This window comes from Clinocottus analis, unplaced genomic scaffold (genome assembly GCF_023055335.1).
Source record: "Clinocottus analis isolate CAN_PGR_092001 unplaced genomic scaffold, fCliAna1.0.p SCAF_41, whole genome shotgun sequence".
NCBI lineage: Eukaryota > Metazoa > Chordata > Actinopteri > Perciformes > Cottidae > Clinocottus > Clinocottus analis.
In genome coordinates this window covers 632,420-889,919 of record NW_027176165.1, presented here as the reverse complement: position 1 = coordinate 889,919, position 257,500 = coordinate 632,420, and the positions used below count along the sequence as shown (strand labels likewise).

Below are 257,500 nucleotides of genomic sequence, written 5' to 3'. Positions count from 1 at the left end.
ACACACACACACACACACAACAATTGTAATAATGAATGAAGGTGAAGGCCTCTGGACTCTGTGATCTTTTGCCAGAGAGTTTGTCTGAGCAACAGGGACACTATTAATATTATATTAGTACATGACTATTTAAACTCCCAAATACTTTTTTAAAGCAGTTGCTGCAAACAGGAGACGGGACAAACAGTGATTCCTATTAATGGACACCAGAAACATTCAACTGGTTTGTTGGCTGTTCTCATGTTTGGAGACATTAGATGAAATATCATGAGATTTAGAATAATGATTTGAGAAAAATGAAGAATCCTGAACTGTCAGAATCTGTTGTCTCTGTTTCAGGAATCCTAAAACCATTTATATATAAAATGTATTTGTTTTTGAATGTGTTCAGCAGGTTTAAATTTGACCTACATTTGGTTGCGCATACTAATGAGTAGATTGTTTGCAGTTGAAATGCTGCAGAATGTTCAACATTAAAGGCATCAGTTCGATGGAGACCTCTGAAAAGACAACACAACTCATTCAGCTCAGTGCTGTTTCAACGACGACAAGTACAGTTCAGAGACACAACCTCCAGATGGTGGACAGCTACGAGCACTTTGCAAACCACAGTCTCTATTGATGTGAGCTCTGACGTTATTGTGATGGAAGTTGTTAAACATGGATGACGTCATGAAAGTGGCGTCACGAACGTGTCACACAGCGAGGGAACCTGCAGAGGAGAGCAAGCAGATAACCAGAGGACTGATGTCTGAATGTTTGCTCTTTATTTTAAGGTCTTTCAACAATTAACTAGAAACATAGAGTTCATCATCTACAAACCTTCACCAATGATCTAAACATAGACATTGTCGTTAATTATGCGTTATGCTGTGATTTTACTGGTCCGGCCCATTGAGATCAAAATGGGCAGCATGTGGCCCCTTCACTAACATGAGTTTAACACTCCTGGCTTAGATATTGGCCTCTAGCCCCACCTAGGGGTCCATGTTGTTTACTACAGCACTAGTGATGCAACAGCCTCACCGTTCAAACGCTGCGCTCACCCTGTTCTCCACAGCATGATTATGTTCCTCCAGGACGAGGACCAGACCAAAGAGGATTACCAGGACACGCCAGGTGTAGCATGACATAGTTCAGAGTCATCCGGTGTGTCCCTCACGTCATGACTTTCATCAGTCGCCTCTCTCACTGATATCGCTCATGAGGTCATGACCACATGGTTTCCTCACATGTTGCTGTTCTTGTGGATATGAACAACTTCTATCTGTCACAGGCTTGGTGTGAAGAGGAGGAGAGGGAGGAAGATGAGGAAGGTGCTGCAAGAAGACGTAAAAAGATGATGAAGCTTCATGGGTTCATCTCATCATTCACTTTGTATCTGTTCATCCACATGAAATGCACTTTAAACTACACAACTCTAACACACTAGTGTGTAGTTCATTAGGCTCACTTTAAACTACACAACTCTAACACACTAGTGTGTAGTTCATTAGACTCACTTTAAACTACACAACTCTAACACACTAGTGTGTAGTTCATTAGACTCACTTTAAACTACACAACTCTAACACACTAGTGTGTAGTTCATTAGACTCACTTTAAACTACACAACTCTAACACACTAGTGTGTAGTTCATTAGACTCACTTTAAACTACACAACTCTAACACACTGTAGTGTGTAGTTCATTAGACTCACTTTGAACTACACAACTCTAACACACTAGTGTGTAGTTCATTAGACTCACTTTAAACTACACAACTCTAACACACTAGTGTGTAGTTCATTAGACTCACTTTGAACTACACAACTCTAACACACTAGTGTGTAGTTCACTAGACTCACTTTGAACTACACAACTCTAACACACTAGTGTGTAGTTCACTAGACTCACTTTGAACTACACAACTCTAACACACTAGTGTGTAGTTCATTAGACTCACTTTGAACTACACAACTCTAACACACTAGTGTGTAGTTCATTAGACTCACTTTGAACTACACAACTCTAACACACTAGTGTGTAGTTCACTAGACTCACTTTGAACTACACAACTCTAACACACTAGTGTGTAGTTCACTAGACTCACTTTGAACTACACAACTCTAACACACTAGTGTGTAGTTCATTAGACTCACTTTGAACTACTGAGCTTGGTTTCTTCCACTCTGGAGCTGTCAGAGGAGAGACATTCATTCACGTGTTTCCAGCAGAATATTTGCTCTATTTGTGATTAAATGATAGTTTGGAGTCTTTAAATTAAACACATTTCAGGGCGAGTGTGTTTGCTGCTCTTTTTTTAAATGTTTCACCTGTGGTTGAATAAATGAAGCGGCGTCATCAGGTCACATTCAGTGCATCTTTTCCATCACATGAAGTGTTGTGGGCACAAAGCTCTTTGTCAGCGGTTGAGTTGCATTCATGAGCAGCAGATGGAAGCACATGTGCGTCTGTTTCCTACGCGCTCACAGGAAGAGCAGCTGCAGACCTGCTGCAGGACTTCCTGCAGACCTGCTGCAGGACTTCCTGCAGACCTGCTGCAGGACTTCCTGCAGACCTGCTGCAGGACTTCCTGCAAACCTGCTGCAGGACTTCCTGTAGACCTGCTGCAGGACTTCCTGTAGATCTGCTGCAGGACTTCCTGTAGACCTGCTGCAGGACTTCCTGTAGACCTGCTGCAGGACTTCCTGTAGACCTGCTGCAGGACTTCCTGTAGATCTGCTGCAGGACTTCCTGTAGACCTGCTGCAGGACTTCCTGTAGACCTGCTGCAGGACTTCCTGTAGACCTGCTGCAGGACTTCCTGCAGACCTGCTGCAGGACTTCCTGCAGACCTGCTGCAGGACTTCCTGCAGACCTGCTGCAGGACTTCCTGCAGACCTGCTGCAGGACTTCCTGCAGACCTGCTGCAGGACTTCCTGCAGCTCAGTGAGGCCGACAGCAGAGAGCAGAACACACAGCATCCCCAACAGCTGCACATCACCAGCGACGGACCTCTGGCAGGAAGAAGTGTCACTTCCTGAACCCACAGGTTCTTCATCACTTGTGTTTGATGTGATGAAGATATTTAGAAAGTATTGGAGAGGGCAAACTCTGACTGAGGTTAACGTGAAACTACACACTTTGTCTGCATTTCAGCTTCTCAATGTTCATGTAATTTTAATAAAATGTGACAATGATTGTTAATTGTTTTGTTTATTGCAAAAGAAACTAAAATGGTTAAGAGAATAAATGTCCCGGTGATGAGACTAATACATTATGATGATTATTAAGTATTGTATGCTTGTACAGGTAGAACTTTATGCATTGTATGAATGTATTAGGTGGATAACCTCCATCTCTTTTACTGTAACACTCATTCCCATTGGCTGGAAGCTGTGACATCACACAGGCAGTCCTGCTCAAAGCCACAGCTCCAGAGCACTCAGGGCCGCTTCCCTGACTCCAGCCTGAGAGCAGAAGACACACACGTTGTTGGAAAGGTCTTCAGCAGTCTTCAGTGCTTGTGGGTATATCATGTCTGGAAAGCTCTTCCAATCTGTGGAGGAGGACGTCGTCTCTGAAGCAGGAAAAAGAAAAGCAACAGAAGACCATTTAAAAAGCCCAACCGGCCAAACGTCGGGTTCATACGGTCATGAAAAACCTGGAAAAGCCATGGAGTTTTAAAATGCTAATTTCCAAGCCTGGAAAAGTCATGGAAAAAACTAAATCCCAAAAGTCATTGAAATTTGTTATATGTTGTTCATTTACGCTGAGTTTTAAATCATTTAAGATGCTTTGAAAAGAAAGCTCTAAGCAGGCAAACGCTCTCATACTGGCAGCTGAACACGTGACATGCCGTCCGGCTCCCTGAGCTACTACTGCAGCAACAGCAGCTCGGTTCGTGTTCACTGAGCCAGGAGGTGGACATGTGGATTAAGGCTGCAACAACGAATCAATAACATTGATGAAAATTGATTATTAAAAAAGTTGGCAACGTATTTCATGATCGATTCGTTGAGTTGCGCGATTATTACGTCACTCAATAGATGTTTGAGTATTGAACAAACAGTTGAGTGCAGCAGACAGGAGGTCCAGGAGGTTCTGGTGCAGCCCGGTATCGTCTCCATGTCTCTGCACAGTCGCAGCGTGTACAATAACTCAAGGCTGATTTATACTCGGGTTTTACGCAGACGCAAGCACGCAAGACAGCATGGCCGCCCTTGCGTGGTCAAATCAGCCAATTTGCGTGCGTCACCCCAAATGTCTGACTATCCGTCAAAGCTACGCGAGCCCACAAGGCTGTGATTGGTCCGCTAACCACGTCCTTTCTGAGTCTCTCATGTCCGGTTTCACAGCATAATACCTCTGTTTTTAAAAGCCACAGCAGAAACAGGAACAATGGATCCTGTTGAAGAACGTTTGGCTGAAGAGGTCCACAAATATGAGCATTTATAAAACCTGACGGAGTATCAGGACACAAAGATGGAGGTGAATTCCTGGAGGGAGATGTCGGTGAACGTCGGCGTGCATGTCGACTCTAAACGCTCGTTGCGCCACCTGCTGTTCTGGAGTATGAAAAACACAGGAACTATAAACCAACACGAGTCCGTCAATCAGACTGCGTGGCAGCCGCAGTTGCAGCTGCAGGAGTATAATTCAGCCTTTAACAGCTAGGCTAACCGTTGTCGTTAGCTCGCTAGCTAGGCTAACCGTTGTCGTTAGCTCGCTAGCTAGTCCTTCATTCCCCGTGTTTGAGCTGTTGGGTTAGATAACGTCTTGGTTTTAAAATACCGTGGAGGCTTCAAGAGAAGCAACGAGTAAACATCTCCTCTGAGGTGCAGAACACAGACCTTCAACAGTCTGATATAATGAGGCTTCATGCAGAGGAAGTGCTGCTGGGATTTGTAGTTCCATATCTAATGAACACCCTTTGTTTAGGTAAAGTGCAGTCTGTAAGTTGCCAATTCACATTTTTCTTTTAAATCACATAAAGATGCCAGTCTGCTCTTCGGCCAGATGTTCCCCAGTAGTCAGATCGCGGCACAATTTGCTTGTGGCGAAAGCAAACGCTCGTATCTCTGCTCGGTCGGGCTCGCGCTCCATTTCAAGACACTCACGTGTCCAACGTGTTGACGCAAAGGGCCGATGTATTTTATATGTATGTCTATCATTCATTGGTGTCATTTATGCTATACTGTATGCTTTGTAATTCTCATTGTTCGTTTTAATACTATGTTTTTTACATTTTTCATGTGTATATACCGAGATTCCACTAAATGTTTGGTTATGAAAGTTGGTTTAAAGTCATGGAAATCCATTGGTCAAAATGTGTAAGAACCCTTCCAAACGCAGGCGACTGGACTGCCCCCCCTGTGACGATGAGTTGCGTCCACTTCAGGGACCCTGGTAAGCTTTGTGCCCATGTGTTCATTGAAGTAAAGCTAAAAAAAGAAACTAGCCTCCACTTTATTCTACTATAAACTACAAACTATTTAAGAGACATGGAATGACCCACCAGCCCACTGGAGTCTGGTGGAGGAGAGAGAGACAACCTGGGCCCTTTACCTGTTGCCCCTAACGAACACCAGGTGTCCCCACTCTGCTGGGGCCGGTTTTTCAAAAGTAATCTGATCGGATTACGGCTATCAGATTGGATCATATCTCGAAAATGGGTTTTTCAAAAGAAAAAAAGGATTAAGAAATTGGATTGGATCACGTAATCCAATCTAGTCGTTGATCCGGATCAAACCTTGAGTTTGGGTTTTACTTTTTGGGAGGATTGGGATCATTTTGAGGAATGAGATCATTTTGATCCTAAAAATCTGGATTAAACTGATCCCAGCATGAGGGTGGATCCATGGTGGATACAAAGCTAATTTGACCGTAACTCCTCATATACTTACGCCATCGGCGTAAATCCAACAATAATTAATTATCTCTTCAGCTGGATGAAAACTGCTTCAGAGAGAAAACCAAATCTCTAAACGCCTGGACACACATAAAGACTATATAACATGGACATATAAAGTCTATATAACATGGACACACATAAAGACTATATAACATGGACATATAAAGTCTATATAACATGGACACATAAAGTCTATATAACATGGACATATAAAGTCTATATAACATGGACACACATAAAGACTATATAACATGGACACATAAAGTCTATATAACATGGACACATAAAGTCTATATAACATGGACATATAAAGTCTATATAACATGGACACACATAAAGACTATATAACATGGACACACATAAAGACTATATAACATGGACACATAAAGTCTATATAACATGGACACACATAAAGTCTATATAACATGGACACATAAAGTCTATATAACATGGACACATAAAGTCTATATAACATGGACACACATAAAGACTATATAACATGGACACTGTTGGGTTTTGTAGAATTGTAATAGTCTGGGGTGTAAATATTGAACTTACACATAATAATAAAGAATTGTTTAATGTGCATATAAAAATACAAGAGAGGGTTATGATAATCAATAAGGGATATTATTATGGAAAATATGTAACTATGCATAAGAAGGTCAATGTATGTTTTGTATTACTGTGTTATGTTTATGAGTGAATGGATTTTGAATAGTCTGCATGCGTTAGGATTGTGTTACTGTAGCTTTAAAGAGCTGGTCAGGGTGCGCAGAGGACTCTCGGCTGAGGACAGCTGAAGAAACCGCCCCGAGACAGAGTCAGCCAACAGCGAGACAGGGAATAGTCTTAGGTGTGAAATTATGGAAACTAACCAATGGTGGCCATAAGCCAAGCGAATGAGCGGTATTAAAACCTGGCGCAGAGCTTTTTCTCGGCCTCTTTACTTCGTTGACCGTTGGGGTGACAGCTAACTGCGTGCAGCCTGTGGTTCCGGCCGAGATTTAAAGAGCCTTGATCAAGTATTGTATCTGTCGAATTAATCATCTCTTTTATTAAATCTTTTTTATTATAACTTTTTGATTCCGGTACTTCTTTCTCCACGACCGAGGATTTTGGACATTTTATTCTTCAATTTGGTGACCCCGACGTGATCCTGTGGTTCGTGGAGAAATAGCGATTTGGACTACTCCTCTGCGGGAGGACCGCTGCGGACTTGTTCTTCTTTGCTCACAGGGATCCCGGAAAAGAATCAGGTAAAACAAGGCCTGTTGTGGAAAACCGAAGCTTGTTTAGGTAGAACTAGGAAATTTAGTTGTGAGCAGGGAACAGCCGGTCTGTAGTGGTATTAAATTGGTAGCGTGAAAACACGACATAGTGTAATATATTGAGAATCGGAGCGGTGATTTTTTCGATATTTACATAATGCATGTGCATGAGAGAAAGTTGTTTTTGTGAGAAATTGTGTTTGTCTGTGAGACTGAGAGAGCACGTGGCTGCGTGAGCTAGTGTGTGAACAATAGCGGTTCTGTTACCCGAGTAGTAATTACGTAAGACTGGATGTGTATACCTGAGGGGTAATAGTGTATGTTCTTGGTATTTTTGTGTTGATTGAGACATTTTGTGATAAATTAAGAATACGTGAGTGCGTGTTTGAAGATTTATAGCCGTGGGGTTATTGTGAGCACGTGGAGAGGAGCAACGGCTGCCTCTTTTAACTAAGTTACGAAGAAGTGAATGAGTGACTGAGAGTGCGTGTCGCCTTAGGCGCTACTGAGTTTTGACTTCTTAGGACTATTAATGCACAGCAATTGATTAACGGGTAAATCGATATTGGTGAATATGCGATAAGTGATAAGGACTGTATTTTTACAGCGTGCTAGAATTTTAACAGAACCTAAGTCCCGGGGTGGCCTGTTATTTATGCGATAGAGGGAACTGATATTTAACTTGAGAGGATTAGGGAGCCGGGAAAAGGAAAGAATTACGTAGGTTAAGTCGACGGGCACTCTATAGTCTCTTTACCTCCGGAAACTAATTCTCTGGTGTCTGTTAAAATGCACGATAAATTTTAAGATTTGGAGAAGACGACGCATGATTTCCTCGGAGTGAGAGGAGAATAAGAACCTTGGGGGTTTATGTTCACTCTCTTGTAACATTTAGGGTGCAGGAATTGAGTATAACTAAACCTAGTTGACAGGCCTGGTGCTTGTTTTTGATCCAGCAGGCTGGTAAATTAAGTTTAAGGTTTTGTTTGCTGCATTTTGCACCAGGAAAATTGCAGACCACACTGAGTTTTGGGTGCGGACGCAGGTTCGTGCTTTGTTAAGGACAAAAGGTGTAAACTTGCGAGACTTCAGAGCTAGATAACTATATTAAAATTAAAACAGAACGATGCTTGAGCTGAAGGACAACAGCAAGAGGGCTAGATAACGAAATTATAACGAATTGGAAGCATAATAGTGGCCAAAGAAGGAGTTGCAGCTGAAGTTCTGCTGTCCCCTGAACAACAAAACTGGTATGCATTGCAGCAAGACTCTGCCCCTCATATTACACTAATGATAGGAGCAGGACATGAAGCAAGAAATCTCGGCCCCATGATGAAGAAGATTTCAAGGGAAAGGTGGATTCCTACTAAGTCTCCACATCTGTCACACACTCCTGATGGTGACTATTGGAAGATCCATCAACGCTCAAATGCCAAAGGACAGCTCCAACAACTTGACCTGGACAGGAATCATGGCAGAGAACACTCAAACCACCCCGCCACAGAGAAAATGTTAGAGGAAGTGCCACCCCGGATATGGTCAAAGGGTGACTATGATGTGGGGCACACCACTCAACATAATGTGGTAATAAAACTGAAGCAAGATCAAGAGGCAATATGGCGCTATCAATATCCCCTTAAATCAGAGCAGAGAGATGGCATTCGAGAGACAATTCATGGCCTCTATGCTGCTGGAGTGCTGATTGAAACAGAATCCACATGGAACACACCAATTTTGCCAGTACCAAAATCTGGAGACAGAGGCTGGAGGATGGTACATGACCTCAGAGCCATCAATCAAGCCACAGTTCCCCAGAACATTCAAGTACCAAATCCATATACAGCTGTGGCAAGTTTGACACCAAAACAACAGTACTTCACTGTCATAGACTTGGCAAATGCTTTCTTTTGCTTGCCACTGGATAAAGACAGTAGAGACATGTTTGCTTTTACCTTTGAAGGCAAACAATACACCTACTCCAGAATGCCTCAAGGCTACAGAGATAGCCCAGGACTGTTCAACGCAGCATTGAAGAAAGACCTCAAAGATCTCATTATGCCTAAAGACACAGTCCTTGTCCAGTATGTAGATGATCTCCTGCTGGCTGCACCGACTGCTGAAGTGTGTCTCAAAGTGACCAAAGACTTGTTGACCGTGCTGTCCAAAGCAGGCTACAAAGTGACACGTTCCAAGACACAAATTGCAAGAAGAACAGTGGCATTCCTGGGAAGGCTGATTTCAGGAGACTCCTGCTCTCTATCTGCAGGACAGAGATCAGCTATCCTGAGTGCTGTTAAACCAAAATCTGTACAAGACATGTTGTCATTCCTTGGCCTGACAGGCTACAGCAGACATTACGTCCCAGACTATACGACTCTCACACAACCACTTAGAGACATGTTGACAGACGCAGGTAACAGAAACCTGAGAGCTGCACTCACATGGACCCCTGAAGCAGAAGACGCTTTCATAAAGACGAAACAGGAACTTGGCCAAGCATCTAAGCTCTCCGCACCTGATTATTCCAAGACCTTCCACCTGGATGTTTCTGAATCAAATGGGATGGTATCCGCAATATTGTTTCAGAAAAAGGAGGGAGGAAGGAGACCATTGATGTATTACAGCTCAAAACTGGACCACATCGAAAAGGGCCAGACAGGTTGTGCAAGACATTTGGCGGCCCTGAAGAAAGCAATTGAAAAGACTGCTCATGTGGTGATGTGTCATGAGCTGAAGGTCAACACAGAACATGGCGTTCTCGCTTACCTAACGTCAAGTGCGTTCACCATGACAGCAGCAAGACAAGATAAGATTTCAAAAGTCTTACAACAGCCACATATCAGATTTGTATATGAGCCCATCAACATGGCAAACGGATTGCATGTGAATCTTCAAGAGCCCCATAACTGTGCAGAGATTGCAAGAACAGATCTTAAAGTTAGGACTGACCTGGAAGCAGAACCTCTGGACAATCCTGAACTAACACTGTTCACAGATGGAAGCTGCCACAGAGGAGAAGATGGAAATGTTGCTGCCTATTCAGTAGTACAGCAGCAAGGGAAAAGACACACAACAATTGCAGCAGAAATCATTCAACAGCCAGCATCTGCACAACTTGCAGAAGTAGTGGCGTTAACGATTGCATTGGAATATGCCAAAGACAAATCGGTGAACATTTACACTGACTCAGCATATGCACATGGAGCTGTGCATGTTGATGGACCCCAGTGGTTAAGAAGAGGATTTCTGACTACAGCAAATACACCAGTGAAGCACAAAGATCAATTGGAACAGCTACTGAGAGCCATCTTGCTACCACGCAGAGTAGCAGTGATGAAGTGCAGAGGACATCAAAATGACCAGTCATCAGTGGCAAAAGGAAATGAGGCTGCTGACCTCGCAGCTAAAAAGGCAGGTGGCTATGTGAAACAAATGACAGCCGTAGCCACTCCAGACCTCCCTAAACTTGGGATGGAAGACATCAAACTCATGCAGGAAGAAGCTTCAGAGCATGAAAAGAACCAGTGGAGACACAGAGGAGCCACAGAGAGGGATGGACTTTGGAGATCACACGATGGACGCTTAGTGGCACCTGCAGGATTGTGTCAAGGACTCATCAAGCAAGCACATGGCCCATCTCATGTGAACCCCAAGAGAACAGAGGAAGAAGTCTCCATCGTCTGGTGGCACCCATATATGACTGAGATGGTAGGACTCTACTACCATGAATGTCCCACCTGCAATGATTTTGGAGAGAGGAGACCATATAAAAGCCCACAAGGAGCATTCCCAGTTCCAGATGCTCCCTTCAAAGAAATATGTATCGACTACACAGATATGGGTGCAGAAAACAAGAAGAAAGGATTCAGATATCTGCTTGTGATGATCGACAGATATACTCGATGGATTGAAGCGATCCCCTGCAGGAAAGAAGACGCAAAGACAGTTGTGAAATGGCTAAAGAATGAGCTGATTCCAAGATATGGTGTTCCAAGAAGAATAAGGTCTGACAATGGAACACATTTTGCAAACAAACACCTACAAGAAGTTGAGAGATATTTAGGTATCACACATGCACACGGAGCAGTCTATCATCCACAATCACAGGGGATAGTCGAGAGAGCTAATCGAACGATTAAATCGAAGATAGCTAAGATATGTTATGGTACTAAGTTAACCTGGCTTGATGCACTTCCTTTAGCATTAATGTCTATGAGGTCCTCGAAAGGAGGGAAAACTTTTCTTTCTCCCCATGAGTTGTTGACAGGAAGACCGATGCCCAGCCCAGGAAGAGAGTTGGGAGAGAGTCCTGTGTTAGATATTTTCCAGATTGAAGAGACAGAGTATTTTGCAAAGTTGTCTGACCAGATCAAAGTTCTCTCTCGACAGGTCGCGAGAGCTCAGAAAGTGACAGCTGAAGAAAACGTGACTTCAGTAGGGCCAGGTGATTGGGTAAGGTTGAAGGTGCACAAGCGGAAGTGGACTGAGCCTAAGTGGATTGGTCCGTTTGAAGTCATCGCAAAGACTTCACACGCACTCCAGGTAAGAGGACACACTAAGACCAAGTGGCATCATCTAACCCATTGTCTTTCTGCAGAACCACCGACCAAAGCAGCAGAACCAATCGCTAAAGGCGTACCTGATAAGGAAGGGAGTTCTGAGTAGACATGGAAGACCCAGAGAGATGCAAAAACAGTAAGAAAAGCAATTTCACAGCCACACAGTACTGCTTAGGTGCAGTATTTTTGACATGCATGATAGCGTTTCCCTTAGTTTGGTGGGAGGTTCAGATCATTCAGGATAAGACTGAAACTCAGGCCTATGTGTTTACAGAAGACTCAAAGATAGACCCCACACCTAACAGTACACATTTGCCTTATTCAGTTCCTCAGAAGAAGCGACTTAAGCGTGATTACAATGAAGGTTCAATTGATGTTCGTTGTATCATGGGTCGTCAGTGTGTAGTAGCTTTTGACGTGTGCGGAATGGGAGGTTGTCCGCAGGGTGCTTTTGAATCAGATGGTGACGTAGCATGGAAGACATCACAGCATCATAAATATTTATGCACTGGGGATTGCGCTTGGGATGATGTTTTTGCGAGTACGAACCCTCAGGGTTATGTAAATCGCCACCATAAAAGATATAAAGCTATTTCAATAACAGGTAAAGTTAAACAATGTGCATCAAATCAAAGAGGGAAATTTCGTTGCAATATGATCACATTAGCAGTAACCAACCCACAATTTGAAATGGAAGGGGATTATAAAATGGGAGTAGAACATATAGGAGGGTCTTATTATACAATTAAACTACTGATAAGGCGGCCTGCTAACTACACTGCACCGACCAAGCCACCAGCATCAGAGTCTGCAGTAAAGTATCTTAACATATCGAGTGTAAGACAAACCATTGAAACTGAGACAGGCTTTAGTGAGTCTAACAGCTGGCTTAACTGGCTTTTATACACTGCCAGAGACCTTAAACGCCCAGATTGTTTAGTGTGTGCTAAAGCGCGTCCGCAGTTGGCAACAGTGCCATTTGCATTGAACCCTGAAAATGATCCTGAAGGTTTCGAATGCATGCTCGGTCTTTTTAAAAACATAATTGGTCCTGGTTGTCATTCACTTAATTTGTTGTTTCCAGCAGTTCCCCCAGTTCACCCTCCAGTGTTTACTTATTACAAAGGTGACTACACTTGCCTGCACCGTGCAAGAGGTTCAGTCCAAGTGGGAGTTCTGAGTCATTGTCACACCATCATTAATGTCACCGCAGGAGAGAAGAGCATTGACAGTGGTATGGTAGGTGACCAAACAATTGCAAGAGCAGATGTTTGGTGGTACTGTGGTGACAAGGCGCTCAGAGATTACCTTCCAAAGAATTGGACAGGTACCTGTGCGTTAGTTAGACTAATCATGCCAGTGACAATGGTCCCATTAGGAAAAGATGCTCTAAATCTACTTAGCACAACGAAATCTAGCAGTGACAGTTTAGTCAGACGACGTAGAAACAGCCTATCTACCTCCTTTGATAAGAATGTGTACATAGACAGTATAGGAGTACCCAGAGGAGTGCCGGATGAGTTTAAAGCTCGGAATCAAATAGCTGCCGGTTTTGAATCCATTTTCATATGGCCCACAGTAAACAAGAACGTAGATTGGATCAATTATATTTATTATAATCAGCAGAGATTTGTCAATTACAGCAGGGATGCCATTAAAGGCATACTAGAACAATTAGACAAAACATCCCTGATGACCTTTCAAAATAGAATGGCTTTGGACATGCTGCTTGCTGAGAAGGGAGGGGTGTGTAAAATGTTTGGGTTAATGTGTTGCACGTTTATTCCAAATAATACTGCCCCTGATGGTTCAGTGTCCAGAGCATTAGCAGGACTCACCTCACTTAGTAAGGAATTGTCTGAGAACTCCGGAGTGGAGAACGCGTTCACAAACTTCATAGAGGCATGGTTTGGTAAGTATAAACAGTTGTTTCTTTCAGTTATTACAGCAGTGAGTGTTGTGATGGCAATTTTAATACTCTGTGGATGTTGCTGTGTCCCATGCCTGAGAACTTTAATGACCCGTTTGATTTCCACAGCTCTGACCAGAGAGGATCAGCGGTTGATGATGCCGCTGATCGTTCCTGAGGTAGAAGTAGGTGCACAAGACATGGGCAGTGACTTGATTTATTCAGCTCCACCCCCAGGTTATGGTGACACCATTGGGTAAAGACGGAGAAGTTAGAGCTGTGAAAATGGAACGAAACGGTATTAACATGTAATTTTTCTGAGTTTTAGATTTCCCATTTGCAGCCAGAGCCGGTCCAGAGATTGCTCTGTACTTCCTGACTTTCCTTCACAGCTACTTGCAACGTCATCGCCGACGTCTACTATGCTTCTGTCGGTAAGAGAAGTCTCACCATCAGACCAGAGACTCCAGGTGTCACATCAGAGTTCTGCAACCTATGAGGAGCAGGTCGTATAAAGGAGTATCATACAATTTTATTGATATAACAACACTCAGAGATGTGGATTTAAATGATCATGATGCAGTGTTTGAACCTGTTGTTCTGCTCTTTTTCCGAGATAACTGGAGACTGCTGGAGATGGTGAAACCAGGAGAATGGAGTCAGATGAACGAGGAGAGGAGATAGAGACAGAGACGGAGGAGCGATGCGAGTGAAAAAGGGTGTGAGGAGAGGCAGAGAGTTGGAGATGCTGAAGAGGACCTGGTTATCAGGGCTTGCATGACATGCATAAGTGAGACACACACCAACACCAATGAGAACATTAGTGACACACAGACACGTAGATAGATATACAGATATAGAACATACATAACAGATCCTGATTTAAAGATTTTTACCTGTGTGATGAATAGAAACACACTGATATTACATTTGTGACTGATACATTTGATGACAGTATATTTTATACTGTCTAGAGAGGGAGTGATGTTTTCTTCCACAGGAAATGACAATACAGAATGTATTGTTTGTGTTTGATGTTTACACTAGGTGACAATAAAGTAACTATTACAATTGTATTTAGATACTATGGAATAGTATCTAGAGAGGGATTGTTGGGTTTTGTAGAATTGTAATAGTCTGGGGTGTAAATATTGAACTTACACATAATAATAAAGAATTGTTTAATGTGCATATAAAAATACAAGAGAGGGTTATGATAATCAATAAGGGATATTATTATGGAAAATATGTAACTATGCATAAGAAGGTCAATGTATGTTTTGTATTACTGTGTTATGTTTATGAGTGAATGGATTTTGAATAGTCTGCATGCGTTAGGATTGTGTTACTGTAGCTTTAAAGAGCTGGTCAGGGTGCGCAGAGGACTCTCGGCTGAGGACAGCTGAAGAAACCGCCCCGAGACAGAGTCAGCCAACAGCGAGACAGGGAATAGTCTTAGGTGTGAAATTATGGAAACTAACCAATGGTGGCCATAAGCCAAGCGAATGAGCGGTATTAAAACCTGGCGCAGAGCTTTTTCTCGGCCTCTTTACTTCGTTGACCGTTGGGGTGACAGCTAACTGCGTGCAGCCTGTGGTTCCGGCCGAGATTTAAAGAGCCTTGATCAAGTATTGTATCTGTCGAATTAATCATCTCTTTTATTAAATCTTTTTTATTATAACTTTTTGATTCCGGTACTTCTTTCTCCACGACCGAGGATTTTGGACATTTTATTCTTCAACACATAAAGTCTATATAACATGGACACATAAAGTCTATATAACATGGACATATATAAAGTCTATATAACATGGACACACATAAAGACTATATAACATGGACACACATAAAGACTATATAACATGGACACATAAAGTCTATATAACATGGACACACATAAAGTCTATATAACATGGACACATAAAGTCTATATAACATGGACACACAAAGTCTATATAACATGGACATATAAAGACTATATAACATGGACACATAAAGACTATATAACATGGACACATATAAAGTCTATATAACATGGACATATATAAAGACTATATAACATGGACACATATAAAGTCTATATAACATGGACACACATAAAGACTATATAACATGTACATATAAAGTCTATATAACATGGACACATAAAGACTATATAACATGGACACATAAAGTCTATATAACATGGACATATATAAAGACTATATAACATGGACACATATAAAGACTATATAACATGGACACATAAAGACTATATAACATGGACACATATAAAGACTATATAACATGGACACATATAAAGTCTATATAACATGGACACACATAAAGACTATATAACATGTACATATAAAGTCTATATAACATGGACACATAAAGACTATATAACATGGACATATAAAGTCTATATAACATGGACACATATAAAGACTATATAACATGGACACATATAAAGTCTATATAACATGGACACATAAAGTCTATATAACATGTACATATAAAGTCTATATAACATGGACACATATAAAGACTATATAACATGGACACATATAAAGTCTATATAACATGGACACATAAAGACTATATAACATGTACATATAAAGTCTATATAACATGGACACATAAAGACTATATAACATGGACACATAAAGACTATATAACATGGACACATAAAGACTATATAACATGGACACACAAAGTCTATATAACATGGACATATAAAGTCTATATAACATGGACACACAAAGTCTATATAACATGGACATATAAAGACTATATAACATGGACACATATAAAGTCTATATAACATGGACATATAAAGACTATATAACATGGACACATATAAAGTCTATATAACATGGACATATAAAGACTATATAACATGGACATATAAAGACTATATAACATGGACACATATAAAGTCTATATAACATGGACACATATAAAGTCTATATAACATGGACATATAAAGTCTATATAACATGGACATATAAAGTCTATATAACATGGACATATAAAGTCTATATAACATGGACATATAAAGACTATATAACATGGACACATATAAAGTCTATATAACATGGACACACATAAAGTCTATATAACATGGACACATAAAGTCTATATAACATGGACACATAAAGACTATATAACATGGACACACATAAGGTCTATATAACATGGACACATATAAAGTCTATATAACATGGACACATATAAAGACTATATAACATGGACACATATAAAGTCTATATAACATGGACACACATAAAGTCTATATAACATGGACACACATAAAGTCTATATAACATGGACACATATAAAGTCTATATAACATGGACACATATAAAGTCTATATAACATGGACACACATAAAGTCTATATAACATGGACACACATAAAGTCTATATAACATGGACACATATAAAGTCTATATAACATGGACATATAAAGTCTATATAACATGGACACACATAAAGACTATATAACATGGACACACATAAAGTCTATATAACATGGACACATAAAGTCTATATAACATGGACACATATAAAGTCTATATAACATGGACATATAAAGACTATATAACATGGACACATATAAAGTCTATATAACATGGACACACATAAAGACTATATAACATGTACATATAAAGACTATATAACATGGACACATATAAAGTCTATATAACATGGACACACATAAAGACTATATAACATGGACACACATAAAGTCTATATAACATGGACACACATAAAGTCTATATAACATGGACATATAAAGTCTCTATAACATGGACACTCAATGCTTTGGGCAAACAAAACTGTTTGAGAAGATATAAAATAGGTTAGATTTCATTCCTGCAATCTCAAAAGCTTTGCTCTTATTCATTTTCAATTGTTCAAAAGAGAAATATTATGGAAAGTCAACTACGTTTATTCTTATTAAACACGCATATAATTTACCTACCTGGTTGATTAATTTATTACAAATAAAAATCCTGCATTGAATGGTACAGAAGAGGTCAAAGGGCCAAGGTGAGAAGATATATAGTGTTGGTCAAAGGCTGTGGTCCAAATGCCATTGAGATACAAGTTTGACAAAATCTTACAAGAACACAAACCAGATGAATTGTCTCTCTGTACTTCTACCATGTTACCTGTCTTGTGACCCCTCAGAGTGACCTCTGGAGCTGTAGGGATGCAGACCATCATGCTGTTACTGTTACTGTCATCACCAACATATAACCTGATCTGTTTTGACTCTGCTGTCAGTGTCTCAGCACCTCTGACTAAATCACATCATCTTAACGTAGCACTTTGGTCTCCAGAAGGATTCAGCTCTGTGTTGTGTGTGAACACTGTTTGAAGAGTTGACTGTATGACTTATGTTCTCAAACTGAAACATGGAGAGCACAGCTACTCTCACACTTCTAAGATGTCTCACATAGTTTATAGTAGTCAAATGATTCTTAGACGTTGTTGCCTGTTTACAGCCGTGTGTCTATATTTCTGCATGTACATTTAGATAAGTCATATTCATTTTTTTTAATTATTTTTTTATTGCACAAACAGAACAAAGACAATACATAGACATAACATCAACAGGACGACAAAACAGTGAGATACAGGCCAACAAGACATCATATATTTAGTGTAATAAGTATGGTGTTTGTCCGTGAGAGAGGAGTGTGTGTGTGTGTGTGTGTGTGTGTGTGTGTACACATGTAACGTGCACACAACAGTAATAATTGTGTAACACAAAGCTAACTTCATGCTGGCAAACAAACTAACTTCTCTGTCTCTCCACTTTGTGTGTGTGTGTGTGTGTTCACGTGATCGTAATTACACACACACACACACACACACACACACACACACACACAGGGTGCCCCCAGGATTTTTCATCTCGACTTTAAGACCTTTTTAAGACCACTTTAAAGGATATTTAAGATCAACATCGCACCTTTCCTGATATGCGAATGAATAAAGTTATTTGATTGATTTCCTATTTTTTTCATTCAGTGTGTCTTCAGTCGCATGGGGTCATAGACCGCATGGGGTCATAGACCGCATGCGACTTCATGTTCTCCTGCGGGCTTATTATTACGCCTTTTTCTTCTGATAGTCAAACCGCTACTCCTCCCACAGCGTTGCCAGCACATGCGTCAAAAATACATCAAAACGTGCGTCTTGCACGGGAATCGTGAGCTATGACTTTTCTAAGAGATTCGCCCGGCCGTTTTCCCGGAAAAGACTCGTATCCGGCAGATGATCGAAATGGTTCGCCTCCTGACGTTTCGTTCCTCGCTCTGGAATCCGGATATGAGTCTTTGGATCCTTTTCCACGTGACCTACATTCAACGAATCATTTCTGTTTCCTTGGCTGAGCTTATGCAAGGCCCGATGCGCGGCAGGCCTGGACTGGGACAAAAATTCGGCCCTGGACTTTTTGGTCCAGGGCCGCACAATCACACAAGCCCTGAATAACACTACTATACTGAATAATATCAAGTATGTAGTCAATGGCTGGGTTTGGGGTCTCTGGTGAGAGAGATGATGTACTGGGCACAAACCTGGACGTGAAAAGTAGAGAAATAGTATTAAGAACTACGGAATATGTTTGAACCCCCCCTAATATGTATGCAGATGTTTAGTTGTTATTCAGTGTTTCATTAGTTTTAACTGTATAATATCAAATGGGTCATTGTCTCCTTGTCTCTTATTTGATGTAATTTAATCTGAACATTTTCATAAATAAGTGTTCAAAAAAAGAAAAGCGAGGACAATAAACCATAAACATTGACAGAAAGAAAAATAGGTAAAGCATATTTGAACAAATTGGACAGTGGGTTGAAGAAAGTGTATTGATACTTAAAACACTTTAACTCTGGTGACCTGATTTGTAATTATAAAAATTGTGAAAAAGCAGATCTGCATGCTCAAACCACACCACCATAAAATACTGGTTAATTGATCAGGATAGTATTTCTTTTTCCACACTTTAGAACTAGACTCACACCACACGCCATCTATTATGTCAAGTAAAGTTCAGAGAAAACGCTTCTGAACATTCAGTGAATGAGTGTTTATCCACAACATGTTAGCTAGCACACACACCTGCTATCACCACCATGTTAGCTAGCACACACACCTGCTATCACCACCATGTTAGCTAGCACACACAGCTAGCACACACACCTGCTATCACCACCATGTTAGCTAGCACACACACCTGCTATCACCACCATGTTAGCTAGCACACACACCTGCTATCACCACCATGTTAGCTAGCACACACACCTGCTATCACCACCATGTTAGCTAGCACACACACCTGCTATCACCACCATGTTAGCTAGCACACACACCTGCTATCACCACCATGTTAGCTAGCACACACACCTGCTATCACCACCATGTTAGCTAGCACACACACCTGCTATCACCACCATGTTAGCTAGCACACACACCTGCTATCACCACCATGTTAGCTAGCACACACACCTGCTATCACCACCATGTTAGCTAGCACACACACCTGCTATCACCACCATGTTAGCTAGCACACACACCTGCTATCACCACCATGTTAGCTAGCACACACACCTGCTATCACCACCATGTTAGCTAGCACACACACCTGCTATCACCACCATGTTAGCTAGCACACACACCAGCTATCACCACCATGTTAGCTAGCACACACACCTGCTATCACCACCATGTTAGCTAGCACACACAGCTAGCACACACACACCTGCTATCACCACCATGTTAGCTAGCACACACACCTGCTATCACCACCATGTTAGCTAGCACACACAGCTAGCACACACACACCTGCTATCACCACCATGTTAGCTAGCACACACACCTGCTATCACCACCATGTTAGCTAGCACACACAGCTAGCACACACACACCTGCTATCACCACCATGTTAGCTAGCACACACACCTGCTATCACCACCATGTTAGCTAGCACACACAGCTAGCACACACACCTGCTATCACCACCATGTTAGCTAGCACACACACCTGCTATCACCACCATGTTAGCTAGCACACACAGCTAGCACACACACACCTGCTATCACCACCAGCCTCCTCCTCTCCCTTCCTCACTTTCACTGTTTGACGACACCTCCTCCTGGGAGGGACCCGGCGCAGCCGAGACCCCGGAGCCGGAGGCTACGCCACCGCCGCCGGCCCCGCAGCAGCTAATATGTTTATTATTTTTCTGCTCTGAGCAGCATCAGTAGCGACTACTAGGCCTATTATAGGACCACTGGGCGCGAATATTCGCGTCGCGTTTGCCGTGTCAGTTTACTCGCTTGACACTGCGTCTTTACGAACAAAAAAAAAAAAGTCAGCCACTGCCGTGCCGGCCCATAACTGACCGGCCCACCGGGAAAACTCCGGTACTCTCTATGGCCAATCCACCCCTGATGCGCGGCCACGTGAACATGAACGAATGTCTTAGAGTTAGAAGTCGTGGGCCTAAAAGGGTATGTCTACAAAGTGAAGTATGATAATGGTGAGGTATCCATAGAATCTGTCTATGAGGAGTATGATAAGGGCTTCGATGAGATAATGGTCCTTAGGTGGGGCATGACCATGAGTGTGGGTGACTGGCAGCAGTTTTGTACGGTGATGTGTGTGAATCTGGCGCCATGTGATACTGATGGTGATAGTGACTCACCACAATGTGGTATAGCGAGGGAGGCTATATGGCAGAGCGTAAAAACAAAACCCCTGACGACTTTGTGATTGTGCGCATGTGTGAGAACCGGAGGCATATGTTTGCGAGTAGAGAGCGTCACGGTGACATCAGACACGAGCCATTCCGCATTACATACAAGGAGTATGACACTTGGTTTTCCCATGTATACCTTCTGCAGTGGTGTGACTGGCCTGCAGTGCAAAAAATGTTTAGTTAGATTAATGAGGCAGTCGAAGGAGATAGAGTCAACAAAGTTTACGGGGTGGTTAGAAAACGCCTTATGTACGATGGGGCACCAAGTGGTCTGCAGCCTGGTGTTTTTACTGCCATGCCTGAGTATTTAGTAAATTCTATGTTTGTTTGTTTTTCAGACGCTAAAGTCACACAGACATCCATGCTCCCCCCACTATCATCTCCAGGGCAGGCCGGATGTACATCACCCCTATTTCCGAGGAGCTACACCCCGTTTCCACAGCGGGGTAGAACCAACCGCAAATCAACCGTACACATCATGCATGAGGCCTTGAATACTGATGATGAAGACAGCGACTCCTCATCCTCCTCCACCTCTTCCTCGTCCTCATCATCCACCTCCGCCTCATCCAGCGAGGATCACCCCTGCTATGACCTCGTGGGAGGGCCACTACCAGTCAAGAAGCTATCGATAGCATTCCTGGATGGAGTTAGAATCAGCGTGCTACATCTGTTGAAGTTTGTCATGCATAGTCAACATGTGGCAGCCTGTAATGGATGCACCGTCAGTCACCGCAGTCAGATGCAGCACACCTGTTTGTGGCCTATGGATGCGGCTTTCTACAGACTCAACTACCAAGATATGATGAAAAAGCTGTGGAGTGTATGTTTCATATCAGCCATAGATGGGTATCTATGTCGAAACGGTATCCATGCCCGCTACGATCGCATACACGGGGCAGCAGAAATGTTCCTACAGCAACTGAAATACACTGACCCCATGACAAGTTGGACAGATATCCTGCGATGCTGGTCGTAAACACGCACCCTTCTGATAAACCTGGAGAGCATTGGATGGCCATCTATATCAACAAGCAGAGGCATGGATTTTTCTTTGACAGTTTTGGGAACCCACCTGATTGTGTCCGCTTTCCGGGCGAAATAACTGATTTTCTCAATAATAATTGTTCAAAGATATCTTATTCTAGGAAACAGGTTCAGAATAGTATGGCTACAACCTGTGGGCAACATTGTGTGTTTTTTCTGTGTCATATACAAAAAGGCATATCTTATAAGCGTGTGTTATCCAGGTATGGCCCTAATTTAATTAATAATGATGCATTAGTATGTCGCTTTGTAAGTCAGATGAATCCTACAGTGTGTTGTGGGGATACTTTTTCATGTGTACAATGTGCCAATGTCTTGTGATGTTATGTTATAGTGATATGAATAAAATATGGAGACAATTTTAATTGACAATAATCTTTTCCTTTTATTATCACACAATACAAAATTTTAAAACACATTCATGATGTCACATATCAGATAATAGTGTCACAGTATTACATTCACACGGTCATTGCAAAAAAAATAAAAAAATAAAAATAAATAAAAGTAATACATTCATTACACATTATGGAACAATCTCACAGAACAGATATACATTCAAGATGCTATAGAGAAAAAAAATCTTAAAAATCCAGCCATGCTGTAGCAGACCTGTATACTTTAGACCTTTTGGCCTTTGGAGTATCACGTATAGAATGAATGGTCCTAGGTGTGGACACACTAGCAGTCTCAGGTGCACCAACAAGTATTTTATTTACAGATATGCCACTGTGCACAGTCTTATTGGGGATTGCCGACAGAGGTACATTTATGCTGGCCAATTTCTTTAAAAATACATTCCAACCAGCTGGTCTAGACGTGTCTAAAACATTATGTGCCGCCGTGACACTTTTCACCAGATCATGCACATGAGTACCGTATAAGACCTGATGATCAAGTCCAAGCTCCCCCTCATCAGTCCATGATACACCTGCATTTGAACTGTTTAAGGCATCCAAGATGCATTCTGCGCGTTTCCTACTGTTTTTAGGAATATACTGCATCATATGACCCAACATCATTTTCTTTTTATGTACACTATCGTCACCTTCATCATTAGCAGTTATATCACATTGCTACCGTCACGGTCTGGCAGCGACAGCGTGAGTACACTTTTCTCCCGCTCCCCCTGTCGTACAACAGCCAGGTATCGTTGCAAGATACTAGCATATTTTTTGGCCTTTTCATAAATGTCTGTATCAGGATGGTTCAGTACAGCAGTCACGGCTCTGTCCAGTTCGTTTTGCACCGCGTGTCTTATAGAACCGGAGGGTTGGTCGTGTTGATTGGTCTGCGTCTTTAAGGCCTCAATCTGATGTTGTAGCACCAAAAACATTTTGTGCGTATGTTCCATTTCAATTACCCCCTGTTGATAAGCCCTAGTATGAAAGGAATAGCAGCCCCTAATAGAGGCAATAAGTTCAGTGTCTTCTTTTTCTTTGCCAACTTAATCTTTTTATCCGCGACTATGCGGATAATACGCTTCTTTTTCTTTAAGAGTGAATACTGTTTGTCAGTCAACGGAATATTACCTTTCAACACATTAAGGGCTATTTCACACAGCGCATTAATAAAGTCCGGTGTTGCTTTACTCACAATAACCCTCCTCACACGAGGTGGAGATTTATATATTGCTTCCAACAGAGCCAAATTCCTGTGCATGCGAGACGACGTTACCTCTTTAGGTTTTTAGGGAGATACACGACTGTCTGGTCTGCCAGCAACGCTGTTCTGAGCCTCAAATGTTCAGGAGTGAGGGCTTTGTAGTCGATGATTAGATAACCGTAGGCAGGCCTGGTGGCATCATTAAATGCCTCTAGAAAATATTTGGTATTTCCCGGAAACATTTGTCTGGCCAATAGTATAATTTGGCCTTTATCACGGGGGTTTTTAAACAGAATTAGATAGTTTGTGTTTAAACTAATAGTTCGACTAGCCTTGCCTTGAATAAACAAATTCTGTACAAGATAAATACAACCGAGGTTTCTATGATGTACATGTTTGGTGAATACATTCTGAACCTCTAAATTATCACTGGCGTCATTCATTAAGTCATCAATAATTAGTAAATTGTTTTTGTGGGGCGGTAACAGATCGTCATCGCACAAAGACTCTGGTAGCCCATTTACAAAGTTAATAACTCTTGTTTTAAGGAGTTGGTCATACATGGGCTGCCAGCACGAGTAAATATACACAACATTATCAAAACGGTGTGAAATAACCCTTTCTGCATTTACAATAATATCTTTGACAAAGAAGGCCTTTCCGCAATTTGAATGGCCGCTCACGACCAGACTCAATGGATGCTGAAGTCGAGGATCAAACCCGGTGTCTCTTTTAATATCCATAAGGCAGGGTGGTACAATCAGGCAGCACTCTACGCTTGTTATACACCACTCGCACCTTCTTTACAACCGTTTCATTCTTCAGATGGAAGAGCTTTTTATCCCGTTGGATGGTTGCAGCTTCAGTCATGATGGGGGCTGGTGGCCTGTGTTGATTCGCGACAAACGCATGAACTAACGCAGCCAGGGTTTGGGGTGTGACGAGCGCAGCGTTTATAGCATTCAGGGTCACTCCCTTACACTTGACGGATGTTTTGCCCTGAACCGTGTTGTACGCATAACACTTTGGGCCCCCGATACAAACTGTGTGATATAGTCCTCCTCTGGTAGTCCGCACACGTCACCACTGTTGAGCTCATCTGTCAAATCACCTAAATACGCTCCAAACGGTGGAACCTCCTCGCCCCTCTTTGACGTGAAGATGATCCTGTCGGTGTCACAGTACAGCACCCGTTCCTGCAAAGTATCCAACACGTCACAGAGCATCATTCTGGCATGTGCAGTTGTCATGGCCCCGATAAAAACATTTACATCTTTAACATGAGACGCTCTGCCGTCTGCATGTTTCCACTGAACCAGAGCCACATCCTCTGAGATAAAGCAGAATTGTCGCACATCATAGTCGTCGCTGAACATGAGTTTAGTAAACTGAGATGGCTCAGTGATGAGTTCACAGTTTGGCATGTTACCTCTCATGCTAAAGCGACCCCACAGCGAGTTTAAGAGTAGTTTGTTGCAGCTCCTCATTGCTTTATTAACCCTGACTTTAGCGGGATCGAGCTGAATCCCCTCTTTTGCACGATAGTCCGCAACATATTTAGCTTGCGCCTCGGGTGTTTTTATGTGTCCTGGGTACCCCGATGCTTCCTGCTTACTCTTGAGAAACGTGTTGACATAACCCCTCAACAGCTCTGTAGTTGTCTTGGGAAAATGCCACACCACGTGTGACCCTGCGTGTACGCTCCATCATACGTCAGCGCCACAGTGTCTTTGGGTAGAAACTTTGTTTTGAACACACCCATACAGCCAGAGGCTAGTGTAGTGAAAGCAAAGGGTCCAGAGATGTACACTCGATAAAGCTGTCGCGATACTTTGTATGAATGAATGAATGAAAAGTACTTTATTAATCTCCAAGGAGAAATTCTTTGTCGTACTAGCAGCATCCCAATGCCATAAACTAAGTTAAACACACAGATGATAAAATAAAATAAATAATAACAGGAACAGCGGGTAACAGATGTATACATAAGTAAGAAATAAGTATAAACATATATATACACATACATGCAAGCAAGCGGAATGGATACATACATATATATATATACACACATCCGCACACATATACATACACACATACATACATATCTACATATGCGTACACACTTTGCGTAGTACCTCGACATCGTTGGTACAATACACACCGAGCTCCTTTTGGAGATTGAATGTTTTACCCCGGGTGGTCTCATACCAGGTCATGAATGAGCCCTTGTCGCTATCAGACACTGTGTCGTACCCGTAATAGAGGGGTCTGGGTAGCAGCCAACATACTGCTCGTGGGCTCTGGTGTTAAACCTGTGGGGAAAGTATCCTTTAGACAAATCAGCAAACCCCAGGGCTGCAGGAGTCTTAGCCAGGCTCATGGGTAGGAAACTAAAGGAATCGATCCAGCGTTTCTGAAACGTATCATACATCAGAATGACCCTGCTGCCCCTCATGGTCACACGTGTTGTGGTACGCTTCTTGACAAAATACTCGAGCAGTATGTAGTTATCAACCCCAGACGCATTGTGTGCTATGAAAGTGTAGCCCTTGTATTTTTTCTTTCTGTAGCGTTTGACAAACGTGTCGACACAGTTTGTATTGGGGCACTCAAACCTGTCCCCATCCATGTCCATAGCACAGATGTAATTATGTTCATGTTGTTGTCATGGTAGCGAGTCTCGAAATCAAACAGGATGTATTTTGTGTCGGTTGCTTTCTGCTCAACAGGCTGAATAAAGCATGCGTGCTCTGCTCTTTGCGGTTCGCCACAATGGGTACAAAGACGTGGTTTACAGACATGTGCCTTTTTGGTCACCCTGTATGTTTGACCACAGAGCTCACAATACTTCATGCTGTCACAGGGGATTCTGTTGTGGACACCTTCTGGCTTTGTATGTTGGAGCAGACAATACTTTGACTTGCATATGCGCTTACATTTTCCACACTTGCGTGTGTCCGTGGCCATGGTGAGGCATTCACCGGTATAACAGACATTGCATAGCTGTGGACAGTTGTGGTCCATTATTGTCTCATAGGTCCGGGAGCAATAGTTGCAGACATATGATGATCCGAAAAAAACAGGTTTACTTTTAATCAGATAGTAATGATCATTGTATAAATACAGCCATGCCGTCTGAGCGTGCGGTTCATCGTGTGTTTTGAAACAGTTTAGGATTTTAATCTGGGAATTGCTGTTGTGGTGGAATATTACAACTTTTACAGATACATTTTTTTTTTGAAATGCAGCAACATCAGTGAATGAACCTTGTGATTGTTGTCAAACCCTGCGGCTTGCTGGATACGTTCTGCTGCAGCTGTTTTTTCATGTTCAGGTGTGTCAGGGTTGACGAAATGCTCCATGCACAACGCGAAACATTACATGTGTACAGATGACGACCTTTCTTTGCCAATATCTCATCATATGGTATCACCCCTAATCTACAACGGTTCTTTGCCCCCCCGCTACTGTTTTGTGCAACTGATACAGACAATTCCAACTCTCCATCTGTCAATGTGTCATCGTTGCTCTGCATGACCTGTGAGATGAGTAAACGCATCGGAGTTGTAGGAATCACTGGAATACAAAACACTTTGTACATCACTGGCCAGAGAGGGCCCTCGCAACACTACATTCAAGACACTGCCGGGTTGAGCATCCTGCACTGCCCGGCCAATTATACCAGACACTGCTCTCTAACCATGTCTGGGACCTGTGTTATGTCAATATCATTAAGATTGATAGTGCCAAAATTCACCTTCTGACTCAGTACAAACGAATTAAAAGAGGGTATATCCTGTCTGTGAATGCCGTCCCCAGAGTCTCTGTTTACAACCCCCTTGATGTACTATGGCCGCAGGTGTAGACGTAGGACAATCAACACGATCAACAGCCGGGACTGTCACCGTAGCGTGTGGGTGTGTGTCAGTAGAACTGTCATCGTCGATAACATCGTCATTATATACAACAACATTGGCTACATCAGCTGGTACATTAGCATGGGTAGACATGTTAGCTGCCGCATTAGACACGGGAGGCACATAAAGATTAGGAAGGGTAGGCGCGTTAACATGGGGTGTCACATCAGTGTCATCGGTGATGTCAGCAACAACAGCAATAGCATCATTAGCCACAATAGCAGCAATGGTCGGGGGTGTGTTAACAGGGGTGCTGGGTGTCGTTACTGAATTATACGATCGAGGGGGAAGGCTCACAGATGGACCTGTAACCGGCAGGGGGCCTGTAAACGACACGGGAACTGCAACCTGCCTGTGAGCATTGGCCAGTTTGGCTATGGCCTGTAACCTGGCCATATTTTCCCTCTGACGCTGGAACACAGCCCTCATAGTATTATTAATAGCCGCATAGTTACGTCGACGACTATACATACCTGGTCTATACTGATTCTGAGGTGTGGTGCTTGATGTTCTGACCCACTGGGCCTGTGGGCCTGTGCAGGCAACACTCCTCCCCCCATCACCGGTCCCGGTGATCCTGTGCCCGGCCGGTGTGCATTTGCCAGTTTGACTGTGGCCTGTAACTTGGCTATATTATCCCTTTGCCCCTGGACCATCTCCATCATAGTATTATTAATAGTTGCGTAGTTATGTCTATGACTATCGAATACCGGGTCTATTCTGTATCGTGGCACTTTTCGGGGTGGAGCCATGTTGGCACCCTCCGATGATTGTGTGTGTAGGTGTGTGTGTGTAGGTGTGTGTGTGTGTGTGTGTGGAAACAAATAAAAACAATACAGCCCTGTGTGGTACTCTATCGTTAGTTACCAATGGTGCCTGTTCAATGTGTACCTATGGGGTGTATGAGGCATGTGGCTGTAGGTTAGTGTTGCCCACCCGCTGTGTTTTTAAGGTGTTAATCTCAGCAGTCAGGTACTCTAATTGTCTCGTTGTTGAGACGTTGTCCGCAACCACTCCACCCAATACTGCAATTACTGTACCGACAATATTATGATGTAGATGCGTATGTGCAGTATTATTGGCCTGTGCCGACCAGAGCTCTTCGAGTGTACCAGCGTATGTATGACCACCAGGACCCCTCGATTCAGTATTTTCACCAGGCAACACCTCACCCTGGTGGTCTGTTTCTGCCGGGCATGTGTCGGGCTCACAAAACACTGGATTGCTTGCTGCTGCTGCTGCTGCTGCTGCTGCATTTGTTAACACCCCATCTTCCGCCCATGGATCCTTACCAAAAAAGGCCTCCAAGTCACTGATCAAAATTTGTATGAGACCATCCGACTCTTGAGGTGCAACCACCGGCTCTATAACCACACTGCTCTCTTGAAGCACTTCTGGCCTGTGATTACCTGGGGCGTGTATCTGTTGGTTCCTGAGCCGACAGTGTTCTCGTTTTAGTTCATCTACCAGTCGTGTCAGCTCCGCCACTTCTTCACTTGGTGGACGTGACCCTGTGCAGGCACAGGAGGCTGATTCTGCTTCTCCTGCTGTTTCTCCTCCTTCAATTGACGGGGTCACCGATACAACTCTCGACCATCTATGACACAAAATAAACACATGAGCAGTCTAATAATAATAATAATAATAATAATAACGATACATTCAATGCATTCACAAGATAGCTAAATGCTATGTTACACACCGTTTATATCCTCGTTTAGCACAGCGGACTCCTTGATGCTCCCCGGTTCTGCTTCTCTTCAAATGATTAAACCCTACAATAAGCCGTATTGTTAATAATATTTATCATAATAAACTCTTTATCACGTGTAGTGACATACCATCTAGAGCTGAGTTGCGGACTGCTGAGAGATTCTGCGATGGATAGATCTCGTCATCGTCGTCAGTTCCTGATGTCGGTAGCACCGTCGTCCAGCCGCTTGGCTCTACGACATAAAATGCGTCACTCCACATATAACAATAATTGATAAATTATTAGTAATAATTAGTACTGTTATCGTAAACACAGGTCTGTGCATCCCCGTTTTCAGACACTTCTGCGGCAGCTTTTAAAATGACCGCTCGCGGCGTAATCCTTGTTGAACACCTGAACCCCTCAGGGACTCACTGACGTCAACCGACGATCCAAGCCAGTGCCCCTTCTGTGACCTCTGGGAGACTATTTATCATGTTTTTACCGTGTGCAAGAGACTCACGGGTTTCTTTGCTCTTTAAACATTGTTTTTTTTAGTCTTTTTATGGTGTTTTCTTACGGACAGGGTGTTTTTTATGGGAGCTGCCTACAAAAAGACAGAAAAAGAAAAGGGGCAGCTGCTGAACTACCTTTCTGGGGAGGCAAAGGTGGCGATTTAGGGAGCCAGAGTAGAGAGCAGGGAGGGCGAGGAGGCCAGTGCCACCTGGCTGCGCAACTTAAGGGCCAGACTCTGGCTAGAGATCTGTTTTTATAAACGCATCGGAGACGCAGACGCTTTTAAACAGCGTTGGTGTTTTCAGGATATCGTTTGCTTTATTGTTGACAAGGAATTGGTGGTTACACAAGTTTTTATGAGATGATCTGTGTTTTTTTCCTGTTACAAAACGTGTGATTTTAACACATCAGCACTTTATTTGAAATGATTGGAAAAAAGATAAACATGTTAATAAAGTTTTTTTTAAAGTTATCTCTCTCTCTCTGGGAGTGTGTAAGGTTTAACTAATTATTTTTATATTAAAGAGTTTCATGAGTTTCACACTCTTGCCTGCTGTTAAAAATAAAATGTGTGACTGACTTTTCATTAGAGATTTGTGTAGCTTGTTTGCATAACTCAGTCTATAACTCAAACTTTAATTGTGTGAACAGCTGCTATTAGTAGCTACTACTGTTTTACAAAATTGAACAAAGTAAGCAAAGATTATTTTTGTAACCTCATGTTTCTTTCCCCCGTTAAATAACAAACGAGAAAATTCCAGGGAAATTTTGAGTGCCACTTGGGGGCCGCTGCTGGGATGAAATAACTTATGCTCCGTCTCTCAGTAGCTGGGTTTATAGTACATTGGTACAGTTTAACATCTTGATGGATCTGCTGCTCACAGAGGCCCTTCAATGAGAGGTAACCTCAGTGTTTGAACAGCTAACTGTGTCCTGCGTGGTGTACTTCAATAAGAGAGGCTAGCAGGCCTCAGCCTTAATAAACTATGGTAGGCAATGAACCCCCTCCATGCATGTTTCATTCAGAATAGATGTGTATGGCTTGTTAATCACTGCAAAACCAATCAAACTGTGTATTCAATTCTGCAAGTTTCATGATTTTTGTGGGTGTGGGTTTGAGATTTAAAATCTAAAATAGTGTAGCTAAGTTAGCATTGCTGCCAGCTGCGCTCACAAAACTTAGCTCACTCAACAACGTGCTTCAAAACTCGTACATAAAATGCTCCGTACTACTTCTCTCAGTAGCTACAGTGCAGGGTTTGTACATTGGTACAGTTTAGCAGCTTGATGGGTGCGCTGCTCAGAGAGGCCCTTAACTCACAGGTCTCAGGTCATTTCTCGATTGTATATGATTTCTTAAATTCACTTTTTAAAGTCACTTGCATATGATACATACCCATGTGTTTTACATCTAAAATTGCAGAACAGTCTCATCTCTCTTTATAATGAGGCATCATTGTCCTAAAGCACAAGTGTAAAGTGATAATGTCCTTTAAAATTGTGCAGAAAAGAGCTTTCTGTGACTGTGCTGGCTGTGCATGAGCCTGGTCAACATATCTACAGTGTGGTCTATGTATTTCATGTTACACGGTCTTCTTTCTTTCCTGTAGGATCACTCAAAGCAACAATAAAGAGGCCATGGACAGACAAGGAAAAAACTGCTGTCAGAAAACACCTGGCAGGTTTCATGGAACGGCGCAGAGTCCAAGGAAAAGAGGACTGCGTGCTATGCCTCAACAAAGGTCCTGGAAGGACGCAAAAAACTTTGTGCGCAACAGCATTGTAGCACTAAATGGAAAGGAGGTGTCTCGAAAACTGTATTAGAGAGAAGAGCCAACAGAGAGAGAGACATGAAGTTGTAGAGTTTGTATTAAAACCTGCTGTGTGGTTTGTATCATAATGTTTTATATTAACTTGATGACTTTACAGGCCAGACAGACTACAGTACTACACAGACTACAGTACTACACAGACTACAGTACTACACAGACTACAGTACTACACAGACTACAGTATTAGAGAGAGAGGCGCAGATATGGAAATATGCAGAGAGACAGATGCAGAGAGGCAGATGCAGATAGAGGAGACAGGCTGAGAGAAAAGGGGACAGAGTGGGTGTTTTATTATTACTGTTGTATATTTTTATTTTGTTAGTCTTTATTCTGATAGTCCTCACGAGGGTCCAAGTTCAGTGGACCTCCAGCCCATCATTCTGGAGGGAGGGATCGTCATGGATCGTATTAAAAACTTGCCTCAGGCAGTTTGTCTGTTTGGGCTTACACATGCTTGCATTTGGAATCCCCAAAATGCATTGCAAATACACTCAACTTCATTCAGACTGTGATGCTTGGACTGGGAAAGAAAAACCTCCCACCACAACTGTTAACTCTGAAGTACAGTCTCCTGGATTAGACTAGTAAAGAGCCATCAGCGGTCAGCAATTTGCAAGTTATAATAATGTTCTCATGTTATCAGATATAGTTTGATGCTTTCATTCAACTGAGCTGGCTTGTTTACGATCTCAATTTAAAAAAAAATTCAAGTCTGTACCATGTCATGCTGGTGTGCTAATGGTGGAAATAGTACCACGTTGTGTTGCAAAGAGTTGTTTTTAGATAATGTTGTCAACAGTGAACCTAGCAAGGTTGACCTGGACTCATAAGATTGCTCTCAGCCTGCAGCACATGGCTAGAGGGAAGTGAGGAGCGTTCAGGGACCAGGGAGGGAGTGGGAACCTTCAGTGTTGGTCGAGTTTGACACGATCGCTGGAAAATCCTGAACTAGAATCATTAAACACTCAACTTCACTCAAACCCAAACATGGGAACAGTCTAGGTAATGAACAGGAAACACTGTTCCTTCAGTTCAGCTTATCGTGTTTTCCTGCATGTCGTCCCAGGTGGAGAGGAAGGAGGCCAAAGAGCTGAGGAAGGAGACACGGATGGAGGTGAGCCTCAAGGTGCAGACTGAGAGTCTGAACAACAAGATGGAGGAGCTGCACGCTTTAAATGAACACACCAACGGATTTATTGAGCAGAGCGTGCTGAATGTATGCGACTCTGTCTCCGCAGGATCGTCATCGGGAGAGACAAGGCCTGTTCAGAGGTAAAACCAAACAGCAAGGAAGAGAGATGTAGAGCTTAAAGAGAGAAATGTAGAGCTTAAAGAGATCTTTGATGGCGGCTGTGCTGAGCAACTGTTTGGGTTTCACCTTTGCTGGCCTCATACAGCACCAGCTGTGCTGCCAGGACCTCCCTTACCGGCAAGTACGGGAATTGTAAGGAGCCGGCCGTCGCCCACTGGTCTACGGCGATGCTGCACTCCCAGACCAGATGCCTCACCACAACCCGGTCAAAACCAGTTGAGTGCACCGACTTCACCCCAGGAGTGCATTACGGACCTGACTGGGAGGATCTCGGGAGCAATAACAGGTCCTGAGTCTGTTTGGAGGAGCTGAATGGTTCACATGGCAACAAACAGTTTGCCCAATGCGAGTCTGAACACTGGACTCACTGGTTCCTGCTGGACTCACTGGTTCCTGCTGGACTCACTGGTTCCTGCTGGACTCACTGGTTCCTGCTGGACTCACTGGTTCCTGCTGGACTCACTGGTTCCTGCTGGACTTTTAGTATATCTTTGTAAAGACTATAAAAGCATCATTAAATGCCACCTGAATCTTTTTAATTTTCTCTCTGCTGTACCTGCACCACAGGTGTGCTGTGTAGAGGGAGCAGTTTTAACATCTTCTGTGCACATAAAATGTACGTGTCAGCATATTGGCTTGTGCATAAAGTTTGCAACACTGATAATACATGTTCTTTAGTCCTATAACACACAGATGATATGAGGTCTGAAATTGGTGCCTTTGCGCTAATGAGTACAGAACATTCTTGTAACAATTTGTATGGCGGATTACTCTTTTAAAAAAGCTACGTTTGGATTCAAATCTCAGAGTCCATAGTGCAACAAGGGGATTAACTGTGGATAATGCTCCAAGTAATGATGTTTTGGTCAAATCTTTTCATGGGAGAAAACTTCTTTGTATATTGTCCTGTGTTCAGATAATTTGAAATCAAGATACGAAAGAGAGCCCTCGGTGTGAAAAGGTGCAACAACAAGTTCCACAATGTCCTTCAATTCACTAAGGATCGGCCACGCTGGTTCATTAGAAGGAAGTCTGGTTCCGACCAAGAGGAAGAAATGTCAGCAGGCTCCAATTCTCGTGTGCATTTCCTCCAATTGTGCTTTTTGAGGCAGAGGCGATTGGCACACGATGAGGACGATTTGTCTTATCAGTCCACTTAAATGGAAATGTTGTGATGGCTTCATTTCAATCACCCAATGTAACATTTTTGGAAATTAACACAGTCAGACAAAGAGCAAGCTCAACAGAGATAATGCCTTCAAAGAGATCATGAGCTATACCGGGGGGAAACTCTGTCACATTAAAATATGACAGATTTTCTGACAACACACACTTCCTTTTTACACCGAAATGATTAACCAAGGAATTTTCTTCAATAGCTTTTAAATGAGAAATATGAATATCCTCTGTTCTTACATAAAATGCTCCTGAATTGATGTCTTTTGTTTGAAAGTCTACAGTTTCTGCTGTACAAAATCTGTAAACATATTTACCTGAAGATTTTTCAAAGAAACCGGCCCCAAGATTGTCTGCTACGACACAATGAACAAAGCCTTTCAAAGTTTTCCCCAACTTGTCAATAAATAGTCCTTGTTGTTCTAGTACAGTAAGATCATCTAATAAGGGCTTCAATTCACTGTCATAACCATAGGACCTAACATCCTCACTGCGAGTAAGTGCAGCTAACTACATATTAAACAGTGATGAGTGAAAAGTAGTGGGCAAGTTCCCCAATACACCACAAAGATTGTGTTTTTTCTGGAGGTGCCCAGAGGATTACAGATTTCAAAATCATCTACATACAAAATAAGTGAAATGGCACACTGCTTTGACAACTGCAAATTATATTTGTAATTAATACCATCATAAAAGGATTTATACTGAATTTCAGATTGAGCTTGATGGGGAGATTTCAAATTGATTGCTTTATTCAGAAAAGTTTGACAATTTAGGATCTGCTGTAAAGACTTAAGTATAGAAATGTACTGAAGGGATTTTCTGTTTTTGGAGTCAAGTACAAATTCTATAGGTTCTACAATATTAAACTGTTTTTTGTAGTAATTTTTTTCGTTTCCGAGCAGTGGAAAGTGGGTCGTGACCACTAAAACAGGCTGCAACAGGATTTGACTTACAAAGGGTTAATGCTAGTTTCTGCAGAACCGTTTTATCTACTTGACAGTTACCATTTTCTAAGTGCTGAGCTATGGTTTGATGGACAAGAGGGACAGAAGCGGTCCTTATTAAATAGTCAAACTCTTGCAAAAGTTCATCAACAGCCACTCTAGACACAAGGTAAATGTGTTCGAGCGTCAGTAAGAGAGGCAACTTTGAGCTCAACATTATATGACAAGTCGTTTGAATCCTCAACATTGAAACTAGAGTCACCTCAATCCTTGGTACTTAAATCATCTGAAGGCTCAGTGCCGACACGATCAATCTGGATACTGTCAGAATTATTACCTTCAACAGAAACACTTAAACTTGACTCCTGTTTTTCAAATATTCCTGGCGTTAAGTCATTTACTATACAATCCTTATGATTTCTGCTTTGTATGAACACCCCTGAAAAACACAAACGACTGTTCCACTGCTTTGTAGATGCTGTGCTGGATGTTGAAAATAGTCTTAAATTAAAAAAAGTTCACAGTAATTGCATAAGAGACATTGAAAGGCGGTCACTTCAGTTTGTGCATTGCAGGTCGTGCATGGACAGTTCAAATGGAGGCTCGGATAGGAGCGGCGGCCGTAATGTCGGTGTTCTAGCTTGTAATGTTTAAGAAGCTCTGATCGTGGTGAAACACAAGTACCTCAGTCTTTGCATTTCCACATTCATCGGAGGACTAGGAAACAAAAAAAAAGGACCCGTTTGTGATTGTTGTCAGTTACTTCTTCAGCAGAAAATTTGACTAGAGATATTGTTAATAGTCTGGTTTTCACTTCAGAATTTCAGGCGAAGTGAGGTAATGTTTAGGCATTTGTGACGCACCGCAAAGAGTCCAAGACAAAATTCCCTGAGTGGGACAATAAAGTTTATTGTGTTGTATAATGGTGGACATCAGAATCCACGGAGCGTCAAGATGCGACGTCATGTGGTCACGTGATGGTCATGTGACATGTAAACCACTGGTCTAAAGTGAAAATACAACTTTTACTGAAAGTATTTCTTTTAATTTTGTATATGGGGAGTGCTATTTGCGTTTAGGCAAAGTAAAAACCACATGTTGAAACCGGAAATCAGGATTTTGAATGAGACCAAATCAAATAATGCACTTTACATGAATGACACAGTTTCACTTTTTTCAGTGTGGAGCGTCCCAGCACGAGCACGACTCTTGCAAGAAGACTCAACCCCAACGAGATCAAATCTCTCCTCCAAAACCCGTTTGAGAGAAGAACTTGGGGAGAAACTCCAGCTGAAACGACTGATTCCAGATCAGCCGCCTAAACTCAGCATGAATGGAGCCGGTTAAAACCTAGACGCTAGAATCTCAGGACTTACTGATGACCGCTTTCCCACAGAGGTTTATGTGCGTCTGGTGAGTGAAATGCTGATTATGTTACTGTTTTTTTACATTTGCAGTTGTATTTAATCATAAACTAGCCACTGCAGTTGCTGCTGCACCTGGGGGTGCTGGTGCTTCTCCCTGCGGCCTCTCCTCGGCGCCGGGGGAGGTTGCTGCCGGAGCAGCTGTGCTGCAGTGTCTGTGCAGGGTCAGTGTGGCGGTTTTGTTGATAGAGTTGGACAACATGTATTTTTGTTGACACTATGAATTGTGCTCTCCCCTTGCTGTCCGGGCGGATTTCCTCCACAATTTGATTTTAGTTTTCCAAAATGAATTATTTAGTGGTAAGTACATATTTATTTTTTGCATAGATAGAACTTTATTTTCATTGTTTTAAGCGATTGCAATTTTTTTTCTTCTATTTTTGTGATCTAAAGGGACAATTTGGTTAAATTGAAAGTTATTGTTATTGTCCTTGATTCTGTTATTTATAAAAGCACAGATGGAGTCACATCATTATGTTATTTAGAGAAAAAGTGACGCTTTTGGTGTTTGTCATTGTCTGTGCCGTCCTAAACCTTGGGGAAACACTGCTGTCTCAAAAGAAACCGCCTGAAGCCCAGCACGGTGGAAATGTTGCTCTTTTTAAATAAAAATGGATAAACTGTTGTCTGGAGTAACATAAGCACAGGCTCCCTGTTACGTACAGTGTTCTACATGTATTTTATTGTGTTGTTGCTTTGTCTCCACCGCCTGTTGTCACTCATACTTCAGATGTGCACACCTGGTTCTAGTCATCAAATCATCACACCTGTTCCTGATCACCAATCAACCATTCCCCTGTAAAGTCCTGTGTTTGCTCAGAGTGTGTTGGTCGCAGGTAAAAACAGGAAACAACGTAAGCTATTCAGAGGCTGTGAAGAGAGTACAGGGACAAAATGAAATAAACGAGACACCAAACCAAGCGTTAAGAACAGAGGAAGAAGCTTGTCATCAAATGGCCAAGAGCTTAAAGGATTCATTAAAAACCTAAAAAAGAAACCAGAAGTGTTCAGGAAACTTGGCTTAAACCAGCATTAGACTTTGTTATTAAAGGATATAATAGTATTTGCAGGGACAGAGTGGGGGATAATGGAGGAGGAGGTTGCATCATATTTATAACAGGAATACAGTATAAAGTTTTAGGGAAAGGAACACAACTGGAATATGTGATAGTTGAAGTTTGGACACTGTAAAAAGGATTTGTATGCCATCGCAGCACATTTTGAATTTAAGGGCTCACCAAATTTGCTAAAAGCAGAATTGAAGGAAGCGGTTGAACATCTGCTGGTACAACATAAAAGGTGCTTGGTACCGGCAGCAGTGCGACGGCTAGTGAGCCTGCTATTCAACCCCGATCGTTGTCTTTTAGCGCAGAGGACAGCAGGGAGGAAGAGGTGGTTGAGGATGAGTCAGTTCCCGCTAATGGGGAGCTGAAGCCTCCTCGTACTGTGCCCCGGTTCTCTCCTTTCTTCTTACCAAGGGGAAGCCAAGATGCCCGCCATAGGCTACGCTTAGCGCAGTTACAACTGGAGGCTCAGGAAAAAGAGAGAGATGCCGAATACAGACACAAGGTAGCGCTTAGGAAGATGGAGTTGGAAATGGAGGCGTCTAACCGCAGAATAGAGTTAGAGATAGCGGCAGAAAAAGAGGTAAAGCTAAAGCGTCTAGAACTGGAAGCTGCTGCTGTGACTTCAGCTCGGTCTCTTGGTCCCACCAGGTCCATACCTTCTGATCACTCAGCGGCTACCGAAGGTTTTGATGTGAGCAGAAATATAGTGTTGGGACCTCAATTTCGTGAGGCGAAGGTTGATGCTTATTTTACTGCTTTTGAGAGAGTTGCCACCTCACTGAAATGGCCAGAAGAGGTTTGGCCACTACTGCTGCAGTGTAAACAGGGAAGCGCAGGACGTTTTAGCTGCACTCTCTAGAGGATAGTATGCGTTACGAGACTAAAGACACGTTGCTCCGTGCTTACGAACTAGTGCCAGAGGCATACAGACAAAAGTTCAGGACTTATAAAAAACTGTCCAGCAAAACAATGTAAAGATCACTGGTGTCTCCTTTAAATACGGCACGTAACTTTTGTTTATTTATTTCATTTTAAATGAGTGCCGTAGCGTGTTTTATCGGGGGCCTAAATGGGACGGATCAATAGGATCATGTTTTTTTTGTTATTAGTATTTTTGTTGATCAGTTGTGCGGGGTTAAATAACGGGACCGGGTGTGTCTCGAGAGGGGTTTTGTTTGTTTTGGGGTGACGTGACACTGACGGAAAGACGACTCGAGCTGTCAGCTGAAAAGGCACCTGGACGGCGACTGCCACACGGAATACACGGAATTACGGATTATAAATCCCGCGTTGGGGATCGATCTCGGAGGACTGCGCCGCGGACCAGGACATTGAGCCCGAAGGACGGAGGTAGACCGTGGGGGTGAGGAGACGCGGCGCTGCGCCCCGTTTCCGCCCGTCGCAGAACCTTTGTTTCCCTTTAAGTGACAGGAGTCTCCACGGGGAGACGCCACTTAACGGCGGGACTGTCGGGGACTGGGGATTAAGTTGGGTTTTGGGGAGCGTTATTGCTGTTAATCCTTTGTTTGTTCTGTTATTTAGTTAGCCACAATAACAGTGATTGAAACTGATTTCTGGGTCATGCGTTTTTGTTTTTTGTCCTTAGTCAACATATCACTTTTACTAGCAGATCCGCCTTTGTCCTTCAATTAGCGTAGTACTTTTCTCCCTTGAGTGAAGTGCGAGGGAGAATTGTTACAACATTTGTTGAGTTGGCCCGTGAGAAGGAGACACTGTTTAATAGATGGTGGAAGGCTAACAACGTGACTAATTTTGACACTGGCACAATTAGTGCTCATCGAAGAGTTCAAGAATAGTCTGCCTGATCGAATAGTGACATCTCAATGAGCAAAAGGTAGGGACTTTAGCGCAGGCTGCTGTGCTTGCTGATGAGTTTATCGCACAAGCAAACTTTTGGGACTTTTTGGGAGAGCAGGCAGATAACCAGAGGACTGATGTCTGAATGTTTGGTCTTTATGTTTCTAGTTTATTGTTGAAAGACCTTAAAATAGAGTTTATCATCTAAAAACCTTCACCAATGATTTAAACAAACATTGTCGTTAATAATGCGTTATGCTGTGATTTTACTGGTCTGGCCCATTGAGATCAAAATGGGCAGCATGTGACCCCTTCACTAAATTAAGTTTAACACCCCTGCTTTTGCCCATGAGCAAACCAGTTGGATGGAAAGCTTCATCTCTCCATCACTAGAAGAAAGCCTCAATGCTTCACAAGGCTTCATCCTCCCATCCCTAAAGGAAACCAAAACAGGGCGGCAGCAACGGTCTGTGTCTCTCCAGTGAACCTGTGCAGTGAGCGCCGTGAGTGCAGGGCTCTTATGAGTTTCCTCCTTCAGGCCCAGGTGCTCTGCTTCCTGCAATCAAGCACACCTGCAGTGATCAGGGGCCGTCACACAGCCTCACTTGTTCAGCAGAGGAATACGTCCATCTTTGTTTTTTTTGGGTTGTCCTGAAACTTGCAGCAAAGACATGAAGTTACAAAAAGGAATTCATCATTATTTTGGTTTTGATATTGTGTCGTATCTCCATTGACATGTATTTCATAAGGGATCTGCATGTCATTGTGTTGTTGTTTTAATAGCAAACTGTGTTTTGAAGGAAGTTAAAGTATCTTTGGAGTTCACCACAGAAAGTTCACCACAGAAAGGCAAAGTGATGTTTTTAGTAAGATCTCTTTCAAAATTGGCTAAAATACAATAAAAACACAAGATAAAAGTACTTAATAAGAGGCGTAGACCTTTTATTTTACTTCATTTTATTGGAGGCACCGCTAGTTTTTCAATTTCCAGAATAAGAGAGCAACAGTTGTAAGAATCATTATAATAATTTATAAGAACAGGTAATGGCAACATCACTTTTAAAACTACCTCGGGCCCAGCCCATAGTACTACTGTACCGAGCAGATACACATAATACTACATAGCTACATGGGGCGGTGTTACACTGAAGGAGATTTCAAAGTTACATTCACGGACTTTTTAAAGCCACTTTGGGAGCTGCTGAACAATCTTAAAAGACAACATTAAGAGAGTGTGTGTGTGTGTGTGTTTGTGTGTCACTGACAAATAATTGACATCTTGCATATCAAAGTAAAAAAGTCAGCTTTAATGTCAATTTCCATTTGTGTAAACATACAGAAGATTAAAAGTACGTTCCTCTGCTGTGCAACATAAAGTGAAATAATAAAGTGCAAAAGTTTAAAAAACATATACAAAACATATTAATTATGATACTACAATAAACTATAAGTCTGTATTATAGCAACAGTCAGACATGAGTCTAAAAGAGGACGACTGATCATAAAATCATGTTTTTCTTTTTTACTCATTCAGAGTTAAAAGGTTTCATGGTTGTTGTTTTTTTACTGAACAGTCCTCGACATTTAAATCAACATAATTCAAAAACTCCTAAATAATCAAACCAGTAATAATTGGTATCAACAGTTTCGCTCATAGCGAGTGTGACGACCCTGTCGGTCACCTGCAGGTGGGCGTGGCCGACAGGGTCGTCAGCAGAGTGGGGACACCTGGCGCTCGTTAGGGGCAACAGGTAAAGGGCCCAGGGTCCGTGTACGTTTTGTTCGTTGGTTTTATCGTTCATTCGAAAATACGGAAATACGGAAAAAACACGGTTTCTTCATTTTCCGTTTCAAACCAAAAACGGGAAAACCACTTTCTGCCACTTGGCAGAGAGTTCTGCCACTTGCTGGCTCACCTAAACCCCCTAATTAAGGCCACTTTCATGTCCCCACAAACACACAGGACAGTTGAAATGGACAGCTGTAGGGATGCAGACCGTCAGGCTGGACTTGGGTTGGGAACCAATGCAACAGATTACCTCTTTTGCATGTTGGACCAACCAGCACGGCACTGTCTCATAAAAATGAATTCCCCATCCAAAAACACTGGACGGAAGAATCAGAAGAATCGAGATACAGCAACACAAGTCAAATACAGGAATGTAATTGCAATGCCACCACTAATTCTGAAGGTTTCTGAGCTTTTAAGGGAGTACTGCATTTAATAGTTCCAAATAGTTCCAGAACACTATCGGGGTCTCGAAAGAGTTAACCATAATATCCTTTGCTCTTCTTTTCCCCCTAACATGTAAGATTTCTCCAGAGCAGTTGGGGGCAACAGACCTCGCGCTTCAGTGGAGTGTGATGTGGTAATTATTTAGCTTTCAAGTCAATTAAATAGTAAAGGAAACGCTAAGTTTGGTGGTGTAAGACATGCACTGCAAACACATGTGTATAAGAGTAACCACAAATATGAACCATACTTGATGTGATTGATCTTGTTTTGAACATTACATTCATGAATTAAACTGCAGTTGAGCAGTTTCACGTGACAAAGCAGATTTGCATAATCTTTTTTTAGAATCAGTCCACCAACCACTCGGAGCTTTGTGTGTTACAACAACCAAAGTGTTCGTCAGTCACAAGAATACACAAATGACTCAAGTGAATGTAGGGCAAGTTATGGTCAAATAAAACATTTATTTACTATGAACATATAAACAAGAAACTATTGAACATATAAACAAGAAACTATTGAACATATAAACAAGAAACTATTGAACATATAAACAAGAAGCTATTGAACATATAAACAAGAAGCTATTGAACATATAAACAAGAAGCTATTGAACATATAAACAAGAAGCTATTGAACATATAAACAAAGCCTCCCTCATCCCTGTAATTGTAAAGCTTTTGATTTCAACCTCCTCGTCACGGCACTTTGGACACCTGTTGTTTGTGGCGATCCACTCGTCCACGCATCCCCGGCACCCAATGAGGCTTCGGCAGCATTGTGCCACCACCGGGTTGTCCATCACATCTGCAACAATTTTAAATAATTCATTTAAATGAAAGTCGAAAGCACTTTTTCATAAAAAGAGGTCTACATCTGTTAATGCTACGATGTGAAACAGTTTTCCCATCTACCGTTTTAACTGGGAATATGCTGAAATATTGGGTTCTCCGTTTTCAAAAACGCAAAGATGTTATTTTGACAATTATTTCCCCCTATTCGTATTCTTGTTTGCATGATAGCAATATTATCTGACTTAGTTCCATTTGAATATATTAATACATATTGTGTCTGCTGGTTGCAGCCTCATTGAAGCCACATCACACTTGTATTGAATAAAACATTCAAAGTCATGTTATGGCTGCAGCATCCCACAGAAACCATCTAAATGTCTTTAATACACATTGATTGTAATAAAGCCGGACATACATGTTATCTTCTGAAACTATGGTATCTGCACAAGAATCTCAAATTTAAAAAAAATCTGAACAAAGCTTGCATTGCGGTGTTTGTTTGTAATAATGAACCCACTAATGGAACTGGGCAGTTTGAAGAAGATAAAGCAATGACTTTAATTTAATGCTGCAGAATATGGCTTCTTTATACAGAAATAAGTCACTAACCTCGACATATGAGGCACTGGAAAGTGTCCCTCACGGTGGTCACCTGGTGGTCAGTCAGGGCCACCGTGTTCACTTTGTTGGCTCGAGCGTGCTGCCCGAGCTCCTTGATGGTCTCCTGCCAGAAGCAGCTCCTCCACCTCTTCTACTGTTGCATCGTCTATGCGACTGGGGAGCGGGGGGATGAGGGGACGAGGGAGATAGATATATAAAAACAGAATTTAGAAAATACAAAAGTTCAAGTTATAAAGCTGTATATTGACTGTTCATAACTACAGTTCACATACTAAGTAACATCATTTTACATTTTTTAATAATGACTTAATAATCACTTAAAAACAAAAAGAAAGCATTTTAATTTATCCTACTCATCCCCGCTTCACAAAAATATATTTTTCATAATTCATCCCATTAATGTGTATTCAGCATGGGTCATCATTACGTCAGAGTGATTCATGACTTATGTTTTTATGAAACACTAGTCTTGCTATAACGTTAGCAATATGAATGTAGCGGTCTTTGTCAAGGTGCTCGTGTTGGCTCTTAGTCAGGTGCTGTTCAAAAGGACATGGTGACTTAAAAATAGCTCAGTCTACATTTGAAGGCTCTATGCTCTGTAAATTTACATTTCACTCTTCAGAGCCCATTGTGGCACAATAACTGAGTCTTGTGTTCAGAAATAGCTCTAAACACTGTGCTTGTTACTCTGTCCGGGCATTCTGCCTCCAAAAACCCAGACCTAAAGGAAAGGAGTCAAAATTTCAATTTTAAATGTATTACTATGTAAATGATTAGATTATACATCAGCATTATGTCATCATACATAATGTTATAGAATGAAAAGTCAAAAAAATCCAAGGAATTAGCTAATTAGACAAGAATCGAACAATAGTTGACATACAAGATACACTTAAGTAGGAGTTCGGTTTTTACATTAACATACCAGTGGTCCCCGGTGCTTCCAGAAGGCGGTTTCCCTGCCGTCACACAAAATGATGTCCTCTTCTGTGCCGAGGTCATGTTTCACTTTTTGTGTAATAGTTTGAATATTAGCCTCTGTAATGCGTCTGCGTCACGTAAAGAGTCAGACAGGCACAAAAGGAGGGCGACACGGTACCAGATCGATTTATAAGGTCCTTTATTTTGGGGCGCCCTCACTCTGAGGGCACTCGATGTTGGCTCCTAGAGCTCTCAATGTTCGCGGCGTGTCGACGCTGCGTCCCGCTCTCTTCTCCCACAGCCGCTACGACTGCTTATAATGGGGAGAGACAAGACACAGATTAGGCACAGCTGAGGCTTATTACCCCTCATACCTAGCACCTGTTCCCTGAACCACTCCCTCGCTCCGCCCCATCTGCAGCTGAGCGCAACCCCAACCCACTGCCACAGCCTCATTTTCTAAAAAATTGATGTATAGGGTACCCCCATCGGCGCGAAGGGTACCGCCATCCAAAGCCCCAACATATATGTTCCTGTTGAGACAGAGAGAACCAATGTAAAGAGACATTAAGCAATTTGTTTTTCTTATTCAGTCTGTTAACATACAATGGTTTTATGTTTTCAAGAAGATTCCTAGAAGATTGCCCTGAGTGCATTGTAATTATCAATGCTCAGCTCTATATTTGGTTTAGGTCTAAACAAACCTGGAAAAACGTCTTCCCACGTTGGCAGATGGCTGTGGTCCTGCACGGCCAGCTGCCGCCACAGGCCTCGCTCCAAATCGGAAGAGGTTTGGAGCTATCGGCTGCTGGCTTGCTGCAGCGGTTGAAGCTGGGGTTTGGTCTCCAGACACCTCATATCTGCCGCCAACAGAAAGGTCCACGAAGTACCCCGTTGAGTTGGGCACCAGGACCACACCTGTCCCGTCAATTAAAAATACACTGCTTGGGGTCAGCTGCAAATACAGAGATGACAAAATCTTTGTCAGTTATTTTTACTATACGCATATAATATAATCCTCGCTCCACGGGCCCCCGCTCCAAATCGGAAGTTCCCAATAAATTCAGGCACAGAAAAAAACACAAATTAACTGGTAGAAAGGTAGACCTTTACTCTGGTCTCATACAGGCTCTGCTCTGTGTTCACTCAAGAAACAGTACAGTATGATGGAAACATAAATATGATCAACTCTACACACACACACATTATTTGATTAAACTATATTACGAACTGTGTTGCATTAAAAAATGCAGCGATTAATTGAACAGTTGATTCTTGCTGTGTATGTATATACATGCATATTAAACTGCCTGTAGGCTCTACTGTTGCTAACTTAACCAGGTTTATTAATTCATATTTATTAATTAATCTTCTTCAAACGTTACTCTGCGATGTGTTTGCATCATATAAGACTGTAAATGAGAATTAAAAGACCGGATATAATAATATCTATTACTGGATTTTATTTTGACATGAAAATAACCGTCTCTCTTTTTTCGTTTTTGGTATCAGATGCCAAAAACAAGAAAACGGAAGTGGTTTTCCGTTTTCAAAAACATTTATTAAATATTAACAAATAAACAAGAAGCACCTCCCCCATCCCCATAAAAACACTAATTACACAAATTACTAATTCCCTCAGCATTTCAATCACCTCAATAAAAAAAACGAACAAAACGTACACGGACGGTCTGTGTACGTTTTGTTCGTTTGTTTTATCGTTCATTCGAAAATACGGAAAAAACACCGTTTCTTCGTTTTTCGTTTCAAACCAAAAACGAAAAAAGAGAGACGATTATGTGCTTTGATCTCAAGGTTCCATGCTCTGGTCGTTGTGTTCAAGCAGCGCCTTTAGCATTAGCTTCCCTTGGCCAGGCAGTTTCTCCATCTGAGAAACTGCCCCACGACCAAAGCAAAATCATGTTCTCCGAAATAAAGAATGACATACATTTTGCTCTGACATCAGGGTTCTGTGCTTTGATCTCAGGATTCTGTCCTTTAATCTCAAGGTTCTATCCTCTTTTCCTTGTGTTCTAAGGAAGAATGAATGAGATGCATTTCACTCTGACATCAGGGTTCTCTGCTTTGATCTCAAGGTTCTATGCTCTGATCTCAAGGTTCTATGCTCTTTTCCTTGTGTTCCAAGAAATAAATGAGATACATTTTGCTCTGACATCAGGGTTCTGTGCTTTGATCTCAGGGTTCTGTGCTCTGATCCTCAGTAGGGGAGGGGGGGGGGTTAAAAAGTAACCTGATTGGATTACGGCTATCAGATTGGATCAAATCTCCAAAATGGGTTTTCAAAAGAAAAAAAAGGATTCAGAAATTGCATTGGATTATGTAATCCAATCTTGTCGTTGATAACCTAACCCTAATAATGAGATGCATCTTGACCTAAAACTAGACAAAGGTGCTAAACCATGGAGGGCTGGGGCGGGTGTGCTAAGCAGCTGCCCCTGCCCAATGGAAAGGGCGCCACCGTGACAAGGGAGGAAGGTCCTAGGAGGTTGGCTCAGGAAGGAAACTGTCGGTGGGTATCGCTTCTCGGCCTTTTGGCTAAGATCAAGTGTAGTATCTGTTCTTATCAGTTTAATATCTGATATGTCCTCTATCTGAGGATATCTTATTAAGCACATTTTTGCACTTGGGAGATGAAAAGGGGGCTTGCTCCATTCACTCCACGCATTGACCCGGTATTGCAGTACTGCTGGGAACGGTGCACCCTTTAAACGCCTTGTTGACAAATAAACACCAATCTGCTGGAACCGTCTGTTTACTTGAATTCTGCCGTGAACCGTACGAGTCTCAGTCCCTGTGGCTCTCCAGGCGCCACACAAGTGTCAAACAAAGGCCTTGTTTACTGATGCCCCACTATTGGAAGGGAAAAAAGGCAGTCCGGTGGACTCTCTTTAAAATGTGGGACTGCCCCTTTCAAATATGGGTGTGGCCTCTTTCAAATGTGGTAATGGGCGTGGCCCCTTATTTGGAACAGGGCACGTCAACCGAGGCTTACCGTGAGATATTTGACTGGGACGACTACATTATCTGCTGCTCTTGACCACAGGACGGCACTTACTTTGGTTTCTCTTCATAACGCACAAGCCTTTCGCCTTTTACTAAAGACTTCCGTGGAGAGGAACAGCAATGAGTTTAACCAATTTTTGTCAGGCTTTGCCATTTGGCTGAGCCTTGTGCATTTGTGAAAAACCAAGAGAGATTTCAGAGACACAGTTGTAAACTCTGACGTCATGATTCTATGCTCGGGTCCTCCTGTTCTCAGATAGAAAGAGATGCATTTTTCTCTGAAATCAGGGTTCTATGATTTGATCTCAAGGTTCTATGCTCTGGTCCATGTGTTCCAAGGAAGAAAGAGATACATTTTAATCTGACATCAGGGCCTCTGGGTTAATCTGACATCATTGACCTCTGGGTTCTATGCATTGACCTCTGGGTTCTATGCATTGACCTCAAGGTTCTATGCTCTGGTCCTCCTGTTCTCAGACAGAAAAACCTTTTGCTCTGACTTGGATGAGTCTGTGCTCTGGTCTTTGTGTTCTAAGAAAGTCAGAGAACAGCATGCTTAATAGCATCTGGTCCACCTACGAATCACTTGCATTTATTGGACACGATGATCAGGGGAGAGCGCGAACGCAGTCCCCCACTACCAGAAATTGTGCAGTCGAGATTCCCACATTTGGGGAATTCGCAGCGGTCAGAACAGCCTCAGTGCAATGGCTGAGCCTCGCCCTGGGCGAACCACCTTCATGATCATGGTATCTCCCCTGCCAGGTAAGTATGAGTTGGAAGAGACAGAGACAGGGGTGGCATTCCCAGACCCAGCACCCTGGTTCACGGTGCACAGATGGCGCGGTCCAAGCAGCGCCTTTAGCATTAGCTTCCCTTGGCAAGCAGTTTCTCCATCTGAGAAACTGCCCCGCGACCAAAGCAAAATCATGTTCTCCGAAATAAAGAATGACATACATTTTGCTCTGACATCAGGGTTCTGTGCTTTGATCTCAGGATTCTGTCCTTTAATCTCAAGGTTCTATCCTCTTTTCCTTGTGTTCTAAGGAAGAATGAATGAGATGCATTTCACTCTGACATCAGGGTTCTCTGCTTTGATCTCAAGGTTCTATGCTCTGATCTCAAGGTTCTATGCTCTTTTCCTTGTGTTCCAAGAAATAAATGAGATACATTTTGCTCTGACATCAGGGTTCTGTGCTTTGATCTCAGGGTTCTGTGCTCTGATCCTCAGTAGGGGAGGGGGGGGGGTTAAAAAGTAACCTGATTGGATTACGGCTATCAGATTGGATCAAATCTCCAAAATGGGTTTTCAAAAGAAAAAAAAGGATTCAGAAATTGCATTGGATTATGTAATCCAATCTTGTCGTTGATAACCTAACCCTAATAATGAGATGCATCTTGACCTAAAACTAGACAAAGGTGCTAAACCATGGAGGGCTGGGGCGGGTGTGCTAAGCAGCTGCCCCTGCCCAATGGAAAGGGCGCCACCGTGACAAGGGAGGAAGGTCCTAGGAGGTTGGCTCAGGAAGGAAACTGTCGGTGGGTATCGCTTCTCGGCCTTTTGGCTAAGATCAAGTGTAGTATCTGTTCTTATCAGTTTAATATCTGATATGTCCTCTATCTGAGGATATCTTATTAAGCACATTTTTGCACTTGGGAGATGAAAAGGGGGCTTGCTCCATTCACTCCACGCATTGACCCGGTATTGCAGTACTGCTGGGAACGGTGCACCCTTTAAACGCCTTGTTGACAAATAAACACCAATCTGCTGGAACCGTCTGTTTACTTGAATTCTGCCGTGAACCGTACGAGTCTCAGTCCCTGTGGCTCTCCAGGCGCCACACAAGTGTCAAACAAAGGTCTTGTTTACTGATGCCCCACTATTGGAAGGGAAAAAAGGCAGTCCGGTGGACACTTTTGCTCTCTTTAAAATGTGGGACTGCCCCTTTCAAATATGGGTGTGGCCTCTTTCAAATGTGGTAATGGGCGTGGCCCCTTATTTGGAACAGGGCACGTCAACCGAGGCTTACCGTGAGATATTTGACTGGGACGACTACATTATCTGCTGCTCTTGACCACAGGACGGCACTTACTTTGGTTTCTCTTCATAACGCACAAGCCTTTCGCCTTTTACTAAAGACTTCCGTGGAGAGGAACAGCAATGAGTTTAACCAATTTTTGTCAGGCTTTGCCATTTGGCTGAGCCTTGTGCATTTGTGAAAAACCAAGAGAGATTTCAGAGACACAGTTGTAAACTCTGACGTCATGATTCTATGCTCGGGTCCTCCTGTTCTCAGATAGAAAGAGATGCATTTTTCTCTGAAATCAGGGTTCTATGATTTGATCTCAAGGTTCTATGCTCTGGTCCATGTGTTCCAAGGAAGAAAGAGATACATTTTAATCTGACATCAGGGCCTCTGGGTTAATCTGACATCATTGACCTCTGGGTTCTATGCATTGACCTCAAGGTTCTATGCTCTGGTCCTCCTGTTCTCAGACAGAAAAACCTTTTGCTCTGACTTGGATGAGTCTGTGCTCTGGTCTTTGTGTTCTAAGAAAGTCAGAGAACAGCATGCTTAATAGCATCTGGTCCACCTACGAATCACTTGCATTTATTGGACACGATGATCAGGGGAGAGCGCGAACGCAGTCCCCCACTACCAGAAATTGTGCAGTCGAGATTCCCACATTTGGGGAATTCGCAGCGGTCAGAACAGCCTCAGTGCAATGGCTGAGCCTCGCCCTGGGCGAACCACCTTCATGATCATGGTATCTCCCCTGCCAGGTAAGTATGAGTTGGAAGAGACAGAGACAGGGGTGGCATTCCCAGACCCAGCACCCTGGTTCACGGTGCACAGATGGCGCGGTCCAAGCAGCGCCTTTAGCATTAGCTTCCCTTGGCAAGCAGTTTCTCCATCTGAGAAACTGCCCCGCGACCAAAGCAAAATCATGTTCTCCGAAATAAAGAATGACATACATTTTGCTCTGACATCAGGGTTCTGTGCTTTGATCTCAGGATTCTGTCCTTTAATCTCAAGGTTCTATCCTCTTTTCCTTGTGTTCTAAGGAAGAATGAATGAGATGCATTTCACTCTGACATCAGGGTTCTCTGCTTTGATCTCAAGGTTCTATGCTCTGATCTCAAGGTTCTATGCTCTTTTCCTTGTGTTCCAAGAAATAAATGAGATACATTTTGCTCTGACATCAGGGTTCTGTGCTTTGATCTCAGGGTTCTGTGCTCTGATCCTCAGTAGGGGAGGGGGGGGGGGTTAAAAAGTAACCTGATTGGATTACGGCTATCAGATTGGATCAAATCTCCAAAATGGGTTTTCAAAAGAAAAAAAAGGATTCAGAAATTGCATTGGATTATGTAATCCAATCTTGTCGTTGATAACCTAACCCTAATAATGAGATGCATCTTGACCTAAAACTAGACAAAGGTGCTAAACCATGGAGGGCTGGGGCGGGTGTGCTAAGCAGCTGCCCCTGCCCAATGGAAAGGGCGCCACCGTGACAAGGGAGGAAGGTCCTAGGAGGTTGGCTCAGGAAGGAAACTGTCGGTGGGTATCGCTTCTCGGCCTTTTGGCTAAGATCAAGTGTAGTATCTGTTCTTATCAGTTTAATATCTGATATGTCCTCTATCTGAGGATATCTTATTAAGCACATTTTTGCACTTGGGAGATGAAAAGGGGGCTTGCTCCATTCACTCCACGCATTGACCCGGTATTGCAGTACTGCTGGGAACGGTGCACCCTTTAAACGCCTTGTTGACAAATAAACACCAATCTGCTGGAACCGTCTGTTTACTTGAATTCTGCCGTGAACCGTACGAGTCTCAGTCCCTGTGGCTCTCCAGGCGCCACACAAGTGTCAAACAAAGGCCTTGTTTACTGATGCCCCACTATTGGAAGGGAAAAAAGGCAGTCCGGTGGACTCTCTTTAAAATGTGGGACTGCCCCTTTCAAATATGGGTGTGGCCTCTTTCAAATGTGGTAATGGGCGTGGCCCCTTATTTGGAACAGGGCACGTCAACCGAGGCTTACCGTGAGATATTTGACTGGGACGACTACATTATCTGCTGCTCTTGACCACAGGACGGCACTTACTTTGGTTTCTCTTCATAACGCACAAGCCTTTCGCCTTTTACTAAAGACTTCCGTGGAGAGGAACAGCAATGAGTTTAACCAATTTTTGTCAGGCTTTGCCATTTGGCTGAGCCTTGTGCATTTGTGAAAAACCAAGAGAGATTTCAGAGACACAGTTGTAAACTCTGACGTCATGATTCTATGCTCGGGTCCTCCTGTTCTCAGATAGAAAGAGATGCATTTTTCTCTGAAATCAGGGTTCTATGATTTGATCTCAAGGTTCTATGCTCTGGTCCATGTGTTCCAAGGAAGAAAGAGATACATTTTAATCTGACATCAGGGCCTCTGGGTTAATCTGACATCATTGACCTCTGGGTTCTATGCATTGACCTCTGGGTTCTATGCATTGACCTCAAGGTTCTATGCTCTGGTCCTCCTGTTCTCAGACAGAAATACCTTTTGCTCTGACTTGGATGAGTCTGTGCTCTGGTCCTTGTGTTCTAAGAAAGTCAGAGAACAGCATGCTTAATAGCATCTGGTCCGCCTACGAATCACTTGCATTTATTGGACACGATGATCAGGGGAGAGCGCGAACGCAGTCCCCCACTACCAGAAATTGTGCAGTCGAGATTCCCACATTTGGGGAATTCGCAGCGGTCAGAACAGCCTCAGTGCAATGGCTGAGCCTCGCCCTGGGCGAACCACCTTCATGATCATGGTATCTCCCCTGCCAGGTAAGTATGAGTTGGAAGAGACAGAGACAGGGGCGGCATTCCCAGACCCAGCACCCTGGTTCACGGTGCACAGATGGCGCGGTCCAAGCAGCGCCTTTAGCATTAGTTTCCCTTGGCCAGGCAGTTTCTCCATCTGAGAAACTGCCCCACGACCAAAGCAAAATCATGTTCTCCGAAATAAAGAATGACATACATTTTGCTCTGACATCAGGGTTCTGTGCTTTGATCTCAGGATTCTGTCCTTTAATCTCAAGGTTCTATCCTCTTTTCCTTGTGTTCTAAGGAAGAATGAATGAGATGCATTTCACTCTGACATCAGGGTTCTCTGCTTTGATCTCAAGGTTCTATGCTCTGATCTCAAGGTTCTATGCTCTTTTCCTTGTGTTCCAAGAAATAAATGAGATACATTTTGCTCTGACATCAGGGTTCTGTGCTTTGATCTCAGGGTTCTGTGCTCTGATCCTCAGTAGGGGAGGGAGGGGGGGTTAAAAAGTAACCTGATTGGATTACGGCTATCAGATTGGATCAAATCTCCAAAATGGGTTTTCAAAAGAAAAAAAAGGATTCAGAAATTGCATTGGATTATGTAATCCAATCTTGTCGTTGATAACCTAACCCTAATAATGAGATGCATCTTGACCTAAAACTAGACAAAGGTGCTAAACCATGGAGGGCTGGGGCGGGTGTGCTAAGCAGCTGCCCCTGCCCAATGGAAAGGCCGCCACCGTGACAAGGGAGGAAGGTCCTAGGAGGTTGGCTCAGGAAGGAAACTGTCGGTGGGTATCGCTTCTCGGCCTTTTGGCTAAGATCAAGTGTAGTATCTGTTCTTATCAGTTTAATATCTGATATGTCCTCTATCTGAGGATATCTTATTAAGCACATTTTTGCACTTGGGAGATGAAAAGGGGGCTTGCTCCATTCACTCCACGCATTGACCCGGTATTGCAGTACTGCTGGGAACGGTGCACCCTTTAAACGCCTTGTTGACAAATAAACACCAATCTGCTGGAACCGTCTGTTTACTTGAATTCTGCCGTGAACCGTACGAGTCTCAGTCCCTGTGGCTCTCCAGGCGCCACACAAGTGTCAAACAAAGGCCTTGTTTACTGATGCCCCACTATTGGAAGGGAAAAAAGGCAGTCCGGTGGACTCTCTTTAAAATGTGGGACTGCCCCTTTCAAATATGGGTGTGGCCTCTTTCAAATGTGGTAATGGGCGTGGCCCCTTATTTGGAACAGGGCACGTCAACCGAGGCTTACCGTGAGATATTTGACTGGGACGACTACATTATCTGCTGCTCTTGACCACAGGACGGCACTTACTTTGGTTTCTCTTCATAACGCACAAGCCTTTCGCCTTTTACTAAAGACTTCCGTGGAGAGGAACAGCAATGAGTTTAACCAATTTTTGTCAGGCTTTGCCATTTGGCTGAGCCTTGTGCATTTGTGAAAAACCAAGAGAGATTTCAGAGACACAGTTGTAAACTCTGACGTCATGATTCTATGCTCGGGTCCTCCTGTTCTCAGATAGAAAGAGATGCATTTTTCTCTGAAATCAGGGTTCTATGATTTGATCTCAAGGTTCTATGCTCTGGTCCATGTGTTCCAAGGAAGAAAGAGATACATTTTAATCTGACATCAGGGCCTCTGGGTTAATCTGACATCATTGACCTCTGGGTTCTATGCATTGACCTCTGGGTTCTATGCATTGACCTCAAGGTTCTATGCTCTGGTCCTCCTGTTCTCAGACAGAAATACCTTTTGCTCTGACTTGGATGAGTCTGTGCTCTGGTCCTTGTGTTCTAAGAAAGTCAGAGAACAGCATGCTTGATAGCATCTGGTCCGCCTACGAATCACTTGCATTTATTGGACACGATGATCAGGGGAGAGCGCGAACGCAGTCCCCCACTACCAGAAATTGTGCAGTCGAGATTCCCACATTTGGGGAATTCGCAGCGGTCAGAACAGCCTCAGTGCAATGGCTGAGCCTCGCCCTGGGCGAACCACCTTCATGATCATGGTATCTCCCCTGCCAGGTAAGTATGAGTTGGAAGAGACAGAGACAGGGGCGGCATTCCCAGACCCAGCACCCTGGTTCACGGTGCACAGATGGCGCGGTCCAAGCAGCGCCTTTAGCATTAGTTTCCCTTGGCCAGGCAGTTTCTCCATCTGAGAAACTGCCCCACGACCAAAGCAAAATCATGTTCTCCGAAATAAAGAATGACATACATTTTGCTCTGACATCAGGGTTCTGTGCTTTGATCTCAGGATTCTGTCCTTTAATCTCAAGGTTCTATCCTCTTTTCCTTGTGTTCTAAGGAAGAATGAATGAGATGCATTTCACTCTGACATCAGGGTTCTCTGCTTTGATCTCAAGGTTCTATGCTCTGATCTCAAGGTTCTATGCTCTTTTCCTTGTGTTCCAAGAAATAAATGAGATACATTTTGCTCTGACATCAGGGTTCTGTGCTTTGATCTCAGGGTTCTGTGCTCTGATCCTCAGTAGGGGAGGAGGGGGGGGGGGGTTAAAAAGTAACCTGATTGGATTACGGCTATCAGATTGGATCAAATCTCCAAAATGGGTTTTCAAAAGAAAAAAAAGGATTCAGAAATTGCATTGGATTATGTAATCCAATCTTGTCGTTGATAACCTAACCCTAATAATGAGATGCATCTTGACCTAAAACTAGACAAAGGTGCTAAACCATGGAGGGCTGGGGCGGGTGTGCTAAGCAGCTGCCCCTGCCCAATGGAAAGGCCGCCACCGTGACAAGGGAGGAAGGTCCTAGGAGGTTGGCTCAGGAAGGAAACTGTCGGTGGGTATCGCTTCTCGGCCTTTTGGCTAAGATCAAGTGTAGTATCTGTTCTTATCAGTTTAATATCTGATATGTCCTCTATCTGAGGATATCTTATTAAGCACATTTTTGCACTTGGGAGATGAAAAGGGGGCTTGCTCCATTCACTCCACGCATTGACCCGGTATTGCAGTACTGCTGGGAACGGTGCACCCTTTAAACGCCTTGTTGACAAATAAACACCAATCTGCTGGAACCGTCTGTTTACTTGAATTCTGCCGTGAACCGTACGAGTCTCAGTCCCTGTGGCTCTCCAGGCGCCACACAAGTGTCAAACAAAGGCCTTGTTTACTGATGCCCCACTATTGGAAGGGTAAAAAGGCAGTCCGGTGGACACTTTTGCTCTCTTTAAAATGTGGGACTGCCCCTTTCAAATATGGGTGTGGCCTCTTTCAAATGTGGTAATGGGCGTGGCCCCTTATTTGGAACAGGGCACGTCAACCGAGGCTTACCGTGAGATATTTGACTGGGACGACTACATTATCTGCTGCTCTTGACCACAGGACGGCACTTACTTTGGTTTCTCTTCATAACGCACAAGCCTTTCGCCTTTTACTAAAGACTTCCGTGGAGAGGAACAGCAATGAGTTTAACCAATTTTTGTCAGGCTTTGCCATTTGGCTGAGCCTTGTGCATTTGTGAAAAACCAAGAGAGATTTCAGAGACACAGTTGTAAACTCTGACGTCATGATTCTATGCTCGGGTCCTCCTGTTCTCAGATAGAAAGAGATGCATTTTTCTCTGAAATCAGGGTTCTATGATTTGATCTCAAGGTTCTATGCTCTGGTCCATGTGTTCCAAGGAAGAAAGAGATACATTTTAATCTGACATCAGGGCCTCTGGGTTAATCTGACATCATTGACCTCTGGGTTCTATGCATTGACCTCTGGGTTCTATGCATTGACCTCTGGGTTCTATGCTCTGGTCCTCCTGTTCTCAGACAGAAATACCTTTTGCTCTGACTTGGATGAGTCTGTGCTCTGGTCTTTGTGTTCTAAGAAAGTCAGAGAACAGCATGCTTAATAGCATCTGGTCCACCTATGAATCACTTGCATTTATTGGACACGATGATCAGGGGAGAGCGCGAACGCAGTCCCCCACTACCAGAAATTGTGCAGTCGAGATTCCCACATTTGGGGAATTCGCAGCGGTCAGAACAGCCTCAGTGCAATGGCTGAGCCTCGCCCTGGGCGAACCACCTTCATGATCATGGTATCTCCCCTGCCAGGTAAGTATGAGTTGGAAGAGACAGAGACAGGGGCGGCATTCCCAGACCCAGCACCCTGGTTCACGGTGCACAGATGGCGCGGTCCAAGCAGCGCCTTTAGCATTAGCTTCCCTTGGCAAGCAGTTTCTCCATCTGAGAAACTGCCCCGCGACCAAAGCAAAATCATGTTCTCCGAAATAAAGAATGACATACATTTTGCTCTGACATCAGGGTTCTGTGCTTTGATCTCAGGATTCTGTCCTTTAATCTCAAGGTTCTATCCTCTTTTCCTTGTGTTCTAAGGAAGAATGAATGAGATGCATTTCACTCTGACATCAGGGTTCTCTGCTTTGATCTCAAGGTTCTATGCTCTGATCTCAAGGTTCTATGCTCTTTTCCTTGTGTTCCAAGAAATAAATGAGATACATTTTGCTCTGACATCAGGGTTCTGTGCTTTGATCTCAGGGTTCTGTGCTCTGATCCTCAGTAGGGGAGGGGGGGGGGGGGGGGGGGTTAAAAAGTAACCTGATTGGATTACGGCTATCAGATTGGATCAAATCTCCAAAATGGGTTTTCAAAAGAAAAAAAAGGATTCAGAAATTGCATTGGATTATGTAATCCAATCTTGTCGTTGATAACCTAACCCTAATAATGAGATGCATCTTGACCTAAAACTAGACAAAGGTGCTAAACCATGGAGGGCTGGGGCGGGTGTGCTAAGCAGCTGCCCCTGCCCAATGGAAAGGGCGCCACCGTGACAAGGGAGGAAGGTCCTAGGAGGTTGGCTCAGGAAGGAAACTGTCGGTGGGTATCGCTTCTCGGCCTTTTGGCTAAGATCAAGTGTAGTATCTGTTCTTATCAGTTTAATATCTGATATGTCCTCTATCTGAGGATATCTTATTAAGCACATTTTTGCACTTGGGAGATGAAAAGGGGGCTTGCTCCATTCACTCCACGCATTGACCCGGTATTGCAGTACTGCTGGGAACGGTGCACCCTTTAAACGCCTTGTTGACAATTAAACACCAATCTGCTGGAACCGTCTGTTTACTTGAATTCTGCCGTGAACCGTACGAGTCTCAGTCCCTGTGGCTCTCCAGGCGCCACACAAGTGTCAAACAAAGGTCTTGTTTACTGATGCCCCACTATTGGAAGGGAAAAAAGGCAGTCCGGTGGACACTTTTGCTCTCTTTAAAATGTGGGACTGCCCCTTTCAAATATGGGTGTGGCCTCTTTCAAATGTGGTAATGGGCGTGGCCCCTTATTTGGAACAGGGCACGTCAACCGAGGCTTACCGTGAGATATTTGACTGGGACGACTACATTATCTGCTGCTCTTGACCACAGGACGGCACTTACTTTGGTTTCTCTTCATAACGCACAAGCCTTTCGCCTTTTACTAAAGACTTCCGTGGAGAGGAACAGCAATGAGTTTAACCAATTTTTGTCAGGCTTTGCCATTTGGCTGAGCCTTGTGCATTTGTGAAAAACCAAGAGAGATTTCAGAGACACAGTTGTAAACTCTGACATCATGATTCTATGCTCGGGTCCTCCTGTTCTCAGATAGAAAGAGATGCATTTTTCTCTGAAATCAGGGTTCTATGATTTGATCTCAAGGTTCTATGCTCTGGTCCATGTGTTCCAAGGAAGAAAGAGATACATTTTAATCTGACATCAGGGCCTCTGGGTTAATCTGACATCATTGACCTCTGGGTTCTATGCATTGACCTCTGGGTTCTATGCATTGACCTCTGGGTTCTATGCTCTGGTCCTCCTGTTCTCAGACAGAAATACCTTTTGCTCTGACTTGGATGAGTCTGTGCTCTGGTCTTTGTGTTCTTAGAAAGTCAGAGAACAGCATGCTTAATAGCATCTGGTCCACCTACGAATCACTTGCATTTATTGGACACGATGATCAGGGGAGAGCGCGAACGCAGTCCCCCACTACCAGAAATTGTGCAGTCGAGATTCCCACATTTGGGGAATTCGCAGCGGTCAGAACAGCCTCAGTGCAATGGCTGAGCCTCGCCCTGGGCGAACCACCTTCATGATCATGGTATCTCCCCTGCCAGGTAAGTATGAGTTGGAAGAGACAGAGACAGGGGCGGCATTCCCAGACCCAGCACCCTGGTTCACGGTGCACAGATGGCGCGGTCCAAGCAGCGCCTTTAGCATTAGCTTCCCTTGGCAAGCAGTTTCTCCATCTGAGAAACTGCCCCGCGACCAAAGCAAAATCATGTTCTCCGAAATAAAGAATGACATACATTTTGCTCTGACATCAGGGTTCTGTGCTTTGATCTCAGGATTCTGTCCTTTAATCTCAAGGTTCTATCCTCTTTTCCTTGTGTTCTAAGGAAGAATGAATGAGATGCATTTCACTCTGACATCAGGGTTCTCTGCTTTGATCTCAAGGTTCTATGCTCTGATCTCAAGGTTCTATGCTCTTTTCCTTGTGTTCCAAGAAATAAATGAGATACATTTTGCTCTGACATCAGGGTTCTGTGCTTTGATCTCAGGGTTCTGTGCTCTGATCCTCAGTAGGGGAGGGGGGGGGGGGGGGTTAAAAAGTAACCTGATTGGATTACGGCTATCAGATTGGATCAAATCTCCAAAATGGGTTTTCAAAAGAAAAAAAAGGATTCAGAAATTGCATTGGATTATGTAATCCAATCTTGTCGTTGATAACCTAACCCTAATAATGAGATGCATCTTGACCTAAAACTAGACAAAGGTGCTAAACCATGGAGGGCTGGGGCGGGTGTGCTAAGCAGCTGCCCCTGCCCAATGGAAAGGGCGCCACCGTGACAAGGGAGGAAGGTCCTAGGAGGTTGGCTCAGGAAGGAAACTGTCGGTGGGTATCGCTTCTCGGCCTTTTGGCTAAGATCAAGTGTAGTATCTGTTCTTATCAGTTTAATATCTGATATGTCCTCTATCTGAGGATATCTTATTAAGCACATTTTTGCACTTGGGAGATGAAAAGGGGGCTTGCTCCATTCACTCCACGCATTGACCCGGTATTGCAGTACTGCTGGGAACGGTGCACCCTTTAAACGCCTTGTTGACAAATAAACACCAATCTGCTGGAACCGTCTGTTTACTTGAATTCTGCCGTGAACCGTACGAGTCTCAGTCCCTGTGGCTCTCCAGGCGCCACACAAGTGTCAAACAAAGGTCTTGTTTACTGATGCCCCACTATTGGAAGGGAAAAAAGGCAGTCCGGTGGACACTTTTGCTCTCTTTAAAATGTGGGACTGCCCCTTTCAAATATGGGTGTGGCCTCTTTCAAATGTGGTAATGGGCGTGGCCCCTTATTTGGAACAGGGCACGTCAACCGAGGCTTACCGTGAGATATTTGACTGGGACGACTACATTATCTGCTGCTCTTGACCACAAGACGGCACTTACTTTGGTTTCTCTTCATAACGCACAAGCCTTTCGCCTTTTACTAAAGACTTCCGTGGAGAGGAATATCAATGAGTTTAACCAATTTTTGTCAGGCTTTGCCATTTGGCTGAGCCTTGTGCATTTGTGAAAAACCAGGAGAGATTTCAGAGACACAGTTGTAAACTCTGACGTCATGATTCTATGCTCGGGTCCTCCTGTTCTCAGATAGAAAGAGATGCATTTTTCTCTGAAATCAGGGTTCTATGATTTGATCTCAAGGTTCTATGCTCTGGTCCATGTGTTCCAAGGAAGAAAGAGATACATTTTAATCTGACATCAGGGCCTCTGGGTTAATCTGACATCATTGACCTCTGGGTTCTATGCATTGACCTCTGGGTTCTATGCATTGACCTCTGGGTTCTATGCTCTGGTCCTCCTGTTCTCAGACAGAAATACCTTTTGCTCTGACTTGGATGAGTCTGTGCTCTGGTCTTTGTGTTCTAAGAAAGTCAGAGAACAGCATGCTTAATAGCATCTGGTCCACCTACGAATCACTTGCATTTATTGGACACGATGATCAGGGGAGAGCGCGAACGCAGTCCCCCACTACCAGAAATTGTGCAGTCGAGATTCCCACATTTGGGGAATTCGCAGCGGTCAGAACAGCCTCAGTGCAATGGCTGAGCCTCGCCCTGGGCGAACCACCTTCATGATCATGGTATCTCCCCTGCCAGGTAAGTATGAGTTGGAAGAGACAGAGACAGGGGCGGCATTCCCAGACCCAGCACCCTGGTTCACGGTGCACAGATGGCGCGGTCCAAGCAGCGCCTTTAGCATTAGCTTCCCTTGGCAAGCAGTTTCTCCATCTGAGAAACTGCCCCGCGACCAAAGCAAAATCATGTTCTCCGAAATAAAGAATGACATACATTTTGCTCTGACATCAGGGTTCTGTGCTTTGATCTCAGGATTCTGTCCTTTAATCTCAAGGTTCTATCCTCTTTTCCTTGTGTTCTAAGGAAGAATGAATGAGATGCATTTCACTCTGACATCAGGGTTCTCTGCTTTGATCTCAAGGTTCTATGCTCTGATCTCAAGGTTCTATGCTCTTTTCCTTGTGTTCCAAGAAATAAATGAGATACATTTTGCTCTGACATCAGGGTTCTGTGCTTTGATCTCAGGGTTCTGTGCTCTGATCCTCAGTAGGGGAGGGGGGGGGGGGGGGGTTAAAAAGTAACCTGATTGGATTACGGCTATCAGATTGGATCAAATCTCCAAAATGGGTTTTCAAAAGAAAAAAAAGGATTCAGAAATTGCATTGGATTATGTAATCCAATCTTGTCGTTGATAACCTAACCCTAATAATGAGATGCATCTTGACCTAAAACTAGACAAAGGTGCTAAACCATGGAGGGCTGGGGCGGGTGTGCTAAGCAGCTGCCCCTGCCCAATGGAAAGGGCGCCACCGTGACAAGGGAGGAAGGTCCTAGGAGGTTGGCTCAGGAAGGAAACTGTCGGTGGGTATCGCTTCTCGGCCTTTTGGCTAAGATCAAGTGTAGTATCTGTTCTTATCAGTTTAATATCTGATATGTCCTCTATCTGAGGATATCTTATTAAGCACATTTTTGCACTTGGGAGATGAAAAGGGGGCTTGCTCCATTCACTCCACGCATTGACCCGGTATTGCAGTACTGCTGGGAACGGTGCACCCTTTAAACGCCTTGTTGACAATTAAACACCAATCTGCTGGAACCGTCTGTTTACTTGAATTCTGCCGTGAACCGTACGAGTCTCAGTCCCTGTGGCTCTCCAGGCGCCACACAAGTGTCAAACAAAGGTCTTGTTTACTGATGCCCCACTATTGGAAGGGAAAAAAGGCAGTCCGGTGGACACTTTTGCTCTCTTTAAAATGTGGGACTGCCCCTTTCAAATATGGGTGTGGCCTCTTTCAAATGTGGTAATGGGCGTGGCCCCTTATTTGGAACAGGGCACGTCAACCGAGGCTTACCGTGAGATATTTGACTGGGACGACTACATTATCTGCTGCTCTTGACCACAGGACGGCACTTACTTTGGTTTCTCTTCATAACGCACAAGCCTTTCGCCTTTTACTAAAGACTTCCGTGGAGAGGAACAGCAATGAGTTTAACCAATTTTTGTCAGGCTTTGCCATTTGGCTGAGCCTTGTGCATTTGTGAAAAACCAAGAGAGATTTCAGAGACACAGTTGTAAACTCTGACGTCATGATTCTATGCTCGGGTCCTCCTGTTCTCAGATAGAAAGAGATGCATTTTTCTCTGAAATCAGGGTTCTATGATTTGATCTCAAGGTTCTATGCTCTGGTCCATGTGTTCCAAGGAAGAAAGAGATACATTTTAATCTGACATCAGGGCCTCTGGGTTAATCTGACATCATTGACCTCTGGGTTCTATGCATTGACCTCTGGGTTCTATGCATTGACCTCTGGGTTCTATGCTCTGGTCCTCCTGTTCTCAGACAGAAATACCTTTTGCTCTGACTTGGATGAGTCTGTGCTCTGGTCTTTGTGTTCTAAGAAAGTCAGAGAACAGCATGCTTAATAGCATCTGGTCCACCTACGAATCACTTGCATTTATTGGACACGATGATCAGGGGAGAGCGCGAACGCAGTCCCCCACTACCAGAAATTGTGCAGTCGAGATTCCCACATTTGGGGAATTCGCAGCGGTCAGAACAGCCTCAGTGCAATGGCTGAGCCTCGCCCTGGGCGAACCACCTTCATGATCATGGTATCTCCCCTGCCAGGTAAGTATGAGTTGGAAGAGACAGAGACAGGGGCGGCATTCCCAGACCCAGCACCCTGGTTCACGGTGCACAGATGGCGCGGTCCAAGCAGCGCCTTTAGCATTAGCTTCCCTTGGCAAGCAGTTTCTCCATCTGAGAAACTGCCCCGCGACCAAAGCAAAATCATGTTCTCCGAAATAAAGAATGACATACATTTTGCTCTGACATCAGGGTTCTGTGCTTTGATCTCAGGATTCTGTCCTTTAATCTCAAGGTTCTATCCTCTTTTCCTTGTGTTCTAAGGAAGAATGAATGAGATGCATTTCACTCTGACATCAGGGTTCTCTGCTTTGATCTCAAGGTTCTATGCTCTGATCTCAAGGTTCTATGCTCTTTTCCTTGTGTTCCAAGAAATAAATGAGATACATTTTGCTCTGACATCAGGGTTCTGTGCTTTGATCTCAGGGTTCTGTGCTCTGATCCTCAGTAGGGGAGGGGGGGGGGGGTTAAAAAGTAACCTGATTGGATTACGGCTATCAGATTGGATCAAATCTCCAAAATGGGTTTTCAAAAGAAAAAAAAGGATTCAGAAATTGCATTGGATTATGTAATCCAATCTTGTCGTTGATAACCTAACCCTAATAATGAGATGCATCTTGACCTAAAACTAGACAAAGGTGCTAAACCATGGAGGGCTGGGGCGGGTGTGCTAAGCAGCTGCCCCTGCCCAATGGAAAGGGCGCCACCGTGACAAGGGAGGAAGGTCCTAGGAGGTTGGCTCAGGAAGGAAACTGTCGGTGGGTATCGCTTCTCGGCCTTTTGGCTAAGATCAAGTGTAGTATCTGTTCTTATCAGTTTAATATCTGATATGTCCTCTATCTGAGGATATCTTATTAAGCACATTTTTGCACTTGGGAGATGAAAAGGGGGCTTGCTCCATTCACTCCACGCATTGACCCGGTATTGCAGTACTGCTGGGAACGGTGCACCCTTTAAACGCCTTGTTGACAAATAAACACCAATCTGCTGGAACCGTCTGTTTACTTGAATTCTGCCGTGAACCGTACGAGTCTCAGTCCCTGTGGCTCTCCAGGCGCCACACAAGTGTCAAACAAAGGCCTTGTTTACTGATGCCCCACTATTGGAAGGGAAAAAAGGCAGTCCGGTGGACTCTCTTTAAAATGTGGGACTGCCCCTTTCAAATATGGGTGTGGCCTCTTTCAAATGTGGTAATGGGCGTGGCCCCTTATTTGGAACAGGGCACGTCAACCGAGGCTTACCGTGAGATATTTGACTGGGACGACTACATTATCTGCTGCTCTTGACCACAGGACGGCACTTACTTTGGTTTCTCTTCATAACGCACAAGCCTTTCGCCTTTTACTAAAGACTTCCGTGGAGAGGAACAGCAATGAGTTTAACCAATTTTTGTCAGGCTTTGCCATTTGGCTGAGCCTTGTGCATTTGTGAAAAACCAAGAGAGATTTCAGAGACACAGTTGTAAACTCTGACGTCATGATTCTATGCTCGGGTCCTCCTGTTCTCAGATAGAAAGAGATGCATTTTTCTCTGAAATCAGGGTTCTATGATTTGATCTCAAGGTTCTATGCTCTGGTCCATGTGTTCCAAGGAAGAAAGAGATACATTTTAATCTGACATCAGGGCCTCTGGGTTAATCTGACATCATTGACCTCTGGGTTCTATGCATTGACCTCAAGGTTCTATGCTCTGGTCCTCCTGTTCTCAGACAGAAAAACCTTTTGCTCTGACTTGGATGAGTCTGTGCTCTGGTCTTTGTGTTCTAAGAAAGTCAGAGAACAGCATGCTTAATAGCATCTGGTCCACCTACGAATCACTTGCATTTATTGGACACGATGATCAGGGGAGAGCGCGAACGCAGTCCCCCACTACCAGAAATTGTGCAGTCGAGATTCCCACATTTGGGGAATTCGCAGCGGTCAGAACAGCCTCAGTGCAATGGCTGAGCCTCGCCCTGGGCGAACCACCTTCATGATCATGGTATCTCCCCTGCCAGGTAAGTATGAGTTGGAAGAGACAGAGACAGGGGTGGCATTCCCAGACCCAGCACCCTGGTTCACGGTGCACAGATGGCGCGGTCCAAGCAGCGCCTTTAGCATTAGCTTCCCTTGGCAAGCAGTTTCTCCATCTGAGAAACTGCCCCGCGACCAAAGCAAAATCATGTTCTCCGAAATAAAGAATGACATACATTTTGCTCTGACATCAGGGTTCTGTGCTTTGATCTCAGGATTCTGTCCTTTAATCTCAAGGTTCTATCCTCTTTTCCTTGTGTTCTAAGGAAGAATGAATGAGATGCATTTCACTCTGACATCAGGGTTCTCTGCTTTGATCTCAAGGTTCTATGCTCTGATCTCAAGGTTCTATGCTCTTTTCCTTGTGTTCCAAGAAATAAATGAGATACATTTTGCTCTGACATCAGGGTTCTGTGCTTTGATCTCAGGGTTCTGTGCTCTGATCCTCAGTAGGGGAGGGGGGGGGGTTAAAAAGTAACCTGATTGGATTACGGCTATCAGATTGGATCAAATCTCCAAAATGGGTTTTCAAAAGAAAAAAAAGGATTCAGAAATTGCATTGGATTATGTAATCCAATCTTGTCGTTGATAACCTAACCCTAATAATGAGATGCATCTTGACCTAAAACTAGACAAAGGTGCTAAACCATGGAGGGCTGGGGCGGGTGTGCTAAGCAGCTGCCCCTGCCCAATGGAAAGGGCGCCACCGTGACAAGGGAGGAAGGTCCTAGGAGGTTGGCTCAGGAAGGAAACTGTCGGTGGGTATCGCTTCTCGGCCTTTTGGCTAAGATCAAGTGTAGTATCTGTTCTTATCAGTTTAATATCTGATATGTCCTCTATCTGAGGATATCTTATTAAGCACATTTTTGCACTTGGGAGATGAAAAGGGGGCTTGCTCCATTCACTCCACGCATTGACCCGGTATTGCAGTACTGCTGGGAACGGTGCACCCTTTAAACGCCTTGTTGACAAATAAACACCAATCTGCTGGAACCGTCTGTTTACTTGAATTCTGCCGTGAACCGTACGAGTCTCAGTCCCTGTGGCTCTCCAGGCGCCACACAAGTGTCAAACAAAGGCCTTGTTTACTGATGCCCCACTATTGGAAGGGAAAAAAGGCAGTCCGGTGGACTCTCTTTAAAATGTGGGACTGCCCCTTTCAAATATGGGTGTGGCCTCTTTCAAATGTGGTAATGGGCGTGGCCCCTTATTTGGAACAGGGCACGTCAACCGAGGCTTACCGTGAGATATTTGACTGGGACGACTACATTATCTGCTGCTCTTGACCACAGGACGGCACTTACTTTGGTTTCTCTTCATAACGCACAAGCCTTTCGCCTTTTACTAAAGACTTCCGTGGAGAGGAACAGCAATGAGTTTAACCAATTTTTGTCAGGCTTTGCCATTTGGCTGAGCCTTGTGCATTTGTGAAAAACCAAGAGAGATTTCAGAGACACAGTTGTAAACTCTGACGTCATGATTCTATGCTCGGGTCCTCCTGTTCTCAGATAGAAAGAGATGCATTTTTCTCTGAAATCAGGGTTCTATGATTTGATCTCAAGGTTCTATGCTCTGGTCCATGTGTTCCAAGGAAGAAAGAGATACATTTTAATCTGACATCAGGGCCTCTGGGTTAATCTGACATCATTGACCTCTGGGTTCTATGCATTGACCTCAAGGTTCTATGCTCTGGTCCTCCTGTTCTCAGACAGAAAAACCTTTTGCTCTGACTTGGATGAGTCTGTGCTCTGGTCTTTGTGTTCTAAGAAAGTCAGAGAACAGCATGCTTAATAGCATCTGGTCCACCTACGAATCACTTGCATTTATTGGACACGATGATCAGGGGAGAGCGCGAACGCAGTCCCCCACTACCAGAAATTGTGCAGTCGAGATTCCCACATTTGGGGAATTCGCAGCGGTCAGAACAGCCTCAGTGCAATGGCTGAGCCTCGCCCTGGGCGAACCACCTTCATGATCATGGTATCTCCCCTGCCAGGTAAGTATGAGTTGGAAGAGACAGAGACAGGGGTGGCATTCCCAGACCCAGCACCCTGGTTCACGGTGCACAGATGGCGCGGTCCAAGCAGCGCCTTTAGCATTAGCTTCCCTTGGCAAGCAGTTTCTCCATCTGAGAAACTGCCCCGCGACCAAAGCAAAATCATGTTCTCCGAAATAAAGAATGACATACATTTTGCTCTGACATCAGGGTTCTGTGCTTTGATCTCAGGATTCTGTCCTTTAATCTCAAGGTTCTATCCTCTTTTCCTTGTGTTCTAAGGAAGAATGAATGAGATGCATTTCACTCTGACATCAGGGTTCTCTGCTTTGATCTCAAGGTTCTATGCTCTGATCTCAAGGTTCTATGCTCTTTTCCTTGTGTTCCAAGAAATAAATGAGATACATTTTGCTCTGACATCAGGGTTCTGTGCTTTGATCTCAGGGTTCTGTGCTCTGATCCTCAGTAGGGGAGGGGGGGGGGGGGGTTAAAAAGTAACCTGATTGGATTACGGCTATCAGATTGGATCAAATCTCCAAAATGGGTTTTCAAAAGAAAAAAAAGGATTCAGAAATTGCATTGGATTATGTAATCCAATCTTGTCGTTGATAACCTAACCCTAATAATGAGATGCATCTTGACCTAAAACTAGACAAAGGTGCTAAACCATGGAGGGCTGGGGCGGGTGTGCTAAGCAGCTGCCCCTGCCCAATGGAAAGGCCGCCACCGTGACAAGGGAGGAAGGTCCTAGGAGGTTGGCTCAGGAAGGAAACTGTCGGTGGGTATCGCTTCTCGGCCTTTTGGCTAAGATCAAGTGTAGTATCTGTTCTTATCAGTTTAATATCTGATATGTCCTCTATCTGAGGATATCTTATTAAGCACATTTTTGCACTTGGGAGATGAAAAGGGGGCTTGCTCCATTCACTCCACGCATTGACCCGGTATTGCAGTACTGCTGGGAACGGTGCACCCTTTAAACGCCTTGTTGACAAATAAACACCAATCTGCTGGAACCGTCTGTTTACTTGAATTCTGCCGTGAACCGTACGAGTCTCAGTCCCTGTGGCTCTCCAGGCGCCACACAAGTGTCAAACAAAGGCCTTGTTTACTGATGCCCCACTATTGGAAGGGAAAAAAGGCAGTCCGGTGGACTCTCTTTAAAATGTGGGACTGCCCCTTTCAAATATGGGTGTGGCCTCTTTCAAATGTGGTAATGGGCGTGGCCCCTTATTTGGAACAGGGCACGTCAACCGAGGCTTACCGTGAGATATTTGACTGGGACGACTACATTATCTGCTGCTCTTGACCACAGGACGGCACTTACTTTGGTTTCTCTTCATAACGCACAAGCCTTTCGCCTTTTACTAAAGACTTCCGTGGAGAGGAACAGCAATGAGTTTAACCAATTTTTGTCAGGCTTTGCCATTTGGCTGAGCCTTGTGCATTTGTGAAAAACCAAGAGAGATTTCAGAGACACAGTTGTAAACTCTGACGTCATGATTCTATGCTCGGGTCCTCCTGTTCTCAGATAGAAAGAGATGCATTTTTCTCTGAAATCAGGGTTCTATGATTTGATCTCAAGGTTCTATGCTCTGGTCCATGTGTTCCAAGGAAGAAAGAGATACATTTTAATCTGACATCAGGGCCTCTGGGTTAATCTGACATCATTGACCTCTGGGTTCTATGCATTGACCTCTGGGTTCTATGCATTGACCTCAAGGTTCTATGCTCTGGTCCTCCTGTTCTCAGACAGAAATACCTTTTGCTCTGACTTGGATGAGTCTGTGCTCTGGTCCTTGTGTTCTAAGAAAGTCAGAGAACAGCATGCTTAATAGCATCTGGTCCGCCTACGAATCACTTGCATTTATTGGACACGATGATCAGGGGAGAGCGCGAACGCAGTCCCCCACTACCAGAAATTGTGCAGTCGAGATTCCCACATTTGGGGAATTCGCAGCGGTCAGAACAGCCTCAGTGCAATGGCTGAGCCTCGCCCTGGGCGAACCACCTTCATGATCATGGTATCTCCCCTGCCAGGTAAGTATGAGTTGGAAGAGACAGAGACAGGGGCGGCATTCCCAGACCCAGCACCCTGGTTCACGGTGCACAGATGGCGCGGTCCAAGCAGCGCCTTTAGCATTAGTTTCCCTTGGCCAGGCAGTTTCTCCATCTGAGAAACTGCCCCACGACCAAAGCAAAATCATGTTCTCCGAAATAAAGAATGACATACATTTTGCTCTGACATCAGGGTTCTGTGCTTTGATCTCAGGATTCTGTCCTTTAATCTCAAGGTTCTATCCTCTTTTCCTTGTGTTCTAAGGAAGAATGAATGAGATGCATTTCACTCTGACATCAGGGTTCTCTGCTTTGATCTCAAGGTTCTATGCTCTGATCTCAAGGTTCTATGCTCTTTTCCTTGTGTTCCAAGAAATAAATGAGATACATTTTGCTCTGACATCAGGGTTCTGTGCTTTGATCTCAGGGTTCTGTGCTCTGATCCTCAGTAGGGGAGGGAGGGGGGGTTAAAAAGTAACCTGATTGGATTACGGCTATCAGATTGGATCAAATCTCCAAAATGGGTTTTCAAAAGAAAAAAAAGGATTCAGAAATTGCATTGGATTATGTAATCCAATCTTGTCGTTGATAACCTAACCCTAATAATGAGATGCATCTTGACCTAAAACTAGACAAAGGTGCTAAACCATGGAGGGCTGGGGCGGGTGTGCTAAGCAGCTGCCCCTGCCCAATGGAAAGGCCGCCACCGTGACAAGGGAGGAAGGTCCTAGGAGGTTGGCTCAGGAAGGAAACTGTCGGTGGGTATCGCTTCTCGGCCTTTTGGCTAAGATCAAGTGTAGTATCTGTTCTTATCAGTTTAATATCTGATATGTCCTCTATCTGAGGATATCTTATTAAGCACATTTTTGCACTTGGGAGATGAAAAGGGGGCTTGCTCCATTCACTCCACGCATTGACCCGGTATTGCAGTACTGCTGGGAACGGTGCACCCTTTAAACGCCTTGTTGACAAATAAACACCAATCTGCTGGAACCGTCTGTTTACTTGAATTCTGCCGTGAACCGTACGAGTCTCAGTCCCTGTGGCTCTCCAGGCGCCACACAAGTGTCAAACAAAGGCCTTGTTTACTGATGCCCCACTATTGGAAGGGAAAAAAGGCAGTCCGGTGGACTCTCTTTAAAATGTGGGACTGCCCCTTTCAAATATGGGTGTGGCCTCTTTCAAATGTGGTAATGGGCGTGGCCCCTTATTTGGAACAGGGCACGTCAACCGAGGCTTACCGTGAGATATTTGACTGGGACGACTACATTATCTGCTGCTCTTGACCACAGGACGGCACTTACTTTGGTTTCTCTTCATAACGCACAAGCCTTTCGCCTTTTACTAAAGACTTCCGTGGAGAGGAACAGCAATGAGTTTAACCAATTTTTGTCAGGCTTTGCCATTTGGCTGAGCCTTGTGCATTTGTGAAAAACCAAGAGAGATTTCAGAGACACAGTTGTAAACTCTGACGTCATGATTCTATGCTCGGGTCCTCCTGTTCTCAGATAGAGATGCATTTTTCTCTGAAATCAGGGTTCTATGATTTGATCTCAAGGTTCTATGCTCTGGTCCATGTGTTCCAAGGAAGAAAGAGATACATTTTAATCTGACATCAGGGCCTCTGGGTTAATCTGACATCATTGACCTCTGGGTTCTATGCATTGACCTCTGGGTTCTATGCATTGACCTCAAGGTTCTATGCTCTGGTCCTCCTGTTCTCAGACAGAAATACCTTTTGCTCTGACTTGGATGAGTCTGTGCTCTGGTCCTTGTGTTCTAAGAAAGTCAGAGAACAGCATGCTTGATAGCATCTGGTCCGCCTACGAATCACTTGCATTTATTGGACACGATGATCAGGGGAGAGCGCGAACGCAGTCCCCCACTACCAGAAATTGTGCAGTCGAGATTCCCACATTTGGGGAATTCGCAGCGGTCAGAACAGCCTCAGTGCAATGGCTGAGCCTCGCCCTGGGCGAACCACCTTCATGATCATGGTATCTCCCCTGCCAGGTAAGTATGAGTTGGAAGAGACAGAGACAGGGGCGGCATTCCCAGACCCAGCACCCTGGTTCACGGTGCACAGATGGCGCGGTCCAAGCAGCGCCTTTAGCATTAGTTTCCCTTGGCCAGGCAGTTTCTCCATCTGAGAAACTGCCCCACGACCAAAGCAAAATCATGTTCTCCGAAATAAAGAATGACATACATTTTGCTCTGACATCAGGGTTCTGTGCTTTGATCTCAGGATTCTGTCCTTTAATCTCAAGGTTCTATCCTCTTTTCCTTGTGTTCTAAGGAAGAATGAATGAGATGCATTTCACTCTGACATCAGGGTTCTCTGCTTTGATCTCAAGGTTCTATGCTCTGATCTCAAGGTTCTATGCTCTTTTCCTTGTGTTCCAAGAAATAAATGAGATACATTTTGCTCTGACATCAGGGTTCTGTGCTTTGATCTCAGGGTTCTGTGCTCTGATCCTCAGTAGGGGAGGAGGGGGGGGGGGGGGTTAAAAAGTAACCTGATTGGATTACGGCTATCAGATTGGATCAAATCTCCAAAATGGGTTTTCAAAAGAAAAAAAAGGATTCAGAAATTGCATTGGATTATGTAATCCAATCTTGTCGTTGATAACCTAACCCTAATAATGAGATGCATCTTGACCTAAAACTAGACAAAGGTGCTAAACCATGGAGGGCTGGGGCGGGTGTGCTAAGCAGCTGCCCCTGCCCAATGGAAAGGCCGCCACCGTGACAAGGGAGGAAGGTCCTAGGAGGTTGGCTCAGGAAGGAAACTGTCGGTGGGTATCGCTTCTCGGCCTTTTGGCTAAGATCAAGTGTAGTATCTGTTCTTATCAGTTTAATATCTGATATGTCCTCTATCTGAGGATATCTTATTAAGCACATTTTTGCACTTGGGAGATGAAAAGGGGGCTTGCTCCATTCACTCCACGCATTGACCCGGTATTGCAGTACTGCTGGGAACGGTGCACCCTTTAAACGCCTTGTTGACAAATAAACACCAATCTGCTGGAACCGTCTGTTTACTTGAATTCTGCCGTGAACCGTACGAGTCTCAGTCCCTGTGGCTCTCCAGGCGCCACACAAGTGTCAAACAAAGGCCTTGTTTACTGATGCCCCACTATTGGAAGGGTAAAAAGGCAGTCCGGTGGACACTTTTGCTCTCTTTAAAATGTGGGACTGCCCCTTTCAAATATGGGTGTGGCCTCTTTCAAATGTGGTAATGGGCGTGGCCCCTTATTTGGAACAGGGCACGTCAACCGAGGCTTACCGTGAGATATTTGACTGGGACGACTACATTATCTGCTGCTCTTGACCACAGGACGGCACTTACTTTGGTTTCTCTTCATAACGCACAAGCCTTTCGCCTTTTACTAAAGACTTCCGTGGAGAGGAACAGCAATGAGTTTAACCAATTTTTGTCAGGCTTTGCCATTTGGCTGAGCCTTGTGCATTTGTGAAAAACCAAGAGAGATTTCAGAGACACAGTTGTAAACTCTGACGTCATGATTCTATGCTCGGGTCCTCCTGTTCTCAGATAGAAAGAGATGCATTTTTCTCTGAAATCAGGGTTCTATGATTTGATCTCAAGGTTCTATGCTCTGGTCCATGTGTTCCAAGGAAGAAAGAGATACATTTTAATCTGACATCAGGGCCTCTGGGTTAATCTGACATCATTGACCTCTGGGTTCTATGCATTGACCTCTGGGTTCTATGCATTGACCTCTGGGTTCTATGCTCTGGTCCTCCTGTTCTCAGACAGAAATACCTTTTGCTCTGACTTGGATGAGTCTGTGCTCTGGTCTTTGTGTTCTAAGAAAGTCAGAGAACAGCATGCTTAATAGCATCTGGTCCACCTACGAATCACTTGCATTTATTGGACACGATGATCAGGGGAGAGCGCGAACGCAGTCCCCCACTACCAGAAATTGTGCAGTCGAGATTCCCACATTTGGGGAATTCGCAGCGGTCAGAACAGCCTCAGTGCAATGGCTGAGCCTCGCCCTGGGCGAACCACCTTCATGATCATGGTATCTCCCCTGCCAGGTAAGTATGAGTTGGAAGAGACAGAGACAGGGGCGGCATTCCCAGACCCAGCACCCTGGTTCACGGTGCACAGATGGCGCGGTCCAAGCAGCGCCTTTAGCATTAGCTTCCCTTGGCAAGCAGTTTCTCCATCTGAGAAACTGCCCCGCGACCAAAGCAAAATCATGTTCTCCGAAATAAAGAATGACATACATTTTGCTCTGACATCAGGGTTCTGTGCTTTGATCTCAGGATTCTGTCCTTTAATCTCAAGGTTCTATCCTCTTTTCCTTGTGTTCTAAGGAAGAATGAATGAGATGCATTTCACTCTGACATCAGGGTTCTCTGCTTTGATCTCAAGGTTCTATGCTCTGATCTCAAGGTTCTATGCTCTTTTCCTTGTGTTCCAAGAAATAAATGAGATACATTTTGCTCTGACATCAGGGTTCTGTGCTTTGATCTCAGGGTTCTGTGCTCTGATCCTCAGTAGGGGAGGGGGGGGGGGTTAAAAAGTAACCTGATTGGATTACGGCTATCAGATTGGATCAAATCTCCAAAATGGGTTTTCAAAAGAAAAAAAAGGATTCAGAAATTGCATTGGATTATGTAATCCAATCTTGTCGTTGATAACCTAACCCTAATAATGAGATGCATCTTGACCTAAAACTAGACAAAGGTGCTAAACCATGGAGGGCTGGGGCGGGTGTGCTAAGCAGCTGCCCCTGCCCAATGGAAAGGGCGCCACCGTGACAAGGGAGGAAGGTCCTAGGAGGTTGGCTCAGGAAGGAAACTGTCGGTGGGTATCGCTTCTCGGCCTTTTGGCTAAGATCAAGTGTAGTATCTGTTCTTATCAGTTTAATATCTGATATGTCCTCTATCTGAGGATATCTTATTAAGCACATTTTTGCACTTGGGAGATGAAAAGGGGGCTTGCTCCATTCACTCCACGCATTGACCCGGTATTGCAGTACTGCTGGGAACGGTGCACCCTTTAAACGCCTTGTTGACAATTAAACACCAATCTGCTGGAACCGTCTGTTTACTTGAATTCTGCCGTGAACCGTACGAGTCTCAGTCCCTGTGGCTCTCCAGGCGCCACACAAGTGTCAAACAAAGGTCTTGTTTACTGATGCCCCACTATTGGAAGGGAAAAAAGGCAGTCCGGTGGACACTTTTGCTCTCTTTAAAATGTGGGACTGCCCCTTTCAAATATGGGTGTGGCCTCTTTCAAATGTGGTAATGGGCGTGGCCCCTTATTTGGAACAGGGCACGTCAACCGAGGCTTACCGTGAGATATTTGACTGGGACGACTACATTATCTGCTGCTCTTGACCACAGGACGGCACTTACTTTGGTTTCTCTTCATAACGCACAAGCCTTTCGCCTTTTACTAAAGACTTCCGTGGAGAGGAACAGCAATGAGTTTAACCAATTTTTGTCAGGCTTTGCCATTTGGCTGAGCCTTGTGCATTTGTGAAAAACCAAGAGAGATTTCAGAGACACAGTTGTAAACTCTGACGTCATGATTCTATGCTCGGGTCCTCCTGTTCTCAGATAGAAAGAGATGCATTTTTCTCTGAAATCAGGGTTCTATGATTTGATCTCAAGGTTCTATGCTCTGGTCCATGTGTTCCAAGGAAGAAAGAGATACATTTTAATCTGACATCAGGGCCTCTGGGTTAATCTGACATCATTGACCTCTGGGTTCTATGCATTGACCTCTGGGTTCTATGCATTGACCTCTGGGTTCTATGCTCTGGTCCTCCTGTTCTCAGACAGAAATACCTTTTGCTCTGACTTGGATGAGTCTGTGCTCTGGTCTTTGTGTTCTAAGAAAGTCAGAGAACAGCATGCTTAATAGCATCTGGTCCACCTACGAATCACTTGCATTTATTGGACACGATGATCAGGGGAGAGCGCGAACGCAGTCCCCCACTACCAGAAATTGTGCAGTCGAGATTCCCACATTTGGGGAATTCGCAGCGGTCAGAACAGCCCCAGTGCAATGGCTGAGCCTCGCGCTGGGCGAACCACCTTCATGATCATGGTATCTCCCCTGCCAGGTAAGTATGAGTTGGAAGAGACAGAGACAGGGGCGGCATTCCCAGACCCAGCACCCTGGTTCATGGTGCACAGATGGCGCGGTCCAAGCAGCGCCTTTAGCATTAGCTTCCCTTGGCCAGGCAGTTTCTCCATCTGAGAAACTGCCCCACGACCAAAGCAAAATCATGTTCTCCGAAATAAAGAATGACATACATTTTGCTCTGACATCAGGGTTCTGTGCTTTGATCTCAGGATTCTGTCCTTTAATCTCAAGGTTCTATCCTCTTTTCCTTGTGTTCTAAGGAAGAATGAATGAGATGCATTTCACTCTGACATCAGGGTTCTCTGCTTTGATCTCAAGGTTCTATGCTCTGATCTCAAGGTTCTATGCTCTTTTCCTTGTGTTCCAAGAAATAAATGAGATACATTTTGCTCTGACATCAGGGTTCTGTGCTTTGATCTCAGGGTTCTGTGCTCTGATCCTCAGTAGGGGAGGGGGGGGGGGGTTAAAAAGTAACCTGATTGGATTACGGCTATCAGATTGGATCAAATCTCCAAAATGGGTTTTCAAAAGAAAAAAAAGGATTCAGAAATTGCATTGGATTATGTAATCCAATCTTGTCGTTGATAACCTAACCCTAATAATGAGATGCATCTTGACCTAAAACTAGACAAAGGTGCTAAACCATGGAGGGCTGGGGCGGGTGTGCTAAGCAGCTGCCCCTGCCCAATGGAAAGGGCGCCACCGTGACAAGGGAGGAAGGTCCTAGGAGGTTGGCTCAGGAAGGAAACTGTCGGTGGGTATCGCTTCTCGGCCTTTTGGCTAAGATCAAGTGTAGTATCTGTTCTTATCAGTTTAATATCTGATATGTCCTCTATCTGAGGATATCTTATTAAGCACATTTTTGCACTTGGGAGATGAAAAGGGGGCTTGCTCCATTCACTCCACGCATTGACCCGGTATTGCAGCACTGCTGGGAACGGTGCACCCTTTAAACGCCTTGTTGACAAATAAACACCAATCTGCTGGAACCGTCTGTTTACTTGAATTCTGCCGTGAACCGTACGAGTCTCAGTCCCTGTGGCTCTCCAGGCGCCACACAAGTGTCAAACAAAGGCCTTGTTTACTGATGCCCCACTATTGGAAGGGAAAAAAGGCAGTCCGGTGGACACTTTTGCTCTCTTTAAAATGTGGGACTGCCCCTTTCAAATATGGGTGTGGCCTCTTTCAAATGTGGTAATGGGCGTGGCCCCTTATTTGGAACAGGGCACGTCAACCGAGGCTTACCGTGAGATATTTGACTGGGACGACTACATTATCTGCTGCTCTTGACCACAGGACGGCACTTACTTTGGTTTCTCTTCATAACGCACAAGCCTTTCGCCTTTTACTAAAGACTTCCGTGGAGAGGAACAGCAATGAGTTTAACCAATTTTTGTCAGGCTTTGCCATTTGGCTGAGCCTTGTGCATTTGTGAAAAACCAAGCGAGATTTCAGAGACACAGTTGTAAACTCTGACGTCATGATTCTATGCTCGGGTCCTTCTGTTCTCAGATAGAAAGAGATGCATTTTTCTCTGAAATCAGGGTTCTATGATTTGATCTCAAGGTTCTATGCTCTGGTCCATGTGTTCCAAGGAAGAAAGAGATACATTTTAATCTGACATCAGGGCCTCTGGGTTAATCTGACATCATTGACCTCTGGGTTCTATGCATTGACCTCTGGGTTCTATGCATTGACCTCAAGGTTCTATGCTCTGGTCCTCCTGTTCTCAGACAGAAATACCTTTTGCTCTGACTTGGATGAGTCTGTGCTCTGGTCCTTGTGTTCTAAGAAAGTCAGAGAACAGCATGCTTAATAGCATCTGGTCCGCCTACGAATCACTTGCATTTATTGGACACGATGATCAGGGGAGAGCGCGAACGCAGTCCCCCACTACCAGAAATTGTGCAGTCGAGATTCCCACATTTGGGGAATTCGCAGCGGTCAGAACAGCCCCAGTGCAATGGCTGAGCCTCGCCCTGGGCGAACCACCTTCATGATCATGGTATCTCCCCTGCCAGGTAAGTATGAGTTGGAAGAGACAGAGACAGGGGCGGCATTCCCAGACCCAGCACCCTGGTTCATGGTGCACAGATGGCGCGGTCCAAGCAGCGCCTTTAGCATTAGCTTCCCTTGGCCAGGCAGTTTCTCCATCTGAGAAACTGCCCCACGACCAAAGCAAAATCATGTTCTCCGAAATAAAGAATGACATACATTTTGCTCTGACATCAGGGTTCTGTGCTTTGATCTCAGGATTCTGTCCTTTAATCTCAAGGTTCTATCCTCTTTTCCTTGTGTTCTAAGGAAGAATGAATGAGATGCATTTCACTCTGACATCAGGGTTCTCTGCTTTGATCTCAAGGTTCTATGCTCTGATCTCAAGGTTCTATGCTCTTTTCCTTGTGTTCCAAGAAATAAATGAGATACATTTTGCTCTGACATCAGGGTTCTGTGCTTTGATCTCAGGGTTCTGTGCTCTGATCCTCAGTAGGGGAGGAGGGGGGGGGGGGTTAAAAAGTAACCTGATTGGATTACGGCTATCAGATTGGATCAAATCTCCAAAATGGGTTTTCAAAAGAAAAAAAAGGATTCAGAAATTGCATTGGATTATGTAATCCAATCTTGTCGTTGATAACCTAACCCTAATAATGAGATGCATCTTGACCTAAAACTAGACAAAGGTGCTAAACCATGGAGGGCTGGGGCGGGTGTGCTAAGCAGCTGCCCCTGCCCAATGGAAAGGGCGCCACCGTGACAAGGGAGGAAGGTCCTAGGAGGTTGGCTCAGGAAGGAAACTGTCGGTGGGTATCGCTTCTCGGCCTTTTGGCTAAGATCAAGTGTAGTATCTGTTCTTATCAGTTTAATATCTGATATGTCCTCTATCTGAGGATATCTTATTAAGCACATTTTTGCACTTGGGAGATGAAAAGGGGGCTTGCTCCATTCACTCCACGCATTGACCCGGTATTGCAGTACTGCTGGGAACGGTGCACCCTTTAAACGCCTTGTTGACAAATAAACACCAATCTGCTGGAACCGTCTGTTTACTTGAATTCTGCCGTGAACCGTACGAGTCTCAGTCCCTGTGGCTCTCCAGGCGCCACACAAGTGTCAAACAAAGGCCTTGTTTACTGATGCCCCACTATTGGAAGGGAAAAAAGGCAGTCCGGTGGACACTTTTGCTCTCTTTAAAATGTGGGACTGCCCCTTTCAAATATGGGTGTGGCCTCTTTCAAATGTGGTAATGGGCGTGGCCCCTTATTTGGAACAGGGCACGTCAACCGAGGCTTACCGTGAGATATTTGACTGGGACGACTACATTATCTGCTGCTCTTGACCACAGGACGGCACTTACTTTGGTTTCTCTTCATAACGCACAAGCCTTTCGCCTTTTACTAAAGACTTCCGTGGAGAGGAACAGCAATGAGTTTAACCAATTTTTGTCAGGCTTTGCCATTTGGCTGAGCCTTGTGCATTTGTGAAAAACCAAGAGAGATTTCAGAGACACAGTTGTAAACTCTGACGTCATGATTCTATGCTCGGGTCCTCCTGTTCTCAGATAGAAAGAGATGCATTTTTCTCTGAAATCAGGGTTCTATGATTTGATCTCAAGGTTCTATGCTCTGGTCCATGTGTTCCAAGGAAGAAAGAGATACATTTTAATCTGACATCAGGGCCTCTGGGTTAATCTGACATCATTGACCTCTGGGTTCTATGCATTGACCTCTGGGTTCTATGCATTGACCTCAAGGTTCTATGCTCTGGTCCTCCTGTTCTCAGACAGAAATACCTTTTGCTCTGACTTGGATGAGTCTGTGCTCTGGTCCTTGTGTTCTAAGAAAGTCAGAGAACAGCATGCTTAATAGCATCTGGTCCGCCTACGAATCACTTGCATTTATTGGACACGATGATCAGGGGAGAGCGCGAACGCAGTCCCCCACTACCAGAAATTGTGCAGTCGAGATTCCCACATTTGGGGAATTCGCAGCGGTCAGAACAGCCTCAGTGCAATGGCTGAGCCTCGCCCTGGGCGAACCACCTTCATGATCATGGTATCTCCCCTGCCAGGTAAGTATGAGTTGGAAGAGACAGAGACAGGGGCGGCATTCCCAGACCCAGCACCCTGGTTCACGGTGCACAGATGGCGCGGTCCAAGCAGCGCCTTTAGCATTAGTTTCCCTTGGCCAGGCAGTTTCTCCATCTGAGAAACTGCCCCACGACCAAAGCAAAATCATGTTCTCCGAAATAAAGAATGACATACATTTTGCTCTGACATCAGGGTTCTGTGCTTTGATCTCAGGATTCTGTCCTTTAATCTCAAGGTTCTATCCTCTTTTCCTTGTGTTCTAAGGAAGAATGAATGAGATGCATTTCACTCTGACATCAGGGTTCTCTGCTTTGATCTCAAGGTTCTATGCTCTGATCTCAAGGTTCTATGCTCTTTTCCTTGTGTTCCAAGAAATAAATGAGATACATTTTGCTCTGACATCAGGGTTCTGTGCTTTGATCTCAGGGTTCTGTGCTCTGATCCTCAGTAGGGGAGGGAGGGGGGGTTAAAAAGTAACCTGATTGGATTACGGCTATCAGATTGGATCAAATCTCCAAAATGGGTTTTCAAAAGAAAAAAAAGGATTCAGAAATTGCATTGGATTATGTAATCCAATCTTGTCGTTGATAACCTAACCCTAATAATGAGATGCATCTTGACCTAAAACTAGACAAAGGTGCTAAACCATGGAGGGCTGGGGCGGGTGTGCTAAGCAGCTGCCCCTGCCCAATGGAAAGGCCGCCACCGTGACAAGGGAGGAAGGTCCTAGGAGGTTGGCTCAGGAAGGAAACTGTCGGTGGGTATCGCTTCTCGGCCTTTTGGCTAAGATCAAGTGTAGTATCTGTTCTTATCAGTTTAATATCTGATATGTCCTCTATCTGAGGATATCTTATTAAGCACATTTTTGCACTTGGGAGATGAAAAGGGGGCTTGCTCCATTCACTCCACGCATTGACCCGGTATTGCAGTACTGCTGGGAACGGTGCACCCTTTAAACGCCTTGTTGACAAATAAACACCAATCTGCTGGAACCGTCTGTTTACTTGAATTCTGCCGTGAACCGTACGAGTCTCAGTCCCTGTGGCTCTCCAGGCGCCACACAAGTGTCAAACAAAGGCCTTGTTTACTGATGCCCCACTATTGGAAGGGAAAAAAGGCAGTCCGGTGGACTCTCTTTAAAATGTGGGACTGCCCCTTTCAAATATGGGTGTGGCCTCTTTCAAATGTGGTAATGGGCGTGGCCCCTTATTTGGAACAGGGCACGTCAACCGAGGCTTACCGTGAGATATTTGACTGGGACGACTACATTATCTGCTGCTCTTGACCACAGGACGGCACTTACTTTGGTTTCTCTTCATAACGCACAAGCCTTTCGCCTTTTACTAAAGACTTCCGTGGAGAGGAACAGCAATGAGTTTAACCAATTTTTGTCAGGCTTTGCCATTTGGCTGAGCCTTGTGCATTTGTGAAAAACCAAGAGAGATTTCAGAGACACAGTTGTAAACTCTGACGTCATGATTCTATGCTCGGGTCCTCCTGTTCTCAGATAGAGATGCATTTTTCTCTGAAATCAGGGTTCTATGATTTGATCTCAAGGTTCTATGCTCTGGTCCATGTGTTCCAAGGAAGAAAGAGATACATTTTAATCTGACATCAGGGCCTCTGGGTTAATCTGACATCATTGACCTCTGGGTTCTATGCATTGACCTCTGGGTTCTATGCATTGACCTCAAGGTTCTATGCTCTGGTCCTCCTGTTCTCAGACAGAAATACCTTTTGCTCTGACTTGGATGAGTCTGTGCTCTGGTCCTTGTGTTCTAAGAAAGTCAGAGAACAGCATGCTTGATAGCATCTGGTCCGCCTACGAATCACTTGCATTTATTGGACACGATGATCAGGGGAGAGCGCGAACGCAGTCCCCCACTACCAGAAATTGTGCAGTCGAGATTCCCACATTTGGGGAATTCGCAGCGGTCAGAACAGCCTCAGTGCAATGGCTGAGCCTCGCCCTGGGCGAACCACCTTCATGATCATGGTATCTCCCCTGCCAGGTAAGTATGAGTTGGAAGAGACAGAGACAGGGGCGGCATTCCCAGACCCAGCACCCTGGTTCACGGTGCACAGATGGCGCGGTCCAAGCAGCGCCTTTAGCATTAGTTTCCCTTGGCCAGGCAGTTTCTCCATCTGAGAAACTGCCCCACGACCAAAGCAAAATCATGTTCTCCGAAATAAAGAATGACATACATTTTGCTCTGACATCAGGGTTCTGTGCTTTGATCTCAGGATTCTGTCCTTTAATCTCAAGGTTCTATCCTCTTTTCCTTGTGTTCTAAGGAAGAATGAATGAGATGCATTTCACTCTGACATCAGGGTTCTCTGCTTTGATCTCAAGGTTCTATGCTCTGATCTCAAGGTTCTATGCTCTTTTCCTTGTGTTCCAAGAAATAAATGAGATACATTTTGCTCTGACATCAGGGTTCTGTGCTTTGATCTCAGGGTTCTGTGCTCTGATCCTCAGTAGGGGAGGAGGGGGGGGGGGTTAAAAAGTAACCTGATTGGATTACGGCTATCAGATTGGATCAAATCTCCAAAATGGGTTTTCAAAAGAAAAAAAAGGATTCAGAAATTGCATTGGATTATGTAATCCAATCTTGTCGTTGATAACCTAACCCTAATAATGAGATGCATCTTGACCTAAAACTAGACAAAGGTGCTAAACCATGGAGGGCTGGGGCGGGTGTGCTAAGCAGCTGCCCCTGCCCAATGGAAAGGGCGCCACCGTGACAAGGGAGGAAGGTCCTAGGAGGTTGGCTCAGGAAGGAAACTGTCGGTGGGTATCGCTTCTCGGCCTTTTGGCTAAGATCAAGTGTAGTATCTGTTCTTATCAGTTTAATATCTGATATGTCCTCTATCTGAGGATATCTTATTAAGCACATTTTTGCACTTGGGAGATGAAAAGGGGGCTTGCTCCATTCACTCCACGCGTTGACCCGGTATTGCAGTACTGCTGGGAACGGTGCACCCTTTAAACGCCTTGTTGACAAATAAACACCAATCTGCTGGAACCGTCTGTTTACTTGAATTCTGCCGTGAACCGTACGAGTCTCAGTCCCTGTGGCTCTCCAGGCGCCACACAAGTGTCAAACAAAGGCCTTGTTTACTGATGCCCCACTATTGGAAGGGTAAAAAGGCAGTCCGGTGGACACTTTTGCTCTCTTTAAAATGTGGGACTGCCCCTTTCAAATATGGGTGTGGCCTCTTTCAAATGTGGTAATGGGCGTGGCCCCTTATTTGGAACAGGGCACGTCAACCGAGGCTTACCGTGAGATATTTGACTGGGACGACTACATTATCTGCTGCTCTTGACCACAGGACGGCACTTACTTTGGTTTCTCTTCATAACGCACAAGCCTTTCGCCTTTTACTAAAGACTTCCGTGGAGAGGAACAGCAATGAGTTTAACCAATTTTTGTCAGGCTTTGCCATTTGGCTGAGCCTTGTGCATTTGTGAAAAACCAAGAGAGATTTCAGAGACACAGTTGTAAACTCTGACGTCATGATTCTATGCTCGGGTCCTCCTGTTCTCAGATAGAAAGAGATGCATTTTTCTCTGAAATCAGGGTTCTATGATTTGATCTCAAGGTTCTATGCTCTGGTCCATGTGTTCCAAGGAAGAAAGAGATACATTTTAATCTGACATCAGGGCCTCTGGGTTAATCTGACATCATTGACCTCTGGGTTCTATGCATTGACCTCTGGGTTCTATGCATTGACCTCTGGGTTCTATGCTCTGGTCCTCCTGTTCTCAGACAGAAATACCTTTTGCTCTGACTTGGATGAGTCTGTGCTCTGGTCTTTGTGTTCTAAGAAAGTCAGAGAACAGCATGCTTAATAGCATCTGGTCCACCTACGAATCACTTGCATTTATTGGACACGATGATCAGGGGAGAGCGCGAACGCAGTCCCCCACTACCAGAAATTGTGCAGTCGAGATTCCCACATTTGGGGAATTCGCAGCGGTCAGAACAGCCTCAGTGCAATGGCTGAGCCTCGCCCTGGGCGAACCACCTTCATGATCATGGTATCTCCCCTGCCAGGTAAGTATGAGTTGGAAGAGACAGAGACAGGGGCGGCATTCCCAGACCCAGCACCCTGGTTCACGGTGCACAGATGGCGCGGTCCAAGCAGCGCCTTTAGCATTAGCTTCCCTTGGCAAGCAGTTTCTCCATCTGAGAAACTGCCCCGCGACCAAAGCAAAATCATGTTCTCCGAAATAAAGAATGACATACATTTTGCTCTGACATCAGGGTTCTGTGCTTTGATCTCAGGATTCTGTCCTTTAATCTCAAGGTTCTATCCTCTTTTCCTTGTGTTCTAAGGAAGAATGAATGAGATGCATTTCACTCTGACATCAGGGTTCTCTGCTTTGATCTCAAGGTTCTATGCTCTGATCTCAAGGTTCTATGCTCTTTTCCTTGTGTTCCAAGAAATAAATGAGATACATTTTGCTCTGACATCAGGGTTCTGTGCTTTGATCTCAGGGTTCTGTGCTCTGATCCTCAGTAGGGGAGGGGGGGGGGGGGTTAAAAAGTAACCTGATTGGATTACGGCTATCAGATTGGATCAAATCTCCAAAATGGGTTTTCAAAAGAAAAAAAAGGATTCAGAAATTGCATTGGATTATGTAATCCAATCTTGTCGTTGATAACCTAACCCTAATAATGAGATGCATCTTGACCTAAAACTAGACAAAGGTGCTAAACCATGGAGGGCTGGGGCGGGTGTGCTAAGCAGCTGCCCCTGCCCAATGGAAAGGGCGCCACCGTGACAAGGGAGGAAGGTCCTAGGAGGTTGGCTCAGGAAGGAAACTGTCGGTGGGTATCGCTTCTCGGCCTTTTGGCTAAGATCAAGTGTAGTATCTGTTCTTATCAGTTTAATATCTGATATGTCCTCTATCTGAGGATATCTTATTAAGCACATTTTTGCACTTGGGAGATGAAAAGGGGGCTTGCTCCATTCACTCCACGCATTGACCCGGTATTGCAGTACTGCTGGGAACGGTGCACCCTTTAAACGCCTTGTTGACAATTAAACACCAATCTGCTGGAACCGTCTGTTTACTTGAATTCTGCCGTGAACCGTACGAGTCTCAGTCCCTGTGGCTCTCCAGGCGCCACACAAGTGTCAAACAAAGGTCTTGTTTACTGATGCCCCACTATTGGAAGGGAAAAAAGGCAGTCCGGTGGACACTTTTGCTCTCTTTAAAATGTGGGACTGCCCCTTTCAAATATGGGTGTGGCCTCTTTCAAATGTGGTAATGGGCGTGGCCCCTTATTTGGAACAGGGCACGTCAACCGAGGCTTACCGTGAGATATTTGACTGGGACGACTACATTATCTGCTGCTCTTGACCACAGGACGGCACTTACTTTGGTTTCTCTTCATAACGCACAAGCCTTTCGCCTTTTACTAAAGACTTCCGTGGAGAGGAACAGCAATGAGTTTAACCAATTTTTGTCAGGCTTTGCCATTTGGCTGAGCCTTGTGCATTTGTGAAAAACCAAGAGAGATTTCAGAGACACAGTTGTAAACTCTGACGTCATGATTCTATGCTCGGGTCCTCCTGTTCTCAGATAGAAAGAGATGCATTTTTCTCTGAAATCAGGGTTCTATGATTTGATCTCAAGGTTCTATGCTCTGGTCCATGTGTTCCAAGGAAGAAAGAGATACATTTTAATCTGACATCAGGGCCTCTGGGTTAATCTGACATCATTGACCTCTGGGTTCTATGCATTGACCTCTGGGTTCTATGCATTGACCTCTGGGTTCTATGCTCTGGTCCTCCTGTTCTCAGACAGAAATACCTTTTGCTCTGACTTGGATGAGTCTGTGCTCTGGTCTTTGTGTTCTAAGAAAGTCAGAGAACAGCATGCTTAATAGCATCTGGTCCACCTACGAATCACTTGCATTTATTGGACACGATGATCAGGGGAGAGCGCGAACGCAGTCCCCCACTACCAGAAATTGTGCAGTCGAGATTCCCACATTTGGGGAATTCGCAGCGGTCAGAACAGCCCCAGTGCAATGGCTGAGCCTCGCGCTGGGCGAACCACCTTCATGATCATGGTATCTCCCCTGCCAGGTAAGTATGAGTTGGAAGAGACAGAGACAGGGGCGGCATTCCCAGACCCAGCACCCTGGTTCATGGTGCACAGATGGCGCGGTCCAAGCAGCGCCTTTAGCATTAGCTTCCCTTGGCCAGGCAGTTTCTCCATCTGAGAAACTGCCCCACGACCAAAGCAAAATCATGTTCTCCGAAATAAAGAATGACATACATTTTGCTCTGACATCAGGGTTCTGTGCTTTGATCTCAGGATTCTGTCCTTTAATCTCAAGGTTCTATCCTCTTTTCCTTGTGTTCTAAGGAAGAATGAATGAGATGCATTTCACTCTGACATCAGGGTTCTCTGCTTTGATCTCAAGGTTCTATGCTCTGATCTCAAGGTTCTATGCTCTTTTCCTTGTGTTCCAAGAAATAAATGAGATACATTTTGCTCTGACATCAGGGTTCTGTGCTTTGATCTCAGGGTTCTGTGCTCTGATCCTCAGTAGGGGAGGGGGGGGGGGGGTTAAAAAGTAACCTGATTGGATTACGGCTATCAGATTGGATCAAATCTCCAAAATGGGTTTTCAAAAGAAAAAAAAGGATTCAGAAATTGCATTGGATTATGTAATCCAATCTTGTCGTTGATAACCTAACCCTAATAATGAGATGCATCTTGACCTAAAACTAGACAAAGGTGCTAAACAAATTTTTTTAAAAAAAAATTAAATTTTAAATTTAATTTAAATCAAACCTCTGAATACACTGAATACACTAATTTATCCTCCGAATACACTGCTGTGTTTTGCTTGTTGTGTATGTTTTGCACATGTGTATGTGTATATGTATGTGTACATGTGTGTATGTATGTATGTATGTATGTATGTATGCATGCATGCATGCATGCATATGTATGTATGTGTATGTATGTATGTGTGTATGCGTGTGTATGTATATGGATATGTATGTATATATGTGTACATGTATGTGCGTGGGCCACGGGTGGGTGTGTATGTGTAGGTATGTGTATGTATGTATATATGTATATGTATATGTTTGTGTATATGTATGTGTATATGTATGTATGTGTGTATATGTGCATATGTAGATATGTATGTATGTGTGTATGTATATGTGTGCGGGTGTATGTATATATATATATATATGTATCCATTCCGCTTGCTTGCATGTATGTGTATATATATGTTTATGCTTATTTCTTACTTATGCATACATCTGTTACCCGCTGTTCCTGTTATTATTTATTTTATTTTATCATCTGTGTGTTTAACTTAGTTTATGGCATTGGGATGCTGCTAGTACGACAAAAAAAATTTCTCCTTGGAGATTAATAAAGTACTTTTCATTCATTCATTTTAAACCATGGAGGGCTGGGGCGGGTGTGCTAAGCAGCTGCCCCTGCCCAATGGAAAGGCCGCCACCGTGACAAGGGAGGAAGGTCCTAGGAGGTTGGCTCAGGAAGGAAACTGTCGGTGGGTATCGCTTCTCGGCCTTTTGGCTAAGATCAAGTGTAGTATCTGTTCTTATCAGTTTAATATCTGATATGTCCTCTATCTGAGGATATCTTATTAAGCACATTTTTGCACTTGGGAGATGAAAAGGGGGCTTGCTCCATTCACTCCACGCATTGACCCGGTATTGCAGCACTGCTGGGAACGGTGCACCCTTTAAACGCCTTGTTGACAAATAAACACCAATCTGCTGGAACCGTCTGTTTACTTGAATTCTGCCGTGAACCGTACGAGTCTCAGTCCCTGTGGCTCTCCAGGCGCCACACAAGTGTCAAACAAAGGCCTTGTTTACTGATGCCCCACTATTGGAAGGGAAAAAAGGCAGTCCGGTGGACACTTTTGCTCTCTTTAAAATGTGGGACTGCCCCTTTCAAATATGGGTGTGGCCTCTTTCAAATGTGGTAATGGGCGTGGCCCCTTATTTGGAACAGGGCACGTCAACCGAGGCTTACCGTGAGATATTTGACTGGGACGACTACATTATCTGCTGCTCTTGACCACAGGACGGCACTTACTTTGGTTTCTCTTCATAACGCACAAGCCTTTCGCCTTTTACTAAAGACTTCCGTGGAGAGGAACAGCAATGAGTTTAACCAATTTTTGTCAGGCTTTGCCATTTGGCTGAGCCTTGTGCATTTGTGAAAAACCAAGCGAGATTTCAGAGACACAGTTGTAAACTCTGACGTCATGATTCTATGCTCGGGTCCTTCTGTTCTCAGATAGAAAGAGATGCATTTTTCTCTGAAATCAGGGTTCTATGATTTGATCTCAAGGTTCTATGCTCTGGTCCATGTGTTCCAAGGAAGAAAGAGATACATTTTAATCTGACATCAGGGCCTCTGGGTTAATCTGACATCATTGACCTCTGGGTTCTATGCATTGACCTCTGGGTTCTATGCATTGACCTCAAGGTTCTATGCTCTGGTCCTCCTGTTCTCAGACAGAAATACCTTTTGCTCTGACTTGGATGAGTCTGTGCTCTGGTCCTTGTGTTCTAAGAAAGTCAGAGAACAGCATGCTTAATAGCATCTGGTCCGCCTACGAATCACTTGCATTTATTGGACACGATGATCAGGGGAGAGCGCGAACGCAGTCCCCCACTACCAGAAATTGTGCAGTCGAGATTCCCACATTTGGGGAATTCGCAGCGGTCAGAACAGCCCCAGTGCAATGGCTGAGCCTCGCCCTGGGCGAACCACCTTCATGATCATGGTATCTCCCCTGCCAGGTAAGTATGAGTTGGAAGAGACAGAGACAGGGGCGGCATTCCCAGACCCAGCACCCTGGTTCATGGTGCACAGATGGCGCGGTCCAAGCAGCGCCTTTAGCATTAGCTTCCCTTGGCCAGGCAGTTTCTCCATCTGAGAAACTGCCCCACGACCAAAGCAAAATCATGTTCTCCGAAATAAAGAATGACATACATTTTGCTCTGACATCAGGGTTCTGTGCTTTGATCTCAGGATTCTGTCCTTTAATCTCAAGGTTCTATCCTCTTTTCCTTGTGTTCTAAGGAAGAATGAATGAGATGCATTTCACTCTGACATCAGGGTTCTCTGCTTTGATCTCAAGGTTCTATGCTCTGATCTCAAGGTTCTATGCTCTTTTCCTTGTGTTCCAAGAAATAAATGAGATACATTTTGCTCTGACATCAGGGTTCTGTGCTTTGATCTCAGGGTTCTGTGCTCTGATCCTCAGTAGGGGAGGGGGGGGGGGTTAAAAAGTAACCTGATTGGATTACGGCTATCAGATTGGATCAAATCTCCAAAATGGGTTTTCAAAAGAAAAAAAAGGATTCAGAAATTGCATTGGATTATGTAATCCAATCTTGTCGTTGATAACCTAACCCTAATAATGAGATGCATCTTGACCTAAAACTAGACAAAGGTGCTAAACCATGGAGGGCTGGGGCGGGTGTGCTAAGCAGCTGCCCCTGCCCAATGGAAAGGCCGCCACCGTGACAAGGGAGGAAGGTCCTAGGAGGTTGGCTCAGGAAGGAAACTGTCGGTGGGTATCGCTTCTCGGCCTTTTGGCTAAGATCAAGTGTAGTATCTGTTCTTATCAGTTTAATATCTGATATGTCCTCTATCTGAGGATATCTTATTAAGCACATTTTTGCACTTGGGAGATGAAAAGGGGGCTTGCTCCATTCACTCCACGCATTGACCCGGTATTGCAGTACTGCTGGGAACGGTGCACCCTTTAAACGCCTTGTTGACAAATAAACACCAATCTGCTGGAACCGTCTGTTTACTTGAATTCTGCCGTGAACCGTACGAGTCTCAGTCCCTGTGGCTCTCCAGGCGCCACACAAGTGTCAAACAAAGGCCTTGTTTACTGATGCCCCACTATTGGAAGGGAAAAAAGGCAGTCCGGTGGACACTTTTGCTCTCTTTAAAATGTGGGACTGCCCCTTTCAAATATGGGTGTGGCCTCTTTCAAATGTGGTAATGGGCGTGGCCCCTTATTTGGAACAGGGCACGTCAACCGAGGCTTACCGTGAGATATTTGACTGGGACGACTACATTATCTGCTGCTCTTGACCACAGGACGGCACTTACTTTGGTTTCTCTTCATAACGCACAAGCCTTTCGCCTTTTACTAAAGACTTCCGTGGAGAGGAACAGCAATGAGTTTAACCAATTTTTGTCAGGCTTTGCCATTTGGCTGAGCCTTGTGCATTTGTGAAAAACCAAGCGAGATTTCAGAGACACAGTTGTAAACTCTGACGTCATGATTCTATGCTCGGGTCCTTCTGTTCTCAGATAGAAAGAGATGCATTTTTCTCTGAAATCAGGGTTCTATGATTTGATCTCAAGGTTCTATGCTCTGGTCCATGTGTTCCAAGGAAGAAAGAGATACATTTTAATCTGACATCAGGGCCTCTGGGTTAATCTGACATCATTGACCTCTGGGTTCTATGCATTGACCTCTGGGTTCTATGCTCTGGTCCTCCTGTTCTCAGACAGAAATACCTTTTGCTCTGACTTGGATGAGTCTGTGCTCTGGTCTTTGTGTTCTAAGAAAGTCAGAGAACAGCATGCTTAATAGCATCTGGTCCACCTACGAATCACTTGCATTTATTGGACACGATGATCAGGGGAGAGCGCGAACGCAGTCCCCCACTACCAGAAATTGTGCAGTCGAGATTCCCACATTTGGGGAATTCGCAGCGGTCAGAACAGCCTCAGTGCAATGGCTGAGCCTCGCCCTGGGCGAACCACCTTCATGATCATGGTATCTCCCCTGCCAGGTAAGTATGAGTTGGAAGAGACAGAGACAGGGGTGGCATTCCCAGACCCAGCACCCTGGTTCACGGTGCACAGATGGCGCGGTCCAAGCAGCGCCTTTAGCATTAGCTTCCCTTGGCAAGCAGTTTCTCCATCTGAGAAACTGCCCCGCGACCAAAGCAAAATCATGTTCTCCGAAATAAAGAATGACATACATTTTGCTCTGACATCAGGGTTCTGTGCTTTGATCTCAGGATTCTGTCCTTTAATCTCAAGGTTCTATCCTCTTTTCCTTGTGTTCTAAGGAAGAATGAATGAGATGCATTTCACTCTGACATCAGGGTTCTCTGCTTTGATCTCAAGGTTCTATGCTCTGATCTCAAGGTTCTATGCTCTTTTCCTTGTGTTCCAAGAAATAAATGAGATACATTTTGCTCTGACATCAGGGTTCTGTGCTTTGATCTCAGGGTTCTGTGCTCTGATCCTCAGTAGGGGAGGGGGGGGGGGGTTAAAAAGTAACCTGATTGGATTACGGCTATCAGATTGGATCAAATCTCCAAAATGGGTTTTCAAAAGAAAAAAAAGGATTCAGAAATTGCATTGGATTATGTAATCCAATCTTGTCGTTGATAACCTAACCCTAATAATGAGATGCATCTTGACCTAAAACTAGACAAAGGTGCTAAACCATGGAGGGCTGGGGCGGGTGTGCTAAGCAGCTGCCCCTGCCCAATGGAAAGGGCGCCACCGTGACAAGGGAGGAAGGTCCTAGGAGGTTGGCTCAGGAAGGAAACTGTCGGTGGGTATCGCTTCTCGGCCTTTTGGCTAAGATCAAGTGTAGTATCTGTTCTTATCAGTTTAATATCTGATATGTCCTCTATCTGAGGATATCTTATTAAGCACATTTTTGCACTTGGGAGATGAAAAGGGGGCTTGCTCCATTCACTCCACGCATTGACCCGGTATTGCAGTACTGCTGGGAACGGTGCACCCTTTAAACGCCTTGTTGACAAATAAACACCAATCTGCTGGAACCGTCTGTTTACTTGAATTCTGCCGTGAACCGTACGAGTCTCAGTCCCTGTGGCTCTCCAGGCGCCACACAAGTGTCAAACAAAGGCCTTGTTTACTGATGCCCCACTATTGGAAGGGAAAAAAGGCAGTCCGGTGGACACTTTTGCTCTCTTTAAAATGTGGGACTGCCCCTTTCAAATATGGGTGTGGCCTCTTTCAAATGTGGTAATGGGCGTGGCCCCTTATTTGGAACAGGGCACGTCAACCGAGGCTTACCGTGAGATATTTGACTGGGACGACTACATTATCTGCTGCTCTTGACCACAGGACGGCACTTACTTTGGTTTCTCTTCATAACGCACAAGCCTTTCGCCTTTTACTAAAGACTTCCGTGGAGAGGAACAGCAATGAGTTTAACCAATTTTTGTCAGGCTTTGCCATTTGGCTGAGCCTTGTGCATTTGTGAAAAACCAAGCGAGATTTCAGAGACACAGTTGTAAACTCTGACGTCATGATTCTATGCTCGGGTCCTTCTGTTCTCAGATAGAAAGAGATGCATTTTTCTCTGAAATCAGGGTTCTATGATTTGATCTCAAGGTTCTATGCTCTGGTCCATGTGTTCCAAGGAAGAAAGAGATACATTTTAATCTGACATCAGGGCCTCTGGGTTAATCTGACATCATTGACCTCTGGGTTCTATGCATTGACCTCTGGGTTCTATGCATTGACCTCAAGGTTCTATGCTCTGGTCCTCCTGTTCTCAGACAGAAATACCTTTTGCTCTGACTTGGATGAGTCTGTGCTCTGGTCCTTGTGTTCTAAGAAAGTCAGAGAACAGCATGCTTAATAGCATCTGGTCCGCCTACGAATCACTTGCATTTATTGGACACGATGATCAGGGGAGAGCGCGAACGCAGTCCCCCACTACCAGAAATTGTGCAGTCGAGATTCCCACATTTGGGGAATTCGCAGCGGTCAGAACAGCCCCAGTGCAATGGCTGAGCCTCGCCCTGGGCGAACCACCTTCATGATCATGGTATCTCCCCTGCCAGGTAAGTATGAGTTGGAAGAGACAGAGACAGGGGCGGCATTCCCAGACCCAGCACCCTGGTTCATGGTGCACAGATGGCGCGGTCCAAGCAGCGCCTTTAGCATTAGCTTCCCTTGGCCAGGCAGTTTCTCCATCTGAGAAACTGCCCCACGACCAAAGCAAAATCATGTTCTCCGAAATAAAGAATGACATACATTTTGCTCTGACATCAGGGTTCTGTGCTTTGATCTCAGGATTCTGTCCTTTAATCTCAAGGTTCTATCCTCTTTTCCTTGTGTTCTAAGGAAGAATGAATGAGATGCATTTCACTCTGACATCAGGGTTCTCTGCTTTGATCTCAAGGTTCTATGCTCTGATCTCAAGGTTCTATGCTCTTTTCCTTGTGTTCCAAGAAATAAATGAGATACATTTTGCTCTGACATCAGGGTTCTGTGCTTTGATCTCAGGGTTCTGTGCTCTGATCCTCAGTAGGGGAGGAGGGGGGGGGGGTTAAAAAGTAACCTGATTGGATTACGGCTATCAGATTGGATCAAATCTCCAAAATGGGTTTTCAAAAGAAAAAAAAGGATTCAGAAATTGCATTGGATTATGTAATCCAATCTTGTCGTTGATAACCTAACCCTAATAATGAGATGCATCTTGACCTAAAACTAGACAAAGGTGCTAAACCATGGAGGGCTGGGGCGGGTGTGCTAAGCAGCTGCCCCTGCCCAATGGAAAGGGCGCCACCGTGACAAGGGAGGAAGGTCCTAGGAGGTTGGCTCAGGAAGGAAACTGTCGGTGGGTATCGCTTCTCGGCCTTTTGGCTAAGATCAAGTGTAGTATCTGTTCTTATCAGTTTAATATCTGATATGTCCTCTATCTGAGGATATCTTATTAAGCACATTTTTGCACTTGGGAGATGAAAAGGGGGCTTGCTCCATTCACTCCACGCATTGACCCGGTATTGCAGTACTGCTGGGAACGGTGCACCCTTTAAACGCCTTGTTGACAAATAAACACCAATCTGCTGGAACCGTCTGTTTACTTGAATTCTGCCGTGAACCGTACGAGTCTCAGTCCCTGTGGCTCTCCAGGCGCCACACAAGTGTCAAACAAAGGCCTTGTTTACTGATGCCCCACTATTGGAAGGGAAAAAAGGCAGTCCGGTGGACACTTTTGCTCTCTTTAAAATGTGGGACTGCCCCTTTCAAATATGGGTGTGGCCTCTTTCAAATGTGGTAATGGGCGTGGCCCCTTATTTGGAACAGGGCACGTCAACCGAGGCTTACCGTGAGATATTTGACTGGGACGACTACATTATCTGCTGCTCTTGACCACAGGACGGCACTTACTTTGGTTTCTCTTCATAACGCACAAGCCTTTCGCCTTTTACTAAAGACTTCCGTGGAGAGGAACAGCAATGAGTTTAACCAATTTTTGTCAGGCTTTGCCATTTGGCTGAGCCTTGTGCATTTGTGAAAAACCAAGCGAGATTTCAGAGACACAGTTGTAAACTCTGACGTCATGATTCTATGCTCGGGTCCTTCTGTTCTCAGATAGAAAGAGATGCATTTTTCTCTGAAATCAGGGTTCTATGATTTGATCTCAAGGTTCTATGCTCTGGTCCATGTGTTCCAAGGAAGAAAGAGATACATTTTAATCTGACATCAGGGCCTCTGGGTTAATCTGACATCATTGACCTCTGGGTTCTATGCATTGACCTCTGGGTTCTATGCATTGACCTCAAGGTTCTATGCTCTGGTCCTCCTGTTCTCAGACAGAAATACCTTTTGCTCTGACTTGGATGAGTCTGTGCTCTGGTCCTTGTGTTCTAAGAAAGTCAGAGAACAGCATGCTTAATAGCATCTGGTCCGCCTACGAATCACTTGCATTTATTGGACACGATGATCAGGGGAGAGCGCGAACGCAGTCCCCCACTACCAGAAATTGTGCAGTCGAGATTCCCACATTTGGGGAATTCGCAGCGGTCAGAACAGCCCCAGTGCAATGGCTGAGCCTCGCCCTGGGCGAACCACCTTCATGATCATGGTATCTCCCCTGCCAGGTAAGTATGAGTTGGAAGAGACAGAGACAGGGGCGGCATTCCCAGACCCAGCACCCTGGTTCATGGTGCACAGATGGCGCGGTCCAAGCAGCGCCTTTAGCATTAGCTTCCCTTGGCCAGGCAGTTTCTCCATCTGAGAAACTGCCCCACGACCAAAGCAAAATCATGTTCTCCGAAATAAAGAATGACATACATTTTGCTCTGACATCAGGGTTCTGTGCTTTGATCTCAGGATTCTGTCCTTTAATCTCAAGGTTCTATCCTCTTTTCCTTGTGTTCTAAGGAAGAATGAATGAGATGCATTTCACTCTGACATCAGGGTTCTCTGCTTTGATCTCAAGGTTCTATGCTCTGATCTCAAGGTTCTATGCTCTTTTCCTTGTGTTCCAAGAAATAAATGAGATACATTTTGCTCTGACATCAGGGTTCTGTGCTTTGATCTCAGGGTTCTGTGCTCTGATCCTCAGTAGGGGAGGGGGGGGGGGGTTAAAAAGTAACCTGATTGGATTACGGCTATCAGATTGGATCAAATCTCCAAAATGGGTTTTCAAAAGAAAAAAAAGGATTCAGAAATTGCATTGGATTATGTAATCCAATCTTGTCGTTGATAACCTAACCCTAATAATGAGATGCATCTTGACCTAAAACTAGACAAAGGTGCTAAACCATGGAGGGCTGGGGCGGGTGTGCTAAGCAGCTGCCCCTGCCCAATGGAAAGGCCGCCACCGTGACAAGGGAGGAAGGTCCTAGGAGGTTGGCTCAGGAAGGAAACTGTCGGTGGGTATCGCTTCTCGGCCTTTTGGCTAAGATCAAGTGTAGTATCTGTTCTTATCAGTTTAATATCTGATATGTCCTCTATCTGAGGATATCTTATTAAGCACATTTTTGCACTTGGGAGATGAAAAGGGGGCTTGCTCCATTCACTCCACGCATTGACCCGGTATTGCAGTACTGCTGGGAACGGTGCACCCTTTAAACGCCTTGTTGACAAATAAACACCAATCTGCTGGAACCGTCTGTTTACTTGAATTCTGCCGTGAACCGTACGAGTCTCAGTCCCTGTGGCTCTCCAGGCGCCACACAAGTGTCAAACAAAGGCCTTGTTTACTGATGCCCCACTATTGGAAGGGAAAAAAGGCAGTCCGGTGGACACTTTTGCTCTCTTTAAAATGTGGGACTGCCCCTTTCAAATATGGGTGTGGCCTCTTTCAAATGTGGTAATGGGCGTGGCCCCTTATTTGGAACAGGGCACGTCAACCGAGGCTTACCGTGAGATATTTGACTGGGACGACTACATTATCTGCTGCTCTTGACCACAGGACGGCACTTACTTTGGTTTCTCTTCATAACGCACAAGCCTTTCGCCTTTTACTAAAGACTTCCGTGGAGAGGAACAGCAATGAGTTTAACCAATTTTTGTCAGGCTTTGCCATTTGGCTGAGCCTTGTGCATTTGTGAAAAACCAAGCGAGATTTCAGAGACACAGTTGTAAACTCTGACGTCATGATTCTATGCTCGGGTCCTTCTGTTCTCAGATAGAAAGAGATGCATTTTTCTCTGAAATCAGGGTTCTATGATTTGATCTCAAGGTTCTATGCTCTGGTCCATGTGTTCCAAGGAAGAAAGAGATACATTTTAATCTGACATCAGGGCCTCTGGGTTAATCTGACATCATTGACCTCTGGGTTCTATGCATTGACCTCTGGGTTCTATGCTCTGGTCCTCCTGTTCTCAGACAGAAATACCTTTTGCTCTGACTTGGATGAGTCTGTGCTCTGGTCTTTGTGTTCTAAGAAAGTCAGAGAACAGCATGCTTAATAGCATCTGGTCCACCTACGAATCACTTGCATTTATTGGACACGATGATCAGGGGAGAGCGCGAACGCAGTCCCCCACTACCAGAAATTGTGCAGTCGAGATTCCCACATTTGGGGAATTCGCAGCGGTCAGAACAGCCTCAGTGCAATGGCTGAGCCTCGCCCTGGGCGAACCACCTTCATGATCATGGTATCTCCCCTGCCAGGTAAGTATGAGTTGGAAGAGACAGAGACAGGGGTGGCATTCCCAGACCCAGCACCCTGGTTCACGGTGCACAGATGGCGCGGTCCAAGCAGCGCCTTTAGCATTAGCTTCCCTTGGCAAGCAGTTTCTCCATCTGAGAAACTGCCCCGCGACCAAAGCAAAATCATGTTCTCCGAAATAAAGAATGACATACATTTTGCTCTGACATCAGGGTTCTGTGCTTTGATCTCAGGATTCTGTCCTTTAATCTCAAGGTTCTATCCTCTTTTCCTTGTGTTCTAAGGAAGAATGAATGAGATGCATTTCACTCTGACATCAGGGTTCTCTGCTTTGATCTCAAGGTTCTATGCTCTGATCTCAAGGTTCTATGCTCTTTTCCTTGTGTTCCAAGAAATAAATGAGATACATTTTGCTCTGACATCAGGGTTCTGTGCTTTGATCTCAGGGTTCTGTGCTCTGATCCTCAGTAGGGGAGGGGGGGGGGGGTTAAAAAGTAACCTGATTGGATTACGGCTATCAGATTGGATCAAATCTCCAAAATGGGTTTTCAAAAGAAAAAAAAGGATTCAGAAATTGCATTGGATTATGTAATCCAATCTTGTCGTTGATAACCTAACCCTAATAATGAGATGCATCTTGACCTAAAACTAGACAAAGGTGCTAAACCATGGAGGGCTGGGGCGGGTGTGCTAAGCAGCTGCCCCTGCCCAATGGAAAGGGCGCCACCGTGACAAGGGAGGAAGGTCCTAGGAGGTTGGCTCAGGAAGGAAACTGTCGGTGGGTATCGCTTCTCGGCCTTTTGGCTAAGATCAAGTGTAGTATCTGTTCTTATCAGTTTAATATCTGATATGTCCTCTATCTGAGGATATCTTATTAAGCACATTTTTGCACTTGGGAGATGAAAAGGGGGCTTGCTCCATTCACTCCACGCATTGACCCGGTATTACAGAACTGCTGGGAACGGTGCACCCTTTAAACGCCTTGTTGACAAATAAACACCAATCTGCTGGAACCGTCTGTTTACTTGAATTCTGCCGTGAACCGTACGAGTCTCAGTCCCTGTGGCTCTCCAGGCGCCACACAAGTGTCAAACAAAGGCCTTGTTTACTGATGCCCCACTATTGGAAGGGAAAAAAGGCAGTCCGGTGGACACTTTTGCTCTCTTTAAAATGTGGGACTGCCCCTTTCAAATATGGGTGTGGCCTCTTTCAAATGTGGTAATGGGCGTGGCCCCTTATTTGGAACAGGGCACGTCAACCGAGGCTTACCGTGAGATATTTGACTGGGACGACTACATTATCTGCTGCTCTTGACCACAGGACGGCACTTACTTTGGTTTCTCTTCATAACGCACAAGCCTTTCGCCTTTTACTAAAGACTTCCGTGGAGAGGAACAGCAATGAGTTTAACCAATTTTTGTCAGGCTTTGCCATTTGGCTGAGCCTTGTGCATTTGTGAAAAACCAAGAGAGATTTCAGAGACGCAGTTGTAAACTCTGACGTCATGATTCTATGCTCGGGTCCTTCTGTTCTCAGATAGAAAGAGATGCATTTTTCTCTGAAATCAGGGTTCTATGATTTGATCTCAAGGTTCTATGCTCTGGTCCATGTGTTCCAAGGAAGAAAGAGATACATTTTAATCTGACATCAGGGCCTCTGGGTTAATCTGACATCATTGACCTCTGGGTTCTATGCATTGACCTCTGGGTTCTATGCTCTGGTCCTCCTGTTCTCAGACAGAAATACCTTTTGCTCTGACTTGGATGAGTCTGTGCTCTGGTCTTTGTGTTCTAAGAAAGTCAGAGAACAGCATGCTTAATAGCATCTGGTCCACCTACGAATCACTTGCATTTATTGGACACGATGATCAGGGGAGAGCGCGAACGCAGTCCCCCACTACCAGAAATTGTGCAGTCGAGATTCCCACATTTGGGGAATTCGCAGCGGTCAGAACAGCCTCAGTGCAATGGCTGAGCCTCGCCCTGGGCGAACCACCTTCATGATCATGGTATCTCCCCTGCCAGGTAAGTATGAGTTGGAAGAGACAGAGACAGGGGTGGCATTCCCAGACCCAGCACCCTGGTTCACGGTGCACAGATGGCGCGGTCCAAGCAGCGCCTTTAGCATTAGCTTCCCTTGGCAAGCAGTTTCTCCATCTGAGAAACTGCCCCGCGACCAAAGCAAAATCATGTTCTCCGAAATAAAGAATGACATACATTTTGCTCTGACATCAGGGTTCTGTGCTTTGATCTCAGGATTCTGTCCTTTAATCTCAAGGTTCTATCCTCTTTTCCTTGTGTTCTAAGGAAGAATGAATGAGATGCATTTCACTCTGACATCAGGGTTCTCTGCTTTGATCTCAAGGTTCTATGCTCTGATCTCAAGGTTCTATGCTCTTTTCCTTGTGTTCCAAGAAATAAATGAGATACATTTTGCTCTGACATCAGGGTTCTGTGCTTTGATCTCAGGGTTCTGTGCTCTGATCCTCAGTAGGGGAGGGGAGGGGGGGGGGGTTAAAAAGTAACCTGATTGGATTACGGCTATCAGATTCGATCAAATCTCCAAAATGGGTTTTCAAAAGAAAAAAAAGGATTCAGAAATTGCATTGGATTATGTAATCCAATCTTGTCGTTGATAACCTAACCCTAATAATGAGATGCATCTTGACCTAAAACTAGACAAAGGTGCTAAACCATGGAGGGCTGGGGCGGGTGTGCTAAGCAGCTGCCCCTGCCCAATGGAAAGGGCGCCACCGTGACAAGGGAGGAAGGTCCTAGGAGGTTGGCTCAGGAAGGAAACTGTCGGTGGGTATCGCTTCTCGGCCTTTTGGCTAAGATCAAGTGTAGTATCTGTTCTTATCAGTTTAATATCTGATATGTCCTCTATCTGAGGATATCTTATTAAGCACATTTTTGCACTTGGGAGATGAAAAGGGGGCTTGCTCCATTCACTCCACGCATTGACCCGGTATTGCAGTACTGCTGGGAACGGTGCACCCTTTAAACGCCTTGTTGACAAATAAACACCAATCTGCTGGAACCGTCTGTTTACTTGAATTCTGCCGTGAACCGTACGAGTCTCAGTCCCTGTGGCTCTCCAGGCGCCACACAAGTGTCAAACAAAGGTCTTGTTTACTGATGCCCCACTATTGGAAGGGAAAAAAGGCAGTCCGGTGGACACTTTTGCTCTCTTTAAAATGTGGGACTGCCCCTTTCAAATATGGGTGTGGCCTCTTTCAAATGTGGTAATGGGCGTGGCCCCTTATTTGGAACAGGGCACGTCAACCGAGGCTTACCGTGAGATATTTGACTGGGACGACTACATTATCTGCTGCTCTTGACCACAGGACGGCACTTACTTTGGTTTCTCTTCATAACGCACAAGCCTTTCGCCTTTTACTAAAGACTTCCGTGGAGAGGAACAGCAATGAGTTTAACCAATTTTTGTCAGGCTTTGCCATTTGGCTGAGCCTTGTGCATTTGTGAAAAACCAAGAGAGATTTCAGAGACACAGTTGTAAACTCTGACGTCATGATTCTATGCTCGGGTCCTCCTGTTCTCAGATAGAAAGAGATGCATTTTTCTCTGAAATCAGGGTTCTATGATTTGATCTCAAGGTTCTATGCTCTGGTCCATGTGTTCCAAGGAAGAAAGAGATACATTTTAATCTGACATCAGGGCCTCTGGGTTAATCTGACATCATTGACCTCTGGGTTCTATGCATTGACCTCTGGGTTCTATGCATTGACCTCTGGGTTCTATTCTCTGGTCCTCCTGTTCTCAGACAGAAATACCTTTTGCTCTGACTTGGATGAGTCTGTGCTCTGGTCTTTGTGTTCTAAGAAAGTCAGAGAACAGCATGCTTAATAGCATCTGGTCCACCTACGAATCACTTGCATTTATTGGACACGATGATCAGGGGAGAGCGCGAACGCAGTCCCCCACTACCAGAAATTGTGCAGTCGAGATTCCCACATTTGGGGAATTCGCAGCGGTCAGAACAGCCTCAGTGCAATGGCTGAGCCTCGCCCTGGGCGAACCACCTTCATGATCATGGTATCTCCCCTGCCAGGTAAGTATGAGTTGGAAGAGACAGAGACAGGGGCGGCATTCCCAGACCCAGCACCCTGGTTCACGGTGCACAGATGGCGCGGTCCAAGCAGCGCCTTTAGCATTAGCTTCCCTTGGCAAGCAGTTTCTCCATCTGAGAAACTGCCCCGCGACCAAAGCAAAATCATGTTCTCCGAAATAAAGAATGACATACATTTTGCTCTGACATCAGGGTTCTGTGCTTTGATCTCAGGATTCTGTCCTTTAATCTCAAGGTTCTATCCTCTTTTCCTTGTGTTCTAAGGAAGAATGAATGAGATGCATTTCACTCTGACATCAGGGTTCTCTGCTTTGATCTCAAGGTTCTATGCTCTGATCTCAAGGTTCTATGCTCTTTTCCTTGTGTTCCAAGAAATAAATGAGATACATTTTGCTCTGACATCAGGGTTCTGTGCTTTGATCTCAGGGTTCTGTGCTCTGATCCTCAGTAGGGGGGGGGGGGGGGTTAAAAAGTAACCTGATTGGATTACGGCTATCAGATTGGATCAAATCTCCAAAATGGGTTTTCAAAAGAAAAAAAAGGATTCAGAAATTGCATTGGATTATGTAATCCAATCTTGTCGTTGATAACCTAACCCTAATAATGAGATGCATCTTGACCTAAAACTAGACAAAGGTGCTAAACCATGGAGGGCTGGGGCGGGTGTGCTAAGCAGCTGCCCCTGCCCAATGGAAAGGGCGCCACCGTGACAAGGGAGGAAGGTCCTAGGAGGTTGGCTCAGGAAGGAAACTGTCGGTGGGTATCGCTTCTCGGCCTTTTGGCTAAGATCAAGTGTAGTATCTGTTCTTATCAGTTTAATATCTGATATGTCCTCTATCTGAGGATATCTTATTAAGCACATTTTTGCACTTGGGAGATGAAAAGGGGGCTTGCTCCATTCACTCCACGCATTGACCCGGTATTGCAGTACTGCTGGGAACGGTGCACCCTTTAAACGCCTTGTTGACAAATAAACACCAATCTGCTGGAACCGTCTGTTTACTTGAATTCTGCCGTGAACCGTACGAGTCTCAGTCCCTGTGGCTCTCCAGGCACCACACAAGTGTCAAACAAAGGCCTTGTTTACTGATGCCCCACTATTGGAAGGGTAAAAAGGCAGTCCGGTGGACACTTTTGCTCTCTTTAAAATGTGGGACTGCCCCTTTCAAATATGGGTGTGGCCTCTTTCAAATGTGGTAATGGGCGTGGCCCCTTATTTGGAACAGGGCACGTCAACCGAGGCTTACCGTGAGATATTTGACTGGGACGACTACATTATCTGCTGCTCTTGACCACAGGACGGCACTTACTTTGGTTTCTCTTCATAACGCACAAGCCTTTCGCCTTTTACTAAAGACTTCCGTGGAGAGGAACAGCAATGAGTTTAACCAATTTTTGTCAGGCTTTGCCATTTGGCTGAGCCTTGTGCATTTGTGAAAAACCAAGAGAGATTTCAGAGACACAGTTGTAAACTCTGATGTCATGATTCTATGCTCGGGTCCTCCTGTTCTCAGATAGAAAGAGATGCATTTTTCTCTGAAATCAGGGTTCTATGATTTGATCTCAAGGTTCTATGCTCTGGTCCATGTGTTCCAAGGAAGAAAGAGATACATTTTAATCTGACATCAGGGCCTCTGGGTTAATCTGACATCATTGACCTCTGGGTTCTATGCATTGACCTCTGGGTTCTATGCATTGACCTCAAGGTTCTATGCTCTGGTCCTCCTGTTCTCAGACAGAAATACCTTTTGCTCTGACTTGGATGAGTCTGTGCTCTGGTCCTTGTGTTCTAAGAAAGTCAGAGAACAGCATGCTTAATAGCATCTGGTCCGCCTACGAATCACTTGCATTTATTGGACACAATGATCAGGGGAGAGCGCGAACGCAGTCCCCCACTACCAGAAATTGTGCAGTCGAGATTCCCACATTTGGGGAATTCGCAGCGGTCAGAACAGCCTCAGTGCAATGGCTGAGCCTCGCCCTGGGCGAACCACCTTCATGATCATGGTATCTCCCCTGCCAGGTAAGTATGAGTTGGAAGAGACAGAGACAGGGGCGGCATTCCCAGACCCAGCACCCTGGTTCACGGTGCACAGATGGCGCGGTCCAAGCAGCGCCTTTAGCATTAGCTTCCCTTGGCAAGCAGTTTCTCCATCTGAGAAACTGCCCCGCGACCAAAGCAAAATCATGTTCTCCGAAATAAAGAATGACATACATTTTGCTCTGACATCAGGGTTCTGTGCTTTGATCTCAGGATTCTGTCCTTTAATCTCAAGGTTCTATCCTCTTTTCCTTGTGTTCTAAGGAAGAATGAATGAGATGCATTTCACTCTGACATCAGGGTTCTCTGCTTTGATCTCAAGGTTCTATGCTCTGATCTCAAGGTTCTATGCTCTTTTCCTTGTGTTCCAAGAAATAAATGAGATACATTTTGCTCTGACATCAGGGTTCTGTGCTTTGATCTCAGGGTTCTGTGCTCTGATCCTCAGTAGGGGAGGGGGGGGGGGGGTTAAAAAGTAACCTGATTGGATTACGGCTATCAGATTGGATCAAATCTCCAAAATGGGTTTTCAAAAGAAAAAAAAGGATTCAGAAATTGCATTGGATTATGTAATCCAATCTTGTCGTTGATAACCTAACCCTAATAATGAGATGCATCTTGACCTAAAACTAGACAAAGGTGCTAAACCATGGAGGGCTGGGGCGGGTGTGCTAAGCAGCTGCCCCTGCCCAATGGAAAGGGCGCCACCGTGACAAGGGAGGAAGGTCCTAGGAGGTTGGCTCAGGAAGGAAACTGTCGGTGGGTATCGCTTCTCGGCCTTTTGGCTAAGATCAAGTGTAGTATCTGTTCTTATCAGTTTAATATCTGATATGTCCTCTATCTGAGGATATCTTATTAAGCACATTTTTGCACTTGGGAGTTGAAAAGGGGGCTGCTCCATTCACTCCACGCATTGACCCGGTATTGCAGTACTGCTGGGAACGGTGCACCCTTTAAACGCCTTGTTGACAAATAAACACCAATCTGCTGGAACCGTCTGTTTACTTGAATTCTGCCGTGAACCGTACGAGTCTCAGTCCCTGTGGCTCTCCAGGCGCCACACAAGTGTCAAACAAAGGTCTTGTTTACTGATGCCCCACTATTGGAAGGGAAAAAAGGCAGTCCGGTGGACACTTTTGCTCTCTTTAAAATGTGGGACTGCCCCTTTCAAATATGGGTGTGGCCTCTTTCAAATGTGGTAATGGGCGTGGCCCCTTATTTGGAACAGGGCACGTCAACCGAGGCTTACCGTGAGATATTTGACTGGGACGACTACATTATCTGCTGCTCTTGACCACAGGACGGCACTTACTTTGGTTTCTCTTCATAACGCACAAGCCTTTCGCCTTTTACTAAAGACTTCCGTGGAGAGGAACAGCAATGAGTTTAACCAATTTTTGTCAGGCTTTGCCATTTGGCTGAGCCTTGTGCATTTGTGAAAAACCAAGAGAGATTTCAGAGACACAGTTGTAAACTCTGACGTCATGATTCTATGCTCGGGTCCTCCTGTTCTCAGATAGAAAGAGATGCATTTTTCTCTGAAATCAGGGTTCTATGATTTGATCTCAAGGTTCTATGCTCTGGTCCATGTGTTCCAAGGAAGAAAGAGATACATTTTAATCTGACATCAGGGCCTCTGGGTTAATCTGACATCATTGACCTCTGGGTTCTATGCATTGACCTCTGGGTTCTATGCATTGACCTCTGGGTTCTATGCTCTGGTCCTCCTGTTCTCAGACAGAAATACCTTTTGCTCTGACTTGGATGAGTCTGTGCTCTGGTCTTTGTGTTCTAAGAAAGTCAGAGAACAGCATGCTTAATAGCATCTGGTCCACCTACGAATCACTTGCATTTATTGGACACGATGATCAGGGGAGAGCGCGAACGCAGTCCCCCACTACCAGAAATTGTGCAGTCGAGATTCCCACATTTGGGGAATTCGCAGCGGTCAGAACAGCCTCAGTGCAATGGCTGAGCCTCGCCCTGGGCGAACCACCTTCATGATCATGGTATCTCCCCTGCCAGGTAAGTATTAGTTGGAAGAGACAGAGACAGGGGTGGCATTCCCAGACCCAGCACCCTGGTTCACGGTGCACAGATGGCGCGGTCCAAGCAGCGCCTTTAGCATTAGCTTCCCTTGGCAAGCAGTTTCTCCATCTGAGAAACTGCCCCGCGACCAAAGCAAAATCATGTTCTCCGAAATAAAGAATGACATACATTTTGCTCTGACATCAGGGTTCTGTGCTTTGATCTCAGGATTCTGTCCTTTAATCTCAAGGTTCTATCCTCTTTTCCTTGTGTTCTAAGGAAGAATGAATGAGATGCATTTCACTCTGACATCAGGGTTCTCTGCTTTGATCTCAAGGTTCTATGCTCTGATCTCAAGGTTCTATGCTCTTTTCCTTGTGTTCCAAGAAATAAATGAGATACATTTTGCTCTGACATCAGGGTTCTGTGCTTTGATCTCAGGGTTCTGTGCTCTGATCCTCAGTAGGGGAGGGGGGGGGGGTTAAAAAGTAACCTGATTGGATTACGGCTATCAGATTGGATCAAATCTCCAAAATGGGTTTTCAAAAGAAAAAAAAGGATTCAGAAATTGCATTGGATTATGTAATCCAATCTTGTCGTTGATAACCTAACCCTAATAATGAGATGCATCTTGACCTAAAACTAGACAAAGGTGCTAAACCATGGAGGGCTGGGGCGGGTGTGCTAAGCAGCTGCCCCTGCCCAATGGAAAGGGCGCCACCGTGACAAGGGAGGAAGGTCCTAGGAGGTTGGCTCAGGAAGGAAACTGTCGGTGGGTATCGCTTCTCGGCCTTTTGGCTAAGATCAAGTGTAGTATCTGTTCTTATCAGTTTAATATCTGATATGTCCTCTATCTGAGGATATCTTATTAAGCACATTTTTGCACTTGGGAGATGAAAAGGGGGCTTGCTCCATTCACTCCACGCATTGACCCGGTATTGCAGTACTGCTGGGAACGGTGCACCCTTTAAACGCCTTGTTGACAAATAAACACCAATCTGCTGGAACCGTCTGTTTACTTGAATTCTGCCGTGAACCGTACGAGTCTCAGTCCCTGTGGCTCTCCAGGCGCCACACAAGTGTCAAACAAAGGTCTTGTTTACTGATGCCCCACTATTGGAAGGGAAAAAAGGCAGTCCGGTGGACACTTTTGCTCTCTTTAAAATGTGGGACTGCCCCTTTCAAATATGGGTGTGGCCTCTTTCAAATGTGGTAATGGGCGTGGCCCCTTATTTGGAACAGGGCACGTCAACCGAGGCTTACCGTGAGATATTTGACTGGGACGACTACATTATCTGCTGCTCTTGACCACAGGACGGCACTTACTTTGGTTTCTCTTCATAACGCACAAGCCTTTCGCCTTTTACTAAAGACTTCCGTGGAGAGGAACAGCAATGAGTTTAACCAATTTTTGTCAGGCTTTGCCATTTGGCTGAGCCTTGTGCATTTGTGAAAAACCAAGAGAGATTTCAGAGACACAGTTGTAAACTCTGACGTCATGATTCTATGCTCGGGTCCTCCTGTTCTCAGATAGAAAGAGATGCATTTTTCTCTGAAATCAGGGTTCTATGATTTGATCTCAAGGTTCTATGCTCTGGTCCATGTGTTCCAAGGAAGAAAGAGATACATTTTAATCTGACATCAGGGCCTCTGGGTTAATCTGACATCATTGACCTCTGGGTTCTATGCATTGACCTCTGGGTTCTATGCATTGACCTCTGGGTTCTATGCTCTGGTCCTCCTGTTCTCAGACAGAAATACCTTTTGCTCTGACTTGGATGAGTCTGTGCTCTGGTCTTTGTGTTCTAAGAAAGTCAGAGAACAGCATGCTTAATAGCATCTGGTCCACCTACGAATCACTTGCATTTATTGGACACGATGATCAGGGGAGAGCGCGAACGCAGTCCCCCACTACCAGAAATTGTGCAGTCGAGATTCCCACATTTGGGGAATTCGCAACGGTCAGAACAGCCTCAGTGCAATGGCTGAGCCTCGCCCTGGGCGAACCACCTTCATGATCATGGTATCTCCCCTGCCAGGTAAGTATGAGTTGGAAGAGACAGAGACAGGGGCGGCATTCCCAGACCCAGCACCCTGGTTCACGGTGCACAGATGGCGCGGTCCAAGCAGCGCCTTTAGCATTAGCTTCCCTTGGCAAGCAGTTTCTCCATCTGAGAAACTGCCCCGCGACCAAAGCAAAATCATGTTCTCCGAAATAAAGAATGACATACATTTTGCTCTGACATCAGGGTTCTGTGCTTTGATCTCAGGATTCTGTCCTTTAATCTCAAGGTTCTATCCTCTTTTCCTTGTGTTCTAAGGAAGAATGAATGAGATGCATTTCACTCTGACATCAGGGTTCTCTGCTTTGATCTCAAGGTTCTATGCTCTGATCTCAAGGTTCTATGCTCTTTTCCTTGTGTTCCAAGAAATAAATGAGATACATTTTGCTCTGACATCAGGGTTCTGTGCTTTGATCTCAGGGTTCTGTGCTCTGATCCTCAGTAGGGGAGGGGGGGGGGGGGGGTTAAAAAGTAACCTGATTGGATTACGGCTATCAGATTGGATCAAATCTCCAAAATGGGTTTTCAAAAGAAAAAAAAGGATTCAGAAATTGCATTGGATTATGTAATCCAATCTTGTCGTTGATAACCTAACCCTAATAATGAGATGCATCTTGACCTAAAACTAGACAAAGGTGCTAAACCATGGAGGGCTGGGGCGGGTGTGCTAAGCAGCTGCCCCTGCCCAATGGAAAGGGCGCCACCGTGACAAGGGAGGAAGGTCCTAGGAGGTTGGCTCAGGAAGGAAACTGTCGGTGGGTATCGCTTCTCGGCCTTTTGGCTAAGATCAAGTGTAGTATCTGTTCTTATCAGTTTAATATCTGATATGTCCTCTATCTGAGGATATCTTATTAAGCACATTTTTGCACTTGGGAGATGAAAAGGGGGCTTGCTCCATTCACTCCACGCATTGACCCGGTATTGCAGTACTGCTGGGAACGGTGCACCCTTTAAACGCCTTGTTGACAAATAAACACCAATCTGCTGGAACCGTCTGTTTACTTGAATTCTGCCGTGAACCGTACGAGTCTCAGTCCCTGTGGCTCTCCAGGCGCCACACAAGTGTCAAACAAAGGTCTTGTTTACTGATGCCCCACTATTGGAAGGGAAAAAAGGCAGTCCGGTGGACACTTTTGCTCTCTTTAAAATGTGGGACTGCCCCTTTCAAATATGGGTGTGGCCTCTTTCAAATGTGGTAATGGGCGTGGCCCCTTATTTGGAACAGGGCACGTCAACCGAGGCTTACCGTGAGATATTTGACTGGGACGACTACATTATCTGCTGCTCTTGACCACAGGACGGCACTTACTTTGGTTTCTCTTCATAACGCACAAGCCTTTCGCCTTTTACTAAAGACTTCCGTGGAGAGGAACAGCAATGAGTTTAACCAATTTTTGTCAGGCTTTGCCATTTGGCTGAGCCTTGTGCATTTGTGAAAAACCAAGAGAGATTTCAGAGACACAGTTGTAAACTCTGACGTCATGATTCTATGCTCGGGTCCTCCTGTTCTCAGATAGAAAGAGATGCATTTTTCTCTGAAATCAGGGTTCTATGATTTGATCTCAAGGTTCTATGCTCTGGTCCATGTGTTCCAAGGAAGAAAGAGATACATTTTAATCTGACATCAGGGCCTCTGGGTTAATCTGACATCATTGACCTCTGGGTTCTATGCATTGACCTCTGGGTTCTATGCATTGACCTCTGGGTTCTATGCTCTGGTCCTCCTGTTCTCAGACAGAAATACCTTTTGCTCTGACTTGGATGAGTCTGTGCTCTGGTCTTTGTGTTCTAAGAAAGTCAGAGAACAGCATGCTTAATAGCATCTGGTCCACCTATGAATCACTTGCATTTATTGGACACGATGATCAGGGGAGAGCGCGAACGCAGTCCCCCACTACCAGAAATTGTGCAGTCGAGATTCCCACATTTGGGGAATTCGCAGCGGTCAGAACAGCCTCAGTGCAATGGCTGAGCCTCGCCCTGGGCGAACCACCTTCATGATCATGGTATCTCCCCTGCCAGGTAAGTATGAGTTGGAAGAGACAGAGACAGGGGCGGCATTCCCAGACCCAGCACCCTGGTTCACGGTGCACAGATGGCGCGGTCCAAGCAGCGCCTTTAGCATTAGCTTCCCTTGGCAAGCAGTTTCTCCATCTGAGAAACTGCCCCGCGACCAAAGCAAAATCATGTTCTCCGAAATAAAGAATGACATACATTTTGCTCTGACATCAGGGTTCTGTGCTTTGATCTCAGGATTCTGTCCTTTAATCTCAAGGTTCTATCCTCTTTTCCTTGTGTTCTAAGGAAGAATGAATGAGATGCATTTCACTCTGACATCAGGGTTCTCTGCTTTGATCTCAAGGTTCTATGCTCTGATCTCAAGGTTCTATGCTCTTTTCCTTGTGTTCCAAGAAATAAATGAGATACATTTTGCTCTGACATCAGGGTTCTGTGCTTTGATCTCAGGGTTCTGTGCTCTGATCCTCAGTAGGGGAGGGGGGGGCGGTTAAAAAGTAACCTGATTGGATTACGGCTATCAGATTGGATCAAATCTCCAAAATGGGTTTTCAAAAGAAAAAAAAGGATTCAGAAATTGCATTGGATTATGTAATCCAATCTTGTCGTTGATAACCTAACCCTAATAATGAGATGCATCTTGACCTAAAACTAGACAAAAGTGCTAAACCATGGAGGGCTGGGGCGGGTGTGCTAAGCAGCTGCCCCTGCCCAATGGAAAGGGCGCCACCGTGACAAGGGAGGAAGGTCCTAGGAGGTTGGCTCAGGAAGGAAACTGTCGGTGGGTATCGCTTCTCGGCCTTTTGGCTAAGATCAAGTGTAGTATCTGTTCTTATCAGTTTAATATCTGATATGTCCTCTATCTGAGGATATCTTATTAAGCACATTTTTGCACTTGGGAGATGAAAAGGGGGCTTGCTCCATTCACTCCACGCATTGACCCGGTATTGCAGTACTGCTGGGAACGGTGCACCCTTTAAACGCCTTGTTGACAATTAAACACCAATCTGCTGGAACCGTCTGTTTACTTGAATTCTGCCGTGAACCGTACGAGTCTCAGTCCCTGTGGCTCTCCAGGCGCCACACAAGTGTCAAACAAAGGTCTTGTTTACTGATGCCCCACTATTGGAAGGGAAAAAAGGCAGTCCGGTGGACACTTTTGCTCTCTTTAAAATGTGGGACTGCCCCTTTCAAATATGGGTGTGGCCTCTTTCAAATGTGGTAATGGGCGTGGCCCCTTATTTGGAACAGGGCACGTCAACCGAGGCTTACCGTGAGATATTTGACTGGGACGACTACATTATCTGCTGCTCTTGACCACAGGACGGCACTTACTTTGGTTTCTCTTCATAACGCACAAGCCTTTCGCCTTTTACTAAAGACTTCCGTGGAGAGGAACAGCAATGAGTTTAACCAATTTTTGTCAGGCTTTGCCATTTGGCTGAGCCTTGTGCATTTGTGAAAAACCAAGAGAGATTTCAGAGACACAGTTGTAAACTCTGACGTCATGATTCTATGCTCGGGTCCTCCTGTTCTCAGATAGAAAGAGATGCATTTTTCTCTGAAATCAGGGTTCTATGATTTGATCTCAAGGTTCTATGCTCTGGTCCATGTGTTCCAAGGAAGAAAGAGATACATTTTAATCTGACATCAGGGCCTCTGGGTTAATCTGACATCATTGACCTCTGGGTTCTATGCATTGACCTCTGGGTTCTATGCATTGACCTCTGGGTTCTATGCTCTGGTCCTCCTGTTCTCAGACAGAAATACCTTTTGCTCTGACTTGGATGAGTCTGTGCTCTGGTCTTTGTGTTCTAAGAAAGTCAGAGAACAGCATGCTTAATAGCATCTGGTCCACCTACGAATCACTTGCATTTATTGGACACGATGATCAGGGGAGAGCGCGAACGCAGTCCCCCACTACCAGAAATTGTGCAGTCGAGATTCCCACATTTGGGGAATTCGCAGCGGTCAGAACAGCCTCAGTGCAATGGCTGAGCCTCGCCCTGGGCGAACCACCTTCATGATCATGGTATCTCCCCTGCCAGGTAAGTATGAGTTGGAAGAGACAGAGACAGGGGTGGCATTCCCAGACCCAGCACCCTGGTTCACGGTGCACAGATGGCGCGGTCCAAGCAGCGCCTTTAGCATTAGCTTCCCTTGGCAAGCAGTTTCTCCATCTGAGAAACTGCCCCGCGACCAAAGCAAAATCATGTTCTCCGAAATAAAGAATGACATACATTTTGCTCTGACATCAGGGTTCTGTGCTTTGATCTCAGGATTCTGTCCTTTAATCTCAAGGTTCTATCCTCTTTTCCTTGTGTTCTAAGGAAGAATGAATGAGATGCATTTCACTCTGACATCAGGGTTCTCTGCTTTGATCTCAAGGTTCTATGCTCTGATCTCAAGGTTCTATGCTCTTTTCCTTGTGTTCCAAGAAATAAATGAGATACATTTTGCTCTGACATCAGGGTTCTGTGCTTTGATCTCAGGGTTCTGTGCTCTGATCCTCAGTAGGGGAGGGGGGGGGGGGGGTTAAAAAGTAACCTGATTGGATTACGGCTATCAGATTGGATCAAATCTCCAAAATGGGTTTTCAAAAGAAAAAAAAGGATTCAGAAATTGCATTGGATTATGTAATCCAATCTTGTCGTTGATAACCTAACCCTAATAATGAGATGCATCTTGACCTAAAACTAGACAAAGGTGCTAAACCATGGAGGGCTGGGGCGGGTGTGCTAAGCAGCTGCCCCTGCCCAATGGAAAGGGCGCCACCGTGACAAGGGAGGAAGGTCCTAGGAGGTTGGCTCAGGAAGGAAACTGTCGGTGGGTATCGCTTCTCGGCCTTTTGGCTAAGATCAAGTGTAGTATCTGTTCTTATCAGTTTAATATCTGATATGTCCTCTATCTGAGGATATCTTATTAAGCACATTTTTGCACTTGGGAGATGAAAAGGGGGCTTGCTCCATTCACTCCACGCATTGACCCGGTATTGCAGTACTGCTGGGAACGGTGCACCCTTTAAACGCCTTGTTGACAAATAAACACCAATCTGCTGGAACCGTCTGTTTACTTGAATTCTGCCGTGAACCGTACGAGTCTCAGTCCCTGTGGCTCTCCAGGCGCCACACAAGTGTCAAACAAAGGTCTTGTTTACTGATGCCCCACTATTGGAAGGGAAAAAAGGCAGTCCGGTGGACACTTTTGCTCTCTTTAAAATGTGGGACTGCCCCTTTCAAATATGGGTGTGGCCTCTTTCAAATGTGGTAATGGGCGTGGCCCCTTATTTGGAACAGGGCACGTCAACCGAGGCTTACCGTGAGATATTTGACTGGGACGACTACATTATCTGCTGCTCTTGACCACAGGACGGCACTTACTTTGGTTTCTCTTCATAACGCACAAGCCTTTCGCCTTTTACTAAAGACTTCCGTGGAGAGGAACAGCAATGAGTTTAACCAATTTTTGTCAGGCTTTGCCATTTGGCTGAGCCTTGTGCATTTGTGAAAAACCAAGAGAGATTTCAGAGACACAGTTGTAAACTCTGACGTCATGATTCTATGCTCGGGTCCTCCTGTTCTCAGATAGAAAGAGATGCATTTTTCTCTGAAATCAGGGTTCTATGATTTGATCTCAAGGTTCTATGCTCTGGTCCATGTGTTCCAAGGAAGAAAGAGATACATTTTAATCTGACATCAGGGCCTCTGGGTTAATCTGACATCATTGACCTCTGGGTTCTATGCATTGACCTCTGGGTTCTATGCATTGACCTCTGGGTTCTATGCTCTGGTCCTCCTGTTCTCAGACAGAAATACCTTTTGCTCTGACTTGGATGAGTCTGTGCTCTGGTCTTTGTGTTCTAAGAAAGTCAGAGAACAGCATGCTTAATAGCATCTGGTCCGCCTACGAATCACTTGCATTTATTGGACACGATGATCAGGGGAGAGCGCGAACGCAGTCCCCCACTACCAGAAATTGTGCAGTCGAGATTCCCACATTTGGGGAATTCGCAGCGGTCAGAACAGCCTCAGTGCAATGGCTGAGCCTCGCCCTGGGCGAACCACCTTCATGATCATGGTATCTCCCCTGCCAGGTAAGTATGAGTTGGAAGAGACAGAGACAGGGGCGGCATTCCCAGACCCAGCACCCTGGTTCACGGTGCACAGATGGCGCGGTCCAAGCAGCGCCTTTAGCATTAGCTTCCCTTGGCCAGGCAGTTTCTCCATCTGAGAAACTGCCCCACGACCAAAGCAAAATCATGTTCTCCGAAATAAAGAATGACATACATTTTGCTCTGACATCAGGGTTCTGTGCTTTGATCTCAGGATTCTGTCCTTTAATCTCAAGGTTCTATCCTCTTTTCCTTGTGTTCTAAGGAAGAATGAATGAGATGCATTTCACTCTGACATCAGGGTTCTCTGCTTTGATCTCAAGGTTCTATGCTCTGATCTCAAGGTTCTATGCTCTTTTCCTTGTGTTCCAAGAAATAAATGAGATACATTTTGCTCTGACATCAGGGTTCTGTGCTTTGATCTCAGAGTTCTGTGCTCTGATCCTCAGTAGGGGAGGGGGGGGGGTTAAAAAGTAACCTGATTGGATTACGGCTATCAGATTGGATCAAATCTCCAAAATGGGTTTTCAAAAGAAAAAAAAGGATTCAGAAATTGCATTGGATTATGTAATCCAATCTTGTCGTTGATAACCTAACCCTAATAATGAGATGCATCTTGACCTAAAACTAGACAAAGGTGCTAAACCATGGAGGGCTGGGGCGGGTGTGCTAAGCAGCTGCCCCTGCCCAATGGAAAGGGCGCCACCGTGACAAGGGAGGAAGGTCCTAGGAGGTTGGCTCAGGAAGGAAACTGTCGGTGGGTATCGCTTCTCGGCCTTTTGGCTAAGATCAAGTGTAGTATCTGTTCTTATCAGTTTAATATCTGATATGTCCTCTATCTGAGGATATCTTATTAAGCACATTTTTGCACTTGGGAGATGAAAAGGGGGCTTGCTCCATTCACTCCACGCATTGACCCGGTATTGCAGTACTGCTGGGAACGGTGCACCCTTTAAACGCCTTGTTGACAAATAAACACCAATCTGCTGGAACCGTCTGTTTACTTGAATTCTGCCGTGAACCGTACGAGTCTCAGTCCCTGTGGCTCTCCAGGCGCCACACAAGTGTCAAACAAAGGTCTTGTTTACTGATGCCCCACTATTGGAAGGGAAAAAAGGCAGTCCGGTGGACACTTTTGCTCTCTTTAAAATGTGGGACTGCCCCTTTCAAATATGGGTGTGGCCTCTTTCAAATGTGGTAATGGGCGTGGCCCCTTATTTGGAACAGGGCACGTCAACCGAGGCTTACCGTGAGATATTTGACTGGGACGACTACATTATCTGCTGCTCTTGACCACAGGACGGCACTTACTTTGGTTTCTCTTCATAACGCACAAGCCTTTCGCCTTTTACTAAAGACTTCCGTGGAGAGGAACAGCAATGAGTTTAACCAATTTTTGTCAGGCTTGGCCATTTGGCTGAGCCTTGTGCATTTGTGAAAAACCAAGCGAGATTTCAGAGACACAGTCATGACGTCATGATTCTATGCTCGGGTCCTCCTGTTCTCAGATAGAAAGAGATGCATTTTTCTCTGAAATCAGGGTTCTATGATTTGATCTCAAGGTTCTATGCTCTGGTCCATGTGTTCCAAGGAAGAAAGAGATACATTTTAATCTGACATCAGGGCCTCTGGGTTAATCTGACATCATTGACCTCTGGGTTCTATGCATTGACCTCTGGGTTCTATGCATTGACCTCAAGGTTCTATGCTCTGGTCCTCCTGTTCTCAGACAGAAATACCTTTTGCTCTGACTTGGATGAGTCTGTGCTCTGGTCCTTGTGTTCTAAGAAAGTCAGAGAACAGCATGCTTAATAGCATCTGGTCCGCCTACGAATCACTTGCATTTATTGGACACGATGATCAGGGGAGAGCGCGAACGCAGTCCCCCACTACCAGAAATTGTGCAGTCGAGATTCCCACATTTGGGGAATTCGCAGCGGTCAGAACAGCCTCAGTGCAATGGCTGAGCCTCGCCCTGGGCGAACCACCTTCATGATCATGGTATCTCCCCTGCCAGGTAAGTATGAGTTGGAAGAGACAGAGACAGGGGCGGCATTCCCAGACCCAGCACCCTGGTTCACGGTGCACAGATGGCGCGGTCCAAGCAGCGCCTTTAGCATTAGCTTCCCTTGGCAAGCAGTTTCTCCATCTGAGAAACTGCCCCGCGACCAAAGCAAAATCATGTTCTCCGAAATAAAGAATGACATACATTTTGCTCTGACATCAGGGTTCTGTGCTTTGATCTCAGGATTCTGTCCTTTAATCTCAAGGTTCTATCCTCTTTTCCTTGTGTTCTAAGGAAGAATGAATGAGATGCATTTCACTCTGACATCAGGGTTCTCTGCTTTGATCTCAAGGTTCTATGCTCTGATCTCAAGGTTCTATGCTCTTTTCCTTGTGTTCCAAGAAATAAATGAGATACATTTTGCTCTGACATCAGGGTTCTGTGCTTTGATCTCAGGGTTCTGTGCTCTGATCCTCAGTAGGGGGGGGGGGGGGGGGGGGTTAAAAAGTAACCTGATTGGATTACGGCTATCAGATTGGATCAAATCTCCAAAATGGGTTTTCAAAAGAAAAAAAAGGATTCAGAAATTGCATTGGATTATGTAATCCAATCTTGTCGTTGATAACCTAACCCTAATAATGAGATGCATCTTGACCTAAAACTAGACAAAGGTGCTAAACCATGGAGGGCTGGGGCGGGTGTGCTAAGCAGCTGCCCCTGCCCAATGGAAAGGGCGCCACCGTGACAAGGGAGGAAGGTCCTAGGAGGTTGGCTCAGGAAGGAAACTGTCGGTGGGTATCGCTTCTCGGCCTTTTGGCTAAGATCAAGTGTAGTATCTGTTCTTATCAGTTTAATATCTGATATGTCCTCTATCTGAGGATATCTTATTAAGCACATTTTTGCACTTGGGAGATGAAAAGGGGGCTTGCTCCATTCACTCCACGCATTGACCCGGTATTGCAGTACTGCTGGGAACGGTGCACCCTTTAAACGCCTTGTTGACAAATAAACACCAATCTGCTGGAACCGTCTGTTTACTTGAATTCTGCCGTGAACCGTACGAGTCTCAGTCCCTGTGGCTCTCCAGGCACCACACAAGTGTCAAACAAAGGCCTTGTTTACTGATGCCCCACTATTGGAAGGGTAAAAAGGCAGTCCGGTGGACACTTTTGCTCTCTTTAAAATGTGGGACTGCCCCTTTCAAATATGGGTGTGGCCTCTTTCAAATGTGGTAATGGGCGTGGCCCCTTATTTGGAACAGGGCACGTCAACCGAGGCTTACCGTGAGATATTTGACTGGGACGACTACATTATCTGCTGCTCTTGACCACAGGACGGCACTTACTTTGGTTTCTCTTCATAACGCACAAGCCTTTCGCCTTTTACTAAAGACTTCCGTGGAGAGGAACAGCAATGAGTTTAACCAATTTTTGTCAGGCTTTGCCATTTGGCTGAGCCTTGTGCATTTGTGAAAAACCAAGAGAGATTTCAGAGACACAGTTGTAAACTCTGATGTCATGATTCTATGCTCGGGTCCTCCTGTTCTCAGATAGAAAGAGATGCATTTTTCTCTGAAATCAGGGTTCTATGATTTGATCTCAAGGTTCTATGCTCTGGTCCATGTGTTCCAAGGAAGAAAGAGATACATTTTAATCTGACATCAGGGCCTCTGGGTTAATCTGACATCATTGACCTCTGGGTTCTATGCATTGACCTCTGGGTTCTATGCATTGACCTCAAGGTTCTATGCTCTGGTCCTCCTGTTCTCAGACAGAAATACCTTTTGCTCTGACTTGGATGAGTCTGTGCTCTGGTCCTTGTGTTCTAAGAAAGTCAGAGAACAGCATGCTTAATAGCATCTGGTCCGCCTACGAATCACTTGCATTTATTGGACACAATGATCAGGGGAGAGCGCGAACGCAGTCCCCCACTACCAGAAATTGTGCAGTCGAGATTCCCACATTTGGGGAATTCGCAGCGGTCAGAACAGCCTCAGTGCAATGGCTGAGCCTCGCCCTGGGCGAACCACCTTCATGATCATGGTATCTCCCCTGCCAGGTAAGTATGAGTTGGAAGAGACAGAGACAGGGGCGGCATTCCCAGACCCAGCACCCTGGTTCACGGTGCACAGATGGCGCGGTCCAAGCAGCGCCTTTAGCATTAGCTTCCCTTGGCAAGCAGTTTCTCCATCTGAGAAACTGCCCCGCGACCAAAGCAAAATCATGTTCTCCGAAATAAAGAATGACATACATTTTGCTCTGACATCAGGGTTCTGTGCTTTGATCTCAGGATTCTGTCCTTTAATCTCAAGGTTCTATCCTCTTTTCCTTGTGTTCTAAGGAAGAATGAATGAGATGCATTTCACTCTGACATCAGGGTTCTCTGCTTTGATCTCAAGGTTCTATGCTCTGATCTCAAGGTTCTATGCTCTTTTCCTTGTGTTCCAAGAAATAAATGAGATACATTTTGCTCTGACATCAGGGTTCTGTGCTTTGATCTCAGGGTTCTGTGCTCTGATCCTCAGTAGGGGAGGGGGGGGGGGGGGGGTTAAAAAGTAACCTGATTGGATTACGGCTATCAGATTGGATCAAATCTCCAAAATGGGTTTTCAAAAGAAAAAAAAGGATTCAGAAATTGCATTGGATTATGTAATCCAATCTTGTCGTTGATAACCTAACCCTAATAATGAGATGCATCTTGACCTAAAACTAGACAAAGGTGCTAAACCATGGAGGGCTGGGGCGGGTGTGCTAAGCAGCTGCCCCTGCCCAATGGAAAGGGCGCCACCGTGACAAGGGAGGAAGGTCCTAGGAGGTTGGCTCAGGAAGGAAACTGTCGGTGGGTATCGCTTCTCGGCCTTTTGGCTAAGATCAAGTGTAGTATCTGTTCTTATCAGTTTAATATCTGATATGTCCTCTATCTGAGGATATCTTATTAAGCACATTTTTGCACTTGGGAGATGAAAAGGGGGCTTGCTCCATTCACTCCACGCATTGACCCGGTATTGCAGTACTGCTGGGAACGGTGCACCCTTTAAACGCCTTGTTGACAAATAAACACCAATCTGCTGGAACCGTCTGTTTACTTGAATTCTGCCGTGAACCGTACGAGTCTCAGTCCCTGTGGCTCTCCAGGCGCCACACAAGTGTCAAACAAAGGTCTTGTTTACTGATGCCCCACTATTGGAAGGGAAAAAAGGCAGTCCGGTGGACACTTTTGCTCTCTTTAAAATGTGGGACTGCCCCTTTCAAATATGGGTGTGGCCTCTTTCAAATGTGGTAATGGGCGTGGCCCCTTATTTGGAACAGGGCACGTCAACCGAGGCTTACCGTGAGATATTTGACTGGGACGACTACATTATCTGCTGCTCTTGACCACAGGACGGCACTTACTTTGGTTTCTCTTCATAACGCACAAGCCTTTCGCCTTTTACTAAAGACTTCCGTGGAGAGGAACAGCAATGAGTTTAACCAATTTTTGTCAGGCTTTGCCATTTGGCTGAGCCTTGTGCATTTGTGAAAAACCAAGAGAGATTTCAGAGACACAGTTGTAAACTCTGACGTCATGATTCTATGCTCGGGTCCTCCTGTTCTCAGATAGAAAGAGATGCATTTTTCTCTGAAATCAGGGTTCTATGATTTGATCTCAAGGTTCTATGCTCTGGTCCATGTGTTCCAAGGAAGAAAGAGATACATTTTAATCTGACATCAGGGCCTCTGGGTTAATCTGACATCATTGACCTCTGGGTTCTATGCATTGACCTCTGGGTTCTATGCATTGACCTCTGGGTTCTATGCTCTGGTCCTCCTGTTCTCAGACAGAAATACCTTTTGCTCTGACTTGGATGAGTCTGTGCTCTGGTCTTTGTGTTCTAAGAAAGTCAGAGAACAGCATGCTTAATAGCATCTGGTCCACCTACGAATCACTTGCATTTATTGGACACGATGATCAGGGGAGAGCGCGAACGCAGTCCCCCACTACCAGAAATTGTGCAGTCGAGATTCCCACATTTGGGGAATTCGCAACGGTCAGAACAGCCTCAGTGCAATGGCTGAGCCTCGCCCTGGGCGAACCACCTTCATGATCATGGTATCTCCCCTGCCAGGTAAGTATGAGTTGGAAGAGACAGAGACAGGGGCGGCATTCCCAGACCCAGCACCCTGGTTCACGGTGCACAGATGGCGCGGTCCAAGCAGCGCCTTTAGCATTAGCTTCCCTTGGCAAGCAGTTTCTCCATCTGAGAAACTGCCCCGCGACCAAAGCAAAATCATGTTCTCCGAAATAAAGAATGACATACATTTTGCTCTGACATCAGGGTTCTGTGCTTTGATCTCAGGATTCTGTCCTTTAATCTCAAGGTTCTATCCTCTTTTCCTTGTGTTCTAAGGAAGAATGAATGAGATGCATTTCACTCTGACATCAGGGTTCTCTGCTTTGATCTCAAGGTTCTATGCTCTGATCTCAAGGTTCTATGCTCTTTTCCTTGTGTTCCAAGAAATAAATGAGATACATTTTGCTCTGACATCAGGGTTCTGTGCTTTGATCTCAGGGTTCTGTGCTCTGATCCTCAGTAGGGGAGGGGGGGGGGGGTTAAAAAGTAACCTGATTGGATTACGGCTATCAGATTGGATCAAATCTCCAAAATGGGTTTTCAAAAGAAAAAAAAGGATTCAGAAATTGCATTGGATTATGTAATCCAATCTTGTCGTTGATAACCTAACCCTAATAATGAGATGCATCTTGACCTAAAACTAGACAAAGGTGCTAAACCATGGAGGGCTGGGGCGGGTGTGCTAAGCAGCTGCCCCTGCCCAATGGAAAGGGCGCCACCGTGACAAGGGAGGAAGGTCCTAGGAGGTTGGCTCAGGAAGGAAACTGTCGGTGGGTATCGCTTCTCGGCCTTTTGGCTAAGATCAAGTGTAGTATCTGTTCTTATCAGTTTAATATCTGATATGTCCTCTATCTGAGGATATCTTATTAAGCACATTTTTGCACTTGGGAGATGAAAAGGGGGCTTGCTCCATTCACTCCACGCATTGACCCGGTATTGCAGTACTGCTGGGAACGGTGCACCCTTTAAACGCCTTGTTGACAAATAAACACCAATCTGCTGGAACCGTCTGTTTACTTGAATTCTGCCGTGAACCGTACGAGTCTCAGTCCCTGTGGCTCTCCAGGCGCCACACAAGTGTCAAACAAAGGTCTTGTTTACTGATGCCCCACTATTGGAAGGGAAAAAAGGCAGTCCGGTGGACACTTTTGCTCTCTTTAAAATGTGGGACTGCCCCTTTCAAATATGGGTGTGGCCTCTTTCAAATGTGGTAATGGGCGTGGCCCCTTATTTGGAACAGGGCACGTCAACCGAGGCTTACCGTGAGATATTTGACTGGGACGACTACATTATCTGCTGCTCTTGACCACAGGACGGCACTTACTTTGGTTTCTCTTCATAACGCACAAGCCTTTCGCCTTTTACTAAAGACTTCCGTGGAGAGGAACAGCAATGAGTTTAACCAATTTTTGTCAGGCTTTGCCATTTGGCTGAGCCTTGTGCATTTGTGAAAAACCAAGAGAGATTTCAGAGACACAGTTGTAAACTCTGACGTCATGATTCTATGCTCGGGTCCTCCTGTTCTCAGATAGAAAGAGATGCATTTTTCTCTGAAATCAGGGTTCTATGATTTGATCTCAAGGTTCTATGCTCTGGTCCATGTGTTCCAAGGAAGAAAGAGATACATTTTAATCTGACATCAGGGCCTCTGGGTTAATCTGACATCATTGACCTCTGGGTTCTATGCATTGACCTCTGGGTTCTATGCATTGACCTCTGGGTTCTATGCTCTGGTCCTCCTGTTCTCAGACAGAAATACCTTTTGCTCTGACTTGGATGAGTCTGTGCTCTGGTCTTTGTGTTCTAAGAAAGTCAGAGAACAGCATGCTTAATAGCATCTGGTCCACCTACGAATCACTTGCATTTATTGGACACGATGATCAGGGGAGAGCGCGAACGCAGTCCCCCACTACCAGAAATTGTGCAGTCGAGATTCCCACATTTGGGGAATTCGCAGCGGTCAGAACAGCCTCAGTGCAATGGCTGAGCCTCGCCCTGGGCGAACCACCTTCATGATCATGGTATCTCCCCTGCCAGGTAAGTATGAGTTGGAAGAGACAGAGACAGGGGCGGCATTCCCAGACCCAGCACCCTGGTTCACGGTGCACAGATGGCGCGGTCCAAGCAGCGCCTTTAGCATTAGCTTCCCTTGGCAAGCAGTTTCTCCATCTGAGAAACTGCCCCGCGACCAAAGCAAAATCATGTTCTCCGAAATAAAGAATGACATACATTTTGCTCTGACATCAGGGTTCTGTGCTTTGATCTCAGGATTCTGTCCTTTAATCTCAAGGTTCTATCCTCTTTTCCTTGTGTTCTAAGGAAGAATGAATGAGATGCATTTCACTCTGACATCAGGGTTCTCTGCTTTGATCTCAAGGTTCTATGCTCTGATCTCAAGGTTCTATGCTCTTTTCCTTGTGTTCCAAGAAATAAATGAGATACATTTTGCTCTGACATCAGGGTTCTGTGCTTTGATCTCAGGGTTCTGTGCTCTGATCCTCAGTAGGGGAGGGGGGGGGGGGGGGGTTAAAAAGTAACCTGATTGGATTACGGCTATCAGATTGGATCAAATCTCCAAAATGGGTTTTCAAAAGAAAAAAAAGGATTCAGAAATTGCATTGGATTATGTAATCCAATCTTGTCGTTGATAACCTAACCCTAATAATGAGATGCATCTTGACCTAAAACTAGACAAAGGTGCTAAACCATGGAGGGCTGGGGCGGGTGTGCTAAGCAGCTGCCCCTGCCCAATGGAAAGGGCGCCACCGTGACAAGGGAGGAAGGTCCTAGGAGGTTGGCTCAGGAAGGAAACTGTCGGTGGGTATCGCTTCTCGGCCTTTTGGCTAAGATCAAGTGTAGTATCTGTTCTTATCAGTTTAATATCTGATATGTCCTCTATCTGAGGATATCTTATTAAGCACATTTTTGCACTTGGGAGATGAAAAGGGGGCTTGCTCCATTCACTCCACGCATTGACCCGGTATTGCAGTACTGCTGGGAACGGTGCACCCTTTAAACGCCTTGTTGACAAATAAACACCAATCTGCTGGAACCGTCTGTTTACTTGAATTCTGCCGTGAACCGTACGAGTCTCAGTCCCTGTGGCTCTCCAGGCGCCACACAAGTGTCAAACAAAGGTCTTGTTTACTGATGCCCCACTATTGGAAGGGAAAAAAGGCAGTCCGGTGGACACTTTTGCTCTCTTTAAAATGTGGGACTGCCCCTTTCAAATATGGGTGTGGCCTCTTTCAAATGTGGTAATGGGCGTGGCCCCTTATTTGGAACAGGGCACGTCAACCGAGGCTTACCGTGAGATATTTGACTGGGACGACTACATTATCTGCTGCTCTTGACCACAGGACGGCACTTACTTTGGTTTCTCTTCATAACGCACAAGCCTTTCGCCTTTTACTAAAGACTTCCGTGGAGAGGAACAGCAATGAGTTTAACCAATTTTTGTCAGGCTTGGCCATTTGGCTGAGCCTTGTGCATTTGTGAAAAACCAAGCGAGATTTCAGAGACACAGTCATGACGTCATGATTCTATGCTCGGGTCCTCCTGTTCTCAGATAGAAAGAGATGCATTTTTCTCTGAAATCAGGGTTCTATGATTTGATCTCAAGGTTCTATGCTCTGGTCCATGTGTTCCAAGGAAGAAAGAGATACATTTTAATCTGACATCAGGGCCTCTGGGTTAATCTGACATCATTGACCTCTGGGTTCTATGCATTGACCTCTGGGTTCTATGCATTGACCTCAAGGTTCTATGCTCTGGTCCTCCTGTTCTCAGACAGAAATACCTTTTGCTCTGACTTGGATGAGTCTGTGCTCTGGTCCTTGTGTTCTAAGAAAGTCAGAGAACAGCATGCTTAATAGCATCTGGTCCGCCTACGAATCACTTGCATTTATTGGACACGATGATCAGGGGAGAGCGCGAACGCAGTCCCCCACTACCAGAAATTGTGCAGTCGAGATTCCCACATTTGGGGAATTCGCAGCGGTCAGAACAGCCTCAGTGCAATGGCTGAGCCTCGCCCTGGGCGAACCACCTTCATGATCATGGTATCTCCCCTGCCAGGTAAGTATGAGTTGGAAGAGACAGAGACAGGGGCGGCATTCCCAGACCCAGCACCCTGGTTCACGGTGCACAGATGGCGCGGTCCAAGCAGCGCCTTTAGCATTAGCTTCCCTTGGCCAGGCAGTTTCTCCATCTGAGAAACTGCCCCACGACCAAAGCAAAATCATGTTCTCCGAAATAAAGAATGACATACATTTTGCTCTGACATCAGGGTTCTGTGCTTTGATCTCAGGATTCTGTCCTTTAATCTCAAGGTTCTATCCTCTTTTCCTTGTGTTCTAAGGAAGAATGAATGAGATGCATTTCACTCTGACATCAGGGTTCTCTGCTTTGATCTCAAGGTTCTATGCTCTGATCTCAAGGTTCTATGCTCTTTTCCTTGTGTTCCAAGAAATAAATGAGATACATTTTGCTCTGACATCAGGGTTCTGTGCTTTGATCTCAGGGTTCTGTGCTCTGATCCTCAGTAGGGGAGGGGGGGGGGGGGGGGGTTAAAAAGTAACCTGATTGGATTACGGCTATCAGATTGGATCAAATCTCCAAAATGGGTTTTCAAAAGAAAAAAAAGGATTCAGAAATTGCATTGGATTATGTAATCCAATCTTGTCGTTGATAACCTAACCCTAATAATGAGATGCATCTTGACCTAAAACTAGACAAAGGTGCTAAACCATGGAGGGCTGGGGCGGGTGTGCTAAGCAGCTGCCCCTGCCCAATGGAAAGGGCGCCACCGTGACAAGGGAGGAAGGTCCTAGGAGGTTGGCTCAGGAAGGAAACTGTCGGTGGGTATCGCTTCTCGGCCTTTTGGCTAAGATCAAGTGTAGTATCTGTTCTTATCAGTTTAATATCTGATATGTCCTCTATCTGAGGATATCTTATTAAGCACATTTTTGCACTTGGGAGATGAAAAGGGGGCTTGCTCCATTCACTCCACGCATTGACCCGGTATTGCAGTACTGCTGGGAACGGTGCACCCTTTAAACGCCTTGTTGACAATTAAACACCAATCTGCTGGAACCGTCTGTTTACTTGAATTCTGCCGTGAACCGTACGAGTCTCAGTCCCTGTGGCTCTCCAGGCGCCACACAAGTGTCAAACAAAGGTCTTGTTTACTGATGCCCCACTATTGGAAGGGAAAAAAGGCAGTCCGGTGGACACTTTTGCTCTCTTTAAAATGTGGGACTGCCCCTTTCAAATATGGGTGTGGCCTCTTTCAAATGTGGTAATGGGCGTGGCCCCTTATTTGGAACAGGGCACGTCAACCGAGGCTTACCGTGAGATATTTGACTGGGACGACTACATTATCTGCTGCTCTTGACCACAGGACGGCACTTACTTTGGTTTCTCTTCATAACGCACAAGCCTTTCGCCTTTTACTAAAGACTTCCGTGGAGAGGAACAGCAATGAGTTTAACCAATTTTTGTCAGGCTTTGCCATTTGGCTGAGCCTTGTGCATTTGTGAAAAACCAAGAGAGATTTCAGAGACACAGTTGTAAACTCTGACGTCATGATTCTATGCTCGGGTCCTCCTGTTCTCAGATAGAAAGAGATGCATTTTTCTCTGAAATCAGGGTTCTATGATTTGATCTCAAGGTTCTATGCTCTGGTCCATGTGTTCCAAGGAAGAAAGAGATACATTTTAATCTGACATCAGGGCCTCTGGGTTAATCTGACATCATTGACCTCTGGGTTCTATGCATTGACCTCTGGGTTCTATGCATTGACCTCTGGGTTCTATGCTCTGGTCCTCCTGTTCTCAGACAGAAATACCTTTTGCTCTGACTTGGATGAGTCTGTGCTCTGGTCTTTGTGTTCTAAGAAAGTCAGAGAACAGCATGCTTAATAGCATCTGGTCCACCTACGAATCACTTGCATTTATTGGACACGATGATCAGGGGAGAGCGCGAACGCAGTCCCCCACTACCAGAAATTGTGCAGTCGAGATTCCCACATTTGGGGAATTCGCAGCGGTCAGAACAGCCTCAGTGCAATGGCTGAGCCTCGCCCTGGGCGAACCACCTTCATGATCATGGTATCTCCCCTGCCAGGTAAGTATGAGTTGGAAGAGACAGAGACAGGGGCGGCATTCCCAGACCCAGCACCCTGGTTCACGGTGCACAGATGGCGCGGTCCAAGCAGCGCCTTTAGCATTAGCTTCCCTTGGCAAGCAGTTTCTCCATCTGAGAAACTGCCCCGCGACCAAAGCAAAATCATGTTCTCCGAAATAAAGAATGACATACATTTTGCTCTGACATCAGGGTTCTGTGCTTTGATCTCAGGATTCTGTCCTTTAATCTCAAGGTTCTATCCTCTTTTCCTTGTGTTCTAAGGAAGAATGAATGAGATGCATTTCACTCTGACATCAGGGTTCTCTGCTTTGATCTCAAGGTTCTATGCTCTGATCTCAAGGTTCTATGCTCTTTTCCTTGTGTTCCAAGAAATAAATGAGATACATTTTGCTCTGACATCAGGGTTCTGTGCTTTGATCTCAGGGTTCTGTGCTCTGATCCTCAGTAGGGGAGGGGGGGGGGGGTTAAAAAGTAACCTGATTGGATTACGGCTATCAGATTGGATCAAATCTCCAAAATGGGTTTTCAAAAGAAAAAAAAGGATTCAGAAATTGCATTGGATTATGTAATCCAATCTTGTCGTTGATAACCTAACCCTAATAATGAGATGCATCTTGACCTAAAACTAGACAAAGGTGCTAAACCATGGAGGGCTGGGGCGGGTGTGCTAAGCAGCTGCCCCTGCCCAATGGAAAGGGCGCCACCGTGACAAGGGAGGAAGGTCCTAGGAGGTTGGCTCAGGAAGGAAACTGTCGGTGGGTATCGCTTCTCGGCCTTTTGGCTAAGATCAAGTGTAGTATCTGTTCTTATCAGTTTAATATCTGATATGTCCTCTATCTGAGGATATCTTATTAAGCACATTTTTGCACTTGGGAGATGAAAAGGGGGCTTGCTCCATTCACTCCACGCATTGACCCGGTATTGCAGTACTGCTGGGAACGGTGCACCCTTTAAACGCCTTGTTGACAATTAAACACCAATCTGCTGGAACCGTCTGTTTACTTGAATTCTGCCGTGAACCGTACGAGTCTCAGTCCCTGTGGCTCTCCAGGCGCCACACAAGTGTCAAACAAAGGTCTTGTTTACTGATGCCCCACTATTGGAAGGGAAAAAAGGCAGTCCGGTGGACACTTTTGCTCTCTTTAAAATGTGGGACTGCCCCTTTCAAATATGGGTGTGGCCTCTTTCAAATGTGGTAATGGGCGTGGCCCCTTATTTGGAACAGGGCACGTCAACCGAGGCTTACCGTGAGATATTTGACTGGGACGACTACATTATCTGCTGCTCTTGACCACAGGACGGCACTTACTTTGGTTTCTCTTCATAACGCACAAGCCTTTCGCCTTTTACTAAAGACTTCCGTGGAGAGGAACAGCAATGAGTTTAACCAATTTTTGTCAGGCTTTGCCATTTGGCTGAGCCTTGTGCATTTGTGAAAAACCAAGAGAGATTTCAGAGACACAGTTGTAAACTCTGACGTCATGATTCTATGCTCGGGTCCTCCTGTTCTCAGATAGAAAGAGATGCATTTTTCTCTGAAATCAGGGTTCTATGATTTGATCTCAAGGTTCTATGCTCTGGTCCATGTGTTCCAAGGAAGAAAGAGATACATTTTAATCTGACATCAGGGCCTCTGGGTTAATCTGACATCATTGACCTCTGGGTTCTATGCATTGACCTCTGGGTTCTATGCATTGACCTCTGGGTTCTATGCTCTGGTCCTCCTGTTCTCAGACAGAAATACCTTTTGCTCTGACTTGGATGAGTCTGTGCTCTGGTCTTTGTGTTCTAAGAAAGTCAGAGAACAGCATGCTTAATAGCATCTGGTCCGCCTACGAATCACTTGCATTTATTGGACACGATGATCAGGGGAGAGCGCGAACGCAGTCCCCCACTACCAGAAATTGTGCAGTCGAGATTCCCACATTTGGGGAATTCGCAGCGGTCAGAACAGCCTCAGTGCAATGGCTGAGCCTCGCCCTGGGCGAACCACCTTCATGATCATGGTATCTCCCCTGCCAGGTAAGTATGAGTTGGAAGAGACAGAGACAGGGGCGGCATTCCCAGACCCAGCACCCTGGTTCACGGTGCACAGATGGCGCGGTCCAAGCAGCCCCTTTAGCATTAGCTTCCCTTGGCCAGGCAGTTTCTCCATCTGAGAAACTGCCCCACGACCAAAGCAAAATCATGTTCTCCGAAATAAAGAATGACATACATTTTGCTCTGACATCAGGGTTCTGTGCTTTGATCTCAGGATTCTGTCCTTTAATCTCAAGGTTCTATCCTCTTTTCCTTGTGTTCTAAGGAAGAATGAATGAGATGCATTTCACTCTGACATCAGGGTTCTCTGCTTTGATCTCAAGGTTCTATGCTCTGATCTCAAGGTTCTATGCTCTTTTCCTTGTGTTCCAAGAAATAAATGAGATACATTTTGCTCTGACATCAGGGTTCTGTGCTTTGATCTCAGGGTTCTGTGCTCTGATCCTCAGTAGGGGAGGGGGGGGGGGGTTAAAAAGTAACCTGATTGGATTACGGCTATCAGATTGATCAAATCTCCAAAATGGGTTTTCAAAAGAAAAAAAAGGATTCAGAAATTGCATTGGATTATGTAATCCAATCTTGTCGTTGATAACCTAACCCTAATAATGAGATGCATCTTGACCTAAAACTAGACAAAGGTGCTAAACCATGGAGGGCTGGGGCGGGTGTGCTAAGCAGCTGCCCCTGCCCAATGGAAAGGGCGCCACCGTGACAAGGGAGGAAGGTCCTAGGAGGTTGGCTCAGGAAGGAAACTGTCGGTGGGTATCGCTTCTCGGCCTTTTGGCTAAGATCAAGTGTAGTATCTGTTCTTATCAGTTTAATATCTGATATGTCCTCTATCTGAGGATATCTTATTAAGCACATTTTTGCACTTGGGAGATGAAAAGGGGGCTTGCTCCATTCACTCCACGCATTGACCCGGTATTACAGAACTGCTGGGAACGGTGCACCCTTTAAACGCCTTGTTGACAATTAAACACCAATCTGCTGGAACCGTCTGTTTACTTGAATTCTGCCGTGAACCGTACGAGTCTCAGTCCCTGTGGCTCTCCAGGCGCCACACAAGTGTCAAACAAAGGTCTTGTTTACTGATGCCCCACTATTGGAAGGGAAAAAAGGCAGTCCGGTGGACACTTTTGCTCTCTTTAAAATGTGGGACTGCCCCTTTCAAATATGGGTGTGGCCTCTTTCAAATGTGGTAATGGGCGTGGCCCCTTATTTGGAACAGGGCACGTCAACCGAGGCTTACCGTGAGATATTTGACTGGGACGACTACATTATCTGCTGCTCTTGACCACAGGACGGCACTTACTTTGGTTTCTCTTCATAACGCACAAGCCTTTCGCCTTTTACTAAAGACTTCCGTGGAGAGGAACAGCAATGAGTTTAACCAATTTTTGTCAGGCTTTGCCATTTGGCTGAGCCTTGTGCATTTGTGAAAAACCAAGAGAGATTTCAGAGACACAGTTGTAAACTCTGACGTCATGATTCTATGCTCGGGTCCTCCTGTTCTCAGATAGAAAGAGATGCATTTTTCTCTGAAATCTGGGTTCTATGATTTGATCTCAAGGTTCTATGCTCTGGTCCATGTGTTCCAAGGAAGAAAGAGATACATTTTAATCTGACATCAGGGCCTCTGGGTTAATCTGACATCATTGACCTCTGGGTTCTATGCATTGACCTCTGGGTTCTATGCATTGACCTCTGGGTTCTATGCTCTGGTCCTCCTGTTCTCAGACAGAAATACCTTTTGCTCTGACTTGGATGAGTCTGTGCTCTGGTCTTTGTGTTCTAAGAAAGTCAGAGAACAGCATGCTTAATAGCATCTGGTCCGCCTACGAATCACTTGCATTTATTGGACACGATGATCAGGGGAGAGCGCGAACGCAGTCCCCCACTACCAGAAATTGTGCAGTCGAGATTCCCACATTTGGGGAATTCGCAGCGGTCAGAACAGCCTCAGTGCAATGGCTGAGCCTCGCCCTGGGCGAACCACCTTCATGATCATGGTATCTCCCCTGCCAGGTAAGTATGAGTCGGAAGAGACAGAGACAGGGGCGGCATTCCCAGACCCAGCACCCTGGTTCACGGTGCACAGATGGCGCGGTCCAAGCAGCGCCTTTAGCATTAGCTTCCCTTGGCCAGGCAGTTTCTCCATCTGAGAAACTGCCCCACGACCAAAGCAAAATCATGTTCTCCGAAATAAAGAATGACATACATTTTGCTCTGACATCAGGGTTCTGTGCTTTGATCTCAGGATTCTGTCCTTTAATCTCAAGGTTCTATCCTCTTTTCCTTGTGTTCTAAGGAAGAATGAATGAGATGCATTTCACTCTGACATCAGGGTTCTCTGCTTTGATCTCAAGGTTCTATGCTCTGATCTCAAGGTTCTATGCTCTTTTCCTTGTGTTCCAAGAAATAAATGAGATACATTTTGCTCTGACATCAGGGTTCTGTGCTTTGATCTCAGGGTTCTGTGCTCTGATCCTCAGTAGGGGAGGGGGGGGGGGGTTAAAAAGTAACCTGATTGGATTACGGCTATCAGATTGGATCAAATCTCCAAAATGGGTTTTCAAAAGAAAAAAAAGGATTCAGAAATTGCATTGGATTATGTAATCCAATCTTGTCGTTGATAACCTAACCCTAATAATGAGATGCATCTTGACCTAAAACTAGACAAAGGTGCTAAACCATGGAGGGCTGGGGCGGGTGTGCTAAGCAGCTGCCCCTGCCCAATGGAAAGGGCGCCACCGTGACAAGGGAGGAAGGTCCTAGGAGGTTGGCTCAGGAAGGAAACTGTCGGTGGGTATCGCTTCTCGGCCTTTTGGCTAAGATCAAGTGTAGTATCTGTTCTTATCAGTTTAATATCTGATATGTCCTCTATCTGAGGATATCTTATTAAGCACATTTTTGCACTTGGGAGATGAAAAGGGGGCTTGCTCCATTCACTCCACGCATTGACCCGGTATTGCAGTACTGCTGGGAACGGTGCACCCTTTAAACGCCTTGTTGACAAATAAACACCAATCTGCTGGAACCGTCTGTTTACTTGAATTCTGCCGTGAACCGTACGAGTCTCAGTCCCTGTGGCTCTCCAGGCGCCACACAAGTGTCAAACAAAGGTCTTGTTTACTGATGCCCCACTATTGGAAGGGAAAAAAGGCAGTCCGGTGGACACTTTTGCTCTCTTTAAAATGTGGGACTGCCCCTTTCAAATATGGGTGTGGCCTCTTTCAAATGTGGTAATGGGCGTGGCCCCTTATTTGGAACAGGGCACGTCAACCGAGGCTTACCGTGAGATATTTGACTGGGACGACTACATTATCTGCTGCTCTTGACCACAGGACGGCACTTACTTTGGTTTCTCTTCATAACGCACAAGCCTTTCGCCTTTTACTAAAGACTTCCGTGGAGAGGAACAGCAATGAGTTTAACCAATTTTTGTCAGGCTTTGCCATTTGGCTGAGCCTTGTGCATTTGTGAAAAACCAAGAGAGATTTCAGAGACACAGTTGTAAACTCTGACGTCATGATTCTATGCTCGGGTCCTCCTGTTCTCAGATAGAAAGAGATGCATTTTTCTCTGAAATCAGGGTTCTATGATTTGATCTCAAGGTTCTATGCTCTGGTCCATGTGTTCCAAGGAAGAAAGAGATACATTTTAATCTGACATCAGGGCCTCTGGGTTAATCTGACATCATTGACCTCTGGGTTCTATGCATTGACCTCTGGGTTCTATGCATTGACCTCTGGGTTCTATGCTCTGGTCCTCCTGTTCTCAGACAGAAATACCTTTTGCTCTGACTTGGATGAGTCTGTGCTCTGGTCTTTGTGTTCTAAGAAAGTCAGAGAACAGCATGCTTAATAGCATCTGGTCCACCTACGAATCACTTGCATTTATTGGACACGATGATCAGGGGAGAGCGCGAACGCAGTCCCCCACTACCAGAAATTGTGCAGTCGAGATTCCCACATTTGGGGAATTCGCAGCGGTCAGAACAGCCTCAGTGCAATGGCTGAGCCTCGCCCTGGGCGAACCACCTTCATGATCATGGTATCTCCCCTGCCAGGTAAGTATGAGTTGGAAGAGACAGAGACAGGGGCGGCATTCCCAGACCCAGCACCCTGGTTCACGGTGCACAGATGGCGCGGTCCAAGCAGCGCCTTTAGCATTAGCTTCCCTTGGCAAGCAGTTTCTCCATCTGAGAAACTGCCCCGCGACCAAAGCAAAATCATGTTCTCCGAAATAAAGAATGACATACATTTTGCTCTGACATCAGGGTTCTGTGCTTTGATCTCAGGATTCTGTCCTTTAATCTCAAGGTTCTATCCTCTTTTCCTTGTGTTCTAAGGAAGAATGAATGAGATGCATTTCACTCTGACATCAGGGTTCTCTGCTTTGATCTCAAGGTTCTATGCTCTGATCTCAAGGTTCTATGCTCTTTTCCTTGTGTTCCAAGAAATAAATGAGATACATTTTGCTCTGACATCAGGGTTCTGTGCTTTGATCTCAGGGTTCTGTGCTCTGATCCTCAGTAGGGGAGGGGGGGGGGGTTAAAAAGTAACCTGATTGGATTACGGCTATCAGATTGGATCAAATCTCCAAAATGGGTTTTCAAAAGAAAAAAAAGGATTCAGAAATTGCATTGGATTATGTAATCCAATCTTGTCGTTGATAACCTAACCCTAATAATGAGATGCATCTTGACCTAAAACTAGACAAAGGTGCTAAACCATGGAGGGCTGGGGCGGGTGTGCTAAGCAGCTGCCCCTGCCCAATGGAAAGGGCGCCACCGTGACAAGGGAGGAAGGTCCTAGGAGGTTGGCTCAGGAAGGAAACTGTCGGTGGGTATCGCTTCTCGGCCTTTTGGCTAAGATCAAGTGTAGTATCTGTTCTTATCAGTTTAATATCTGATATGTCCTCTATCTGAGGATATCTTATTAAGCACATTTTTGCACTTGGGAGATGAAAAGGGGGCTTGCTCCATTCACTCCACGCATTGACCCGGTATTGCAGTACTGCTGGGAACGGTGCACCCTTTAAACGCCTTGTTGACAAATAAACACCAATCTGCTGGAACCGTCTGTTTACTTGAATTCTGCCGTGAACCGTACGAGTCTCAGTCCCTGTGGCTCTCCAGGCGCCACACAAGTGTCAAACAAAGGTCTTGTTTACTGATGCCCCACTATTGGAAGGGAAAAAAGGCAGTCCGGTGGACACTTTTGCTCTCTTTAAAATGTGGGACTGCCCCTTTCAAATATGGGTGTGGCCTCTTTCAAATGTGGTAATGGGCGTGGCCCCTTATTTGGAACAGGGCACGTCAACCGAGGCTTACCGTGAGATATTTGACTGGGACGACTACATTATCTGCTGCTCTTGACCACAGGACGGCACTTACTTTGGTTTCTCTTCATAACGCACAAGCCTTTCGCCTTTTACTAAAGACTTCCGTGGAGAGGAACAGCAATGAGTTTAACCAATTTTTGTCAGGCTTGGCCATTTGGCTGAGCCTTGTGCATTTGTGAAAAACCAAGCGAGATTTCAGAGACACAGTCATGACGTCATGATTCTATGCTCGGGTCCTCCTGTTCTCAGATAGAAAGAGATGCATTTTTCTCTGAAATCAGGGTTCTATGATTTGATCTCAAGGTTCTATGCTCTGGTCCATGTGTTCCAAGGAAGAAAGAGATACATTTTAATCTGACATCAGGGCCTCTGGGTTAATCTGACATCATTGACCTCTGGGTTCTATGCATTGACCTCAAGGTTCTATGCTCTGGTCCTCCTGTTCTCAGACAGAAATACCTTTTGCTCTGACTTGGATGAGTCTGTGCTCTGGTCCTTGTGTTCTAAGAAAGTCAGAGAACAGCATGCTTAATAGCATCTGGTCCGCCTACGAATCACTTGCATTTATTGGACACGATGATCAGGGGAGAGCGCGAACGCAGTCCCCCACTACCAGAAATTGTGCAGTCGAGATTCCCACATTTGGGGAATTCGCAGCGGTCAGAACAGCCTCAGTGCAATGGCTGAGCCTCGCCCTGGGCGAACCACCTTCATGATCATGGTATCTCCCCTGCCAGGTAAGTATGAGTTGGAAGAGACAGAGACAGGGGCGGCATTCCCAGACCCAGCACCCTGGTTCACGGTGCACAGATGGCGCGGTCCAAGCAGCGCCTTTAGCATTAGCTTCCCTTGGCCAGGCAGTTTCTCCATCTGAGAAACTGCCCCACGACCAAAGCAAAATCATGTTCTCCGAAATAAAGAATGACATACATTTTGCTCTGACATCAGGGTTCTGTGCTTTGATCTCAGGATTCTGTCCTTTAATCTCAAGGTTCTATCCTCTTTTCCTTGTGTTCTAAGGAAGAATGAATGAGATGCATTTCACTCTGACATCAGGGTTCTCTGCTTTGATCTCAAGGTTCTATGCTCTGATCTCAAGGTTCTATGCTCTTTTCCTTGTGTTCCAAGAAATAAATGAGATACATTTTGCTCTGACATCAGGGTTCTGTGCTTTGATCTCAGGGTTCTGTGCTCTGATCCTCAGTAGGGGAGGGGGGGGGGGGTTAAAAAGTAACCTGATTGGATTACGGCTATCAGATTGGATCAAATCTCCAAAATGGGTTTTCAAAAGAAAAAAAAGGATTCAGAAATTGCATTGGATTATGTAATCCAATCTTGTCGTTGATAACCTAACCCTAATAATGAGATGCATCTTGACCTAAAACTAGACAAAGGTGCTAAACCATGGAGGGCTGGGGCGGGTGTGCTAAGCAGCTGCCCCTGCCCAATGGAAAGGGCGCCACCGTGACAAGGGAGGAAGGTCCTAGGAGGTTGGCTCAGGAAGGAAACTGTTGGTGGGTATCGCTTCTCGGCCTTTTGGCTAAGATCAAGTGTAGTATCTGTTCTTATCAGTTTAATATCTGATATGTCCTCTATCTGAGGATATCTTATTAAGCACATTTTTGCACTTGGGAGAGGAAAAGGGGGCTTGCTCCATTCACTCCACGCATTGACCCGGTATTGCAGTACTGCTGGGAACGGTGCACCCTTTAAACGCCTTGTTGACAAATAAACACCAATCTGCTGGAACCGTCTGTTTACTTGAATTCTGCCGTGAACCGTACGAGTCTCAGTCCCTGTGGCTCTCCAGGCGCCACACAAGTGTCAAACAAAGGCCTTGTTTACTGATGCCCCACTATTGGAAGGGTAAAAAGGCAGTCCGGTGGACACTTTTGCTCTCTTTAAAATGTGGGACTGCCCCTTTCAAATATGGGTGTGGCCTCTTTCAAATGTGGTAATGGGCGTGGCCCCTTATTTGGAACAGGGCACGTCAACCGAGGCTTACCGTGAGATATTTGACTGGGACGACTACATTATCTGCTGCTCTTGACCACAGGACGGCACTTACTTTGGTTTCTCTTCATAACGCACAAGCCTTTCGCCTTTTACTAAAGACTTCCGTGGAGAGGAACAGCAATGAGTTTAACCAATTTTTGTCAGGCTTTGCCATTTGGCTGAGCCTTGTGCATTTGTGAAAAACCAAGAGAGATTTCAGAGACACAGTTGTAAACTCTGACGTCATGATTCTATGCTCGGGTCCTCCTGTTCTCAGATAGAAAGAGATGCATTTTTCTCTGAAATCAGGGTTCTATGATTTGATCTCAAGGTTCTATGCTCTGGTCCATGTGTTCCAAGGAAGAAAGAGATACATTTTAATCTGACATCAGGGCCTCTGGGTTAATCTGACATCATTGACCTCTGGGTTCTATGCATTGACCTCTGGGTTCTATGCATTGACCTCAAGGTTCTATGCTCTGGTCCTCCTGTTCTCAGACAGAAATACCTTTTGCTCTGACTTGGATGAGTCTGTGCTCTGGTCCTTGTGTTCTAAGAAAGTCAGAGAACAGCATGCTTAATAGCATCTGGTCCGCCTACGAATCACTTGCATTTATTGGACACGATGATCAGGGGAGAGCGCGAACGCAGTCCCCCACTACCAGAAATTGTGCAGTCGAGATTCCCACATTTGGGGAATTCGCAGCGGTCAGAACAGCCTCAGTGCAATGGCTGAGCCTCGCCCTGGGCGAACCACCTTCATGATCATGGTATCTCCCCTGCCAGGTAAGTATGAGTTGGAAGAGACAGAGACAGGGGCGGCATTCCCAGACCCAGCACCCTGGTTCACGGTGCACAGATGGCGCGGTCCAAGCAGCGCCTTTAGCATTAGCTTCCCTTGGCAAGCAGTTTCTCCATCTGAGAAACTGCCCCGCGACCAAAGCAAAATCATGTTCTCCGAAATAAAGAATGACATACATTTTGCTCTGACATCAGGGTTCTGTGCTTTGATCTCAGGATTCTGTCCTTTAATCTCAAGGTTCTATCCTCTTTTCCTTGTGTTCTAAGGAAGAATGAATGAGATGCATTTCACTCTGACATCAGGGTTCTCTGCTTTGATCTCAAGGTTCTATGCTCTGATCTCAAGCTTCTATGCTCTTTTCCTTGTGTTCCAAGAAATAAATGAGATACATTTTGCTCTGACATCAGGGTTCTGTGCTTTGATCTCAGGGTTCTGTGCTCTGATCCTCAGTAGGGGGGGGGGGGGGGGTTAAAAAGTAACCTGATTGGATTACGGCTATCAGATTGGATCAAATCTCCAAAATGGGTTTTCAAAAGAAAAAAAAGGATTCAGAAATTGCATTGGATTATGTAATCCAATCTTGTCGTTGATAACCTAACCCTAATAATGAGATGCATCTTGACCTAAAACTAGACAAAGGTGCTAAACCATGGAGGGCTGGGGCGGGTGTGCTAAGCAGCTGCCCCTGCCCAATGGAAAGGGCGCCACCGTGACAAGGGAGGAAGGTCCTAGGAGGTTGGCTCAGGAAGGAAACTGTCGGTGGGTATCGCTTCTCGGCCTTTTGGCTAAGATCAAGTGTAGTATCTGTTCTTATCAGTTTAATATCTGATATGTCCTCTATCTGAGGATATCTTATTAAGCACATTTTTGCACTTGGGAGATGAAAAGGGGGCTTGCTCCATTCACTCCACGCATTGACCCGGTATTGCAGTACTGCTGGGAACGGTGCACCCTTTAAACGCCTTGTTGACAAATAAACACCAATCTGCTGGAACCGTCTGTTTACTTGAATTCTGCCGTGAACCGTACGAGTCTCAGTCCCTGTGGCTCTCCAGGCGCCACACAAGTGTCAAACAAAGGTCTTGTTTACTGATGCCCCACTATTGGAAGGGTAAAAAGGCAGTCCGGTGGACACTTTTGCTCTCTTTAAAATGTGGGACTGCCCCTTTCAAATATGGGTGTGGCCTCTTTCAAATGTGGTAATGGGCGTGGCCCCTTATTTGGAACAGGGCACGTCAACCGAGGCTTACCGTGAGATATTTGACTGGGACGACTACATTATCTGCTGCTCTTGACCACAGGACGGCACTTACTTTGGTTTCTCTTCATAACGCACAAGCCTTTCGCCTTTTACTAAAGACTTCCGTGGAGAGGAACAGCAATGAGTTTAACCAATTTTTGTCAGGCTTTGCCATTTGGCTGAGCCTTGTGCATTTGTGAAAAACCAAGAGAGATTTCAGAGACACAGTTGTAAACTCTGACGTCATGATTCTATGCTCGGGTCCTCCTGTTCTCAGATAGAAAGAGATGCATTTTTCTCTGAAATCAGGGTTCTATGATTTGATCTCAAGGTTCTATGCTCTGGTCCATGTGTTCCAAGGAAGAAAGAGATACATTTTAATCTGACATCAGGGCCTCTGGGTTAATCTGACATCATTGACCTCTGGGTTCTATGCATTGACCTCTGGGTTCTATGCTTTGACCTCAAGGTTCTATGCTCTGGTCCTCCTGTTCTCAGACAGAAATACCTTTTGCTCTGACTTGGATGAGTCTGTGCTCTGGTCCTTGTGTTCTAAGAAAGTCAGAGAACAGCATGCTTAATAGCATCTGGTCCGCCTACGAATCACTTGCATTTATTGGACACAATGATCAGGGGAGAGCGCGAACGCAGTCCCCCACTACCAGAAATTGTGCAGTCGAGATTCCCACATTTGGGGAATTCGCAGCGGTCAGAACAGCCTCAGTGCAATGGCTGAGCCTCGCCCTGGGCGAACCACCTTCATGATCATGGTATCTCCCCTGCCAGGTAAGTATGAGTTGGAAGAGACAGAGACAGGGGCGGCATTCCCAGACCCAGCACCCTGGTTCACGGTGCACAGATGGCGCGGTCCAAGCAGCGCCTTTAGCATTAGCTTCCCTTGGCAAGCAGTTTCTCCATCTGAGAAACTGCCCCGCGACCAAAGCAAAATCATGTTCTCCGAAATAAAGAAGGACATACATTTTGCTCTGACATCAGGGTTCTGTGCTTTGATCTCAGGATTCTGTCCTTTAATCTCAAGGTTCTATCCTCTTTTCCTTGTGTTCTAAGGAAGAATGAATGAGATGCATTTCACTCTGACATCAGGGTTCTCTGCTTTGATCTCAAGGTTCTATGCTCTGATCTCAAGCTTCTATGCTCTTTTCCTTGTGTTCCAAGAAATAAATGAGATACATTTTGCTCTGACATCAGGGTTCTGTGCTTTGATCTCAGGGTTCTGTGCTTTGATCCTCAGTAGGGGAGGGGGGGGGGGGTTAAAAAGTAACCTGATTGGATTACGGCTATCAGATTGGATCAAATCTCCAAAATGGGTTTTCAAAAGAAAAAAAAAGGATTCAGAAATTGCATTGGATTATGTAATCCAATCTTGTCGTTGATAACCTAACCCTAATAATGAGATGCATCTTGACCTAAAACTAGACAAAGGTGCTAAACCATGGAGGGCTGGGGCGGGTGTGCTAAGCAGCTGCCCCTGCCCAATGGAAAGGGCGCCACCGTGACAAGGGAGGAAGGTCCTAGGAGGTTGGCTCAGGAAGGAAACTGTCGGTGGGTATCGCTTCTCGGCCTTTTGGCTAAGATCAAGTGTAGTATCTGTTCTTATCAGTTTAATATCTGATATGTCCTCTATCTGAGGATATCTTATTAAGCACATTTTTGCACTTGGGAGAGGAAAAGGGGGCTTGCTCCATTCACTCCACGCATTGACCCGGTATTGCAGTACTGCTGGGAACGGTGCACCCTTTAAACGCCTTGTTGACAAATAAACACCAATCTGCTGGAACTGTCTGTTTACTTGAATTCTGCCGTGAACCGTACGAGTCTCAGTCCCTGTGGCTCTCCAGGCGCCACACAAGTGTCAAACAAAGGCCTTGTTTACTGATGCCCCACTATTGGAAGGGAAAAAAGGCAGTCCGGTGGACTCTCTTTAAAATGTGGGACTGCCCCTTTCAAATATGGGTGTGGCCTCTTTCAAATGTGGTAATGGCCCCTTATTTGGAACAGGGCACGTCAACCGAGGCTTACCGTGAGATATTTGACTGGGACGACTACATTATCTGCTGCTCTTGACCACAGGACGGCACTTACTTTGGTTTCTCTTCATAATGCACAAACTGATTAAGATTACCAAAGGGTTAGATTTACCCAGGATTAATTAACTAAAGTTAAACTAGGTTTAAAGTTTAGTGCAACTGGATTAAACAACAAACCTGGTTTAAACCTAGTTTAGAGTTAATCCTTGTTGGTGCAACCCAGCTCAAGAGTCCATGTAAGGTGCACAGAGTGGTATCGGGCCGGCTGGTGCCGGAGGCCTCAACCCCGTCAGCGCACCGGTTTCAACCAACCTGGAACACGCCGCTGACAACATGGAGGGACGACCCGGCGAAAAAAACGACACTGCGCTCCATAAAAGTCCCTTCAAAATAAGATCACACAAAATAATAATTATATATTTTTATTTTTCTTCCAAGCAAAGGCCCGCGGCCCATTAAAACAGGTCCGCGACCGACCCACCAGTTGAGAACCAATAGAGTATCAATCCATTTCAGTAAGAGCAGAGAACTACATGACGTGTAATGTAGGAATATTCATCCAGTAGTGCTGATGCATCATTATACAAATTAGTGTCTATTAGTTCTAGTAAGGTTGTGTCACACTGGATTCTATATTTCATATCCGTAGGGACACTTCAGACGGAGCCAGGGTGTTTCTCCTGGACTAATCACCTCCTGGCTGGAGAAGGCAATGGATTTTTCCATTCTTTACCAATATTTTCTAGCAGGTACTATTTAGTCTTGGAAGGGTTAGTTGAGTTATGATGTTGTGCCACCATGTTCACTTCTAAAAACAACATGGTGCTATACTGAAGTGTGCAGATACGCCCTGCTTTTCCCTTAATATACACAACTTACATTTCACGTAGACACTGCAAAGATTATAGTTCAAATGTGTTTTCATGTCCCACTGATGTGTAGGAACCCTGCAAGTATATAAATATAAATATAAAAACAAGATTTAGAGCAAAACACGTTCACTAGCGTGAGGTAAGATATCTATGCTGCTGCTGTTAGCAGCTACTTACTGATCACAATGTCTTCATACCCATAAAGATCGCTATGTTGTGAGAACGGAGTTCATTTAGGAGTATTACTGATCTATAAACATAGATGTTCAAGGCCATCTATCAATCTATGCACTGATAAAAATCATATGAAGTCGTTCTTGCTTCAAACAAGAAGCCAGCACTGTGTGTGTGTGTGTGTGTGTGTGTGTGTGTGTGTGTGTGTGTGTGTGTGTGTTCATTTGGATGGAGAAATGCAGTTTGAGTCAGAGTCCAGGTTGACTTGTGCAGCCTCTGAAGGTAAAGGTGGAGGCGTCAAACAGTGGGTTCTTCACCTCCATTTCCCCCGCCTGAAGAGACAGGAAGAGGTTCTGGGTAGTTAATTATCAAAGAGGAAACTTATTTGCAGACAACGTTTTATTTATAAAGTTACATGTTAACACAATAAAATACACTTGCAGTGCAATCAATGAAGATCTCACTGGTTTCTACGAGCAATTGAACACAAAGATGAACGAGTATAATTTCATTCAGCATCAGTACATGTTTTATTAGCATACATTGATCATGTTGCAGGTTCTAGGAAGTTCGACTACGACATCGATGATTACATTTTCTAATATAGAGTTCTATGATGCCATCATACTCTATGCTCATAGTCGCTTTGGAGTTGTTTTTTTAATGAAGTTTAAATCGAATTTCAATTGAGTTGATCTTCAAAACTACAGAATGGAAAAAAGTACAGCAAATGTCAATTTTGACAAAAGTTACCTGTAGACTTGGAGTTTGAGTCTAAATGCTTTTAAAGCTGCATCGATGGAATGATAGCTGGACGTAACAGAATATAACCTTTCCAAAGATACATTATTGATAACTTCTTTCCATTATCTCTGCATTTAATGACTGGGTGAATGCCTCAACCTCGTGGTCAGTATGGCAGTACAGTTCCTCTGTCAGAGGCTTCTCTAACGTGTTTAAATGGAAGAGTCTCAGGATGAGTCTTCAGGTGTTGTTTTCACGGCTTGTGTGCATCTCAGCGCCTTGTGTCATCCCTCTGTGTGAGGTCATGTTTGCACACATGTCTGTTGTCTGTTGTCGTTAGCATGCAGTCTGTTGTCTGTTGTCTTTAGCATGCAGTCTGTTGTCTGTTGTCTTTAGCATGCAGTATGTTGTCTGTTGTATTTATCATGCAGTCTGTTGTCTTTAGCATGCAGCCTGTTGTCTGTTGTCTTTAGCATGCAGTATGTTGTCTGTTGTATTTATCATGCAGTCTGTTGTCGTTAGCATGCAGCCTGTTGTCTTTAGCATGCAGCCTGTTGTCTGTTGTCGTTAGCATGCAGTCTGTTGTCTGTTGTCATTAGCATGCAGTCTGTTGTCTGTTGTCGTTAGCATGCAGTCTGTTGTCGTTAGCATGCAGTCTGTTGTCGTTAGCATGCAGCCTGTTGTCTGTTGTCTTTAGCATGCAGCCTGTTGCCTGTTGTCGTTAGCATGCAGTCTGTTGTCTGTTGTCGTTAGCATGCAGTCTGTTGTCGTTAGCATGTAGTCTGTTGTCTGTTGTCGTTAGCATGCAGTCTGTTGTCGTTAGCATGCAGTCGGTTGTCGTTAGCATGCAGTCTGTTGTCTGTTGTCGTTAGCATGCAGTCGGTTGTCGTTAGCATGCAGTCTGTTGTCGTTAGCATGCAGTCGGTTGTCGTTAGCATGCAGTCTGTTGTCGTTAGCATGCAGTCTGTTGTCTTTAGCATGCAGTCTGTCTAAAGACATGTAGACAGGTTAGTTAACTCTAACTTGCCCGTAGATGTGAATGTTTTTCTGTTTCTATGTCTCTGCTCGGTGACAGTCTTTAATATGTACCTGTCCAGGGTGAAAATATAACATTTTTTCATAATACGAGACAGAGTTTACTCACGGGGGCCAATCCAGGACACTCGTACACTGTAAAATCTCCGTCCTCGTTCTCCTCATCCGTCGATGCTCCTGAGTCAGGAACTTTAGGCTCATTATTTTGTCTGCAGAGGTCACAAACACACACAGCCATCACACATTCGGATGGATGACATATGTTTGATGAGGCAGGTAGGGACCCAAGACCAGGAGACAGACACACAAGCCCAGGAAAGGTGAGTGTGTCTGGGTTCTCACTCACTTCTCCAATGAGAGCATCTGCTGCTTCTGGTGCTGGAACATCTGGGCACTGTGGGCCAGCTTCTCGTCCCCAAGCTGCAACACACCAAGAGGCAGAGGGGAGATGACGAGGTCAGAAATATTCCTCCACATCCAGTTGACTTTCATTCCACAGCGTGGCTCCGTACTAGACATGTTCAGGTTCTGCAGGTGCTGAAAGGATGGGTTTGTTTATCGTTAGCTTGTTCTATCCAGCAAGAAACTGTTGGGTAACATTATCCTCCAGTTCCCACCATCAACCAAGAAAGCATACTATTGGTGGTGTGATGTGCTGGCCTATGCAATCATGTTTTCGGTGTTGTAAGGGCTTTTGGAGGGTTTTGAACTGACACTACAGCACACAGAAAGCAGCCAGTGGAGCTGTGAGCATCTGGGGAAACAATGGTCAAACAACTGAAATAATTACCAAATATTAAAATCAATATCTTGCAACGAGTCAGCTCACTTGGCCCGTTTCCTTTTTCAAAAGCGACGAAAGCTATAAGATACACACAACCCATGCCTCAACGTAACGCAGGCAGTCAACAGATTCCCAACATATCATCACATCGTCCAATCAACTCAGAACAACAACCAAGAAAGTACAATTTCGGAGCTACAAGCCGATTGGCCGAGCGGAGTGCACGGGTCAGGATGTGAGCTTTGACCATCCTGCCTGTAGAATGAACCCAGTGCGCTGGCAGCTTGGTATGCAAGTAGCAATGTTGTGCTGCAACCAGAAGGAGAGCAGTGCTGGAGAGCGTAGGGAGGCTGAGACCAGTGAGCTGCTCTGGATCCTCATGAGTTATCCTGATGCCTCTGCCATGTGGGAATGTTGAGTAGTGTTGAGTGGTTGGAAGACTAGAAGAGCACTATACAAGTACAGTCCATTTACCATCGATAGACAATTTAATACACAGCTTTTGTTTGTAATTCTAAACGGTTTTCTTTCCTTTTCCACTCACCACATTGTCGAAGGCTCTCCTCCTCCTGTCTGCAGGGTCGGCCCTCTGGTCAGGTACACGCGCTGCGTTCTGCAATCTGTAAAGGAAATGTACAAAGTATTTGATTTCTGTTGCTTATGGAAGCATTTGAAGTAATTACCACTAGTGAGTAATGAAGCTACAGAACAATACGAGCTGTCAGAAGACACAGACGCACGCGTCTTAAAGGTAAAAGCAGAGCCGTAGTAATGCGTTCATGACGTTTATCTTATTTACTCATGTTTCATGTTTGATTGACCTCATGTGGGCCGGACTGAGAGAGCCGTGAGGTCTGAACTACGCCTGCAGAGATTTAAAAAACATGCAGTTAACACATGATCACACAGTTCACGCCGTTAAAGCGTTAATCTGCCAAGCCTATATATATATATATATATATATATATATATATATATATATATATATATATATATATATATATATATATATATATATATATATATATATATATATATATATTTATACTGTAGCGCCCCTTGTATGTGCACATACACAAAAATGTCTGGAGTCATCAGTCCCTCTAGTTTTAATGTTATAAGTATTTAACTGTAGGACACGCCCCTAAGAGGTTTTAATTGGTCAGACTCTCCTCAAAGCAATGAGATAATAAAATCTCTGCAGTCTTGAAGACATCGCTGCATTCATGATGCGCAGAGCGTGTGGTGTGAATCGGACAAAGCGTTGTAGGATCAAAGTGCAAAAACGTGTTTTTCACAAAATTCAAAATGGCGGACGCTTTTGGGAGGCGGACTTTATGGGTCTGAAGGCTCTTTTGTAGAGCAGGTGAGCATGTGAGACTCTTTTCAAAACAATCGGACAATCAGGGCGAGGGGCGTCGCCGGTCCAACTTCTAGGGGGCGCTAGAGAGACTTTTTCTTTGCCACACATATCTTCACCACAGTATTAAATGATGACCTCACACTAATGTACTACATTCTAAACCATAAGGCATTTTAATATCTGATTTTATAATACAGTATTGTCTTATTTGCAGTAGAACACAAATTGAAAGTTGAATTAGTTGATTTATTAAAGAAGATAAAATCCCTTAACGTCCTGCTTCTCGTGGCTCACATGTGAATATTGACTTCTCTTTGTCGTCTACGACAGCGAGCCAAATATCTTAGTTTCAGACTGCTGGTTCGACAAAACAAGCAAGCATAAGATCTCAGAAATGATAAATACATATTGTCTACATATTTTACAGACCAAGTAATTGACTTCATCAATAAAGAGCAAATGAGTCAGCAATGAACTGAGTAGGAATGAGTGTCTTACCTGAGCCAACAGGCCGCGACTAGGATCAAAGCCAGCGACGCCGCCGCCATGAAGACGCTGCTCATGACTGAGAAGAAATGCACGCACGCCGTCAGGGCGAGCGCTCGCTGCGTCCATGTGTAGGCGTCCGAGGACGACATCATCCCGCACTGAAAGTTGGAAGCCGAGCACGGAGCTGAAAGAAGAGAGCATAAGTGAGTGTCACGTGTCCGCTGGGCCCGCGGCACCGACAGCAGTCATGCAGCGAGGCAGAACCAACCGACGGGAACAGACGGGCCCCTTGTGGACAGGTCCATCCTAAATCTGAGGTCAGTCCCGAGATTTCAGAGCATGCGGTCAACATTTAGTCACACAAAGGAGCTCATTTTAGTAAAGTGATTCTCACTCCTTTGTAGTCTGAAGACATTTAAATGCCCACAAGATGGGTGTTGTTCAAAGATACTTTTCCCTTGTTTGTGTTTCTATGATTGAAATCAGGGACGTTGGGTTGACTCCTGTCTGCTGCCTGATGATGAGATGCTGGTCGTTCCCAAAATAATATGCCTGCAACCGATTCCTGTAACAGAACCTGAAGGAACGGAGCGTGAGTCCAGGGCGAGAGGGTTTGTACAAGTTGTAGTGTGTTTGAGGGAAATGCCCCGACACAGAGGAAGGAGAAGACGCTGGAACGATGTAATGTCACTTCCTGGAAAAGATTCCACAACTCATGACTTCTTGTATTCTTTGATCAATATTGAGGCCAATTGTTACCCAACATGCTCTGACTATAAGGCACTAACGTTAAATGTGTCCACACACACACACACACACACACACACACACACACACACACACACACACACACACACACACACACACACACACAGAGGATGCGTTCTCTCCAGCAGACTGTGCATGTGCTCTCTGAGGTGGTTCAAAGGTCATGCGCCTTACAGAGAAATGGCGGCACACCTGGTGGCAGACATTGGCCCAATCCCGTCTCCTCCCTCATGACTCACGGCCTGTGAGGCTCCCGTGAAGTCCTTGAGGGTTTAGTTCTGTCCCAGTGTCACGTGGTGGAGGGCCTGAGGGCTCAGTGGCGGACATGTTGAACCTTTATGAACTCTCTCCATAAGTCAACATTAGATGCTGACTTTGCAGAAGGGAATTACCCACAATGCATTGCAACGTGACGTTTAACACGCAGTTCCCAATGGAAGAACGGAGACGTAAAAAAGTAAACAAAGAGGCATGTGGGCATTTAGCTGATAAAATACCTTTACAACATTATGGAACATAAAACACATGAATTAGAGGAACGCAAACAGAAATATATATTTATTGTTCTGTACTCACAGACTCTCACACTCAACCACTCTGCAAGCCCTGAACCCTGAGGGTTCAGGGCTTGAGGGTTCAGGTCTTGAGGGTTCAGGGCTCCAGGGTTTAGGGTGGAGATTGGGATTGGGCCAGAGTCACCAGATGAACCAGAGATAAGCCACACCCCCTTTCCTGCGCGAATAACGCAAATAAACCAGGAATAGTAAACTCACGTGAGTCATAAACTGTGGGCATGTTTGAGAGACAGAGTCTGCGGATGAAGGAGAGCTCACATTGGAGTCACATTCTCTGAAGGGGATGGCCACATGTATGAGACATGTAGGCTGTATGTTTTATTGTTCTGGCTGTGATGAACAGGCTTCACTATGGAGGCTTCACCGTGGAGGCTCTACCATGGAGGCTCTACCATGGAGGGCTTCACCGTGGAGGCTCTACCATGGAGGCTCTACCATGGAGGGCTTCACCGTGGAGGCTCTACCATGGAGGCTCTACCATGGAGGGCTTCACCGTGGAGGCTCTACCATGGAGGCTCTACCATGGAGGGCTTCACCGTGGAGGCTCTACCATGGAGGCTCTGACATGGAGGCTCTACCATGGCGGGCTTCACCGTGGAGGCTCTACCATGGAGGGCTTCACTATGGAGGCTTCACCGTGGAGGCTCTACCATGGAGGCTCTGACATGGAAGCTTCACCATGGAGGGCTTCACCGTGGAGGCTCTACCATCTCCATGTTAGCACAATACATAGTCACTGAGGTCAGTGATGAAGATCTCCGGCTGACAGCAGGAATGTGTTTCTGAGGACAAGCAGACTGCAGTCAACACCTCAGCTGTGAGGAGGCTCTGACCTCTGACCTCACAGCGTAAACGTCCTGTTCCCTCCATCGCTCTCTGAGTCCTCATGTCCTCACAGCCTCGTTCCTGTTGGAGCTGTGATCAGATTGCTGATAGTCATGACTGCACCGACACCGAGGCAACACAGCTTGAGAATAACTTTCAAGACAGAAATCATTCCTACCGTTCTGTTGTAAATGTAGTGTCCCTCTCTGAATTCATTAAATATGCTGCGTTCAGGTGCACTGGGTGCATGCCACGTTTCCTTCACTTGCATCCTCACGAGGAAATATGTTGTCAGATATGTTGTCATATGTTGTCATATGTTGTAAGATATATGAGACGTCCTTTCCTCTGACGCGTCACGTGACAAGACGTCGGTGTCAGCTGACTGCTGTGATTACAGCTGACTGCAGTCAGCTGTAATCACAGCAGTCAGCTGATGAGTTTGTGTCCGTCAACATGATCATAGGAACATAGTTTTCTGCTCCAGACAGTTTTAGAGAACATTCTAATAAAAAGCCACTTAAAATATGAATTAAAAAAATGATCGCATTATGTAGTTGATTTAATTGTGTTAACTAATAAAGTTATCAGTGTGGAGATGTTTTATGTAGTCTGTTAAACAAAGTCTTTATACACAGGGTGTGGTATTTATACACAGTGTGGTATTTATACACAGGGTGGTATTTATACTGTGTTCTGCAGGATTGATTTCTACCGGCGGAATGTTTTTTAATTTTTTCCGTCTGTATGTTTTAAAATTGATTATATTCATCATTATACAAAAAGTCACAAGATGATTATGGTTTCTCTTCAACAATGGAATATGTTTTTAGGCTCAATGTTTCTCACACACACACACACACACACACACACACACACACACACACACACACACACGTTAAAGTGAGTGAGATTTGGTTGTCATACATCTACTTTCCAAAAAGACCACAGACAAACTGAATAATGAATGGATAATAATTTATATCAATAATCAATCATTAATCATTAGTAAAACATTTATAAAATTACAAAACAGAAGAGATGTTGGATAATAGATTAAAAAAAGAAAGTCTAACCGTCTCTTGAAAGTTATTGAAAGTATCTCAGTTAAAGACTTAAGAGCTAAATCACGTCCATGCATTTGACTAAACATCACATGTCGTCATGAGGACATGTTTTCAACACGCCAGCACACGCGTGTTGTCCATGGTGCTCACACGTATACCAGCTGAAGAGAAAATAACAGCCAAAGAAAAGAAAAACCATGTGAGAGCAACGAGCCTGAAGCCGCCACCGAGCGTCTTTGATCTAAAGAGGAAAAGAAATGCAGATTTACTTCAGCTCTGACAAATGGAAGTCATTTGTCAGAGCTGCTGCTCTCAGCCTCTGGGGCCGGCGGCGCTTCGGGTCACATCCTCTTTGGCCTCGGCGGCTCTCGGGGAGGCCGGAGGCCGCCGGCTTCTTGTGGAGGCCGCCGCCGTCTTCTTGTGGAGGCCGCCGGCTTCTTGTGGAGGCCGCCGGCTTCTTGTGGAGGCCGCCGGCTTCTTGTGGAGGCCGCCGGCTTCTTGTGGAGGCCGGGCGGTCAGAGCTGCCGCTCTGGAGCCGTTTCTGTGTCTCCAGAGCGGCTCTCCTGAGGTGGAAAGGTCTTCTCTGGCACTTCCTGGTTGGAAGGCGGCTGTTCCTCCACCAGCACCCGTCCGTCGCCTCCACTCCCTCCACCCTCCTCCTCCTCTCGGGCTGAAGCACCGCGTGGAGCAGACTCCACCATCACGGGGACTTTGTTTGGACTTTGTGCCTCGTCTTCCTTCCAGGCGTGATCCTCAGGCGAGCCTGAAGGGTCCAAGGCGTGGGCACTTCCTGGTGGGCGCTCGTCAGCCGGAGCGGAGTCATCAGAGAGCTCCTCTCCGTCGCTCTGCTGCGCCTCCGGGCCGTCGTGGGCAACATGTCCCTCCGTCCACGCCCGGGTATCCAGCACCGGGGAGCCGTCCGTCTGGATCATAGACACCACCTGCTTCATCCTCCCGCCCCTCTTCTGGGACGGACCCCCTCCCCCCTCCGTGTGCTCCCTCGCGGCCCGGTGGGCGGAGGCCTCGTCTGCGAGCAGGAGCAGGCTGGGGTCGCTGCCGCCGAGGACCAGGCTGTCCCTGTACAGGTTGTGTCTCCTCTGCACGGCCGCCTCCTTCACCGCTGCAGAGCGCAGAGCAAAGGTCAAGATGTGCTTCATGTGGAGATGAAATACAATATGAACAGAACAGCAAATGATTAACACCAGGAGCTTCTTTCCTGGTCACCTGGTCTGTCGGGACGTCCTGTGAAGCACCTTTACGTCATAGAGTGTGTGTGTGTTCGTTATTCTATGAAAAAAAACATGCCCAAGTGTATCATTTTTCTTCATTAGCTATTCATATCATTAAAACACAGAAATATCTTAATAAATAAATACTTTTTGTTGGATGTTAAATGCATCTTAGCTGTTTTTCTCCCGATCATAAAGATTTCAACTGCTTATAAAACTTATTTCTACTGCAACTACTGAGAGTGAAATAAACACATGGGTGCAGTGTTTCGTAGCGATGTATTTGAACAATAACCAAATGACAACATCCTTCTAGTATACCTCCAAAAATGAGTCCAAAAAAAAAAAAGAAAAGCTGCTACGGATCCATTGCCACAACACGACTGGAAACAAGTGGACAAAGCAACCAACTCTTTGCTGAAGGTTGTGTAGATGGAGCCGGGCGGCAGGTTTAGACGAAGAGCATAGCCTCAGAGGAAGAGGAAGAGGAAGAGGGTTTTCTAGCAGTTCATGAGTCGGATGAGACACAGCAGCGTCACAGCAGTGAGACACTGGGAGCCTCCCTCTGGACCACAAGTCATGAATCTGCCCATCCTGTCTAGTGCCCCTCCTGTTGGGGGTCTCTTCAGAGTACGCAGGTTTCTTAGAGTCCACAAGACGCGCTGACCCAGAATGCTGCAGTACCACTAAGAAGACAGATGGTATTCCAGCTGTTTTAGCTCTACTGTAAAATCAAGAATATCATTTGAAATGACTTTCCTCCCCTACAAAGCCACCGTGCCAGACACGTGGTACCTGGAGGAGAAACCAGCGATGCGGAGCTTCCAGAGTGACGGTGCTGGTTCCAGCTGCTGCTCTGCAGCGGAGGGAGGAACCATGTGACGTCACATCTGTGACTGCAGCCAGCAGCCACAGATGTGACATCACATCCTGTCCATCAGTCTCCTTCCATCAATTACAAACAGTAACTGTGTTTGTAGAGTTTTTGATGCGTCACTTTGTTGACTCTTGAACTGTTTTTTTTCATGAAATCATTACAAAATATACAAATAATAAAGTATGGGTGAACAAACCATACGTGTTGTGATAGGAGAGAGCAAACCCTGTTTTCTGTGGGCCACCGGTGAGCTTTCCACCCACAGAGCAGCAGCATCCTGAGCAGAGCAACGGAGCCAGAGCACCGACACAGGAGCACAAACTGTGCAGCAGACTGACCCATCACGATGTCCTTCATGATCGAGTGCAGCACCACCTCTTCAAAGACGTTCTCCACCAAAATGAAGCGGGAGAAGTCCTCAAAGATCAGCTCCTGGAAGCGCGGCAGCTCCTGTGTTCACAGCAACAGAACAACTTTAACATCTGAAGGCAGCCATTTTGGTTTTCTGTTTCTTTGCAGACATCTCCATAAACATCCTCATTTCACAGTAGCTTATGTAAAATACCAAAAGTACTATGACAGATCAAGTCTTCCTCATCTTAAACTAGAGGAAAAATACTTATAGTGCACACGCAAGTATGCACAATGTATAAAACCTCATTGCCAATACACTTTGTGTTCAGACCATGTTCAGTAGTGTACGTGAAAATATCCACACAGCGCTCACCGAGGAGCAGGAAGGCCCGAGCTGCTTCAGCATGTAGGGGATGAAGATCTGGAGGAGAGCCTCCCGGAAGAACCGCTTCCTCACCGAGCTGCTGTCGTAGTCAAATTTCTGAAGCCAAAAACAGAGAAAGGGATATTGTTCAGAATGAATGTGGGAACGTCACATCAGAGTAGCTCGATGGCTGAGGTCACTTCCAACGCAGACCAGAAACAAAGTCACCGGACACGTTCATGCAATCACAGAGCATCTCTCTGCAGCCAGGATGAACACATTACTACATGAAGCAAGCACACCGATGAACTGATGAAGGACGCGTTCTGATTCATGGAACAATAGTTCTATTGATACCTTTGCACAACCATTGCTGCTAGTTTGGTTGCAGAAAACAAAGACAAAAATGTTTTCTAAGATGCGTTTGACTCCAGTCCTGTCTCAGTGAGGCCGAGACCCACAAAGACACACAAAGAGACACACAGACAGATGACACACAAAGAGACGCACAAAGAGACACACAAAGAGACGCACAAAGAGGTATATGGTTGTAATTTTTACCAGACAGGACTCGGTTGCACAACTTTTGCATTTGTATTGTGTTTTTTTTACAACGAGCAACAGTCACACCTTCCAGGAACTTAATATGTTGTCAAGTCATGAAACCAAAAGGTTGAACTGAACCTCTCCAACTGAGCCAGCTGCCAACTCCCTCCCACACTGCGGCAGCAGGAAGTAGAGGCAGCAGGAAGTAGAGGCAGCAGGAAGTAGAGGCAGCAGGAAGTAGAGGCAGCAGGAAGTAGAGGCAGCGGCGGCAGGAAGTAGAAGCAGTGGCAGCAGGAAGTAGAGGCGGCAGGAAGTAGAGGCGGCAGGAAGTAGAAGCAGTGGCAGCAGGAAGTAGAGGCAGCAGGAAGTAGAGGCAGCAGGAAGTAGAGGCAGCAGGAAGTAGAGGCAGCGGCGGCAGGAAGTAGAAGCAGTGGCAGCAGGAAGTAGAGGCGGCAGGAAGTAGAGGCGGCAGGAAGTAGAAGCAGTGGCAGCAGGAAGTAGAGGCAGCAGGAAGTAGAGGCAGCAGGAAGTAGAGGCAGCAGGAAGTAGAGGCAGCGGCGGCAGGAAGTAGAAGCAGTGGCAGCAGGAAGTAGAGGCGGCAAGAAGTAGAGGCAGTGGCAGCAGGAAGTAGAGGCGGAAGGAAGTAGAGGCGGCAGGAAGTAGAGGCGGCAGGAAGTAGAGGCGGCAGGAAGTAGAGGCGGCAGGAAGTAGAGGCAGCAGGAAGTAGAAGCAGTGGCAGCAGGAAGTAGAGGCGGCAGGAAGTAGAGGCGGCAGGAAGTAGAGGCAGCAGGAAGTAGAGGCAGCAGGAAGTAGAGGCAGCAGGAAGTAGAGGCAGCAGGAAGTAGAGGCAGCTGCCTCAAACAGTAGAAACTGCTGCAAAAACTGGTGGCAGCTCAACATTGTGACTTCTGTTCCTCTTGAACCAAACTGAACAGCGCAGAAGCACTGAAGTGAACACTTTAGCGTCGTGAACACTTTAGCGTCGTGAACACTTTAGGCGTCGTGAACACTTTAGGCGTCGTGAACACTTTAGGCGTCGTGAACACTTTAGGCGTCGTGAACACTTTAGGCGTCGTGAACACTTTAGGCGTCGTGAACACTTTAGGCGTCGTGTGTCGTTTGAAGGAGACGCTCTCTGCAGGCGTCTTCTCAGAGCATCTCGTGTTGTACCTTCATGACTCGGTCCTGGCAGCGCTGGATGGTCTTACACAGATCTGTGCTGCCCTGCGACTCCAGACTCTGGTGAAGGATCTGCTCAAATGTGTATACAGCATGGTCCATTTGCTGTGGACACACACACACACACACACACACACACACACACACACACACACACACACACACACACACACACACACACACACACACACACACACACACACACACACACACACACACACAAAGTTGAAGCCTGCAACGGCAATCTACAGTTGCCAAGTTGTCGTTGGCGATCGCTCTCTGGGAGACGTGTTGAGCCGACTGAAGGCACAAACGGTTGTGTCTGTGGCGTGAGGTGATGACGAGCGACCGGCCAGGACACACGTCAATACGCCAGCTGTAGAGCTCAACAGCTGATCGCCCGCCCAACCAGCTGATAGATATAACTTGTCATCATATTATAAACATTGTGGTTCTGTTCAGCAGAGAGGCCTCGCTGGCCCTGGCGGCCCACACTGCTGGTGACGTACCAGCTGGCTTCATGCCAATAGACATTCAGATAATTTGGCTGGATTCTTGATTGCTCATATTTCTTGATCAGATTGCGTTAGTGATGTCATGGTGTTCCCAAATCATAGCAATAAACGTAAGAACCGTGTTATCACGTGAGGAAAAAGCTGTACATGTGGACCAACAATGTGTCCATTTAAAGCTCACACTGTCACCCAAACACAAGAGGAGAAGCAGAGGCCAGGTAATGCCGGTCACCTCTCTCATGAGGATCTGGGCCCTGTGGACGAACACCGAGGGGCTGGACACATCGAACCTCTGCTGCAGACCCTCCAGACTCAGCGGCTCCACTTTCTCATAGCAGCTCTGCATCTTGACTGGATGAAAGGCCAGAATGGAGATCTTTTCCATGTCCTAAGGAAGGAGACTTCTTTAAGAACTTATGCTCATGTTGTTTTAGTTCCTTTTCACTTTCAGACTTCAAAACACTGTCCCGATACAAATTCCTGCATGTATCACTGTTACTCTGGCAAGGTGTGATCCCCTGGAGAACGGTCATGTTGCGTCCCACACCTCATCCTCATACCTCACTGTACACCTGCTCACCTGCACCACCGTCTCCTTGCTGCCCTCATTTAGGGCGTTCTTGCTCATGTCCACCAGCTCTCTGAAGAACACGTCGCGGACCTCAGAGAAGCCTCGGCTGGTTGGCGCCATCAGGGCGTCGAGGATGGAGCTGATGTAGGGCTGGATGCTCACCTTCAACAGCTTCTCAGCCTTGGGGAGAAGCAGCTCTGAGGGAAATGAGGACAAAGAGATGAAAGCAACACTCCAGGTAAACCTCTCCTTCATTGAGTCACAACTGTCAATTGTTCTTCCCTTAAACAATAAATCAGCAGGCCAAACTAATACATTTAGATTTTCTCTCTCGTCTCATTGATGCAACAGGATTTTCAACCTTTTTTCTTTTCATAAAATGAAATATATCAAAGTAAACCCGGGATCAGTCAAAACAGGAAGCTGTACCTGATATTTCAGTGTAAGGAAAATGTCATTCAGAGAAAAGGACCACGTGTTGAGCGGTTGCTTTAGGCATGGTACTTGGTTAGGAACCTAAACATCTGTCAAAAAGGGTACCATTGGATTCTGTGTAGTATACATAATTAAAATAACAAGTATGTGCCATTTTGTGTTCAGGTCCAGTGTCGGTGAATATAACAACCAGATAACAGCTGCTTTGATCACTTCCCACTAACACACCAACACCCGGCTTTTTATTTATTAAATCAACAGAGATTTGAACAATTATTAAAATTCATAACGTAGAAAACATACAATTATTATGCTCTCAAAGCCACTGGACTCCAGTCCAATAAACATGTTCACCTTGCTGACTATCATTGCACATTTAAACTAGACTCATCAGAGCCGTTTTTGTTCTGCTCCACACTGGAAAGGACAGAGAGAGAATTGTATAACAATTCCTTCCAGTCAATCAGAGCCAATCAGAGCCTGTAATTAGTCTACCATCACTCTGCAGTCACACTCCAGACTCTTTAACGCATCGCAATGAAGAAGACAGATCCAACCAGTCAGACCATCACGGGATAAACACGGTTAGAAAAGCAACCACCACCGTGATAACAGAGGTCTGGACATGATTTACTCTCTCTCGCTCACCTCTGATCTTGCTGGTGACATGCTCCCTGGAGGAGATGATCTGGTCCATGTCTGCTCGTATGGAGGCCTGCAGAGAAGAGCTGGCTGCCTCACACTTCTGCACCACTGCCTCATACTGAGCCTGGCACTGGTCCTGCACCAGGCGATACACCGCATCACTGACCTGCACACAGAGGGAACGCACACGGGAAGGAGAACCTCCTGTTGCAGAGTTTAAGTCAACCAACATTGCACCTCAGCAGCACTTGCTAACGTTGCTTTGGACATCACCCAAACACTAACAGCCCCAACCCTAACCCCTAACCCAACCAGCTAGGCCCAACACTAACCCCTAACCCAACCAGCTAGGCCCAACACTAACCCCTAACCCAACCAGCTAGGCCCAACACTAACCCCTAACCCAACCAGCTAGGCCCAACCCTAACCCCTAACCCAACCAGCTAGGCCCAACACTAACCCCTAACCCAACCAGCTAGGCCCAACCCTAACCCAACCAGCTAAGCCCAACACTAACCCCTAACCCAACCAGCTAGGCCCAACCCTAACCCAACCAGCTAGGCCCAACACTAACCCCTAACCCAACCAGCTAGGCCCAACACTAACCCCTAACCCAACCAGCTAGGCCCAACCCTAACCCAACCAGCTAAGCCCAACAATAACCCCTAACCCAACCAGCGAGGCCCAACCCTAACCCCTAACCCAACCAGCTAGGCCCAACCCTAACCCCTAACCCAACCAGCGAGGCCCAACCCTAACCCCTAACCCAACCAGCGAGGCCCAACCCTAACCCCTAACCCAACCAGCTAGGCCCAACCGTCAACCCTAACCCAACCAGCTAGGCCCAACCCTAACCCAACCAGCGAGGCCCAACCCTAACCCCTAACCCAACCAGCGAGGCCCAACCCTAACCCCTAACCCAACCAGCTAGGCCCAACACTAACCCCTAACCCAACCAGCTAGGCCCAACCCTAACCCAACCAGCGAGGCCCAACCCTAACCCCTAACCCAACCAGCGAGGCCCAACCCTAACCCCTAACCCAACCAGCGAGGCCCAACCCTAACCGGCACAGTGACACAAACACGCCTGTACTCCAGGTGGCGCTGTAGGCACCTAGTCACGTCAGTTGCGCTACTTTAACGTGTAGAAGAAGAACCCTTTAACTTGGAGGGATAAAGAGATACCATGCTGGTGGGGCTGCCGTCTGGAGATATTAGACTTTACCTCTTTAAGTACGACAAAAAGTAAAACGCAAACAGGATGCAAAACTAATGTGACGGTGACTCTGCACCCTGAGCAGCTGCTAAACAGCTCAGCAGGCGCAGTGACATAACCCACGGCCGCCACCGCTGGGGAGAAATATTCAATAGTAGGAATCAGCCAATTAATGATGAGCTCCTCAGTTAGGAGTAATGATGCAAGTACTTGATTTGAAGTAATCTACTCATTCATACAACTTTACACTGGTTTTCCATAAAAACAAAGACCAAAAGCAAAACCTTTGAGTGGACAATATGCTCATGCTTTTGTCTTTATCATTACTGTATCATTAACTGTCCTGTCTTTAAAGCTGGGATTGGTTATCTTGTTGAATAAGCACGAGTGTGCTCTATTTTACAAATAATGAAACCTAAAAACCTAGCCCATTATTGACAACTTGTTTTAATGAGACAAGCTCCAAAGTCACAACATGTAGTGAGAAAGTTGCCTTGAAAGCCACACCAACAGCCCAATCATTTGAGTTACTGATGTAGATGCAATTAGAATGTGTGCAAATACTGTAAAACACATAAAGATGACCAACTCTAGCGTTAATGTTCAGCTACTGAGGGTCACATTGAATACACAGTGATTTGGCTCTGTGGAAAGCGTCTGGAGCACTTTACCAGCATCCAGTGTCTCTGCCTCTCGGGCAGTTTTCCTTTGAGGCGTGGGGAGATGAGCTCCCTCAGCTCAGGGAGCAGGCCCTCCATCACCAGGTTAGACAAGATCTAGAAGACACAAACGCACAACTCAACACGATCACGTCACTCAGCACAGACATCTTCAACGAGATAAAGTACCATAACTCATTACTATATTTTTCCTCATCAGCAGCTCAAGCCCAATGGTTCAGAGAAGTTAAACTGTGGCTCGTTTTGGGATTCATCCTGATGAAACGTATCCCAAAGATAATGCATCTTTGCACTCTGGACATGGAGTTGATGAACAACTGAGATTTTTTCTGCCTCCAGGACAAAAAGGCCAACATGTCACCAATGTTTTTATTGCTAAAACTGAAGGATAGATAAAGTTGTTTGATGAACGTGATGAGCAAGCTATGAAACGATTAAATCAAGCCCTCATATCTAATCCCTCACTAGTGGAAAGAGAAGGAAACATGGATCTGAAAGACTTCTGTGTAGCAGAAGTGGAAAGAGCTGAACTGCTCGCTAAGCGTAAACGAACATGGAGCAGACGGTCAAGAACGATGGTCTTTACTGTGAGGAGCAGTTTAGCATAGTAACAAATGTCCGTCCTTCCATGGTTCCCGAGGTTTGTGGCTCATCTTATTTTTCTATCCTGAAAGGCTTAACCATCGAACAATGGAGCTTTGTGAACACTTCATCAGGAGGAGAAAGGCTGGAGGCTTTCATGAACAATCACACATGGATCTCTGGTCCAGCCTTCATCTAAGGATCAACAGAGGAGTGGCCTAGAAACCAGAACTAAACCACGTAGAGGTTTCATCAGATGATCCAGAGATGAAGAAGGTACGAGGCAAACCTCGTGAACGCAGACAGAAATACAGTCAGCCAGTGAGGAACCATTTCTCATGGACAAAGCTCAGAAAGCCAATAATGTTGTGAAAGCCAATCAGTGTTGAGACGCTACGCCAGTCACCACTGCAGTCGTTGAATCAAACTAGCGGATGAACTTTGTCTTTAATGAGCAGCAACAGGTAAGTTCCTGCTTTTTGTGTTTTTTTCATCTGCGTTGGCGTTGTGTTGGTGTGTGTATGGTCCGTGTTTACAGGGTTGGGCTGGTCAGGTGTGTCAGTCATGACATCGCTGCTGCAATCAGCGGTTAAACTAAACCGCTGGTGTAGGTACCAAGTCCACGTCCCGCCACTGCAGAGAGGTCTTACATCATTCAAGTTGGAGAGAGAAACGCAGACACCAGGAGACAGACAGTAATACACACTAGTGCCATGCTTACCTGAGATGGTTCCCCACACATCAGCTCCCAGGTGCCAAAGTACCCTTGAGCTTGGCGGTAGAGTCGTACTGCATCAGTGAAAGCTGGCGTCTGAACTTTATTCTCCTCTGACAAACCTGGGATGGGTATATTAGTAGCTGTTAGCAGTTAGCATTCAAGTAACTATCAATATTTGCTGGTCATTGCATTCCTGATCTTTACCTTTAAAACAATCGTTACACATATATAACACAAGTATTTGACTAACAATCTTTTGTATTTTCCTCTTTACACAACTTTACATGGTTTGAAAGGACGCAGTCAATATGTGGTTGAAGTGTAGACTTTCAACAAAACCCACATGTTCATAGGCTCCAAGTAATTGGACAAGTGGTTCGCCCTGTGCCCTCAGTATTTCTGACAAACTACACAGATGAAAAGGTCTGTGTAGTGGACACCTCTCTAGGTGTCCATGCAAGTGAAGGAGGCCGTTAAAGGCTGACGGACTGCACAGCTCTATCATGAAGATACAGAGACATCAGGATTGACCAGAGCAACCGTTTGGTACATTCCTGCAAAGTTGAATGTTCTGGTGAGCTCAGACCTGAAGACCACGGAGGACTTGTAGACGCAGCTGAACTCTTTCCTTGTGAAGGAAAACATTCATAATACTGGAAGAGGGAGGCGTGTCTTTGTCAAGTCTACCATCCAGAGATGCCTCCATGAGTCTGAACACAGAACGTTCAGCACCACAACACTGAAGACCAGGAAGATACAAGTCAAATCATCTGGATGAGCCTGAGCACTGTTAGATGAAGTTCTCTGGAAGATGAAACCAAAATGAACTTGTTCCAGAAGGACGAGAAGAGAAACGTGTCGAGAAGGAAGGGAGCGGCTTCTGGTCTGAAGTAAAGCACGTCCTCTGGTGGCGTGTTGGAGCTCTGCTGTACGGCTGCAACTAACCTTCATTTAATAATCCATCAAGCGCTCGATTATTTCTTCAATTAATTGGATAAAAAAAGACATGGAATCTCTTCAACGGCGAGTCAGTGAGCTGCTCCACCGAGCTCTTCATCAGATACCAGTGAAGGCAGAAAGATCCAGAAACAAGCAGCACATGCAGGAGGCTGCACTGAAGGCCTGCAAAGCATCTCGAGGAAGGCATCATCATGTGGTCATGACTCCAGGTGGAAGACTTCAGGCAATCATTGACGGCAAAGGCTTTTCCTCCAACTATTAAACATGATATTACCCATTATGTTTACTATCATTGTCCAATTACTTCTGAGCCTCTGAAAGTGTGGGGAACTTTGTACAAATGGCTGTAATTCCCTAATAGTTGATGCCATGTTTGTGTTGTATCCATTGAAAGAGCATCAAAGTCTACACTTCAACTACATATTGATGCTTTATTTAAAATCCACATTGTTCTGTGTAGAATGACAAGAGAGCAAACTGATTACATGTGGCTTAACGTGGCAGCAACAGACTCAATTCAAAGCGGTCCACATGAACCTGCTCAAGAGCATCCGGGAAGGGCTCTGGGTTACCACGTGCCCGGTATAGTCAACTAATTCACAACATGAGTTTAATTCCCAAGAACATGCTCTAAGGTTGAGACGACGCCCTTATGAGCAGGCGTGTTGGCAGGAGTCTGTCTTGGTCCAGCTTGACCAGCCTCACCATCATTGGCGTGTCTGACACAGTCCTGGAGCACAGCCAGCCACCTCCGCTGCTCTTCCTGCGTCAGCACACAGAAGTAGTAGTGACGGGCGTACGGGTGCCACAAGATCACAGGAAACTGGGTGGCACACTTGAGGAAAGGTGAATCTCCGTCCTTGGCCTTTGTTCCTGGAAGATGTACAAACTGAACTTTGCACTGCGGCCTATTTTCATGCATTCATTAACACACGGCTGGTTGAAGCTCATCACCCTGATAAATATAGTGATTTATAATAAGAAAATCAAAAATAATTGAAAAACAAAAAAGGTATAAATGTAAACATGAATGTTCTTGAAGGCGTTATCAGTGTTGCAGCTTCAGAGTGCTCTCCTCACCAGGCAGGATGCTGCTGAACAGGTGCAGATACTCCTCCATGGAGGTCAGCACCGTGTAGCCAGCGCAGCTGATGGAGGCTTTAGGACGGAGGCGCTTGTCGTGGGACTGAAGGTCAGACAGGGAGAACGGTCAGGCGTCACACAGTCAACCAGACGAGCACGATCCATCACACACACTGCGATGTTGCCCTTACTGCTTTGCTGGCGTAATAGTGGATTTTGTAGGAGTCTGGAACAAAGAGGAAGCGGTTCCTCCACTTCCTGTTCTCCTCCAGATACTGAAAGAGTGAGCCAGAGAAGATGGACCTGTTCTCCAGAGGAATCTGTGAAAGATGACAGATTAGGTCAAAGTTAACACACCAAAAAGGCAAGAACACGAATCCTGACTGTACGATGAATGGATGAATGGATGAATGCACCGGAGGAATACAGAGCGTTTTGTCACTGGAGGAGCAGGAATAAGTCAGACTGTGTTTACATTGAGTAACACGGCGTCTGAAATGATCCAGTCGTGGTTCCTAACAGGAGATCGTTGTCTCAAGAGAGCCGCGTCCCTCACGACAACCTCAGTCATGACCATGAGCAACGTGTGTGTGTCAGTACAATACACACGATACACAAAGCTGTTCAACGTGTGACCCACTGGAATGAACAGAGTAACTCAAAGGCTGGATGAGGCACAAACATCATGAACCATTTATTTATTTGTAGAGGAATAATCGTCTCTGTTGCATTTTAATGAAGGAAAGAACTGGTTGACAGTGTAACAGTCTGAGGTCCTGAAACGCTGCTGTGAGGACGGTTTACACTTGAAGAAAAAAAGGAACAGAAAGTAGAAGATTTGTTTTTACTTTCATTTGCAGTGGATATTGATTATGAAACCTGAACAGAAGTGGATGTCGTGTGGAGTCGCTGCTGGACGATACTCCACCTGGCGGTGCAGCAGCTGAGGTTGAGGACCGCCGCCGCCTTCCACGTCAAAGCGAACCTTGTTGAAAAGAGCCACTGCATACTGCTGCTCATACAGACGCCCGAACGACATCATCACCGCCCTGGTTTGAACTAAACACACACACACACACACACACACACACACACACACACACACACACACACACACACACACACACACACACACACACACACACACACACACACACACACGAGGAGGGAAGCCACTGTTAAAGAAATGTTCTACAGCATGGAGGCAATTTTCATATTTACATATGAATGTGAATTGAAGAACATATGCATTGATGTAAGAAACCATCAACTAAAGAGAATGTGCATAGCCCATGGACAAGTTTAACTATAGATAGATGCATACACACACACACACACACACACACACAGCAAAGTTGATATTAATTAACTGATTTATCTCATGATTTTTCTGTGATTAATCTCATTATGCGTCAAATTCAATAATGAAGTAAAAACTAGTGTATTGCAGCTTTTATTTTAAAGTAATGTTATCAGAACAATATAACAGCACTCTGGAGCAACAACAAGTTAACATCCATACATTTATAGTTTATACATCTGTTTTATGAACAGGTACTGTTCAGTAGTAAGGGTCCCTGTGAGGGACAAACCACTCCTTCTTTGGTCCATGTTCAGTAGTAAGGGTCCCTGTGAGGGACAAACCACTCCTTCTTTGGTCCATGTTCAGTAGTAAGGGTCCCTGTGAGGGACAAACCACTCCTTCTTTGGTCCATGTTCAGTAGTAAGGGTCCCTGTGAGGGACAAACCACTCCTTCTTTGGTCCATGTTCAGTAGTAAGGGTCCCTGTGAGGGACAAACCACTCCTTCTTTGGTCCATGTTCAGTAGTAAGGGTCCCTGTGAGGGACAAACCACTCCTTCTTTGGTCCATGTTCAGTAGTAAGGGTCCCTGTGAGGGACAAACCACTCCTTCTTTGGTCCATGTTCAGTAGTAAGGGTCCCTGTGAGGGACAAACCACTCCTTCTTTGGTCCATGTTCAGTAGTAAGGGTCCCTGTGAGGGACAAACCACTCCTTCTTTGGTCCATGTTCAGTAGTAAGGGTCCCTGTGAGGGACAAACCACTCCTTCTTTGGTCCATGTTCAGTAGTAAGGGTCCCTGTGAGGGACAAACCACTCCTTCTTTGGTCCATGTTCAGTAGTAAGGGTCCCTGTGAGGGACAAACCACTCCTTCTTTGGTCCATGTTCAGTAGTAAGGGTCCCTGTGAGGGACAAACCACTCCTTCTTTGGTCCATGTTCAGTAGTAAGGGTCCCTGTGAGGGACAAACCACTCCTTCTTTGGTCCATGTTCAGTCTGTTTCTTACCTTAAAGATGTTAAAGACCAGCAGTTGATTCACTTTCTACAAAAGCAATAAGTGCTTTTCATGTCTTCAGGTCAGTTTTTCTTCCTCGTTGGTAAAAGTCCAGTCTGTGTTGAACAGGAGCTCTGAGGTCTGGTTGAAGAGGTGGAGGTGTGGAGGACAGCTGACAGGTAGCAGCAGCTTTGAGCATTAACGTTCAGTCTGGATGTTGAGCTGCAGACCTGCTGGCAGACGGACTGCTTGTGAAGCTTTGAGACGAGACTCACTGAGGACAGAAACTACAGAACAAGACCTCACACCCTGTAGACCCCCTCACACCCTGTAGACCCTCACACCCTGCAGACCCTCACACCCTGCAGACCCTCACACCCTGCAGACCCTCACACACCCTGTAGCCCCTTACACACCCTGTAGACCCTCACACCCTGCAGACCCTCACACCCTGCAGACCCTCACACACCCTGCAGACCCTCACACACCCTGCAGACCCTCACACCCTGCAGACCCTGCACATGAGCTGTTCTCCTCCTCCCCTCTGGGAGGCGCTACAGAGCTCTGTAAGCCCAAAACCAGCAGACAGGAACAGCTTCTTCACACTAGTAATCAGACACCCCCACTATCTGGACTACAGGCTAATGTTTGTTTTCTTCAGGCCTTTGGGTGTTGTCTTTTTTATATTTATCACCTCCACTATCTGAACTTTCTGGACCACTGTTTCTGTTTTCTTAATGTATTTTTATATTCATCTTTTATATATAAGTACAAAGAGAAACCAGAGTTAAATTCCATATACGTGTTATTTTACACGACCATTAACCCTCTCACCCACTATCCCCCTAACCCTCTCACCCTCTTACCCACTATCCCTCTCACCCTCTCACCCACTAACCCCCTAACCCTCTCACCCACTATCCCCCTAACCCTCTCACCCACTATCCCTCTCACCCTCTCACCCATTGGTCTGGTAGCTGCTGCACATCAGAGAGTGAGGTTCACAGCAGCAGCACATACAGATCCCTGATAAATCTTACGTATATTTTAATATCACTTAAAACTGTAGCTTTCTAAAACGCGTCTGTTGTAAATAAAATAAATTTAATAATGTCATACTGCTGCTTCATTTTATTGCCATCTGCTTGCATTAAAAGTGATCTTTCAGCCAGAAGACCTGAGGACCTGCAGCCAAACACTCAACGAGTAGTTCTCCCTGACAGAGAAGCTGCTGCAGGTGAGAGGGTGAGCGGGTTAGTGTGAGAGGGTGAGGGTGAGAGGGTTAGTGTGAGAGGGTGAGTGTGAGAGGGTAAGCAGCCATCAGTTGTACTGCTGTGGTCTCCATCGGTGTGGTGGTCTCATTCAAGCCAACAGGCCGTACATGAGCACTGACAGCAGGTCCAGCAGGTCTGGATCACAGAGAGCTGAGACTAGACTGCAGTTTGAAACCCCCACAAGAGACCCCCCATCCCCCAACCCCCCCCCCCCTCATCGCCTTCACAAAAACATTCCACTTGGACCCAAAGACTGGGTCATAAATCTCGTGTGTTCCCATCAGAGCTGAAGAAAGAGCAGTGGCTGTGTGAGGGCCGAGAGCAGCACGTTCACGCAGCGCTAACTGGATTAAACAGGTTCACTACTGGATTTAGAGGCGGGCAGCAGAACGTTATGGAGAACGTCTAATAAATGCTAATATATTAACAGACGTAGTCGTGACTGTGACAGGGTTAACAGACCAGTGTCTCCGAGTTTAAAAACGCATAATGAGTTGGGCAAAAGGCGGACAGAAGCTGTCCTCGAGGAACCTGCAGAGAGACCCGTTAACGGTGATTTGTACACAGCAAAGCCCATCTGAATAAACGCCAGACACACCTATGGAAGGAAGGGAACCTGCAACATCCTGGCAAACCTGAGGCAGGAAAGCCCTGAGAAAGAAACAGGACTGTTTGTCCAAGACATACGGATCTTCTTGGACCAAGACGACTACGAGAGACAAAGTCCACCGAGTAGTCGAGCAGCTTAAAGAAGGACATAGACGTGAAATGCCTGAACCTTGACTGAGTACCGGAGAGAAGACCTTCATATATTACAAAACAATCATACAAGAGAAAAGAACAATAAATATGAGGTTTAGGCATTACTAAAAATGACAAAAATGTCAAACGAGGAAGCGACCAAACAAGTAGCTCATCCCACGAGACGACGTGACAGAAACCTCAGCTGGACTCAGAAACAAATCACACGGTGAGAATGCTTTGCCTCATGAGCGTAGTGGAAGCGCGTGAGCGTAGCGGAAGCTCATGAGCGTAGAGGAAGCGCGTGAGCGTAGCGGAAGCTCGTGAGCGTAGAGGAAGCGCGTGAGCGTAGCGGAAGGGCGTGAGCGTAGCGGAAGGGCGTGAGCGTAGCGGAAGGTCATGAGCGTAGAGGAAGGTCGTGAGCGTAGAGGAAGGGCGTGAGCGTAGCGGAAGGTCATGAGCGTAGCGGAAGCCCATGAGCGTAGCGGAAGGTCGTGAGCGTAGCGGAAGGTCGTGAGCGTAGCGGAAGGTCGTGAGCGTAGCGGAAGGTCGTGAGCGTAGCGGAAGCGGAAGCGCGTGAGCGTAGCGGAAGCGGAAGCGCGTGAGCGTAGCAGAAGGTCGTGAGCGTTGAGACGCTTCCCCGCCGTCCTGCCGCTGCATCAAACTACTTGTGGTGAGCAGCGCTGAAGCTGTTCCTGCAGCTGTGTGACTACAGAGTTCTGTGACGCATGAACACATGAACATGTTTGGTGTGAACGCAGCTTCAGATCCTGACATGGCTTCAGGAGTTTCAGGAACTCTGCTTAGATTTTTACAAATTAACTAACTTATGTTTTCATTCCAGTTCAAACTGCATTCATGTGCATGTGAGAGTGTATTGGTGTTCACCTGACACACACACACACACACACACACACACACACACACACACACACACACACACACACACACACACACACACACACACACACACACACACACACACACACACACACACACACACACACACACACACACACACACACACACACACACACACACAGGAAATGGGAAGCTGGCCATGTGATCGAGGTCGTTTCAACTCATTCCAGCGTTTCCTTCAGTGATGACCTCATGCCAGAGGATATGAGTCCAACACGCCTCTGCTCACAGGACAGTGGGTGGGCGTGGCGCTATCAGCTGGTTGTGAATCATCGTCTGATAACAATGTTCTGAGTGAAGAAGTGAATTATGAACATGATTACTCTGAAGGAGTCATGCTTTAATAGTGAACACACATCATAGTTGTGTGTGTTTGTGCGCAGGGCTTGATGCTCCCTGCAGCCTCTTCCTGGAAGCCACAAGGCTCTGGGCTCATGCAGCAGAGACTCGGTGGCGCTGACGGTGCAGCTCAAGGCTTGGAGGAGGTTTCCATTCAGCCACACACACTTTTTCATACATTCCTCAGATTCCACATGTGATACGCGTGCGCGCCTCACTGTGAACTGGCCACTAAAGAACCAACAGAAACCAGCACACTCAGCTTTAAACAGCTTCCTCCTCTCGTTCTGGAGGGCAGTGAGCTGCATGTGATTTAAATGTGCTGAAGGATTGAAGGGACTGAGCACAGACAGTGAAACAGATCTGCAGCTCTGTGAAGGCCACGGCTCATCAGTTAGTTATTGACTCATGCAACATAGAAATGTTAAAATACTGAACATTTCAGAATGCACATGACTCTGGGCCGTCGATTAAGAGACTAATGGAGCCTTTGCATTAATTATACTGAGTTATTACTCCATCAGGTGCAGTGCATGACCTGCTGCCAACAGTCCATGACTTACTAATTAAAACAAGTAAAATGACCACAGAGTTCACTGAAGGGACAGAGCGTGGAGGCTGGGCCTCAAGCTTCAAGAAGAACAGAAAGGTATGGAGTACGATGATGAGGCGCATTTGTTTTATTCTTTATGAGCTGGTTTCTGAATTTGTATTACAATAATACACTCTTATTTAAAAAATGTTTTTATTGTTTTACTATTTTATTGCATGACAAAAGACAAACAGAACAACTAAGACTGTCAGGAAGTCAGTGGACGAAAGCATGCATAGGAAAGAAACTAAGGAAATACATAAAAGCAAATACCATAAATTATAAAACATCACGAAACAGGTGCAGTATTTCAGAGCATCGGCAGGCCGACGCACGGTGACCACAACATGGGAAGGGATTGAAAAAAACAAACATGCTGGACCATTTCATAAAGAATCTAGCTGTTAAAGTTTTAAACACGAGTCAAGAGGAATGAAGTCATACATTTACTCGTGAACCAAACAACCCGTTCACAGCGTTCAAATCTATAATTACACTGCAATAACTACCAGCTCTCTCGAAAGCATGCGACCAGGCCGGCGTGCCGCCTGCGGCCCGAGCCAACCAAGCCGACCCAGAGCCGCCAGTGGAGGAAATGCACCGGGCAGCACAGCAACGAGAGAGCACAACCCGTCATGTCAACAACAATGCAGGTTGTCCAACTGTAGCAACAAAACCACAACACTGACCCTGCACAGACATGACATGACATAACATGACATGACATGACATGCAGCACAGCAACCTCTCCAAGGTGCACATCTTGGCTGGGTGTTGGTAGAAGCAGCAGCAGCCCCAGGTGCAGCAGCAGCCCCAGGTGCAGCAGCAGCCCCAGGTGCAGCAGCAACTACAGCGCTGTGGCTAGTGTATGATTAAATACCACTGCAAATGTAAAAAACAGTAACATAATCATCATTTCACTTACCAGATCACATGACCCTCTGAGGCAGAGGGGCGGGAGCAATTATTTTTCCCAGGGGGCCGCATGAGGTACAGAAAATATTGTGGCGGACCGGACCAATAGCCTGAACTCATTTATGTACTCTCTGCGACGGCGTTTGACAGGACTTCCCAGCATGCAGTTCTGTGGAACCATGACTGAAGTTCATATCCCTGACAAATAAATAGCTCCAGGAAAAAAAACTTCCATGGGGAAAACAGGAAGAGCCTTCAGGAGAGCAGAGGAGGACCAGCACCGCCACAGACTGCATGCAAGCTGCTCCTCGGTGAAGCCACTACGCTTCAGCAGCAACACACACTACGCTTCAGCAGCAACACACACTACGCTTCAGCAGCAACACACACTACGCTTCAGCAGCAACACACACTACGCTTCAGCAGCAACACACACTACGCTTCAGCAGCAACACACACTACGCTTCAGCAGCAACACACACGGGGAGAATACAGCTGCTGAGGAAGAAGCTTCTTCAGCATCTGCCCAGAAGTTAAGGCTGAAGTCTGCTGAACTAAATAGTTTCATACGAGGCCACATTGTGATATGTTTTTGTTAGTGGCCAGCTACGGTCTTAGTGGTGTTATAATCAAACAAAGTATTTAGTTATACAACTACACTAAAAATAGACTAAAAATATAACTAAAACTCTTTGGATCAGTTTTGAAATACTCAAGTTTCAGATTAGAGTCTCGTCCAATCCGACCAATAGCGTCAGTGACCATGAGGGAACACCCTGAAGGGGTCACCAGTCTGTAGGCTTCAACCATCCACTGCTGCACAAAAGTCAACAGCCGGCCTCGCCCTTCATCCCCACTGTACAGCAACAGACGGACCGTTCTCTCCTCCTCACACTGCGCCTCACAAGCGCTCATCCACTCCAGAAGGCCTACAAAGACCAGGATGCAACACGAGAGGGACGGTGAGACGAGACCTGTCGTTGTGTCTGCTATGCTAATACTTTAACTTTTATAAAAGTGATACAGTTCAACTACTCATGAGACACGATGAGGGCGGGGCCCCGTCAGCCTTGCTCCTGTTCACAGAGATCAAAGTCCAGATGAACCTGCACACCTGAGATGGAGTCTCTCAGGGTGGAGAGGCCATGAAAAACACCTCCTACTGTCTTCTCCTTACAGAGCACACACACACACACACACACACACACACACACACACACACACACACACACACACACACACACACACACACACTATGTATCAAAGACTGGTCTGAAGTACATTCATACAGCATGATGGTTGCTTCCATGTACTGTAGGTTAACAACTGTTTGATAAGGTGAAGCTTCACAGCAGACCAAGTGACGTCACCATCTGGTGAGAAACGCCGCGTCTCCCGCGGAGGAGCTCGTGAAGGACACTGCACGCTCACAAGCAAAGCTCCACGAAACGCTGCTCACCTGTGATGATCTCGCGCTTGGCTTCATCCAGGTGGCTGGAGACCACGTCCCCCATGGCGCCGAACCACGAGCCCAGGTCCACTCCGCTGCTCTTGGAAACAAACCCGGAAGTCCAGACTCACGTCAACGTCTGAAGGCGCGCGCTCACTTCTTCCAGCAGCGGCCGGAGAAGAGACAAACACTTCACCAGAGAGGTGGAGAAAGTCACCGCGCGAGGGGCCGCCGAGACACGCCCTCTTTTAACCAGCTGCGGTGCGTTCAAGGCACGCGGGGAAAATGAGTCACAATGTGTCTACTGTCTTATGAACAGATAAGTTATTCTATACAACGAAAAGCGCATTTTGTTTGTCTTGCTGGTCCTCCAGGAGGACTCCTCCTGACACACACAACCACGAGGGACTTCAGGTAAACTGATATGAAGGAGAGCGCGAGAAGTTCACCTGAAGGTCTGAAGGTCGACCTGCCGCGAAGCTCTGGACTCCTGCAGCGCCTGAAGGCAGCAGGACAAGAGCCTGGGTTGTGTCTCTGATGGTGTGTGTGTCTCTGATGGTGTGTGTGTCTCTGATGATGTGTTGTGTCTCTGATGATGTGTGTGTCTCTGATGGTGTGTGTTGTGTCTCTGATGGTGTGTGTTGTGTCTCTGATGGTGTGTGTTGTGTCTCTGATGGTGTGTGTGTCTCTGATGGTGTGTTGTGTCTCTGATGATGTGTGTGTCTCTGATGGTGTGTGTTGTGTCTCTGATGGTGTGTTGTGTCTCTGATGATATGTGTTGTGTCTCTGATGGTGTGTGTTGTGTCTCTGATGGTGTGTGTTGTGTCTCTGATGGTGTGTGTTGTTGTATCTCTGATGGTGTGTGTTGTGTCTCTGATGGTGTGTGTTGTGTCTCTGATAGTGTGTGTGTCTCTGATGGTGTGTTGTGTCTCTGATGGTGTGTGTGTCTCTGATGGTGTGTGTGTCTCTGATGGTGTGTGTGTCTCTGATGATGTGTGTGTCTCTGATGGTGTGTTGTGTCTCTGATGATGTGTGTGTCTCTGATGGTGTGTGTTGTGTCTCTGATGGTGTGTGTTGTGTCTCTGATGGTGTGTGTTGTTGTGTCTCTGATGGTGTGTGTTGTGTCTCTGATGGTGTGTGTTGTGTCTCTGATGGTGTGTGTGTCTCTGATGGTGTGTTGTGTCTCTGATGATGTGTGTGTGTCTCTGATGGTGTGTTGTGTCTCTGATGGTGTGTGTGTCTCTGATGGTGTGTGTTGTTGTGTCTCTGATGGTGTGTGTTGTTGTGTTTCTGATGGTGTGTATTGTTGTGTCTCTGATGGTGTGTGTGTGTCTCTGATGGTGTGTGTTGTTGTGTCTCTGATGGTGTGTGTTGTTGTGTCTCTGATGGTGTGTGTTGTTGTGTCTCTGATGATGTGTTGTGACTCTGATGGTGTGTGTTGTTGTGTCTCTGATGGTGTGTGTTGTTGTGTCTCTGATGATGTGTTGTGACTCTGATGGTGTGTGTTGTTGTGTCTCTGATGGTGTGTTGTGTCTCTGATGGTGTGTGTTGTTGTGTCTCTGATGATGTGTTGTGACTCTGATGGTGTGTTGTGTCTCTGATGGTGTGTGTTGTTGTGTCTCTGATGATGTGTTGTGACTCTGATGGTGTGTTGTGTCTCTGATGGTGTGTTGTGTCTCTGATGGTGTGTGTTGTTGTGTCTCTGATGGTGTGTGTTGTTGTGTCTCTGATGGTGTGTGTGTCTCTGATGGTGTGTGTTGTTGTGTCTCTGATGGTGTGTTGTGTCTCTGATGGTGTGTGTTGTTGTGTCTCTGATGGTGTGTTGTGTCTCTGATGATGTGTGTTGTTGTGTCTCTGATGGTGTGTGTTGTTGTGTGCTCTCCTGTCACTCTGGTGCACTACATGTCTTGCAGAGAGGGGAAAGCTTCTCCTGAGATGAACTGTGCAGGTTTCATCACAGGCTGCAGTAACTTCCTGTCCAGTGACTTCCTGTCCAGTAACTTCCTGTCCAGTAACTTCCTGTCCAGTAACTTCCTGGTTCAGTAACTTCCTGTCCATTTACTTCCTGTCCATTAACTTCCTGTGCAGTAACTTCCTGTCCAGTAACTTCCTGTCCATTAACTTCCTGTGCAGTAACTTCCTGTCCAGTGACTTCCTGTCCAGTGACTTCCTGTCCATTAACTTCCTGTCCAGTGACTTCCTGTCCAGTAACTTCCTGTCCATTAACTTCCTGTGCAGTAACTTCCTGTCCAGTAACTTCCTGTCCAGTGACTTCCTGTCCAGTAACTTCCTGTCCAGTGACTTCCTGGTTCAGTAACTTCCTGTCCAGTGACTTCCTGTCCAGTAACTTCCTGTGCAGTAACTTCCTGTCCAGTAACTTCCTGTCCTGTAACTTCCTGGTTCAGTAACTTCCTGGTTCAGTAACTTCCTGTCCATTTACTTCCTGTCCATTAACTTCCTGTGCAGTAACTTCCTGTCCAGTGACTTCCTGTCCAGTAACTTCCTGTCCATTAACTTCCTGTGCAGTAACTTCCTGTCCAGTAACTTCCTGTCCATTAACTTCCTGTGCAGTAACTTCCTGTCCAGTAACTTCCTGTCCAGTGACTTCCTGTCCAGTAACTTCCTGTCCAGTAACTTCCTGTCCATTTACTTCCTGTCCAGTAACTTCCTGGTTCAGTAACTTCCTGTCCAGTAACTTCCTGTCCATTTACTTCCTGCCCAGTGACTTCCTGGTTCAGTAACTTCCTGTCCAGTGACTTCCTGTCCAGTAACTTCCTGTCCAGTAACTTCCTGTGCAGTAACTTCCTGTCCAGTAACTTCCTGTCCTGTAACTTCCTGGTTCAGTAACTTCCTGGTTCAGTAACTTCCTGGTTCAGTAACTTCCTGTCCAGTAACTTCCTGTCCTGCAGAGCAGTTTCTTTCCACACTAGACAGAGCCGGTGAGGACGCTGAGCATCTGTAGAAGTTGCTGGTTTTGGCGTTCCACATGGCTCCTTCTTGGTCGCTGCTGCTTTGTAATGTTCTGCAGGGTGCTGTGAGACCAGGTGAGGCTGTTAGACCAGGTGAGGCTGTGAGACCAGGTGAAGCTGTGAGACCAGGTGAGGCTGTGAGACCAGGTGAAGCTGTTAGACCAGGTGAGGCTGTGAGACCAGGTGAAGCTGTGAGACCAGGTGAGGCTGTGAGACCAGGTGAGGCTGTGAGACCAGGTGAAGCTGTGAGACCAGGTGAGGCTGTGAGACCAGGTGAAGCTGTGAGACCAGGTGAGGCTGTGAGACCGGGTGAGGCTGTGAGACCGGGTGAAGCTGTGAGACCAGGTGAAGCTGTGAGACCAGGTGAGGCTGTGAGACCGGGTGAGGCTGTGAGACTGGGTGAAGCTGTGAGACCGGGTGAGGCTGTGAGACCGGGTGAAGCTGTGAGACCAGGTGAAGCTGTTAGACCAGGTGAAGCTGTGAGACCGGGTGAGGCTGTGAGACCAGGTGAGGCTATGAGACCAGGTGAAGCTGCGTTAGAAGGACTTTAAAGGCCTTCACCCGTTCCACCTCAGTCCACCATGTAGAGAGGAGTGTGCTGCGCCCCCTTACTGCTCGGGTCCAGGAGCATCTCCTCGGTGGTGTCAGCATTCAGGGAGAGTTCATCATCCACCAGTTCCTCCACCTCTCTTCTGGACGCCGTCTCAGCTCCACCAGTGATCTCCAACGACCGGAGGAGCATCCATCACTTGAAGCTGCTGCGTCTTCCTGGGAGGCCACGCAGCCGTGTGGGAAGAGGTGAGCGGCAGCTCGGCGAGCGCTGAACGCGTCAGTGTAGTGTTTGTACTGGTTTATACTGGTTTGTACTGGTTTGTACTGGTTTATACTGGTTTACACTGGCAGTTTACATCCGCCAAGAGCGGCCTGTGCAACAGCATTGGGGCTGCAGCTGCATGATGTGAACCTGAAGAGTCCTCCAGAAACCATCAACACGGCAACTTTCTGACAAATTGCAATGTTGTAGCAATGCACAGTGTATAAAGACACAATGAGCAATACTATTATCATATCATCATATGTCTCATATCTTATCATATCAATACTATTATCATATTATCATATATATTATATCAATACTATTATCAGATATATCATATTTTTGTGCAATACTATTATATCTTTTATATTTTGTGCCATATTTCTATTTTCTAAATCTTTTTTACGTTAAGTTTATTGTAATTCTTTTAAATGGTCTTTCCTTGCAGAGCATCTGTTCCTGTGCTTATGGCAGTAAAACACCTGAACTGCATGCACCTGTAACGTTACTCACCTGCTGGAGCATCTAAACGGCTCCACTGCGCCACTAGCGGCGCAGTGGAAGAGAGATTACATCGGCGGATTTGAGCGCGGGGGCGCGCGCGGGGCCGCGGGGTCGCGCGCGGCGCTGGACAGTAATTCTCTCCCTGATCCGTTTCTGTGGCGCGAGGTTGACAAACACCAGAGAGCTCATCATGGCACCACTTGGACTCAAAGCCATTGTTGGAGAAAGTAAGTGCAATTTATGTGTTAGAATATGTATACAAATAATATTAACATGATGAGAAGATAATCCACGGTTGATTTCATGATCATTATCCCCAAAGCATGTGACGTGTTGTTAGGCACGGACCTGATGGGCGCTGCTTGCATTCTCTCACTGTTCTGGATGTTGACGTAAACATAGAACAATGCAGATCTTGGTGACATTGTGTTGTTCTTGTTATTACAGTCCGTGCGTAAAGACGCACAGACTGATCCGCGCCATGCGGCTCACATGGTTGTTTCTCCAGGTCGTTTTGCCTGGTTTCTATCGATTATTGACATGCATGGAGTAAATATGTGGTGTCCGGGCGCGGAGTCCTGCTTTGACGTAAATCCTGCATCGCTAATCTGTGTCTGTGCGGATTAAGGGCTTTGCCGTCGTTCTCAGAGGAGGTGCAGGAGAGTCCAAAAGCCACAACAACACTTACAAATGTGTGTTTCTACTGTCTGCAGCATATCAGCATCAGTATAGTCGAGTATCCTTCATTAAGCATCATTAGTCCGCATTATAATGTCGATACGGATGACGTCACGTCTGTTTGCGCTCAGAAATGTGCGCACAACAAACATCTAATCAAATGTTTCGTTACAAGCCAAAGAGTCCTTCCACCAGGGTAAAACGATTGGGAATTATTTACACTGCAGTGTTAGATTGGAGCTTTCCAAGGAGGCACAAGAAGGTTTGTGGTTCGAACCCCCCGACCCTGAACCTGTCGTTGTGTCCTTGAGCAAGACGCTTAACCCCGAGCTGCTCCAGGCCGCTGTGTTACAGATGAATGAAGGCTTCAGCTACAGGACATGCAACACATTTATAACGGATAAAGTCTGCAGGTTAGTCCGTTCTGTTGTCAGCTTCTGGAATTCAAAACGTGTATCTCTTTTCCAACAAATAACGTGAATTCAAATGATTTTCAAGATTCAGATCAACTTTATTATCACAGCAAGTCCTCCAGACCCAGTGACCCATTACGTCTATATACAATAAATAAGATTAGACAATCCTTTATTAGTCCTCAGTGGGGAAATTACAGGATTACAGCAGCCCTGCTCACAAGTAATAAGTAATAAAATAAAATAAATATAAATAAACAGTACAACGGTAACGAACAGATGAAAGATTTAAGAAGACAAATTAGCAGTAAAAAAGAATATTAAATTTACAGATGAATAAAAATATACAGATGGAATAAAAATTGTACAAAGTACTGAAAGAATATTGCACAATATTGCACTAGTGCATGAAATAGACAAACTTGCACAATGAGACGGCGACGTACTCAAAATGAAACGTTAGATCGTCTTCATGGAGCTCCTGTTGTCCTGGTAAAAGTGTAATGACAAGAAGAGTTTTCACCCAAATCATGACAGTTACCCTGAAGAGCTCCACGCCACGAGACTGTGCTGTCTGTAATTATTGTGCGTTTGTAAAATGCTCGACAAAAAGGAAATATGAGGGAATAATAATGAGCTTCGTCACCTCGCTGAAGTTGAAGAGGACTCTGGTCAGAAATGTTGGACATTGTGTCAAAAGAAGCGAGTGTCCATCAGCACGCAGCGTCATAGTCTGCTGTCATCTTTGTGTAACACAACGGAGGTGTATACAATGTCGTTGTCTGCGTTATAGCTCAACTTAACATCTGTGTTGAAAATAATGCTAAAACGGATTGTGGTGTGTTGCTGATGAGAGAGAAACCGCCTCAAATGACTGATTCACAGCACCATTCATCTACAGTAAGATTCACCTGGGAACAGATTTACCCATGATGCATTGCACATCTACAGCAACATGCTGTACAGGAGTTGTACAGTAAGAATGAGGCCAGCATACAGTAATACTACTGTGAAATCACATCACTCATCATCTGAAGACACTGACTTTCAGCTGCAGGACAATTCTATTAAGTATCTTCTTTTAAATGAAGAACTTTATTTTAGCCCATAGAACCCATGACAACGTGTTTAAAGGGCCGTGCCAATACTCACACAACCTGAAAGGAGGACAATACCAAACCAACATCATTCTGTCAGTTGCTCTCAGCTTCTGATAATGAGGCTGAGAGCTGAGAGCAGGTTGCTCTCAAGTGTATCAGACAAAGTCACAGAGCAGCCGAGAAGTGACTGAGGGGCAAGAAAGAGAGGACCAAGAGATGCTCTGTCAGTGAGATGAACATACTATATGTACTGCTCTATTAGTGAGATGAACATATAGATGTACTGCTCTGTTAGTGAGATGAACATGTAGATGTACTGCTCTGTCAGTGAGATGAACATGTAGATGTACTGCTCTATTAGTGAGATGAACATATAGATGTACTGCTCTGTCAGTGAGATGAACATGTAGAGATGTACTGCTCTGTTAGTGAGATGAACATGTAGATGTACTGCTCTGTTAGTGAGATGAACATATAGATGTACTGCTCTGTTAATGAGATGAACATGTAGAGATGTACTGCTCTGTTAGTGAGATGAACATGTAGATGTACTGCTCTGTTAGTGAGATGAACATGTAGAGATGTACTGCTCTGTTAGTGAGATGAACATATAGATGTACTGCTCTGTTAGTGAGATGAACATATAGATGTACTGCTCTGTTAATGAGATGAACATGTAGAGATGTACTGCTCTGTTAGTGAGATGAACATGTAGAGATGTACTGCTCTGTTAGTGAGATGAACATGTAGAGATGTACTGCTCTGTTAGTGAGATGAACATGTAGAGATGTACTGCTCTGTTAGTGAGATGAACATATAGATGTACTGCTCTATTAGTGAGATGAACATATAGATGTACTGCTCTGTTAGTGAGATGAACATGTAGAGATGTACTGCTCTGTTAGTGAGATGAACATATAGATGTACTGCTCTATTAGTGAGATGAACATATAGATGTACTGCTCTATTAGTGAGATGAACATGTAGAGATGTACTGCTCTGTTAGTGAGATGAACATATAGATGTACTGCTCTATTAGTGAGATGAACATACTATATGTACTGCTCTATTAGTGAGATGAACATATAGATGTACTGCTCTGTTAGTGAGATGAACATATAGATGTACTGCTCTATTAATGAGATGAACATGTAGAGATGTACTGCTCTGTTAGTGAGATGAACATGTAGATGTACTGCTCTGTTAGTGAGATGAACATGTAGAGATGTACTGCTCTGTTAGTGAGATGAACATATAGATGTACTGCTCTGTTAGTGAGATGAACATATAGAGATGTACTGCTCTGTTAGTGAGATGAACATGTAGATGTACTGCTCTGTTAGTGAGATGAACATATAGATTTACTGCTCTGTTAGTGAGATGAACATGTAGAGATGTACTGCTCTGTTAGTGAGATGAACATGTAGAGATGTACTGCTCTGTTAGTGAGATGAACATATAGATGTACTGCTCTGTTAGTGAGATGAACATGTAGATGTACTGCTCTGTTAGTGAGATGAACATGTAGATGTACTGCTCTGTTAGTGAGATGAACATGTAGAGATGTACTGCTCTGTTAGTGAGATGAACATATAGATGTACTGCTCTGTTAGTGAGATGAACATGTAGATGTACTGCTCTGTTAGTGAGATGAACATATAGATGTACTGCTCTGTTAGTGAGATGAACATATAGATGTACTGCTCTGTTAGTGAGATGAACATGTAGAGATGTACTGCTCTGTTAGTGAGATGAACATGTAGATGTACTGCTCTGTTAGTGAGATGAACATGTAGAGATGTACTGCTCTGTTAGTGAGATGAACATATAGATGTACTGCTCTGTTAGTGAGATGAACATGTAGAGATGTACTGCTCTGTTAGTGAGATGAACATATAGATGTACTGCTCTGTCAGTGAGATGAACATGTAGATGTACTGCTCTGTCAGTGAGATGAACATATAGATGTACTGCTCTGTTAGTGAGATGAACATGTAGAGATGTACTGCTCTGTTAGTGAGATGAACATGTAGATGTACTGCTCTGTTAGTGAGATGAACATGTAGATGTACTGCTCTGTTAGTGAGATGAACATGTAGAGATGTACTGCTCTGTTAGTGAGATGAACATAGAGATGTACTGCTCTGTTAGTGAGATGAACATGTAGATGTACTGCTCTGTTAGTGAGATGAACATGTAGAGATGTACTGCTCTGTCAGTGAGATGAACATATAGATGTACTGCTCTGTTAGTGAGATGAACATATAGATGTACTGCTCTGTTAGTGAGATGAACATATAGATGTACTGCTCTGTTAGTGAGATGAACATATAGATGTACTGCTCTGTTAGTGAGATGAACATGTAGATGTACTGCTCTGTTAGTGAGATGAACATGTAGAGATGTACTGCTCTGTTAGTGAGATGAACATATAGATGTACTGCTCTGTTAGTGAGATGAACATGTAGAGATGTACTGCTCTATTAGTGAGATGAACATGTAGATGTACTGCTCTGTTAGTGAGATGAACATGTAGATGTACTGCTCTGTCAGTGAGATGAACATATAGATGTACTGCTCTGTTAGTGAGATGAACATATAGATGTACTGCTCTGTTAGTGAGATGAACATGTAGAGATGTACTGCTCTGTTAGTGAGATGAACATAGGAATGCGGTCTCTTTTCTTACTTTTTGTTCGTCCACTAGTTTGATCATTCTGGATCAACTGAAGAGATTTCAGGGACTTTGTTTTGGGCGTTGAAGGACAGAGATAATTCCCAGATTGTTGACAGTAGTGCTGGAAGTCAGAGTGATGTCACCAAGAGAAACTATAGCATCAGATCATGAGGTGTTCTCGGACAAGTAGAATAACTTCCGTTCTGTCTGAGTTTAGCATCAGGAAGCTGCAGGTCATCCATGTTTCTACGCTTGAAGTTCAATGAACTTGGTTTCTTCTGGTTTGATCGATTGATATGATTGAGTACGTCTGCAGAACAAGTTTATGAGTGTTTTATATATAAGTTGATTTGAATTGGTCTAATCACAGAACCTTGTGGAACTCTGTTAGTGATGGTTGAGGCTTCATCGTTTACAGATACAAACTGAGATCAATCTGAACCGCTTAAGCCCCGCCCCTCTTTTGAGGCTTCTGCTTGAAAATGACATACAAACTAAAATGTCTGTGTCTCTGCGACCACACGAGCTATTTGAATAATCTTGGAGTTAATAAACAAGTATAATGTTAAGTTTTGCTCAGACGTGTAAATATCAGTCTCAGTGTTACTGGTTAAGAGTAAATGAAGATGACACACTGAAAGAAATGTAGAAAAAAAGCACTTTTAGCATGATTTTAACCTTGAAACGATGCGTTCGTAAGCATTCTTTAAATTCTCCCAAATCCTACCACAAAGTTTTAACATTATTTCTGCATTGTTTTACTTTGATAAAGTGAAGCAGAACAAAGTTAGAGAGGATTTAGTACAGAAGAAAGTCAGCCGAGGACTCACATTTAATCACATTTAATCACATTTGGAGCATATGTGCCATTTGAATTTTATCATGTACCAAACTATATATTTCACTTTTATACTACTTATGGTAATCAATACATCCAAATACATCAGTTTTTAATGAATTTTGATTTTTTTATTAAGGAATTATGAAAAAAAATAATTAAAAATCTGATTTTTTTAAATTTATTTTTTTTAATTCATAAAACAATATTTTCCTTTAAAATGAAACAAACACACACATTAACTGAATGAACAGATTAATTTTGTTATCAAACTGTAAAACAAAGCTAAGCAGTACTTGCTGATTGGCTCATATCTCTGGTTCTTAGAGCTGGAAGGATGTTGAATGTCTGGACTCTGTGTGGAACCGTCTTGCTTCTGGACATCAGGATGTTTCTGATAGCACCAAGCTAACGGTTGCTGGTTCTGGAAACATGCTGATTTTGGGCTTTTTTTTTGTTTTATGCTTTTATGATTATCTTTCTTTCCATTTGAGTTTTTTTTAAATGGCTGACTGATTCCTGTAGAAAAGGCTTTGGTGTTTCATTTGGTGTCAAACATCAAAATATTTCCTGGTGATTTATATGTTGTATTTGCAAACAATGCAAAAAGCACCGATATGGGTCCGTGGCTTTGGATGCGGTACCGTTACGACTAGCCAGCTGACCTGGTCCCTGTAACAGGTCGGCAGGGTGAGGCTCTCTGGTGGACTTGCGGCTCTGGTGGACTTGCGGCTCTGGTGGACTTGCGGCTCTGGTGGACTTGCGGCTCTGGTGGACTTGCGGCTCTGGTGGACTTGCGGCTCTCTTGGGCCCTCAGAGCCGCTTGTTGGCTCATCTCTGACTCACTCTGTGTCTGAACACCGCACACACAGCAATGGGGAGCAATTCGGGGTTAAGTATCGAGCTTAGTGACACATTGACGCAACCGAGCGGAGCCGGGGCTCAAACCACCGATCTTTTGATTGAAAGACAGACCTGCTGACCACTGGACCTCTGTTGCCCACGTTTAAACATAAAGACTGAATGTAGGGATAAAACCCACGACCCGATGTCACGTGATGAGCTCATGAAGTGAAGCATCTCACCGACTCTGTGTGGAACCGGGACCTGTGTGTGTGTGTGTGTGTGTGTGTGTGTGTGTGTGTGTGTGTGGGTGTGTGTGTGTGTGTGTGTGTGTGTGTGTGTGTGCATGGCGTGTGAGTCAGTGATGCTGCTTCCCCGTGACATCACATCCGCTGACACAGAATCGGCTCAGAAATAGCGATGAGCGGGTGGAGGCGGTAAGAGGATTGTTGGATTAGAGGCTGTGATTGCAGCGGCCGTCCCTCCAGCACCGAGGCCTTCATAGTCCTTCATAGGCCTTCATAGTCCTTCATAGTCCTTCATAGGCCTTCATAGTCCTTCATAGTCCTTCATAGGCCTTCATAGTCCTTCATAGTCCTTCATAGGCCTCCCACCCCATGCAGGACGCTCTGGCCGTGCTGCACAGCTCCTTCAGCCACCGGCTGATTCCTCCCCGGTGTCTTAGGGAGAGATACTGAAAGTCCTTCCTCCCTGCTGCTGTCAGGCTGCACAACCAGCTGATCCCCAGTAGACCACAAACCACTGTGAACACTTCAACACTGTGAACACTTCAACACTGTGAACACTTCAACACTGAACACTTCAACACTGTGAACACTTCAACACTGTGAACACTTCAACACTGTGAACACTTCAACACTGAACACTTCAACACTGTGAACACTTCAACACTGAACACTTCAACACTGTGAACACTTCAACACTGAACACTTCAACACTGAACACTTCAACACTGAACACTTCAACACTGTGAACACTTCAACACTGTGAACACTTCAACACTGAACACTTCAACACTGTGAACACTTCAACACTGAACACTTCAACACTGAACACTTCAACACTGAACACTTCAACACTGTGAACACTTCAACACTGAACACTTCAACAATGTGAACACTTCAACACTGTGAACACTTCAACACTGAACACTTCAACACTGTGAACACTTCAACACTGAACACTTCAACACTGAACACTTCAACACTGAACACTTCAACACTGAACACTTCAACACTGTGAACACTTCAACATTGAACACTTCAACACTGAACACTTCAACACTGAACACTTCAACACTGAACACTTCAACACTGTGAACACTTCAACACTGAACACTTCAACACTGAACACTTCAACACTGTGAACACTTCAACACTGTGAACACTTCAACACTGTGAACACTTCAACACTGAACACTTCAACACTGTGAACACTTCAACACTGAACACTTCAACACTGTGAACACTTCAACACTGTGAACACTTCAACACTGAACACTTCAACACTGAACACTTCAACACTGTGAACACTTCAACACTGTGAACACTTCAACACTGAACACTTCAACACTGTGAACACTTCAACACTGAACACTTCAACACTGAACACTTCAACACTGAACACTTCAACACTGAACACTTCAACACTGTGAACACTTCAACACTGAACACTTCAACACTGAACACTTCAACACTGAACACTTCAACACTGTGAACACTTCAACACTGAACACTTCAACAATGTGAACACTTCAACACTGTGAACACTTCAACACTGAACACTTCAACACTGTGAACACTTCAACACTGAACACTTCAACACTGAACACTTCAACACTGTGAACACTTCAACATTGAACACTTCAACACTGAACACTTCAACACTGTGAACACTTCAACACTGTGAACACTTCAACACTGTGAACACTTCAACACTGAACACTTCAACACTGTGAACACTTCAACACTGTGAACACTTCATTACTGTGAACACTTCAACACTGAACACTTCAACACTGTGAACACTTCAACACTGTGAACACTTCAACACTGTGAACACTTCAACACTGAACACTTCAACACTGTGAACACTTCAACACTGAACACTTCAACACTGTGAACACTTCAACATTGAACACTTCAACATTGAACACTTCAACACTGAACACTTCAACACTGTGAACACTTCAACCTCACCTGGTGCAATACTTTTTATACTTTTACACTTTATACACATTTTTTTCTATTTATTCTTATTACATCTGTATATTTCATAATTTTGTTTCTTACTGTTAATTTTGTTAAATTGTGTTTTGTTACTGTTCTACTGTTGAGTTATATTACTTACTTACCTCTACTTTAAGTTCTGTGAATCAGGGCTGCTGTGATCCTGTAATTTCCCCACAGAGGGACTAATAAAGGACTAATCTTATCGTATCTTGTGAATCTGTAGGGATGTGTATGAATGGTTGATGTTACTGATGTGGCTCCTTCATGGTGGCTCCTCCCATCAGGGTGTGAATGGGTGAATGATGTCATGTAGTGTTAAAGTGCTTTGAGTGGTCAGAAGACTAGAAAAGAGCTTTACAAGAACAGGTCCATTTACCATTTTACCATAGGCCTTACATGATTATATACACAGGAAATATACACAATATCATATACACAAGAGTATGTACGAAGGGGATGTAGACCGGGTCAGGTCATTTTACATAAAGTAAAAACTGAAATGGGGTCTGGATTTGTGTAAGATGGAGATCAGGAGACATCACTGACCCAGTCACTGTGCTGCTGATGAGTCTATGAGTCTACGAGTCTCTGTGTCTCTGAGTCTCTGAGTCTATGAGTCTATGAGTCTATGAGTCTCTGTGTCTCTGAGTTTATGTGTCTCTGTGTCTCTGAGTCTATGAGTCTATGAGTCTCTGAGTCTATGAGTCTCTGTGTCTCTGAGTTTATGAGTCTATGAGTCTATGAGTCTCTGAGTCTATGAGTCTCTGTGTCTATGTGTCTATGTGTCTATGTGTCTCTGAGTCTCTGAGTCTATGAGTCTCTTTGTCTCTTTGTCTCTGTGTCTCTGAGTCTTTGTCTATTAATGGTCCATGAACACACATTTGCTTTTGCTTTCAATGGTGAATCAATCCTGGGTCCAATGACACTGATGAGAATGATTCTGTGAAATGAAATCCAGGATTTATGTGTAGACTGATCTGAAATAACATTGTCGTCCCTTCCAGAGATAATGAACAACGTCATCAAGAAGGCAAGAGAAAAGGGGAAATGGAAGGTAATGGAGCTGTTGTTCTGATGCAGTGTGGCAGCATCCCCCTGTGGACCTGGACCTGAATAAAACCTGCTGACGCATCAAACTGACCTGCTGTTACAGGTGCTGGTGGTGGACAAGCTGAGCATGAGGATGATCTCGTCGTGCTGCAAGATGACAGACATCATGTCAGAGGGGATCACCAGTGAGTACCACATGTCTCTCTGAGATGAGGAATCAGGAGGTTCTTCTTGTACGCTTTAAGACTATCTGGACAAACTAACTGAGATTCTTCTAAATTGGTGGAATGCATCTGCATATTAAAGAAAGAAAAAAGGTCAAGCTTTTGCAATTTGTTCTTTTCTTTGCGGGTCTGAGTGTTGGACCATGGAGCAACCTTCTGGCACAGCGCCACCATGAGTTTTAAATGTGTCAGACGGCCGAGCGAAGCTGCGTTCACTCCAAACGCATCGCCAATGTTACCGCCTCCTGAAAGGGGGCGTGGCTTATCTCGGCGTGGCTTATCACTGTAAAAACAGTCACCGTTTCCTTCTGTACACTTAGACGGAAGCCAGTTGAATCTCAAAGGAAAGGTTTTTGCCTGACTTGACATATATCTATCTATCGATCTATCGATCGATCGATCGATCGATCGCTATAACATTCTCCTAGACCCTAAGAATCGGCCTGTTTATACACCAGACTGGTATTTCGCCATCAAGCACCAAGGCTGAGACTCCTTTTGGGGGAAATAATGGTGCAAAAGTGAGAAAAAGGAAAACGCTAAAAAGACTTTCCACTGAGGTTTGAGGCGTGTGGGACTCGTGTTGACTGACAGTTATTAACAGCTCTTAGCAGGTTATTTATAGACAAGAGACAACTTTGCCAAATGAATTCTGCTAAACAAATCAAATCGTTAGATGTCCGGTTAATCCATATCTGATCATTGTGATTGATTCATTTAGATTTTGTGAAGACTGAAGGGGAGTAAGACAAATTAATAAGGTATTGCGATTGCTGAGGTTCAGGACAATTATTATCAGACATGTCCACAAAACAAATGTTGGTAACTTGTTCTATGACCCCCATGTCTACGATGCATTATAAACATGCGTTCTAATGTGCTTATAGCCCTGTACAGTTGTACGGGTGAACTGCAATGGTTTCAGATAGTGTGATATCATGTGTGTTGCATGTGACAGACATCTCTGCACCCTTTAAACGTTTTGAATGAAGTGGTCTGTGCAGGACTCTGCAGGCGGAGCGGGTCCAACCAGTTCAGTCTAATCAGTTGTGATTGCTCTCCAGTTGTAGAAGACATAACCAAGCGCCGAGAGCCTCTCCCCAGCATGGAGGCCATCTACCTGATCACACCTTCAGATGAGGTGAGCAGCTCCACTGTAGTTCTGTTCATGTGGTCATGTTGAGGACCAGCTGGGCCAGTCAACACGTCACAGACTAAACCTTTGTTATCTGCTGTCTCAGTCCGTTGAGGGTCTGATCGAGGACTTCAGGGACCCTCAGACTCCCAGGTACCGAGGCGCTCACGTCTTCTTCACGGACAGTGAGTAAACCCTTTCTGACTAAAACAATAACTTCCTCCACTTGAGAGGAAGTAGACTGCTGGTCATCGTTTCCTGTGTTTCCACTGTTCAGACGCTCTCGCTGCTGCAACCTCCACGAGTTTGAATCCTAAAACACTTGTTTGCTTTTCTTTGTGAACTAATGGACAACGCTGCAAAGTCCCACTGCATGGTGTCTGGATCAGACATCACCACAACAACACAACAACACAACGCCTGTGATCAGACATCACCACAACAACACAACAACACAACGCCTGTGATCAGACATCACCACAACAACACAACAACACAACGCCTGTGATCAGACATCACCACAACAACACAACAACACAACAACGCCTGTGATCAGACATCACCACAACAACACAACAACACAACGCCTGTGATCAGACATCACCACAACAACACAACAACGCCTGTGATCAGACATCACCACAACAACACAACAACACAACAACGCCTGTGATCAGACATCACCACAACAACACAACAACACAACGCCTGTGATCAGACATCACCACAACAACACAACAACACAACGCCTGTGATCAGACATCACCACAACAACACATCAACACAACAACACAACACCTGTGATCAGACATCACCACAACAACACAACGCCTGTGATCAGACATCACCACAACAACACAACAACACAACGCCTGTGATCAGACATCACCACAACAACACAACGCCTGTGATCAGACATCAACACATCAACACAACAACACAACGCCTGTGACTCAACACGTCTCACTTTGCAGGCTCCGTGAAAGTCTTCCAGCGTTTGTCTCTTGAGCGTCAGGCTTTTCTTCTATCGGCTCACAGGTTGTGCAGTGCTCCCTGACGCATTTATGTATAAACAACCTTATTTACTCAACATCTTTTCTCATTTGATGGACATCACTTGGACAGCTGCTTCCTCACTCGTCTTCCTCACTCGTCTTCCTCACTCGTCTTCCTCACTCAGCCTCCATGTTGTTCTTTGTTCTCCACAGCGATCCCAGACTCACTGTTTGGACTGTTGACAAAATCCCGCGCCTCCAAAGCCATGAAGGCCTTGACCGAGATCCACATCGCCTTCCTGCCCTATGAGTCTCAGGTACTACCTGGTGTAGACCGGGACCAGAGCCCTGCTCATGACCCTGTACCACAGGTGTGACGAGCCTTTTAAGGGTTTCAGTCCGTGTGTAAAGGTTTCTCTCTGGAGGGGAGTTTGTTTATGGTAAAATATCCTTATCATTCCTATGTGTGCTGTCCGTGGACATCTTGAAGGAGGATGGAGTCACAGTAATGTTTGTTACAAGGTCATGAAGATGTAATCTGACAAAACCCACATCTACTTGTCTTAATGTTAACATTACAATCTCATATTATCCAAACATGCCTTTATTATAGTACTGATTATGGTTATGGGAGGAATGCGTCATCTCTGGTTCTTATCACTTATCTAGTAGCCTCTAGTAGCCTCTCGTAGCCTCCAGTAGCCTCCCGTAGCCTCTAGTAGCTTCTAATAGCCTCTAGTAGCCTCTAGCAGCCTCTAGTAGCCTCTAGAAGCCTCCAGTAGCCTCTAGTAGCCTCACGTAGCCTCTAGTAGCCTCTAGAAGCCTCTAGTAGCCTCACGTAGCCTCTAGTAGCATCTAGAAGCCTCTAGTAGCCTCTACTAGCCTCACGTAGCCTCTAGTAGCCTCACGTAGCCTCTAGTAGCCTCTAGAAGCCTCTAGTAGTCTCTGGAAGCCTCTCATAGCCTCTAGAAGCCTCTCATAGCTTCTCGTAGCCTCTAGAAGCCTCCAGTAGTCTCTGGAAGCCTCTCATAGCCTCTAGAAGCCTCTCATAGCCTCTAGTAGCCTCTAGAAGCCTCTAGTAGCCTCACGTAGCCTCTAGTAGCATCTAGAAGCCTCTAGTAGCCTCTACTAGCCTCACGTAGCCTCTAGTAGCCTCACGTAGCCTCTAGTAGCCTCTAGAAGCCTCTAGTAGTCTCTGGAAGCCTCTCATAGCCTCTAGAAGCCTCTCATAGCCTCTCGTAGCCTCTAGAAGCCTCCAGTAGCTTCTAGTAGCCTCTTGTAGCCTCTAGAAGCCTCCAGTAGCTTCTAGTAGCCTCTCGTAGCCTCTAGTAGCCTCTAGCAGCCTCTAGTAGCCTCTCGTAGCCTCTCGTAGCCGCGACAGACACAGTGCTGAAGAGGATCAGACCAACAGTGTATTGAGTTTGATCGGCTTTATCTTTAAATCCTCTGCTGTTGTCCTGCAGTTTTAATCCAGAAACAGGGATGTCATCAAGTGATGACTCTGTAGCAGATGGGTGTATGTATCTGTGTGTGTGTGTGTGTGTGTGTGTGTGTGTGTGTGTGTGTGTGTGTGTGTGTGTGTGTGTGTGCACAGTTTAATTTGTGTCATTGTCAGTACTTTTAGAGAGAAGCTTCTGGTGGACTATTTGTTTATATTCATTATTTTACAACTTTCCTTCCAAATTCTTATATTTACTCAATAAATCTCTCTCAAGCGTATCTTCCATTAGTAAAACTCTTCATCAGAGCAGCGCGTGAGGAAGAGTATGAATGTGTGGTTATCCTTTGGGTCAGTTCAGGTAACTGTGTGTAGCCGCTGGGCTGAGCTCTCCGTCTGCCTGCAGGTCTTCTCTCTGGACAAACAGGACGCCTTCCAGGACTTCTACAGCCCCTTCAAGGCCGACGTGAAGAGCAACATGCTGGAGCGCTGCGCCGAGCAGATCGCCACCCTGTGCGCCACGCTGAAGGAGTACCCTGGAGTCCGGTACCGAGGGTGAGCCGCGCAGCCCCACTGTGTCCTCATGTCCTCAAGTCCTCATGTCCTCATGCCCTCATGTCCTCATGTCCTCATGACCTCATGACCTCATGGCCTCATGTCCTCCTCTCCTCATGCCCTCATGGCCTCATGACCTCATGTCCTCATGCCCTCATGTCCTCATGCCCTCAAGTCCTCATGTCCTCATGTCCTCAAGTCCTCATGTCCTCAAGACCTCATGACCTCATGACCTCATGTCCTCATGACCTCATGGCCTCATGCACTCATGGCCTCATGCCCTCATGCCCTCATGGCCTCATGTCCTCATGTCCTCATGTCCTCATGCCCTCATGGCCTCATGCCCTCATGTCCTCATGCCCTCATGCCCTCATGTCCTCATGGCCTCATGCCCTCATGGCCTCATGTCCTCATGTCCTCATGCCCTCATGCTCTCCTCTCCTCATGTCCTCATGCCCTCCTCTCCTCATGTCCTCATGCCCTCCTCTCCTCATGTCCTCATGCCCTCCTCTCCTCATGCCCTCCTGTCCTCATGTCCTCCTGCCCTCCTGTCCTCATGTCCTCATGCCTTCATGCCTTCATGCCCTCATGTCCTCATGGCCTCATGCCCTCATGTCCTCATGCCCTCATGGCCTCATGCCCTCATGTCCTCATGTCCTCATGCCCTCATGGCCTCATGCCCTCATGTCCTCATGACCTCATGTCCTCATGTCCTCCTCTCCTCCTCTCCTCATGTCCTCATGTCCTCCTGCCCTCATGTCCTCCTCTCCTCATGTCCTCATGACACAACCCGACAGGAGCCCGTTAGACAGCTCAGATGTTGTGTAGTGAGGTGTGTGGGCTCAAGGAGACGAGCCCCGTCGCCCCTCTGACCCACCAGAGGTCCTACGTGTCCTCTGGGATGTCTGTAGAAGCCTTCCTCTGCCTGATGGAGCTCCTGCGATGGAAGCAGCTGCTCGCTGAGCCCCGTCAGCGTCTGAAGCGCATGTTCAGAGAGTCTGCTCTTCTGGTTCTCCTCAGCAGCTCCATGTTGGATTGAATGTCTCGTTTCAGGGAGTACAAGGACTGTGCCGTTCTGGCCCAGATGCTGCAGGAGAAGCTGGACGGCTACAAGGCCGACGACCCCACCATGGGGGAGGTGAGGAAGAGGGACTGACGGGAAGAACCCTTCAAATGAGAATATGTGTCCACATTTAATGTGCTAAGCCCGTTTATGAAGTTACAACTATGGCACTTTTCATATTTCATAATAACTGGACTTTTGGAGATTGTATGTATTCATTCAACAGCTGCAGTAATATATATATATATATATATATATATATATATATATATATATATATTTATATATATATATAAATATATATATACACATATATATCTATATATATAGATATATATAAATATATATATACACATATATATCTATATATATAGATATATATGTGTATATATATATACATATATATAAGCATCTGTTCATTTGATCAGATCCTGTGTGATTTATCAATATTGAATAATCTGCGTGTACAACACACATCCTCCACCACATGGCCAGTGTGTTGTTTGTGTTGCGTTCAGGGTCCAGACAAGTCTCGTACTCAGCTGCTCATCCTGGACCGTGGCTTTGACCCCGTGTCACCTCTCCTGCATGAGCTCACGCTTCAGGCCATGTCCTACGACCTGCTGGGCACCGAGAACGACGTCTACAGGTGAAGACGAGCGCAGCCCGGCGGCCGCTGGGAGTCACGCCGCAAAGTGTCATGGCTGTGACTCTCAGTTTGGATCGGACGCTGCGGCGGCTCCACTCGCTCCCAACAGCTCTTTCACTCTGAAAAATTCATTCCTGTGTTTACACAAGGAAGCGGCATGTCTGAGATACTCTGTGAATCCTCTGTGTCAGGTTTGAGACCAGCGGGATGGGAGAGACCAGGATGAAGGAAGTGGTGCTGGACGAGGACGACGACCTGTGGCTGACGCTGAGACACAAACACATCGCAGAAGTATCAACGTGGGTTTGACTCTGCTGCACGCAGGCCGGAGGAGACGGCCCTGTTGCTCTGCTGCAGACCACCGCTCTGTCACAGAGCGACACGGAGCGGTCCCCGTGCAGCATGAAAGATGCTCTGTTAGAGATGCTCTTTCATGCTGCATGCAGCATGAAAGACGCTCTGTTAGAGATGCTCTTTCATGCTGCATGCAGCATGAAAGAGCATCTCTAACAGAGCTGTGGTTTGTGCTAGAGGAGGCGTGGTCGGCACAATGGATGCCGATGGTATCTGGAGGGGATTTCTTTACTTTTTCCACAAACATCCACTTGGACTGAAGATGCATGGGTTTTGATTTGTGGGCCCTCAGAGGTCAGCGTCTCTGTGACCTCACAGCTCTGGTCCGTGTTCAGAGGAGAGGTCTGTTCTCGACCTCTGCTGCTTCTTTTACAAGTTGTGTTGCAAATAGAAATATCCTCGATGATGAATCTCACTCACAGGGCTGATGTGAGAGGATGTGAATGCAGCTCCACCGGTGGATGAGGGTCACCAGGAAACCTTCTGGCTCCTGACGGTCCTCTCTCTCTCCTCCCTCAGGGCCGTCACTCGCTCCCTGAAAGACTTCTCTGCCAGCAAAAAGATGAACACTGGAGAAAAGGTAGAGGACACACTGCACCCCTCTGGTTCACCATCTGTGCTCATGCTCGTAGTGTCACACTGAGGAAGAGGAAGAGGAAGAAGAAGAGCTCAGCGATCACACAGAAGTACTGTCCTGTACTTTAACCATGTACAAGTACCCTCATTAGTGAAGAGTACATGAAGTTCAACGACTCAAAGTCAAACCAACTGTCTGTCACTGTACACACACACACACACACACACACACACACACACACACACACACACACACACACACACACACACACACACACACACACACACACACACACCTGTGTGGCTGGTGGCCTCACACACTGCAGCAGCGCTCAGCTCTCCAGGCTGCCTGAGTGCCCTGGAGCCTCTCAGTCCTCCTCAGCAGCCGTTGTGTGTGTGAGTGAGTTCCTGCGTCTCTGTGTGTTCAGACCACCATGAAGGAACTGGCTCAGATGCTGAAGAAGATGCCCCAGTACCAGAAGGAGCTCAGCAAGGTGAGTCTCTGACATCACTCAGAGGTGAGTAGCACTGTGTAGTGATAACAAAGACGTGACAACACGCACCACTGCCTACACAAACTCAGGCTGAACATGTGTGTTGCTCCTTGTCGTGTAGTTTGTGTCTGGTTGTGTTGAACTCTCAGCGTCTCTCTGACTCCTCCAGTATTCAACACACCTGCACCTGGCGGAGGACTGCATGAGCCAATACCAGGGCACGGTGGACAAGCTGTGTCGGGTGGAGCAGGCACGTCACTGCTTCTGCTTATGGATGCTTATGGATGCTTATGAATGCTTATGGATGCTTATGGATGCTTATGAATGCCTATGGATGCTGTGTCAGTATGGATGCTTATGAATGCTTATGAATGCTTATGGATGCTTATGAATGCTTATGAATGCTTATGGATGCTGTGTCAGTATGGATGCTTATGAATGCTTATGAATGCTTATGGATGCTTATGAATGCTTATGGATGCTGTGTCAGTATGGATGCTTATGGATGCTGTGTCAGTATGGATGCTTATGGATGCTTATGTATGCTTATGGATGCTTATAAATTCTTATGGATGCTTGTGGATGCTGTGTCAGTATGGATGCTTATGTATGCTTATTGATGCTTATGAATTCTTATGGATGCTGTGTCAGTATGGATGCTTATGGATGCTGTGTCAGTATGGATGCTTATGGATGCTGTGTCAGTATGGATGCTTATGGATGCTTATGGATGCTGTGTCAGTATGGATGCTTATGGATGCTTATGAATTCTTATGGATGCTTATGGATGCTGTGTCAGTATGGATGCTTATGGATGCTTATGGATGCTGTGTCAGGATGTGTAGCAGAGGGACGGCTTCCTGCAGACCTCTGGAGGGAAAAGCAAGGCGTACAACTTGTAACTGGTTGTTGACACGTCAGCTGATCCGCTGAGTGTCAAGCGTTTGAGCTGCTGCTCCTCTTGGTCCTCAGGACCTGGCCATGGGCGTGGACGCAGAGGGAGAGAAGATCAAGGACCCCATGCGGCTCATCGTGCCCGTCCTCCTGGACGCCAGCGTCAGCGTGTCGGACAAGATCCGCATCATCCTGCTCTACATCTTCCTGAAGAACGGTCAGATATCATGTGTTAGTGTGACCGAGCAGACACGCTAAGAATGTAAAACATGCACACACATGAATGTACATCCATGTTCGTGCTTTTGCTTCTGTAGTTCTGATCCATTCAAGGTCCCTTGTTGCTGCTGATACTCAGTCTGCATGCGCTCATGCATGTGTGTGTTATAGACTGAACTATGCTGCATGTGTGTGTGTGTGTGTGTGTGCGTGCATGTGTGTGTGTGTCAGGTGTGACTGAGGAGAACCTGTGTAAGCTCCTGCAGCATGCCAACATCCCACCAGAGGACAGTGACATCATTTCCAACATGGCCCACATGGGCCTCCCCATCGTGTCTGAGGTGAGCTCATCACTAAGACATCTGTTGCTCATCACTAAGACATCTGTTGCTCATCACTAAGACATCTGTTGCTCATCACTAAGACATCTGTTGCTCATCACTAAGACATCTGTTGCTCATCACTAAGACATCTGTTGCTCATCACTAAGACATCTGTTGCTCATCACTAAGACATCTGTTGCTCATCACTAAGACATCTGTTGCTCATCACTAAGACATCTGTTGCTCATCACTAAGACATCTGTTGCTCATCACTAAGACATCTGTTGCTCATCACCAAGACATCTGTTGCTCATCACTAAGACATCTGTTGCTCAACACTAAGACATCTGTTGCTCATCACTAAGACATCTGTTGCTCATCACTAAGACATCTGTTGCTCATCACTAAGACATCTGTTGCTCAACACTAAGACATCTGTTGCTCATCACTAAGACATCTGTTGCTCATCACTAAGACATCTGTTGCTCATCACTAAGACATCTGTTGCTCAACACTAAGACATCTGTTGCTCATCACTAAGACATCTGTTGCTCATCACCAAGACATCTGTTGCTCATCACTAAGACATCTGTTGCTCATCACTAAGACATCTGTTGCTCAACACTAAGACATCTGTTGCTCATCACTAAGACATCTGTTGCTCATCACTAAGACATCTGTTGCTCATCACTAAGACATCTATTGCTCATCACTAAGACATCTGTTGCTCATCACAACTTCTGGGATCCACTAGATCTACTGGATCCCATCCCAGTGGATCTAGTGGATCCCTGTCAGCATGTTGCAGATGTCACTGGATCCAGTGGATCCCATCCTAGTGATCCACAGGGATCAAGTGGATCCCTGTCAGCGTATTGTAGATGTCGCTGGATCCACTAGATCCAGTGGATCCCTGTCAGCATGTTGTAGATGTCACTGGATCCAGTGGATCTTGTGGATCCCTGTCAGCATGTTGTAGACGTCACTGGATCCAGTGGATTCAGTGGATCCAGTGGATCTCTGTCAGCATGTTGTAGACGTCAGCATCACTGAGTTTCTCCAAACACAAAGGTTCTGGCCGTGAAGATTTTCAAGAGTTTATTAGAGCTCACTTGCAGTCTTTCTTCATGGCAGAGCAGGCTGTGGTGGGCGTGTCGGTGTGGACACACTCCAGGTCCACTGGACTCGTGTGATGGTCTCTGCTGCTCAGGTCAATGATGATCAGCATGTTTTCTCTCAGGGCGTCACCAAAAAAGCCAAGAAGCCGGATCGCAAAGAGCGCGTGAGCGAGCAGACGTACCAGCTGTCCAGATGGACGCCGCTCATGAAGGACCTCATGGAGGTACAGCCCTGCAGCGGGATTATCACCTGATACCAGGGATTATTTCACTACTCATTCAAATATAAATCACATTTTCATGATGTCATCACTGTCTGATGCTCAAAATGTATTTGTAGTTTTTAATAATCTTCCATTGAGGTGATGCGTCAAATCAACAACATTTGCAATACAAATACACGAGCTGTCAATTTCTGAATCTATTTTATGTAAACAGATGAACTCTTATAAAACATATGAACTCTTATAAAACATATGAACTGTAATAAAACATATGAACTCTTATAAAACATATGAACTCTTATAAAACATATGAACTCTTATAAAACATATGAACTGTAATAAAACATATGAACTCTTATAAAACATATGAACTCTTATAAAACATATGAACTCTTATAAAACATATGATCTCTAATAAAACATATGAACTCTTATAAAACATATGATCTGTTTACCTTCCTGCAGTTTAAAGGTTCTAAAGCTCGGAGGAGTTCAGGTTTAATATCTCCAGGTTTTCAACCATGCATCAACGTTCCAGTCCTTGCTGATGCTCTCTGCATGGATATCATTTCTAACGTGCAGCCATACTTGCGGCCTGTTGACATGCAGCGGTCTGGTCTCTTGTCGTATGAATCCGGTCCGTACGGACGGACTTGCATGTAGAACAGAAAGATGTTCTGTCTCTCCTTACAGGACGCCATTGAGGACAAACTTGACCCTAAGCAGTACCCGTACATCTCCCAGCGCCAAGCGTCTGCCAAAGCCAGCGCTCCGTCCAGGTGGGCTGCTGCTGCCTGGCTGCCATCTTGCTGCAAGCCCCGCCTCCATGTGTCACTGATCGCTTCTCTGGTGTCTTCCAGCGCCCGCTATGGCAACTGGCACAAGAACAGGGGCCCCACAGAGATGAAGACGGGGCCCAGGATCATCGTCTTCATCATCGGAGGGATGACTTACAGCGAGATGCGCTGCGTCTATGAGGTCACGCAGGCCAACGGCAAGTGGGAGGCGCTGATTGGTGAGTTCAAGAGCAGCACATTTCTCGACTGTCTCACGTACTGTTCAGTGAAGCAGCACAGTCAGTTATGACAGAACCATAAAGCAACGTGCACGTTACTGCTGACACGGCCTCCTGATGTAGTCTGAATGCATCCAGGAAGCTGCTGGAGCCTCATCTGAGCTGAACGTACAGGGCTTTCAAAGCCTTCTCCACCCTAACAGGACAGATTTAGCTGAACACGTCTGTGATTTGGTGTTCATTCGTTCTTCTTCGTTGGTGCAGCAGAGCATTGTGGTCCGGCCTGTAGGGTGAAGCCTCCTGAGCGTTTGCTGCTCGTGTTCCCTGCAGCTGATCCAGCAGAGCAACAATGACAATAATGTGCTGTCATGCTCACCCTCTGCGTGCATGCAGCTGTTGTAGTAATCATGAAGCACTCGGGTTCAGACCTGACCAAAGCTTTTCTCCCCTGTAGGCTCCACCCACATTCTCACGCCCCCGAAATACCTGAAGGAACTTCAGCACCCAGACTTCCTGGACCCCAACGCCCCCCCAGAGGGCCCAGAGGAGCCGCCGGCAGAGTGACGAGACATGTGGAAGAAAATGCAAGTCCTGATGTGCAGTGTTCCCCGTGTCACCCCCAGAGTCTGACCTTTGACCTCTGCAGGATCCCTTTCTTCACCTCTCACATCCATCTTCAAGGGAATGTGTTTAACCGACCCATAGCCTGAAGTCCTCTCTGCATTAGTGGATCCAGGACGGCGGTGACGAGCAGAACATCTCAACGCTGATTGGCTGACGCAACTATGACGATTTTGGGGCTGGAGTTGGGAAATTTCCACTCGCACGCGTTCGCCCCGCGTCCACCGCTCCGTTCACGCGCCTCAAACGCTCCGTTTACGCGCCTCAAACGCTCCGTTCACGCGCCTCAAACGCTCCGTTCACGCGCCTCAAACGCTCCGTTCACGCGCCTCAAACGCTCCGTTTACGCGCCTCAAACGCTCCGTTCATGTCGCAGCAGACTCGCTGGTCAACGCGTCGGTCACGCCGCCCGCCGTAAAATTCTCGTCTTGACTCAAAATGCACGATGACTATAATAAATAACTTTTTCTTTCAATTAGTTTCAAATACATTTCCTGTACAAAATGATGATCAGTTGTATTGAAAACTTTAACATTATAGATTTTAAAATACTTGAATCAGAATACCCAGAGTATTTATTTTTTGACTATTTTAGACGAACAACCTAAAAGTTTATTACAATTCAGGTTTATTGTTATTGTTTTCTGCATCTCTTCAGTTTTGATAACATTGTACTTATTAAGTAATGACATTGCATTGATTTAGTCCACATGAGGGATCACTGCTAAAGTTATGATGCTGGAGAGAAACGTTGAGTTTCCTTCTGCTTTTGAAAGGAATACTTCAAACTAGACCAAACTCTGCTGTAGCTATGATTATGTCGATGATTATGTCTATGTCTGTGGTTATATCTACGTCTTTGTCTATAATTATGATTATGATTACATCTACGTCTACGTCTATGGCTGTACTTTGTGAATGAATCTCAACATGTTCAACAGTAATAACAGCCAGAACAACAGGGATGACCTCATGCATATTTAATCAGATGTTTGGATCATACGTCACGGTCGGCCTCATCGTTTGAAGCGGCTGCGACTCCAACGTCTTCCCTGACGGTCGAAGCTTTAAACCAGGACTCTGTTCCTGTTGGACGAGGAGGGAACTCGTTACATCCGTAGTGTCTTTTCAGAATAAACCTCCGGATCTCTGGGAAGTCGAGTTCAGGCAACCAAACACTTCAGTGCAATATCCTCAGATTAATATTTTATGATGTATTGTTGGGGGTTGATCAAGGAAACATCATTATTTATAGATTATATTTGTGGACTCAATACTTCAATCAAAGCATTTTACTAAAGAGTGATTGTATGCCGTCTTGTTTGTTTCAGGCTGAACTGAGTCCCTCTTCCTCCTCCTCCTCCTCCTCCTCCTCCTCCTCCTCCTCCTCCTCCTCCTCCTCCTCCTCCTCCTCCTCCTCCTCCTCCTCCTCTCAAAGACTTGGAGAAAGAAGAACAGAGCGGTGAAGAAGACGAGTCTCCCTCCTCTGACCTCCATGACACAAACACACGCCTCATGAACCAAACTGTGTTTCAGTGAATTCATCTTGATCAACGTTTATGGGACGCGACTGGATTCGTATTGAATATTGTCTTCTGTATGTTGTGAGACATGTATTCCTTTGGAAAGGTCATGTATGTTCAGTAGTTTAGATGAATGGATGATGTTCAGGGATTTTGGGCTATAAATGCAAACTGACAATTATTGCACTGCTTCAGTGATGACAGAACAACATTGTGTTGGTTATGCAGACTTATGGACATATTGTTGTGTATATGTTTCTGAGTATTGTCTTTGTCACCAACCTGTACACAACCTTCTTTCAGTGTTTAGGTGTTCAGGCTTCATCTCAGGAGCTAGCATGCTATAATGGACACAGCAGCAGTTTTTCAGTGTTTTTTCTGACCTGGGAATCGATCTCATGTGATTCTGATGCTGCAGATTCGGCTTTTGGAGAGTCGCCCGTCTTCTGGGCTTGTGGCTCACCGTCTCAGCACACAGCAGGTTCCTTTCTTGTCGCGATGTGTTTTCCTTTTGGCTCCCTGTGTTTGATGTAAAGTAGTGGTAGTGAGACTGTTGTGTGGAGTTGTGACAGGATGAGTGTGTTCACGTCTCGCTGCAGGACGGCTGTTCGCTGATGCAGATGCTTCCATTAAAAGAGTCATTCAGTGTTTTTCAAACTGCTTTCTCCCCAAAAAGGACTGTAATGTTTACAACATGCGTCTCTATCCTCAGACGAGTCTCAGAAGGAACACGTGATGAGTGTTCAGCTCAGAACAACCAACCGGACCGTGCAGCAGGCTGGCATGTGACCTGACCTCATGACGCGAGTCAGATCGTTCAAGTAGAGATCTGAACGCAAAGGGATCACAGTCCCTTTAGTCTCAACTGTTTACTCTTCAGCTCTGGTGTATTTTGAATATCCACTGCTTATGAATCATAACGTAGTCACATGTATTTGCTTCATTTTAATGTGTTTGTTTAGCTGGCTCATGATCAGTTGTAATAACCTGGTGTCATAATCATTTGAAGGTATAGCTGCTCGTCTCGTGTCGTTGGTGAGCGATTCGTTCATTTTCTCGTGGCCGCTCGTCGGGACCGCGGCTCAGCCGAGGAAACAGGATCACGTGGAAAAGGATCCGCAGACTCGGATCCGGCAGGAGAACCAAACATTGACCCAGAGACTCGGTCAGGAGGTGAAGGACTCGTTCCGCTGCCGGATACGAGTCTTTGGATGGTTCCCCGTGACCTGCATCGGCTCAGAAGAGGAAACAGAAAGGATTTGTTTACCTCGGTCACCTTGGCGTGGCTAGGTTTAGTAAGACGTGGATGATAGTCGTCAATAATAATATTAATATTCATAATTACAGGTTTCGTTATTTTAAATGTTTTGTACTTTACTTACAGTTCAGCTTCATTGTTTGCTGTGATAATGAAATGCTAGTGTGACAATAAAGGACCATTTCAAATCATCCAAACTGTCGTGATACATTATTTTCATGCAGGGTTGTATCTTCTCATGAAGCCACCAGGTGGAGCCAAACGCTGATGACAGACTCGTCCTTCATGAAAGCTGTGAAGCCTTGAAGTGACGTCATGGCTCCTTCCTCAAGCCATGGTTGTAAGAGGACTCCCACTCAGTCAGAGCATCTGAGGAGAAGGACCACGCCGTGCGGGCGAGTTACCACCTGAAGCGTCTAGAATCCCGCCCACTTCTTCTTCTGCTCATGTAATCTGAGATTAGAGGTGTTGTATTGTTTCCTATGTGAACGCTTGCACCGGCCCATCAGGACTATGAGCATTCACACGTTCACAAGCTGCAGGAACAGCGAGCACATTGATGTGCACGAGCAGAGCCGGGGATCAAACCACCGATGCTCTGAATGAAGGACGACTCAGCGATGCTGAACGGTGAAGTATTTTAGATGTTACGCTCACATAACATGCTGCACATGTGAAGCCTTCAGGTCCTTTAAACACAACACATGAAACCTTCCACGTCGTCCAGCGCTCACTGGCGTCCTCACGGTGACATCATCACCTGGCAGAGCTTCTCCATCTGCACCACAAGGACGGAGCAAATTAAAAATACAAATCAGGCCATATAAGTATTATATAAATATTACTTTTAACTACATTAACTACCACATCCAAATATGGGAGTTGTTGATAATGAGAATGTGACACAAAAAGGGTCAACATCAACAGCTGCACATTCTGTATTTGGTTGGATATTTTCTATACTACTTTCTCACAGAAATCTAAGCTTGTTCTTTCTTTTTTTGGGCCTTTTTACTTGTTAACACATCTGGTGTCCATGCTTCTCTATTGAAGCTGCATCTTCATATGAATCAACAAACCTGGAGAAGTATTCTACTGAGGTACAAAATACTCCAAACAACTACTTCCAGTGCAAGATAACATGTTATCAGACTTCTTTATTGTGTCTTTGGAAATCTAAAATACTTCCATATGTCCCCCAACACTCTTTATGCCAAGTGAAAAAAACACAAAAAACATTCAAGCCACGAATATGTGACTCGTTCAATATTTTGTGTTGAGATATCTGTGATATGGAAAGAAAACAAGAGATAAGATAATAAGAGATAATAAGAGATGTTAGCACTTCAGCTACATCACAAAGAGGTTACAGAGTCGTGTTTAACAAGGGGCTCTAACCTCTCAGCATACATATATATATATACATATATATATATATATATATATATATACATATATATATATATATATATATATATATATATACATATATACGTATATACATATATATATACATATATATATGTATATATATATGTATATATATATATATATATATATATATATATATATATATATATATATATATACACACCACATCTATATAAATATTTCTCCGTAAAATATATCGTTTTTGAACATTTGGCATTCACAAAAACTAAAAAACAAGCAGCGTCCTTGAACGCAGACTCTTTGTCGCATTACTCATCTTATCACTCTAATAATCATATGTATCTTACTGTAGTGGGATTATGTCAAGAGATTACAAAAATATAACCGACCATTGTCAATAGAATCTGCCCAATTTACACTTTAAGAGCATTTCCTGCTGTTGTCCCAAGTGACTGTCTACTGTGACTCATCGTGAAGTAAAGAACAGCAACTAAACATCTCTCATCCCCATCCAGCAACCCGCCTCCCTGCAACTTCTCAATGACTGATGATGGTCACCTTGGTCATGGTGGTCATGGTGGTCATGATGGTCATGGTGGTCATGTTGTTGGTCATGATGGTCATGTTGGTCATGTTGTTGGTCATGATGGTCATGTTGTTGGTCATGATGGTCATGTTGTTGGTCATGTTGTTGGTCATGTTGGTCATGATGGTCATGTTGTTGGTCATGTTGTTGGTCATGTTGGTCATGATGGTCATGTTGTTGGTCATGGTGGTCATGATGGTCATGTTGTTGGTCATGTTGTTGGTCATGTTGTTGGTCATGATGGTCATGTTGTTGGTCATGTTGGTCATGATGGTCATGTTGTTGGTCATGATGGTGGTCATGTTGTTGGTCATGATGGTCATGTTGTTGGTCATGTTGGTGGTCATGTTGTTGGTCATGATGGTCATGTTGTTTGTCATGGTGGTCATGATGGTCATGTTGTTGGTCATGTTGTTGGTCATGTTGTTGGTCATGATGGTCATGTTGTTGGTCATGTTGGTCACGTTGGTCATGTTGTTGGTCATGTTGGTGGTCATGTTGTTGGTCATGATGGTCATGTTGTTGGTCATGTTGGTCATGATGGTCACGTTGTTGGTCACGTTGGTCATGTTGTTGGTCACGTTGGTCATGTTGTTGGTCATGTTGGTGGTCATGTTGTTGGTCATGTTGTTGGTCACGTTGTTGGTCACGTTGGTCATGTTGTTGGTCACGTTGGTCATGTTGTTGGTCATGTTGTTGGTCATGTTGTTGGTCACGTTGGTCATGTTGTTGGTCACGTTGGTCATGTTGTTGGTCATGTTGTTGGTCACGTTGGTCATGTTGTTGGTCACGTTAGTCATGTTGTTGGTCATGTTGGTGGTCATGTTGTTGGTCATGTTGTTGGTCACGTTGTTGGTCACGTTGGTCATGTTGTTGGTCACGTTGGTCATGTTGGTGGTCATGTTGTTGGTCACGTTGGTGGTCACGTTGTTGGTCACGTTGGTCATGTTGTTGGTCACGTTGGTCATGTTGTTGGTCATGTTGTTGGTCATGTTGTTGGTCACGTTGGTCATGTTGTTGGTCATGTTGGTCATGTTGTTGGTCATGTTGTTGGTCACGTTGGTCATGTTGTTGGTCACGTTGGTCATGTTGTTGGTCATGTTGTTGGTCACGTTGTTGGTCGCGTTGGTCACGTTGTTGGTCATGTTGTTGGTCATGTTGGTGGTCATGTTGGTGGTCATGTTGTTGGTCATGTTGTTGGTCACGTTGTTGGTCACGTTGTTGGTCATGTTGTTGGTCACGTTGTTGGTCGCGTTGGTCACGTTGTTGGTCACGTTGTTGGTCATGTTGGTGGTCATGTTGGTGGTCATGTTGTTGGTCACGTTGGTCATGTTGTTGGTCATGTTGTTGGTAACGTTGGTCATGTTGTTGGTCATGTTGTTGGTAACGTTGGTCATGTTGTTGGTCATATTGTTGGTCACGTTGGTCATGTTGTTGGTAACGTTGGTCATGTTGTTGGTCATGTTGTTGGTAACGTTGGTCATGTTGTTGGTCATATTGTTGGTCATGTTGTTGGTCATGTTGTTGGTCATGTTGGTGGTCATGTTGTTGGTCATGTTGTTGGTCATATTGTTGGTCATGTTGTTGGTCATGTTGTTGGTCATGTTGATGGTCATGTTGGTGGTCATGTTGGTGGTCATGTTGGTGGTCATGTTGTTGGTCATGTTGTTGGTCATATTGTTGGTCATGTTGTTGGTCATATTGTTGGTCATGTTGTTGGTCATGTTGTTGGTCATGTTGGTGGTAATGTTGTTGGTCATGTTGGTGGTCATGTTGTTGGTCATGTTGTTGGTCATGTTGTTGGTCATCCTTCCAGGTAGTTGAAGACATACTTTTATTTTGAAAAGACTGTATGTAACAAGTGGAACGTGACATCTGTAGGTCAACAGAGGAATATGAGGAGCAACTTTCTGTAAAATATGATACACAAAGTTGAATGAGGTTGAATCATTCTAAGATGTCAGAGACTGAGCTATTCTGAGAGTAAGTTGTGTGTAGGAAAAGAAGTCCTATATGTCCCACAATGCAGGCGATATCTTTTAGTTTGACGTGGTCATCTACCTTCCATGGTAAATCCACCACTGCATTTCCAACATTATTATAAGTTATATGAATGTTATTTTGTGATCATCCATTTGTAGTCTGCAAGCTGAGAAACCCCCGATGTCATCAGTTTTATCTTCTCAGACTTGGCAAAGCTCATACAATAGTTTTGACTAATAGAAAGCATTGAATAGTGGACATTATTGGACTGTAATTGATTTTCAATATACAACAATAAATGCAACACTAAAAATGATCAGTCATGTAGCTTCAGCTTTGAACAAAGAGTGCAACTTCCAACCCTCCATTGGAGCGACACCAACACATTTCTACCATAACAGTTATTGTTCTGAGACATACATGAGATTAATTTTCAGTTCCAGAACCTGTCAACATGTTTCTATGATGAAGTGACATTTTCTGTTTTGATCTCATTTCAAAATTCATGTTTTCATTTTAAGATCCAAAACTGCAAACATAAACATCATTGTTAACTGGCTGCTTATGGGAGATACATAAGTTTTAAACCTAGTTTTTAAATAATTAAATAAACTCTTTCAAAAAGAAATTCCTCTTGGATCAGCTATACAAAGTCACAAATAGTTCATAAAAACATATATATATATATATATATATATATATATATATATATATATATATGTATATATATATATATATGTATATATATATATATATGTATATATATATATGTATATATATATATATATATGTATATATATATATATATATATATATGTATATATATATATATATATATATATGTATATATATATATATATATATATGTATATATATATATATATATATATATATATATATATATGTATATATATATATATATATATATATATATATATATATGTATATATATATATATATATATATATATATATATGTGTGTGTGTGTATACATATATATATATATATATATATATGTATATATATATATATATATATATATATATATGTATATATATATATATATATATATATGTATATATATATATATATATATGTATATATATATATATATATATATATATATATATATATATGTATATATATATATATATATATATATATATATATATATATATGTATATATATATATATATATATATATATATGTGTGTGTGTGTATACATATATATATATATATATATATATATATATATATATATATATATATATATATATATATATATATATATATATATATATCATGTTGTTACTGGTGCTTTTACTTTTTACTATTTTAATTTCTTTTCTTATATTTTCAATATCAAGATATTCGGACTTGAGTATAATCAATAAGCTGCTCATTAAATTTATTTGTTTTGTCTTTTAGGATATTTTAACTGTTATGTAAAGTGACTTTGAGTAAAGCACTATATAAATAAAATGCATTCTTCTTCTTATTATGATTATTATTAATAATAAAGATCCACCAGAGTTGTGTTTTCTGCACACATCTGGCTTCCTGCCTCAGACGTCTCTCACACATTACAGACCATAATCATCTCCACTGTGGAGGCTTTGGCCCGTGGTTTGTACACGGCTCATACCAAAAACATACCCAATAAAATAAATAGAAGTAAGTGATATTAATGCCTTCAGACAGAACTGGAATACATCGCTGCTGTGATTAACACAACATGGAGGGAGCTCTGCACATTGAGAACAACAAACACCAGACGCTTGAAGACGTCACAGACCAGAACGACGTCGTGTTGGTCTGTTGTCAAGCAGCATCGGTTCTGCTCCGGTCCTTTTGTGAAACATACTAAACATCCAGGGTTTGAACCACTGAAACACAAATGACTCATGGGAAACAACAATGTCTCATCCTTTTCTGAATTTAAATTGTGCAAATATTTGTGTTGAGCGCATTATTAAAATACATTTTCACCAACCGATCCATTTCAAAAGAGGGCCATGAGGACACGTCTGTGGAGTCCATACGGTTCCGTTAAAAAGAGTCTTAGTCCCGTGAAGGCAGAGTCCTCGCGCTAGAGGCCTGGCTCGACAACCAGGAAGTGGACGTGGTCCTTCTCTTGGGTCTGGAAGGCCTCGGCGATGATCTGAGCCGCCTCCTTGTGCTCGCGACCTCTCAGGGGAACGCCGTTGACCTCCAGGATGACCTGACCGACCTTCAGCTGACCGCAGCTATGAGCGGAGCCGCCTTTCTGTCAACATGAGGGAAGGGAGGAGGAAAGGAAACAGTCATGTTACATGTTTAGGAATCTAGCATATTTTAATGACAATACATTCAGAGTGACCCGTCAGTAGAAACGCGTCTCAGCCGTCTAACAGTACAAGGAAAGCGTTCAGGAGTTCCACGACACCTTGGAGAGCTGCTCAGACCGGACAATACTGAAGGAAGGAAGAGAGGATGGAGCCATGAATCCCTTCTCTTCTGCAGAGTGATGATGTTTACTGAAAGGGTTTCAGGTGGAGTGAAAGGAAACTGGTGATAGCAGTGATGTAGTCAAGACCTCCGAGTCTTCACAAGACCAGAGAGGATGAGACTGAGGCAAGACTCAGACTTTGAGAGGTTGAGACTCAGACTTTGAGAGGTTGAGACTCAGAGTTTGAGAGGTTGAGACTCAGAGTTTGAGAGGTTGAGACTCAGACTTTGACAGGTTGAGACTCAGACTTTGAGAGGTTGAGACTCAGACTTTGAGAGGTTGAGACTCAGACTCTGATCTCGTGCTGCCTTAGTCTCAACCTCTCAGAGTCAAGACCATTGTGAAACAAGCAAAGCATCCACTCCTCAAATCCATCTTTCGATATTCCTAGAGATAGGATATTATAGATAGATATAGATATCATACAACACATCAAATCAAGAGTCAGAGACTCGAAACATTCAAGGTTTAAGAACGGCAGAAAGACTACGGCGCCGATTCCATGCATGAAATACCATTCAATACTAGACAGAGGTACATTTGGGGTTAAGTGTCTTGCACAAGGACACATGGACTAGCGGAGACGGGAATCGAACCATCGATTCTCTGATTAAAAGAGGACGCTGCTCACCGGGGTCATCAAGAGGAAGTTGATCAATGAACATGAAGGTCAGCAGTGACATTTAGTTTTCAAAATTGTATTTTTCTAGCTTAGCGCTTGTGTGTGGACTTCACAATAGCGATGGAGAAGAAAAGAAGCATCAATAATGAATTAATAAATCCTAAACTGTGTCCGTCATCGTCCTGAAACGCATTGTGAAAGGTGTTTTTTAATGAGATGCTGAATTTGAGATTAAATTAAAAAGGGAAACATCGATGCTCTTGAATGAATATTTTCTCTGCATGTTCTTTTTTCAAGTAATTTTCAGTATTGAGACTGAACATTGGGACAAAACGACGGCTTCAGCCTGCGTATCAGCCGGACGCCACCGCCTCACCTGAATGGTGACGATGCGCGGCAATGGCTGCCGTGTGTTGGCTCCTCCCTCGATAGCGATGCCGAGGGTGTTGGCATTTTTCACCACTCGTACCAAGAGAGCTGTGGGAACCGGCGAGCCGCTCTGCAGGGTCCAGACATGAACACAAAGAGAAGTATTGTTTGGTTTATTGTTGTTTATTGCTGCTCCATTGACTTCTGTGTTAAGGAGCTAACAAGTTAGTACATATGCTAGCGTCTGTATGTCACGGTCCACACGTCACATTTTAATGCATTTACTCTTAAGGCATTGTGTGTAGATTTTAAAATGTGTTGTACATCTTTTTAGGAGACAGTTGTCAACAAAAGGAAAAGTGCCCGAAAACCTTAATATTTGTTTTTCTTTCCGGATGTTTGTGGAAAGAGAAAACAGCCAGTTAACACAGACCTGCTCCAAAGTGCATAACCTTTGAGCTTTGGTTGTGAAGATGAAGAGTGTGTGTGTGTGTGTGTGTGTGTGTGTGTGTGTGTGTGTGTGTGTGTGTGTGTGTGTGTGTGTGTGCTGAATGCATGTTAATACATCTGACTGATTTTCAGTCCTTTATCAGTGGGTTACACAGTTACTTAAATAAGACATTCATATTCAAAATCAAACATAAATAGCGGGTTTTTTACTTTAGTTTTTCACTGTTTGCTGAAAAACAAAAGGAACGTACAAAGAAAATAAACATTGATCCAACAGCAGTGAAGATGAGCTATATCTGCATCAACAATAAACTTTGGGAGCAGCTACACTTCATCTGTTCAAACCTTTACATGTCATCTCCCTCAAATCCACCTCTGAGGTGGGATCAGGGTAATCCAGATTTTTAGGATCAAACTGATCCAGATTTCCCACTAAAGTTTTGAAATACTCAACGGCAGTTTGTTCTCCGGATCAGAGGCAGGATTGGATTCCCAAATCTGAATCTTCAGGATCAGATTTGCTTTGAAATACCGTTTTTTGGGATCAGATCAGGATTTAATCCAATCCAGGAGGATTAATCCTGGAGGATCATTTTGAAGTACCGGCCCCAGGAGGATGTGAACGTCCTACACATGAGCCTCTGCCTTTCTTGGCTTACAATCCAATTTAGTTTTTAAACAAGACCATCTTATTACAGTTTGATAATGAAATCAAATTCAAACTACTGTCAAATTCTTTCCATGTTGTTTTCCTCTGATGTGACTCTGCGTGTAACAGTCTTCTCCTTGAATGCACGTTGAGAGAGTTCCTCCGTTTGTTTGATTGATGAATGGGTTGAATAAAAGCTACGAGCAACATGGTGACGCTGATGATTTCTTGAATTATTTAGTGACAATGTGAACCCCTCACTTGTCTGGTCCCTGGAAGAAGCGCATGGGTCCCCGGCTGTTCCAGTTGGCCTTGCTGGTTCTTGCAGGGCCGAGGACCGCCATCCTTGCTGAGGCCTCCTGCCTCGGCTATATCCACCCCACTGTCCTCGCTCAGGGTCTGGCCGCTGTCGGACAGCTGGGACAGGGTGGCCCCTGGATGAGACACCGTAATGGTTACGCTATACAACAACCAATACACACCAATACATACGATCACACCCGCTGTCTAAACCCTAACACGGGTTGCTCTCTAAAAAAGGATTATAACCAAGCATTGAAACTACAAGACATCATCTTGTGTGCTTGTGTGGGATAAACAGCTTCCACCTCTTAATAATACTGGTTTGGGCTTTAATTTGAGACTTATTTATTATTGGATTATTTAAAAGGAATTATGACATTTTGGGACTGATGGGTCATTGGGCCATTACTAGTGATAGCCATTACTAGTGATAGCCATTACAAGTGATAGCCATTACAAGTGATAGCCATTACTAGTGATGGCCATTACAAGTGATAGCCATTACAAGTGATAGCCATTACAAGTGATAGCCATTACAAGTGATAGCCATTACTAGTGATGGCCATTACAAGTGATAGCCATTACAAGTGATAGCCATTACAAGTGATAGCCATTACAAGTGATAGCCATTACAAGTGATAGCCATTACTAGTGATAGCCATTACAAGTGATAGCCATTACAAGTGATAGCCATTACAAGTGATAGCCATTACTAGTGATAGCCATTACTAGTGATAGCCATTACTAGTGATAGCCATTACAAGTGATAGCCATTACTAGTGATAGCCATTACTAGTGATAGCCATTACAAGTGATAGCCATTACAAGTGATAGCCATTACTAGTGATAGCCATTACAAGTGATAGCCATTACTAGTGATAGCCATTACTAGTGATTGCCATTACAAGTGATAGCCATTACAAGTGATAGCCATTACTAGTGATAGCCATTACAAGTGATAGCCATTACTAGTGATAGCCATTACAAGTGATAGCCATTACAAGTGATAGCCATTACTAGTGATAGCCATTACTAGTGATAGCCATTACAAGTGATAGCCATTACTAGTGACAGCCATTACAAGTGACAGCCATTACAAGTGATAGCCATTACTAGTGATAGCCATTACTAGTGATAGCCATTACAAGTGATAGCCATTACTAGTGATAGCCATTACTAGTGATAGCCATTACAAGTGATAGCCATTACTAGTGATAGCCATTACAAGTGATAGCCATTACAAGTGATAGCCATTACAAGTGATAGCCATTACTAGTGATAGCCATTAGTAGTGATAGCCATTACAAGTGATAGCCATTACAAGTGATAGCCATTACAAGTGATAGCCATTACTAGTGATAGCCATTACTAGTGATAGCCATTACAAGTGATAGCCATTACTAGTGATAGCCATTACTAGTGATAGCCATTACAAGTGATAGCCATTACAAGTGATAGCCATTACTAGTGATAGCCATTACAAGTGATAGCCATTACTAGTGATAGCCATTACTAGTGATTGCCATTACAAGTGATAGCCATTACAAGTGATAGCCATTACAAGTGATAGCCATTACTAGTGATAGCCATTACAAGTGATAGCCATTACTAGTGATAGCCATTACAAGTGATAGCCATTACAAGTGATAGCCATTACTAGTGATAGCCATTACTAGTGATAGCCATTACAAGTGATAGCCATTACTAGTGACAGCCATTACAAGTGACAGCCATTACAAGTGACAGCCATTACTAGTGATAGCCATTACTAGTGATAGCCATTACAAGTGATAGCCATTACTAGTGATAGCCATTACAAGTGATAGCCATTACAAGTGATAGCCATTACAAGTGATAGCCATTACAAGTGATAGCCATTACTAGTGATAGCCATTACTAGTGATAGCCATTACAAGTGATAGCCATTACTAGTGATAGCCATTACTAGTGATAGCCATTACAAGTGATAGCCATTACAAGTGATAGCCATTACTAGTGATAGCCATTACAAGTGATAGCCATTACTAGTGATAGCCATTACTAGTGATTGCCATTACAAGTGATAGCCATTACAAGTGATAGCCATTACAAGTGATAGCCATTACTAGTGATAGCCATTACAAGTGATAGCCATTACTAGTGATAGCCATTACAAGTGATAGCCATTACAAGTGATAGCCATTACTAGTGATAGCCATTACTAGTGATAGCCATTACAAGTGATAGCCATTACTAGTGACAGCCATTACAAGTGACAGCCATTACAAGTGATAGCCATTACTAGTGATAGCCATTACTAGTGATAGCCATTACTAGTGATAGCCATTACTAGTGATAGCCATTACAAGTGATAGCCATTACTAGTGATAGCCATTACAAGTGATAGCCATTACTAGTGATAGCCATTACAAGTGATAGCCATTACTAGTGATAGCCATTACTAGTGATAGCCATTACAAGTGATAGCCATTACTAGTGATAGCCATTACAAGTGATAGCCATTACAAGTGATAGCCATTACTAGTGATAGCCATTACTAGTGATAGCCATTACAAGTGATAGCCATTACAAGTGATAGCCATTACTAGTGATAGCCATTACTAGTGATAGCCATTACAAGTGATAGCCATTACAAGTGATAGCCATTACTAGTGACAGCCATTACAAGTGATAGCCATTACGAGTGATAGCCATTATAAGTGATAGCCATTATAAGTGATAGCCTCCAGGCTTGTGTTGGCTGGATGCCATGCTGGTCTTAATTTATATTAATATATAGTGGTATATGTAACACACTGTGTGACTTTTGTTTTTCACTGAACTTATAGCCAATAAAAGGGAGAGGTTGTAAAGTTAATTGTAACAAACATTTAACTGTTTTTAATCATTTTGTATTTCATTTTGACTCATACAGGCTCCAAGATGTACTGGACTCTTTGGATAATACTCTCCTCCAATCATAAGCATGCATTTTCCTATTAAAATCTTTAAAAGTAGATTTGCGCATTGACTGCCATCCTCCAGCGGTGTAGTCGCCTAAAGCACTTTCTCATTGCCCGTCATGTCCTGCCTGTATCACTGGGACAGATCTGCTCTCCTTGCCCTGGGGACTACCATTGGTGCAGAAGTGGAGAGGGTTCTCGTCGAGCCTCTGAGCGCTCTCCTACGAGGGCCTTCTCATGTAAAACAGCTTGTGTGCACTGACCCCAGCTAAGAAAATATGGGAACTAGCTTCCCTGCTTGTGCACCCCATGTGCTCGCTGCTATGTGGCCCAACGAGGCATCCTCGAGACCAAGCTCACATTGTTCCCAAGATCTTAAGGACTTCTTCTAGGTCGGGGATTACACAGCTGAATGGTTTGTGTCTTCCATCCTGGCCAAGGCAAAGTCACATCTGCCTTGCCCAGTTTGTGCGTTGGTATGTTATGTTGAAAGCACTGAAGAGATCTTTGTTTGCTACGGGATGGTGTGGCTGGTAAAGCCCTATCCAGGCTTTGTGAGTGCATCTTTCAAGCCTTCATGCAGGGAGGACGACACCCCACAACTGTGGTCCATGTCCATGCACCCGTACAGCGGTCCAAAAAACATACCGAAGAAACACACCAACCAATCACGTGTATGGAAATCAGACCACGTGATGCAACTCGGCTAATCAAATATGCGTATTCGGATAAGCGTTGCGGCTCGAGTGAGAGACACAGACGAGAGAGACTGGAGGAGAGGATGAACAGTCAGCCATAGAGAAAAGTTACTTCACATGGCGTTCTCCAAAAAAGAGAAATGTGGATATTGAGACCAGAGTCTCAAGAGACTCTCTTATGTTAATTCTTCCAAAAGAAACTTGTATGTCTCATGTGGTCAGACGGTTTTTAAAAGCTCAATATTAAACTTTGCTTGGAGACAAAGCACCCACAAGAGACTCACAACCCAAATGAAGGAACAGAAAAATAAACGATCAAAGAGCCAAATATGAAAAAATTCATGCACTGTTCAACGATAATGTCAACAGAGAGAATAGAGCTGGAACAAGTGGTTAAATAACAGATGAAGTTCCTCACACACGTGTTATGAGAGAATAATATAATACCGTGGCTTTTTTACTCAACATCACTAGACAGGAAGTCAACACCCACAGCCAAACCCTCACCGACACACAACTTGTGTACCTCTTTGCTGTTGTGTGGAGTCTGCAGACAGCCGGTTCATGTCGGTGGTGATGGCTTTCCGGGTAAAGGCAGGTGAGCAGGGCTGGTCAGCACTACAAGGTGGAGCTGTCGATGTGATGAAAGCGGGCCGGCGGGAGGGGCAGGGGGAGGGGCATGGCGTCAGATGGGGCGATGGGTGAGGGGATTGCATGGGAGATGCTGCCTTGGATGAGGACGCAGACTTTGACAAGTAGCAGGACTTTTCATAGGAGCTGGATCTGGAAGCCAGTTGGACGGAGGCCTCCGGCTTAGCAGAGCTAGAGGATTGGTACAGGAAGCCTGGGCAGGTCCGGTGTCCCGAACCGGCCCGGCTGTGGTTGGCAGCGTGGTCGTGGAAGTGATGAGCGAAGTGGGGGCTGTTCTGGTGTTCAGTTTTCGAGAGTTGAAGGGAACTCTGGCATGTGTGATGGAGTGCATTGAGCGAAGCGTGGTGGCTTGCACCAGAGCATGTGCGGTGGGCCGAGACTGGCGAGGGCGGCTGGGTGCTGGGGAGGGCTTTGAGCGACTTGTGGAGGCAGTCCTGCAGCAGCCAGGTGGGTCCGGTGAAAAGCAAGCCGGGCTGCAACCGCTGAGTTGAAGGCTTCTGGTTATGCTCCTTCTCCTTGGATGGCTGGCTCTGAGCCAGGAAGAGGGCAGTCTTGGAGAATGGAGAAGATTCATCTGAAGCCTGCATTTCATCCTGTCAATGAAAATAAATCAATTAGATTCGATTGGCTTCTGTCAGAGTCAGCCACTGTTGAAAAAAAAAAACGTATATGCTCTTAATCAATGACTGTTTCACATGAAGATGTCATGGTGGGATGAAGCCATGAAGATGTCATGGTGAAGCCATGAAGATGTCATGGTGGATGAAGCCATGAAGACGTCACGGTGGGATGAAGCCATGAAGACGTCACGGTGGGATGAAGCCATGAAGATGTCATGGTGAAGCCATGAAGACGTCACGGTGGGATGAAGCCATGAAGACATCATGATGAAGCCATGAAGACGTCACGGTGGAATGAAGCCATGAAGACGTCATGGTGGATGAAGCCATGAAGACGTCATGATGAAGGCATGAAGACGTCATGATGAAGGCATGAAGACGTCATGATGAAGGCATGAAGACGTCATGATGAAGGCATGAAGACGTCATGGTGGACATAAGGAGGCCCTCAGTAATGCCAGAGCAGCCTCTCACTCATCAGTAATAGAGACACATAGGGGCCTATGCATTCCTATGGAGTTAGTAGGAATTACTTCTTGAACTTCTTCATCCATAGAAACAGCTGTAAACTCTAGTATATGTTTAGGTGACCTTGACCAATGGACGTCAACTATTTCTACTCATGTACTTGACTTTCTACGTAACAATAGTTTGAGGATTTCCAGTCAGAACTCAGAGCAGATGCTTTATATTTTAAACCAGCAGCTTCTGAAAGAGGCTGCAGTAAATTACTGGTTATGTACATTGAAATAAAGCCATAAAGTCTTCAACCGGATATTGACTGCTTTATTTTAAATACATTGCAGTCGTGTAATTAGGAACAAACAGTCCAAATACTCATGGCCCTGACTGTGTATGGACATCATTCACAGATAAACCAGTTGTCCCTGCATATGCATATTAAAACATTGGCAAATGACACATACCACTTTAATGTCTTTAAAGACATTCAAGTTCTGCTCCTGCTGTTTTTCCTTCCGTCCACCAAGTGTGCCACCAGTCTGAAAGAAACAGGATGCATTGTGGTACTGCAGGATTACATGTGAAACACATTGTAGTACTGCAGGATTACATGTGAAACACATTGTAGTACTGCAGGATTACATGTGAAACACATTGTAGTACTGCAGGATTACATCTGAAACACATTGTAGTACTGCAGGATTACATATGAAACACATTGTAGTACTGCAGGATTACATGTGGAACACATTGTAGTACTGCAGGATTACATGTGGAACACATTGTAGTACTGCAGGATTACATGTGGAACACATTGTAGTACTGCAGGATTACATGTGGAACACATTGTAGTACTGCAGGATTACATGTGAAACACATTGTAGTACTGCAGGATTACATGTGGAACACATTGTAGTACTGCAGGATTACATGTGGAACACATTGTGGTACTGCAGGATTACATGTGAAACACATTGTAGTACTGCAGGATTACATGTGAAACACATTGTAGTACTGCAGGATTACATGTGAAACACATTGTAGTACTGCAGGATTACATCTGAAACACATTGTAGTACTGCAGGATTACATGTGAAACACATTGTAGTACTGCAGGATTACATGTGAAACACATTGTAGTACTGCAGGATTACATCTGAAACACATTGTAGTACTGCAGGATTACATGTGGAACACATTGTAGTACTGCAGGATTACATGTGGAACACATTGTAGTACTGCAGGATTACATGTGAAACACATTGTAGTACTGCAGGATTACATGTGGAACACATTGTAGTACTGCAGGATTACATGTGGAACACATTGTAGTACTGCAGGATTACATGTGGAACACATTGAAGTACTGCAGGATTACATGTGGAACATGTGGGTATGGTTCATCTCGTTAATGCAGATCTGGCTCCAGCGTTTTCATGCAGCATGCAGAGAGAGTACAATCTTTTCTGTGTTTTTTTACTGCAAGAGCAGTGACTCAGAATACACCAGTAAGCTCAGTACAGTGCACATTGTTTTGAAGTAGTGTGTACCAGGTAGTTGTGTATATTGCCAATATAGCAGCCTCAGTGCTATGTTTAGAACATCTTCACCATCACACACACCTTAACAACAGGACCTGGAGCGTTTCATGAGTTGGTATCAGTTTATAAGTACACACTATTTAGCATTAGTAAACCATGAATAAACACTGAATGCATCATTCATAAAGCATTATTCCAGCATAAACAGCCACAGCTAACACAATCAATAATCTGTCATCATATTATCTGACTGCTATCTCAGTCACTGTATGCAATGCACTGACTGGAGGTTTCATGTATGCTCCATACGGGTTGTGTAAGAGCAACCGTATGTTTTAGTCCCACTTTGCAACCTGAGAAAAACACAAACAACAAGTAAGCTGCGTGCCATCTGGAGGGTGAAGGATGTTGAGTCCTAAGTTTGGTGACAGCAGCTGATTCTTTTGCATCTCTTTCCAAAAATGTGTGAACAGGCTTTTAATGTCCTTTGGGCTCTTGGCCGGCGTCTCTGGTCGTCAGTATCACTGGTGCTCAGTAGACGGTACCACTTATCACCAGCTGTACAGCCCTGTTGTGCCGGCCAAGCGCATCCCATAACCGCTTTACTTCCCAGCATCCTGCTCTCATTGCTCATCTGTAAGATGGTAAATGCTGTGAATGCCTCACAGTAAATACTGTACTTATTGAGCACTTTTCTAGTCTTCTGACAAAGTGTCTCAACACTAATTGTCTTCATTCATCCATTCATTCCCAGAGCCCAGGGATGTCAGGGGCGACTGCACGCTGCCCATCACAATGATCCAACATCCACACTGAGCCGTCCTTCAGGACTCTGTGCACCGCTGAGTCACAGTCGCCTCGCTAAGTAACAGAAGTTGTCTCTGGAACAACCGCCTTCTTTAGTCGGTGAAAATACTCCACGACACGGAGTAAAAGTCCTGCATGCAGTGAGAGTAGAAGTACTGATTGTGATGTAAAAGACTCCTCAACGCCCTGAATGAACCGCGGCTGAGCAGATCACGACAACAACCTTCTGCTTTGTCACCTCTAAAGGAAAGGAGCAGGCTGGGGATGGAAAGTCCTCTCACATACAAGATGCTGTTTGATGTCCTGTAACTGAGTGAACTCTCATTCTGACGTCTGCTCTTGATCTGAAGCCAGCTCCTCGTTCAGGACTGATCGCTTCTACCTGAACGATCCTGAAGAACATTGTTCTCATGGCTGGATGGAGGGATGGAGGGATGGATGGATGGAGGGACGGATGGATGGATGGATGGATGGATGGATGGATGGAGAGATGGATGGAAGGAGGGAGGGATGGATGGAGGGATGGATGGATGGATGGATGGATGGATGGATGGATGGATGGAGAGATGGATGGATGGATGGATGGATGGATGGATGGATGGATGGATGGAGAGATGGATGGATGGATGGATGGATGGATGGATGGATGGATGGATGGATGGAGAGATGGATGGATGGTGGATGGAGGGATGGGTGGATGGATGGATGGATGGATGGATGGATGGATGGATGGATGGATGGATGGATGGATGGATGGATGGAGAGATGGATGGATGGTGGATGGAGGGATGGGTGGATGGATGGATGGGTGGATGGATGGATGGATGGATGGGGAAGGCTCATGATAAGTGACATCACGAGGGTTTCTGTGATTGTGTGTTTTATGCTGAAGGGAGACGCTGAGTGTTGGAGAGCAGACTTGAAACACATTTTGTTAAGTGTTACGTTACATCTGTGACTCTGATAAATGTCCTGATTAATAATTTTACAGGCGGTGTAGCATAACAATGATGCTGTGATGCTTCATCATCATCATTCATTTAATAAATACAAATGTGTTCACTTCCTATTTGACCTGAAGAAGATCATCTGATGGAAACTGTGCTCATGTCTACACTCCCCGTGTTAGTCCTGTAACATTTGCTCCTATAAACTCCACAAGACGTCTACAACCTGACAAAGGAGCAGTGGCGGGCCGTCAGGGCCTGCTCGGCCTCGAAACACAATTAGAAGTTATAGACATTTTATAACGTCATTGTTTTTCACAAACACACTACATGTATGATAACATGTTTCCCTATTAGCTTGTTTTTTCATAGCACACATGCTTGAACAGCTGATCGACTCAGACTGATTGGCAGGTCACGGCCCGCCCCTGGATGGATGTCACACTGTGCAGTAGACTTACCGTAGCAGGGAGGGTGTGGTCCGCAGCATGCAGCACTGAGGCCGCCTGGTCGCAGTGGCCCTGTGCATGCAGCACTGAGGCCGCCTGGTCGCAGTGGCCCTGTGCATGCAGCGCTGAGGCCGCATGGTCGCAGTGGCCCTGTGCATGCAGCGCTGATGCCGCGTGGTCGCACTGGCCCTGTGCATGCAGCGCTGAGGCCGCCTGGTCGCAGTGGCCCTGTGCATGCAGCGCTGAGGCCGCGTGGTTGCAGTGGCCCTGTGCATGCAGCGCTGAGGCCGCCTGGTCGCAGTGGCCCTGTGCATGCAGCGCTGAGGCCGCGTGGTCGCAGTGGCCCTGTGCATGCAGCACTGAGGCCGCCTGGTCGCAGTGGCCCTGTGCATGCAGCGCTGAGGCCGCGTGGTCGCAGTGGCCCTGTGCATGCAGCGCTGAGGCCGCGTGGTCGCAGTGGCCCTGTGCATGCAGCACTGAGGCAGCGTGGTCGCAGTGGCTCTGTGCATGCAGCACTGAGGCCGCCTGGTCGCAGTGGCCCTGTGCATGCAGCACTGAGGCTGCGTGGTCGCAGTGGCCCTGTGCATGCGGTGCTCCCGGGCCTCGGTGCCAGCTCTGGTGGGCCTCCTCCCGCTCACGGTGCAGCACCAGCCTGTCGTACAGCTGGAGGTCCTGAGGAGCCACCAGACTCCTCACCTCAGACAACATGGACAGCTGCAGGGTTGGAGAGGAACAGCCGAGATGAGAGCATGCATGACACAAAGAGCAGTTATAACGTTAAACATGTTTAACTCTTTCAAGTCGTTCCCATCCTACACATTGTGCCTCAGGGTTCATTAACACACGTAATGTAACTTGCAAAGAGTAAGGTCTTAACTGTAAGTAAATAACAGACATCAATGAAAGATATGTCAAAACACATCATTGTCATATGAATGATAACTAAATAATCAGTTACTGATATGACAGGGATAAGTAGGTTTTACAGAAGAACAGGACACCAAATAACTGCTTCACTCAGAGATAACAGGTCATAGCATGGCTGCATCTATCACAGTAATCTTTCTTCTCTGTCGTACATCTCATTGGGGGAGAAAGTGTCACACTCAGAGTGCTTCACAGCTGGCTCCCTCTGTAGACATTTACATTGGGTGCATATGAGGAGAAAGTATTTTGAGTGAACTGCACTGTCTCATCTTCTCCAGTGAATCAGGACATTGATGTTGCCGTGAGGCTCGTCAGATCATATGTAGGAAACACTGCGTGTGTTTTAGTCACATATCCAACAACCAAAATATAACCTTGTGGTTCATGACTCAACCGGTTCTCCACGTCCTCTGCAGGGATGTCGGACGTGAAAGTAGGTGCGTTTTCAAAAGAGAGGTCATTTTTACAAAGAATATGGAAATCTATCTGGTCCTCTGGAGAAAGAGCGGCCGGCCTCCATGAGCCCACTCGCCGTACTGATGGTTGCTGGCGAGGCTTCAAGGGGTCATGTGAGGATGTTGAAGCTCTGGTATCATTTATTTGATACGGAGCTCTTTAAGGCGGTTTGAGTCGTGCTAACAGTGCTAGCATTGCAAACTACAGCAAGTGCAGACAGAGAAAACCAGGTTTACCTGAAGGGTGACGAAGGGTAAGTGCTTTACTTCTGCAATTAGTCAGGATGGCGTGATCAGCTGGAGCCAGGTCAGCTGATAATCCCTGATTAATCCCACAGTGGGGACATGTATTCTCTGCATTATGACCCATCCTCAGTGTTAAAGGAGCAGTGGGCTGCTCTAGTGAGGCTGTCAGAGTGGTACCAACACTTGGATGAACATCAGCCTTGTTGCTCTTATGATCCATTAGTAGCTCAGGAGCTCCAGACTTTAACCTGTTAGGGTTAGGCTCCACCCCACAAGCTGCTGTACCTTAGCATGTGTGTTGAAGAGCTCAAAAAGAGCCATGGCCAGCGGCTCCACCTGGATGTGTGCGTCCTGGTACTCCTGCAGGTAGTAGGCCATGGTCTGCCTCTCCGGCTCCGTCAGCAGCATGAAGGCCTGCTGCTCCAGAGACACCTGAGCACCTGGCGGGCCGACACCTCTGTGTGCTGCTGGCTGGAGGAAGAGATGGAGGGAAAGATGAGAAGACAAGAGGAGGAGAGAGAAACAAGTGAGGTCCACATACCGATCAGAAGACGTATCTCGTTCTTCAAGCCCAGCAGCACTGAGCTGCTTAAAGGCGTGTTACGCTTCCATGTTGACGACTCCAAAGTCAAACAACAGACTGGAAAAGGCCATTAGAGAGAAAGCTTTACTCTTGACACGTACGGAGTTGAAGGTTGGGATGCTTGGAGGGACAGAACAACAATAATCTAAAGAGATGAAGGCAATCCAGGGATGAAGAGAGGAAAACCAGATCCCTCTGTAGCTCAGAGGGATCGCTCTCCAAACACTGTGCTGAGCATCAGAGGAGAGACTGAGGAGGAAATGTGATGAAGCAAAGTCCATCAAGATGATTCCTCGAAACAGCAAAGAGAAAGTCCATAGATGCTTTTTGACGAGGCCGTTGTGTCACCACATGCATGGATAATCTGAGGGAAATCTAAAATCTGTGGTTTAAATATTTCAAGTCTGTCTTCATCTTCTTTGAAGTAATGTGTCCTTATGAGCTTTTAGTGAGCAAATAGTGTTATTAGACAAGTGTTAAACTGATATTACGTTCAAAACCTGAGACCTGAGAGAGACAATGAAGGCGTGCTCTGCATTCCTACCCGTCACCTGCCTTCATGCCTGTTCCTTATCTTTTGTGACAAACAGTGCAGAGTGGTAATATGAGTCAGAGGCAGTAGTGGCTTTCTTACCTTCCCCAGTACAGCTTTGGCTGAGGTTGGTCTGCAACAAAGAAGAAAACAATGCGTAGTGGCAAAATACTTTCTTCCTATAAACAAGTTGAATGAAGAGAAACACATGAAAGCAACAGCATGTACATGAATACATGAATACCTTTTGAGCTCTAGGGTATTCAGAACATTAAAGCACAACATTAACATCGTTCTGCAGGCCAGCCTGGAGCAGGAAGCAATGTGAGCGACATGAAGAGTGGAGCAGAGAGTCACCGTGTGAAGGCAAAAATGATCCTCCCTAAATGTTGAAGCAGGAAGCTCCATCAGGGCTGTGAGACGAAGATGTGTGAGGAGGAGAGGGGACCCTCCTCACACGGCTGTAGTGTCCACAGATTTTAAATTCATTCAAATTATTTATTAGAGATTGTTTTTCATAAACACGTTACGTGTCTTATTTTTCCCTGTTATCTTGTCTTGTGGTTCCTCAGCCCAGCAGCTCGGCCTGACAGCTGTTACAGAGCTCATCCAATCAGATTTCACCTGTTTCTCTATGCCAGAGTAGTGCGTTAATGAGCATGCTAACGGCCAGCTAGCTAGCATTAATCTCTGCTACCATTTATTGTGAAGGGAAAATGAGGAACGCTCTAATGCAAAAAACAACAATCAGTTCAGTGACACTGATAATTCATTACACTCAGTTTCGACTGAGGATTTGAAGCTCAGTGTGTTCACACATGGAACAACTGTTCCTAATCCTTAAAAACACTCCCTGGTCTGGAAACAGCACAAACACAGGAGCACAGATCAGTGTCACAACAGTGTTGCTGCTGCATGCCACAGTCGCTGGTGGCTCATGGTCTCCATCAGTACTCACCGCGAGCTGCAGGCGCTGCCGTTGACACAACGTTGGACTCCTACAGGGACAGCGGGGTCGCTGCCGGGACTCGGCTTAGCCGTAGCATTGCTCTCAGCTATGGGCCGACCGCAGATCCATTTGGTCTCATCCATCAGTGTGCGAGCGTGAGGCAGACGACCAACATCCCTCACCTTCACCAGCAGCTGCCGTCCCGTCTTGAGGATTTGAACTGCCTCGTCGTGGGAGATGGTGAGGAAGCTCTGACTGTTGACTTCCATGATCTGGTCCCCCACCTGCACACAGTTTACTGGAAGGTTACCCAGAGCTCATCTCATCTCAGGGCTCAGACGATGGCCAATAGGTTGTGTCATCATGAGATTATAAGTAGGGCTGGGCAAAGTTAAAACATTTTTTACTGATTTATCTCATGATTTTTCTGTGATTAATCTCATTATGCACCAAATTCAATAATGAAGTAAAAACTAGTGTATTGCAGCTTTTATTTTAAAGTAATGTTATCAGAACAATATAACATCACTCTGGAGCAACAACAAGTTAACATCCATACATTTATAGTTTATACATCTGTTTTATGAACACGTACTGTTCAGTAGTAAGGGTCTCTGTGAGGGACAAACCACTCCTTCTTTGGTCCATGTTCAGTAGTAAGGGTCCCTGTGAGGGACAAACCACTCCTTCTTTGGTCCATGTTCAGTAGTAAGGGTCCCTGTGAGGGACAAACCACTCCTTCTTTGGTCCATGTTCAGTAGTAAGGGTCCCTGTGAGGGACAAACCACTCCTTCTTTGGTCCATGTTCAGTAGTAAGGGTCCCTGTGAGGGACAAACCACTCCTTCTTTGGTCCATGTTCAGTAGTAAGGGTCCCTGTGAGGGACAAACCACTCCTTCTTTGGTCCATGTTCAGTAGTAAGGGTCCCTGTGAGGGACAAACCACTCCTTCTTTGGTCCATGTTCAGTAGTAAGGGTCCCTGTGAGGGACAAACCACTCCTTCTTTGGTCCATGTTCAGTAGTAAGGGTCCCTGTGAGGGACAAACCACTCCTTCTTTGGTCCATGTTCAGTAGTAAGGGTCCCTGTGAGGGACAAACCACTCCTTCTTTGGTCCATGTTCAGTAGTAAGGGTCCCTGTGAGGGACAAACCACTCCTTCTTTGGTCCATGTTCAGTAGTAAGGGTCCCTGTGAGGGACAAACCACTCCTTCTTTGGTCCATGTTCAGTAGTAAGGGTCCCTGTGAGGGACAAACCACTCCTTCTTTGGTCCATGTTCAGTAGTAAGGGTCCCTGTGAGGGACAAACCACTCCTTCTTTGGTCCATGTTCAGTAGTAAGGGTCCCTGTGAGGGACAAACCACTCCTTCTTTGGTCCATGTTCAGTAGTAAGGGTCCCTGTGAGGGACAAACCACTCCTTCTTTGGTCCATGTTCAGTAGTAAGGGTCCCTGTGAGGGACAAACCACTCCTTCTTTGGTCCATGTTCAGTAGTAAGGGTCCCTGTGAGGGACAAACCACTCCTTCTTTGGTCCATGTTCAGTAGTAAGGGTCCCTGTGAGGGACAAACCACTCCTTCTTTGGTCCATGTTCAGTAGTAAGGGTCCCTGTGAGGGACAAACCACTCCTTCTTTGGTCCATGTTCAGTAGTAAGGGTCCCTGTGAGGGACAAACCACTCCTTCTTTGGTCCATGTTCAGTCTGTTTCTTACCTTAAAGATGTTAAAGACCAGCAGTTGATTCACTTTCTACAAAAGCAATAAGTGCTTTTCATGTCTTCAGGTCAGTTTTTCTTCCTCAAGCGTACTGTAACTTCAAACAAAGGGTTTGATTTCATAAACACCCTGAACCCTGACGTCTGAGGAGCAACCTGACGCCTGAGGAGCAACCTGACGCCTGAGGAGCAACCTGACGCCTGAGGAGCAACCTGACGTCTGAGGAGCAACCTGACGCCTGAGGAGCAACCTGACACCTGATGAGCAACCTGACGTCTGATGAGCAACCTGACGCCTGAGGAGCAACCTGACGTCTGAGGAGCAACATGACGTCTGAGGAGCAACATGACGTCTGAGGAGCAACCTGACGTCTGAGGAGCAACCTGACGTCTGAGGAGCAACTTGACGTCTGATGAGCAACCTGACGTCTGATGAGCAACCTGACGTCACAGTGATCTATGGTTTAGGTCATGTGATCGAGATTTAGAGCAGATTTATGCTTTGAGCTGTTCCTGTTCATGAAATAAAATATCTCACAGCAAAGCTGACTTCAGGAATATATCACGACTTCAAACTGTGTACGCGTGTAGACTTCTGCTTCACAGCAAACTATGAATGACAAGTAATTTACTTGACAAGTCGTTCTGTACTGAGGAACACCAGAAACATACGGTGAGTTATACTGTATGTATAATGCTAGTGCATCTGTTTCAACACATTGCTTAAACCAGGAACCTTTTAATAGTCTGGGGAGGCGTCAGGTGGCAAACTGCAGGTTGGACAACGTCAACGCTCAAAGGTTTTGCACTCACTTTACACACTAAAAGTGACTGAACCTTTCCTTAAAGAATCAAAAACAACCTACTTTCACACCTCCACAAACCTGGAGAATCAGTGCATGGAGTCTAAAAGATGATCTGTTTCAGAGATGGTTGGTATGGACAGTAAACTGAAGAAGAGCAGCATCAGAACGATGTTTAAATAGATACGTAATCCTTGAAGATGTCCACAGAATCAAAGTTAGTCCAACTTCCATCATAGCAGCTCCTCTGGGCCTGACCTGATATCACTCATGAGCACTGTAGCATCACACCTGTGTCTTTGAATGGCCACTGCCTTACATTCACCGTGCGGTCAGCCACCCTCCATCTTACTGCCACACATGGGGGAAGGTTGCCTTCAGGACAAAAAGGCAACTTCCCCGTGAGGAGAGGACGCGTGAATGAAAGCTTCCACAGCCACGGCTCTGACACCAGCACAGGGAGAGGCTTGTGAGCCAACTTGTTAACTTTAAATCTTAATGTTAGGTTATTGACAAGTATGAAGTCGATTATTTAGATGCTTATCAATAAAGCCAGCTCTGGATTGTTGGTCAGAATCAAGTTGGAACTAAGTTCTCTGTCATTGACTGAAGCTCAAACTGCTCCTGTATGCTGCCCTGGATTATAGACACACACACACACACACACACACACACACACACACACACACACACACACACACACACACACACACACACACACAAACACAGCAAAAAGTGAGATCCAGTATTTATTTTGAGATGTGCCTTTTAGCTTCTCTCCATTGTTCCTACTTTCACTATTTGTTTATTTATTTCATAGCGTGTCAAAAGCACATTTCTTGATCTTCTTTCTATCCGTGTAAGGCTTTTTTCCAGGTGTCCCAATGGGTTTGGTAAGAAATGAAACCATGAATGTGATGTTTTAAGTAGGACACGGTGTGATGTCATCATGAAAGCCATATTGAGCTTTCATCGTGTTGTTCAGAGTAGAAAACACTGACTGCTGCTCTTCTCCCCTCAGGCGGGCTGAAAGAAATCAGAAAGTGAGAGTGGCCTGCTCGTTGAGGCAGAACGCTGACCTGAAAACACGCAGCAGAGACGCAGCGCGGCTCATAAAGCATGTTGGGACTCGCCGTGCTGAGGACTGGCAGAATGAAGCTGCTGGGCAGGTAGCAGATGTTAGAATGATAATAACTGCATAATTAGTCTAATGTTACCAAGACTCAGAGTAAGGGCCAGCGCACAGCGTGTTATTTTTCAGGTTCTTACATTGTTAGATAGTGTTTTAAATGTGTGTTCACAATTCATTTCCATGTATTAGTAGATCATCTGTCACACTGACAGATTAATCAATAGTAAATCAATAGTAAAGAAGACTAAGACTCTTTGCAACAGATCTCAGTTCATCCAAAAGCAAACGGGTACTTCAGGTTTTGTGGATGCTGGTCAGCAGCATGGGTAAGGTTTAAGAGTGGTCCTGAACAGGTGGGAAACATTTAGTTTGGGTATTTTCTTCTGAGCAATAAGAACAAACATCTTGCTCTTAGAGAGAACATCCTTCAGGGTTTGCAGCTCTCCCACCTCGCCTGCTGGGAAGAGACACTCAAGTTGAGAAAAAGATCCATTAAATGTATTTTTATCCTCGGCAGTTGTCCTCAAACACACCACGTTTAGTCTGTAGATTCAGCACTTCATGTCTGGAGTGTTTATTTTTGTTCTCCGTCTGTGGGGAATTAATAGTTGAACTTCATGAATTTGCTTCTGACAACACTGTGAACCTGATTCTACTCCTGACAGCATCCAGAAGGCGACGGCTGGATTCATGGGAGGCAGAAAGAGACAAAGCCTGAAAGCTCAGTGGAGACAAGTGAGATCCACAATCACCTCACGTGGCCGTACAACATCGACTCCACCGTGCAAAGAGGTCCCCGCTACGTGCAACCTGCCTCAGCTGCTGCGGATCCAGGTCCATACTGCAGGTACCGGGTCTGCTTTTCCACACAGACAACAAGGGACAGTACAGTCAGCCACTACAGACAGTACAGACGACACACACCCGGGGTTTTCTCACTGCATTACATTATAGTTTTAGGTTTACCTTGTCGTTCAGCTTTGCTCTTTTTGTTTTGACCCGTTTATTGATATCGTCTCGTCAATCTTTCTTGCAACAGGGCAAGAACCACTCAAAACTCAAGTCTAGTTCCTCGTGTGTTTACCTCCATAAAAACAGAGTCAGGCTCTGGCAACATCTTTGTTGATGTAGGAACATGCAGGTGGAGACAACAATGGCTCAAGGGAAAGCTAGAATACTTTATCTTCATAGGTAACCTCAGGTAAACCATATGAAAGATGAAGGACTCATTAGATTGGACATGGTGAACAGGTTTTGTGGCGTAACAGCGAGGCTATGTAACACGTTGAGTTTCGGTACCTTCAGCGCACCAGCGTCGGCAGCAGATCCAGGGTCCACTCCAGTGATGTAGATCCCCAGTCCATACTCAGCACCACCTCTGATCATTAGGCCCAGAGAGCGACCACCCTCCATATTGAGGTTTGCCTGCAGGGAAGATGTGACATTAGGACCCTCAGTGTTCTCTGTGGAGCCAACTATCAGTGTAGAGTTAGTGCAGCAACATGGAACAAGCCCCACAGGGCTCACGTTTGGGTGGTTTAGTGTAAACTCGAGTCAAGATGCCGTGGGTTTTGTCAGTCACAATCAATGCAATGTGCTGTCTCTACTTCTGTGCTTTGCACTGAAGGTATCACAAGCTGTTGCTGAGTTTAATAGTAGTGTGCATGTCGAAACAGCAACAGCTTTTAAGTGCATGTTTGAAGTTGTGTGAATGGTTGTTCTGCTATGTGTTAGATCAGCCTGCAACAAGTTCACAGCAGCAGCAAAAGAGGGAACTTCTTCAACGATACGGGGACGGTCAGCTGGCTGAACCTGAAGAACAGATATTACAGAATCCTTTTTAATAATGTTTCAAAAGAATCCAGTACAAACACTGTTTTGTAATTTTCCTCATTCTCGCTGTATTAATGTGTAATTGTGTCCGTTTCTGCTGATGTTGCAGGTAACTGGTGGTGTAACACTGTTGTTCTGTGATCTTGAGGGTTGGACACACATGTGAACCGAGGACTCATTACACAGTTCAAAGTAAATCACCGTGGGAAGTTTTACTCTAGATCGTTATGAGCAGTAAAATATGAGCGTGACGCGTTGGGAAAGATTTGATGGGGTAACTAAATAAATATTACAACACAACTTGGACGGCGAGTCACCTCCTTCGTATCGGCGGCAACGACAACTTTAATTGAAAGGATAAAAAGTTTGAGGGAAATGAAGACGCTGTAGACATCTTAACGCCGATGGGCCAACTCGACAGGTCGCGTCAAATACGTTTTATTGCGGAGATCACAACATCACCGTGGCTCACTCCTATCGCCTCGACCGGCCCGTTGACCCGCAAACAAAAACTCTCCAGATACACACGATTCACGTGGATGACGTATTTTCATTTCAAAACGGTGAATTTTGCCAAAAAACTACAGGTTTGCAGGTATGTTTCCTTATGAAATCTTGTTTAACAGGGTTGCCGGCTTGACGCAGCGACTCTCCATTCATGCTTCCCCGTTGAGCTGGATCTGTTTTGAGAGACGCAACCAACAGAAGCTGAACTCACAGAGATCGGCTTTTCTTTATTTTTCTCATAAACAGCGTGGTCACGGTGTGGCCTCCATTTTACATGCTCCTTGATCGTACATAAAGCTGTTTTAATTCAACTGTACTTCGTCAAAAACTGTCCCAAAAGTAACATGTTTGAGTCACGGCTTGAAGACTTCTGCATGCTACAGCCAGGAGGTCCATATTGCCGTCTGTCCGGAGCTACCGTCGGCGATGCAGGAGAGTCTGGAGACAGACTTGTGCCGCTCTGGCTGACGGCCATCAGATACCTGCCCTACGTCCCTGGCCATAAGTCTGACTTTCTACCAGGAAGTAGCCTTACGCAGTCCAAGAGGCTCTGCCCCAGATTCACTGGCCCATCCCCATCGTTTCCGTTATTGACATCGTCGCGGCCAACGGCGATTTGAAGATCCACGCTGTTTTTCATGTTTCTCTTTCTACACTCCAGGCCCTTGAGGAGAGGACCTCCTGTTCGTTCCACAGAGGTCAGAGGTGAGGCTCGTATGTCCTGTGATCGAGCCCGTCAGTCTGCCGGCTGTTTAGAGCCACCTTCCGGCTCGGACCACGCGTCGGACTTTAACCGGCCACTGGTCGGTGTCTGCAGACTAAGTGTTCATTACCGGCCACCTTCCGGGGTGGAGTGCAGGTGCGCGCTCCCGTTTTGATCGACAGTTTGCCGTCGTTCCCATCAGCTGCCTCTCGGAGCGCAGGTACATGCCTCTATTGACATTTCCACCTGTCTGTTTTCTGTTTGCACTTCTGTTTGTTATTATCATCCCTGCAATAAACCACTGGTCAAGGAAAAGAACTTTGCTGTCCTGTCGCTGCATTCGGGTTCGTTCACATCACAATATCAGCAGAAGGTAACGTAGTGATTGAAGTGTTGACGGTGCATACAAACAAACCCCTCAAAGTCTCCAAAGTGTACAGTAATTTACAAAAACAAAACGGAAGACACATTAAACTGTCTGATATTTTGACCCAAGATTCCTAGTTTCAGAGTGGATTTAGAAAAGGGAACAGTAGCACGTCGACAGGAGGTGAGGAAGGTGAAGAAGAAGAAGAAGAAGTGAATAAGAAGGTGCTGGTAGCAGTAACTTCTTATGTGGAAACGAGTAAAATGTTTAAATGGGTTAAACTGTTTTTGTTGGGTCGCTCTATAGAAGTGTGATGAGTCCATTATTTTCAATAAGGATGATGTATATGAAATGTACACAATGTATTCAGATCTTTAATGCAGATGACTGTGGAAAAGAGGTAGGAATGTGGAATATGTTGTGAAACAGACGCAGGAAACAATCAAGAGTCTAATAGCGAGCATTGGAACGGGATTTACATTTTCACTGGAAAAACAAACACCCTTTTTTACAAGGAAATAGGAACAGATTTCAAAATATATTTATGCAGTAAGGAGCTGAACATGTAGGAATGTGAAGCAAAGGAAGACATGTTTAAACATAATCTAGTGGACCAAAGAGAAGAGCGTTATGACAAGACTAAGGAATGGCCATAGTTATTAGAAAACATTAGAAAACTCTGTTATTAGAAAACATGATGAAGTGTGAATTCTGTGCAGGAGAAGAAACTGTGGACCAAGTTTTATTCTGTCAGTGAGAAGTTTTAAAAATGGTCGAAGAGAAATGGAAAATATGATGATGAGGTACTAAAGAAAAGCTTTCGTGAAACATTTGTGAACTTTTCAGAAAGTTTAAGACTGATGAAAAGAATCTGAGAATTCATTTAACTTGTGTGCTTGTTTGGTTCCCGTAGTCCTCTCTCCAGACTAGTGGGTGGCAGTAATGCAACCGAGAGCTGTTTGCCGAGGCAGGGCAGTTTCAAATGAAGCAGAACACCAAGTAAACAAACCCCAAGGCCATGACACATTCACACATATTACTTTTGTAGTTTATTAAAAAAAGTTAATCTTTCATCTAAAATAGTTTTCAGAGCTCAAAGCATTCAAAGTGTAAGCCACTGCTCCACTCAGGCGATGCCGACAAAGATATGCGTCATTAAAACTCCCCAAAAGGAATGAAAAGCAATAATGAAAACACAAATATAAGGAAAGGGTTGAAGGGCATGAAATATGACCGCTTATGGGACCCGACCAGACTTCCCTGGTTCTGGGCTCAATGAAATGAACCAGTTCTTTGAAGGGTTCGATGAATTGGATAAGAGCTTTGTCTCTTCTGCTGCACAGAGCAGCCCTGATGAGCGGCGCCCTCTACCCTCACACATGTCGAGGTTAGACAGCAGTGAATTACAACAGGAGGCCCTGATGGTGTCCATCCAGGCGGCGGCGCCAGGGGGCGGCGCCAGGGGGGCGGCGCCAGGGGGGCGGCGCCAGGGGGGCGGCGCCAGGGGGGGTCAGAGGAACTGTGAAATACGCGTGAGATACTGGTGATGATTTCTTATGTGTCAAACCTCGTAGATTGATCATTAAAAGGAAATTTGTTAAAAATGTTTGGGCTTATTGTTTTAAATCTGCAAAAGTTTGAACTTTGAGTGTTTAAATAAGAGAAATGTGAGAAAATGTTAATGCCTGTCTGAGAAAAGGGTATAAAAGTGTGTGTTTAGGGGTTTTACGGCCTTAAAACATGCATAATAAATTGTAAAAAATAAAGCTGATTACTTCGCCGATTTCGTTTATCGCAGTTTGTTTTTGGAACTTGTCCCCCGCTGTACTTTAAACAGTTAATATATTGTTCAATTTGTAAGAAAAAAAGCGCTTTGGCAATTAAAAAATGCCTTTCTTTAATGTCGTTGATCCTCATTTTGTGCTTCTTTGTTTTTAAAGTATCTGTTCAGGCCCCGTTATCGTAAAGGAAAGCGAGACCCGTCCCTGAACGTTACCGGAGCGCTGCCCCTCTGCAACACGCTACGCATAACAAACAGTTAATTACTCATGAATGTAATCAACTGTTTAAGCACTCAAAGCACTCGGTTAAGGTGAGGGAACGACATCTGTCTGGGTTACATATTCAAAAAACATGCTCTACTACCAACTGATGATTATTTACATCAATAAACGTATCAGCCAATATTGAAAGATACAAACATGTTGCCGCCACTTTGTATCACACAACAAATTGTTGAGTCCAGTCAAAAGATCGGCGGTTCGATCCTTCCAGTCCATGTGCACTAAAACACAAAGTGTTCCACATTGGTGTGAATGTTGATTAGTTTATTGCTGGTGGGCAGGTGGCACCTTCACCTGCAGCCTCTGCCATCAGGGTGTGGATGTGTGTGAATGGGTGAATGATGACTGAGTGAAGCGCTTTGAAAAACCAGAGGGAGCTATACGAAGCCAGTCCATTTCTTTAACCATGAATCACAGCTGTCTTCTAGACAGGACCTGTCTTTCCTTGAAGCCTTACCGTCCTCTCCTCCACGCCATGCGCTTGCTTCTGCTCGGCCTCCTGGCTGTCGGGTGGCGGCGAGACGCTCCGGCCCTCAGGGTCCACCCAACTGTACACGTGGTTGGTGATGTAGCCTCCAGGGACCCGACCCATGGAGCACACTGACATGCCCAGCTGCTTGCATCCTTTCAGCACCTGCAGCACCAGAGGGTGACGTGTGGAAGTGTTAGCAGAGCAGCCTCACAGCAGATATGTGCCCTCAGTCTGAGGCCCCAAAGGAAAACTATTGATGAACATGTCATTAGGTTACATAGTCACCCTACATGTCTCCCCTAGCCGAGTCTGAATGTTAATAATCCTGATTGCAGCTTCCTGGTGGCTCCTCCCATCAGGGAGTGATGACGTCATGGAGAGTTAAAGCGCTCTGAGTGGTCAGAAGACGAGAAAAGATCTATACAAGTACCGGTCCATTTACTCAAGCACTCTTGTGTTTGAGGTTAATCTCATAAAGTTTTTGTCAACAGAAGTGTGAACATGACTTGGTTCTCGTACCAAGCTTAGGAAGGTGGGCCGGGAGTGTGATGACCTTAAGGGGTTTGGAGAATTATTCTATTATCTGTCCATGAATGCTTTACTATACACATCATCATTATTATTACTTTTCTGTCTGATATTTTACTGATGGTCTCCGTTTAGTGTTTCAATGAGACAGAGACCATCGCCTCTCAAAAGACTCTGCCCGGCAGTCGCCCACAGTTTGACTAGCCTCAACAAGCCAGCACCCAAAGATGGCCGACCCTCGTTCTGCTCTCCACCACCACCTCAGAAGAAAAGCTACACTCCAAGACCCTCACAACCACAAGCAGGTGTGCGTTATGACAACTGTGGACATTTTTGAAAACGGAGGGGCAGAAATATTCGTTTCCCTAAATACCCGGCTGCGTATAAATGAGGCCTTACGCTCAGCTGTGATGCCACCCAGCTGCCTCTTTACAGGCAGTGATTAAAAGGGTTCATTGGACGTATGCTCTGCAGCTGTGCAGATGGGATTGGTGATGTAATCAACTACTTTGTCACATTACAATAAAACACTCTCAAGTCAACCCTGAGTTGTGTTTCATAAACTGTTGTTGATGTTTTTTATCAGATTATATTCTGCATATAAACCATAACAAAATAAAGGCATATGAGACACACATATGACACATCGTTAGTGGGAAAACTATTTAATTCAGCAGGTTTGAAACCATTCACGGCAGGAAGGGGGCGTGGCTATGTTCCTGTAGCTAGCAGCACATAGCATCACTAGCTAGCGTAAACTGACCCGGTCACGTTCCTGTAGTTAGCAGCACATAGCCTCACTAGCTAACCTAAACGGACCCGTTCATGTTCCTGTAGTTAGCAGCACATAGCCTCACTAGCTAACCTAAACGGACCCGGTCATGTTCCTGTCGTTAGCAGCACGTAGCCTCACTAGCTAACCTAAACTGACCCGGTCATGTTCCTGTAGTTAGCAGCACATAGCCTCACTAGCTAACCTAAACTGACTCGGTCATGTTCCTGTAGTTAGCAGCACGTAGCCTCACTAGCTAACCTAAACGGACCCGTTCATGTTCCTGTAGTTAGCAGCACATAGCCTCACTAGCTAACCTAAACTGACCCGGTCATGTTCCTGTAGTTAGCAGCACGTAGCCTCACTAGCTAACCTAAACGGACCCGGTCATGTTCCTGTAGTTAGCAGCACGTAGCCTCACTAGCTAACCTAAACGGACCCGGTCATGCTCCTGTACATTAAACAGCCTGGAGTTTAACATGGCGTAATGAGACAACTGCTTCTGGAACAAGTAGGAATTATATTAAGTAACTTGCGCATGTTGGAAAATGAGTGACGATCTTTTATGAAAACCAGTCTGGTCTTCAGAAATAAAGGTGTAATATTATGAAGTCGGCGTGACAGTACCTTTGCAATGATTTTAGAGTCTACATTAAGTGGGACCGGTCGGTAGGATCCAGTCAGACGGGTCTTTGTCCTTTAGTAAAAGTGTGACAGTTGCTTGAGAGAGTCCACTCTGCTGCTCTGATTTCTTACAGTTGCACTGTCAGATCTCGTTCCGTGATTTTATCAGATTCAAGACATGGGAAGTCGAGGCGGTCTAACAATGTTGTCATCGGTCCTTTACTTGAGGTACACAAATGTATACAATTTTGTGTAGTACGCCTGAAAACTTTATTTTTTGTAGGTTAGTTTTGTTTTTGGTTGACAGTAGATTAAATTGGTTCTCTTTTTTATTTTTTACCAACAACCAAAAAAGTAACATACTTTTACATTGTAGCGTAATGCAACATATATGGTAGGCAATTATTGCGCTACCTACTGGCATGGAAGAGTATTTCATTAATATGTTAGCCACTACATTGCAGACTCAGACGTCAACAATGGAAAATGATTTGCAGCAACTAAATAATATTTTTAGGGACAAATTAAATGAAACATTTTCCCACAGCACACCTGATAATCTCTCACGGCACAGTGGTTGAAAATCACTGTTCTAGAGGATGAGCGGGCGAGGGTCCATTATACAATTTAGATCTCCTCCAAAGCAGCAGTTGTGTTACAGAACCACAAGCAGACGAGAGGTGGCTTTAAAAACAAGGTTAACTTTGGCAAACACTTCCGGATATCAAAGGACGGAGTTGACATGGACTAAATACACAGGGCAACGAGACACAGGTGCACACAATGAGGGCGGGGCTTGCAGTCACAGCAAAGAAAAGCTGCACCGCCTGGCCTTACGAGAGCATGTAAGTCCATTTTACATGTTCACAACACAATCCAACCATACATTTGAACATACACCATAAATATGACTATGTCCCAGCATCAAGTATGTACCCAATTACAGCCCTGGTCAAATTAAAAGTATCGGGCTTCTCAACAGATTCCAATAAAAACGTCCGACTCAAGCTTCACTAACAAAGGACAGAAAAGGCTCTATGACAAAGAAAGCCTCCGCAGGCAGGTCCATTGACTTTATTCAGCTTGTACCACAACAGGGAACGAGGGGTGGAGGCAGAAGTAGATGCTTTCTATTCTGGGACAACATTTCTGCAGGCTGAGAGCCATTCAGAGCTGGAGAGAGGCAAAGATCAGCGCTGCAGCTGGCAGAAAACAGAGACACTTAAGTGCAATTTGGGCTGCATATGCATTCCCATGGTGAGTGAGCCTGGATGGAGGGGGTGGAGGAGAAGCTCTCAGCGGTCTTGTGTTGGGCAGCGTGAGTGGGTGTCTGAAGAGAGGGAGGACATTGTTGCTGTGTTAGAGGCAGTGGATAGGTTTATTTCCAGCTGGAGGCAAAGTGATCCCTGGGACAAGAGGGCAGAGCAGAGTTCAGTGGCGGTGATACTGGCCTGAACCCCTCTTCTGCCTCTGAGCATTGTCACTGCACCTTTATTCTCTGCCCTGACTGGAAGTGAACATATTGCCTCACAGTAACCTGGAGAGAAAAACAAGTGTACACCATCCTCTTCTGACCAATTCTGCATTTTACATGATATCAGACATATCAGTCTGAAGACAATATCCAGAGGAGCTAAGAGTGTAAAGGTACACGTAGTGACACCCTGTGACCCCAATAGCTGTTTATTTCTACCGCTCACACAAAAACACACGGTTGGGTTACGTTCACATGAAGCAATACGATGATATCTGATGATGTCTTTAGTATTAAGCTCAGCAGATGCTCAGTGTCCCACCTGGAGGCAGAACAATCCCCATCAGAGATGAGCCTCATGAGGGTGGTGCAGCTGTTGGTGTAGAGATTATCTATCTGAGCCATATCTATCAATATGATGGATGGGCATCTAAGTCACACTCTTTATCTTTTATATTTTAGCCAAACAACATTTGTACTCAACAACTGACTAAGTTTTTTAATTGACCTGAAGGAAGTATGATAATAGATACTCAAATAATAAATGCATCTCTCATACATGAGCTGCATGAGATGCAGCTCATGTATCTCATGTATCTCATGTATCTCATGTATCTAATGTATCTCATGCAGCTCATGCAGCTCATGCAGCTCATGTATCTCATGTATCTCATGTATCTCATGCAGCTCATGTATCTCATGTATCTCATGTATCTCATGTTTCTCATGTATCTCATGTTTCTCATGTAGCTCATGTATCTCATGTTTCTCATGTATCTCATGCAGCTCATGTATCTCATGTATCTCATGTATCTCATGTATCTCATGTATCTCATGTAGCTCATGCTTCTCATGTATCTCATGTATCTCATGCAGCTCATGTATCGCATGCTTCTCATGTATCTCATGTATCTCATGTATCTCATGCAGCTCATGTATCTCATGTATCTCATGCAGCTCATGTATCTCATGCAGCTCATGTATCTCATGTATCTCATGCAGCTCATGCAGCTCATGCAGCTCATGTATCTCATGTATCTCATGTATCTCATGCAGCTCATGCAGCTCATGTATCTCATGTATCTCATGCAGCTCATGGGGCTCATGTATCTCATGTATCTCATGCAGCTCATGTATCTCATGCAGCTCATGTATCTCATGCAGCTCATGCAGCTCATGTATCTCATGCAGCTCATGCAGCTCATGTATCTCATGTATCTCATGCAGCTCATGTATCTCATGTATCTCATGCAGCTCATGTATCTCATGCAGCTCATGCAGCTCATGGGGCTCATGTGGATGATGGTCATTCTGTCACCACAGCGTCTCCCTATAGTCAGTGGCGATACAGCAGCATGCACAGAGCAGCGGTGTAGACGCCAGGTGAAGTGAAGATGACTGCAACCACAAGGACAGAGCCATTACTTTATCAACCAGCACGACCGCGTGAACACAAGAGAAACTACGATCAGCTGACCAACAGCTGCCAGGAAGACTGAACTGGAGATTTAGAGTGAAGCGTTTGACACGGCGCTTTGCTGTTATGAACCTCACTGTTTCTACTCAGCATGCGTCCTGTGAGGCGGTGGAGACAGTCCTTCACTGTTTCCATCAACATAGAAGCACTTGAATACTTGAATTGTGTTTCCGGGGCTTTTATTTTGAAGGAGGAAAACGGAAGAAGAGGTGCGTAGAAATGTTGGTGGTGAAAAAGGGAAGACGTGAATAAGGACGTTGCCGGCTTGGCTGAGGAACGATCGTGTTATTATTTTATTAATACCACTCAGTATAGGTGCTAAAAAGAACCCTCTGTTACTCCAGTAAAAGAATAACACGCAAGTTAAATCATTAATATTTTTATATTCATTTTAACTTTTCAAAATTGAAATTCAAAACGTTTTATTTATTTATAAATGACCTCCGCGGCCCACCAGTGCACACACCTTGGGAGTCGCTGCCTTAAAGTGTGAACAACACGGTTTCATTGAGGAACAAAGCTGCTGGTCAGTGAGACGACTTTCACCAAGGCGACTTTCACCAACACGACTTTCACCAAGACGACTTTCACCAAGGCGACTTTCACCAACACGACTTTCACCAAGACGACTTTCACCAAGGCGACTTTCACCAAGACGACTTTCACCAAGACGACTTTCACCAAGACGACTTTCACCAAGACGACTTTCACCAAGGCGACTTTCACCAAGACGACTTTCACCAAGGCGACTTCCACCAAGACGACTTTCACCAAGGCGACTTCCACCAAGGCGACTTTCACCAAGGCGACTTCCACCAAGGCGACTTTCACCAAGACGACTTTCACCAAGACGACTTTCACCAAGACGACTTTCACCAAGGCGACTTTCACCAAGGCGACTTTCACCAAGGCGACTTTCACCAAGGCGACTTTCACCAACACGACTTTCACCAAGACGACTTTCACCAAGGCGACTTTCACCAAGGCGACTTTCACCAAGGCGACTTTCACCAAGGCGACTTTCACCAAGACGACTTTCACCAAGGCGACTTTCACCAAGACGACTTTCACCAAGACGACTTTCACCAAGGCGACTTTCACCAACGCGACTTTCACCAAGACGACTTTCACCTAGACGACTTTCACCTAGACGACTTTCACCAAGACAACTTTCACCAAGGCGACTTCCACCAAGGCGACTTCCACCAAGGCGACTTTCACCAAGGCGACTTCCACCAAGGCGACTTCCACCAAGGCGACTTCCACCAAGGCGACTTTCACCAAGGCGACTTCCACCAGGGCGACTTCCACCAAGACGACTTTCACCAAGACGACTTTCACCAAGGCGACTTTCACCAAGGCGACTTTCACCAAGACGACTTTCACCAAGGCGACTTCCACCAAGGCGACTTTCACCAAGGCGACTTTCACCAAGAAGACTTTCACCAAGGCGACTTTCACCAAGGCGACTTCCACCAAGACGACTTTCACCAACACGACTTTCACCAAGACGACTTTCACCAAGGCGACTTTCACCAAGACGACTTTCACCAAGGCGACTTTCACCAAGACGACTTTCACCAAGAAGACTTTCACCAAGGCGACTTTCACCAAGGCGACTTCCACCAAGACGACTTTCACCAAGGCGACTTCCACCAAGGCGACTTTCACCAAGGCGACTTCCACCAAGGCGACTTTCACCAAGACGACTTTCACCAAGACGACTTTCACCAAGACGACTTTCACCAAGACGACTTTCACCAAGGCGACTTTCACCAAGGCGACTTTCACCAAGGCGACTTTCACCAACACGACTTTCACCAAGACGACTTTCACCAAGGCGACTTTCACCAAGACGACTTTCACCAAGGCGACTTTCACCAAGGCGACTTTCACCAAGGCGACTTTCACCAAGACGACTTTCACCAAGGCGACTTTCACCAAGACGACTTTCACCAAGACGACTTTCACCAAGGCGACTTTCACCAACGCGACTTTCACCAAGACGACTTTCACCTAGACGACTTTCACCTAGACGACTTTCACCAAGACAACTTTCACCAAGGCGACTTCCACCAAGGCGACTTCCACCAAGGCGACTTTCACCAAGGCGACTTCCACCAAGGCGACTTTCACCAAGGCGACTTCCACCAAGGCGACTTTCACCAAGGCGACTTTCACCAGGGCGACTTCCACCAGGGCGACTTCCACCAAGACGACTTTCACCAAGACGACTTTCACCAAGGCGACTTTCACCTAGACGACTTTCACCAAGGCGACTTTCACCAGACAATATGTTCACTGCTTTGACCTGATGGTGAAGTCACCTGTTGAATTGTTCTTTTATTGTCATGACAACAAGGTTTTGTTCTTCCGTGCAGTTTTAAATAAAAGGTTCTCTCTCTCTCTCTCTCTCTCTCTCTCTCTCTCTCTCTCTCTCTCTCTCTCTCTCTCTCTCTCTCTCTCTCTCTCTCTCTCTCTCTCTCGTGCGCTCTCTCTCGTGCGCTCTCTCTCTGTCTCTCTCTCGTGCGCTCTCTCTCTGTCTCTCTCACTCTCTCACTCTCTCTCTCTCTCTCACTCTCTCACTCTCTCACTCTCTCACTCTCTCTCTCTCTCTCTCTCTCTCTCTCTCTCTCTCTCTCTCTCTCTCTCTCTCTCTCTCTCTCACTCTCTCTCTCTCTCTCTCTCCTCCTCTGCGTGTGACTCATGCAGTGTCGTGTGCAGAGCAGCAGAACATGTGACAGAGGAGCATCATGTCTGTATGGCAACATGTTGATGTTCACATGTAGAGGCAAACACACTGATGGCATTCTGTGTGTGTGTGTGTGTGTGTGTGTGTGTGTGTGTGTGTCCTCTTCCAGCTGTTTGCCTTCACTTGTTCATCAGTTAGTTACTGCACCTCAGTTCCTCTCTCCATCTCTCTCGTTATCTATTTCCATCTCTCTCTCTCTCTCTCTCTCTCTCTCTCTCTCTCTCTCTCTCTCTCTCTCTCTCTCTCTCTCTCTCTCTCTCTCTCTCTCTCTCTCTCTCTCTCTCTCTCTCTCTCTCTCTCTCTCTCTCTCTCTCTCTCTCGTGATGAGTATTAGCTGAAAGTAAATTATAATGTTATCATTAAGTGCTCAAATGTAATCTTGTGAAATGTACTTTTGGTGAGAGAAATGTATGAATAAAGTTTGAGGGCGATGTTTAAAATGTATGAATAAAGTTTGAGGGCGATGTTTAAAATGTATGAATAAAGTTTGAGGGCGATGTTTAAAATGTATGAATAAAGTTTGAGGGCGATGTTTAAAATGTATGAATAAAGTTTGAGGGCGATGTTTCAGCAGCGATATGCAGTAAAACAGAAGATCTGTTAGAATGTGAATATTAAGGACGACTCAACTAAACCACTTCAGACTTTAACAAAGGAAACAGTTTACATTGGCTCCTGCCTGAGCTGGTTCAAACAACGCACAAACACTCTCTCTCTCTCACACACTGGGGCGAGAGAGGACCGGTGGTTCGACCCCGGCTCTATAGCCCTGACAATGTGTCATGGGGCGAGACACAAGCCACAGCTCCTGAATGTTAGCTGGTCCTGATGTCAGAGCACACACACACACACACACACACACACACACACACACACACACACACACACACACACAGCTCTTCTGGTGGGATCCAGCTACAGGATGTGTGGTTGTTGTCTTTAAAAGCTGGACTCAGAACACAGAGCTGCAGGTAAGTATCCAAGTGAGCCGGCAGGGTTTAGTGGAGCGGACCATGCATGCTCATGTTGCAGCAGCAGGGCATGCAGCAGCAGGACATGCAGCAGCAGAGACATGCAGCAGCAGGACATGCAGCAGCACGACATGCAGCAGCAGGACATGCAGCAGCAGGACATGCAGCAGCATTGACATGCAGCAGCAGGACATGCAGCAGCAGGACATGCAGCAGCATTGACATGCAGCAGCAGGACATGCAGCAGCATTGACATGCAGCAGCAGGACATGCAGCAGCAACAGCAGAGACATGCAGCAGCAGTGACATGCTGCAGCAGGACATGCAGCAGCAGGACATGCAGCAGCATTGACATGCAGCAGCATTGACATGCAGCAGCAGTGACATGCAGCAGCAGGACATGCAGCAGCAGGACATGCAGCAGCAGGACATGCAGCAGCAGAGACATGCAGCAGCAGTGACATGCTGCAGCAGGACATGCAGCAGCAGGACATGCAGCAGCATTGACATACAGCAGCATTGACATGCAGCAGCAGTGACATGCAGCAGCAGGACATGCAGCAGCAGGACATGCAGCAGCAGGACATGCAGCAGGAGGACATGCAGCAGCAGTGACATGCAGCAGCAACAGCAGAGACATGCAGCAGCAGTGACATGCTGCAGCAGGACATGCAGCAGCATTGACATGCACCAGCAGGACATGCAGCAGCATTGACATGCAGCAGCATTGACATGCAGCAGCAGTGACATGCAGCAGCAGGACATGCAGCAGCAGGACATGCAGCAGCAGGGAGAGCTGCTCGTTGAGGCTGCTGTGGACTTGTGATTATGTAATGTTGTTTCTGCACACAAATAGAATAAAGCAGTCATCGTTTAAAAATAAAATCAAACCTTGGCCAAGGTCAGACCAACATTAAATATCATATTCAAACCAAGTATGTCTCAGTTACAAGTGATGAAACTCTTAAAAGCTACACATGAGACCCTCGTCATCCTCCTGAGGCCAAAGACGTGTTGGTGGACATAACTAGAGAAGCCCTCTGGTGGAAGGGACACACTAGTGTCTACAAACACACACACACACACCCACACACACACACACACACACACACACACACACACACACACACACACAAGGGACCCTTAACCCTTCACAGTGAAGGGTTAAGGGTCCTAACCCTTCACAGTGAAGGGTTAAGGGTCCTAACCCTAACGATGTTGGGGATGGAAGGAAGACCTGGAGGAGGCCAGTGAGTTCCTCTGTTTCTCACCATGACTCATAGTAACACAGTTTAAACACATAGAACATGACGGAGGTGGAGCTGCGGACGCTAAGTTCTAGTTTGATCAACGCTTGAGTATCTGAAGACGTGGTCAGGACCAGTTTTCAATGTTGCATGAAGGAATGAGGAGAAGAGCTGCGAGGCCTTCATGCTCATGAATACTGGACGGTCCAGCGGGCACTGAGGTGTGGACGAGCAGCCCGTTCTGCAACAGCCGTGTCTGACAGTCCCATCAGTCCTACAACACATCCTAATCCACGACTGAGGATGTAACTTATTTGTTCTTCTCTCTAACATCCCTCATGGGTAATGTTGTTCTGCTGTCGGCCGCCTGCATCAAAACCCATTCAGAAAGTATTAATATGTCCTGATTCATACAACAGTGATGCGTTAGAGCTGGTCCCCTGAGTGTGATCCAGTCATCAGTGAGACTGAATCATCTGCAGTGAAAACTCTCAGCACATATTCTGTGTCTCAGTCACCACGACAGAGTTAAGCTTCAGTTGAACCTCCTGTTCTCTGCTGGCCAGCGAGAAGGAAACGACTTGAGAGCGACCACCGAGACTAACACCTGAGACCTGGAGGAACCGAGACAAACACCTGAGACCTGGAGGAACCGAGACAAACACCTGAGACCTGGGGGAACCGAGACTAACACCTGAGACCTGGAGGAACCGAGACAAACACCTGAGACCTGGAGGAACCGAGACAAACACCTGAGACCTGGAGGAACCGAGACAAACACCTGAGACCTGGAGGAACCGAGACAAACACCTGAGACATGGAGGAACCGAGACAAACACCTGAGACCTGGAGGAACCGAGACAAACACCTGAGACCTGGAGGAACCGAGACAAACACCTGAGACCTGGAGGAACCGAGACAAACACCTGAGACCTGGAGGAACCGAGACAAACACCTGAGACCTGGAGGAACTCACCACATCACATGTGTTCAGAGTGAGGACACGTGTGATGACATTTGGGTGAATTGATTTCATGTCTGATCCTCTAACACGCTGATGCATGAGCCCTCCTGACACAGTGGAGCATGTGTACTTTAATATAGGAGGAACATCGAGACCCCAGAGTCAGTGACGTCACAACATGCTGCTGCAGTTTGCTCCTTTTAAAAAAGAGAACTCATCATTTGTTTCTGGACATCAGTTACAGAGCAACACAAGTAGAACAACGACATGAAACACACACACACACACACACACACACACACACACACACACACACACACACACACACACACACACACACACACACACACACACTTTGTAACTGAATCATTCTTTTGGACATGACGGCCACGTGCACGCGCAGCATCCTACCTTCACGGCTTCCGCGTGGGACACGTCATCAAACGTCACGTCGTTCACGGTCAGGATCTGGTCCCCGACCCGCAGGCCTTCCCTCTGGGCCAGCGAGCCCGGCTCCACCAGAGACACGTAGATGCCCACGCCGTGCTCCGCGCCGCCGCGGATGCTGAAGCCCAGACCCTCGCGCGACCTGCAGCGCGTCAGCGTGACTTTACGCACGTCTCCAGAGGGTCCGTGGAGGAGCTGCGGGGCCGTGGCGGGAGACCCCTGGCACGTGAGGGGCTGCTCGCGCAGGGAGCTGACATACTTCTGCAGAGTGGCGTCTCCCTCCGCGCGGCCGCCGCCGGGCCGCGTCTTCAGGTAGAGCCCCTCGGACGTGTACTGGTCGAACAGCAGCTGGTCGGCCCGCGGGATGACGAGGCGCAGCTGGGGCAGCAGCTGCCGCTTGCTGCTCGTGTTGAGGATCACCTTAAGGGTTTGGACCAGGTCGAAGACGTTGCGCTTGGCGTGGTACACGTTGAGGCAGTGGATGAACTGCTCCCGCTCCAGGTCGCCCAGCAGCAGGTTGAGCGCGTTGTGGAGCCGGCGCACGTTAGCCGAAAGCGCGCGGCCGCCCGAGCCGTCCGGGGTCCCGGATGAGGTGAGCGGGACGCGCTGAGGATCAGCGCTCATCCTGCAACATGACGCGAGCCCACAGCGTCACGAGCGCGGGACGCAGGAGCTCCAAGTGGACCCTTCCGCCTGACTCGCCGCAACGGGCAACTTCAACAGGTGACCGGCGATCTCCGCGCGCAACGGCGCTGACGAGCAACAGCCCGGGACAAGTCAGCCCGGGACAAGTCAGCCTGAAACAAGTCAGCCCGGGACAAGTCAGCCTGAAACAAGTCAGCCCGGGACAAGTCACCCCAAACAAGTCAGCCCGGGACAAGTCAGCGTGAAACAAGTCAGCGTGAAACAAGTCAGCCCAAACAAGTCAGCGTGAAACAAGTCAGCCCAAACAAGTCACCCTAAACAAGTCAGCGTGAAACAAGTCAGCCCAAACATTTCAGCCTGAAAGAAGTCAGTCCGGACCCCTCCGTCCTCCGCGTCCCGCTCTATCTGAATACATCCCAGTTGTTTCCGTCCTCTTGTCTTTGTGTTGCTCAACAGCGTCGCTTCACCGGGACGAGCTTCAGAGTCCGGCAGGTGACGTCACTCCGTGGAAGCTTCTCTGTGTCCTGCAGAACACGGAAGCTTTAAATAACACGAACAGACCCACGTCCTCTGCCAGCAGAACACAGCGAGCCTCTGCGCAGCTGACCATGCGCTCAGATGACGCAGGTGTGTGTGTGTGTGTGTGTGTGTGTGTGTGTGTGTGTGTGTGTGTGTGTGTGTGTGTGTGTGTGTGTGTGTGTGTGTGTGTGTGTGTTGCTTAGAAACTGACAACATTACTCACTCTTATTTAACTGATGTGTGGCTGGTGGACGTGACGCCTCGTTGAGAGCAGAAACAGCTGCAGTTATAATCATCCTCTCATTCTGACTCTGGAGTTCACATTCATGTCATTTCACAGTTTTTTGGACAGAGGGGGTGAAAGCCTGCGCGCTGTAAGATGTGACAACCTAAAAGCTTCTGAGTTGTTGCCTGAGGTCTCAGCCGTCAGCCTCTAAGCTCTTCACTCTGCATCAGCCTCCAGAGGCTTTGTCTCAACTTCAACCTGGAGCTATTTTTAAACATCTATTCATAGATCCAGGCTTGTCTTACTGCTCATGACGGCACAGTGAGAGTCCAGGCAGCTTCAGAGTGTTTAGAGGGGCTGCAGACAGGAAGCTGCAGACGGGAAGCTGCAGACGGGAAGCTGCAGACGGGAAGCTGCAGACGGGAAGCTGCAGACGGGAAGCTGCAGACGGGAAGCTGCAGACGGGAAGCTGCAGACGGGAAGTTGCAGACGGGAGGCTGCAGACGGGAAGCTGCAGACGGGAAGCTGCAGACGGGAGGCTGCAGACGGGAGGCTGCAGACGGGAAGTTGCAGACGGGAGGCTGCAGACGGGAGGCTGCAGACGGGAAGCTGCAGACGGGAAGCTGCAGACGGGAAGCTGCAGACGGGAGGCTGCAGACGGGAAGTTGCAGACGGGAGGCTGCAGACGGGAGGCTGCAGACGGGAGGCTGCAGACGGGAGGCTGCAGACGGGAAGCTGCAGGCGGGAAGCTGCAGGCGGGAAGCTGCAGACGGGAAGCTGCAGACGGGAAGCTGCAGACGGGAAGCTGCAGACAGGAAGCCGCAGACAGGAAGCCCTATAAGAGAGTAACAGGAGTCTCAGACTGACGCTGCACAGGCGTTGTGTCCCTGCAGAAGCCTCGTGCTCGACCGCCATGCAGCACACGTGGTCGTCCTCGTCCTCGTCATTGGCCGGAGGGTTCAAAGATCTTGCTGACTGAGAACCAACGAGCTGAACCGACGTGCCGGTACGAGTCTCAGCATCAGCAGACGTGATGATCAGACCTGATCATCAGGTCCCCTCAGCAGCTGCTGAGGGGACCGTGGACAGCAGGCCGTCCTTCATCAGAGGGTCTGAGACTTGACCCCATGCCCATGTGTCCTCGGGCAAGAAGAAATGAATACAGGACTGTTTCTGCTCCTGTGGTACTCGAGAGAGGAGCCAAACAAACACTTTAACAATAGGTTAAGAATGATTAAATATTGTTTAAGACACAGCAGAGCTTACAACAGAGTTTTAATAAGATTTCATACTTTGTATTTGTCTTATGTGGTTATGATTTTAATAACATAACTATTCATGCATTCCTGAGATATGTTACGATGCGTTCATGTTCCACAGAGGATAACTCCCATGAGGTCCTCAGTCTGATGGCTCAGACTGTTGCCTCCATCAGCACCGTGACAGTTACAGTCTCTGGACACCAGGGGGCGCACAAGGTACTGAAAGTACTGCGGAGGGCCGGACCAAGAGCCTGAACTCATGTATGCACTCTCCACGATGGATATCATGATGCTATGACACCATGACATCATGACTCCATGACATCATGACACTATGACATCATGACATCATGACATCATAACATTCTCCTCCAGCACGCCGTCACCATAAAGACATTGAGCACTAGTTTGTGTGTCTGTCTCATGAAGCTGCAGGTTGCTGGTTCAACGCTCCACTGAGCTTCACATCTTATATTCAGTCAATAAGTTAATGAAGCATTTCCAGTTTATTCGTCAGCGCCTTAAGAGATTACAACGTGTAGAATCATTTCTATATTTATCTTCACTCGGACAACGTTGACAGTAGAAACAATGTTCCCCAACATAACACCCAATAAAACCCTCAAAGGATTATTATGAGAAATATTACAGGAGCATGATGTTGAAGCAGTTCAAGAAGGCCAGCATAACATCTATTTCATTATAAATAGTACAGAGACAGCAAAGAAATAGAATAATGAGTGATGACATGAAACAGTACCAAGTCCACTTGTTTGGTTATTTAACGCCCGTGAGCGGCTAACAGCTTTATTATTTATTATCTATCATGCAGCTCTAGAGATGCATCTGTCACAACACGGGGCTCTGGATGACGCTGTTCTCCTTGTAGGCAAAGCAGCTGGGGAAGATGCCGATGTGTCCGGCGCTGTGTCCCTCCAGCCACTCCTCATTCACTGTGAGGGAGAAGAGGAAGAGGAGGAGGAGGATGAAGCAGCGTGAAACCCTTTAAGGTGCGGTGACGAGCAGCTCGGCCTGAGCCTCACCTTCCCCCAGGATGTCGATGGTGTCTCCTTCACTGAACTCCAGGTCCTCTGAGCCCTGAGCCGTGTAGTCGTACAGCGCCACCATGTGGTACAGGATGGTACGGTTGTCCAGAGGGTCTTCAGTCTGAAGGAATCGCACAACGAGGAGAATAATCCTGTGACTCTGGGCATGACCGCGTGCAGCTCTTGTATTTCTAAAGGCGTGTGAAGCACTACGAGCTGTACGGGATCCCCACAGATTAAAAAACGTTCTTCTTAAGACATAAGATTCAAAGACATCACAGCGTACACCTCAGTAGGATTCCTGGTCAGTAACTAAACGTTCAGGATGAAGTCAGAGGTGAAGTGAAGCTGTGCTCTGGAAGTTGAACAGAAACACTTCTCATGAGCGAGTGAGTGCATGAATCCCTGCAGCCGTGACGCTGCTGGAGCTGCAGGGATGCTCACCTGGCACCACAGCGTGGCTCTGCCGTCCTCCGCCACCTCCTGGACACTGCGGCCCAGCTCCGCCTCCTCGCCCAGAGGGACCAGCACCCGGGAGCCGTGCTGCTTGTGTCTGGAGAGAGAGATATGAACTCACAGAGGCTCATGGGAAGGCAGAGGACACAACAACACTTGAATCCTTAAAGGCAGCATGGAAGCTCCCATGCAGGATGTCTGACACCAGTCCTGTGTTTCACTCCCACAGTCATGTCTGCTGCCGTCATGTCTGCTGCCGTCATAACTGTCGTCATGTCTGCTGCTGTCATGTCTGCCGTCATGTCTGCCGTCATGTCTGCTGCCGTCATGTCTGCCGTCATGTCTGCTGCCGTCATGTCTGCCGTCATGTCTGTCGTCATGTATGCTGTCATGTCTGCTGCTGTCATGTCTGCCATCATGTCTGCCGTCATGTCTGCCGTCATGTCTGCCGCCATGTCTGCCGCCATGTCTGCTGCCGTCATGTCTGCTGCCGTCATGTCTGCTGCCGTCATGTCTGCTGCCGTCATGTCTGTCGTCATGTCTGCCGTCATGTCTGCTGCTGTTATGTGTGCTGCTGTCATGTCTGCCGTCATGTCTGCTGCTGCCGTCATGTCTGTCGTCATGTCTGCCGTCATGTCTGTCGTCATGTCTGCTGCTGTCATGTCTGCCGTCATGTCTGCTGCTGTCATGTGTGCTGCTGTCGTGTCTGCCGTCATGTCTGCTGCTGTCATGTGTGCTGCTGTCATGTCTGCCGTCATGTCTGCTGCCGCCATGTCTGCCGTCATGTCTGCCGTCATGTCTGCCGTCATGTCTGCTGCCGCCATGTCTGCCGTCATGTCTGTCGTCATGTCTGTCGTCATGTCTGCCGTCATGTCTGCCGTCATGTCTGCTGCCGTCATGTCTGCTGTCGTCATGTCTGCTGTCGTCATGTCTGCTGCCGTCATGTCTGCTGCCATGTCTGCCGTCATGTCTGCTGCCGACATGTCTGCTGCCGTCATGTCTGCCGTCATGTCTGCTGCCGTCATGTCTGCTGCCGTCATGTCTGCTGTCATGTCTGCTGCTGTCATGCCTGCTGCTGTCATGTCTGCTGTCATGTCTGCTGTCATGTCTGCCGTCATGTCTGCTGTCATGTCTGCTGCTGTCATGTCTGCTGCTGTCATGTCTGCTGTCATGTCTGCTGTCATGTCTGCCGTCATGTCTGCTGCCGTTATGTCTGCTGTCATGTCTGCTGTCATGTCTGCTGCTGTCATGTCTGCTGTCATGTCTGCTGCTGTCATGTCTGCTGCCGTCATGTCTGCTGCCGTCATGTCTGCTGTCATGTCTGCTGCCGTCATGTCTGCTGTCATGTCTGCTGTCATGTCTGCTGCTGTCATGTCTGCTGTCATGTCTGCTGTCATGTCTGCCGTCATGTCTGCTGCCGTCATGTCTGCTGCCGTCATGTCTGCTGCCGTCATGTCTGCTGCTGTCATGTCGCTGCAGCCTCGCGTGTGTCTCAGGGTTCATGTGAGGCTCTTAGCTGTAGCACACATTGAACCACAGAGTGGACAGAGCGTATTTTTAGACGTGACGCATCGCGAGAGGAAACTGGAGGAGACAGAAGTGGGTTGCGTCCTGCGGTTGCGTCCTGCGGTTGCGTCCTGCGGTTGCGTCCTGCGGTTGTCACCTGAGGCGCAGCTGGGACGCCGGCTGGCCCAATTTCTGTGCGATGCGTTCCTTCACGTCCTGGAAGGGCGTGTCCACGGGGACGGACAGCGCCACGGTGAAGGTGTAGTGGACCTTCAGCACCACGGAGCCGGCCTCCGCGCCGCCAGCCGCGGCCTGCGAACACATCGAGACCTCGCGTTGCTTTTTCCTGTTCAGTATGCAGCCCGTTGCCATGGCACCTCATTATGGGATGGCAGATCTAGAAGCTTCCTGCTTAACCGCGGCAGAGAGAAAGTCATATATTTTGTAACTGGCTGGACCTTCCAGCTGCCGTCAGAGGGCGTTACCTGCTCGCTGGAGGCGTTGGCGGTGTAGCCGGGCGGCTCTGAGGCCGGCAGCGGAGCACGAGTAGCGATGTTATAGGATGGAGGTGGAGTGTCTGACAATGCAGGGAACACACAACACAGGATGAACACACACTACAGGATGAACACACACTACAGGATGAACACACACAGTACAGGTTAACACACAGTACAGGATGAACACACACACTACAGGACGAACACACACAGTACAGGTTAACACACAGTACAGGTTAACACACAGTACAGGTTAACACACAGTACAGATTAACACACAGTACAGGTTAACACACAGTACAGGATGAACACACACAGTACAGGACGAACACACACAGTACAGGTTAACACACAGTACAGGATGAACACACAGTACAGGTTAACACACAGTACAGGTTAACACACAGTACAGGATGAACACACACAGTACAGGTTAACACACAGTACAGGTTAACACACAGTACAGGATGAACACACACAGTACAGGTTAACACACAGTACAGGTTAACACACAGTACAGGTTAACACACAGTACGAGCCTAATGGAAGGTACTTAGAAGTTCTCTGTGTCTCTTCCACTGTGAAATGATTACATTTTTAATCAGATTAATCACAGGTTTCTGTGGATTAATCATGATTAATCACATATTACCGATATTCTCGGTATATTTTTTGTAAAAACATAAATATTTATGATAAAAGACGGATATATACGTTGTTATTTATGCATTGGGCTGCTGTTGTAAACAGTGCAGCTGCAGGCCGTGAGGTGACCCCGTTATGGTTTCATATCGAGCATCTACACCAGCTTTAGCTCATAAAAAAGAACGAGTCGTGTTAAACTACCAATAAAAAGTTCATGGCTTAAATTCCTCTCTCTACGTCAGAGCTGGAAGATGAACGTAAGAAACCGTTTCACAACGTGTCAGAGAGTAACAACTAGTGAGTGACAGACTCAGAGAAACACAAACATCACACATGACCGACCGCCACCAGACGCTCGCTGACAAGATGATATATGATATATGAAATATTATATGTGATGTATTACATATGATGTATTCATTTTATATATGACATATGATATGATGTATTCAATATTATATATGATATATTAATTTTATATATGAAATATTATATATGATATATTAATATTATATATGACATATGATATGATGTATTAAATATTATATATTAATTTTATATATTCATATTATATATGACATATGATATGATGTATTAAATATGATATATGATATCTTATATGATGTATTAAATATTATATATGATATCTTATATGATGTATTAAATATGATATATTATATGATATATTAAATATGATATATTATATATGATGTATTAATATGATATATGATATATTATGTATGATACATTATGTTCTACCTCGAGGTGGCGCTGCAGAGCCGTGCTGGGTCTGAGGACGCGTGGGAGGCTTGAGTCCAGGTGGGAGAGGAATCCCACTGGGAACTCTCTGTGAAGCAGTGAAACAGTGAAACAATGAAACAGTGAAACAATGAAACAGTGAAGCAGTGAAACAATGAGGCAGTGAAGCAGTGAAACAGTGAAACAATGAAACAGTGAAACAATGAAGCAATGAAACAATGAGGCAGTGAAGCAATGAAACAATGAGGCAGTGAAGCAGTGAAACAATGAAACAATGAAGCAATGAAACAATGAGGCAGTGAAGCAGTGAAACAATGAGGCAGTGAAGCAGTGAAACAGTAGAGCAGTGAAACAATGAAACAGTGAAATAGTGAAGCAGTGAAGCAGTGAAACAGTGAAACAATGAAACAGTGAAACAATGAGGCAGTGAAGCAGTGAAACAGTAGAGCAGTGAAACAATGAAACAGTGAAATAGTGAAGCAGTGAAGCAGTGAAACAGTGAAACAATGAAACAGTGAAACAATGAGGCAGTGAAGCAGTGAAACAGTAGAGCAGTGAAACAATGAAACAGTGAAATAGTGAAGCAGTGAAACAGTGAAACAATGAAACAGTGAAACAATGAGGCAGTGAAGCAGTGAAACAATGAGGCAGTGAAGCAGTGAAACAATGAGGCAGTGAAGCAGTGAAACAATGAGGCAGTGAAGCAGTGAAACAGTGAAACAGTGAAACAATGAAACAGTGAAACAATGAGGTAGTGAAGCAGTGAAACAGTAGAGCAGTGAAACAATGAAACAGTGAAATAGTGAAGCAGTGAAACAGCGTTCAACATGTCAACATCTTCTTCCTCATGAAGTGTATTCTACATGAACACATGACATCATGACGTGTATTCTTTATGAACACATTATGACATCATGAAGTGTATTCTACATGAACACATTATGACATCATGACGTGTATTCTTTATGAACACATTATGACATCATGACGTGTATTCTTTATGAACACATTATGACATCATGAAGTGTATTCTACATGAACACATTATGACATCATGAAGTGTATTCTTTATGAACACATTATGACATCATGAAGTGTATTCTACATGAACACATTATGACATCATGAAGTGTATTCTACATGAACACATTATGACATCATGACGTGTATTCTTTATGAACACATTATTATCACAATACTTTACATGTTCCTTTCTGCCTTTGGGCGTCTTGACATCTGCAGCTTCCAGCAGCGACATCGGCAGAAGTCCTTTCTGGAAACAAGAAACTGAAACATCAACCAGACCAAACGCCAAGATTGTGTCTGCTCGTTTCAGTTTGACTGTAGCTCTACTCTGCAGCTCTACTCTGCAGCTCTACTCTGCAGCTCTACTCTGCAGCTCTACTCTGTAGCTCTACTCTGCAGCTCTACTCTGTAGCTCTACTCTGCAGCTCTACTCTGTAGCTCTACTCTGTAGCTCTACTCTGTAGCTCTACTCTGCAGCTCTACTCTGCAGCTCTACTCTGTAGCTCTACTCTGCAGCTCTACTCTGTAGCTCTACTCTGTAGCTCTACTCTGTAGCTCTACTCTGTAGCTCTACTCTGTAGCTCTACTCTGCAGCTCTACTCTGTAGCTCTATTCTGCAGCTCTACTCTGTAGCTCTACTCTGTAGCTCTACTCTGTAGCTCTACTCTGCAGCTCTACTCTGCAGCTCTACTCTGCAGCTCTACTCTGTAGCTCTACTCTGCAGCTCTACTCTGTAGCTCTACTCTGTAGCTCTACTCTGTAGCTCTACTCTGCAGCTCTACTCTGTAGCTCTACTCTGTAGCTCTACTCTGTAGCTGCTAGGCGCTCCACCCTCCAGCGTCTGACATGACAGAGCGGTACCTCATGAAGCCTGATGAGCATTATGGATAACAGACAGATTATCTGTGAAACACTCTGCATGACACGACATGTACATCCAGAAGGATTATTACAGTTATTAGCACTCACATGCTTGTTATGATGAATACATGTGTATTCATGTGACCTTTGTTGAATTAGAAGAGCAAATACAACTTGCATTGTTCCACTATTACGTTCTTGTGTTATCTACATTATATACATTATATAAAGTATTTACATTATATACGTTATATAAAGTATTTACATTATATAAAGTATTTACATTATATACATTATATAAAGTATTTACTTTATATACATTATATAAAGTATTTACATTATATACATTATATAAAGTATTTACATGATATACATTATATAATCATAGATTGTTGCACCAAGACAGAGAATGAACTGAGGAAAACACAGTTGTAAAGACGTAGTGAGAGAGGTGTATTTAGTAAGTTATGCATGTTTTCCTCTTGACTTTAGAGAACACTCAACCAGAGCAGCCGTGCGCTCCTTGACCTCCTTCTTCTAACTGAACCTCAAACTTCCAGCCGGCTGAACAGCGTCCACTAGTACACTACATATATGTCAAGAAATTCAATATCATGCTAAATGTGTGCATGTAAAACAAATGTAACCTGTGTTTATGTAAATATGACTTCCACAGCGTCACAAGATGATTATCATAAGGAGAGAGCTGCAGGAACACGCAGCTGGAGAGGTTTCCCTCAGGACACACAAACACAACACCACATCATCCTGTCGGTCGAGCAGCCGCTCTCTGGCACCTCTCTCCTCACCTGTCCATCATATATGACAGTTGCCAGCCCATCCCTGCCCTCCTCGCCAAACAGGAACACCGTGGCGCCTCCAGGCACAGTCAGCTGTCCCGCGCCCCGAGCCATGTAAGGGGTCCGCATGCGCATGTATCGAGAATCCCTTAGAAGATAGAAGCGTACACCTCCGAGCATTATTACTGCTATGAACGGCTCCGGCTCATCATGTGTGACTGGTGATGGTACTCACTGAGCTCCGTCCAGCTTGGGCTCATAGAAACCAGGTTTCTGTGAAGACACAGTGACAGTCAGCAAAGAGGCGGCCGTGCAGGACATCACACGGACTCTGCGCTCCTTCTCACCTGCAGCCTCAGAGGTTCAAAGCCTCCAAAGTCATCGTTGGGAATCACAGAAGAAATCACCTGCAGAGCAGCAGAGCATCACATCACTGCAACATCGTCACATGTTCTCTGCTATGAAGTGATGGTTCAAGCATCCAGCCGCACGGCGCTCATCATGAGACGCTTCACTGCACCTTTGCTTTGCCCAGGAAGTCTCTTTGCTGCAGCTGCTCCACATCCTGTTTCCTGGGACGAAACACCACGTCTTCAGTCACCAGCAGAGGAGCCATGACCTCCTCTTTCTGTCCGTGAAGAAGAATCAATGTATTCAAGAAAACCTGGAGAGGAGAAGTGAGGGCAGACACAACACTGCTCCCTTTGGAGAGTCATGTCACACAGTGTCCTCTCCAGTGTGTTGTGCAAGTGACTCACCAGGACACTGTCCATGGCCACCTCTATGATCCCCCCTCGACCTCCTCCTTTCTCCTGGGAAGCCGACAGCAGGACCTCCCTGGCCTGCTCCCACTGGCCCATGCGACTGTACACAGCTGCTGCGTTGTATAGCACCTGGAGAACCGGTCACACCCACTCACACAGTTATGTACTTACCAACCAGCCAACCAGCAGCACTGTAATTCAAGTATGGATCAAGGTGGTATGTCTGTGCATTGTTAACCTCAACACAGACCAGTGCTAATAATAATAATAATAATAATAATAATAATAATAATAATAGCTTGAAGAACTCGTGCAAACGCAAACGTTTCTACTACGTAGGAGTTAGATGACACAGACACAGGTGCACTGTCTGTTCTGTGAGGAGTATGCTATGCTATGTGGCGTCTTATCTGAGAGGAGTATGCTATGCTGTGTGGCGTCTTATCTGAGAGGAGTATGCTATGCTATGTGGCGTCCTATCTGAGAGGAGTATGCTATGCTATGTGGCGTCCTATCTGTGAGGAGTATGCTATGCTATGTGGCGTCTTATCTGAGAGGAGTATGCTATGCTATGTGGCGTCCTATCTGAGAGGAGTATGCTATGCTGTGTGGCGTCTTATCTGAGAGGAGTATGCTATGCTATGTGGCGTCCTATCTGAGAGGAGTATGCTATGCTATGTGGCGTCTTATCTGAGAGGAGTATGCTATGCGGCGTCCTATCTGAGAGGAGTATGCTATGCTATGTGGCGTCTTATCTGAGAGGAGTATGCTATGCTATGTGGCGTCCTATCTGAGAGGAGTATGCTATGCTATGTGGCGTCCTATCTGAGAGGAGTATGCTATGCTATGTGGCGTCCTATCTGAGAGGAGTATGCTATGCTATGTGGCGTCTTATCTGAGAGGAGTATGCTATGCTATGTGGCGTCCTATCTGAGAGGAGTATGCTATGCTATGTGGCGTCCTATCTGAGAGGAGTATGCTATGCTATGTGGCGTCTTATCTGAGAGGAGTATGCTATGCTATGTGGCGTCCTATCTGAGAGGAGTATGCTATGCTATGTGGCGTCCTATCTGAGAGGAGTATGCTGTGTCCTCTGCGCTGGCCTCATATCAATGAGTCTTTGTGAGCTTCCAGGTGTCTGTGGCGTTTTGAACAATGGAGGTGATGAAACCAGTTTGTTCAGGTTTCATTCCTCAGTGCTGACAGACTCCGTGTGTGTGTGTGTGTGTGTGTGTGTGTGTGTGTGTGTGTGTGTGTGTGTGTGTGTGTGTGTGTGTGTGTGTGTGTGTGTGTGTGAGGCTGACTGTCCGACCTGCCAGCTGTAGAGCTTGAACCTCAGTCCCAGCTGTCTGTAGTCGATGACCGTGTTCCCTCTCATGTGCTTCTGAGCCCAGATGCAGTCAGACAGAGCCTCCTCCAGCCTGCAGACACACTTTCATAAGCCAGCAGCTATAGCAGACACACAACAACTCAACACTGTGGCGTTTGAAGGGATTCTTAAAGGTCAGACTTTTTCTTTGTCACACACAGTAATTTGGTCTCCGCTGGTTGCCTGGCAACCTCACAGGAAGTTTCTGTGCCAAGCAGATAAATACTGCGCCACACGACCCGCCATGACACCCAACGGGTCATTTCTACGATGACATTATAACCAGAGCTGCTGATCCACAGTCACAACGCAGACATGATGTCAAACACGTTCTAACACATCTGACACACATAACACGTCTAACTACAACGTCATCCAATCACAACCCCTCCTCCCCGTCTCCTAGCACATCTTTCATTCAGGAAGCAACAAACCCTTCAGCCCGTGCTTCAGATCCCAGCTGTGCTGGCGGAGGAGCAGAGGCCTCCGTGCTAGATTACAGCCTCTCTGTGTGAAGGTCCACTGGACATCAGTGTTGAGGAAAGGGTGCTGCCACCTACCTGTCCACCTGCATCATCACTGCCGCTCTCTGAAAGAAGCCAACAGCAAGACGCCCGTCCTTGGCAATGGTGAGGTCTAAAGCCTGGACATCAGAGGAGACACGATGAGGGTGAGCATGAATGGGTGAAAATGTTACAACATGCTTCCTGTTGTGACACCCAGACTGATGGACAGTAGAAGATATCAGCTGGAGTCTTCCTGATGAATCAAAGAGCTAAAGCAAGTGTCATGTTGTGCTTATGAATGAGTTATTACACATCTATAAGCAGAAGAGCATTCTTTATGAAGCATGTAAAGGTCCAGCAGTTATACCACACACACCTTGATCACACATTGCACCAACTTTTGGGAGAGTGTGAATCACTTCGACGTGGTCACAGAAGTTGTATCTCCCAGTACACCCAGTACACACAACACACACACACACACACACACACACACACACACACACACACACACACACACACACACACACACACACACACCTTCAGGGCGAGGTCCAGCTGTCCCAGAACCAGGTGAGCCGAGGAAGCGTTGAACAGAGTGCGGGATGTCGGTTCACTGATCTGCTGGAGTTTGGACAAAGCTCCCTGCCAGTCCTTAGTGTCCACCGCCTGCACCGCCTCGTGCCACAGCTGCAGCAGCTCAGTGTACAGCATCCTGAGCAGGAACAATGCAGACATGAAGGTACATCCTGAGCAGGAACAATGCAGACATGAAGGTACATCCTGAGCAGGAACAATGAAGACATGAAGGTACATCCTGAGCAGGAACAATGCAGACATGAAGGTACATCCTGAGCAGGAACAATGAAGACATGAAGGTACATCCTGAGCAGGAACAATGAAGACATGAAGGTACATCCTGAGCAGGAACAATGAAGACATGAAGGTACATCCTGAGCAGGAACAATGAAGACATGAAGGTACATCCTGAGCAGGAACAATGAAGACATGAAGGTACATCCTGAGCAGGAACAATGCAGACATGAAGGTACATCCTGAGCAGGAACAATGCAGACATGAAGGTACATCCTGAGCAGGAACAATGCAGACATGAAGGTACATCCTGAGCAGGAACAATGAAGACATGAAGGTACATCCTGAGCAGGAACAATGCAGACATGAAGAGAGCATCCTGAGCAGGAACAATGCAGACATGAAGAGAACATCCTGAGCAGGAACAATGAAGACATGAAGGTACATCCTGAGCAGGAACAATGCAGACATGAAGAGAGCATCCTGAGCAGGAACAATGAAGACATGAAGGTACATCCTGAGCAGGAACAATGAAGACATGAAGGTACATCCTGAGCAGGAACAATGAAGACATGAAGGTACATCCTGAGCAGGAACAATGAAGACATGAAGGTACATCCTGAGCAGGAACAATGCAGACATGAAGAGAGCATCCTGAGCAGGAACAATGAAGACATGAAGGTACATCCTGAGCAGGAACAATGAAGACATGAAGGTACATCCTGAGCAGGAACAATGAAGACATGAAGAGAGCATCCTGAGCAGGAACAATGAAGACATGAAGAGAGCATCCTGAGCAGGAACAATGAAGACATGAAGGTACATCCTGAGCAGGAACAATGAAGACATGAACATCACGGAGGAGCTCCAGGAGAGCTGTCCTCAATGGAAACAGATGGAACATCTGTGCTGACAAATGGCTGTAGAGTTGAAGAGAACATCCAGAGGAACATCCAGAAACGGAGATGAACCCCTGGCTCATGGAGCAGACCAGAGGTTCTCAGCTGGTCTGGCTCCAGGACCACCATCACCCTGAATGACAAGCCGCGACCCAAATGGAGGAACATTCTCAACGTCTTTGAAGCTGAGATAGTATGGAGACAGCAGTGTTGCATGCTGGGTGTGTGATTGTGTGTGTGTAGAGGTGTTGAAGGTGCATAACAAAACAATAAGAAGTAACAGAACATAAACTAACAGCCCAGGTGCATAATGATCACATGGGAATAAAGAACTATATCAGTGTACTCCTTTAAAGGATTTACATGTTGGTGCCATGCTGTTGAATCACGCTCAAAAACATCTTCGTCTGTGAGCGAGTGAATGAATGAAAACAAAAAAAGAGAAAAAAAACAAGGGCGATTTTATTTTGAAAAAAGACCGGATACATCCGTCTGTGCGTCTGAGCCTCTTCCTCTTGACACACGTCAGAGGCTATAGGTCGATATACACTCTTGCAACTACAACTGCTGCTGGCCACGCAGTTGCATCGACGGACTCGTTTTGGTTAACAATAATAATAACAATAACAATAATAATAACAATAACAATAATAATAAGTGTGAATACAGATCGTGAGGAGGAGTATAGAGGTCTGTCAGAGATTTCTGACCTTTAGGATTTAGAGTCAATTTAACGTGTGAAGCACAGAATGTAATCAGGATGTCAGAGGGAGGGCCGGCTGGTGATGAGGCGGCTCCAACCCTGCTGAAAACATGCAGGGCAAAAAAATGACATTGTGCTGCATCAAAGTTCCTTTCAAAATAAAATCAAAGGATTAAAAAAAAATAAATCTGTATTTATTTTTTCCAAGCAAAGGCCCGCGCACATTAAAAAGACCCACCAGTTCAGAACCACTGGATCAGAGTGATAGTAAACATACATTATTGATCATGATCAATAAAACCTTTGCTGAAGGAGTATATTCACATTGTTTTGACATTTATTTAAACATTTGATAGGATGTTAAATGACTTCTTTTGTACAATCATCTAAGTCCGGCTCTCTCTTAGTCTAAATACTGCTCTGTCTCAGTCCGGCCCTGTAAGTTCTCAGGTAGAATGTACATATATACATATATATATATATATACATATATATGTATACATATATATATATACATATACATATATATATATATATACATATATATATATATATATATATATATATATATATATATATGTATACATATATATATATGTATACATATATATATATGTATACATATATATATATGTATACATATATATATATATATATATATATATATATATATACGTATATATATATATACGTATATATATATATACGTATATATATATATATATATATATATATACGTATATATATATATATATATATATATATATATATGTATATATATATATACGTATATATATATATACATATATATATGTATATATATATATACGTATATATATATATATATATATACGTATATATATATATATATATATATATATATATATATATATATATATATATATATATATATATATATATATACGTATATATATATATATACGTATATATATATATATACGTATATATATATATATATATATATATATATATATATATATATATATATACGTATATATATATATATATATATATATATATATATATATATATATATATATATATATATATATATATATATATATATATGTAGGCTGGATCAAAAACACAAACACATCCCCTCACCAAACCTTTAACTGTCTTATTAAAATGATTCATTCATATAGAAGAATACAACAAAAGCAAAGAGAGTCCTACAGAGACACGGCGCTGACGTTAATCAGTAACATTGAGCACAACTAGACTGGAATACTTCCTTGTACTTCACCCTGTGCCTATCTGTGTATTGTTACATGAATACCAGCTGCATAGTTTAGAAGAGGAGTCCTCACCTGGTGCTGCTGAGTGAGAGTTCAACCCGTGCTGGTGTTCAGCGTTCAGCCGTCCTGCTGCCTCCACTCGCTGCCGACGGGAAGAGAGAGAGGTGAACCGGCCTCCAGCAGAGTCTCCACCCTTCTGCTACAAGGAAGTCCTCCATCCACCCGTCCCAGATCCAGGAGAGGCCCGGGCTCTGGAATGCACCTGCACCTGACGGCCACGACGACACGCATGAGTCACGAGGGGTTGATGACACGCCTTACAGCTGCAATGCATTTATTACAGCAGGCGCTTTGCTTGGGAATGCATGTTAAATATTTACATGACGATTGAAATCCAAGCCAGTAGGCCAGTTTGTTTACATCTTAACTGTCTTTTGAAATAAATTCAAATAATCCAATATATCCAAATAAACAAATTACTGAATTATGGAAGGTCAACTGAATCAAAGAAGAATGTAACCCACGGCTGTCACTTGGCCTGCACGGTAAACCCCACTGCATGCCAGAGACCAGGAAGAATAAAGAATATTACCAACTTGTTTGGCATCAACTCTGCACCCTTTTTCACCCAGGAAGTGTCTGCAGAAACGTCCCTGAGTAGAACACCGTGCAGCTGAGTCACTTGTCTGCTGAACAGTGACTCTCTCAGGTTTACATCATCAGAACTGAGATGCTTTGAATGAAGTCTATTCTGAGGCCTCTTTGTACAAGGAATGTGTCAGAGAAGGAAGTCAAGAGACAAAAGACTTCCTGTATTCCTTCCTGTACTCACAGCTCATGGACATGAAGTGATACGGTTGGTTTGGGATAAAAAGTGGTCATTTAGCAACAAGGAAATGAGTTGTTCTTTCCAATGTTCTGCCTACTGGGTCAACCTGCTGCACAGGTTGTGTTTCCTTGTTAGCATGGTGACAGCTGCAGGATGCCCCGCCCCCACAGGAACTCCTCATATGAGTGACACACAGACCAGGCTTCACTTCAGAAAGTAGTAGTAGTAACTGCTGTTACTACTACTACTACTACTACTATAGTAGTAGTAGTAACAGCAGCAGCAGTAGTAATAGTAGCAGCAGCAGTATACTGCTGCTGCTACTATTACTACTGCTGCTCTACTACTACTACTACTACTACTATTACTTCTGCTACTGCTACTACTATTACTACTGCTATTACTTCTGCTGCTGCTACTACTACTACTACTATTACTTCTGCTACTACTATTACTACTGCTATTACTTCTGCTACTACTACTACTGCTACTGCTGCTGCTACTGCTACTACACACTGAACCCCACATTGTTCCTTACAGTGTTTTAATGTTTTCATGAGTTCATTTCTCATGTCCTGGCACCGTGCCAGTAGCATATGAATGGTGTGAATGATAAATAGTAGTACTACAACTACTACTACCACCACTACTACTACTATTACTGCTGCTTCTACACACTCTCTCTCTCTCGCTCTCTCTCGCTCTCTCTCTACACACATCTATATCTATATCTATATATATAGATCTGTGTGTGTGTGTGTGTGTGTACATTTTAACACTGGACTGTAAAAGAGTGTTGGATCTTACGGGATGCGTTTAAACGCAGCATGGGTCATAACACAAGTGTCATGTGACAGCATGTTGTCATGTGACAGCATGTTGTCATGTGACAGCATGTTGTCATGTGACAGCATGTTGTCACGTGACATCACGTGTCACGTGACATCACGCGCAGCGACAGTCAGATCAGAAGTGCGGGGTAAGCGGCTCTTTGCAGTGAACATGCGGGGCTCCGGAGCTTTGGTCGCGGTGACGTTCGCCGTGCTGGCGGTGCACGTGCTGCACGGCCTCCCACACACGTATCTTCAGGTAACCACACGTTCCCTCATCAAGGCTTCACCTGTACCTGAGAGTAATGTACCGATGAGTGCGCTCTGCTGTTCACAGACCAGACACCCTCATGGCTCCAAGACGCTGCCGCGCTTCAGGGAGAAGTATTTCACTCAGACGGTGGACCACTTCAACTTCAACAGCATGGGGAACGGGACGTTCAGCCAGCGGTACCTGGTCACAGGTGAGACCTCCCGTCCGAGCGCGAGAGCCGCCTGCACGCGCGCCCCTCACTGCGTCCTCTCCCTTCAGATGAGTTCTGGCTGAAGCGCTTTGGTCCCATCTTCTTCTACACGGGCAATGAGGGAGACATCTGGGATTTCGCGTCCAACTCGGGCTTCGTCACCGAGCTGGCCGCTCGGCTCGGAGCTCTGGTCATCTTTGCTGAACATGTAAGAAAACACGGCGACGGGATGAGCGCAACGTCAGGTCACGTGACACCGCACCGCGAAATCAGAGGTTCAAGTTGAGCTCCCATCAGCTGATGTCCACGTCCCTTCATACACACAATGACGCAGCAGTTGAACATGCACACCGCTTCATAACAATAACAATAATAATAAAGAGCCGCAGTCATTTCCTGTGTAAATGGTGATGAGGAACTCGTCACTACACTGTTTTAATGGAGCGATATGGAAACAATTCCATCACAAACACAATACTTAAGTGATTTAAAGTATATTCATGAAACATGCAGCAGAGTGACCAGAAGCCTGACAGCATACTGTTGTACTGTTGTACTGTTGTACTGTGACGCAGCATACTGTTGTACTGTTGTACTGTGACGCA

The 257,500-nt window shown here is 45.3% G+C and overlaps 5 protein-coding genes and 133 non-coding genes across 142 annotated transcripts in view; 91 read left to right on the top strand and 47 right to left on the bottom strand.

Annotated features, from left to right (window-relative positions):
- Nucleotides 1–46,854: 46,854 nt before the first annotated feature.
- Nucleotides 46,855–47,045, top strand: LOC137801525 (U2 spliceosomal RNA). Its single transcript, XR_011079796.1, has one exon. It is a non-coding gene; the product is annotated as a U2 spliceosomal RNA (small nuclear RNA).
- Nucleotides 47,046–47,390: 345 nt separating this feature from the next.
- LOC137801582 (U5 spliceosomal RNA) lies at nucleotides 47,391–47,505 on the top strand. Its single transcript, XR_011079849.1, has one exon. It is a non-coding gene; the product is annotated as a U5 spliceosomal RNA (small nuclear RNA).
- Nucleotides 47,506–47,951: 446 nt separating this feature from the next.
- LOC137801623 (U1 spliceosomal RNA) lies at nucleotides 47,952–48,115 on the bottom strand. The gene has a single exon (XR_011079887.1). It is a non-coding gene; the product is annotated as a U1 spliceosomal RNA (small nuclear RNA).
- A 772-nt stretch (nucleotides 48,116–48,887) lies between these two features.
- LOC137801523 (U2 spliceosomal RNA) lies at nucleotides 48,888–49,078 on the top strand. The gene has a single exon (XR_011079794.1). It is a non-coding gene; the product is annotated as a U2 spliceosomal RNA (small nuclear RNA).
- Nucleotides 49,079–49,431: 353 nt separating this feature from the next.
- Nucleotides 49,432–49,546, top strand: LOC137801581 (U5 spliceosomal RNA). Its single transcript, XR_011079848.1, has one exon. It is a non-coding gene; the product is annotated as a U5 spliceosomal RNA (small nuclear RNA).
- A 425-nt stretch (nucleotides 49,547–49,971) lies between these two features.
- On the bottom strand, nucleotides 49,972–50,135 carry LOC137801622 (U1 spliceosomal RNA). Its single transcript, XR_011079886.1, has one exon. It is a non-coding gene; the product is annotated as a U1 spliceosomal RNA (small nuclear RNA).
- Nucleotides 50,136–50,908: 773 nt separating this feature from the next.
- LOC137801522 (U2 spliceosomal RNA) lies at nucleotides 50,909–51,099 on the top strand. Its single transcript, XR_011079793.1, has one exon. It is a non-coding gene; the product is annotated as a U2 spliceosomal RNA (small nuclear RNA).
- A 345-nt stretch (nucleotides 51,100–51,444) lies between these two features.
- LOC137801580 (U5 spliceosomal RNA) lies at nucleotides 51,445–51,559 on the top strand. The gene has a single exon (XR_011079847.1). It is a non-coding gene; the product is annotated as a U5 spliceosomal RNA (small nuclear RNA).
- A 446-nt stretch (nucleotides 51,560–52,005) lies between these two features.
- Nucleotides 52,006–52,169, bottom strand: LOC137801621 (U1 spliceosomal RNA). The gene has a single exon (XR_011079885.1). It is a non-coding gene; the product is annotated as a U1 spliceosomal RNA (small nuclear RNA).
- A 774-nt stretch (nucleotides 52,170–52,943) lies between these two features.
- LOC137801521 (U2 spliceosomal RNA) lies at nucleotides 52,944–53,134 on the top strand. Its single transcript, XR_011079792.1, has one exon. It is a non-coding gene; the product is annotated as a U2 spliceosomal RNA (small nuclear RNA).
- Nucleotides 53,135–53,479: 345 nt separating this feature from the next.
- Nucleotides 53,480–53,594, top strand: LOC137801579 (U5 spliceosomal RNA). Its single transcript, XR_011079846.1, has one exon. It is a non-coding gene; the product is annotated as a U5 spliceosomal RNA (small nuclear RNA).
- A 446-nt stretch (nucleotides 53,595–54,040) lies between these two features.
- On the bottom strand, nucleotides 54,041–54,204 carry LOC137801620 (U1 spliceosomal RNA). Its single transcript, XR_011079884.1, has one exon. It is a non-coding gene; the product is annotated as a U1 spliceosomal RNA (small nuclear RNA).
- Nucleotides 54,205–54,982: 778 nt separating this feature from the next.
- On the top strand, nucleotides 54,983–55,173 carry LOC137801520 (U2 spliceosomal RNA). Its single transcript, XR_011079791.1, has one exon. It is a non-coding gene; the product is annotated as a U2 spliceosomal RNA (small nuclear RNA).
- Nucleotides 55,174–55,526: 353 nt separating this feature from the next.
- LOC137801578 (U5 spliceosomal RNA) lies at nucleotides 55,527–55,641 on the top strand. The gene has a single exon (XR_011079845.1). It is a non-coding gene; the product is annotated as a U5 spliceosomal RNA (small nuclear RNA).
- A 446-nt stretch (nucleotides 55,642–56,087) lies between these two features.
- On the bottom strand, nucleotides 56,088–56,251 carry LOC137801619 (U1 spliceosomal RNA). The gene has a single exon (XR_011079883.1). It is a non-coding gene; the product is annotated as a U1 spliceosomal RNA (small nuclear RNA).
- Nucleotides 56,252–57,032: 781 nt separating this feature from the next.
- On the top strand, nucleotides 57,033–57,223 carry LOC137801519 (U2 spliceosomal RNA). Its single transcript, XR_011079790.1, has one exon. It is a non-coding gene; the product is annotated as a U2 spliceosomal RNA (small nuclear RNA).
- Nucleotides 57,224–57,576: 353 nt separating this feature from the next.
- On the top strand, nucleotides 57,577–57,691 carry LOC137801577 (U5 spliceosomal RNA). The gene has a single exon (XR_011079844.1). It is a non-coding gene; the product is annotated as a U5 spliceosomal RNA (small nuclear RNA).
- A 446-nt stretch (nucleotides 57,692–58,137) lies between these two features.
- On the bottom strand, nucleotides 58,138–58,301 carry LOC137801618 (U1 spliceosomal RNA). Its single transcript, XR_011079882.1, has one exon. It is a non-coding gene; the product is annotated as a U1 spliceosomal RNA (small nuclear RNA).
- A 777-nt stretch (nucleotides 58,302–59,078) lies between these two features.
- Nucleotides 59,079–59,269, top strand: LOC137801518 (U2 spliceosomal RNA). Its single transcript, XR_011079789.1, has one exon. It is a non-coding gene; the product is annotated as a U2 spliceosomal RNA (small nuclear RNA).
- Nucleotides 59,270–59,622: 353 nt separating this feature from the next.
- LOC137801585 (U5 spliceosomal RNA) lies at nucleotides 59,623–59,737 on the top strand. Its single transcript, XR_011079851.1, has one exon. It is a non-coding gene; the product is annotated as a U5 spliceosomal RNA (small nuclear RNA).
- A 446-nt stretch (nucleotides 59,738–60,183) lies between these two features.
- Nucleotides 60,184–60,347, bottom strand: LOC137801616 (U1 spliceosomal RNA). The gene has a single exon (XR_011079880.1). It is a non-coding gene; the product is annotated as a U1 spliceosomal RNA (small nuclear RNA).
- Nucleotides 60,348–61,125: 778 nt separating this feature from the next.
- LOC137801517 (U2 spliceosomal RNA) lies at nucleotides 61,126–61,316 on the top strand. The gene has a single exon (XR_011079788.1). It is a non-coding gene; the product is annotated as a U2 spliceosomal RNA (small nuclear RNA).
- Nucleotides 61,317–61,669: 353 nt separating this feature from the next.
- On the top strand, nucleotides 61,670–61,784 carry LOC137801576 (U5 spliceosomal RNA). The gene has a single exon (XR_011079843.1). It is a non-coding gene; the product is annotated as a U5 spliceosomal RNA (small nuclear RNA).
- A 446-nt stretch (nucleotides 61,785–62,230) lies between these two features.
- Nucleotides 62,231–62,394, bottom strand: LOC137801614 (U1 spliceosomal RNA). The gene has a single exon (XR_011079879.1). It is a non-coding gene; the product is annotated as a U1 spliceosomal RNA (small nuclear RNA).
- A 774-nt stretch (nucleotides 62,395–63,168) lies between these two features.
- Nucleotides 63,169–63,359, top strand: LOC137801516 (U2 spliceosomal RNA). The gene has a single exon (XR_011079787.1). It is a non-coding gene; the product is annotated as a U2 spliceosomal RNA (small nuclear RNA).
- Nucleotides 63,360–63,704: 345 nt separating this feature from the next.
- On the top strand, nucleotides 63,705–63,819 carry LOC137801575 (U5 spliceosomal RNA). Its single transcript, XR_011079842.1, has one exon. It is a non-coding gene; the product is annotated as a U5 spliceosomal RNA (small nuclear RNA).
- A 425-nt stretch (nucleotides 63,820–64,244) lies between these two features.
- On the bottom strand, nucleotides 64,245–64,408 carry LOC137801613 (U1 spliceosomal RNA). The gene has a single exon (XR_011079878.1). It is a non-coding gene; the product is annotated as a U1 spliceosomal RNA (small nuclear RNA).
- Nucleotides 64,409–65,180: 772 nt separating this feature from the next.
- Nucleotides 65,181–65,371, top strand: LOC137801515 (U2 spliceosomal RNA). The gene has a single exon (XR_011079786.1). It is a non-coding gene; the product is annotated as a U2 spliceosomal RNA (small nuclear RNA).
- A 345-nt stretch (nucleotides 65,372–65,716) lies between these two features.
- LOC137801574 (U5 spliceosomal RNA) lies at nucleotides 65,717–65,831 on the top strand. The gene has a single exon (XR_011079841.1). It is a non-coding gene; the product is annotated as a U5 spliceosomal RNA (small nuclear RNA).
- Nucleotides 65,832–66,256: 425 nt separating this feature from the next.
- Nucleotides 66,257–66,420, bottom strand: LOC137801612 (U1 spliceosomal RNA). Its single transcript, XR_011079877.1, has one exon. It is a non-coding gene; the product is annotated as a U1 spliceosomal RNA (small nuclear RNA).
- A 776-nt stretch (nucleotides 66,421–67,196) lies between these two features.
- LOC137801514 (U2 spliceosomal RNA) lies at nucleotides 67,197–67,387 on the top strand. The gene has a single exon (XR_011079785.1). It is a non-coding gene; the product is annotated as a U2 spliceosomal RNA (small nuclear RNA).
- Nucleotides 67,388–67,732: 345 nt separating this feature from the next.
- Nucleotides 67,733–67,847, top strand: LOC137801573 (U5 spliceosomal RNA). The gene has a single exon (XR_011079840.1). It is a non-coding gene; the product is annotated as a U5 spliceosomal RNA (small nuclear RNA).
- Nucleotides 67,848–68,293: 446 nt separating this feature from the next.
- On the bottom strand, nucleotides 68,294–68,457 carry LOC137801611 (U1 spliceosomal RNA). The gene has a single exon (XR_011079876.1). It is a non-coding gene; the product is annotated as a U1 spliceosomal RNA (small nuclear RNA).
- A 774-nt stretch (nucleotides 68,458–69,231) lies between these two features.
- LOC137801511 (U2 spliceosomal RNA) lies at nucleotides 69,232–69,422 on the top strand. The gene has a single exon (XR_011079783.1). It is a non-coding gene; the product is annotated as a U2 spliceosomal RNA (small nuclear RNA).
- Nucleotides 69,423–69,767: 345 nt separating this feature from the next.
- On the top strand, nucleotides 69,768–69,882 carry LOC137801571 (U5 spliceosomal RNA). Its single transcript, XR_011079838.1, has one exon. It is a non-coding gene; the product is annotated as a U5 spliceosomal RNA (small nuclear RNA).
- A 442-nt stretch (nucleotides 69,883–70,324) lies between these two features.
- LOC137801610 (U1 spliceosomal RNA) lies at nucleotides 70,325–70,488 on the bottom strand. The gene has a single exon (XR_011079875.1). It is a non-coding gene; the product is annotated as a U1 spliceosomal RNA (small nuclear RNA).
- Nucleotides 70,489–71,268: 780 nt separating this feature from the next.
- Nucleotides 71,269–71,459, top strand: LOC137801510 (U2 spliceosomal RNA). Its single transcript, XR_011079782.1, has one exon. It is a non-coding gene; the product is annotated as a U2 spliceosomal RNA (small nuclear RNA).
- A 353-nt stretch (nucleotides 71,460–71,812) lies between these two features.
- Nucleotides 71,813–71,927, top strand: LOC137801570 (U5 spliceosomal RNA). Its single transcript, XR_011079837.1, has one exon. It is a non-coding gene; the product is annotated as a U5 spliceosomal RNA (small nuclear RNA).
- Nucleotides 71,928–72,373: 446 nt separating this feature from the next.
- On the bottom strand, nucleotides 72,374–72,537 carry LOC137801609 (U1 spliceosomal RNA). Its single transcript, XR_011079874.1, has one exon. It is a non-coding gene; the product is annotated as a U1 spliceosomal RNA (small nuclear RNA).
- Nucleotides 72,538–73,310: 773 nt separating this feature from the next.
- On the top strand, nucleotides 73,311–73,501 carry LOC137801509 (U2 spliceosomal RNA). The gene has a single exon (XR_011079781.1). It is a non-coding gene; the product is annotated as a U2 spliceosomal RNA (small nuclear RNA).
- A 353-nt stretch (nucleotides 73,502–73,854) lies between these two features.
- Nucleotides 73,855–73,969, top strand: LOC137801569 (U5 spliceosomal RNA). Its single transcript, XR_011079836.1, has one exon. It is a non-coding gene; the product is annotated as a U5 spliceosomal RNA (small nuclear RNA).
- A 446-nt stretch (nucleotides 73,970–74,415) lies between these two features.
- Nucleotides 74,416–74,579, bottom strand: LOC137801628 (U1 spliceosomal RNA). Its single transcript, XR_011079892.1, has one exon. It is a non-coding gene; the product is annotated as a U1 spliceosomal RNA (small nuclear RNA).
- A 775-nt stretch (nucleotides 74,580–75,354) lies between these two features.
- Nucleotides 75,355–75,545, top strand: LOC137801528 (U2 spliceosomal RNA). Its single transcript, XR_011079799.1, has one exon. It is a non-coding gene; the product is annotated as a U2 spliceosomal RNA (small nuclear RNA).
- Nucleotides 75,546–75,898: 353 nt separating this feature from the next.
- On the top strand, nucleotides 75,899–76,013 carry LOC137801568 (U5 spliceosomal RNA). The gene has a single exon (XR_011079835.1). It is a non-coding gene; the product is annotated as a U5 spliceosomal RNA (small nuclear RNA).
- A 446-nt stretch (nucleotides 76,014–76,459) lies between these two features.
- Nucleotides 76,460–76,623, bottom strand: LOC137801627 (U1 spliceosomal RNA). Its single transcript, XR_011079891.1, has one exon. It is a non-coding gene; the product is annotated as a U1 spliceosomal RNA (small nuclear RNA).
- Nucleotides 76,624–77,401: 778 nt separating this feature from the next.
- On the top strand, nucleotides 77,402–77,592 carry LOC137801508 (U2 spliceosomal RNA). The gene has a single exon (XR_011079780.1). It is a non-coding gene; the product is annotated as a U2 spliceosomal RNA (small nuclear RNA).
- A 353-nt stretch (nucleotides 77,593–77,945) lies between these two features.
- Nucleotides 77,946–78,060, top strand: LOC137801566 (U5 spliceosomal RNA). The gene has a single exon (XR_011079834.1). It is a non-coding gene; the product is annotated as a U5 spliceosomal RNA (small nuclear RNA).
- A 446-nt stretch (nucleotides 78,061–78,506) lies between these two features.
- Nucleotides 78,507–78,670, bottom strand: LOC137801608 (U1 spliceosomal RNA). Its single transcript, XR_011079873.1, has one exon. It is a non-coding gene; the product is annotated as a U1 spliceosomal RNA (small nuclear RNA).
- Nucleotides 78,671–79,444: 774 nt separating this feature from the next.
- Nucleotides 79,445–79,635, top strand: LOC137801507 (U2 spliceosomal RNA). The gene has a single exon (XR_011079779.1). It is a non-coding gene; the product is annotated as a U2 spliceosomal RNA (small nuclear RNA).
- A 345-nt stretch (nucleotides 79,636–79,980) lies between these two features.
- LOC137801565 (U5 spliceosomal RNA) lies at nucleotides 79,981–80,095 on the top strand. Its single transcript, XR_011079833.1, has one exon. It is a non-coding gene; the product is annotated as a U5 spliceosomal RNA (small nuclear RNA).
- A 442-nt stretch (nucleotides 80,096–80,537) lies between these two features.
- LOC137801607 (U1 spliceosomal RNA) lies at nucleotides 80,538–80,701 on the bottom strand. Its single transcript, XR_011079872.1, has one exon. It is a non-coding gene; the product is annotated as a U1 spliceosomal RNA (small nuclear RNA).
- Nucleotides 80,702–81,478: 777 nt separating this feature from the next.
- LOC137801526 (U2 spliceosomal RNA) lies at nucleotides 81,479–81,669 on the top strand. Its single transcript, XR_011079797.1, has one exon. It is a non-coding gene; the product is annotated as a U2 spliceosomal RNA (small nuclear RNA).
- A 353-nt stretch (nucleotides 81,670–82,022) lies between these two features.
- On the top strand, nucleotides 82,023–82,137 carry LOC137801564 (U5 spliceosomal RNA). The gene has a single exon (XR_011079832.1). It is a non-coding gene; the product is annotated as a U5 spliceosomal RNA (small nuclear RNA).
- Nucleotides 82,138–82,583: 446 nt separating this feature from the next.
- LOC137801606 (U1 spliceosomal RNA) lies at nucleotides 82,584–82,747 on the bottom strand. Its single transcript, XR_011079871.1, has one exon. It is a non-coding gene; the product is annotated as a U1 spliceosomal RNA (small nuclear RNA).
- A 775-nt stretch (nucleotides 82,748–83,522) lies between these two features.
- LOC137801506 (U2 spliceosomal RNA) lies at nucleotides 83,523–83,713 on the top strand. Its single transcript, XR_011079778.1, has one exon. It is a non-coding gene; the product is annotated as a U2 spliceosomal RNA (small nuclear RNA).
- A 353-nt stretch (nucleotides 83,714–84,066) lies between these two features.
- Nucleotides 84,067–84,181, top strand: LOC137801563 (U5 spliceosomal RNA). The gene has a single exon (XR_011079831.1). It is a non-coding gene; the product is annotated as a U5 spliceosomal RNA (small nuclear RNA).
- Nucleotides 84,182–84,627: 446 nt separating this feature from the next.
- Nucleotides 84,628–84,791, bottom strand: LOC137801617 (U1 spliceosomal RNA). The gene has a single exon (XR_011079881.1). It is a non-coding gene; the product is annotated as a U1 spliceosomal RNA (small nuclear RNA).
- A 1,452-nt stretch (nucleotides 84,792–86,243) lies between these two features.
- On the top strand, nucleotides 86,244–86,434 carry LOC137801527 (U2 spliceosomal RNA). The gene has a single exon (XR_011079798.1). It is a non-coding gene; the product is annotated as a U2 spliceosomal RNA (small nuclear RNA).
- A 353-nt stretch (nucleotides 86,435–86,787) lies between these two features.
- LOC137801562 (U5 spliceosomal RNA) lies at nucleotides 86,788–86,902 on the top strand. Its single transcript, XR_011079830.1, has one exon. It is a non-coding gene; the product is annotated as a U5 spliceosomal RNA (small nuclear RNA).
- Nucleotides 86,903–87,348: 446 nt separating this feature from the next.
- LOC137801626 (U1 spliceosomal RNA) lies at nucleotides 87,349–87,512 on the bottom strand. The gene has a single exon (XR_011079890.1). It is a non-coding gene; the product is annotated as a U1 spliceosomal RNA (small nuclear RNA).
- Nucleotides 87,513–88,286: 774 nt separating this feature from the next.
- On the top strand, nucleotides 88,287–88,477 carry LOC137801505 (U2 spliceosomal RNA). Its single transcript, XR_011079777.1, has one exon. It is a non-coding gene; the product is annotated as a U2 spliceosomal RNA (small nuclear RNA).
- Nucleotides 88,478–88,830: 353 nt separating this feature from the next.
- Nucleotides 88,831–88,945, top strand: LOC137801561 (U5 spliceosomal RNA). Its single transcript, XR_011079829.1, has one exon. It is a non-coding gene; the product is annotated as a U5 spliceosomal RNA (small nuclear RNA).
- Nucleotides 88,946–89,370: 425 nt separating this feature from the next.
- On the bottom strand, nucleotides 89,371–89,534 carry LOC137801604 (U1 spliceosomal RNA). Its single transcript, XR_011079869.1, has one exon. It is a non-coding gene; the product is annotated as a U1 spliceosomal RNA (small nuclear RNA).
- Nucleotides 89,535–90,308: 774 nt separating this feature from the next.
- On the top strand, nucleotides 90,309–90,499 carry LOC137801504 (U2 spliceosomal RNA). The gene has a single exon (XR_011079776.1). It is a non-coding gene; the product is annotated as a U2 spliceosomal RNA (small nuclear RNA).
- A 353-nt stretch (nucleotides 90,500–90,852) lies between these two features.
- LOC137801559 (U5 spliceosomal RNA) lies at nucleotides 90,853–90,967 on the top strand. The gene has a single exon (XR_011079827.1). It is a non-coding gene; the product is annotated as a U5 spliceosomal RNA (small nuclear RNA).
- A 446-nt stretch (nucleotides 90,968–91,413) lies between these two features.
- Nucleotides 91,414–91,577, bottom strand: LOC137801625 (U1 spliceosomal RNA). The gene has a single exon (XR_011079889.1). It is a non-coding gene; the product is annotated as a U1 spliceosomal RNA (small nuclear RNA).
- Nucleotides 91,578–92,354: 777 nt separating this feature from the next.
- Nucleotides 92,355–92,545, top strand: LOC137801503 (U2 spliceosomal RNA). Its single transcript, XR_011079775.1, has one exon. It is a non-coding gene; the product is annotated as a U2 spliceosomal RNA (small nuclear RNA).
- Nucleotides 92,546–92,898: 353 nt separating this feature from the next.
- LOC137801558 (U5 spliceosomal RNA) lies at nucleotides 92,899–93,013 on the top strand. Its single transcript, XR_011079826.1, has one exon. It is a non-coding gene; the product is annotated as a U5 spliceosomal RNA (small nuclear RNA).
- Nucleotides 93,014–93,459: 446 nt separating this feature from the next.
- LOC137801624 (U1 spliceosomal RNA) lies at nucleotides 93,460–93,623 on the bottom strand. The gene has a single exon (XR_011079888.1). It is a non-coding gene; the product is annotated as a U1 spliceosomal RNA (small nuclear RNA).
- Nucleotides 93,624–94,398: 775 nt separating this feature from the next.
- On the top strand, nucleotides 94,399–94,589 carry LOC137801502 (U2 spliceosomal RNA). The gene has a single exon (XR_011079774.1). It is a non-coding gene; the product is annotated as a U2 spliceosomal RNA (small nuclear RNA).
- Nucleotides 94,590–94,942: 353 nt separating this feature from the next.
- LOC137801557 (U5 spliceosomal RNA) lies at nucleotides 94,943–95,057 on the top strand. The gene has a single exon (XR_011079825.1). It is a non-coding gene; the product is annotated as a U5 spliceosomal RNA (small nuclear RNA).
- Nucleotides 95,058–95,482: 425 nt separating this feature from the next.
- On the bottom strand, nucleotides 95,483–95,646 carry LOC137801603 (U1 spliceosomal RNA). The gene has a single exon (XR_011079868.1). It is a non-coding gene; the product is annotated as a U1 spliceosomal RNA (small nuclear RNA).
- A 774-nt stretch (nucleotides 95,647–96,420) lies between these two features.
- On the top strand, nucleotides 96,421–96,611 carry LOC137801531 (U2 spliceosomal RNA). Its single transcript, XR_011079801.1, has one exon. It is a non-coding gene; the product is annotated as a U2 spliceosomal RNA (small nuclear RNA).
- A 353-nt stretch (nucleotides 96,612–96,964) lies between these two features.
- Nucleotides 96,965–97,079, top strand: LOC137801556 (U5 spliceosomal RNA). Its single transcript, XR_011079824.1, has one exon. It is a non-coding gene; the product is annotated as a U5 spliceosomal RNA (small nuclear RNA).
- Nucleotides 97,080–97,504: 425 nt separating this feature from the next.
- On the bottom strand, nucleotides 97,505–97,668 carry LOC137801602 (U1 spliceosomal RNA). Its single transcript, XR_011079867.1, has one exon. It is a non-coding gene; the product is annotated as a U1 spliceosomal RNA (small nuclear RNA).
- Nucleotides 97,669–98,446: 778 nt separating this feature from the next.
- On the top strand, nucleotides 98,447–98,637 carry LOC137801500 (U2 spliceosomal RNA). The gene has a single exon (XR_011079772.1). It is a non-coding gene; the product is annotated as a U2 spliceosomal RNA (small nuclear RNA).
- Nucleotides 98,638–98,990: 353 nt separating this feature from the next.
- LOC137801555 (U5 spliceosomal RNA) lies at nucleotides 98,991–99,105 on the top strand. The gene has a single exon (XR_011079823.1). It is a non-coding gene; the product is annotated as a U5 spliceosomal RNA (small nuclear RNA).
- A 446-nt stretch (nucleotides 99,106–99,551) lies between these two features.
- On the bottom strand, nucleotides 99,552–99,715 carry LOC137801601 (U1 spliceosomal RNA). Its single transcript, XR_011079866.1, has one exon. It is a non-coding gene; the product is annotated as a U1 spliceosomal RNA (small nuclear RNA).
- A 772-nt stretch (nucleotides 99,716–100,487) lies between these two features.
- LOC137801499 (U2 spliceosomal RNA) lies at nucleotides 100,488–100,678 on the top strand. Its single transcript, XR_011079771.1, has one exon. It is a non-coding gene; the product is annotated as a U2 spliceosomal RNA (small nuclear RNA).
- Nucleotides 100,679–101,031: 353 nt separating this feature from the next.
- On the top strand, nucleotides 101,032–101,146 carry LOC137801554 (U5 spliceosomal RNA). Its single transcript, XR_011079822.1, has one exon. It is a non-coding gene; the product is annotated as a U5 spliceosomal RNA (small nuclear RNA).
- Nucleotides 101,147–101,592: 446 nt separating this feature from the next.
- Nucleotides 101,593–101,756, bottom strand: LOC137801600 (U1 spliceosomal RNA). The gene has a single exon (XR_011079865.1). It is a non-coding gene; the product is annotated as a U1 spliceosomal RNA (small nuclear RNA).
- A 775-nt stretch (nucleotides 101,757–102,531) lies between these two features.
- Nucleotides 102,532–102,721, top strand: LOC137801532 (U2 spliceosomal RNA). The gene has a single exon (XR_011079802.1). It is a non-coding gene; the product is annotated as a U2 spliceosomal RNA (small nuclear RNA).
- A 353-nt stretch (nucleotides 102,722–103,074) lies between these two features.
- Nucleotides 103,075–103,189, top strand: LOC137801553 (U5 spliceosomal RNA). Its single transcript, XR_011079821.1, has one exon. It is a non-coding gene; the product is annotated as a U5 spliceosomal RNA (small nuclear RNA).
- Nucleotides 103,190–103,635: 446 nt separating this feature from the next.
- Nucleotides 103,636–103,799, bottom strand: LOC137801598 (U1 spliceosomal RNA). The gene has a single exon (XR_011079864.1). It is a non-coding gene; the product is annotated as a U1 spliceosomal RNA (small nuclear RNA).
- A 773-nt stretch (nucleotides 103,800–104,572) lies between these two features.
- Nucleotides 104,573–104,763, top strand: LOC137801498 (U2 spliceosomal RNA). The gene has a single exon (XR_011079770.1). It is a non-coding gene; the product is annotated as a U2 spliceosomal RNA (small nuclear RNA).
- A 353-nt stretch (nucleotides 104,764–105,116) lies between these two features.
- Nucleotides 105,117–105,231, top strand: LOC137801552 (U5 spliceosomal RNA). The gene has a single exon (XR_011079820.1). It is a non-coding gene; the product is annotated as a U5 spliceosomal RNA (small nuclear RNA).
- Nucleotides 105,232–105,677: 446 nt separating this feature from the next.
- On the bottom strand, nucleotides 105,678–105,841 carry LOC137801630 (U1 spliceosomal RNA). Its single transcript, XR_011079894.1, has one exon. It is a non-coding gene; the product is annotated as a U1 spliceosomal RNA (small nuclear RNA).
- A 777-nt stretch (nucleotides 105,842–106,618) lies between these two features.
- On the top strand, nucleotides 106,619–106,809 carry LOC137801496 (U2 spliceosomal RNA). Its single transcript, XR_011079769.1, has one exon. It is a non-coding gene; the product is annotated as a U2 spliceosomal RNA (small nuclear RNA).
- Nucleotides 106,810–107,162: 353 nt separating this feature from the next.
- LOC137801550 (U5 spliceosomal RNA) lies at nucleotides 107,163–107,277 on the top strand. Its single transcript, XR_011079819.1, has one exon. It is a non-coding gene; the product is annotated as a U5 spliceosomal RNA (small nuclear RNA).
- A 446-nt stretch (nucleotides 107,278–107,723) lies between these two features.
- Nucleotides 107,724–107,887, bottom strand: LOC137801597 (U1 spliceosomal RNA). The gene has a single exon (XR_011079863.1). It is a non-coding gene; the product is annotated as a U1 spliceosomal RNA (small nuclear RNA).
- Nucleotides 107,888–108,660: 773 nt separating this feature from the next.
- Nucleotides 108,661–108,851, top strand: LOC137801495 (U2 spliceosomal RNA). The gene has a single exon (XR_011079768.1). It is a non-coding gene; the product is annotated as a U2 spliceosomal RNA (small nuclear RNA).
- Nucleotides 108,852–109,204: 353 nt separating this feature from the next.
- Nucleotides 109,205–109,319, top strand: LOC137801549 (U5 spliceosomal RNA). The gene has a single exon (XR_011079818.1). It is a non-coding gene; the product is annotated as a U5 spliceosomal RNA (small nuclear RNA).
- Nucleotides 109,320–109,765: 446 nt separating this feature from the next.
- On the bottom strand, nucleotides 109,766–109,929 carry LOC137801596 (U1 spliceosomal RNA). The gene has a single exon (XR_011079862.1). It is a non-coding gene; the product is annotated as a U1 spliceosomal RNA (small nuclear RNA).
- A 776-nt stretch (nucleotides 109,930–110,705) lies between these two features.
- On the top strand, nucleotides 110,706–110,896 carry LOC137801494 (U2 spliceosomal RNA). Its single transcript, XR_011079767.1, has one exon. It is a non-coding gene; the product is annotated as a U2 spliceosomal RNA (small nuclear RNA).
- A 353-nt stretch (nucleotides 110,897–111,249) lies between these two features.
- Nucleotides 111,250–111,364, top strand: LOC137801547 (U5 spliceosomal RNA). The gene has a single exon (XR_011079816.1). It is a non-coding gene; the product is annotated as a U5 spliceosomal RNA (small nuclear RNA).
- Nucleotides 111,365–111,810: 446 nt separating this feature from the next.
- LOC137801595 (U1 spliceosomal RNA) lies at nucleotides 111,811–111,974 on the bottom strand. The gene has a single exon (XR_011079861.1). It is a non-coding gene; the product is annotated as a U1 spliceosomal RNA (small nuclear RNA).
- A 773-nt stretch (nucleotides 111,975–112,747) lies between these two features.
- Nucleotides 112,748–112,938, top strand: LOC137801493 (U2 spliceosomal RNA). Its single transcript, XR_011079766.1, has one exon. It is a non-coding gene; the product is annotated as a U2 spliceosomal RNA (small nuclear RNA).
- A 353-nt stretch (nucleotides 112,939–113,291) lies between these two features.
- Nucleotides 113,292–113,406, top strand: LOC137801535 (U5 spliceosomal RNA). Its single transcript, XR_011079805.1, has one exon. It is a non-coding gene; the product is annotated as a U5 spliceosomal RNA (small nuclear RNA).
- Nucleotides 113,407–113,845: 439 nt separating this feature from the next.
- On the bottom strand, nucleotides 113,846–114,009 carry LOC137801594 (U1 spliceosomal RNA). Its single transcript, XR_011079860.1, has one exon. It is a non-coding gene; the product is annotated as a U1 spliceosomal RNA (small nuclear RNA).
- A 777-nt stretch (nucleotides 114,010–114,786) lies between these two features.
- On the top strand, nucleotides 114,787–114,977 carry LOC137801492 (U2 spliceosomal RNA). Its single transcript, XR_011079765.1, has one exon. It is a non-coding gene; the product is annotated as a U2 spliceosomal RNA (small nuclear RNA).
- A 353-nt stretch (nucleotides 114,978–115,330) lies between these two features.
- Nucleotides 115,331–115,445, top strand: LOC137801546 (U5 spliceosomal RNA). The gene has a single exon (XR_011079815.1). It is a non-coding gene; the product is annotated as a U5 spliceosomal RNA (small nuclear RNA).
- Nucleotides 115,446–115,891: 446 nt separating this feature from the next.
- On the bottom strand, nucleotides 115,892–116,055 carry LOC137801592 (U1 spliceosomal RNA). The gene has a single exon (XR_011079858.1). It is a non-coding gene; the product is annotated as a U1 spliceosomal RNA (small nuclear RNA).
- A 778-nt stretch (nucleotides 116,056–116,833) lies between these two features.
- Nucleotides 116,834–117,024, top strand: LOC137801491 (U2 spliceosomal RNA). Its single transcript, XR_011079764.1, has one exon. It is a non-coding gene; the product is annotated as a U2 spliceosomal RNA (small nuclear RNA).
- A 353-nt stretch (nucleotides 117,025–117,377) lies between these two features.
- LOC137801545 (U5 spliceosomal RNA) lies at nucleotides 117,378–117,492 on the top strand. Its single transcript, XR_011079814.1, has one exon. It is a non-coding gene; the product is annotated as a U5 spliceosomal RNA (small nuclear RNA).
- A 446-nt stretch (nucleotides 117,493–117,938) lies between these two features.
- On the bottom strand, nucleotides 117,939–118,102 carry LOC137801629 (U1 spliceosomal RNA). The gene has a single exon (XR_011079893.1). It is a non-coding gene; the product is annotated as a U1 spliceosomal RNA (small nuclear RNA).
- A 774-nt stretch (nucleotides 118,103–118,876) lies between these two features.
- Nucleotides 118,877–119,067, top strand: LOC137801490 (U2 spliceosomal RNA). The gene has a single exon (XR_011079763.1). It is a non-coding gene; the product is annotated as a U2 spliceosomal RNA (small nuclear RNA).
- A 353-nt stretch (nucleotides 119,068–119,420) lies between these two features.
- Nucleotides 119,421–119,535, top strand: LOC137801544 (U5 spliceosomal RNA). Its single transcript, XR_011079813.1, has one exon. It is a non-coding gene; the product is annotated as a U5 spliceosomal RNA (small nuclear RNA).
- Nucleotides 119,536–119,981: 446 nt separating this feature from the next.
- Nucleotides 119,982–120,145, bottom strand: LOC137801584 (U1 spliceosomal RNA). The gene has a single exon (XR_011079850.1). It is a non-coding gene; the product is annotated as a U1 spliceosomal RNA (small nuclear RNA).
- A 778-nt stretch (nucleotides 120,146–120,923) lies between these two features.
- On the top strand, nucleotides 120,924–121,114 carry LOC137801488 (U2 spliceosomal RNA). Its single transcript, XR_011079761.1, has one exon. It is a non-coding gene; the product is annotated as a U2 spliceosomal RNA (small nuclear RNA).
- Nucleotides 121,115–121,467: 353 nt separating this feature from the next.
- Nucleotides 121,468–121,582, top strand: LOC137801534 (U5 spliceosomal RNA). The gene has a single exon (XR_011079804.1). It is a non-coding gene; the product is annotated as a U5 spliceosomal RNA (small nuclear RNA).
- A 439-nt stretch (nucleotides 121,583–122,021) lies between these two features.
- LOC137801572 (U1 spliceosomal RNA) lies at nucleotides 122,022–122,185 on the bottom strand. Its single transcript, XR_011079839.1, has one exon. It is a non-coding gene; the product is annotated as a U1 spliceosomal RNA (small nuclear RNA).
- Nucleotides 122,186–122,965: 780 nt separating this feature from the next.
- LOC137801487 (U2 spliceosomal RNA) lies at nucleotides 122,966–123,156 on the top strand. Its single transcript, XR_011079760.1, has one exon. It is a non-coding gene; the product is annotated as a U2 spliceosomal RNA (small nuclear RNA).
- A 353-nt stretch (nucleotides 123,157–123,509) lies between these two features.
- Nucleotides 123,510–123,624, top strand: LOC137801543 (U5 spliceosomal RNA). Its single transcript, XR_011079812.1, has one exon. It is a non-coding gene; the product is annotated as a U5 spliceosomal RNA (small nuclear RNA).
- Nucleotides 123,625–124,070: 446 nt separating this feature from the next.
- LOC137801560 (U1 spliceosomal RNA) lies at nucleotides 124,071–124,234 on the bottom strand. Its single transcript, XR_011079828.1, has one exon. It is a non-coding gene; the product is annotated as a U1 spliceosomal RNA (small nuclear RNA).
- A 774-nt stretch (nucleotides 124,235–125,008) lies between these two features.
- On the top strand, nucleotides 125,009–125,199 carry LOC137801486 (U2 spliceosomal RNA). Its single transcript, XR_011079759.1, has one exon. It is a non-coding gene; the product is annotated as a U2 spliceosomal RNA (small nuclear RNA).
- A 353-nt stretch (nucleotides 125,200–125,552) lies between these two features.
- On the top strand, nucleotides 125,553–125,667 carry LOC137801542 (U5 spliceosomal RNA). Its single transcript, XR_011079811.1, has one exon. It is a non-coding gene; the product is annotated as a U5 spliceosomal RNA (small nuclear RNA).
- Nucleotides 125,668–126,113: 446 nt separating this feature from the next.
- LOC137801548 (U1 spliceosomal RNA) lies at nucleotides 126,114–126,277 on the bottom strand. Its single transcript, XR_011079817.1, has one exon. It is a non-coding gene; the product is annotated as a U1 spliceosomal RNA (small nuclear RNA).
- A 774-nt stretch (nucleotides 126,278–127,051) lies between these two features.
- On the top strand, nucleotides 127,052–127,242 carry LOC137801530 (U2 spliceosomal RNA). Its single transcript, XR_011079800.1, has one exon. It is a non-coding gene; the product is annotated as a U2 spliceosomal RNA (small nuclear RNA).
- A 353-nt stretch (nucleotides 127,243–127,595) lies between these two features.
- On the top strand, nucleotides 127,596–127,710 carry LOC137801541 (U5 spliceosomal RNA). Its single transcript, XR_011079810.1, has one exon. It is a non-coding gene; the product is annotated as a U5 spliceosomal RNA (small nuclear RNA).
- A 446-nt stretch (nucleotides 127,711–128,156) lies between these two features.
- LOC137801536 (U1 spliceosomal RNA) lies at nucleotides 128,157–128,320 on the bottom strand. The gene has a single exon (XR_011079806.1). It is a non-coding gene; the product is annotated as a U1 spliceosomal RNA (small nuclear RNA).
- Nucleotides 128,321–129,095: 775 nt separating this feature from the next.
- Nucleotides 129,096–129,286, top strand: LOC137801485 (U2 spliceosomal RNA). Its single transcript, XR_011079758.1, has one exon. It is a non-coding gene; the product is annotated as a U2 spliceosomal RNA (small nuclear RNA).
- A 353-nt stretch (nucleotides 129,287–129,639) lies between these two features.
- Nucleotides 129,640–129,754, top strand: LOC137801539 (U5 spliceosomal RNA). Its single transcript, XR_011079809.1, has one exon. It is a non-coding gene; the product is annotated as a U5 spliceosomal RNA (small nuclear RNA).
- A 446-nt stretch (nucleotides 129,755–130,200) lies between these two features.
- Nucleotides 130,201–130,364, bottom strand: LOC137801524 (U1 spliceosomal RNA). Its single transcript, XR_011079795.1, has one exon. It is a non-coding gene; the product is annotated as a U1 spliceosomal RNA (small nuclear RNA).
- Nucleotides 130,365–131,137: 773 nt separating this feature from the next.
- Nucleotides 131,138–131,328, top strand: LOC137801484 (U2 spliceosomal RNA). Its single transcript, XR_011079757.1, has one exon. It is a non-coding gene; the product is annotated as a U2 spliceosomal RNA (small nuclear RNA).
- Nucleotides 131,329–131,681: 353 nt separating this feature from the next.
- LOC137801533 (U5 spliceosomal RNA) lies at nucleotides 131,682–131,796 on the top strand. The gene has a single exon (XR_011079803.1). It is a non-coding gene; the product is annotated as a U5 spliceosomal RNA (small nuclear RNA).
- A 418-nt stretch (nucleotides 131,797–132,214) lies between these two features.
- On the bottom strand, nucleotides 132,215–132,378 carry LOC137801512 (U1 spliceosomal RNA). Its single transcript, XR_011079784.1, has one exon. It is a non-coding gene; the product is annotated as a U1 spliceosomal RNA (small nuclear RNA).
- A 775-nt stretch (nucleotides 132,379–133,153) lies between these two features.
- LOC137801633 (U2 spliceosomal RNA) lies at nucleotides 133,154–133,344 on the top strand. The gene has a single exon (XR_011079896.1). It is a non-coding gene; the product is annotated as a U2 spliceosomal RNA (small nuclear RNA).
- A 353-nt stretch (nucleotides 133,345–133,697) lies between these two features.
- On the top strand, nucleotides 133,698–133,812 carry LOC137801538 (U5 spliceosomal RNA). The gene has a single exon (XR_011079808.1). It is a non-coding gene; the product is annotated as a U5 spliceosomal RNA (small nuclear RNA).
- Nucleotides 133,813–134,258: 446 nt separating this feature from the next.
- On the bottom strand, nucleotides 134,259–134,422 carry LOC137801501 (U1 spliceosomal RNA). The gene has a single exon (XR_011079773.1). It is a non-coding gene; the product is annotated as a U1 spliceosomal RNA (small nuclear RNA).
- Nucleotides 134,423–135,195: 773 nt separating this feature from the next.
- Nucleotides 135,196–135,386, top strand: LOC137801634 (U2 spliceosomal RNA). The gene has a single exon (XR_011079897.1). It is a non-coding gene; the product is annotated as a U2 spliceosomal RNA (small nuclear RNA).
- A 353-nt stretch (nucleotides 135,387–135,739) lies between these two features.
- On the top strand, nucleotides 135,740–135,854 carry LOC137801537 (U5 spliceosomal RNA). Its single transcript, XR_011079807.1, has one exon. It is a non-coding gene; the product is annotated as a U5 spliceosomal RNA (small nuclear RNA).
- A 446-nt stretch (nucleotides 135,855–136,300) lies between these two features.
- Nucleotides 136,301–136,464, bottom strand: LOC137801489 (U1 spliceosomal RNA). Its single transcript, XR_011079762.1, has one exon. It is a non-coding gene; the product is annotated as a U1 spliceosomal RNA (small nuclear RNA).
- Nucleotides 136,465–137,239: 775 nt separating this feature from the next.
- LOC137801632 (U2 spliceosomal RNA) lies at nucleotides 137,240–137,430 on the top strand. The gene has a single exon (XR_011079895.1). It is a non-coding gene; the product is annotated as a U2 spliceosomal RNA (small nuclear RNA).
- An 8,969-nt stretch (nucleotides 137,431–146,399) lies between these two features.
- niban2b (niban apoptosis regulator 2b) lies at nucleotides 146,400–167,084 on the bottom strand. Its single transcript, XM_068598920.1, has 14 exons — nucleotides 166,903–167,084; nucleotides 159,297–159,427; nucleotides 158,560–158,688; nucleotides 158,366–158,471; nucleotides 157,991–158,158; nucleotides 156,329–156,444; nucleotides 155,017–155,121; nucleotides 153,133–153,295; nucleotides 152,059–152,246; nucleotides 151,711–151,866; nucleotides 150,955–151,068; nucleotides 149,248–149,355; nucleotides 148,859–148,970; nucleotides 146,400–147,534 (listed from the first exon to the last, which is right to left on the bottom strand). Exons 1-14 carry the CDS (start codon nucleotides 166,955–166,957, stop codon nucleotides 146,930–146,932), a joined length of 2,256 nt encoding a protein of 751 aa, XP_068455021.1. The 5' UTR covers nucleotides 166,958–167,084; the 3' UTR covers nucleotides 146,400–146,929.
- A 4,254-nt stretch (nucleotides 167,085–171,338) lies between these two features.
- stxbp1b (syntaxin binding protein 1b) lies at nucleotides 171,339–192,882 on the top strand. 4 transcript variants are annotated; one of them, XM_068598923.1, is made up of 19 exons: nucleotides 171,339–171,410; nucleotides 180,989–181,038; nucleotides 181,138–181,219; nucleotides 182,323–182,399; nucleotides 182,509–182,578; nucleotides 183,602–183,705; nucleotides 185,233–185,381; nucleotides 186,435–186,519; nucleotides 186,963–187,093; nucleotides 187,285–187,392; nucleotides 187,967–188,027; nucleotides 188,452–188,517; nucleotides 188,687–188,767; nucleotides 189,490–189,628; nucleotides 189,862–189,971; nucleotides 191,194–191,295; nucleotides 191,989–192,074; nucleotides 192,156–192,310; nucleotides 192,765–192,882. In XM_068598923.1, the coding sequence occupies exons 1-19, from the start codon at nucleotides 171,374–171,376 to the stop codon at nucleotides 192,872–192,874; spliced, it is 1,803 nt and encodes a 600-aa protein (XP_068455024.1). In that variant the 5' UTR covers nucleotides 171,339–171,373; the 3' UTR covers nucleotides 192,875–192,882. The 4 variants fall into 4 exon arrangements, with proteins under 4 accessions (XP_068455024.1, XP_068455023.1, XP_068455022.1 ...); XM_068598922.1 differs by having other exon boundaries at nucleotides 182,500–182,578; nucleotides 183,611–183,705; XM_068598921.1 differs by having other exon boundaries at nucleotides 182,500–182,578.
- An 8,098-nt stretch (nucleotides 192,883–200,980) lies between these two features.
- Nucleotides 200,981–238,900, bottom strand: whrnb (whirlin b). The gene is made up of 12 exons (XM_068598942.1): nucleotides 238,173–238,900; nucleotides 226,938–227,114; nucleotides 222,307–222,432; nucleotides 217,374–217,648; nucleotides 216,518–216,548; nucleotides 215,586–215,771; nucleotides 214,237–214,386; nucleotides 213,685–213,729; nucleotides 208,722–209,439; nucleotides 204,514–204,686; nucleotides 203,161–203,283; nucleotides 200,981–201,940 (listed from the first exon to the last, which is right to left on the bottom strand). Exons 1-12 carry the CDS (start codon nucleotides 238,830–238,832, stop codon nucleotides 201,764–201,766), a joined length of 2,841 nt encoding a protein of 946 aa, XP_068455043.1. The 5' UTR covers nucleotides 238,833–238,900; the 3' UTR covers nucleotides 200,981–201,763.
- Nucleotides 238,901–241,347: 2,447 nt separating this feature from the next.
- noxa1 (NADPH oxidase activator 1) lies at nucleotides 241,348–255,511 on the bottom strand. Its single transcript, XM_068598932.1, has 16 exons — nucleotides 254,845–255,511; nucleotides 251,639–251,813; nucleotides 251,153–251,235; nucleotides 250,536–250,644; nucleotides 249,218–249,352; nucleotides 248,980–249,087; nucleotides 248,807–248,866; nucleotides 248,695–248,732; nucleotides 248,469–248,607; nucleotides 246,977–247,045; nucleotides 245,773–245,860; nucleotides 244,354–244,445; nucleotides 244,026–244,180; nucleotides 242,351–242,459; nucleotides 241,904–242,027; nucleotides 241,348–241,813 (listed from the first exon to the last, which is right to left on the bottom strand). Exons 2-16 carry the CDS (start codon nucleotides 251,810–251,812, stop codon nucleotides 241,710–241,712), a joined length of 1,587 nt encoding a protein of 528 aa, XP_068455033.1. The 5' UTR covers nucleotide 251,813; nucleotides 254,845–255,511; the 3' UTR covers nucleotides 241,348–241,709.
- A 1,035-nt stretch (nucleotides 255,512–256,546) lies between these two features.
- Nucleotides 256,547–257,500, top strand: part of dpp7 (dipeptidyl-peptidase 7) — a 4,958-nt gene continuing 4,004 nt past the window's right edge. Inside the window, exons 1-3 of one of the 2 annotated variants that reach the window (XM_068598895.1) lie at nucleotides 256,547–256,690; nucleotides 256,769–256,895; nucleotides 256,964–257,103. In XM_068598895.1, coding sequence (XP_068454996.1) covers nucleotides 256,604–256,690; nucleotides 256,769–256,895; nucleotides 256,964–257,103 — 354 coding nt within the window. In that variant the 5' untranslated portion in view covers nucleotides 256,547–256,603. The remainder of the gene's footprint in view (nucleotides 256,691–256,768; nucleotides 256,896–256,963; nucleotides 257,104–257,500) is intronic. The other variant, XM_068598896.1, reaches the window with a different exon arrangement.

Bases quoted from the DNA above. Each gene is read 5' to 3' on its own strand.
- whrnb (XM_068598942.1), bottom strand. From the start codon at position 238,832: ATGAGCGCTGATCCTCAGCGCGTCCCGCTCACCTCATCCGGGACCCCG. The intron at 214,387-215,585 runs GTACAGCAGCTT...CCAACCCTGCAG, and splicing joins TCTTCAACACACATGCTAAG to CTGTCCATGTTGTCTGAGGT. The intron at 209,440-213,684 runs GTAAGTCTACTG...TTTCATTGACAG, and splicing joins ACCACACCCTCCCTGCTACG to GATGAAATGCAGGCTTCAGA.
- stxbp1b (XM_068598921.1), top strand. From the start codon at position 171,374: ATGGCACCACTTGGACTCAAAGCCATTGTTGGAGAAA. The intron at 181,220-182,322 runs GTGAGTACCACA...ATTGCTCTCCAG, and splicing joins CATGTCAGAGGGGATCACCA to TTGTAGAAGACATAACCAAG. The intron at 191,296-191,988 runs GTACAGCCCTGC...CTCTCCTTACAG, and splicing joins TCATGAAGGACCTCATGGAG to GACGCCATTGAGGACAAACT.
- noxa1 (XM_068598932.1), bottom strand. From the start codon at position 251,812: ATGCTGTACACTGAGCTGCTGCAGCTGTGGCACGAGGCGGTGCAGGCG. The intron at 249,088-249,217 runs GTGAGTCACTTG...CTTCACGGACAG, and splicing joins TGGCCATGGACAGTGTCCTG to AAAGAGGAGGTCATGGCTCC. The intron at 241,814-241,903 runs GTGAGGCTCAGG...TCTCCCTCACAG, and splicing joins CATCGACATCCTGGGGGAAG to TGAATGAGGAGTGGCTGGAG.
- niban2b (XM_068598920.1), bottom strand. From the start codon at position 166,957: ATGGGGGACGTGGTCTCCAGCCACCTGGATGAAGCCAAGCGCGAGATC. The intron at 159,428-166,902 runs GTGAGCAGCGTT...GTGTGTGTTTAG, and splicing joins CAAGCGCGAGATCATCACAG to TTCAAACCAGGGCGGTGATG. The intron at 156,445-157,990 runs GTGAGGCTGGTC...TACCCATCCCAG, and splicing joins TGTCAGACACGCCAATGATG to GTTTGTCAGAGGAGAATAAA.